Source organism: Phaenicophaeus curvirostris, chromosome 2, assembly GCF_032191515.1.
Source record: "Phaenicophaeus curvirostris isolate KB17595 chromosome 2, BPBGC_Pcur_1.0, whole genome shotgun sequence".
Classification (NCBI taxonomy): Eukaryota; Metazoa; Chordata; class Aves; order Cuculiformes; family Cuculidae; genus Phaenicophaeus; species Phaenicophaeus curvirostris.
Genome location: NC_091393.1, coordinates 91,478,979 through 91,767,336, shown reverse-complemented (window position 1 = coordinate 91,767,336; position 288,358 = coordinate 91,478,979). Strand labels below are relative to the sequence as shown.

The 288,358-nt window shown below is 40.2% G+C and overlaps 7 protein-coding genes across 21 annotated transcripts in view; 5 read left to right on the top strand and 2 right to left on the bottom strand.

Annotated features, from left to right (window-relative positions):
• The window catches only part of BICRAL (BICRA like chromatin remodeling complex associated protein), a 46,016-nt gene extending 39,366 nt beyond the window's left edge, over positions 1–6,650 (bottom strand). The window contains exon 1 of the mRNA XM_069852883.1: positions 6,600–6,650. The gene's annotated coding sequence lies outside the window, so the exon portion shown is untranslated. The remainder of the gene's footprint in view (positions 1–6,599) is intronic.
• TBCC (tubulin folding cofactor C) lies at positions 6,624–9,243 on the top strand. Its single transcript, XM_069852884.1, has one exon. The coding sequence runs from the start codon at positions 6,781–6,783 to the stop codon at positions 7,795–7,797; it is 1,017 nt and encodes a 338-aa protein (XP_069708985.1). The 5' UTR covers positions 6,624–6,780; the 3' UTR covers positions 7,798–9,243.
• Positions 9,244–18,461: 9,218 nt separating this feature from the next.
• Positions 18,462–29,644, top strand: PRPH2 (peripherin 2). Its single transcript, XM_069852879.1, has 3 exons — positions 18,462–19,337; positions 21,716–21,962; positions 28,505–29,644. Exons 1-3 carry the CDS (start codon positions 18,757–18,759, stop codon positions 28,739–28,741), a joined length of 1,065 nt encoding a protein of 354 aa, XP_069708980.1. The 5' UTR covers positions 18,462–18,756; the 3' UTR covers positions 28,742–29,644.
• Positions 29,645–40,194: 10,550 nt separating this feature from the next.
• UBR2 (ubiquitin protein ligase E3 component n-recognin 2) lies at positions 40,195–101,102 on the bottom strand. 2 transcript variants are annotated; one of them, XM_069852857.1, is made up of 47 exons: positions 100,997–101,102; positions 96,643–96,902; positions 93,643–93,721; positions 92,016–92,129; positions 89,074–89,201; positions 87,951–88,089; positions 86,352–86,414; positions 84,996–85,116; positions 79,057–79,164; positions 78,166–78,254; positions 77,392–77,490; positions 74,545–74,708; positions 74,356–74,455; positions 73,272–73,400; positions 72,346–72,529; positions 71,244–71,305; positions 70,383–70,493; positions 68,480–68,545; positions 66,878–67,000; positions 66,476–66,539; positions 66,060–66,184; positions 64,859–64,911; positions 64,471–64,573; positions 63,856–63,904; positions 63,332–63,486; positions 61,073–61,175; positions 60,241–60,350; positions 59,933–60,013; positions 58,978–59,159; positions 58,110–58,309; positions 57,154–57,247; positions 55,559–55,720; positions 55,096–55,193; positions 54,483–54,555; positions 52,831–52,979; positions 52,680–52,735; positions 52,158–52,254; positions 49,235–49,302; positions 48,625–48,760; positions 47,947–48,037; positions 47,252–47,382; positions 45,665–45,773; positions 45,343–45,399; positions 43,626–43,703; positions 43,161–43,331; positions 42,704–42,805; positions 40,195–41,978 (listed from the first exon to the last, which is right to left on the bottom strand). In XM_069852857.1, the coding sequence occupies exons 1-47, from the start codon at positions 101,072–101,074 to the stop codon at positions 41,837–41,839; spliced, it is 5,256 nt and encodes a 1,751-aa protein (XP_069708958.1). In that variant the 5' UTR covers positions 101,075–101,102; the 3' UTR covers positions 40,195–41,836. The 2 variants fall into 2 exon arrangements, with proteins under 2 accessions (XP_069708958.1, XP_069708957.1); XM_069852856.1 differs by lacking the exon at positions 77,392–77,490 and adding an exon at positions 77,219–77,317.
• Positions 101,103–118,312: 17,210 nt separating this feature from the next.
• On the top strand, positions 118,313–222,540 carry TRERF1 (transcriptional regulating factor 1). 8 transcript variants are annotated; one of them, XM_069852864.1, is made up of 17 exons: positions 118,313–118,385; positions 148,176–148,231; positions 189,050–189,147; positions 199,378–201,010; positions 201,628–201,674; positions 202,411–202,561; positions 203,498–203,746; positions 207,107–207,476; positions 208,072–208,132; positions 208,893–209,032; positions 209,768–209,871; positions 211,043–211,118; positions 215,896–215,984; positions 216,816–216,929; positions 217,723–217,905; positions 218,399–218,607; positions 219,274–222,540. In XM_069852864.1, exons 4-17 carry the CDS (start codon positions 199,631–199,633, stop codon positions 219,596–219,598), a joined length of 3,498 nt encoding a protein of 1,165 aa, XP_069708965.1. In that variant the 5' UTR covers positions 118,313–118,385; positions 148,176–148,231; positions 189,050–189,147; positions 199,378–199,630; the 3' UTR covers positions 219,599–222,540. The 8 variants fall into 8 exon arrangements, with proteins under 8 accessions (XP_069708965.1, XP_069708959.1, XP_069708967.1 ...); XM_069852858.1 differs by having other exon boundaries at positions 201,625–201,674; XM_069852860.1 differs by lacking the exon at positions 118,313–118,385 and adding an exon at positions 118,673–118,722 and having other exon boundaries at positions 201,625–201,674.
• An 845-nt stretch (positions 222,541–223,385) lies between these two features.
• MRPS10 (mitochondrial ribosomal protein S10) lies at positions 223,386–241,915 on the top strand. 5 transcript variants are annotated; one of them, XM_069852877.1, is made up of 8 exons: positions 223,386–223,444; positions 226,944–227,002; positions 227,100–227,172; positions 228,607–228,746; positions 229,209–229,317; positions 230,369–230,458; positions 230,728–230,823; positions 241,891–241,915. In XM_069852877.1, the coding sequence occupies exons 1-7, from the start codon at positions 223,409–223,411 to the stop codon at positions 230,812–230,814; spliced, it is 594 nt and encodes a 197-aa protein (XP_069708978.1). In that variant the 5' UTR covers positions 223,386–223,408; the 3' UTR covers positions 230,815–230,823; positions 241,891–241,915. The 5 variants fall into 5 exon arrangements, with proteins under 5 accessions (XP_069708978.1, XP_069708976.1, XP_069708977.1 ...); XM_069852875.1 differs by lacking the exon at positions 241,891–241,915 and adding an exon at positions 236,407–236,473; XM_069852876.1 differs by lacking the exon at positions 241,891–241,915 and adding an exon at positions 230,942–231,079.
• UTP25 (UTP25 small subunit processome component) lies at positions 239,965–255,124 on the top strand. Of its 3 annotated transcripts, none has more exons than XR_011337060.1 (12): positions 239,965–240,093; positions 241,891–241,930; positions 242,921–243,170; positions 243,948–244,160; positions 246,357–246,445; positions 247,721–248,131; positions 248,930–249,149; positions 251,000–251,202; positions 252,412–252,594; positions 253,229–253,341; positions 253,762–254,000; positions 254,791–254,928. XR_011337060.1 is itself a non-coding variant. In XM_069852872.1 (12 exons), the coding sequence occupies exons 1-12, from the start codon at positions 239,993–239,995 to the stop codon at positions 255,035–255,037; spliced, it is 2,310 nt and encodes a 769-aa protein (XP_069708973.1). In that variant the 5' UTR covers positions 239,965–239,992; the 3' UTR covers positions 255,038–255,124. The 3 variants fall into 3 exon arrangements, 2 of the variants coding, with proteins under 2 accessions (XP_069708973.1, XP_069708972.1); XM_069852872.1 differs by having other exon boundaries at positions 243,954–244,160; positions 253,755–254,000; positions 254,791–255,124; XM_069852871.1 differs by having other exon boundaries at positions 253,755–254,000; positions 254,791–255,124.
• The last annotated feature ends 33,234 nt before the right edge of the window (positions 255,125–288,358 follow it).

Sequence of the window (288,358 nt, the reverse complement as noted above, 5' to 3'; positions counted from 1 at the left end):
GTTGATATACTGCCTTACTTACAAAACCAGGGTCATAACAGCATGGTGTAACTTATAAAGCTGTCTGACTCCTTTATGCCTCATCATACCAAACTGTCTAACTAATCATACCAGGACTGTCTAACCAATATGCATCTTAAAGGGTGATTGGTTAGGACGTAGGTAGTAAGAGGAGGCAACTAAGAGTGAAGGTCAGAACAATATATTCACACCAATACCAGAAGTCAGACAGATTCTAATGATTGGAGGCTGTGTGAAGGGCTGTTCTGTGATGAATCCAAAGAACACACTTTGGAGAACTGTGCTCTTCTAAGAAGTGGATCTGAGGTATGGAAGACAGGCAAAGCAAACCAAAGAAAACTGTGATGACTGGACTATCCATTGAAACAAATAATGCAAAATTATTACTGGAACAGACAAAGAATTACTATGTCATGCTCTAGGTTATTTAAATAGCCTCATATTTTTCAGCTTAGAGTACCTCTAAAAAGAGAATTAAGTTTGAAAGATGAATAGCTCTCACTTCCAATTTAGAATAATCTTAATATATCCAGCCACTGAAATGTATTGGAAAAAAAACACCTCTGAAGATATAACTTTACTGTGGTATCTGGAGAAATAATCTTCAACAACTAACATCACCAAAATATATAGAAGAAATTTAAACTAAAAATAATGGCAGAAATTGGGAGAAGATTGTATAATATTCATAGTTATTTTGGGTAGCATAGATGAATGGGAAAAAAATTAGATAAGTAAGGGTTGTTTTTTTAAAAAGAAAAAAGTAAGAAGTCATTACAAACAGCAGCCAGGCAACGAAGCTAACAAAAGTACCATTCCTAATACAATCTAGGTACTGTGGATTATTTAAATAAATAAGTAAATATTAATTCAAAGAATCTTAGCAAAAAATTGAGGCCTAAAACATGAGAATAGGCCTTATAGGAATAACAGAAGCACAGTGGAATACAAAGCAATATCAAAAGCATTCATGTTCATGAAAGAAATGCCAACATGCTAAGCTATACTTGTGTAAGGGCAAGACAAAATAGAGAAACAGAAGGGACATCATGAGTAAAGCACCACCTGAGCCACAACTTTTGCGAAAAAATGGTTTTACCTGGGTATTTCTGGGACCCTACTAGAAACCAGCTGGGTAAGTTTTGGATATGAATAAAGATTGCTGTAAGATGTCTTAATATTATCACCAGAGAGCGTAGCAATATGAATGAAATTCTCTCAGATTTAGATTGAAGAAAAATTGCTAATAATAGGAGGAGGCAGTCTTCCTTTGAAATGATAGCTCACTTTTTTTTATAAGATGAATAAAAGATAAGAATTTAAGTTCAGTTTTGTTAACTAATGAATATACTACAGGAGAGCTAATAGAAGATCATTTAGAAGTACATTTTGACACAACAGCTTCAAATTAATTCTATTTATTCAGAGAAATAAATTGAATATGCTTGCAATTAAGATTCACAATTACTAAATGGGAAACTTTTATATATTATTGAACCTAGGTGTTCCATTGAACTAGCTAGTCCAATAACCAAATGTAGTTTTCTGAAGTCCCTTAAAATTAAAAAATAAATAAAATTAATTAAAAGCATTTGAGGTCTAAAGTAAGGCACTGGAAAAAAAAAAAAAAGATTCTCTTGGAACTCCAGTACTCAAAGGGAGAGTCCATAAAACAGCATCTATAGTTTACATACTTGGTCTTCGCAATTTAACTAAAGTCAATTAGTAAGTTAGGAGTCTAAATACTAGTTAGCAGCTGGGTCTGGACCAAACGTAAGCGTCCTTCTGCTCTTGAGCTTTTGTGTTTAGCATACTGTGTGCTTAGCCTTATTAATCTTGAAGTGCCTCTTGCCATAAACTGTTATGCTTTGAAGTCTGTCCCTGGTTTTGGAGGATAACTCATTTTCATATAATATTTTTTTTCTGCACCTTTGGCATTGGAAACACTAGATTCATGGAAGGAACCAGCTCAGACTTGTTTCAAAACAAGTGCACCGTGTCTGGTAGGAATATAATTAGTATCTTAAGCATTCTCAGGGATTACATTTCAAAGCTTTCGCATTACTCACAGCAATTAAGATGCACCAAATAAGTTTTATAGTTTTAGCTCTAACTCTCTAATTAAACCACACGTATTTTACATTGTCTTGCCTTTCCATACGGCCAAATGTGTAAAGCACAACATTTTAGTCCAAACAAAAGGTTTTTCAACTACAGTCAGTATGCCAAACATAGCATTAAAGGAATTTGTTATTTATTTCCCAGAGAAGAACACAGAGATACAGTGACTCAACAGTTGCTTTTACTGAAAGCCCATTCCACCGTGAAAACTCTACAGTCTACAATATCTTAAATGAATCATAATACAGCTTACATCTTTAATGCCTGATCACAAGTGCCAGAGGAGTTCAATGAGCCCTTACTAAAATCAGCAGTAGAATACCATGGTTGCAGAAGCCACTGAAGTACCTACTTTGTAGCCAGAAGTAATTATGTTCATTTGCTAATCTCTTCTGGAGAAACTCAATCTTAACAGGCAGAGATCACATCTATCAGATAAGAGCTCCACACGAGACACAGGGGCTGTTACTTTTCTTGAAAACAGAGCTAAAAGACAAAATAGCATTTTGTGTGTGTGATAGTGCAACATACATGCATTACACCCTTTGGAATAAAAATTGTCAGTATTGGGAATACATACTGATGACAAAGAGTAAATGTATTCACTTCCTTTCCTTGAGAGAGAGCAAATCTACGTCTTGAGATTACACCACAACTATGAAGCTCTTGACTTTTGCAAGCTCAGGAACCTCAGGTTTAAGAATCCACTATATGAGGCCAGACACCCAGTTGCTTCTTTGGATCTTGCTTTTCCCTCCTGCTTTATTTAAAATGACGGAATGAGACAGGATCTTGAACCTTCAGCTGAACTATGCAATACATCTCACTTCAAAAGGCTATGAGTTAATGCTGCTGAGCTAGTTTAGATCGGTACAAAATATTTCTGGTAGACAGCATTCAAGAGCTATAACCACATAACACAGACTTAAAACACTGACACATGCATAATAGAGCTTATGTTTTGGAGTTTCACAGTTCTACTAGATTCAAGTAAGCATGTGCAACTGCTACTTCAAGTAAGACAAATAACACTGTATAGTCCTAGCAAAAGCAAAAGGTCTAACTGAAATACCTATCTACTTTCAAACGAGGCAAACTAAAGCACATTCAAGATGGGGAGGGAGGGAAGTAGGCAAAAATTATAACATAGACAGAACTATGTACCATACTTGAATATTCCCAACACAGACAAACTGCTTACCAAAATGAATCCTGGCCTGAGCTGCAAGGCTTATATATTATTCAGGTGGTTACTGTTTGGGAAACTGTAAATCCTGTATTCTTTATGGCTTATAATTAGCACACTAAGCAGCCTTAAAACAGAGAAGTCAGGAATAAAACTGTCAGTCCTTGTATTACCACAAAAAAAAAAAATCCCAATATAAATTATACTCGTAACTGTGGAAAGTAAATTGGGAACATCAAGATGACACGGTTAGAAGAATTTTAATGTTCCCTTTTTAATTTTTCATCATGGTCATACACTTCACCTTTCTGGTATCTGGGGTTATTTTGCTTCTCAACCAAAAATAATTTGTATGCATTAGCAAGGTGAAAAGATCCCAGTCTCTCCTAGAAGCTCCTATTCACAAGTGTCCTTTGTAACTGAAACCTCCAACAACCTCTAGAAAAAAAAAATTAGAATACTTAGCTTTTCAAGTGCCCAAATGTAATAAAAAGTAATCATTATACTGCAGCATAAAATACTTTATTTTGAGCTGCACGCACTAGTGTTTTCTTGTAATCTTTTCATATATAAAGTTGTTTTACCCACAGCAGTTGGTTGCATTTGCGTAACAGTATCAAGGCCATAATCCAATTATATTTGTACATTCTGAAAAACAGCAAAAGCCTTTTTCTGTCAATATTCCCATGTATGGAATAAGCATTTACATCACTGTTACCATATGTCTTACCTACACTCATGGGAGCAAAGGGGAAAAAAAGCGTTCTATGTAAACTGAAACTTACACATCTTTCTTATGAAAGATGATGGAAATAAAGATTTTTTTTTTCCTTACCATGACTTAATTGTACCATATTCGTTCCTGATGTAACATTACTGCAGGAGTGGATTTGACTCTATTAGCAAAAATGCCTATGACTTACTAAATGCATCGTTTTAAAAGCATTGGTAGGAAAAAAAATAAAGCGAGACTTATTTCAATATTTCATTCTCTTTTTATGATTGAGCATTCTCCCTTACTACAAGATAAGAGGCTTTCATTTTTAAGACTCAATCTCATTTTTCAGAAACAAAATTCTGGACACATTAACATTGCAGTGTTGTGACTAGTTATGGGCTGTAATGGACTATAACCACTACGTTACCCATCCTGCTGCACCTCCACCCAACCTACTCCAAATTACTACTGTTAAACAACAATCGTTTTTTGTTGTTAAACAACAATTGGGTTTTTTAATTGTAACTAAGGTAAGGAAAGAATATTCTCTATTTTAGCGCAAGTCCTTTATACATTATATGAATTAAAGGCATTTCTCTTCCTTTTCTTCAGTTACCCTAACTGGGCTAACGTTATTACATACAAGTTTCCTGTACTCCCTACCCTGTGATGATGTTAGGTCTGACAGAAATTGTTTCTCAGGACCATGTTTCTCAGGAAGCAGAAAACAGCGGTTATTTTCAAGCTAAGGCTAATTTCAAATGCTCACCTTAAGTAACTGAAAAGTCTATACTTCCAAACAGGAACGTTAGGCAAAAAAGGTCACACTATCGCCAAGTACAGGACTGCAAATTCAGACTATCTACTCTGGTTTACATTTTTTGTTTCAATGGATAGCTTCAGGTCCTATTTTAATTTATTTTAGGTAACTTTGAAAGGCCTAGGGAAGGGATGTTGCGTTTGTAGAAACAGACAGGAGTTAAATTTCTTTTCATACATTTCTAAAAAAGAGCACTTTGTGTTAATTTCCTTAGCAAATACTAGTGTTCCACAAAATAGAAAAGCAGTTCCCCAAAGAATATATCAGAAGGACGGTCACTTTTCTGCTTTGCAGATAGGTGGGCTTCATTTCTGTTTCCTGCTGCAAACTTACTTAAAACACATCTCATAATTGTAAAAGTTTAATGTGCAAAGTCTTCCTTGCCACATTTCTATAGATTTCTCAGCCAGCCCTCCTCCTAGGGCACAAAACCATCCAGAAGAACAGCAGTCCTGTTTGTGTTCAAGAACCCAACTCTCTTCTGAAACAAAACACTCAAGAAAATAGGTGGCTAAGAAGAAAAGCAATCCCTTTAGCAGTGATACCAAAAAGTGCCAGGAAATAAACTCTCTTAGACTTGTTTTGGACTTTTAGAAAGCAAGCGTCCTTTACCAGGCCTGGGCAAAATGAGAGAGCGATCTCCATCAGTCGTGTGCAACGAGACAAGAGCTGGGGACAGAATATATTCCCCACCTGCACATATAGGGATAAATCTTCCCAGAAATCTTATGCATATTCTGTTACTTTCCAAGGACTAATTTGGATGCTGCTATGAACTTCAGTCACAACTCTTGCTGATTTGGAGCTTTACACCAGCTCCCTGCCTGACCTTGCATTTCAGATAGGGAAACACTGCAAATAGGTGATTACAGAAGAGACATCTATTCAGCACCGATCATGCTTCACACAAGACATTATCATCTCCAAAGAATGAACAGTGTCTGGAAAAACACTGTTCTAAAGAAAACATGCTGTTGGAGGGACATTCTGTCTAACTCTCAAAAAACCACAATTACTTAGAGGGAACTTTACTTTAGCTTAAGTAAATATTCGTCTTTTTGTAATAGCAACTGCTTCTTAGGACGAGAGGGAACGGCCTCAAGCTGCACCAGGGAGGTTCAGATTGGACACGAGGAAAAATTTCTTCACCAAAAGGGTTATCAAGCCCTGGCAGAGGCTGCCCAGGGAGGTGGTTGAATCCCCATCCCTGGAGGTGTGTAAAAGCCGGGAGAGATGGAGCGCTTAGGGATGTGGTTTAAGTGGGGGCAGGTACGGTTGGGCTCGATGATCTTCAGAGGCATATATCATCTTCGAAGGTACAACCTTCGCTAGAACCTAGCGATTCTACGACTCCTGTATCGGCAGCACCTTTGCGGCTACCTGCAAGCACTAGCAGCCTCTTTCATAACGGCGGCGCCGCACAAGAGGAATCCCCAGGAAGGTTTGCTCCCGCACGGGGCCCGCGGGCGCCGCTCCGCCCCCACCCCGAGCCCCGGGGCGGCCCGGCCGGGACGCGGCTTCGCATTTAGCGAGGAGAGAAGGCGCCGGGGGTGCCGGCAGCCGCCGCCCTCCCGGGGCCGAGGCGAGAGGCGGGGCGGGGGAGCGAGGACGGGGAAGGAGAAGCGTGGGAAGCAGCGGGCAGCCCGCCGGGCGGGGCGGGGGGCCGGGCGCCGCTCCCACCCCGTGGGAAGCGGGGGTAACGCGGAGCGCGGCATCTGCCGCCGAGGACTCACCCCATCCCGCAGAGAGGCGCCGGCCCCTTTAAAAGCCACGGGAGACCCCTCCCTCCCTCCCCGCGCTCCCGTCCTCTCTCCCCTCCCACCGGGAGCCTCCCAGCCTGCCAATCGGCCGCGGCGGCGCAGCCGGGGCTGCCGGCAGCCAATCGGCGCCCCGCTCGGTGACCGGGGGCCGAAGATGGAGCCGGCGGGAGAGGCCGCCCGCGAGCAGCAGCAGCAGCACGAGGAGCAGGAGGATGAGGAGGCCGCCCCCGAGTCCCCCCGCCGTCCCGCGGCGCCGCCGGAGCGGCTGCAGCGCCGGGAAGCGGAGCGGCTGCGGGGCGTGGAGCGGCAGCGGCAGGAGAAGGAGGCGCGGGCGGTGAAGGAGGAGCGGAGCGAGTTCTTCCTGGCCGCCTTCTCCCGGGAGCGGGAGGCGGTGGAGGCGCTGCTGGCGGCAGGGCCGCTGGAGGAGGCGGGCGCCCGGCTGCAGGGGCTGCAGCGGCTGCTGACCGAGAGCGTGCGGTTCCTGGCGCCCTACGAGGTGCGGAAAGGGCAGGAGGAGGTGGCGCGGCTCCAGGGGGACCTGGCGGCGCGGCGGCGGGAGCTGCAGCCCAAGAAGAAATTCGCTTTCCGAGCCCTCAAGAAAGAAGCGGCCGCGGGCAAGGAGGAGCCGCGCCCCGCCGAGCCCGCCCGCCCCGCCGAGCCCGCCCCCGAGGCCCCGCAGTGCGGGTTCAGCGGCCTCGAGGCGGCGGAGCTGGAGCTGGGCCCCGCCGAGCTGCTGGGCCGCGACGTGGAGCTGCGGGAGCTGCGGGGCTGCCGGGTGCGGCTCCGCGGGAGCCCCGGCGCGCTGCGGGTGCGCGGCTGCCGCGGCTGCACCGTGCTCTGCGGGCCCGTCGCCTCCTCCGTGCTGGTGGACGAGTGCAGCGGCTGCCTCCTGGCCGTCGCCTGCCAGCAGCTCCGCGCCCACCGCACCCGCGACACCCGCTTCTACCTGCGGGTCACCAGCCGCGCCGTCGTCGAGGGCTGCGCCGGGGTCTCCTTCGCCCCCTACAGCTGGAGCTACCCCGGCATCGAGGCGGATTTCCAGTCGTCCGGGCTGGACGGGAGCAGGAACAACTGGAACCTGGTGGATGACTTCGACTGGCTGGCGACCGACCGGCCTTCTCCCAACTGGAGCGTGATCCCCGAGCAGGAGAGGGTCAGCTGCTGGGACTGACCACAGCCCCCCCATAAACTGTGGGACACCGTCCCCAGCGCACCATTAAGTGATTCCTTTACGTATTTAAATGCCATTAAATGATTCCGTTTGGTATTTACGTTGTGAATTACGATGTATGGCTGAATTCTCCTAACGGAGGAGCAGCAGTCAAATATAGTTCACTGTTCTTACACAAGTTGCTGCTATAACTTCTGTGTATCGCTGTGGAATTTGCCAACTATTGCAGTGCCTTGTGGTTTAGTGGGGCAAGGGGCACCAATACCACAGGGAGCCTCTGTTAGAGCTGGTGAGCTGCTTTCACTCACCCTGGCAAAATCAGGGTTAGGCACATGTTGTGGAAATTGTACTGGATGGAAAGAGCAGATACCAGATTTCTCACTCTTCTCAAGTCGCAGACAACAGTCCGCTGTATCTTACGGGAATTATGGGAGAGGGCTGTTGTGAGGTAATGAGGGCAAAAAACTTTGCAAGTTGTTGTTACTTAGGCTTTTTTTCTCTCCAAGTGTGATACGTCTAAAGGAGGAGTCTCCTAAAGAACACTTCATGCTCTCCTAATATATTATTGATAGATGCAATTAACAAACCTATAGAGACTATGAGAATACTGAGCCTTCACAAAATTAAAATATGTGGAAGAATGCCCCTCCTGTAAACAGTTTTAACTGGAGCTGAACAAAATGAGTGCTTTGGGTGTACTTTTTAGGGCATACAGTACATGCAGATTAGTGTTGCAGAAGCCGAGTGTCTGAAACTTAAGGAGAGAGATGTTGTTTCATCTGTCTTAACAGACATTAGGCTTTGTAGTGCTGTGGTCTTAGTTTATCACACGCTGCTACTGCATAAGTGCAGTGTTGATAGAGAAAGTCAGTAAAATGGTAAGATGAACTGCTACGTTCCCATTCCAAAATTGCATGTTATCTTGCATAAAGTGCACAGATACTCAAGTCCCATTTATTCACTCCTGCTACATTAAAAAAAAAAAAGAGTAGCTGTGATACAGAATACATTTTTTTTTACACTGCCCTGTTAGTGGCAAGGTGACCGCTATCCACACAGAGTAGTTCTGAGTTTCTAAAACCACTCCTTAGGTTGTGATGCTTTACAAGAAATCATTGTTTATCTTGGCTTAAGAGTCTGCCTGCAGTTGTATTTTAAAGCTGCCCTGTCATCATATATGTGCCTCTAACAAAGTGAATACTAACTGAACCATTAAAAACCACTTCGTTGCTATGAGAAATACTTGAAATGTCACTTGATTACTTGACTGTTTTGAACAGAAACATAACTATTTTTTTTTTCAGGATATTTAAAATGGTGAAAAAATGGGCGTTTTGTATGTTCTTCACAACTTTCAGTTTTGTTTACTACTTCTAATGTATACTTTTGACTGACTTGGATTTTGCATTTCAAATACATTTTTCAATTACTTCAGTTGTCCCCTCACTAATGATTCTTCTTTGCACTGACAGTATCATAAAATTATTTAAAGAAAACACCCTTAATCGTGCTTTAACAACATATATTATAATTTATGTACCTTAGAGGGGTGCGATCAGATGAGGTTCTTAAATATCTTAACACATCCATCTTAGTATAGACCCTCATCTTGTAGCTGATCTTTCTGCCCCACATATTCTGGTATGACAAAACAATTCCCTTAGCATCCTCTGGTTCCCTAGGACTGCAAACTGTTAGGCCAATAAAAATCTACCGAAAACCCTTTGTTCTAGCCAGAAGCTATAAGCATTTAATTCCTATGTTGATGGACACTGGCAAATCTAGAAACTGAGATCCTACTACTAGTCCGTAGCATTTAGAGCTGTGTGCTTTTCAACACACTTCAAAGTGGCATGTAAGAGCATTCCTGTATTAGCTGTTGGTCCGTAGCATGCAGTACTGGCTGAATAAACAGAGCATGAGTCAAAACAAGGAAATTCAGACTTCAGTTTCAGTCAGAAAATGTTTACTTGACATGAAAATAACATTTTTCAGAGGTCACATCCCAGTTTCCAGTGTTCTCCCACACCCTCAAAATGAAACTTGACTCTCATTGAACCAAAATTGTTAGGTAACGGGAACACTGCTTCAGAGGAGGCTGCTAAAGATGTTCCAATTACTTTCCCTTAAAGATTTATCATTACTTTTGTAATACAAAACAGGTAATTGAATCTTGGTCTCAAGTATGACACAAGACAAGAAAATTCAATCTGAGTTTGGTCAGGCAAATACTTATGTGTGATTTACAGTTCTAAACATGTACCTCCAGACATACATATATGTACACACAGAGTTGCATCTTTCTATGTACCTTTTTTAAATGTTAATTTCCTAACATAGAGTCATACTAGGAGAAATTCTAAACTTTTTTGCAACAGAAGAATGTTATGTTAAGAGTAATAGTACGTGTGAAGATAAGTTATGCACAAGAAAAGGTTTGGTAGCATGTTCATTGGATCTGTCAGTACAGAAAGGGCAACTTCTTCAGGTCTGGAAGAGAAATACCTAAGCATTTCTTTCCAGTTAGTTATTTTAACAACACTATTTATAGTATTTTTTATTAAAAATGCATGCAGAAAATAAAGACAAAATTAGTGTAAGCACTAGCAGGCTGCCATCCATGCATCCCAGAAGAAATGCTTCCTCCTGGCAACACCAGCGCAGAGCTCGTGTTACTCACCTATGCTATAATACCCCCAGCATTCTGCAAACCCTTGTAGGTAGGAAAAAAGTAAAATCCCACGTGAGAGAGAAAAATAGCTGATATTCCAGAAGTAGTTATTACTTTGAGAACCCGTTCTCCAGTTAAATCTAGTGGAAAGCAATAATTCAGGTGTGTTGAAAACTATATACTCATTAGATTTATACAGAAGTATTTAAAAGCATAGGAGGAATAAGTATGTATATGTGTATGTAAACAAATGTTATACAGGATAGCTGGGTGTATACAATCTGTATTTAAAATTTCTCAGCTCTTGTATACAATCTGTATTTAAAATTTCTCAGCTCTTTCTTAAACTAATCTCTTGGCCTTTCTTAGCACATATTTCCATAGATGGAAAAAATTCTTTTTATGTTGACACATGCTCAAACTAATTTTTTTGGAAATAAGATGTTGGCAGGTCTAGATTATAGAGTTGTCAGGTTATTTTGTTAGTACCACTTAGAGAGCACATGCAAAACACAGAAAGACTAGAAGTCTAGTCCACAGTATTTGTAGCTTTATCCTATTTCTTTACCTTTTGCCTCAACTGATGAGGTATCAGAAGAATTGCTTCCTATCCACAGGTGAGCCTTAAGCTGTTTGTTCAAGAGGTCAAAAATACATCTTAAGTGTGGAAGTAATGAAGCAGTTTCACTAAGAGTGTCTAATTTTCAGCAGGTGAGGAATCTTGTGCTGTCTTGTCTCTAGATGACTTGATGATGGAGCATCTCATATGTCACACTGAAGCAAACCTTCTTCAAGGAGAGTAAGGAGCGTGTCATGATGTGCACTGAGCTGCCAGTGGCAGGTGGATGGGCTCCTGAATTCCCCCTTGGTAATTCAGCTTGGGACTAAGAAATATTCAAGAGGGAAAGGTGGGCTGAGTGCATGCAGCAGCTGGTTTGAGGGGATGTGCCTGGCTGTCTCCCTGGTCAAGGAGACCTGTAATGGTAGCCTGGTCAGAGCTGCTTTGTCTCTCTGCTAATCACAGCTTGGAGAAAGGAGGGTGACACGTGCTCGGTTTCTTCCCTCAGAACAGTAAGCAGAAGAAAATGCCTGGCAACCTCTTCTAGGCCAGGAGGCAGGATTGCTTTGTGTCTAACCAGCTAGGGAGAGCTTGCAAATTCCCCTTCCCTAGAGATCCACGGGGGAAGAGGTACTTTGGGAGGCTTTGCGCAAGCTGAGCAAGTTCTCATGGCTTAGCAGGTAGCATCAGGCTCACAACCATGCTAGAGGGAGGGCAGAAACAGTCAGAATGGCTGTGAAAGCAAGCTGTTTTCAGGCTACCATGCTTAGTAGTAAGAGGAAGGACTAAAAACATGATGCAAGGGAGAAAACTATTCAAAGAAGCCCATTGAATGAGCATGTTCAGGGACAGTAAGGGGAACCAGCTAAGAGCACGACCAGCACTGCTTCGCCTGTCTGGAGCAGTTTTTTGGTGTGATCTGCATGGTGGCCAGTCACGTAACTTGCATAAAGCAAGACACAAGCCAACAAAGTCTCCTGGACTCTAGCTCTGGTTTCATAGAATCATAGAATAACCAGGTTGGAAGAGACCCACAGGATCATCGAGTCCAACCATTCCTATCAAACACTAAACCATGCCCCTTAGCACCCCGTCCACCCGTGCCTTAAACACCTCCAGGGAAGGTGACTCAACCACCTCCCTGGGTAGCCTGTTCCAGTGCCCAATAACCCCTTCTGTGAAAAATTTTTTCCTAATGTCCAGCGATGGAAGAAAATATGGGACGACACGCAGTGATCAATATGATCCAAGTGAAGCCATTTAATCGAAGTTCATAACACATTTTATACCTTACTTAACTCAAGCAAGCCATTGTTTTACAAGCTGATTTGACGATTCTTCGTTAGCAACAAGTAATCATTGGTTACAATACATTATTATATTTTCCCATGAGAAATAGCTATGTGAACATTTCAGTCTACAAGTTGATAGACTACAAAGTAACAAGTCAAGGACTACCGAGGAAAGCTTCCTGTGAGAAATGAGAGGAGTATAAGGTAGAACAACTCTCTATTGTTGCAAAGAGAAACTTTGAAGACAGTGTGTCATTTACAGCAGCTGCTTCTTCTGCAAAGTTAGCTTTAATTCTGGTGCAAAAGCTGTGAGGCCTTATGCTAAGGTGCCTTTATTTCATTTAGCATAAGCTGCTCAGTGCTTGGGGTGCTCATTAAATGTCCTCTGGTTCGTAACCATCCATGAGTCCAGCCTAAATCTCCCCTGGCGGAGCTTGAGGCCATTCCCTCTTGTCCTGTCCCCTGCCACTTGGGAGAAGAGGCCATCACCCTCCTCTCTACAACCTCCTTTCAGGTAGTTGTAGAGAGCAATGAGGTCTCCCCTCACCCTCCTCTTCTCCAGGCTAAACAACCCCAGCTCTCTCAGCCGTTCCTTATAAGGCCGGTTCCCCAGCCCCTTCACCAGTTTGTGTCTCATTGCCACAAGAACAACCAAAGAACCTCTTTAGAAAAAACATACCCTAAAGATATTAATTATGCTAGGTATCAGAAGGGGCTGAAAATAAATGCCTGCCAGGTACCGAGTTGTGAAGACATCATGAGCATAACAAACATCAGAACCATAAACTAGGTGCAAATTGGCCCTGGACAGAGGGTTAACTGGCTGAATGTTTATAAAAACGGTGCAGGGCATTGAGGTGTGGAACCATTTCTCACAGGGGTCAGGAGAGCAAACTCTTCGCTTAAACATTTTTGAAAGGCAGTCTGGTTGAACAACCCTCCTCCTGCTTGGCAGTTTCACCAAAATCTTTAAAGCCAGTGAGACACCCTTAGTTCATCACAGTGCTGTCACTCAACATTTTAAAGCTTGTACGTGTCTGCGAATGAAATAAAATAGTTCTGTGCAAAAAAATACGCTACAATGAACCCATGGAAGAAAACTGAGACCGTTCTTCAGCACCACACAGAGCTTTGCATGTTAGCATCTGTTGAGGTTGTGAGAGGGAGCCCAGACCAAAGCTCAGTTCCAGAGAAGTAGCTGAGAGCTTTGCTGATGCTTCCAGTGAGGCCACCATCTCACCTGGAGGTCTGTGCCAAGAGGGCTCGACCCCCTTGGTCCCTGCTGCAGACCAGGCATTTCCCTCTGTCTGCACCTGCTTCTCTGAATACCAGGAACAAAAATGGAGTTATTTGCCTCCTCTCTTTATCTTTCCCTCTTTTGTTTAAGTAGATTCTGGTGGGGACTCTAGTTGTGTGAAAAATCAGGTAAGAAATACCTATGTAAGAATTTCTCACACACTTTTATGCATTATATTTTTGATGGCTTGAACTTTTTTTAACTGAAGTTGATGGGTTTTTTGGTTTTGTTTTTAATTTTGTTTGGGATTTTTTTAAGGTTTCTTCCTATTTAAGCAATAGCTGTATGTAAACCAGGATCAGTGGCTTAGCCTGGAATTATTTCAGGTGTTACAAAATACCTAAAAATTCCTATAGCGGAATGACTTTTTGAGAATACATACAATCCTTCCCCCACTATCCACCCTTCATATACATCCTACTACTTCTTTCCAACTGGGTTTTTCCCAGCATGAGTGGGCAAACCTGTTAGATATGAGAAATGTTTGCAGTCAAGTACATTTTTTTCCTTCCTCCTTTATGCCTCATCCTTTTGCTGCTCAGCTCTGCCCCTTTACCTACTACTTTCCATCAGGCTCTTCCAACTTCTTGTGACTGTGGCCTCTTTTTCTACACAGCTTCCTTGTTACGGCCATTGGATCTGCACAAGAGAGCTCATAGTCTGTACTGAACTAAAAAGCCAATCTCATCACATAAAAGAAAAGATACGAATAGCAAGAAAAAGAAATCGGTGCAAATTGTGGAATTTCATCATTTCCATTCACATTGCGATATGATTTATCTGAGTTACTTGAGGATCCATCTGTTGTACTGAGATGTTTTCCAGCAATGACTATTGTGAGCCTTTTGTAAGCTCCTTTCAATTCCCAACATATTTCTTTCCCATTTCTGCAAGAACAAACATTGATTTATAACTTTTTCTTTCAGCGGTGAAAAATACACCCTGGGCATCGCAGTAATACAAATAAATACTCATAGCAAGTATCTCAGGGGTCGAAGAAAAACTGTGTTCTCTGAACACATGACCCACACTGTGCGTAACGATGGCTGAAACTGGATGCTGGGAGCTGCCCAGAGCAAAACCACAGTGAAAACCCCACAATATGCCCCTAAGAGCCACGAGGTCCGGGTGGGTCAGATCACCCTTCCCATGGTGGACAACAGCCCCAGCAGTGAATTTAGCAACTTGCCTCGGTTTCCAGCCCCAGGACCTGCAGGCACCTCACGAGCCACAACAACAGTTACCTGCGCACATAGTAGGGGGGGAAAAGTCATAAAATCAGACTTTTCTCCACCTGTTAATCATACAATGCGGTACAGCCATTTTATCACTTTGTTCCTCAGGAGTGTCCCTGTACACATTGCACAGTTACAAATGCAAGACAAACCATTAGCCACAGTGCATAAACTTGTTATCTCCATACAATAACTTCCCATCACAGTTAAATCAGCCATTTTCATTCTTGCAATGGAATCTAACCACTTCTCAGGAAAGAAAAGAAAGACGAACCCACGAAAGCTGCATATTTGTATCAGAGAGCAACAAGAAAGAAAGATTAGGCCAGGAAATCTTTATTACCAACTGAGAGCACATCCATAGCTTAGGCACATAGGATATACCTATATAAAGGGAATTTGCCTTTTATATCTCATATAGAAGGATCATGGCTGGTCCAGGACTGGGCATCAAGCTGCACAGCAAATGTTTTTAATGTTTGTTTTAAAATAGAACTTTTCTCTCTCCTAGCACTAACTGGTAAGTTTGTGAGTTATGTTCAGGTTAGCAGGGGTAGCTTTTTGAAAACTGTTAATATTGCATTGTTATCCATAGAAACTATAATTTTTTAATAATATTTTGAACTCGAACACATTCATGGTGAGTTCTAGCAGATCAATAATAATTTGAATATTTTTCTTCTTTTTTTTTTCTCAAAAATTGCATGGGAATTTATCGTTTGAGTTGATACACAGCCTCTGAGGAGACCAATTCAAACATCTTTGCAGCAAACAGCTTTTGTCTGCAGTGGATCAGTTTCAATATTTTTTATTTGAAGTAGAAAGCAGTAGTAAGTCTGCCCAATTAAAGGCAAGTCCCAGCCAAGTTAAAGACTTGTAAGAAAAGCAAATGCCAGGTAAAACTATTTTTCTTTCTTTCCTTTTTTTTTTTTGTTGTCCACACCCCAAAACACTTCTCAGTGATCCCCCATAACCTTTTTCTTCTTTAGGTTCTCTGCTTGAGAGAGCCCTCAGCTGACCAGTTCATGATCAAGCTTGCACAAGGCTCATCAGCTCTGTATCTGTGATAACTGGGAAGCTTTAACTCCCCACTTTTAAAAGTGTTAAATGCATTTTTTTTAATGGATGCATCAGAATACAGCATATGATTTATTGTCACCAACCCCCTTTAAATTATGAATTGACTTGACCGTTGTAAGTCCCCAGCTGGTATTGGACTCTTGAAAGTACTTAAATAAATAGCAGATTTCCAAATCTGTGTTGTTTTGGTTGTGCTCATTGCTCTCTGTGATGACTTTACAGGATATCAACTGCAGTCTTATAGGTCTAATTTAGTACCTGAGTGTCCCTTCCTGAGCATTAGGTGAATCATTGATCATCTCCCACTACACACTATTTAGGAGTGATTTATTAGGACCCCTCCTGTTACTTTTGTTTAAGAAGAGTAGTAAGTTAGCATGTTTGGAAGGATCAATGAGCCCTGAAGCATATGTTGCATGTTCTTTCCCCATTTTTTTTCCCAGATTAACAGGGAATACTGCAGTGTATACAGTGACATGGTTTTGTTTCATCAGAATTAGCATGTTAAATTATTAAGGCAATGAATATTCATACCATCAGCTATGCTCCTGAACATAAGCTTCACAAAATCCAGAGCAGCACAAGGCTTACATCTGCCTTGGCATGTTTACTATTTCTTGTCTTATTAATTGCTCTGCAGAGCATGTTTCACTGTATGAGCCCACAATTCACAGATCCGATAGAAAATTCTTTTTCATTTTAACTAGAGTTTCACTCTGTCATCGCTGACGAGAAAGGAAATAGTGTCAGGTTCATTTATCTAGAAATAACTTCAGTCTGTCAAGTAAATGCACCTTCTAAACCATCTCTTATTTCCTAGCTGAGCCCTGGAGGACTCGATGTAACGTAGTAACGTGTGCTGCATGGTTATGGGATATTTTGCTGAAAAGTCGGGAGAAATGTTATTTCAGTGCTATGGCTTGTTACACAAAAATATTTAACAGGTTCTCCTAAGAAGCAGTGTTTTTCATCCACCTGGTGGCAAGCACACAGAATGGCCCCTGATGGATAATTGCCTTCCTCCTTCCCTCTTCGATGCTCATCCTTCACTGCCAAAGATTGCAACAGTGCTAACAACCAGGCCTGCTTTAAGAAAAATCCTCGTTACCAGCTGCTTCCCAGGCCACTGCAATAGCACCTGGACAGGCCAGGAAAGGTCCATCACAAAAACCTTCTACTTGCTCAGCGCAAGAAAAAGTAGGAGCTTGATAGCTTTTGCCTTTACTGAAGAGACCTCCAGCATCCCAGGATTTCAAACAGCAACTGAGCAGCATCCTCAGTACCACACAGCAGTAGACTATGAAAATGCTGGTTGTCAGTGCACTTTTGAAAATATTATTTTTCACACTTGCCTTCCTCCTGGGCACATCCCTTCACCTGTCCATCAGGGCTGGTGGACCATGCTCCTGGCAGCCACTGGAGGATCACCCTGGGGCACTCAAGGAGAGAACCCCCATCTCCCAGCACTACTCCTTTCTCACCTAAGGCATTAGCAGCCACTCCCTCACACACCTGCAGGTTAATTTTGCATTGCTTGAGGTTGCCCGAGGCTAGTGTTGTATTGCAGTGGCAGATGGTGAGACAGTGCAGGACTTTCCCAGTAGCTCTGAACCTCTGCAGGGCAAGGGGGGAGCAGGATGTGATATTTTAAAGCAAGTGAAACTCCTAAAGCATTGGAAAGAAGAAAAGCCCAGCATCCATGCTTGCCTGAAACAGCTGTGCAGCATAAAGAGGAAGGTCACTGCTGAAAGCGAGGGACACATCCCTCCTTTTCTGCCTACTACAGTGTGACAGCACAGCCAGGCTTCAAGTCCCTCAGCAGCCTCTGAGGACCTCGGGGTCCCTCCCTTGTATAGATTGGTGACAACGGCCCAAGGGTCCCTCCCCAGCTGCAGGGTCAAATTCATCCCTGGTGTAAGCTCCCAGGTCTCCTTGGACAGCCCCGCTCCCCTGCACAGCCCAGTGATTATCCACTAAGCTGCTCATGTCAGCTCACCTTTTATAAAAGCATCTCTAGATTTCAGCCCGGGATTTATTTATTGAGTTTCTCTGACTTTTCCTTTCTCCTTCCATCCTGTCAAGACCTGGAGATGGTACAAGCCCTGGAAGTAAATAGAAAACGCCAAGCTTAGGTTTTCTAGGTCACTGTAAACTACTCGTTTATCTGCTTCCAGAACAAATAAGCCACAGGATGTCATCTCAGGTCAACACAAAAGGATAAGGTGGTTTTGGCTGTAGATATGAATAAGTCAGGATCACCTAGGGGAAGTGCGTTTTTGTATTTAAGCCATCTTTTTTGTCTCAGAGCCCTACTCCCCTTTCCTTCTATGGATCCATATTCTTCTGGCAACAAAGATCTTTTTATGCCCCTGGATTTTCACATTCTGCCCAGCAGCCTATCATAGGAAAGCACAAATCTACTAAATAGTAAAATGAGGGATTATTTCCACTCATCTGTTGACAGACATTTCTCCAAATTGGATCAAATGCTTAAAGGTATTAGAATGACGTCTTGCAGATCCAGATCAAATCATTTGAAACCTTGAGACTGGTTCTCCTTTGCTTGGAAGAAACCACCAGAAATAGTTGTAGGTGCTAATTGTCCGGTATTCTCACTAATGTGAAATTGCTAGTTTCGATCTTTGAATATTTTACTTGCTTGAATCCTAAGAGGGGGAGCTCAAGATGGAAGGACCGTGCAGTGGCTTGCTTCCCACCGTGCCATTCAGGGGCTCTTCCAACGCCTGAATGGTTCTTCCTCGAGTCGCTTACGCTGAGAAGAGGGGTCCAGGCTGCAAAATCTTCCAACATCTCACATTACAAAGATGGCATTGCTGAAAGTAAAATTCAACCAGAAGAAACGGGTAAAACTAGCGCAGGGACTATGGCTCATGAACTGGTTTTCAGTGTTTGCTGGAATTCTTGTTTTTAGCATGGGGTTGTTCCTCAAAATTGAACTCCGGAAGAGAAGTGAAGTGATGGACAATTCTGAAAGCCACTTTGTGCCCAATTCTTTGATATTAATGGGTATATTATCCTGCGCCTTCAATGGTTTTGCTGGCAAAATTTGTTACGATTCTCTGGATCCCACTAAATTTGCCAAGTGGAAGCCTTTTCTGAAACCTTACCTGGCATTGTGTTTCTTCTTTAACATTCTCATTTTCTTCATTGCTCTGATTTGCTTTCTGATGCGGGGATCTCTGGAGAGCACGCTGTCGCAGGGGCTCAAGAATGGCATGAAGTTCTACCGGGACACAGACACCCCTGGGAGATGCTTCATGAAGAAGACCATTGATATGCTCCAAATTGAGTTCAAATGCTGTGGGAACAATGGCTTCAAAGATTGGTTTGAAATTCAGTGGATCAGCAACAGATATCTGGATTTCAGCTCGAAAGAAGTGAAAGAGTAAGTGACTTTGTGGGGTTTGTATTGTATAGTATCATTATTTGAGCAGTATTATAGTAAAAAAATAGACAATAGGCACTGACCAGAGGTTTTACATAAAATGCATTTTCTCTTTGCTCTTGCTTCATAAACATCCCAAAAGTTCAGTTAAATTGTTTCCTCCTCTGAAAATTCCTCTGACATTATCCGGAACGTAAAATATAAAGCACCAAAATACAGTTCTCACTCTTACTCAGTGCAATGTACCCAGACTTAAAATAGTATTTTTTACTTTTTACTGTCTTTTACCTCTTTATAAACCCATTACATCAAGCCACACGTACCTACTCCCAAAAGCAACGGGAAATTATCGGAACTTCATCATTCCTACAGCTGATTTCAATGTGACTTATGAAGTTCCTATAAAAAGACTTCCTTGGGTATATGTACTGCTGACACCACTTTTAAAACTCCATTTTAGATATTGGCAAGTAATCAACCTCATGGAAACAAATAGAAACAGTACTGCTTTACCAATAATTCTTGTGGTTTAAATCCCTAAGATTTAGAATTTTATTTTTATATTCACTCAATGGATTGTGTCAGCACTGTGACAATATTGAGTTGTCAACAGCTGTTGAAATTCCTAACTTTGCACAGTATCACTTGTAGCCAAATGTGCCTTCTCTCCTCTATAAAAACATGTTCAATATATATATTTGTGCCTATTTTTTTTAAAGCTCACGTGAAACTAGCACTGGTTTCCTCTACACAAGCCAGAACAGATTGTTGACCAGGAACACCTTAATGGCTCTGATGTCAGTGCCCAAAGTGGCAGTAATCTCAAAATCAGGTTAGGCGCAGTAAACGCAAGTAAAAAATAAATATGAGAACAAATGAACCTTTGAAATTAAAAAGGAACATTGAACATAAATACCCACAGACTTTTAAAAAATTAAGCATCAAGGGGAAAGATCATTGTTCAGAGTTCTTTGAGAACACAGTTCATTAACGTTCATACTCTGTGGTTGCACAAAAGGTCTGGTAAACTGGAAGCAATCATCTGCCTTTTGAATATACTGCCTGCGTTAAAAATGTCTGCAGTAATTTTGAAAAAGAGCTTTGTGTATCTCTTGGGATCCCTGCTGGACTGTGTATTTCACTTGTGTGTTGTTCCACATATTGTTTTGACTTGTTGGGTGGTCTGGTTGTTTTTGAAAATCTGAACTAGGACTTTATAGTGAAAACTGTCACAGGCTTAACCTATTGCACTGCGGGGTTATAACAAATACATTCACTATGTAATAAGGGAGTATTTGCGTTGCGAAGGTACGCCCATGGGTATAAATAACTACTTGAAAACATAATAAGTTCACCTTGCCAGCATTATATGGAGATTTGAGAGCTGTAACTTAATCCAGCAGCAGAGGAAGGGCAAAGCACAGAGGGAAAACAAGGTTATATTGTCCTTAATAAACGATGTCTTGTTTGGGACTGAGGCTCAGGGCAATTTCTTTGTACTACTGAGGCAGGAAATAGGGTATTAAAGATCCACAAATGGATGTTAATGAGTGAATTTGAGGTTTGAACTCCACGGTGGTGCACAATCTCTTCTCACATTCCTGGTGGGATTTTCTGGCTCCTTTGAAGTCAGTAGCAAATCCCTCCTTAATTCCAGGGAAGGTGGGAGTCCACTCCCCACAATGTGATTTTTTTATTATTTGTGGAGTGAGGGCCTGATCCATCTGAACATCTCGTAGGGCAGCAGACTGAACGGCTGTTTATGAAGAGCAACCACAGTTTCAAATGAACAATAGTTGGGGAGCTCCTGTGAGGATTTAAGAAATTTTTCAACATCCCATTTCTGAAGCAAATTTCATTTTTTAAGTACTGATTACTTTCACAAACCAAGAATAAATGCATATTCATCCCCCCTGGAACCATTATCATCATAAAGAAGCTATTAGGTTTGCTGGGTCAATAGTCTAGCTGGTTGTGGCGGGTCCTAAGGCTGTTGAGGGTCGTTTTCCAAGCCCAGATCACCTCCAGCGGTCCCTTTCACCCTAACTATGTTGTGATAACTCTCTTCTGACTGCCTCTCCTGAAATTTCTCTCTGCAATTTACTTTCCTTAAAAATTAGTTTATTTGAAGAAGTGACCCAAGAGGGCGCATTTCCATAATGAAGAATTAATGATAAACTCAGTGTAGCCGTGACATAGAAAAGGATTTCAGCGAAGAAAACCACTCTAAACTAATGTCACTCTATAAAGAGGAGATGCAGGCAAATGGCATGGCCAAGAGGCACGGTGGAAAATCTATATTGTCTTCGCTTTTCTTTCTCATGCAAGTTTGCTCGTGTGTGTGTGTGTATTCACGCTTCCTTCTGCCCTTTCCGTAGTCGAATCAAAAGCAATGTGGATGGAAGATACTTGGTGGATGGTGTCCCTTTCAGCTGCTGCAACCCCAGCTCCCCAAGACCCTGCATCCAATACCAGGTCACCAACAACTCAGCTCACTACAGCTACGACTATCAAACGGAGGAGCTCAACCTCTGGAACCGTGGCTGCCGGGAAGCCCTCCTGCACTACTACAGTAGCATGATGAGCTCCATGGGTGCCGTTGTCCTCCTCGTCTGGCTTTTTGAGGTAACCCTCTCCCCTCAGCCGTACTTCGCTGAAGTGCCAGCTCCGGAGGGGCAGAGCATTTTTCAGTGTGGAATTTTGAGTTAAAGATTAGGTCTGTTTAAAATAAAACATTCACTGCCTTTCTTCGGCTGAGAAAACATCTAATAGCGAACATTTGTGTAAGGCCTGAAAGTTCCCAGGCTAGAGACGCAGCTGGGAAGCATGGGGTGGGTGTTAGATACAGACCTCCCCTTTCAGAGCAAGCGACCAGAGCCTCCAGTATCCCTCAGCAAGAGGGACTAAGGGACTGGTTTTCTGCCATATGCAGAGTAATGAGCAGGGAAGACAATGCAAGAGCTCAGCTGGCTAGGTCCAATAATTTTAAGTGTGTCACCATTACAGGGGAATGAAAAGTACACAAAGCAGCGCATCAGAAAGAGATAGCAGTAGCGTATTGGAGAGAAAGTGCAATTAAAGAATGTGCTGATGAAAATAAGACTAGAGCCATGCGCTATGTCCAGCTTCAGGGCAGCATTTGGTTTAAGGTCCTTTATCAGTTTTGTCAATGGTTTAGGTCACAAGAAGTGGTTTAGGGGAAGCAGATTAATTGATTTCATTTTATTCTGCTTCCCAAAACCACTATGGATATGCAAACAGGTGCAGATACTGCCCAGCACAGGTGTTTGTGGACATCCTAACATGAAGTGCAGCTTTGCCTCTAAAATACTGTTCATTTAATGTGAAGAAAGCATGTCCTTCTGCTTCTGGGAGATGGCCAGTCTTCTAGCTGGGGGGTTTAATCAATCTTAATACACAGGGAGTGTTGGCTGGTGGGTGAGGCACACTAGGACACGATGAGATGGCAAACAGTAAGGGTGCAGTTCACTGTGCGACACAAAGCACAGTAGAAACTTTCTAACCCTTGAAATGGCTTCTGCAGATGGCATTGCCTATTTTAAATTATTCAGCCAGCTTTTTTAAAGTTCAGATAAATGCAAATTTAAAAAAGATGCATTATGTTATATTTTTATACAAGCACTGAGCTACACTCTTCCAGGGATAAAGATGCTTTCTAGAAAATAAACACCTACACAAATAATCTGTGCACTGAAAAAAATGTCCTAAAGTTACGTCATGTTGTGCTGTTTTAAAAATAACTACTCTGTGTGGCTGAGAAACGCACTACCTTCTTGTAGCACTGTTATTCTGGTAAGGAAAGAAAGAGAACCTTGTGCCTCAGCCCAAATTCAAATGACGAGCTCTTGAAGAAAGGGAAGTTTCAGCTGTACATGAAAATAAGAAGGAAATTAAAAATTTCAAGGGAAAAATACTAATGCCAGCTGTGAAAAATAACAACTAGGAACCTGTAACATACCTCTGCTGACTTGTAGGAGATTAATGACAGTGGTACACCAACATTAATAGCAGCAATAAAACTATAGTATTTTATTTCTAATTCTTCAAAGTACACTCAGGTAGTATCTTCAATCCATGGTGTAATGGGAAATACAATCTTCTTCCTTTTTTGTCTTTTTCAAAAGAAAAAAATGTGAGAATTTTCTCAGGTAATCAGAGAACTCTCAGGGCAAAGCTTTAAAGAAAGAAATATCAGATTCCTGGATTTTATTAATTAGCCCTCTTGCATATTTGTTACTTGCCTGATATCCTGCCATAAAGTGTTCGAATTTGGGTCTGAAACTCCCTTAGCTTTTGAGGCAAACTTTGAAGGGAGGAAGGAAAGCAGGAAGCAGACATTAATTTAACACACACCCCCCCCCACCTTGAAATAACATCACTTTCTTTAAATTGCAGTCAGGGTAGGAAACAATTTTACACTCAGCAGGGGCGCAGTGGAGGTCCCGACTCCTGGCCAAGGTAAGATTTCAGACTGACTAGGGTACAAATCAGCTGGGAGTTAGCATGCAGGCTCTGTGCTTCTCATTTTCCCTTTGCTGAGGAGTTACAGAAAAGCATGAAAGCAACAGATCACCCTGGTTTGCTTTGCACCCAGAACTGTTGTAAAGTCTGGCCAGCAGCATGGCCACAACACCTCCCCAGCAAAGCCCATCTGGGGGCCAGCAGAGGACTCTTTCAGCTGGGCTGGTGGTGTTGACCTGTGGGAAACAGGACAGAACACAAAGGGAAACACTAATCGCAGCTGCTACTTTGAGCTGTAGAATAACGCAACGTGCCAAATGGGTGCAGGGACTTCAGGGAAGACCATTTAGGTTTAATTCTTCTACATTAGGTGCAAGGAAGAATTAACCTATTTTGAAGTATTAAAACTTCTATTTGAAAAGAATGCAGCAAGTCATATTTTCTGGAAATACATTATTGTATACATGCTGCTTTTACTAGCAAAAGCCGTAGGCTTCCCAGAAATGACAATCGGTCATGAGTGTGACAAAAAAAGATCACACCCTGCTCTAGCTAAGCCGCCTCAGGTTAAACCCTGGCAAACAGATGGGCTTCACTGCAGAAGGTCAAGCAGAGCAAGCCTGGTTCCTCAGCCAGAAAAGAGGAAATAGGGGGTTCAAGTGTCCCCCAAATAGGGCATTTCAGAAGGAAGGGAGGGCAGCAGCCAGTTGCTGAGACGCTCCAGGTCCTTCAGCTGAATAAACATGTGTGTCTCGCTAGGTTACAGCTACTGTGATGGCTGAGACCCTGAGATTCTTCTCACATCTTGCACCACATAGGGAGGGAGCCCAGTGCTGAGCTCCAGAAGGCAGGAACCCAGGAGAGCGATGAGACACGAGCAGGAGGTGCATTGCACATTGTGTGCTGGACACTAAATGTTCCAATTCATTCCACACTAGGAATGAACTCCCAACAACCTTGAAAACCAGCCCATGGGCAGTGAGGGAACAGAGACCTGCCAGAAAGACACAGTTTGCTCTGCTGGTGCAGATCGAGGCCAAGCAGGCTGTGGTGCAGGCAAATGCATGAGCCCAACCCTTGAGAAACACTGCAGCCTTGTTCTTCCTGTAAGTTTAAAGTTGCTGTAAAGGGACAAGAGTCTTTCATGACAGTTCGTCCATTGAGCAGAGCAAATCATCACTCAGCAAGTCTGAGCTGCTTTTGGGACCCTGATGCCCAGGCCTTCTCTGCTGGATTTGTCTACAACTCAAAGCTAAAGAATGGTTGAGGTTGGAAGGGACTTTGGAGGTCAGCTAGTCCAACACCTCCTGCTCAAGCAAGGTCACATGAAGCTGGTTATATAGGACTATGTCCAGATGGCTTTTGAATATCTCCAAGAAGGGAGATTGCACTTACCTCTCTGGGCAACCTGTGCCAGTGCTCAGTTGACTTCAGAGTGAAAAACTGTTTCCTGATGTTCAAACAGAAACTTCTCTGTTTATGCCTATGGCTTTTTGCCCTGTCACTGGGCACCACTGAAAAGGGCCTGGTTCCATATTCTTTGCACTTGTAGGTATTCGTACATGCTGATGAGATCACTCCTGAGCCTTCTCTTCTCCAGGCTAAGCAGTCTCACTTCTCTCAGCCTTTCTTCGTAGGAAAGGTGCTCCAGTCCCTTCATCATCTCAGTGGCCCTTCATTGTTCTCTCTCTAGTACGTCCACTTTTCTTGTTCTGAGGAGACCAGAACTGGACATAGCACTCCAACTGTGGCCCCACCAATGCTGAGTAGAGGGGAAGGATCACTTCCCTCAGCCTACTGGCAATACTTTGTCTTTGTCACAAGGACACATTCCTGGCTCATGTTCAACTTTGTGCCCACCAGGACCCCCAGGCCCTTTACTGCTGAGCTGATTTCAGCTGGTCACCCCACAGCATATGCCGGTGCTTGGAATTGCTCCTTCCCTAGTGCAGGACTTTGTACTTCTCCTTGTTGAACTTCATGAGGGTCCTGACATTCCTTTTCTCCAGCCTGTCTAGGTCCCTCCAAGTATCTCTACAAAGCTGAAATGTGCTGAGGCATTAATATAAATCTTTGAGGCAGCAAACGCATCCATCTGTCTTCTGTAATGTTGCTGATAATATGATCAACGCATTGCATGCAGCCCTAAGCATCCTGGCCAGGACTTGCAAATGGAGAGATGGGGCTACTGAAAAGCTGCCTGCTTCTGGATAAATAACATACAACATAAATTATTTCAGCAAAACTTGTAGTCCAAGGTTCTATGCTATCCCATAGGAGATAGATTAATTTGACAGATAGTTGTCTTCAACTTCCTGGACTCTCTTCTCATCTGGCAGAGAAGGCAGGCTCAGGTCAGAGAAAGTGAGGAGAGCCCAGACATTTTGCACTGCATTTAGCAAATCTCAACCCCAGAGACCCAAAATCTCACTAAGCAAGATTTCTAAGAAAATGAAGTCTTAAGCTGAAAGAAAATATCATAGAATCTCATCTGAAGGCAGGTCAGCTGCTCCTTTCTGCACAAGAACCTTCCTCTTTTTAAAGCACAACCATATTTAATCACTTAGAGCCACCCAGGAAGCCTGTAAGTACAGCTAATTTTGCTGTCAAATAATGGGACTTAGTAAGTCAGTCACAAAAAGAAAAAAAGCTCCTCCTGGCATACAGTGAGGTAGCACAAGTAGAGAACAGCATGGAGCCATCTTTTGCGTCCAGTCCTATTAATCTTTACTTGCAACAGCCATTAATAGGAAAGGTATTAGTCCTGTGACTGAGAGCAACAGAGCAACAAATTTGACACTCAGATTGAAGGGAAGATGCCAAAGGCTGTAAATACCAAGAGTAGTGCAATATGATTTGTCACTTCTTGTGACACTTGCTGAGCATTGTTTCAACTGATTTAAGTCATCATAGTATTGGGCAGATCTACAACAAAATGAGACTATTTCCAGATCCAGGGCTTTAGAACCTTCTTTGAAGACCAAGTTATTGCAAGTCATGTGTTCCTGTGTTGAACAGGATGAAAATTTCCCTTTGGGTATGGAAATATTTGATGAAGATTTTTGTTTGACCAATGTTTTTCCTTTTCTGGTCTTGAGTGAAGGCAGAGAAACACCAACAACCGAACATTTTGAGGGTAAGCAATTGTTACCGTTTAGTCTTGAAAGAGTTTGGAGACACTGATCATACACAAGAGGGATGACCAGGATAGACAGGCTAATGAAAGGTCCACAGAAGCACATGCTTGAGTAGCCCCATGAGTGCAAAAGTCAGAAGTTAATTTTGCAGTTGGCCATGCTATGTGGCTGGACACCGGCTTCAAAACTGCCCAGTGCTGTAATCCTGCATGACCATTTGCCAGCCTCCTCCATCTGCAGTTCAAAAGCCCAAACAGAGAGCAACACCTTGCAGGTCTGGGGCAGCTCAACATGGGCCTCAGCTGTGACACCAGGTAAGCAACACACAGGGATACCAACCTTCTTCAACCATCATGGTTTAGGAACACCATGGGTAATCACTTCATTGGGAAAATGGATGGGATAACAGGGGCACCATAATTCCCTTACAGAATAAATCCTGCGAGGTCATTAACAACAATAAGTGGTCTTCACCCAGCACACAAAAAACTAAACTAGTTTTTTGCTTCCCGATTCTGACCACTTGATCCACTACCTCATCAAGCTGGCTTTTCTGGGCACTGTCTTTTCCTTCTTTCTCTACTTCACAGATCATTCACTTTTCTTCATAAGCACCACAAAGATGGAAGTCAGATTGTCCTGAACGGTGTCAGAAGGCAGGAGATTGACTTAAAACTCTGTCTCTGGAGGCAGCTTTGAAGTGTTGCCTATGTCAGGAGTGTTACACCAACATGGTACAGTAGAAAGAGTCTCAATCAGGGCTGCTGGGACTTGTAAATATTTTATCAGAAATAGAAATTTGGTTTTGGTGGAATCAGTGAGAGATACAGATCATCTCCTGCCTTAGTTTCCTTGTTTGCACATACTTATGTAAAAACAAAATCAGAATTTGAAGTAGTGAAACCGATGGCTCAAATCTTAATGCTGTGCTGATGTGCACAGATGCTGGTTCATTAATATCTCCTTGATCAGATTAATATACTCGCCAAACATTTTAAGGTCAATGTGAAATAAAAATATTTAGAGTTTAAAGTAAGTGGATGGTGGCAGAGCACGTTGTTGCACATATAAACAGCTTTATGTACATCTAGGGCATAGAAGCAGAGGTTTCATTAAAATCTCTCAGGAAGCATTTACCCTGTGATGGGTTTCATGGAAAGCCCCCTTGTGTATACAACCATACAAAGCTCTGTTTTGCAGCAGCCAGCACATACACTTCCTTTGTAAATTGATGCATCCACTCACTGCTTATCGACTGTCACACTTCTCCAGGCAGGCACTGTTTTCAGACCTTCACCATCTCTGTTCCTACTCATAAGGCATTTTCCTCTTGATAGCTCACCCTCCTGGCCATCCAAAGGAGAAGACTGCTCAGGATCTCCTCCCACATGGAGGTTTTTCATTGCTCTTGAGATGCATCTTTTTGGTGCCTTTGGCAGTTTGTCCATCCTGCCAGCCTGGACTGCTGGTAGCAGAGGGTGGCAAAGATGTGGATAAGGGTATAAAAGTTTGCCTGATGCTCTCTGTCTTTTCCATTGCATGGCGCAGATGTCCGTGATGGTTGGCTTGCGTCTTCTGCAGACCTCTCTGGAAAGCATCGCTAATCCCGAAGACCCTGAATGTGAAAGTGAGGGCTGGATTCTGGAGAACAGCCTGAAGGACAGTTTGAAGTCCGCACTGGAGAGTTTGAAAAAGATTGGTAAGTTCAATCAGGTGGAAGCAGGTGCCGAAGGGGCAGAAGGAGAAGAAGGTGGGAAGACACCAGCCATCACAACGGTCAGTTGAGCTTCTAATTGATGTGGACTTTGTATCAGAAAGAAATAAAAAAACTGAGAATTGTGAATATCTACATTTTAAAAGCTATGTATCAATCATCAGAATATGTATTTCTACTCATGCTTCTTTTTGTATATGGGAGTATACAACAGAGTGCACCTTGGGATAATACACTTCTCCACAACACGAGTACACCACATTCATAACTTCTGGGGGAAGTGACCCCACTAGGACTCACCATATGCATGTGTTCCCTCATCAGGGAGAGTTAGTTTAAAAAAACAAAATAAAAACCACTGACATCACACAGTGATCCATTCCATCTTATTTTGAAACTAAAAATGGAATTTGAAAGTTAATACTTTTTTTGCTCACATTATTTTATCGGCATACTTTATCTACTTAGATTTTTAAGGACAAACTGATCATTTTTCTGGGCAATAACATGTTAGAAGCCAAAGGAAGAAGGATTTTCACAATTGTATATAACTTAGTATACAGGTATTTTGACAAACCTCTCATATAATGTGATTTTTGTTTATGTGCTAAGCAATGGTATTTTCTGCTGTATTCCTAAGATGTACATAGAACAAAATGCAAACTTAAGCTGAGAATTTTATGAACTAAGAAAAATTGTAATTTAATCCCCAGTATCATGAAAGCAACACTAAGGTACAATTTGGTTTTTTTGTTTCTCAGGGCTTGTTTTGCCAGCCAGTATATCCTAAGAAAACCCACATATCATAGACTCATGCTTCACCTTGTATTTAAACAAGCAGAAGCTTAGAAAATTCCTCTTGTAGTGGGTGGAATCAATGCTATGAGCACATGCCAGTTACAGTATATTCTGGACAGTTTAAAAAGTATGTAATCTCATAGCTCACTCCAGGATATTTAAGCCCAACTTTTTTTTTTTAAAAAAGGGGAAAAAAAATAAAAAAGGTTACTTAGAAATAACACGTTGAATGTTTTCCAGGGTCCTTCCATCTACAAGTACTTCAAGCTTCAAACTTTGAGGCCAGGGAAAAATAAGTCTAAATCAGTCCCAGTATGCAAATGCTTGCAAGTTTTATTTTTTCTTATTAGGAATAGGGTACCCTTCATTATATGTTTTAAGTCAAAATGAAGGCACAATTTGCATATGCTGCATCTCTCCAAAGATACTGTCATAGCTGGAGGACCTTGTTCTCATATACAAAGCACGAATAAGAACTGGTAAACTTGTGGTGCATGGCCTCTCGTAAGGGAACAGAGCATCATCTTGAGTTTATCTGCAGCTACCTGATAAGTTCAGCTCAAAGGAAAGAAACCCGAGAGAATGAACCAAATCACCTGCACAAACAATTGCAGACATCTTGGTCCTTCATCTATGAGCAAGGCAGCACACTTACTTTTCCCCCAAGCTGTGCGAAACCTCTACTGCTCCATGGTCTACCTGGGAGATTTTTCTCAGTTGGTCCCTTCCACCTGGCTGTCGCCCGGCCTTCAAACAAAGCCATGTTTGCAGCTGCCTAATCATTGCACAGCCCATTAGTTTTCTTTTTTAATCACTTGTGCACTTGCCCCAGCAGCACTCGGCTTCTCCAGCTTTTGTTCAAACTCCTAGGACGGATAGAGCAGTTGGCAGCAGGACAGATAGGGACGTGTCTGTGCATCAAGCCGTAGTCTGTATTTCAGTGGCCAGGCTGTTTCAGGCCATCTGCATGCAAGCTTTGATTTTGACAAGTATTTGTGGCATCCTTTCACTTTTTCGAAGCTGGCCAGAGCATTTAACTTCAGTTACAATAATTACTTTAGTTACAATAATGAATTTAAAAGTGAATTCTGTTCTTTTGTGAGTAAGACTGACTAGAAAAAGGGCAACTAACATAAAAGCCAACTTGCTATTCACCACAGCCTATCGTCTAATGCTTTGCTGAGGGACACTCTGCATGGCAGAACTGTACAAACCAGACCAACTCCTTCCTTCTCAGTAAGATCATTGCTATGACTGGCTGCTCCTCTTAGCTGGTCTGTTAGAGAACAGGATTGTGGATGGTGCATGATGTGGCCACATCTATCAGAGAAGAGCTTTGTAGAGGAGTCACATATGGATAGGAGCTGCGTTATGAGGATTAATTACAGTTTTCCTTGTGAGGCTTCAGTGTGCTGTGATCTATACTGGTTACTTGACTAGATAACTGATTTTTCAAAGAGATGTATGTTTATTTCTGCCCTAGAAATCTGGCTTAGGCCATTGCTTTAGACAGGACTCTCCAATAATTTGTGGTCTCTATTTTATTTTCGCGTGTCTGTTGCTAGAGTGACATAACAAATTGTCAAATTATTCTTTCAATGCTGGATTGGAGAAGCCAGTTCCTAGAGCAAGGGCCTCATGGTATTAGGCAGGTAGAGAGGCCACCTGAGACCGGTTTCTGAAGAAAAGTGTTGGAATCGGGGTTTTGTACAAATAAGAACAAATAGTGTATATGCTAATGTTGTCTAAAATAAAGCCTCTTGGTTAATGAAGATCTTTGCAACAACTTATGGTTACTACAAGACTGTAACGACTGCTTTGTAAAATATTACATGTAATATATCATTTGTCCAATCTTAAATTTACTTTCTTGTCACATCGTAAATGCTGTTCTAGTTAAGATATCTCTGCTGCCTGCGTATGTAAATTTAGGCATTAAAAAAAAATCACATTGCAAGTAAAGACCTCTTTAAAGAAAATGTTTAAATATATACAATTTAATACAGATTTATTTAATTTGCATTACTGTTGACTTTCTGCTTCTGAATTCATCTTTTTGACCCATTTTGTGTGTTTATGTGGGTGGGAAGATTTTCCTCTTTCTATGTAATGCTCGGAAAGAAAGGAAACCACCTTCTCATGTGCCCAGCTGAGCTCAGGACATGCAAACAGACCCTTGAATCACTTGCCTTTTACTAGGAACAGAATTTGCTGGACCAGTTTAGTAGTATCCTCTTGTAGTACCCAGGAATTACAGCATCTTCACAAGCCTTAGCTTCTAGAAGTGCTCAACAAGTGAAACTACCTCAGGATCTTTGACAATCAGCTAAACTTCATGTATAACTTCTTTCCCCATTTAAACCTACCTTGCCTCAGACTTTCAAAATAAAAGTTTGTTATTTTCAATTTAAGTAGTAGAGCTCACATAGTCAAATCTGCCTTCAGCAATCCAACAACTTCCAGAGCCTTGCCCTAATTTTCAAACTAATAAACTTCAGAAGGATGTGAGCTTGATTCATGCAAACCAGGCCACTTCTTTTTAGGTACCTCCATCAGGATTACTGGCTTAAATTCAGCTACCCAGATCTGAGAGCCACCCCAAGGCCTTGAACTGCTGACTTTTAAGAAATATAATTTATTTTTTAAAAGAAATTATAAAAAGTGTGCTATTTTACCGGTGACATTTATTTGAAGGGACATAGAACATTCACTAAAGTGCTTTAAAGGAGGAAATATAAACAGCTCCTTTAAAGCTATTAATTCCTAAGTAGCCTTAATACAATTGATAAGATTAGCCTCCATGCGTTACATGAGCTTGGACATTTTATAATACCAGCCAAATGCTTGTGTACAGCTTAGCAAAGAGCATGGGAATGCTATATTGGGCTTGTAGGTGCTGCACGCTCCTAATTAATGGTTAGGAAAGGTTTTCAAGGCTGACAGAAAGACAAAGTGATCCCAGAAAAACAGTTATCTATTTCCACCTGACTTGTTTGTTTTGTAAAAAAAACCCCAGACACTAAATTAGGAACAGATCGCAAATGCTTATTACAAGAAAAAAAAATAAAGAGCATTATTAGAGATTAGTTAATTAAGAGATAAGGACAGAAAAATAGAATGGTGCCATGTGATAACAGCCCCCTGCGGGGAGATGAAGGCTTAGGCAAATCTATTTCTGGTAATGGGAATGCAGCTAACGCAACGAAATCTGAAATGATGTGTTACTTTTCTTCTTCTTTTTTAATTATATCAGATCTATAGTGCTCAGTGACTGAAACACTGAAGCAGTGAAACACCTCCCTCAAAGCACCTGCTGATCCTGTCTCGTTTTACAGGTATTACTGATTTTTGACCCAACGAACACTGTGAGGTGGGAAAGCTGGAGGAAAACCTGGCCAGGAGCTCAGCTTTGTAGGCACAACACAGCGCCCTTCCCTGGGGAATGCACCCCTGTTTTGCAGCCTCCTCCTCAGGTGCAGTGCCAGAGAAGGGTGGAGCAGGGCTCCTACCTACCACCCTGCCAGCCCCTTCTAAAACAACACGTACAGAACAAGTCTTGCCTGATTAACATGTTTCCATTAGAAAGGAGACTCGATAAACTTGAGTCAATCATTAAGTTCATTATGAAGTGCGTTTCCATGGTTTGTTCTCAAAGCTAGTTTTCCCAGAGCAAAGGGTACTGCGGGATTCAGATGTGCCAGGGACTCAGCTAAACAAGGACCAAAGGGCAGGTCTGCAACCTGCCCTCTGTTTGAAAGTAATCACTTCACCAGGCAAACCAGCCCTCAACCGATTTTCACATCACATTCCGAGCCAAAACAGGGTCAAGCATTGCAAGTCAGAAATAGGGAGACATAAAACTCTAAGGCATGATGCCATCTAGGGGGACAATGAAAGGAGGAGACCAAAGCCTTGTCTCCCACCAGCAAGTAGAAAGCAGTAAGTCTGAGGCACATAATTTCCTAGACAGTCTTGTTAACACGGTGAAAATGAAGTGAAAGAAAAAAATACCAAAACCCCCATAGGAGTCACTTTGAAATATGCAACAATAGAAGATCTAACATGCTGTCATGCACCAAAGAACTGCCACGCCTCTGAGCCAGAGACACACAGAGCCCACTCTCCAGCCAGTAACATCAGCATACGCAAACTGGAAGATGACTTATTGCATTTATCTATTTTAAGACATGCATAGTCCCCAAAAGCGAAGTTTTTCTTTTAAGAACTGCTTTTTATTTTGCCTTCCCAGTGGCCCAGGTAACCTGGGCAGAGGGTAGTACAGCTCTGCCTTACACAAAGGCTTTGTAAATGGGTGTGAGTTTTCCCATTCGCACACGTGTTTTCTCTAAAGCAAATGACAGACTAAGGTTAAAAAAAACACAAGTGGAAAATACAGACAGGGACAAGGTGAATTCACAAGTTGATATGAATGAATCTTTCATTAATTATATAAATTAATCAAGAACATAAGTAACATTGATTCTGTCATGTTGCTGTAGGAATATTTTAAATAAATTATGATAGCATTTCTTGTTTTCATCCCAGAATTTTAAGTAGAATTAGGACCCAAAACTTACATTTATTCTCTACTTGTCTAAGTTCTTTTAAATTTGGGAGTACTTTAGATTATTCTTGAGATTAGATAATGTTAAAAATGGATTAAATGAATGTAAGGAAACATTTCATTCAGGAAGAGACTCACAATGATATATCTAGATTACAAATAAACTCTATCCAAGCATGTCCCTGACTCGCTTGAGCACATGTTATTCTCCAGTGCAATGAAGCAACTGTGGTTGTTTTTAGGTTTGCTGTCTTAGATGGATGTGCCACCTTTCAATACCTCCATGCCTTTTATTCCACAAACACCCCCCCCCCCATTTGAAATGCTACCCACGCTGGAATGTTCTATTTAAATATGTGTGATTTATTTAAATACGTGTTGATAATAACAACAGTTATATCCTATCCTCCCAGCTGAACACTGTGTGCTTTTTCATGTGCCAAGTGCCACACATGTTGCTATCACATAGCATTTATCTCTCTATTAAATAAAAAAAATCACTCAAAATGTCTTTTTTTCAGCCCAATTCCATTCAAGTTAATATTAGAGGCAGAGGAGAGCTTAAAGCCTACACTGAGCGTACAGAACAAGAAGACACAACACAAAGTGCTTCGTTTCAGAGTCTATGCAATCTTCTGAGCTTTCAGCTACGGCAGCATATTATGAATTACCAAAGCTTGATATAGAAGGATTTAAAATACACAGATGAGACACCTGACTAGTTCAGCAGCGTTAAAAGCATGCCCAAGAACTACTGCAGATTTATTTTCCTTCTTCTAGTGTACTTTGTGCCAACTTGCACATTCATTCCAAAAGTCTCTGATAACATCATTGCAAGAGAACAACAGCTCCAAGGAATGAGAAGCAAACATCACCCCTCTATGCAGGCACCCCTGCTTAGAGGACACCAGTGAATTACATCAGTGAACACACTGCCGATTTCTTTGCCTTCATTATTTTTATGTAACCTTTTCTCCGATTCATTTACACACTCAAGCGTTCCCCACATTGAGTACAGAAATATGTTCCACACATCATTCCTCAAATAGGTGGTTGATTTCAAAGCAACACTTCGGTTTTACAAGTTACTAAAACATCCCACAGTGGTCTACACAGATGTCACCATCAACCTGAGCTCAGCTGTCCCACCCTGCCTGGGGCTGACTAGCCAGTCTAGCTTGCCTTCCAGGATCCTACACAAAGGACAAGCCGGAAAACTTACCACCTCCAAGCTCATGCTGTCTGGAAAGAGACTGTGAAAATACATATTCACAAACCGAAGAAAAAGTAACATTTAAGCATCGCTGTCGTGGAGACAAAGATCAGCACTTGCCATTTCTTAGCTCCTACACCTGGTACACTGCAAAACTCCTCGTACCCTCCCTCTTTTATTCTCCAAGAGAAGTGTTTGACTAATCTCCCACTGCCCCCTCACTGGAGGTCTTCAAGGCCAGGTTGGATTGGGCCTTGAGCAGCCTGGTCTGGTGGGAGGTGTCCCTGTCATTGCAGAGGGGTTGGAGCTAGATTATCTTTAAGGTCCCTTCCAACCCAAACCATTCTATGTAAGACATGGGCATCTAATGTTAAAATAAGAATATGCAAAGCAGTTTTCATACTTGGTACAAAGATTTGTAGAAGGAATGTTAAAACTGCTATGAATCAAGTGTGACTAGAAACATACACGTATGAAACAGCAGAAGAAATAACTGAGCAAGCCTTTTGAGAGCAGCGCGTATAGATCAAAAGGGATGTGACCGACAGCAATAAATCATAGAATCACCAGGTTGGAAGAGACCCACCAGATCATCGAGTCCAACCATTCCTATCAAACACTAAACCATGCCCCTCAGCACCTCGTCCACCCGTGCCTTAAAGAGATGCTGAGAAATGTGTTGGTTATACCCAGCCCAGGAAGCCTGAGCTGCAACTGGCCACAGTAGAGTTGACTTCTCAAAAGCAGAATTGCACCTTGGTAACATGGAGAAAATGAGGTTATAGTGTGTTGTGTGTGCCATTCCTCTTTATGTTATCGTATTGCAGCCAGGACACCCCAAACCAAGAAAAGACAACGGGCAGTCTTACTTAAGATTTAGAAAGGGTGAAGCAGGACACGAGACAAGCCAAAGCACCACGGTTACTGCTGAATCCCAGTGGGTATAAAAAGACCTTTCCAAAATCCAGCTTGCCATCACCAACCAAGGGGTACGTAGGGAGGACTCAGCTGCCATTGCTCCTGTGCCCTGTAGCACATGGTCCTGGCCAGACCACTTGGACACACACGTCTTAGTGCCTGTGGGTATACGCGTGTGGGAGCATACAGGGAACTTAAACAAGATAAAACCACCCTGTCCTTCTACAGGATCTCAAGCTGAAGCAAGACAATGGTTTAGTATGAAGCTTCCACTCATCACCGTAAATACACAAGTATTTCTTGGGGCCTGTTCATGATAAGGTGTACTAAACAGTATCAAAACACTCCCTACGTGATCAGAAGGGTACAACACACATTCAACATGTGGCATTCACAGGGCCCTACTTTCTAAACATCTGAACGATTTTACTCTACAGGAATGTTCCTGTATCAGCCTGTAACTTAACAAAATACATATTGATTAATAGAAGGTAAAAATATTACTGAAAAAAATAGCTCAATACGGTTGCATGAAAGTCCCACCAGAATTAACCATCGTACACTGAGCTGACTCTCCCAGAACACAGCTAGGAATTGCTATTTCTTCTGATGATTGTTAGCCTCAGAGAAACAGATAAGAAATCCTCTTCTTCTTACTGGAAAAAAGGCTGCCTAGCAGTCAGAACAACACAGCTCTGTGGGACTTGCAGTCAGGCCTCAGAGGGCTTCCCAGTGAATGAACTCCCAGAGCCTGGTCTGGGGGCAAGCACCTACTGGTCAAGAGCTTCAGTCAAGCCCAGACTCCCCAACCACCCACCTGACATGGAGTTCTTTACTGCCTCTTACCTAACAGTTCAGACTTCCAAAACAGCAAATCCCCAAACTGCGTGGGCACTGTTGTTTAGCAGCAAGGAGACGCAGGGAGGTTTCAGGTCCTTCTGGGCACGCATTCTTGCTCTAGAACTGCCCACGGCACGTGCTCCTGCAGCAACCCCAGCAGCCAACTCTACTTAAGTTATCCCATGAATGATGGCCCTTCCATCAGTCACTGCTGGTTCCCCAAACTAAGAAATGACACTCCATGAAGGTGAAGCCACCTAACTGGTAACTTGAAGTTATCAGCAACTGGAGATGTAGATATGCTATACACACACATACATGATTTCTATCAGGCACTACAGGGTGGAGACTTCTGCCTCAGCAATACCCATTTACAATGTTCATACCATGCTAGTCTTCCCACCTTGGTTTGAACATAACCTAGAAGGAGAAGCAAATTCTACTCATTCAAATCGAAACACTCAAATCCCACAAGACAAAAAAGGAATTAATGGTAAGGAGAGATACTTCTCTAAAAACAACTTGTCTGTAAGACTTCCCATTGCAGTTAAACCACCTTTCGGCATGCCTGTCCCGATGCCTTCATGCTGAGGATATACTGAAACAGAACATTACAACCTGAACCACTCACGCAGAGAAAGCATAGTCAGATCATGGCATGTTAGATATATACACAGAGGCACGGTGGGCAGGCTCCCAGGCTTTATCATCACTCCTAGAGCCCCTGAAAGTATTCCTGCAGAAGGCAAGCCTTGATAATAACTGAATCCAGCGCTGTTCTCAGGATGTCTCCAACCTTCTCCATGCAGGGTCAAGTAAGACTCTGGTACAGTCACCATAAGGAGCTGAGGAATTGGACAGCTAATGAGAGAGGAGATGCCTCCCACAAAAGTTTTCCTTTAACGTCGTTGAAATATGAAGAGCACCATCCTGCTCCTTCCAAGAGTCAGGATTGACCAGGTAATGGTCCTGGCTCACCAAAAGCAGAGACGATTGCAACAAAAACAGGAAGATCAGAAGACCCATGAAGCCCCACAGAAATCAATCCACTACCTCTTGGTATTATCAGAGACAGCCTCCTTAGCCTGGTCACACACAAAATCATTCCACTGTTTGGCTAGTTTAAAAACGTTCTCTTGCTTCTCAGTACATGAAGTTGCTGTAAAAACACTTTCTCTGTACAGTAGGCATCTCTTACTTTAAAAAAGCTGCCAGTATGGTTTCAGACAACAGCCTCGTAATCAGTTTAGGGAGATGTAGACTCAACAGCCTGCAAGGTGGACTGAAATCTGACTGGATTTTCAGGCTCAAAGGGCATCACTGAACAGTTGGAAGTGAATAGTTAGAAGTGACACACCCCAGGGGCTTGCGTTCAAGCCAAAACTGTTTAATACCATCATATCTCACCCAGTCAATAACCTCAACAGGGGATGGAAATACAGAGCCACTTACTTCTTGCCACAGGCATTTCCTATTAATAGAAAGGAGTAGAGAAGTCCCAACCAGAAGGGAGGCAGACTGCATACTCTGTTCTTCATACCAGGACTCTACTGTGAAGAGATCTGAGATGCAACTCCTCTTGTACAATTTAAACTTCCAGAAAGGAAAACAACTGGGATTTTCTGCTGAATGTACTTGCACAGCTCTTCGAGCATCCAGCTTCTCCTCTACACATTCAGGTCATAAAGAAAATTATCAAAATGATGGAGCTTTAAAGCAAACACCAAGTCACTTTAGCATAAAATAAAATGCACTTAAATGAGATACCAAGGCTGGAGCACAAAAGCTGACAAGACTTCATGTAAAAAGACAGAACAGGATCTCTGCAGCAGCACTTGCACTGTCCACTCTCCCAATAAAAGTTGTGTAGTGCGAGTAACACAGTGAACCCTTCAGCCCAGCTTGTTCCCAGTACTAGAAGGGGAAATGAGGCACAGATTTTACTTGCTCAGGCACCAGGATGAAGACTAGGTTGAGGGACATAGAAGGAGTTTGGGGAGAGCTGCATATGTAAATAGGCTGAGAAACCATGAGCACCCCACCTCAGGCAACAAATTCCCAATAACATTACAAATGAAGTAGGTAGAGAGCTGTGGGGAGCATCGGCTCTTGGCACACCAGAAGGCATCAGATGTTATCTTGGTTATGTACTTCCACCACAGCAAGAAAGTCTCCAATGGCAGACAGAAGACAGTACAAAGCATTATCCTGAAGCATGAATACAGTTAAACACATTACTGAGCTGTGTACCTCAGCTCTCTTCCCTTTATAAAATGCTACTTACAATCCTTTAAAAAGATGATTAGACTTTTTGGTAGAGGTCAAGAAAGGTTTAGCTGACTGAAGCAAATGACACTAATAATATAATCATCTTACATATACAGCCAGGGAATTGCAGATGTTGCACGTCCAGGTATTTCTGTCAGCTTGTGATTAACAAGGTGACACACTTGAAGGAACAAACTCAGCAAAATTCTAAAACAACTTTTAAAAAGTACTTATTTAATGTCAGTACCATAAGCATTTGCTTGATGCTTTCAGCTTTGTGTTGTATTCTGTTGTGATGGCTTCAGGTCTGGGGATTTTGGGGGTTTCTGGTTTTTTTGGGGGGTGTTGTGCTTTTTTCTCCCCTCATACACATAATACAATTTAGATTGTACACATAATTCGCAAATATTAAAGTTATAGCCAATTTATTACAGATATTATTTCCCTGATATGGAAACAATGTTATATATAAATATTTCTACATTATTATAAATACATGCAAAACAACTCAGAAAACAGAAGTCTTGAATAAAGATTGACTAAACTTGCAAAAAAATGACAAACTGTGTACTTTGCAACTATTTGTGGTCATACTTATATCAATCTATTCAACCTCACATTCTCCGACTCTGATCCCAGAGGAAAAAATTCTTCTTGCTGTCAATTCTTCACTTTGCACAGAGGTATCTGTCAGTATCATCAATCACCTTTTTAATATTATGCTTACAGGAAAAGGGTTTTTCAATGCAGTTTATATTATTTGAAACTGTGGCGCACAGTTTAAGAAGCAAGACTCTCTGCAAAGGAATAGTAATGTCACCAGAAAAGTGAGATTTGTAAGTACCATGCACAGAAAATTGTTGACACATTAACTGCCTTATATAGGGAAAGGCGAGAGATTAAATGTTATTGTGTTTTTCAACCCTGCAACTTCTGCATGTCTCTTTATTGTAAAAAGTGACAGCAATATATAAATGATTCAATCTACGATAGGTAGTAGAGACAAAAGTAGTCTGTACTGTTTCAAGAAAAGGAAATCAACATTGGCCAAGTTTATTTCATATTTCACATCTTCACTCAATACTGTTATTGAATATTTGAAAAATTGTCCTGTACACCATGAATATACAAAATTTATCTGAAGCATTAAATCTGTAAAAATAGAAACAATTCAGTCAGATCAAGTGTAACTGAAGTCATGGCAGACACTAAATGGATTGCTTATCTGGGCTGAAGATGTAGTCAGAAAAGTAAGACTGGACTAAAAGAACTACAGATTAAGGAAATAGAGCTAAAGATTTTACTAAGATTTTTTAAGTAATTTACCAAGTAAAACTAAGATTTTACTAATTTGTCAGAAGATAGGAAAGATAAAGGTAATGAATTTTATTTTAAATCAATAAGCATAATGTCAATTTTTAGAGACACCTTGGTGGTCTAATTACATACAGCTAGAAAACTCACTGCCTTCAGGCACCCTCATGTCAAGTGCAAATCTGCGCAGTTATAGAATATATTTATAAAATATACTATATGCAAACATCTTTACAGAGCTTTAAATCAAGCCAAAAAGTAAATAAACTTGATGAGACAACGGAAAAAAAAAAAATCGATGCAAAAATGCGGGCAGTGTGATTGTGGCCCTTCAAAGCCAGAGGAAACCACTCAGTGTATCAGCAACAAAGAGGAAATGGGATTTGCACCTTAAAAGTTTACTGTTAAGAAAAATGAAGAAAATATCCTCTGTGCTTCTGCAAATCAACACAAAATTAGCTTTTATGACATTTGACATATTGTTATCTTAAAATTTCTTCTAAAGCACAATGTCAACTCTTGAATAGCAATAACCAATCACATAATTGAAAGTGAAAGGGTTTTCCAGCTAAATTCAAACTACATAATTCCAAGGAGTGCAATGCTCTGGAAAAAAAGCTTTAAATTAAATTATTTTACTTGTAAAGCTAGTGTTAGGTATTTTTAGTTAAAAATCAACTGGAAGCAAGAAAACTGCAAGAGTACAAATGACAGAATTTGTTTAGATACACCAAGTGAAAGAATGAATTATCCACCAATGCAGAGAGAAACATCCATTTGCTACATTATTTGCTTCCTTACTTCATTCCATCACATGTACACACAGCTTAAGTATTAAAATGCAGAATAATAAATAAAACGGCTCAGATTACTAGCAAGGGGCAAAACACAATCCGTAATTGTGCTCTATCTAGTTTCTGTTTCAGCAGTCTCTTGCAGTTCATAAGAAAAATCATAGTCAGACTTCCAAAAAGAGTCATTCTGTTTTCATCAGAAACTCAAGTTCATTTGCCCAGGTTTATAACCCAAGACATTTCTGTGAAGGAAGCACAGTGCAAATCATATGACTAATAAAACTTGCTTATATAGAAAGAAGTTTACTTGATTAATGGTAACTGATATCTTTATGGAATACATTGTAAAACAAAGATTAAATAACAGGACTGGGCTTGGGTTTTTTCCTAATCCCTCCTTTGAAAAGCTTACTGAGTTACAAAAATCTTAATAAAGTTCGTCTTCAGCAAATAACCATTATAAATGCTGCCAATCAATGCCCACTAGTGTCTGATTTGCTTCTTGTGCATGTCCGATTTCCTCTGTGATACTGTGCTGCTGCCAGAGTTTTTGAATTTTTTTAAATCGTTCTTTGCACAGATGTAAGGGATTTCCACGCCTGAAAAGGAGATAACAAATATCAGGAATGATAAAACACTACAACTAAGCACAAATACTCAGATATAACATATTAAATAATCCTTTAAAATATAAAAAATACTTACATAATCCTGTAATATTATTCTCTTGTCAGAATAAATCAACAGATATTTTGACTAGTAGACTGGAGTGCTACCTTGTCTGGTCCCTCACCCTTGCTGCTCAATAGTTCCCTACAGCTTTTGGGAATCTCATGTACAGCGCACCCAAGTCTGAGCATAGGTTTTTCAGCAATCCTTCCATGCCCAACCAACTCATTCTAAGATTTTGACCAGCTGCAGAAGTAGCAAGCGTTAACAATATCGAGTCCCAAAACTATGCTCAGGAAGCAGAGATTAGTCTTAAGAACTACCACCCTAAATAAAACAATCTCGTAATGTTTTTACTTGGTATTAACACAGATCACACAAATAAATGCACTATATACAAATAAAATTTGCAGCCTTAGTTTCCAGGAAACCTCAAGACAACTTTATAACCTAAGACAGATTTTTTTACTAAATATTTTTAACCTAAAAGCACATATAAGCATTAAAATGTTTAAAGATATCAGATGCAGCAGCAATGTCAAAATCTAATTTTACCTATATAATAAAATAAAAAGGTAACAGAGAAAGGGTATTTTACAAATTAGACAGGTTTTGGAACACCTGTCTTTAAAATTTATATTTTTTAAACATTTACCTGAGTCCCTGGTCTGTCTCTCCATAGTCATCAAGATAAGGAGGAGGATAAAAGCAGCCCTTTGTTTTTCCAGCTAAAAATAGCACCTGACATTCTCGTACTCTGGAGAGAAACACAGAGAAGATTTTAGGCTGAATAGTTTCTCATTTTCATAGATACTGCTTTTCCAAGTCTAACCCTCTTTCATTCTGTATAACCTGCATGTACAGATTTTTCAAGGTATGTTTGCTTTTTAACTCTGAAGAATTTATTCTCTTTCTGTTATAACTCCTTGGTAGCAGTTAAAACAATGCAGTTTCATGTCATATTATTTGCAGTCTATTTTTACGCAATTCTCCTATTAACAAACCACTTCCTTCACAAACCACCCCTACAATCACATTTATAGAACTATTAATTTCATGTCCATACACACCATCTAACCTAGCAATCTAAGCAGAAGAGTTCAGTTCCTTACCTAAGGAATATGCCCACTCCAGAACCACAAGTGTATGTATGTGCAGTGCAGGCTCCAACATCTTCTCCTTCTAATTCAGTTTGACAACAGTAACTTTGAGAACACAGCATGGTCCCACACACAAGGCACAATGTTGGGGCTCTGCTTTTATCACCACCTGATTTCGGACACCTTTTGTAAGGAAAAAAAAAAAAAAAAAAAAATCCATTGTAAGTATTAACTCCAGATGGTAAAAAGATTCAAAAGTACTTTTGAACAACTATACAGTTAACAGTTATACAGATCCCCACAATTTCTATTTTACTGAAATACATGAGGGCTTTGTTGGGAGATATGACAGCCAATACGTGCCACAAACTTTATGATTCTATAAACATCTTTGAGGCTTTCAGGTTATAGGCTTCCCAGTTCACCAAAATTAGCAGAAGACTTTAGGGTTCCTCACTGTAATTCCATACAACTTACGAGAAATTAGACGCTTGGTTAATGAGGCAGCTGTAGTCATCCGGAAGGTCTATTAGTTTGTTGGATTCTCTTGCATAGCTAGAATAAAGCAATCAAATTAACCAGTCGCATTTCAATGGATAATACACAGTGATTTCACACTCATTCATGTTTTCCTGACTTGTCTGCACAGCATCTGTGAATAATTAAAGTTTTTTTCCTCTTTTTTGCCATTCACAGAGTAAAATGACAGCACATAAAACAAGAACCTACAACATCTCTCAATTAGACCACCTCCATTTTTTTAATTAATTTTTTTTATGAATTTTAGAAAAGGCACAGCAGAAAATCAGAAAAATACATGTTACATGTATCCTTTTAGCAAAACCTCATAACAAGTTCACTATAGGTTTAATTATTTGTTCTGCTGCCTTATCAGTTTGCGTTTTCCTTTTGTCACTAATATTGAATGGAAAAGATTCTTGAGACTCCAGTTCACAGAACTTGTCTCCTGAAGAGAATGAAATATTCATGCAATGAAAAGGATCTAGCTAATACTAAATATTTGTATCTTCAGAAAAAAACGTAGAAAGTTATTTAATCTGCAGATGCTAAGAACTAGATTTTAATAATCTTCAACTCAAAAAATAATACAAATCAGATTGTGAAATGTAAGTAGATGTTTGTAATGGAAGCAGCGTATAAGGACATGCTGAGAGGGAAAAAATAAAGTTACTGTTAAGTTTGACAATCTTTGCAAGAGCAGTTAAGAATCAGCAAAAGGATAAAAAAAAAAAAACCAATCACACAACAGGAAATTAATTCCACAGTCAAGAGTATTCTTACAGTGTGAGATTGTATTGGGTTTGCATGGCAAGGTTTTTTGGGGGTGGAGTTACAGGGGTGGTGTTCTCTCCCTTGTCCTGCCAACAATAAGAGTGACAGAGTGGCTTTAGAGGACAACTGGCTCTCAGCCAGGGTCAACCCACCACAAAGATATTCTCTTATTGGTCTAGTATTTAGCAGATGAAATGATTAATTTTTATTTTTGTCACTTAGCCTTATTGTATGTACAAGAATGAAAGACTGACATTATGCATTTAGCATAGGAGATTAATATGTAGGGAAATGTTTTTAATGACAGCATTGTGAACCTCATTCGTGTATACTCGTTTGGATAGTTGATAAGCACTATATTTACCCAGCCTTCACGAATTAAAACCTCAAAAACTTTTCTATACCTATTCAGCATTAAATATGTTCTGAATTCAAAATAATTGCTTAGCAAGTACAACTGTCTGAAAATCAGAATTTTCTTTTTAGCAACTGACTCGGTGTTGATTTCACTGAAGAACTGGGATTCTTTAAAAAGCTCTTCAGTGGTTGGTATTTTTAAACAGAGGGTATATATGCTTAAAAAACAGCATACTTTTTCAGTCAGAAGGTACATATCTACCACAGGAAACATAAGAAATGTTATAGCTTCTCATTACTACAAATCAGTCTAAAGGAAACCGCCATATTTAACTTTACCTTTAGAATTCTATAAACTAAAGCAATATTCCACTTTTCTTACAGAATTCCAAAAATTGCTTTGCTTATTCCCCAATACCTTTGCCACTCACAAAACCAGAACTGATACTATACTACTATAAACATACTTTAGGAAAAATACTCAGAGAAAACTGCAATATAAAAGTTTCTCCCCTGCCTCCACTTAAAATTTCTCCACATTTACCTGATAGCACGCCTCTTGCCTTCCAGGTATCTTTTTACTTCATTATTACTACACCAACTAAAAGAAAGAAAAAAAGTTGGCTTTTAATTTCAATGGATAATACTTCCCAGAAACAAATAAGTAAAAATTCAAAAGTAGATCAATTCAATAATCTCTACAACCAAAATAATTTCTTCCATTAAACTTCTTTCACAAATGATTTCAAAGTTCTCAAATGAATAATAACCCATTTCCATGTATGCAACCATTGCAGAATACTTACACTACTAGCTTGTACAAAATTCCTTATTATAATTAAGCCAAGCATAAAACCACGATTTACCTTTCTATTAACGTGTTCAGAATCTCACTATTTTCTTGAAAAAGGCAAGTGAGGTTGTTTGGCAAGGAAAGATAGCTACATAAGTGTTCAAAATGGTTCATTCCATTTACTGTAAAAAAAAAAAAAAGTATAATTCTCATAACAGCATATTTTTACATGACCTTAATTGCAATAAATGAAATACAGCCCTAAATGGGTATCCTCTGCACCCCAAAATGTGCTATGAAGTCTAAAAGAGTGCTAATAAAGACACCAGACAGTTGTGTTGGAAAGCTGCCAGCAATGAGAAGCAACTTTCCTCAGAGTTGCCCTCTAAGTATATTTCAAGCCTGGTCACTTAAGAACCACCGAGAGCTCAATGGTCTTTACAACTCAGTACGTCATTAAATGGCTCCTTTGTGCTCCTTGTAGTCCCCAACACAAACTGAGACAGGCCATCAGTGACATTATACCAGTAAAGTATACCATGGTCTCAGAAACACACTAATTCCAAATGCCCGCAATGCTAAACCCTTCAAAAATATTATGGAGGACACAACTGATACATTGTCGCATTTGTGATTCCAGTCTTATTGTTTGAGTCCCTGGACCTCTGCTCTCTCTCAGCTTTAAGAACAAGTAGCTCTTCCATGGCACAGCCTCTTTTGCAGCTGAAAAGGAATGGAGGAAATTTAAATGAAAGCTGTGCTCACTTGCTTCTCATGGCCAAGTGTTTCCTGTTTTGCAACTCCCAATAACATACTAGAGAAAGGCAATATAGGTCAGCTGTGGGATCAGTGGGCCCTGACTCAGGAAAGTGTGTAAGGAACACAAAACACCCAGTGCCACAGCTATCAGAACATCCCTTGGTGATGGGGACCTGCAGGGCCATCTGAGCACCTGGGACTCGAGGATTTTAACAATGTGAAGCTTCACATTCTTCCTCTCTCTCCTAGAGCCAAATCTCTTAAAAGCCCACGTACCTACTGTCTGGAAGAACTCCTGCACTTTATGTCTCACCTTTACAGTACCTGTAACTCAAGAACTCACACGGTCACTATTGGTCTAGACTACAAATTTGGGAAAACTTGTTAGAGAAAATCAAAGTTCAGAAACAGGTTTCTTTTTTTTTAGCTCAGATGCTTAAACATTGCTATTGTTAAATGAAAATAATCTGTATTACATTCAGTCCCTACATACACTGTACGTTGAAGACAGTAACGCACATTAATCACATTGATTATCTGGGGTGCAACATAACAGTGTATTTGGAGATTTTAATTATTAGTGGATGCTGGTTCGAATTAAATCAATGCAAGTAAAAGTAGCTTTCATTTGAAAACAGTAATTAAGATTTGAAATAATATTTATCTTTTTAAAACAGAAACTGATACTCTTCTGTTAAGTAATCTAGAATAGCATTGGCCTCAATATTAAAGAAACATTTTTAAAAAGGAAAGTTTTTGACATCATTATGCAGATATGATTCTGCACTGGTAACAAACCCACATCAATTCAATCAGCTTCTTCAGAAAAAGCGTTCAAATGTAATTTATTTTGTCCATAAGTGTTTTCATCTTTTCTGATTCAACACAAAGCAGACAGTACCTTGAGTTTCTGAGGGTGCTGGGACTCCATTTAAGTAATGGAAAAACAAAGCAGAACATCTCAGGAAAGGCATGATTCCAGCTTTTAGATTCCTCCACAGGTGCCAGCCTGAGGCAACTTCTTTCAAGGCACTAAGAGAACACAATAAAAAAAAAAGTTTGCTTTTATGTAATCATTTCAGTCCAAGAGCTATATCTACTAAGTCTTCAGTCATACTTCATATTAAATTACTGAATTCAGTTGAAACAAGCATTATGCAAATCATTATTTCAAAGCTATTTCAAGAACAAAGTTATTTCAAGAACAACAACAAAACAGATTGATAAAAATGCTACCAATTGTACAGTAAATTAAGGAAAACTTTGCATAGACATTTCAGATCCTAACAAGTTTTCTGTATTCAGACACTGCCAGTTCCAGCTTCTACATATCTGCAAACTGACTAAAGTAATTGAATAATTGTTCCAGTGCATAGTCTTCAGGAGCATAGTCTTCATGAGCCCAGAAGAATTTATAAGAATAGTTAACTTGAAAACTGCATCTAGAAGTAGCAGGTAAGAAACAAGATGCAAGACTTCCTAAGTTAAAAGTCTGATCTTTGACAACACTCTATACAGAATTCAGTCAGTAATTAAGTTAATTCTCATCTCAGGAGGGGAAAAATGTAATTTTTTATCAAAAGATTGCTGTTTTACCTTCCTGTACACTGGCAAAGAAATTTATACAGTGTAAGCACAGCTACTTCCTCTTCACCGTTAGTGTTTCCTTGATCCATGCCATTCTCTTCTGAAGAAGAAAGAAATAAAAAGCAAGTTACTTCATATGAATGTATTTACACAGCAAGAAAATAATCTTTCAAGTTTTGAGAAGAAGGCCAAAACCAAGTGGAACATTCCACCTGGAAAAACGTTTCCTGCTACACATCCTACATGGTACGTTGTCGGCTCGGCTCCAGTGAGGTGTTGGTTTATTTGTTTGGTTGCATTTCTTAGTATGTTTGCTGGAGTTCTTTGCTTCTGGCATGCTACAACTTACCCAGTTCCTCTTCACAGAAGATACATTGTTTCCTCGCTTTGAAAACTGCAGCTTATTTATGTAATGTCTAAGCAATAAACACTCACAGGCACTGCTGTATTAGCTGGAAAGCTAGGATTCATTACTAGCTATGCTCAAAAAAACCCTGCAATGTTAAGCAATAAAGACAAAAGACTGAACTTTCAATTTATCAATACTCTCTACGGGCTGAAAGAGTGAGCACCAGCAACTTTATTTGGCCATTGTAAACTGCACACATTACCAACAGCTCCTTAAGTCTTTTATAAGTACAGATTTGAGTAATGATTTCGATAGAAGTTGAAAGAAAGTGGCATTACCTGTTGATGAGGTAAGCAAAATTTGTATTATGTGTGCCATAGTGACAAGATGAAACAGGTGAAGATCTCCAGTGCCAAGACTAACCCCTGAAAAATCCTGACAATGTATGGCAGGGAAAGAAAGCACCAAGCTGACCTGAAAAAGAAAACAAGAAAATGGGAATACTCCTTTTCTTTTTGAATCTTCTCATTTTCTATTCATGCTACAACTATACCTTTTGAGGGCAGAGTATCACAACAGGCTAATTTTGAAACGAATTAGCCACCCGTTACTAAAGGGAACAATGATTAACTCTCAGGGCTTTTTGAGGTGTGTTTGCTTGTTTGGGGACTGGTGTTGCCATTTTTTTTGTGGCTTCTTGGGGAGGGGGGAGGTTTGTGTTTTGGGTTTTTTTGATTTTGTCTTTTAAACATTCAAAGCGTATAAATTCCACCCCATTTTACCTCTTTTTATTTATAGATAAGAGCACTTGCAATGAATGAAGGCTTTCAATTGCATAATGAGTGAAAAAAATCATTCAAATACAGTGTGAACAGAAAGTTTCCAATGAAGTTTTGACACAGTGCCAACTGGATCAAAACATTAACAACATATTTATGGAATACTTACCAATAAATGAAACATGTCAATATCAAGTATGCAAGGAAGATTTCCATTTTTTTCATTAGGCACCAGCGCTGAGTATTTTAAAGAGAAAAATAAATTTATTAATTGAACACGTAGATATGAAAAGATTTTACTGTAATTCAGTTACAAAATGAGAGCCTTCTCCTTGGTTTCCATTCTTAAAGTACTGAAAATACAAATCACAGAATCAGTTGGTTTGGAAGGGACTCTTGAAAGATCACCTAGTCCAACCCCCTTGCAATAAGCAGAGACATTTTCAACTAGAAATTTCATCTCAGGTTGCTCAGAGACCCTCCAAACTGACCCCGACATGTACCTGGTTTGGCCAGAAAGGTGTGAATTCATTAGTTGATCAACATTATGGGAAATTACTCTTGCTTACTTGACTATACTGTATTAAATGAAACGGTCAATGAGAAACTCTATATGAGCCAGCAATGTGCACTCACAGCCCAGAAGGCCAATTGTATCCTGGGCTGCCTCAAAAGACAAGTGGCCAGCAGGTCCAGGGAGGTGATTCCACGCCTCTATTTCTCTCTTGTGAGACCCCAGCTGGAGTATTGTGTCCAGTTCTGGAATCCTCAACATACGAAGGATATGGAACTGTTGGGATGGGTCCAGAGGAGGACTACAAAGATGATCAGAGGGCTGGAGCACCTCCCATACGAGGACAGGCTGAGAGAGTTGGAGTTGTTCAGCCTGGAGAAGAGAAAGCTCCAACAAGATCTTACAGCGACCTTCCAGTATCTGAAGGGGCTACAGGAAAGCTGGGGAGGGACTGTTCACAAAGGCTTGTGGTTATAGGACGAGGGGAAACGGGTACAAATTGGAGAGGGGCAGATTTAGGCTTGACATAAGGAAGAATTTCTTCACCATGAGAGTGGTGAGGCACTGGAATGGGTTGCCCAGGGAAGTTGTGGGTGCCCCATCCCTGGAGGTGTTCAGGGCCAGGTTAGCTGGGGCCTTGGGCAGCCTGATCTAGTGGGAGGCATCCCTGCCCATGGCAATGGGGTTGGAACTAGATGATCTTTAAGGTCCCTTCCAACCCAAACTATTCTATGATTCTATGAAATAACCAAAAGTAACCATAAGAAAGTAAGTGCTGCCATTGAATGCTCCCACAGTGACTTCCTTTTACTGCTTAGGTTTCCAGTGGAAGAAAAAAAGAGGCAGTATCTCAAGTTCTGATCCAGAAGTAGGCACAAACATTAGTGACTAAACAGAAAAACTAATTGTTGTCTGTTGCACAGCTGTTAAGATTAAGTTTATGCAATTTGCTTAACTTGACAAGGTTCCTTAATTTTGCCTCACAACTCACTTGCCTCACAGGCTCAGAAATGCATTTTTAAAGAGTCTCTTAAATACATTATTTTACCTCTAATTAATCAGAGCTAGGTACTGGGCTCTGTAGTATTCACATTCACAGTAACCACAAAGTATTAACCAAAGCACACTAGCTGAGAGCAGAAATTAACACACTTAAATTCCAGGTAATGCCATCTAAAAGCAAAGACAAATGAAGTGCTTTGAAAATCTTACAAAGTATTTAAAACAACAAAGTTACAAATCTTCTTTATTCCAAGCAGTAAAATCTGATTTACAATAAAAGGAGTTAAAAATGCAGCTATGAGAATAGTTTTACAATGTAGCTATAAGCACTGAGCTGCCAAGTTTAAAAATACTACAGTAAAAAATAGTCTTATCATAACGACTGAAAAATATTTTAGCCAAAGACTGCTGCTTTGCTGGCCAGAAAATTAACAGCTGAAGATCTGCAACATTTTAAAGCTCTTTCTATTAGCAAAAATTTCACTGCCATTAAGATTTCAAATGCTTTTACTTCCGTAAGGATATAGCCACAGAATCCAGCCCAAGAGTCTGAAAAATGCTATTTAACTTATTCCTAGCCTTGAAAAATAAAATAAAATAAAATAAAATAAATAAGCAAAATAAAATAAAATAAAATAAAATTGCAAACAAAACTAAAAGCAGTACAGTTGCTTCTGTCAGCTGGAGAGAAGAAAAGCTTTGAAGAAACATTGACTCAAGCTTTCAAGAGAAGCCTAAGGATGCAGAATACCACATGCTACAAAGTTCAGGTCAAATATACCAACATTTTCTCTTCTGCCTCACAGAGTAAATGGCTCAATCACTACTGCTACAAACCGGTATCAATCAAATTCTTTCAACTGTTTGCTGAAGCAGGTGGTGTCAATAATAGTAATTTCAGTGAACTTATCCTGCTCTACTGAATGCAATTATTAAAATCACCCAATTTTATGATACCCTTTCAGAGTAGTCCTCTCATGGGAGATCACCACATTGGGCTGAACTTCAGACTTTTCACATCTACAAATACTTCAAGCTCAGAACATTTTGTTTGTTTTCATTAAAATTCTCAACTAATATGTGACATGCCATAATAAGATCTGCTTTATCACAGATCCTACTTTTCAAAGGCAGAGAAGTTTGCAGATGTATTACAGACCCCTGCAAATACCTTACTTACTTACAATACTGTATTATTTCTTCCTTTCAATACTATATTAATGTCTTGCTCTAAAATTCCAGTGTATCTCTTTTATTTTGTGAAGGATCACACTTCGTTCTCCTTTGCCTTAGGCACCTTTCTCAAAGCAGCAATATAAATACTAGGATGAATTAACAGAACTCTTCCACAGCAAAATACCAATGCTTTTCTTGAAATGCACCTTGAAACAGCAGATCAAAAAGAATTGTCTTTTTCCACAGTATGATGAAATATGTATGAGGATACATGTGAAAATATCAGCCATTAGTCTACTACTTAAAAAACAAACTTCTTGGAATCAGACTAACAATCATTCTGTAAGGATCTTTCTATATCTCTGCTCTGGTAAAAGAGAGAATAAGGCAGTGAACTTACATGCTAAAAGAGTACAAAAGTGACCCTGTACTGCCGAAAGAGATGAAACTGTCCAGTGAGCTGCTGCAAATCTTGTCAATGACGTAAGGCAGTCATCCTTAAAAAAAAAAAGAAAAGAGACACTGCCACAGTTAATGAAGTTCCTCAACATGAAAAGATCTCTTCACTTATGACACTCTCTTCAGGCCTCTCAGTTGCAGTTTATTGGAGCAGTTTTGGTGTCTAACTATATCTCAAAGATATTCATGTTTATGCAAATATACAAGTTCCCTTTGATATTCTTTTGACTGTTATCATGAGAAACCCTGGCCTTACTAAAATATGCATTTGTAGAAAAAAAACAGGTTTACTACATTTGATTTTAACATAGATTAGTCAATCAGTATCTGATTATTAAACAGTGAGGTCCAATAAATAAAGCCATCACATAACCAAAACTTAAAATATAGATATTTTTTATTAAAGAACCAAACTCCCTCTTATTTCCACTGATTCAGAGAGGAATTGCTACTTGATTCTTACCTGTCGACAAGGTAAATGACCAAATAATGGTTTATCTTCATCAGCTAAAATTCGTTCTGGAAAAAGACAAAATCCCAAAATATTTCAATGCTATGAATTTAACTCAACTCTGAAATTCACATAAAAAGGAGCAAAACTAATACACCAGTACCTATAGTCTGTATCGTGTAAGCACAGCTTCCCCAGCACATTATAGGTACACGTGGATCTTCTTCGTTTGGATGAACCTTCAAGCCTACTTTGTATGTCGCTGTACCAAAAGTTGTCAACATCTCTTTTATGCTTTCAGAATAAGGATTCCTGAAACAACAAAAGCAATGTTATAATTTTTTTTTTCTGAAGCACTGGAACAGGTTGCCTAGGGAAGCAGTGGATGCCCTGTCCCTGGAGGTGTTCAAGGTCAGGTTGGATGGGGTTTTGGGCACCTGATCTAGTGGGAGGTGTCCCTACCCATCACAGAGGGGTTGGAACTGGATGATCTCTGAGGTCCCTTCCAACCCAAACTGTTCTATGATTCCATTGGCAGGAGAAAAGATGAGCATTCACCTCATGGCTGAACATCTGGATTTTTAAAACTTAAGTAAAATCTCCAGTATCTTTCTTTGTATCTGGTATTCTGTAACCTCATTCCTGTGATAAGATACGCTCCCAATTATTGGCGACTGGAACCAATCTAGCTTTAAGCATTAGAAGTATCCAGTATTCTGCCTCTAGCTCTGGAGTCTTCAGCCTAGGAAAAGACATGGACCTGCTGGAGTAGGTCCAAAGGAGGGCCACAAAAATGATCAGAAGAATGGAACATGTCTCCTACAAAGAAAGGCTGAGAGACAGCTGGGGTAGTTCAGCCTGGAGAAAAGAAGGCATCAGAAAGTCCCGACTGCAGCCTTTCAGTAGTTAAGTGGGCCCATATGAAAGATGGGGACAAACTTTTTAGAAGGGCCTGTAGCAATAAGACAAGGGATAATGGTTTTAAAGTAAAAGAGGGTAGGTTTAGATTAGATAAGGAAGAAATTTTTTACAATGGGTAGTGAAACACCGGAACAGGTTGCCCAGAGAGATGATAGAAGCCCCATCCCTGGAACCACTCAACATCAGGTTGGAAGGGGCTCTAAGCAACCTTATCTAGTTGAGGGTGTCACTGCTCACCGTGAAGCTATTGGACTTTAAAGGTTCACAGAATCACAGAATAACCAGGTTGGAAGAGACCCACCGGATCATCGAACTTCCAACTCAAACCATTCTATGATTCCACGATTCTATAACATAGTTAAGACTAAATTTAAAGAACCGTGTGATTGATGGCGAAATCTGTTGTCAGCTGGGAGAGACATCTTGCATTTTTTTGTGTGCAGCTGGCACACAAACGTCTGTACGATGTAATGAATTTCATTACTTTCTCCTCAAGCGAAGGAGTAGACTCAAGTACAAACTCACCATAGTAGCTGAAATCACATATTAACATACTCTGCATTTTATAGCCTTTCTTGATGTCTTACTTGTAGTGCTGAGTTACGAGTCTTTCATCCAGTTACAAATAACAGGGAAAGCAAGCTTAATACTCATGTTGGAATTACAACAGCAACATCATTGCTGCACAGCCACGAATCACATCCACCTCTGAAATTCTACTGCATTATTTATTATTTGTGGGTTGGACCTCAATACCATCATAATAATAATAGGATCTACTTGTCTAATTAAGGCAATATTTGTGTTTTAGTGTGAACACAGAAGTTAAGTTCTACTTTCATCTCAGCATGTCATGATTAAGTTTTAATGATTTATTAAGATGTAAATACATACTTAGGTTTGAAATCTGGTCTAAATCCTTCAGGTAATTGCAGCTGATCCATTTTTTCTGAATTACCAGAATGGCCTGTGCAAACAAGTAGTAATAAAACACCAATTATTCACCTATACATATTTTATACATTAAAAAAAACGGAGTACATCACCAGAAACTCAAATTCTAGGCTACCCTGGCCACTTCTGCCAATATCTCTCAACTCCACTGTAGTATAACAATAATACATGGTCTTTTTCATAGACTGGGATTGTTGTCTTTACAGCTACTAAAAAGGATGTTGCAAGGAGACAGACATCAGTCTGTTCTCCCAAGTAACAAGCAACAAGACAAGAAGAAACTGCCAGGGGGTAGGGGTTAAGTTGGTTATTAGGAAAAATTTCTTTACTGAAAGGGTTGTCAAGCACTGGAACAGGCTGCTCAGAGATGTGGTTGAGTCACCATCCCTGGAGGTACTTAAAAGACTTGTAGACTTGGCATTTATGGACACGGTTTAATGATGAATTTGGCAGTCTTTGGTTAACAGTTGGACTCTATGATCTCAAAGGTGTTTCCCAACCTAAATGATTCTATGATTTTCACATACAAATACACACATTTCTTCAGACTTACCTGAACAGTCTTCATTTCGAAGGAACTGCAACGCTTTTATTTGCTGGGATATTGTTTTGATCCACTGAGCTAGGTTTGGCTGGCCTGAACAGTCTAACCTGTCAAATAATATAGATAAACAGAATATGCATATTAGTTAAGAACAAACAATATATAGAATTAGTATTTTGTAGGCATTCTAAATTCTTCTGCTTCCCAACAAGCTCTTTGTCTGTTGCTCACATACTTCCATAATTTCAGTTCTTTTCCAGCAGGTCCTACACCTCACTACCCTTTCATGCTCTAAATTTCATACTATACAATAACCAAGGAAGATCCATAAACCAAAATAAGCAGGCTGGCAATCCATTTGAACTTATCAAAAGAGAAGATAAAAAACATTTTGAAAGCAGTTTTTGGGGTCTGGCTTGTTTGGGATTTTGGTTTTTTACATTTATCAAGGACATTCATAAAGCAAACAGACCTGTTAAACAGAACTCTTGGCGGAGGAAGCAGAGGAATAACAGTGTTGCTTAAACATTCACAAAGTGGGCAAAGGAATTCACCATTTTCTACATCATAACTTGTATGTACTCGTAACCTTTGTTGTCTTCGTTGCTCTTTCGCTTGCACAGCATCAAAATACCTTTAGAACAGAGCAAGATATTAATTACTAACTACTAAAACATTACTTTAACATACATGAGAATTCATGAATTCACTGTTCTGCCTTTCCCCAAATATATGTAAGAAGCATCTGAAGGAAAAAGCTCTCCCCTCTGACTGATAAACAGGAAGCCACACCAAGTTTTTGGCAGCCAAAATCCTCCAAAGTGTTGAAGTCACTGGGCTGTCAAAATCACATTTAAATTTGACCTTCAGCAATTTCCATTTAGGACAAAAAGGGTGAGAGGTAGAGAGAATGTTGAAGGATTAAAAAAAAAAAAATTCTTCCTGTTTACATAAAATTTTAAGGGAGATGTCATGAGCACAATCCATGTGCACACTCGATTATAGGCCACAACAGAGCAGAAACTGGATAAACTGAGGGCTGATCTCTGAGTCTTATATGAAAAGAAACAGAATTCACTGTTTTGCCAAATACAACTGCTATTCCAGAAGCCTCTGGGATGGTTTAGAGCATGCCTAAGTATGACGCAAAGTGGTTTGGATGCAGGCACTAAGGACATTTCCAGGAATTAATGGCAATCACACAGGACTGCACGTGAGCTACGTAAGATAAAGAACAACAAGACCTTCAGCGAGAGGCAATATCAAAGCCCACAAACAAAACCTGCACTACCATCACTGTGTGGTTACTGCCACAGAATCTCTGGGAGCCCCTAATAGCTTTCATACACAAGGCAGAACTTGAAACTAGTCACTTCAGGAGTCACGCCAAGGACCAAAGCAAGAGCCTAACCAAAGTCTGAGGCTTTGATGATTTGCATTTGTCACATGGCATTGGCACTACACAGCACTAAGCGCATTTATCTCCCTTTAAAAAAAAAAATCAAACAAAAATTACTGAAAATGGTCTTAGGAAAAAAACAAAAAACTTAAGAACAAAGAATAAAATTGAGTTTATGCTGAAGATGAGCCTGAATTAGCTCACAGGTATTTCTAGTTCAAACTATGCGTGACGGAGAAATTAAGAATGCATGGCATGAACTCTCATTTAAAGCTTCAGCAGAAAGCACAAGAAGTAGCAGAACATACATACTACTGAACTGCAAGAAAATCTCCCCAAAACTGATGCTTCAGTGTTCAGATAGATGTGCATCATAGGGGATTATGCATAGGGATAAACAACCAAAGGGTATGAAAGCTGCCATAACTGGCTTTGGATTCTTCTCTACCAAGATGTCAGATACTAAGCGAAAATTACTTTGAATGTGTTTATAGTACATATTACAATGATTCCTACTTCCCCTGCCCAGCAGAAAGCTATTTGAATCATTTAATGAAATTCCTTTTTTTTAAGTTTACTACATGGGAGTAATTTTGCCATTAAAATTAGTGCTATTACTGATAGCATGATACTGTATTTGGACTAAAAATTTAAATATAGCTTTTTACCTTTGCCAACAGTGCGCATGCATAATATGTCCACAGCTACCTGTGTGTGTTCCACATGACAGATCTGGGTGCATGAATAACGGGTCATACTTTTCTGTATTTAAAACGAAACAAAAGAACTTTGAAATAAGTATTTATCAAAAGACTTAACTACAGAAAAATGCCACCACATCTGAGTTATTATTAAATTTTAATCACAAAAGTGTAACTCGTGAAAAGCATAGAACATATTAATAATCTACAACAACTTAAACTGTTTAGATCATTTACAAGTATCATGTAGTTTTGTTTTGAGCATTTGTACTGTACCTTAAACTTCAAACCAAGCATTTGGAGGTGCTGGGCACTGGTAGAAGTCCCCAGAATCTACCTGCAGTTTTGGTGGTTCAGTACCACTAAACAATGAATTTAAGAACAATAATCTTCAGAATAAGAGTGCCAAATATATCAGCACACCCATTTTCTGAGTTTACATACACAGAAACGAAAGGATCTTTTATAACAATGCCACTGATCGTTGCGATCTACTTCACAAAATTACCTAAATTCAGGCTTTTTTTATCATCTCTAAGAGACACTTCAGATCACATAACTGACAGGAAGAAAATGTCTACCTTGTGCTTTTACAGCACTACATCATCACCTCCTCTCTCTCTCTAATGTCATAGGAGTAGTTTAAGAATAAACACTTCTGATTTTAAAGGGATTTTTAACAGTTACAAATCAACTGTCATAAATGGCTGGCAGAACATTTAGATACTGCCTTGCAGTGATTTGATATTATTTACAACACACACCTCTACCTCAGTAAAGATACGGCATTTTTGCCACTAACGACGATGAAATCATTCACAAATACACAGTTTACATAAGAAGACGACATCACTGTCTCAAAAGAAGGCATGTGGTTGTTACAATGACTCCGATAAACCTTAATATTAAGGACAACTACTTACCAGGATCTGGTGTAATTTTGTTTCTATTTTTAGACAACACAGTTGATCTCTGAATAAATGCTGCCAAGACCATAGCCCTGCTGTCCACTTTAACTTCTTGTTCCTCCTGACACAATATACACATAACAACCTGTCTGTGTTCAGCTACTCTAGTTTGCTCTGGTCCCAAGGCTGTGAGCTTTGCATCTGAAATTACAGGGCTAGAATATTGAAAGAATACTAATGAGCAAATTAGTTGAAAAACATTACATATTAGATCATGATTTTAATGTGATTAATAAGCTTTCTAACTTCACGATAAATGCTCTCTGACAAAAAATAGTTTGGGCATTTACACAACAAATCCTCCACCCCCAAAAATAGAACACATTTTCAAGAAAAAAAATCATAACCTCCCACTCACACTACCAACTCCAGTTTAACACAGAAACTAGATCTATGGCCCTCCATCACCACCATCATTTAAGGGCCTGACATATATTCTGAAAACACCCTCCACTTACGCACAAAATCATTAGCATGCTTCAATTCATATTTGCAGCTACAGAAGATTTTCTTCCAGATCCTCAACACGCACCTAATCGGCTATTTCCAATTCACTATTTAAAAACAATTTACTAGCTGTCTTTATGAAAAAGTTATTTGCCTGTTTATGTTGAGCACTGAGGATGGGACAAGGGAGGAATCAATATTTATCCCATCATCTTGACGGAAAAGGGTAAGAAAGCATTCCATTTACTGCTGCTTTTTTGGTCTCAAAAAACTTTGGAATAGTTTTCCATCTAGACTAAAACAAGCACTTTTCCAAGCAGTAACATAACAATATGACGACATGATGTAAAAGTTAAAGGAAAAAAAGGTTCCTTACTTATTTTCATGTACTCCAGAAGCTGAAGTGTCTAGCTCCTCCAAAGTTTGCTGAAAGAGTTCTTTGTTTTCATTAATGAAGTGCCGTTGCATCTCAGACATCTGAGCCATGATCTTTTCCCTGCGTAATCTGGCAATCTCAGCTTTTCGCTTTCTTTCAGCTTTGTCTTTATCACGCGAACTCTGAAATTTTATTGTTCACTCAGTCAATTTTAAAATTGTCTGTTGCAACAAGATTTATTTTAGCTACTGCTATATGTAACTTGTACTAACCTCCAAACAATTAAATTCTCATAAAAAGACAAAAGAAAACTCTACCAAAAAGTTATTTTGTGCCCCTTTTACCTGAGCTCATGCTCAGTGCCAGGTAGAACTGCAGATCCAAAAGGGTACCTCTCCTCCCTCAATCTTTTAACTGCATTTTATTTCTCTTCCCTCTGAGCATTTGTAAGAGAAAAACATAAGTAAGTGGCAGGTCTCATCTCTAGTTCTGCTCTCCCTCCATACTAGCTGCACTACTAAGCGCACTACAGTGCTCCGAGTCCTTTGAGTAATATTTAGAACATTACGTCAAGCTAAATGAATCAGTAGAGTTCATCTGGAATGACCTGCATGGTAAAAATATAGATACCACTTCTTTTAACAACTTTCCAAGGTGTCTGAAATTGTGAGAAGAGTAGAACCATTATATGTGACCAATACCACAAACAGTTCTAAGGAGTAAATTTGCAAAAGATTTAGAGAGACTTCAATACATAAAGCAAAGATAAATAGTCCAGGGATTTTCTCACAGGTCTTTCAAACAAACGAGTTAAATCTATAAGCTGTGAGACAAAAATCCAGAAATAATTGCTGTTTCCCATCTTTGATTTAGAGCTGCAATCAGAAAAATAGTCCTTTGCTAGTTACAAGCCAGACCTATTCCAGAACAGCTAACTGCTACAGCTTGCTTTTACCTCCTCCATAATATTTCCTTCTGTTTCAGCCACAGGACTTGTAGAAGAGCTTTCTCTTAGTTTCTTAATAGTATTAAAAGTCTGTAAGAAAACAAAAAAACCCACAACACTAAATTTGTTTGCGACATGCAAATATAACCAAGTAAACCATAAAACTGGCCAGATAGTGTGCAATGTTGGGTTCTAGAAGAGTTAAAAATTAGGTACAACAAATCAATGTAAGAAATAAGGAACTCATCACAAAATAATCACAGAAGTTTCAAATGTCTTCTTTCCACAATTTTCAGCAGTTGCTTAAATATATTTACCTTCAATATCCATCTGATCATATCCTTGTGCACTTCCAGATGTGGTGCATTTTGCAGCGTTTCTAGCATGGCTAGTATACTAGGGGAATTATTGGGTGCTTCTCCTGGTCCTAACAAAGAATTATAGCAACAATTCAACAACATTAAAAACAACAAAACCCCAAACCCAATACTCATATATGTCCAGCAGCTGAAGAATTCATTCATCAAATAGGGACAATATGCAACTTCCACTTCCCCTTCCAAAGACTTTTTTATGAATACCCTCTAAATTCCAAATAGTTAGAGGAAGTAATATCAAAAGTCTTGCTCACTGACTATATTTTCTTATAAGACAAATGCACTGTACGTGCTCCTTGGCTGTTTTCATCTTGGGAGCTGCCATGAATAACTTCCAATATTTTATTTTCCCCCCTGTTTCAAACAGAAGAGTCTTATCACCTTTCAGGTCTTAGCAAAATTAGAGGCATTAGTGAAAAGATTAAAAAGGAGAGTCCAGATTAAAAGGCTACCTAGAACATAACTATAGTTTTTGCAATTGCAGAATCTCATGGACAGCAATCTTTGTTAAGATGCTACTTAAAGAAATTAAGAAAGAAATTTACTAGAATTAGTCAACTTTCGGACTTCTCCTCTAGAAAGGGTATTTAGTATTGCTACTAAAATGGAATCCACACACATGTAAAGCACATATATGTAGTGAACTTGGTAAAAATTTGATGGATAAACAAATACACTTCTCTCATAAATACTGTTTCAGAAGAATAAAACGTGAGATACTGGCATTTTCAGTTATTTAAAATCTATTATACATTTGAAAAGGAAGACATACTTGATATTTTCTGAGTGAAGGTGAATGTTACAACATTTTCCTCACTGAGGCTCTCCAGGTGTTGTTTTTCTTCTTGTAGTGCCATTCCAATCAAATGCAAAACCTAGATAAAACCATAAATTTTAGTTCTTTTCTTAAATAATTCATATAGTCTTTCTATACAGTTTAGATAATTCATTAAGACTCAACAAATGCATGCAATAAAATTATAATAAGAATATATTTGACATTATTACTACATACATAATTCCAAAGCTAAGCTACACAGGAACAACTTTCTCCCTAGCAAGCACATGTTATTATCACAAGTCTCTGGACAGAAACATGACACACTTGAAATTCTTTTCACATATAAAGTTTAGTTGAAAAAGTTAAAATCTTTAAAGAAAACTTATTCTAAAAAATCTAGAAACACCTTTTAATAGGTAACAGACAATTTTTTCTCTATCACATCTATCCAACAGGGTCTCATCAGATATGAGCCATCTCTTCCAGATTTCTTATATAAACCTTTGTATGGTGCTTCCAAGATGAGTGGCTAACTTGGAAAAGATGCAGTCCAACTGCATGACACCAGTGAGCAGAAATACATCCCTAATGACTTGCACATTTTGGAGAACAATACAGAGATACTCAAATGGCTGAGCATGTTTTAATTGAATATCAAAAATAAAATAAAAATTAAATCTTATTCTCTTCAAAAAGTTATTCCAAAGCTGAGCATTCTCACCAGACTACTTAAATGAAAAATTGAAAAATGTAGTGAAAAGTGATTTGTAATATGGATATTTATCATTCCATTTGCAACATTTTTTGTGTTGTACAGAATTGCTTATGTTAATTTAAACTTACCTATAAAAGGTAATATACAATCAATGAGATTGAATGTCAAAAAATTACTGCTTACTTTGAAAGCTGGGGTTTCATTCAAAAATGTTATTTAAAAGTCATGGATACTTTTTGAAAAGTTTGGGTTTGGACACTACACCAACAACCCTGACCAAAATGAACAGCCCTTTGATGGCAGTTCAGCACTTACCTCTGCACAGCCCAGAAATGACAATCAAGGGTAACAATGTACAGTAACCCTCCAGGTTTCTAAATATAATTTTTAATAGCAAGGAACAAACGCCTCAGTTGAGTTTCCCGAAGATGATACATTTTCAAGTTAGAAAATTATCATCTGTACTTTTATGACTTTTTCTAAAGTGATTTAGTTGCTGGTTGATGAGAAGCTCAACATGAGCCAGCAATGTGTGCTCACAGCCCAGAAAGCCAACGGTATCCTGGGCTGCCCCAAAACAAGCATGACCAGCAAGTCCAGGGAGGTGATTCTGCCCCTCCATTCCATTCTTGCGAGACCTCATCTGGAGTACTGTGTGCAATTCCAGAATTCTCAACATACGAAGGATATGGAACTGTTGGAATGGGTCCGGAGGAGGAGGGCTACAAGGATGATCAGAGGGCTGGAACACCTCTGCTGTGAGGACAGGCTTGGGAGAGTTGGGGTTGTTCAGCCTGGAGTAGAGAAGGCTCCAACGAGATCATAGAGCAACCTTCCAGCACCTGAAAAGGGCCTACAAAAAAGCTGGGGAGGGACTGTTCACAAAGGCTTGTAGCGATAAGATGAGGGGCAACAAGTATAAACTGGAAAGGGGTAGATTTAGACTAGACATAAGGAGGAATTTCTTCACCATGAGAGTGGTGACGCACTGGAACAGGTTGCCCAGGGAAGCTGTGGATGCCCCATCCCTGCAGGTGTTCAAGGCCAGGTTGAATGGGGCTTCGGGCACCCTGATCTAGTGGGACGTGTCCCTGCCTATGGCAGGGGGGTTGGAACTAGATGATCTTTAAGGTCCTTTCCAATCCTAACTATTCTGTGATTTAGCCTAAACTGAAAACAAGCAAAGGAACATCAAGAAAAAGCCAATGTGCTTTGCTTAATATGCAGCTACTCAGATAAACTGGTTCTCTACGACAATAAACACTATTGCAATTGATTCAAGTAGAAGTCTTCCCTCTCATGTGCATCCATTGGAAATTTAGCTCTGTTCCAGTGGCTTTTAAAAACAAATTACATTGGACACAGAGGGGTTTCCTTAGTCTTACATATCAGAAAACATGGTTTATTTCACATTCAGAGTATTCTGGATATGTGAGATAACAAGTAAACAATCCAAATCTATAAACCCACATTAAAATGTTAAAATACTTATTCCTTCCTTTAACATAAGCATAATTTTAAATAAGGAAACATACCCTTTGGAGCATAGATTCTGACCAGGCATAGCCATTGTGTTCTACCGCCCACTGCAGTATAGTTCCCATAATGCAGAGCATAACATCACACTGAAGAATATTAACCAAACTTGCAAAAAGTGGGCAGAAAGGAGGAAGAGCTGGTGGTGGAAGTGCTGTAAGGAAATACATACGTTAGACATTTCAGCATCTCTAAAATTTGCAACACCCATATAAAATGTATGATTTTCAAACAGCTTAACCCTGGAGAGAATACAGCTGCTTGATAAACACTATTACAGATAACAGGCTGTAACTTCCAACATGGCTTGTATATAACAAAAGCCAAAGGGATAAGCCATTTAGAAGGCTGGTTTCACAAGGGATCAGATACCTGTCTATAACAGGAAAACATATGAGAAACTGCTCTACAGCATTTTCAACCAATTTCTAGCTAGCCCAAGAACAGGATGCTAGTCACTGTCAGGGCAAAACAGTTTGATAAGTGCTTCCCTCTTCTCCCATCTTCCATCAAAGATAAATACCTGTATCTTCTCTATTTTGTCTTCTCAGCTTTCTTTGTGCTTCCTCTGCCTGAAACAGAAGAATGATGCCGATATTACTCAAAATCTGAAAAACTATAAAACTAATAAACAAGCACACAAGCTTTATTAACTTGTTATTGGGGTTTTTTCCCCTATTTCCTAGCCTTAAGTAAAACAAGAAAAATTCCATATCTTTTTCATTTGTCTTACATTCTACTTGTAAAGTAGGGTATGTATCTTCTTATTTAATCTTTCACCTTGAGCCAGGCTGGATTCTTTTCCTAGCATAAAATTTTAAGACAACTCTGAGCTAAAACGGTAATTTCCATAAAGATAAGCCAAAACACAGACTCTTTAAATACTTTCAGTAAAGTAAGACTTAAGAGAACCCACAGCCTCCTGAAGGCCACTGACTTTGGTGGCTCTGTATAGGGCACAGTATCCAGTGGCACAGAAATCACTGCAAAATCCTCAGTGAATTTCGTTAATATTGCACACAAGTTAACTCTTAAAAGTTAACTTTTAAGCAGCTGATAATTCTTCATAGAATTAAGCTCTGAAAATAAAGCAAACTAAAAAGACAAACTAAACCCCAGAACGTAAATTATTAGTTACCTTTGATTGTTCAGCCCTTGAAAAGTGATAGAAGTACAGATTGAAGTCCCTGGCGCATTCTGGTTTTAATTCATACAGCCCCCTGCCTGTTAATCCAGGTTTCCTACACAAAAGAAACCCAACAACAAAAAGTTCACCGGTTATTAACATACAAGTATAAATGGTTAACTAGAACAGCTGAAAAATATTGCTCAAGAGGCATTCTAGAAATCAAATAAGTAACAGTATTAAGAATGATGCATATGAGCAAAGCCATGGAAAAAATACCATGACCCAGGTGCCTTTCTTGTATTTTCTCTTATGAGAGAGAAAATGTCTCTTATTTTCTCTCATGAACTTTGACATTATATTTTTAAAAGTTCAAATATTAGAATAAAAGGAAACATACTTGAAACATGCCACTTCTTCAATCACACTTTCCATTCCTGTCTCTCTGTTCTCCTAGAGTGAAAAGGCAAAACAGTGTGTTACTGTAGTTCTTGGATTAAATGTGTTTAAATACCATACAACACTAGGCAAGCATGCAAAACAAATACAGTACAAAGTCATTTTTATTTGCACTCAAGAGAACACTAAAGCACGTAACATGAAAATACATCCAGGAACACCATCTCTGCAAAAAGTAATTTCTAAAAAGAGTCATCTCAAATGCTTATTTTCTACTGTTTTTCCCTGTCCTAAGAAACTTTGATGTAAAAATAACAGAAAAAAACCCTCTAAGTTAGCTTACTCAGCATACCTAAAGAATATTCAGCCAGTTACTTCTGGTTTCTAGACTTTTAAAATGAAATAAATACAGGAAAGCTAAAAAGACAAGTCACTGAAAAATGGAAAAACAACCACAAAGGTCAGCAGGAGAAATCAACTCCAGTATGTAACCCTACTTTATACACAAATTATCTTCTAATATTCCTGTCCTCTTCTGCAATACATATTCACAACAGTTAATAGGACAGAGAAAAATTAAGACTGACAAAACAATTTTGAACTCTAGCTTAAATCCTAGTTTGTTCTTTCACACAACCTTAAAATATTTTCAAAAAAATTATACCACTGGCCTAAAATCTGATCTGTCAAACTGTTTAAATTTAAACTATTTAGAACAATGAAAAATATTTCAAAATCTACCGTTAAAGGTACTACCAACATCGGAAAATATTAGCTTGACTGTCTTAAGAAATCATGTTTAAAAGATTACTCAAAAAATATTCTTAAAAAACCTCCCAAAATTAAACTTTGGTATCCTACAAAACCACTCATACCAGAATTCAGATAAATGCTTCTCTCCATGCAAATGAAGTATTTATGTTACACAAGTTGCTATACTGTGTCTGATCACATATCTTTTCAATTATTGGTAGCCTTTGAAATACAATACCTTATATTTCTGTACAGAAAAGTTGTTTCTTCTTTGATAGCTCTTTCCCACCTTCTCCAAGACAACTATTACTCTGGACTCATGCTAACTTTACTCAGCATAATAACGCTGCTCCCGTTCCACATTAAAAGGCATAAATGCGTGTACAAAAAAATTTCAGTAACCATCCTTAAAAACAAATTGCTTTTTTTCTTTTCTTCAAGCTACTTACATCTTCAGGTAATGCCTTTACCAATTCGCTGTGAGCCATTGGCCTGATGCTCAGCTGATGAATGATCTCTCGTTTGATTTCATCCGTTGCATTTACCTGCCCTATTCCAGGACTGAATCTTTCACCTGTAAAAATAAAATAACTTATTTTTTTTAGGATTTTAAACATTTATTTCTCCTCTTTTGCAACTTAAAGGAAAAGTCTGGAAAGTAAGTCTCTTCTGTGAGATCTGGTCTTCACCTACTAGTGCAAAAAATTCATTACACTACTCTGAACAGCTTTCAAGACTTATTTTAGAAGAAAGAAGTCTAAAGTAGAAGTTCAAAGTAGAACTGAAGATGTCAATGAAGAATTCTCATTCCAGACCATTAAGGAGACTAAGTTTTAAATATTAATCAAATATATTCTGCACTTACCAACAATCATTATAATGAGGTACAGCATCTCTTCTATGAGTGTGTTATTCTGTTGAACAACATCCTGAATTAAAATAAGCAAGAAAATTTACATTTTTCTATTAAAAGAATTATTCCATATGTTGAAAACACTTCTTCAGTGCTTCAAATCACTGCTGTTTTCACCCTTCGCAATCCCAAACCAAGTTATGCTGAAATGCAGTCACAACTGCCATAAACTTCTTAAACAATGCAAAAGGTATGCATTAATTTCTGACATTTATCAGTTTGACAGATAAAAATATTTACGCATAACAAGTCTGACAAAATTAAAATAGGATCATTTTTACTTTTTTATCAAGAAGTGACACAGTCTTGGTACAACAGCATCTGCAATTTTCTATTGCAGGAGTATATAAATACCTTGTTAGTATTTTCTGTGCTAAAACGTTTGCCATAGTCTGGAGTACTAAATATCTGATAAAGTTCAAAGCGACTCAGCATTATCATCAAGAAGTGATTTGGATCCATCATAGACACACCTGTCTATTAAAGAAAAAATGTATTATAAACCCAAAATAGATCGGATGTTGTTACAGCATGTTTTTATATTTACATATGTTGTTTACCGTACATTCTTCATTAATTCTTCTCTCTATCCTGGGCATAAAGATTTAATTACTTGAGTTTAGCCACTTAGGACTCCAATAACACAAGTCTCAGCACCCTAGACAAGCAGGATCCTATGCTTTATCAATAATTTCCAATGCCCTTTTAAGTGTAAAGTATTCATAGAATGTTTTGGATTGTAAGGGACCTTAAAGATCATCCAAGTTCCAATCCCCTTACCAAGGGCAGAGACAACTCCCATTAAATCAGGTTGCTCAGAGTCTCACCCAACATGCCCTTGAAGGTTAGTATTCAGGGTTATCCCTTCTATCTGAAATACTGTAAATAAAACGCAGTGAAAGAATTTTGGTTGGTTGGTTTTGTCCTTACAATCCTGCTTGCTGAACCTTTAGGAGGCATAATATCACTTAGTATATAGCATGTAAAGATTTTTAAAACAAATTCCAATCCTCAAAACAAAGGCTTAAGACTTTAGCAAGACTTCCAAAACTTTCCTAGAAAGAACAACACTAGTGTTTCAATGTAGCCAAACATTTACTTCCATTTCTAAAAAACTACTGACCAAAGTTTTTTCTGTTTATTAGCCAATGTCTCTCAGTCAGCCAATTATAACTATTTCTTGTTAGTTCATTATTGCTAATGGGACCATCTTTAAGACAGAATTCCAACAAAACTGAAGGTTATCTACCCAAACTGGCAGCTGCAGATGATCATAAGAAATAAGGGGCAGATCAAGCCTCAGGGAAACACATGTGAAAGCAGAAGTAACTCAGGACATATGCTGGGTATTGCTAATTCTAGATAAGACTTGAGGGATTTCCTGAGAAAAGATTTTGCTGTCTGGGTGAACTACACACCCTGAGCTGCAAAGTTTAGCTTTTGTCACTCTTAATGTAGTAGTAATTCACCAGACCTCTCTGTGTCAGAGCTAGGCAAACTGCTTGACTTGCAAAATCTCTTCTGAAGGGGGAAAAAAAATAAATCAAACTACTATATGAGCTTCTACTTTCTATTCAGCATTTTAGCTATCAACTTTGAAGGGAGGGAAAACTGACAACACAGATGTTGAGTACGATACTGAAGGCTGGCAGATTCGCACAACTGCCAGTACAGCACAACTGAGTAGTACAAAAATATTACATTCCTGAAGAGGTAGCATTACATAAATGTTACACAAAATCCTGCACTTGCCACAGTATATTTAAAAAAACAAGGATCACAACTGTATATCCTTTAAAAATTATCCCATAAAGACACGGACACAATATAAAATTCAAGTCCTTCCACAAAAATTGACTTTTTTCCTTGTCATTAAAAGGTTCTGATGGCACTAAAAAAAATGCACACATTCTGAAAACGCTCGACAAAAATAAACTAACTGGTACAGGTTGTTACCTGAAGCATTACAATGTCTTTGTCAAACATCTCCCTCCTGCACTTCACGTTATGATAGTAATAAATCTGAAATAAAAAAATAACACAGTAATTAAGAAACACCATATTTAGCCTAAACATATTTTTATTCTGAAAATAAAGGTAGTTATATACTAATAATAAATAAAATGGAATCTGTGATTCGAAAAAATTGTATAAATACATTTGTATGTAGGAAGTATTTTTATATAGCACAAAACAAGCACAGTTGCTGGCTGGGTTGTATTGACCTGATGTCTAGATCACACACACTCAGAAGGAAAAGTCCTGTGGAGCTTTTTGGGCTACGTTTTAATTTATCTGCTTGTTTAGCAATTAACTGTTTGAAATTCACAGGAGATAAAACCCTTGCAGTTGGAGAAAAGTTCTTTCTTCACTCCATTAATTACTCTTCCATTATTTGAGATACAATCTTTCCAGAATCTTCGGTTTCAGCAAAATGCTAATATTGCGATAGAATCATACTTAACCCAAAGCATCCTGGGATCAAACTCAACAGTACTGGACCAAGTAGTGGCATAACCGCAAGCACTACGCAATACTGAAATGTAGGAAAGGCCGATTCCACCACAATTTAAGAAGAATAATGAGGGCTGTCAAGTTTCTATCTGGGACTGGGAACACCATTCAGTGTGGCAAACTTTCCTCTAGAGATTAACCATTTCTCAACAGAACTACTTCAAAGAGACCTAGGCATGCCTTTCATCTCTTCCCCACGCTAATAATCGGCACATAAATGCCCATTCCAACCTTCTGGGAAAACATCCAGAAGGCGCTGGCTGAACATGAGCTCTCCATAGCCAAAAGAAAGAGAAAGTACTTGCAGACTCAAGTGACACATTACCTAAACTAAGCGAGGCTCTTAACTTCAAGACATTGACAATCAGGGGAAATGAACACAGGGACTTTCCTCCATTTAAAGCTATGCTGAAATTTCAGATTTGACACGTATCTATATGGACGCTACTATAATTGTACATAACTAAAGCTCTTTTAGGTTTAGTAACGACAATTAAGGGCATGACCTTATAAAAATCCTTTAGGTTAAGAGGTAAGAAACAATATAATATATTTCAGTAATTTAATTCAGTCTCCTAGTATACAAGCATTGCAATTAAATAGAGAAGACAGGGGGCTATAGGAGGGAAAGACGTTTCTTGCAAATAAATCAAGTCAACACGTCACAGAACTAAATCCTATTTCTGTTGTAATCTATCATTGGCTGAGAAAATCACTGACACTACAGCACCCATTTTATAGTTATACTTGAAACATCAAAGACCTAATTCATGCAAACACAGAAGTTTAGAGATGGATGGTGCAAGTCTCCATATGTACGATAGATAAAAGTCAAGAAACACTTAGTTCCATGCTGGTTCAAAAGCTTCCATTGTCTTCGGGTTTCAATTACTTTATAAACATAAATAGTAACAATAATAATATCTTAACAGCGCATTTTTTTATATTTAAGACATTTTTATGTGAACATGATGGTTTTACTGAAGACACACAGATCTAATTCTGCATTTGATGCTGCTGTTGGAAAGTATACAGTAAAAAGTCCAGGAGTCATTAGTTGCATTACACTAAAACTTTTTTATGCACAGAGCACTAAGTTCACTGAGCAGCACAGAAGTCATGAAACAAAAAAAGCAACTTCTGACTAAGAAATCAAAGACCAGCTTAAAAGCACAAATATTCAAATGATCAAAGAGCTGATATAAATGCCCACTTCGCATACCCTTCCATAAGATTTATAGAAGTGAAATTTGAAATCAATATAGAAAGGGGAAGTTTCAAGGTCCAAAATGATCTTGGGAGAGTTAATCTGAAAACAGTGATTCTACAGCTACTATGTACTTACCTGATTAACAAGAGAAAACCCATTTCTTCTCCACATTCCTGCATGCACTTGGGCACAGAGGACTAGACATCGTAGAGGATGCTCTATTAACATAGGTGGGCTAAGTTCACTCTGTGTTAATAAAATGCAATATTTTGACACATACAGAGAAAGTAAAAGGGGATTGAAATGAATGACTATTATTTGTAATCACTACAAAACACATACTATGAAAGTTTGAGCCTATTTACAATCTATCCAATCATTACTAACCAACCTTACATCCTGCCTTTGCTCCACAGAAGTAGTCCACAATATCTTTAGTTTATCCTTAAAGACAGTACGTTTCTTATTTTAAAACAACACTATCCATTTAATAACATGGTAATTTGCTTTCTTTCATTCAAGTTTAAGTACTTCTTTCAGAACACACTGATATTTCTCCACCCAGTTGTTTTCTCCTCTTTAAATTGATCTTATTTTTAACTTCACCTTAAAAATAACAGCATATCAATAACAATATGCAGGAAGCAAGAAACAGCTGTGGAAGAAAATTAGAACCTAGGCCAAAGTGAAGAAATCAGACCCTGCCAGGAGTTCCTAAAACTAGTTTATACTACAAAATGAGGAACAACATACAAATATTCAAAGAACTAGTCTTAAGCTATTTAAGAGAACAATACTGATTCCTTATGCGCCAGTCATTAATGTCTAGATATTAATGTTTTAAGAAGTCATTTTATCTACTAAAGATAGTATCTCTGAATGGAATTAGTAGCAAAAAGCTCCTTTGAATTATTTAATAATATCCTACACTCACATGACCAATTTCACACCTGGTATTAATTACACTTAATGAACATGCTACATTTAATTACATACCAGGGGTAGCAGCTCTGGAAACTTATATGCCACTTCAGTTTTACTCAGCAAAACATGCAAGCCTACAAAAACACATGAAACAAATACATACATAATACTACACACGAGATTTTATATAATTCAAATAGGACAAAAAAGTCATCTAATATACTATCAGACATTTTTCTGGACACAGCTATAAGTCAGTGCAGATTTATTACCCTGGAGCTACACAGCTATTTTCTGGAGAGACACATTACAAAGTATATGTTTTTAAGAGAATTAATGTTTTCCCACTGAATCTGTATAATGCTTGCAATACAACCGAGATTGCTGCCTTTCTTTTGACTCTGTCATGTCCCATCAGTAACAGCCACTGATTTGTCTGTCAGGACAAACTACCAAAACCAGATACCTCATCCTTTCTATCAGTCCTCAGAGGTTTATAAAATGTCTCAGGAACTATGAGAGCCCTACAAAATACTTAAAGAGCTTTCTGGTTTGCTTTGTTTTAGAGCTACAAGTGTTTTGCTTAAAGACTGAAATATTCAAACTTATTTGATGTTGAGCTGCATAGTATTTCACCTTAGAGTCCTTTTTTCACTCCATCACCTGTGAATTTACTTTTATTCTATGACTTTCTGATTCTGTAAACTAAAAATCATCAACCTCTTTTCAACACAACTGTTGAACATGATAGGCACAAAATAAAAAGAAAGACATGGCTTAATTTTCACGTGGCACATTTATGATAAATCTGTTCTCTAAAAGAATGTCTATTAGTCTATTTTATCAGAGAGCCAAACATATTTCAAAACCATCAACTAAAGTATATATTTTGTTGTGCTTCTTCTGCCTCACTCTAGTGGCAAAAGCAGCAGTACCTGCCTACAACACATCCCACTGACAAATCCAGAGGCATGAGACAACCTCTCTCAGGCCTAATATAACTTCTGCAATTCTTGGGAACATTTTGCCTAGAGGCTATCAAACAGCTAGAAAATGGCCAAAATGCATCCTATTCGAGCTTTATACCACTGTTGTGAGGCTCCTTATACACAAACACAATTCATATTTATACAACACTTAACATTCCCTGAAATACTTTTAAACTAGTTCATACCTGCAAGTAAACGAGAAACCGGGAGATGGATGCTAACTTTTTCCTGAGAAACACAGTATCTGATGGTCTCAACCGAATGTCCACACATATTGAGAACAATAGGCTGCTCTCCATCAGTGAAACCACTATGACACTGCATCAATACCGCCAGGCATTTCTTGTAAGCTTCAATTAACACTTTTTCCTAAAAGAGAGATTGCAGTTTACAGAGATGATGAAAAAACAGAGCTCTAAAATAATACAGCCAACATAAAAAGGTCTGATAGGTTTGAGGGTTTTTATTGACAGTCCTGGAAAATTAAGACAAGGAATCCAATAAAAGGCGCTAAATTAAGGAGGGCACAGATTGCAAAGCTCATATCAGTATGTCTGATTAGAAAACACCCACTAGTTTTAATTGTTTTAATATTATGGGAACTTTCTGAGCAATGCTCATGCTAGCCTAGTAAAACCTGTACATTAACTAAGAGTGATAAACTAAAGCCAGCTTCAAGGTTCAAATATTCTAGGATCACTTGTTCCACAGCCATATTTTACCATATTGAAGTTCTGTACTACTAAAATCTGAAACACCTAGAGTAGAAACCTAATTTATAATCAGGCCGCAATTGGTAGATCCAGGGCCTACTCCATTTCCACTTCTATAAAAAAATATAGCCTGATAAGTGTTGTGATGATCACACATTTCAGATATGTGATAGAACTCCCTCTGCAATGTTTTAAAAGGCTTAACCACATTCTTATGAATTGGACAGCTCAAACCATAAAAGATGTTTTAAGTACAGAAAAGATTTGCTCTTGCTCAGAGAAGATCTTGGCTTGTGGTGCAGTTACACATTTAGCTCAACTGTTACACATACTGATTGTCAGGGTTTTTTCCCCTCCTTCACATACTCATATAGAAAAACAAATCAGAAGAAACTTACATCTAACGCACACCAGTCCTGCATCATTGAGATAACAAGTGTTAATTTCATCTGCAATGTAAATGCTGCTTCCCATTCTGGTTCCATTTCTATGTGTTGTCCTACTTGACGAGTTATTGGATCCATACCCTGGAGCAATAAAAATTATGCATTTCAACAACATATCACAGAAACACATTGACATAGGCTTAAGTGAGACAGTTACCTGTCCTCATAAATATATTATTGCTACAATAGAAAAAAAAGAAGCTTGGGACCATCTGAAAAGGAATTATGCACATGGAAATAACAAGAAAATGAAACAGGAATTGGAAGAGAAGAACACCAGGACAAGAAAGGTTTTGGATGTGAACTCCAATTATTATTTACACCTGCAGAGATTCAGTATCATGAGCAATACGTTTGCATACTCATCTTACATCCACATACTGGGTTTTTGAATGTCTTTTCTAGGGATGTGCTATTAAACACAGCTAAGTACTAACTAAACACTGGGTACTAAAATACCTAATCAGCTCTTGGCTTAAGAATAAAAAAATCCAGCATGATCTGAGGATTACAATATATAGAAAAGACTGTAATAAACAGACTTATAAAAGTTAAGTACTGAGAAATGTATGCTACTGGAGTACCGAAAAACGAGAGTGATTCTAACTTACACCTTACTGATCAATCCTTGTAAAAGCTACACTGCTCTTACCAGACCATTGAAGAGGTCTATTTGTATGTCAAGAAACTCCCCAACACAGGAAGGAACTCTGCTGACACTGAAGCAGTAACTGGAACTCTCGCTACAAGGGGAAGTTGGTTAAGATGAACCAGATTTGTCTCACATAATTATGCCTCGCCTGCCTTCCCAACTGCCAAATATGCCCCAAATTACGTGTTTCTTTCTGAATAGCTCTTCCTTTTCACTACCCTCTACAACAAACTAAATTTTAAACAGATACTCTGTTTCAGGAAAACATATACTGCAACGAAGTTATAAACTTGAGAGTATGTTAAATCTCCTCTATTTTTTTATCATGACAGCTATCTTTCTGCTTTAATTTTGCAAAATTCTGTAAATATCAGATTTACATACCTGCATACATTTGAGTAATTCTAAGAAGGCATCAAAACCTTCTAGGAACTTGTGCCTCAAGTCATCTGACCACTCTGTCGGCTTACTTATTAACACATACCTGGGTACACCAAGAAGATGCAAGTGTTAGCTATACGAGTTTTTTTCCCTCCTTGATTGATCAAATCAGCTCACAGACAAAATACTTACTTGAGATCCAGAATAAGGCTCTGAACACGCCTGAATTTGAAAGCCTGCAGAGCAGTGTAACGTTCAAACTGAAACCTGCCTTGGATGTCACGGTGCCTTAAGTGGTCCATGAAAGTTTTGATGATAGTGGTCATGAGATTTTCTTCTGTTATCAGCATTCGTGCCTATGCCAAAGTACATAGAAATTTGCTGTAATTAACAGACACAGCTAACAACAGTTTCACACTGAATCATGAAGCTTATAGAACACGAATCCTTATCCAAAATAGTTACATCAATAATTAAATTAAAAGATGATATTGAAAGCCAATATTTCAAGCATTCACAGAAGGAAAAAAGTAATCTGGCCAGAAATTATCATAATCCAGACCTGTTTCATCAGAACTCTTTGGTACAAAAGTTTGATTGTCGTTAGGCTCCTGCTAACCTATATAATTATGACACAAGACATCTGTTATTATCTGCCTTATAATTAACTTGTACCTCCCTTTAAGTATATGTTGTCTCCTCTCATATAATTTAACAATGAGCCCTCTAAGGAAGTGACGGCTCTTCTGTTTTCTGTTTACAAACTGCCAAGTACTGTGGCAAACAGCACATCTTCTGAACTGCTAAGGAACTGTATAGTGCAATTTCCACATGGAAATTATATGAAATTACTTATGTTTTCCCTTAAGGGCTACTGCGTATATCCATGTTTTGTAGGTAGCAAATCAATAGGCATTGCAAAGTCTGATAAAGACAGTATTCCACACCAACCTAAGCTAATCCAACCCACAACAGAGTAGGGGGCACTAAGAAGGTACTGTCATCTCTAACTTGTGAGCTCTTACAGAACTTCCCCATTCTGTTGGTTTTCCAAGGTAAAGCAGATGAGTCTCGCAGATCTCCGATCCCATGAGCATCTTATTATGTGGCCACACTGATCACCTCAACCACACTGTGGCTGTTGACTAGAGCTTCTCGTCCTACAGTTGCTAATGATATTCCAAAATACAGTTTCTAAAATGCTACTGCAGGTGACAAAGAAAAAAAAGCATCTAACTCTTAACCTTTTCTCCAAAAAAATCACCACGAACACCCATCTTCTCTCAAACCCAAAAACTTCAGTTACTTGACAGCTCAAACTCTAAGATCAGCTTGAAGATGTTACTAGGGGGCAGTGGGGCACATGTACATTCAACTTATTCTGTCAGTTAAGGATCAATGGCTCAAAACCTAAGAATTATTTCATATGGTAGAAGCTTAATTACTTTCATGTCATTAGTCTCTTCTATCCTTCTACAAGAACACCAAAACCAATTTGGTTTACTTTTTTTGTATGCTTTTGAAATAGAAAACATGCAAAAGGGACACTGCAATTATTCTCCTCTCAGGAAATATATGAAACTCCTTTAGGTAAGTATTAATACACATATTCCACTGCCCCATCTGCCAAAGTAAAAGTTAATACCATAACCATTTGAACAATACTAGTTGGTTAAGCCTAACTAAGTCCAAACATTAGCAACATTCTCACTGACAGCATCAAAATTAACTAGGTAGCACAACATTGCCCTGAACCATGATCCTGAGGTCTGTTGAATTCCTATGAATAACATCCGTTCCTAGGAAACTAAATAACAACTTTGCTCAGTATCATAGCTGTCACGCTACCATCGAATTTTAATGCTCAATTAAGTTGATTAAATTTGGAAGGACTCAGAAACATTCACTTTTGAAACAATTCAGGCCACGAAAGTCAGACTTTTATTTCCATTACAGCTCCAAAGTTTAATCTGTCTAGTTCATAAAGCAAGCAAAACCAGACTTATTTGGAGACTGGAGCAAAAAAAGATGTTCCTCAAACAAGCATAAGCTGGTGAAAGACCAGAGTCAGTGAGCTGGGAGAACTAACAGTGCCTGAAGTACTGTAACAAAAATTAAGTGGAAATCTGATAGCAGGCATTGTCCGAGTCTAGAAGTACCAGAGGAAGTATGGAACAATTCCTGCTTGCAGCTAGGTTGATTCAAAACTTTATATGAAGTGGATCATTTATAAAACTGCATCAGAACAATATGCTCTGAAACTGTGATATGTAGACCCTTTCGTAGACTTCTACAAACAGTAACTGTGTCTCAGTATGACCATGGAAAAGCTAAGGAGGGGTGCTCTATCAGGGAATGCAGCGACAGGACAAGGGGTAACGGTTTTAAGCTGAAGAAGGAGAGATTGAGATTAGATACTAGGAAGAATTTTTTTATTGTGAGGGTGGTGAGGCACTGGAAAAGGTTGCCCAGACAAGTCATGGATACACCATCCCTGGAGGTGTTTAAGAGAAGGCTAGGTGAGGCTTTGAGCAACCTGACCTAGTAGAAGGTGTCCCTGTCCATGGCACTTAAACGTTACAGGTGTGTCTCTAAATAAACAGTTAAATACCTTTCTTAAAAAAAGGTAAAAGAAATTTAAAAAGAAAACCCAAAATATCCAGCTCACTCTGAGAAGGCAGCCTTTACAATGTTGAATGCTTTAACTTCTAAACACACAGCAATGTCTGTAAACAGCATGACTGCTGTGCAGCACCACTGTCCTACATTTCCACAGTAACATTAAAGAAACTTGCAGTCTTGATTCATGAACCTCGAGTGGCTTTTAACAAATAAAGATTTCCTTTTTTGGTCTTTTAGTACTTACAAGAGAAGGCACTGTGAATATCTGTATCGAGAGGTCAGCAATTGAGAACTCTCTGTCGTGGTCATCTTTCATAAAATCACTCTGCAATCGCTCATAGTTCTATTAAGAAGGAGGCAAAAAAAGGCAAGGAGTGCCAACTATCAGTTTTTAAAAGAAAGCCAGGCACTACTCACCAGAGTAGGTACAGTGAAGAGTTGGACAGACAGAGCAGCCACCGATACTGCCCGTTCGTGATCATCCTCCATATAATCTCTCTGCAACTGCCGGTAATTCTAAACAACAAGGGGAAATTCACCTCTAATCCACACTGACCTGATTTTTTAATTTAAATGTCTGCTCTGGGAAACTTTAATGCCATGATAAAGGGAACAGTAGCTCTTACAGATTATTATATAGGTATGTTGCACAAAGAACATGACAACTTAATCTACTCATACGAGATCTACTCACTCTCATTTTCACAATAAAGGCTAACATTTTATTTCCTACTCAAAAAAAGTTATTTGTCTTCAGATGAGTGAGCAGAATATTGCAGTGCTGATTTAAACCATTTCAAATACCAGTTACTGCAGAAATAGTAATTAGCATAACTGAATTTCAGCACTATTTCCGAGTAGTACCGTAACAGCTTACACCTCAACAATGAGAAGTGATTAGCTCTTAAGAAGTGATAGCCTGGATAGTTGATGGTGAAGACAGAAACATCTGAACTGCTTTAGTTCTGAGGAGCCTGGAAAGCCCATTTTCTTCCCAGGAGATGAGATGTCATTATAACTAATATTTTGAAGACAGAAATAAGTTAGTCAGTATTTCATTTTATCTTTTCACTTTCAAAAAGAAAAGGAAAAAAACTGGATAACAGTTCATTTGATGCACTGTATGCTAACTAAACTCTCTTCACTAGCCAGTTGAAACATTTAATGGCTCTTTCTAAGAAAGATACTTACTTTTGCAAAGCGGATAGCGAAAAGTTTCTTGTATTTCAAATCCATAAGTAGACTGCTCATGAATAACTGGTGATACACATTTCTAGCTCCTGTCAAGAGAAATGAATGAAATATTGCAGGTTTCTATGTCTATAAACATATTATGGCAACACTCAGAAAAGTGAACTTCTAAAGAATGAAATGTACACTTCACAGCAGATGCTGCTTTGATTACGTCTGTCAGATAGTAGTAAAGGATAAAGAAGAATACATAAAACAATTCTTCAAGTGGCATTATTCATTACTGCTGTATAAGACAACACTGAACTGTTGACTGGGAATGTAAATCTTCAAGTATCAGGCAAATCAGGCAAACAAGAAGAGAACTCTATTCCTCTTCAGGATGAACTGCCGATTTGGATGGCCCAGCACAAAAAAAAAAAATTAGAGTACATCAATCAAGCTTTTAAAATGCTAAGGGCTCCAAAATAACAGTTTTCAATGGATGTTCTTAGAACAGTTAATACCTCATGAACACAAACACAAGTCAAACCAGAAAACCTCTACCCTTATCCCTTAAAAAGAGGCATTTTGTTAGATACGATATAGATGCTAAGATACTATAAAGCAGACAAACTCCAAATCACACTACTATTTAACTATCACTATCAAATCAGCCTTGATTTCAGAATACTGTGAAAAATTAAAACTAAAATCAACCCCATCTCCAAATGGTCTCCTTATGATCTTGTCTTCAAAATATTTGGAGTGCATCATGAAGGAACAATTTATAACAAACAACCACACTAAAACACCACACTAAAAATCAAACAAGCAGTAGCAGAAATGACAAAGGGAAGACTTTCGAACAAGAATTTTTATAGTATTTTCCAGAAGTTTGAGGAAACTCACCTTTCCACAGTTTTGAATCATATAGCATCAGTTTATCCACAAGAGAAGAATTTTCACCATCTGGCCCCTCCTGTAAACCAACTTGACACAATAGCCGACGAAGACCATCTTAATGAAAAGAAATTGCTTAAGTTAGTTAGAGATTAAACAAACTTGTACACTATTTTGACATACCGGAAGTTTCATAAGACACAGCAGAAGCTGTAACGCTCTCTTTTCCTTGACAAGCGAATAACACTGATCTTATTTTGCTGACAGAATCACAAATATTTTTATACCTCGCAAGTTTCACAGTAACCTTATGGAACATTAAGAACCTTGTGAAAATTGCCAAACACAACAATTTGTTTCAAAGTTATCAAATAAGAACATGCTTTCTTAAAAATGCTGCTGGCTTACTAATATAAGAATTAATTATACACTAGGCTAGTATTCTAGGTTATATTTTTACTGCTTAGAGTCCTATTAAAAGGAAAATATTCACATATGAAACAACTCACTTATGACAGGGATTTTTTACACTTACTAGCTGCTATTACTTTAAAGCTATTATATATTTTTTTTTCTAATGGAAAGCAGTAATTGTTATTATACGAATATGTAAGTTAACATATGCTTGAAGACAAGCTTGCATCTTCAACAGAACACAATATAGACATGTATTGTGCCAACAGTGTTCAAACTAGCTTTGCACCACAGGTGATGCACCCCCAGGCTTCCTTACTAGGGATGGGACACACTTCTCTCCTAAGGAGTCTAAAGCCCTTACTAAAAATCTAGCTAGGCTCATAAATAGAAGTTTAAACTAGATGTGAAGGGGGAAGGGGGCAAGTCGGGTTAGTCGGGAGTGAGTCCGGAAGTGCAATTCCAGTGACTGAGAGATGGTGTGCTGGCAAGGACCACCAGCGTGTCACCACAGAGCAAGCAGGAGCGAGTACATCTGGTGACAGTAAGGATGAAACTGGCACTCAGGTGTCAGTTATTCCAGGGACCAGTCAACTATGAATGAATTCTATTCCCTTCATGAGGGCTGAAGGTTCTCCAGCCCAGCTGAAGTGCATTTACACCAATGCACGCAGAATGGGCAATAAGCAGAAGGTGTTGGAAGCTGTTGTAGGGCAAGCGGACTATGATGTCGTTGCCATCACGGAAACGTGGTGGGACGATTTGCATAGCTGGAGTGCAGCTATGGTGGGGTATAAACTCTTCAGGCGGGACAGGAAGGGTAGGAGAGGAGGCGGGGTAGCCCTCTATGTAAGAGAGTGCTTTGATACCCTTGAGCTCAATTATGGTGCAGACGGGACTGAGTGCCTGTGGGTTAAAATCAGAGGAGCCCACAAGAAGGTAGATATTGTGATAGGAATCTGTTACAGACCACCCAGCCAAGAAGCAGCAGCTGATAAGCTCTTCTATAAACAACTGGGGATAGTCTCTAGATCACTACCCCTTGTCCTCATGGGAGACTTCGATCTTCCAGATATCTGCTGGAAGTACAATACAGCAGAAAGGAAGCAGTCTAGAAGGTTCCTGGAGTATGTGGAAGAAAACTTCCTCACACAGCTGGCAAGCAAACCGACAAGGGAAGGCGGCCTCCTGGACCTGCTGTTCGTGAACAGAGAAGGCCTTGTGGGGTACGTGATGGTTGGAGGACGCCGGGGACAAAGTGATCACGAAAAGATAGGTTTTTCAGTTCTAGGTGAGGTGAGGAGAGGGATTAGCAGAACAGTCACATTAAACTTCCAGAGGGCAGACTGGACTGTTCAGAAGGCTGGTTGGCAAATTCCCACAGGAGACAGTCCTGAAGGGCAAGGGAGCCCACAAAGGCTGGGCGCTCTTCAAAAAATAAATCCTAACAGCTCAGGAGCAAGTCGTCCCCATGTTCCAGAAAAGGAGTCGGCGGGGTAAAAAACCAGCTTGGTTGAGTAGGGAGATCTTGAGAGACATCAAAAAGAAGAAGAACGTCTACCAGCATTGGAAAAAGGGACAGGCATCTTGGGTGGACTACAGGGAGGGAGGAAGTGAGATCGTGCAGAGAAAAAATCAGAAGAACTAAGGCCCAACTAGAAATCAGATTGGCAAAGTCTGTGAAAGATAATAAAAAAATCTTTCTTTAAACACATAAACAATAAAAGGAGGACTGGGGACAATATTCAGTCCCTACTGGATGCAGAAGGAACAACAGTGACAGGGGATGAGGAAAAGGCTGAGGTACTTAATGCCTTCTTTGCCTCAGTCTTTAATAGTAAGGAAAGTTGTTCCCTCTGTGTACAAATCCAGGAGCTAGAGGAGCAAAATGAGGCTCCCATGATCCAAGAAGAGATGACTTGAGACTTGCTTGCCCAGCTAAACATCCACAAGTCTACGGGGCCGGATGGGATCCAGCCAGAAGTATTGAAGGAGCTGGCGGATGTGCTGGCCAAACCCCTTTCCATCATCTTCCAACAGTCCTGGAAGACTGGGGAAGTTCCACTGGACTGGAGGCTGGCTGATGTTGTGCCCATCTACAACAAGGGTCGCAGGGAGGACCCAGGGAACTAAAGGCCTGTCAGTCTGACCCCAGTGCCAGGGAAAGTCATGGAGCAGGTGATCTTGAGTGCTATCATGAAGCACATGCAAGAGAACCGGGTGATCAGGCCCAGTCAACACGGGTTCACGAAAGGCAGGTCTTGCCAAACTAACCTGATCGCCTTCTATGACAAAGTGACTCGGCTGCTGGATGAGGGGAAGGCTGTTTGATGCATCTTCCTGCACTTCAGTAAAGCCTTTGACAGAGTTTCTCACAGCATTCTGCTTGTGAAACTGCCAGCCTCTGGCCTGGACAGGCGCACACTCTCCTGGGTGGAAAACTGGTTGGATGGCCGGGCCCAGAGAGTGGTGGGAAATGGTGTGAAATCCAGCTGGAGGCCAGTGACAAGTGGGGTTCCCCAGGGCTCAGTGCTGGGTCTAGCCCTGTTCAATGTCTTTATCAATGACCTGGATGAAGGCATTGAGTGCACCCTTAGCAAGTTTGCAGACGACATTAAGCTGGGTGGAAGTGTTGATCTGCTGGAGGGTAGGGAGGCTCTGCAAAGGGATCTGAACAGGCTGGACCAATGGGCTTAGTCCAATGGGATGAGGTTTAACTAGGCCAAATGCCGGGTCCTGCACTTGGGGCACAACAACCCTGTGCAGTGCTACAGACTAGGAGAAGTCTGTCTAGAAAGCTGCCTGGAGGAGAAGGACCTGGGGGTGTTGGTTGACAGCTGACTGAACATGAGCCAGCAGTGTGCCCAGGTGGCCAAGAAGGCCAATGGCATCTTGGCTTGGATCAGAAACAGCATGACCAGCAGGTCCAGGGAGGTCATTCTCCCTCTGTACTCGGCACTGGTGAGACCGCTCCTTGAATACTGTGTTCAGTTCTGGGCCCCTCACCACAAGAAGGATGTTGAGGCTCTGGAGCGTGTCCAGAGAAGAGCAATGAAGCTGGTGAAGGGGCTGGAGAACAGCTCTTATGAGGAGTGGCTGAGAGAGCTGGGGTTGTTTAGCCTTGAGGAGGCTGATGGGAGACCTCATTGCTGTTTACAACTACCTGAAAGGAGGTTGTGCAGAGGAGGGAGCTGGCCTCTTGTCCTAAGTGACAGGGGACAGGACAAGGGGGAATGGCCTCAAGCTCTGCCAGGGGAGGTGCAAACTAGATATCAAAAAGTAATTTTTCACGGAAAGGGTCATTGGGCACTGGAACAGGCTGCCCAGGGAGGTGCTTGAGTCACCTTCCCTGGAGGTGTTTAAAAGACGGGTGGATGAGGTGCTGAGGGCCATGGTTTAGTGATCGATAGGAATGGTTGGACTCAATGATCTAGTGGATGCTTTCCAACCTAGTGATTCTATGATTCACTAAAATAACTATAACTTCCATGCATTAGGCCTTATTTCTGCACATCACAGGGCCATCTCAGCTTCTTTGGTAGATTTGGCAGCGGCTTAGTGTCATCTATACCATTTAGGGCACTGCATAGTGTGGTTCTACTCAGTCTGTGAATCCCTACAGCATTCTGGGGTTTATTTTGCCTTGTAGAGTTCAATTCCAACTACTGTTATGAAGGATAACAAGTAAATGGAAACTACTGCATTGTTCAAAAAATGGCAAACGTGCTTATTTCTGAAGAACCGACATTTGCTAGAAAGGATGTGGTAGTCAAGCTTGTGACAAAGTTCCATAGTACATCTTTTTACTTTATATCCTGACAAGAGTTTGGCATTCATTTCACAGCTATCATCCCACCTAACTTGGTGGCACAGCAGAACAACCCTACACCTGCCAATTGCCCTTTGGTGAGGGACATTTAAGCACAACCACCTAAGCAGTGCATTTCTATCACCTTCTGTTACAGATGAACAGTAACAGACGGTTTAAAAGACTGAGCAGAATGTAGACATTTTAGTGTTTTTAAAAAAATAAAATAAAATAATGAAAACAACTTTTTCAAAAATGCATTTCACAAAACCAGACTCCTGAGCTGCACTGCAAGACTTCATCCTGAAGCGTGTAAGGCATTTCAAGTTGCTGAGCATGTAGGTCATAGACAAAACATATGCATACTGCTTACCATCAAACATGATTTTTACCCTTCTGAATCATAAAGGACGCGACACTTAATTAAGTGAACTCTGCAGAATTTCAGAAACACCACAAACGTAACACTATTAATTCAATGCTTTCATCTGTAATTTGATACTCCACTCACATATTCAAGTTACTTTTTGGCAACCGTAATTTAGTGCTGAAAATTAGTGACTTTGGCATCTGGCACAAATGACAAGGCACAAAACTGGGCTTAAAGGAAATGAGAAAGTGTGCCTGCCCACACATTATACTGAAAGGAAAATAGATATCAAATTAAATATCTTCATGTCTCTCCTTTCTATTAATACTTAATACTTCCTATTAATACTACTTTTTTTGGTGGCAATGCTTGTTAATAGCAGAACTGCTACCATAACCTTTCAAAAGTTTGATTCACATATCTTAAGAAATTAACATATGAACATAAATTATTTATTAACATAAATTACTTATCTTTCAGAAGAGATAACACGAGCTAGACAACTTGTGCCTGAAATCTTGGCTAGATCTTCAACTGTCAGACTAATAAAACAGTCTCTGAAAAAATCTTGCGCCTACGCAGAACATATATGCAACATATGTTGCAATGCTGAGCGTGCTTTGCTAATAATTCTTGTTAACATTTACAAATGCATAGAGCAAAGCGCATGGGGGACTGTAACCACACTTCTGCATATCAGCAATTTGACAAATTTTCATTTCCCCTCATGTTCCACATCTTCACAAGCTTATGGTTCATCAGGACATAGGAAGAATCAAGTCAAAAAACACACTGAGCCTTCCCATAAAAATGGTACCGTGCATCTTGAGTCCTTTGAAGATATCTTTCTAAATATTTGATTAATACTTCATTTTTTTTCTATGTTTACCGAGAAACTCTTATACATCTTTGCCTTTTCTCTGTTGTTCTACTCAGAAAAAAAAATCTGAAGCAATCACTTTCACGATCATTCATCAAATCACTTCTGAATAATTTTTTTTTGTCTAATCAGGCAGGTTATTTTCAGCTTACTGCATTCATTTCAAAAGAACCAGGGACTGAAAAATAGCTTGTTGGCACACAGTGCTTGTACAGAAGCTGAGAATCACTGTCAATTGCAACTAAACAGAAAACACTACCCAAGAAGACCAAGTAAGATTGGTAGCTTTTTCGTATGGAAGCTAGAACTCAGCACAGCACTCCAATAAGAGAAAACAGAATGAAGTCTGACAACAATACTAACACCTTTGCTTTATGCATTACCTATCTGATATAAGTAGAAAACATTGCTTCAGGAATTGTATTTGCCTCACAAATATTCTATAATGGATCTCAAAGAAGTTAAGCTTTGCCCACCTGAATACCCAATAACACTGCCAAGCCAAGTTAAGAGCTTCAGACCAAAGCTCTGATGGGCCACAATAGATGAATGCATAACCTGTACTTTCAATGGCTTTGTCTGACGACTGGTATTTCTCTAAAAAAGAAAAGGGAAAAGGAGGTGATGCATATTTAAATGAGCAATAGCATATATTTCTATACAGAAGCACAGCATTCCTATGATTAATTTCCATTATTCATAATACATTAATATATATTCTAATTACCAAAACCTACATAGGGAAGAAACAAACCAAAGAAGTCTGAACTTCATTTACCGTACTAATATTTGAAGGACTCTATTATGCAATATCAACACATTTAGGGCAATCCATTTCTACTCTTGGCTTCTTACCAATGTACACACTGATCTGCTGCATTTTACTGATAAGCAGACCCACGCATAACCTAAGACAGCCAGGCACACTGGTTCAGCACACCATGCAAGAAATACAGCAGCCCACCAAGGCAAGAAACTGATTGTCCATGGACTATTTTAAAGAATACAAATTTAACACAGAATTAAAACAAGAAAGAAAAAGAATTTCCCTCCATCAATGTGTTAGAAACCTTACTAGTTAGACATTACACATAAATAATTTGTTCTTTGATTGCACAGGTGACAAGTTAAAAATATTGCACAACTTTATCTTTAAAGATATGTTAATGTTTTCAAAATACATTAAATAGTTTAAATGCAGTAACCAGTTGCAGTATTAGGTTTCAGTGACAGCAGTATTATACATGAACTATTTATTTAATGTGATTAAGTACTGCACTGCAGCAGTAAAATTAAATAGAAAATATTATTCCCACGATCTTACATGGAAGAACCCTGTAATACACAGACATTATGAATATATATACACATATAAATACACACAGAAAATGGAAGTGTATTTGTAGTTTCACACTTTGATTCAATTGGTACCAATTTCCATAGCTGTGGCTGTGAAAGATGCCAACAACTTCATACTAAACAAGAAAAACCACAATAGTTTAACCTCTGATCTGAACTGACATGCATTCTGAAAGATTACACTTGAAGTTCCTGGTTGAAGTTTGTTTTCAGAAGGGAAAAGTTGTTTAGGAACTTCTTTTTATGAAACTATTTTGAGTGCAAGGTAGAACATAATAGGAAAAAAAAGAAAAAAAAAGAAAAAAACAGATCATAAAGGTATATTTTGATACCTCCACTGTGTGTATTATAAACAGTATCTCCAATACTTTGTGTTCTTAAAATATAGTCATTATGGTAACAATATCACAAAACTGTGTAGTAAAGTCTCTTTTTGCTTAAGATGAGGCAAACAAGTAGATAACATTACTTACCACTATTACTGATTTTGCTTGATCGCAGTACTGAAAGTCTCCATATCGAACAGACCTACGTCCCTTTGAATTTGTAAAGAAGTAACATTTACCACCAGCTTCTAAACAAGAAGTTCAAATGCTGTGTTTTACATTAGTATAGAAGATACAATAAAGGTTTCAGGTGCATATTATCCACTCTTTCTTTCCTGCAACCTTCATTTTTTAAAGTACTGTACATAGTTACATACTTGGATCTCCAAAATGCACCCTGAACTTTTTAAAAGAAAATAAAATTCTACCATATATGCAGTTACCTGTTATAAAAATCAATATTATACTAAATTTGCTTTGTAAGATGTAACCATCACACTTATTTTATATACTGAGCATTTATCATTAAATTCTACCAAAATTAATGACTGATGCATTAGTACTAAAGATATTTCAGACATTTAAATCCCCTTTAAAAAGTAGATACTAAAACTAATTGGTCTTTTAAACATACAATTATAGCACTTGGTTTATTTCAAACCCAGAAAGTTTCTATGCTGTCAAAACATACATAAAAGTTGATCCAACTTAGTGTATTACAGACAGAATAGTTTATTGAGATTTTACATCTTGTCTGATGCCAAGTTGTTTCAGGCATAACTTTCTCATTTCTTTTATATACATACAAATGTATATATGCATTTATTTATATAGTCAGTAGGAATACAAAGTGCATCATACAAAACAGCACGTGCTCAAGTTAACATATATTCAGGGATCAGACCGTAAGCTTTGGTTACCAAATCTGCAATAACACAAAACCAAAACCTAGTTCGGTGTTAAGTAGCATACAGAAGTTCTACTTGTTTTTCCACTGACCTTCCAGTAGCACTTCAACAACCTAAAATGACACACTCATTGCCATTTTGAAAAAGGCTTCCTCCCCACATCACCCCCCTAAAAAAGGCACAAGGCAATACAACAATGTAAAATGACGCTCATTTTCACAGCAACTTCTTAAAGGCTCATGGCACAAATGACAAGATGCAGTTGTCCCTAGGAAGTGTCCCTTTCTTAAAAATAGGCACACAAGCCAAAATGCAAACACAGCTGGCAGAATGCTTCTGAAACCACCATATTAGTTAAAATTATATATATATTACCTCTTCATGTCATTATCATTTGACAATTATGAAAAAGAAAAGTAAGTTGAAAAGACCACAAAGTTCCATGAGCACCAGAACAAAAGCAAACAATTACCAATTTTATCCCTCACAATTGACTGGTGTTAATCTGAGAAGCATTTCCCATGCTTGGAGTACATATAGGGGCTCCTTTTCCCTGGTGTATAGTATGGGATGAGCTAGAGCTGCTGCCTGTACTTGACAGTAGAGAGAAGACCCTGATATCTATACTCATGAGTTACTGGAACACAGTTACACTGAAACATGTATTCAATATTAGGTATGGTTTTGATTGGCCAATGAGTTGAGACCTTTTAGGGTGGCCTGACACACAGGGCTCAAGTGCATTAACCACATTCTTTGGAAAAACAAACTAAAGTATAATCATGAAATAAATATTAGGCTATGTACAATTATAAGTTCTAGCAATTAATTTACTTACATCTCTATCTACTGTTGTTGCAAAACCAATAGCTTCCTTCTGCGTGCAGTTGACAGCCTTCTGAAGAGTATAAATAACTTGTTCATAGGTATGGACTTCATCGTTAAACAGCATGCAGTAGTAAGTGTCACTTTTCTCACTTCAAAGCAAGGATTGAATTTATATAGATCAAAGTCATGCAATTTTAAAAAATCAACTTCTATTTAAATAAAGCCTTTGATGAAGCAGACAACCCAAGCCTGGGCTTCCTTTGCTATACTGGAACATATCTCAACAACTTATTTGAAAAGGGCTGACCACTCCTAACTTCTGTGTTCATCTTTCCTGCAGAGCTAAGTACAGAATGAGCAAAATCTTACGACAATATTCAAGTCTGAGCATTATTTTGGAACCTCCGGTTATTATGAACTGATAGTTTCCTACTAAGGAAAACACATTTCCTTCCAGTGCAGCTGTTTCATCAGTCTTGGCATTATTTTGCCACACCCCAATATTTTCCCCAATATTGCATAAAGGTTTATTAGACAACAAAAACTTGGCAGTCTCTTAAAATCCCAAGCTCCACAAATCTCAAAATTACAACTTATTAAGTTTAAATAGATTTAGTTCAATCTTTTGTGTTATGTGAGCAAGAATGCTGTGTAAATAAATTATGGGAAACAATGTAGAAGAAGATACTAACAAGATGCCACAAATAAATCCATAACTAAAACGCCACAATACACTTAGACATTCTGTAATGCTTCAAAATCTGTAGTAAGTGGATCACCATAAGTACCAAATAGCTTTGCCATCAGAATTACAGTAACTTTGATCATAAGAAATTTAACCCTCCTTGTCCTAATGTACTGTATTTTACTAATACTTCCTTTTCAATATTAAGAAAATTAAAGTATCACAAAGGCATTGTTTCATCATCACTATGGAGATAAATGGCCATTATAATCACAAAAGAAAAAAAAGAGAGATAAATAAATCCATTAAAACTCTTTTAGTCTACTGTCCACAAAACCTTCTTGACCATTTCAGGAAAGGCAGAAATGATACTTAAAATAATAATTTGCACTTTCTTTTGTAAATATCTGCAAGCTTTTAATAGGCAGAAGACAAACACTATACTTACATCATTTCTATGCCAGGCAATTCATTTTCCTTTTCCCATGTTAAGATATCTACTGCATACTTAAAAGTGATGGCAAAAATATTATAAGCTCGTACTACCATATCTTCTGGTAAGTGCACAAGTGGATCCTGGAAAATAAATATAAGTAGCAATTGAGAAATTAAATTACAGTCAAACCAGAAATTGTCAAATCTGCACCTCTCTCTGTCAAAGACGATGTAAGCATCTTCAATGATGTGTTTCTTTAAATTACTTCAGATTTGAAAGGAAGAGTCAGTAATCATCCCATTTTCTCTTTCCAGTTCTTCACTATCACCGAAGCAGTAATCTAACATTCAATACCTAAACATTAATTTACCTCTGATCATCCACTTAAATTTTCACACACTCCTCCATTTTCACCTTTATTGTTCCCACTTCTGCACACCTTCTAAGACAGTTCTTCTGAAGAATTTTAACTTCAGTTGTATTAAAATCTTTTTCTGCAATGCCTTCAAAAACATGATCTGAAATCACTGTATCCTTTGTTCCACTTAGCAATATTAGCAAACTGCAGAATCCAAACAACTACGCATCTATTGCCTTGTTGCACACATTTAGAGGCAAAAGTCTTACCTACCCAAGTTTATACAACATCCAGCACACTGCGATCATGATTTATGGAACACACTCTTAGGCACTGTGGTATATAAATAATCAAAGTCTTAAACGTAACTAGGTATTTCATAATGATCTATGTCTAAGTCTTGTTAACAGGCAGCTCTTCCCCTTTTGCATGTGGACCACACACCCACTTGTGATCATTCTACACTCTACAGGGCGCCCTCCGTTTGACACCTGCAGCAGCCACTCGCCCTCCTCCCTGCCCTCCTCCCTGCCAGGGCAGAATGGCTGCTGCTGCAGCTAAGGGAACTGAAATGAGGACAGGAAGAGGAATGCTGCCTCAGTCTGAAAAGTCAAAGGGACTACTTTTTGCAGCGGCAAATGAGAACCACAGCCAAGTATGAATCAGGTAGCACAGATATCATGGCCATTTCCTTCGAACCCATTTCAAGGGATTTGTGCGTGAACAGAAAACACTAAAAACCTCTTCTTGAGAGGATTCTTCTTCTACTGTTTCAAATTTTTCATGTTCAGAACAACCAGTCTCGCTTCTACAAAGCTGGAAAGGGAATATTGCACACCCTGCAGGTCACCTGGACATATACTATATATTGGGTCACTGACTCAACTCATCGCTTAGTATTTTTAAGTACTGTGTAATTGTTAAACAATTATAATATTTAACAGTAGCCCAATCTCTGGTTTAGGATTACCTAATACCAAGTCCTGTGTTTCACTGAAGCTTATGTTGTATAAAAATGCCCACAATATTGCTTTCACAACTTAAGTCTGCATTATCCACAGAAAGCCCTTGACAGTCAGCAATTCACCAGTACTAGTAGAGTTTACCCACATACTCTCCACCCCACCCCCCAAGATTCTTTGGGAATATTTGGAAGCTTTACAGGAAAGTTAATAAACTTTTTGTTTGTTTGTTTTGGGTTTTTGCTTAATTTAAAACTTATCTAAGGTATGGAGAACAGTCACCAAGGGCAAAGACAAACTTTGAGCAGCAATACTGCTTCCACTCCCAGTGCTTTTAACAAAGACACACATCTGTGCAAGGCAGAAAACAGGTTCCAATAATGTTAAGCAAATGATCCTTGATCTACCTTGAACAACAGCACTGTGTAATATAAAAGATCGCAATCCTCACCACTCATGGGGAAGAAACAAAAAGCCTGCCCAGTACCTTAATTCTTCTGTCACACTCACTGTGTGAGTATCTTTGGACATTAGCAATCCACCCAAGATTTCAAAACAAGGCTGCCAACTAATGTAAACTGGTATGTGGTGAGTCCAGGCAGCAGTGCTAGAGTCTTCAGGTTGAGATAGTGAGAACAGATTTTAGAAGGGCCAGTGTCACTGCAAGTACAGTTACAGTTGCTTCACTTAAACCATAAGATCAGCAAAATTACATCAAAAAAATTCGTCACGGTTTCCCTTAAAAAAAAATAACACAGATATTACATTACATAAGAACAGACCTGAGTGTCTAGACCAGAAGCCCAACTAGGCGCTGTCATTCCCTAGACGTAATAACAGATGATAAGGGAAGAGTATAAGAAAACGACAGAATTTTCCTCTGGTGTCCAGTAACCTAAGACACTAATCATTCCCAATCAAAGACAATATCTGCAATTTTAAATGGCCATTGATCATTTTGTCCCTCCACAAACATGTTAAATTTCCTTTTCAACATATATAAACTTGTAACAACGGTGTTGTGTTTATTAACTGTTAGTCCAACAGCTTGAACAGTCACAGTAAGAAGTAGCATGTCTTTTTGCATTTAATTTGTCCAAGCTGTTACGCTATGACACAACAGTGAAGATATGTTCTCTATTGACCTTTTCCACATCAAAACAAGCTCTTATAGACCTCTACCTTACATCTCCATTATGACTTTCTTGTGACAGCAAGGGGTTTTTTTATTTAAAAAACCTGTGCACTTTTTTTTTGTTAAGAATCAGAACATACGTTGCACAGAGCTTAATTTGTTTTCTTCATGCGTGTGATTATACACTGATTTTGTTTTTTATGTGACAGACTGCCTTCAATTTCAGAATAAGGCAGAAAAACAAAGAAACAGAACTAAAGCTGCAGAAGTGACCAAGAACATAAAAATGAAGACTTCAAGTAGAAAATGCAATTCTAAAGTTAGACAAGACATTAATTTTGAGTCACACAGCACAGTTCAAATATTACTATTACATTTCCTCCCATCTCCTTGCATGGTATGTAAGACTGAAAATAACTTCATAAGAAGGATTACATATCTATACGCACATATATATAGTTAACACTGGTTTGAAACATGATGCTTCAACTACTATTACCTCTTCTTCTGCAGTCTCTGAAGAGTTAAGTTCATGCTTTTGACAGTAAGGACCTTCTTTCCAAGCTTCTGTATCACCGCAGTCACAGAAACCTCCTCCTCCCGATGTTGTCATCTAAAAATTGTTTAAAAACAAAACAGTTCATGTGAATATGCACATGCATGCATGCACACTGAGAAATAAATAACCACAGCTAAACTACATAAGCATGATGATAGCATGATAGCTATTGCTTCAACCAGTACTTGATAGTTTCAACCAGTACTCAGCACAGTGAAAGCCTGTCTGCTTCTATGATGGTTGAAAGCTTATCTGCTTCATCAGTCTGCCTATGCCAAAAGGAAAGAAAAAGAACCCAAAAACCTTCAAACATCCCCATTCTGCCCCACCTGAAAGCTACAAGGTTTTCCCAGTTTTGCTCACTCTATTGCTTGCAATGCTATCTGTGCTACTTCAGATTCTCACATTTTCAATCTGAACAAAGCTAAATCAATTCATACAGCACTACTACAGAGTAAGAGATGCATTGTTTTCAGACTAAACTTAAATTGTTCATATAATCCTTAGTAAGCACAGAAAATATTTGAAAACTGTAATGATACATTTACAGTGTTTTAACAAAATTTATTTTAAAGCTAATATCACCTTAAATTAATAAGCATAATATCACTCTTTTTGAACCATAACTTTTCACTGATCTATAAAAGTTTCTTTCACCTATTTTTGACACACAGGTGTATTTTGTACATACAAGTACACCCTACAGTAACAACAAAATAAGATGGACATTTGAAATAGCATTTGTTTACACTTTTGAAAGTCACTTAAACTTGTAACTCACTAAGCTTGTAAACTAAAGAAACACATATAAGAAGCATACTGATATCAGCAAACTGGTGTTTCTAGGGGCAAGCTGTTGTATTTGGGTTGGTGTTGTTTGGCTTTCTTCTTTAAATCCTAGTCCTCAGTTTAACCATGCAGTGATCGGATTTAAATTAACAGCAATGCAACATTGTCAACAACAGATTTACAGGAAGGCTGCACGGGCAGTTTTCACTTCACTTCTTGTTAAAAAACACACCAAAGCCTTCTTTGTTTTGATTGCGGGTTTTCTTAACTAATCTGTCCTAATAACAGAGGTATATTAATAAGATAAGCAGCATCTCCAGTTTCCTATTTTAACTTTATGTTTAAAACCAAACAGAAATCCTACTATTGGACAGAATTTGATGACAATTTAGATGTATAAAGGAAATAAGTTTTAAATCAAAATGGTTTCTTAACACAGGTTTTTCAATAATTTTTGAAAACAGTCAAACATCAAGGTCAAAAAGCTCTAATGCTGTAAAATTCACTAAAGTGCACATGTTAAAAAAAACATACACTTGCAAGCATAACGGTTGTGCATAAAATTTAATTGCTCAATATTTTCAAGTATTAACTTTCAGAATTTCCACTCCAATCAGAACACTCGATTTCTTGTAAGATTATTGCAGACAAAATTCCCAACTTGGCATTCATCCAACATTCTGAAATTATGTATACATTCTTAAACTTAAAACAAGGAGTTTCATACACACACAAAATTATTAGTGATTATGTCAGATATTCCAGCAGTTTTACTAACCCTGTATCGGTGTTCTCTATGAATACTTCCAAGAAAACACTCCATGCATAATACACAAGTTGGGTCAACTGCACAGTCCCTGAAAACAGCAACAACAACAACAAAAAGCATTAAAAAATGGTTTTGCCTTTAATAACACCCCTTGCAACAGGTAATTTCAAATATCACCAATATGAACCTTCTAATGTACATATCAGTCTGAAAGAGGAAAGGCATGGCTTCCAAGGAGAAGGAAACAAATGATGAAGAAAAAAATATCTGTTCTCATAACAGAACCAGCTTTAAATGCTGTCTGGGTAGCATGCATATTTGGGCAATATATTCCCTTCAAGAGGCAAGACAAGTACATAGCAAGGAAACAGATGAATTAGAGAACATGGTACAGACAGGCAAACAGTATAAAATCAAGTTAAGTTCTTTCAAGTACAGAATACAAGCACTAATAACCTCCAGCAATCAGAAAAGATGTTTTATCACTGAACACTGGTAAGAAAGATTGCACACAACAGATTAGATCAAACTTCTGCTTCTGAGATCAGTCCTACAAGGTCACTGAAGAGGTCCAAGAACACAATTTCCTCAATCAGATCAGAAAACACAATAAAGTCCTGCCTACAAGTCCTGCTATATTAGATAGAAGTAATGTTTCTAGCAAAAAAAGGCTACAAAAATGAATGAGACAAGTATGCATTATGTTTAACCATCTCCCTGAGGAACACTTAAGATACAGGAACCTATGTAAAACAACTGAATTCAATATACTTCAAGGTTAAAGGAACTGGATTTTGCGATGTAAAAATAGCCATCAAGAGAACAAATGTCTTGTGATGGAGAAACAACCATTTTGTTCAAAGAAAATGCCAGAGACCCTATGAAATATTATTATCAAGAATTCTCTTAATTTCATTTCACCAAATAAATTAAACCAGGTCATCACTGAAGGATAACCAGGCAAGCATGACTTACTATGCATAAAACACCACTTTCACAGCTATTTTCTCCAGAAGGTGAAAATGTCAAAGCAAAATTATATGAAGCGCTTCCATTTTAGAATAATCTGCATTCATGGCATTGCTTTTTTTTTATCGCAACAATATGCCTACACAATTGGGTAGATAGGTTCTACAATACTGGGCATCAACTCTTCAGATCCCTAAGCTTGTGGCAATACACTTACAAACTCCATTCCATTTGCCAAGTAATTTCTCAAACAGTTAAGGGTGTTTATACCTAAAGCAGAGGCAGACCTGTAAGCATCACAACTGGATAGAAGAGCCCCTGCTTTAAATATATTCCATGGACTCAGAAAACAATTAGTTTCTGTATCCCACAAAAGTCTAATCTAAACTGTTAATTATTCTTCATTACTATCTGTAAGTCAAAGAAAATTAACACACAACAGGAAACATTAAGCGTTTTACATCTGTGTTCAGGTTTTAAATGAAAGAAATTAAGACTCCATCTCAACAACAGCAACAGCAAAAATATCCTTTTTTAACTGCTGACGCAAACTTGAGCAGAAGGTTGGATATGAGAGCCCACCAAGACATCCCTTCTAACCTGAATGATGACTATATTGCTGTATTAAAATAATTTTCCTGCTGAAACAGAATCCCTGAGTATGAACACCAATTCATTCACTCTCTCAAATCTACACCAATGGATTGCGTTAAAGTTTTCATCATAGCTGACAGCATTCTCAAGGATGTACCTTATTTATCAAATTGTTGCCGTTGAAAAAGAAAGTGTTCAGAAGAAAATAACAGAACTCCCACAATTTTCATTAGTTCACATAGAGCGTATTTGATCGTTAACTTGTAGGTTGCAACAGAATTTAACTTAAATTAGAACACTGGTGCTGAGGTTTGCTTTTTTACTTCTTTGGGACCTGATTTCCTAAAAAAAAACTGTAGAAGTCCTTCTTATAGTTTTCAGCCTCCCTACCAGATCCCTCCACTTTTTCACATGTGTAAAGAGCGAGCCTAAGAATATCAGAAAGGAGATAGAGGTTTTTTAGTGGTTGAAAGTATATGAAGTACCCACGAATTTAATAGCATCCATCTCAAGATAAGAGGTCTCAGAACATTTCCAAAACTACCTTTTCTAATTAATTGTTAAAATAGAAACATAGAAGAGGCGGCTCACTGCATTAAGTATCTGTAGTCTACCCCGAATGAGAACTTCAGTGAATAAGGTCAATAAGCTATAATGCTTCTAGAAGGGGAAAGCACTAGGGTAAAATTCTTCAACAATCATTCTCACCTTGTAAATGAAGGGGATGGAAACCCAGAAAAATAAACCCTCAAAATAAGACAAACCCTCCCTTCTCCCCATCACCCCATCAAGTGTTCAAGAGTCCAAGAGAGTGAGAGAAACCACACAAAACAAGAAGAACCTGTGACAGAGAACCCAAATTAAATTTAAGAATACAGATAGGTCAGGAAAGAGAAGATAACGATCAGACAGCTAGTAGTACACTGGCTTAAAGCTAAATATTTTTAAAATACTTGTAATTGGTTAGTAACTTCCTGTCCCCTTTCAAGAAAAACAGTATTTTTTGAGAGATACAGAGCTAGAGGTATGGAAGGAACAAGAAGCTGCTACACCTGTTTTAGCATCCAATAGACTGGTTTAACAGGTCATGGGAAGAGGTCTTAAACAGAGGACAAACACCAACAGCTGATATTAAACACCTGAACTGCACACACATACACCTGCCCACACACTTCTGATTTATGTCTTGAAATTATACTGACAGTTCATCCCAAACATTTACTTAATCTTGCACACGTAACACTACATAAATTAATGTTTTTCCAGTTACAACTCTGTAGCATGTTAGTCTTCCTGTAGTCCCACCTGTCACGGAATGCAGCAAGGTTACCTCAAAAATACATCTGATTTGGTGTGTTAACTCTTCCTTGGGAGAGTATGTTCTCATCCAAAAATACTCCATAACCTTACACATTTTATGTACTTCACAATGCTAAGTTGAATTACCTGCAAGAATATGTAGGCTCTCCCACTTTAAAAACACGGCCACAGAGATGAGAAGGTTTGTTCGCTTGCTCAAGCTTTGGAAAACCAAATGCCGGATGTTCGCCACAAAGATACCATTCCATTGGTCCCAGCAAAACGTGTTGTGCCAGCACGTCTTCTCTTTGTGGGGCAGGGTTAGGACCCCTGCAGTAAATTTTTGGTACATAATAAGCCAGATGCTGGTATACTTCTTTCTGCAGGTCATTCGCTTGCAGCCATTTCTTTTAAATTCAAGGAAACAAGAACACAAATTTTCTTTATTAAAAATATCATACATAACGCTATCCACCATTACTTTTTTATTTCTAGATCAAAACGTAAAACAGAATTGCAAAACTAGAAAGCCATGCTTCCTTCTAAGTGCTAAATCTACATGATCACAGAAGAAGGAACATAAAGAATAATTTGCTTCCCTGCTTGCATATTTTATCCTTTTGACATACAAAATTCTTTTCAAAAACAAGATTTGAGAGACCAACTTGTTAAATTTTTTCCTCCAGGAAGTAAAATGTCCCAATGTTAGCAGTGACTTTTATGGTAAGGCCTAGACTACGCCCGTTGCAGACTGATGCTGCCAGCTGGGGACACAGCAGAGTAGCATAAGCCCAGAGTTGGCAAAGAACAGGCAAAGACAAAAAGTACAAGAATCACAGACACAGCATTAGGTAACACTCCCTCACTCATTGAACTTTAACAAATAACCTATGAAAATGGCAGGAGAGAGAGAGGGAGCACTTTTCCTACCACCAAAATAACTTATCTGAATTACTATTTAAAGTGTGACGCTAGATCCATGAATTTTTCTTGTCTATCAACGGTAAAAAACAACATTGACAGAATTTTTTAAAGTCATCAAACTACTGTACCTGCTATAAGCCACTGAAAGGCATCACAGCTCTTTCCAGTATTAGCTTGGGGTTTTTTTGCCTTGTACATATACGCAGAGTAAAAAAATCCTCTAGGACAACATTTGTTTTATTTCTGCCTTGTGGATTACTATGTCATAAAGGTTTAAACTGCAAATTAAGGCTTGAAGGTTTTTACAATAAAGAAATGGGAGCAAACACATACTGCAAGTGTGCACTGATTAAATCCTGTGTTACATAAACAGTCTTAGTAAGCCATTTCTCAGTGTAAACATGACAACAAGATACCCCCGGCAACTTCAGAAAAAGAATCCAGAATCAACCTAAAACTGTACGTGAAAACAAAGAATTAATTACACCAAAACAAACAGGTTTGGTAGTCAAATGTTACAGCTTGATTTACCCTGAATTATTCATGACTTACTCTAAAGAACTTATGTTTAAGACAACATAGTTGTGGTAAGTTTTCAGGATACAGACATACAGAGTAAGCAGAGCACTCTCGCCATTTAAGAATTGCTACTATATATACACTGTACATATCATAGTATTTGCATTTACCAGAGCACATTTTCTAAAGCAGAATTCCACATTTAAAAAAAACCCCAACCTTATTTGTCAACATAGCATGCTTTCTTCACTTCTCTTTCCCTGACTTGGACTTCTTAAAAACATGATCAATCTACCAAATCTTTCTGTATTGATCTAGCTTTGATGGTCAAAACCCCAGATTTTTTCCCAGGAAGTCTATGGGAAAAGGTTGCCCAAAAGCCATATCCAGCAATATAGAAGTATATAGATAACCTCACCATTCCCATCAGGATTTAGAAAATACCACATAAAAAATGAAACTAGTCAAGTATTCCTTCCTAAGAGCTTGGGATTTTTCCTAGCTCATTAATTGCTTCCTCTTCTTTCATCATTTGTGCCAAATATCGACTGCCATCAGGAACTGACCCAATCACAGTGAAAATTACTTACTTTCTTCTATGATTTCCATTTAATATGATAATTTTGATATTATTTTCTAGGGCATCTATTAGTTATCACAACCACATTTTTCTCAGCAAAATACCTTTAATTTGAGCCTTTTGCGTGTTCAGCAGTACATTACTAATTTCTACCTAGAAAATACACAGTGCACATTAGCAACACTACAAGCTCAGACAAATACCTAGCCAGAGAGGTTTCTTGTTCCTCAACTAAAAGGTTTTCCCGTCCCAAAAATTCTGGGAGCAGTTGCCTGAAAGTTAGGTGTGGCAACACTGAATGCCATCACACAGAAATCTTTGTGGAGGCAGTTCGACAAACAGAACTGTGCATACAGTTCTGAAAATCATGTCCTGGCTAAAAGAATATTAGAAGAAATACAGGCTGCTAGGAAAGGGAAGCAGATGTCACTCCAAGAGCTACCAGGAAGACAACTCAAAGTACTGTTGCGCATATAAAATTGTTACTAGAAATATATACATATGCATAGTCACATTGCATTGCCTTTCTAATTCGTTAACCAACTCCAACAAAACTACTCAAAACTTTGGAATTTTTTCTCTAGCAAAAGTACTTTGTGCTTTGGCAAGATTTCAATCCATATTCATCTATTTTCTAACCTGAAGCTATATGTAAGCAAAGCTGATGTCCTACTCTCCCAAGAGAGGTTTTGATTAAAAAGGGAAGAGTATACCTCTTCACTTCCTGCTCCCTCAGCCTTATTCTCCAGCAGCAATTTTTGACTGCCCTGGAAAAAAAGCCCTGAAAGGCTCTGATAAAAAACATCTTATGTAAGTAAATACCTAATGGTCCATCAGGGCTTCTATTAAATACACATATTAAAAACAGATACAAGGACAACAAACTATATACTACAAATAAGCCATTTTACAACTCAGTTTACTGTTTCAAAAGCTAGAAGGTACAATTCACCTTTTTCTTAGCTACAGAAATAAATATTTGCAATGGAGGGTCATATTGCATTACAGCTAATTTATTCTTTTGATCATTGTTCTTTGGCAGCTTATTGTTGTTGCAATGAGAAACTGAAGCATGAAGTGCTATAACTATTGCTCTGGGTTGGCAATTGTTCTGTTAATATTGCGCTATCAGCAAGGTACTGTTACCAGCAAGGACAGGATGAAAAAAAAAAAAAAAAATGCTAAAACCCAAGTAGGTTCTTTACATACACAAGCAGGCAGTGCCAGCAGCATTTAATTGCTAACACACTGTTGGTTTGAGAGTGACAGATCTCAGAATTGTAGCTTGCACTGGTGATGACAGGAAATAAAAATAAGAAAGAACTAACTAAATTTAAGCTGGCACTTGTACCTACAGTGAATTCAATGGGTGCATATTTGCCTTGGATTTATCTATAGTGTGACCCAAAAAAACATCTGCTACTCACACAAACAAGGCAGTCTGGCTTCACTTTGAGCTACTTTATGAAGCATTTGATGGAATTATTTGGTTTGCTGTTGAGGGGAAGGAAGACTAATCCTGGAGTTAAACTAGCTAGAATATAGCTAACTATGCACATTCGCCCATATGATTATACCTTTGTTTGCACTGTAGATATAACAGCATAATCAATGGATAATCTGAATCATAACATTTGTCTTTTATTTTCTTTTGGAAAGGACCCAATGTTATTCTCATGGAAATATGGAGACAGCTCTGCAAGGTCTTATCTTACAAATACACACATGAGCATTTGCAATGTTTTGACATATAAATGCAGTTCCTAAAATGCACAAGTCTGTATAAGATCTGGCACTCACGCCAGAAACAAAAGTGTCTCTGAAAACTTCACCCTCAAGACTGTTTCTCTTCCCTTTCAACTTATGTTCATAAAAGCAGGTAAAATACATAAACAAAGATAGATTATTTCAAATACTGCACTGATTTTAGCACTATTTCCTTAACAAACATCCCTTACTAATAAGTTATACTTAACTAACACAAGTTTTCATCAGAACTGTATCTTAAATAAAGTGAGGGAGGAGGAAAACCCTGTAATGGAACTTCAACGCTACAAAGCACTTTTGGGGTCCGACATCCACCTAAACTAATGGGGGGTGGGGGGAAAGGAGGATCTTCTCACGTCAAGGCACGACTGCCGGCAGCCGTGAGAAAAAGCAGCAAACCAGGCAGGAGAACTGAACTTCTCAGCCGTTCGGTGAAGGCGAGGGGGCAGCAGAAGGACCGAGACACCGCCACGCCGCCCCGCTCCCACCGCCAGCCTTGGCGCCCCCGGGGCGGCTGGGGTGGGGGCGCGGCCACGTCCCCGCGGAGCTCGCTGCGACCGATTGCGGCTCCAGCAGCGGCGACGTCGGCGAGCGGCCGAGGCCGAGAAGGAGCCACCGCTGCCAGCCCGAACCCCCGCCTCGCCCCGGCCCCAGGAGCGGCCCCTCCGCCGGCCTCGCAGCTCCCGCTCCTTCCCTTCCGCCCCGCCTCACCACGGCGATCTCCTCGGCGGAGCATTCCAGCAGGCTCTTGTCAATGGCCTGCACCTCCGCCTCCAGCTCCGCCGCCATCTTCACCCCCGGCCCGTCCCCCTGTGGCCCCACGTCGCCGCCGCCGCCGCGGCCGCCGAGGCAGGGACACCCGGAACCGGGCCCGGGCGGCCGCTCTGACCGAGGAAACCGCTTCCGCTTCCGCCCTGCCCGCCGCGGGGCGTTCTGGGAGTTGTAGTCTTTCCTCGGCACATGGTCCCTGCAGCCCCAACCTCAACCCCCATGGCCGCGGTGCGGGGCCGGCCGCGGTGCGGGGCCCTGCGGTGGCTCAGCCCGGCGCCCCACGGCTGCCTCCGCCCTTCTCGTCTCCTCCAAGGGGGGAAAAGGGCGTCTTTGGCCTCGGGGGCAAAGCCGAGTGCTCCCGCCGCTGAAGTCCCCTCGTCCCTATGCGCGGCCAGGGCTGCCGAGGAGGAACCGGACCCCGTGTGGATGGAAAAGGGGAAAAAAACCAACAGTCAGTCAGTGACGTGAATCTAGCAATTATGGCTTTAAGAAAACGCTACTGAGTTGCAGAAGCTATAAATGAATAAGTCCAGAGGAGGGCTACAAAGACGATCCGAGGGCTGGAGCGCCTGCCATACAGGGACAGGCTGAGAGAGTTGGGATTGTTCAGCCTGGAGAAGAGAAGGCTCCGAGGAGACCTTATAGCGACCTTCCAGTACCTGAAGGGGCTACAGAAAAGCTGAGGAGGGGCTCTTGATCAGGGAGTGCAGAGATAGGAGAAGGGGTGATGATTTCAAGCTGAAAGAGGGGACATTCAGATTAGGTATTGGCAAGAAATTTTTCTCTGTGAGGGTGGTGAGGCACTGGCACAAGTTGCCCAGAGAAGTTGTGGCTGCCCCATCCCTGGAGGTGTTCAAGGCCAGGCTGGATGAGGCTTTGAGCAGCCTAGTCTAGTGGGAGGTGTCCATGCCCATGGCGGGGGGGGTGTAACTGAATGATCTTTAAGGTCCCTTCCAATCCAAGCCATTCTATGATTCTATGATAAATCCTACTGCTGAGCCATCTTCCTTCCCTGGCTCCCACAGGGGCTGAACACCACCCCAGCTGCAGCATTGTAGCTCAGCCTCCCTCATTCAGGTAGAGCTCCAGGTCTGCAACTTAAAAAAAAACAAAAAAAAGTCACCGCCAACAGAAACAGCAAACAAATCGTCTTCCGTAACTCTGTTTCACTGTAGTTAATACAGGTTCTGCTTCTTACCAGGTCTTTCTGAAAACCTGTCGTACTACTACCGTACCCCCAGGCTCGCCTGCATGTTGGCACTGCGCCGCTGTAATTACAGCTGGGACAAAACACCAAGCAGACATGTCTGACTTTGTGTGCAGCCACACAGCACCTGGGTAGCTGCGCCAGCCTTGCTCAGGGCTTTACACCACACCTTCCTTTGCTTGCTGGGAATTTCCATGTGGACCTCAGGTTCATGCAGAAACTAAATAAAATGTTATTTCCGCATTGCACCATCTATCAGCCTCCACAGAGATAAGGAGCCACCCTGCAGGAAGCTACCCCAGCAAATCCCTGTTGAAGCCTCTCTTCAGACAATTCACACTCCCAAATTTAGGCTAGTACATAGGAGGTGAATAAACAGGTTGGAGGCAGGAAAAACAAACTGAGTTCTAATTGCCTGAAGTACTAGCCGAAGGTGGACATAAATGTTACCTTTGCCAAACTACTGGCTTACAATGGAAGCGTGCATGAAGGGTGAGTTCCAGTCCATGGTTTATATTCTTTAACTATTTTTAAACATTCTCATTGTGGGTATGCAGACTTGGTTTTGCCCTTTTTTGTCTCATTTCTTTCTTCTTCCTTCTCCTCATTCCCCCCTCAAATAATAATATTGAGTTACCCAAGGGAGAGACATTATCTTATATCTGTCTAAGCAGCAGGAACTCCATCTATGGCCATATATTAATATATGAAAGAAGATAGGTTGAGTGGTACAGCCTGGCTGCTCTCAAAGAGATTTAACATTCCCTGCATCAGGGGGCAGCAGCACACACTCACGTATTAGTCATACTGTATAAGCACTTGTTTCTGAAACCTAAAGGGTTCACAAATCATTGTGTTTACTCACATATTGTGGTTTTGAGTCGGGGGAATTTTGAGGTGAAGGGACCATACACGTCTGGAAAGACTGATTGCAAGAACTGAAAATGACAGGTTTAGCCAGTGCTATGAGGGAATCAGGAAAGCATGGCCTTTAGAATATTAATTTCACCTCATAATATTCTCAGAATAAGCTTCGTTTCCCTTTTATTGTACCCTTCCTATATGCAGGGTGCATCTTTTTCACTGTATTTTTATATCTTCACCACTTTTTCAATAATCGTTCTTGGAACACAAAAAATAATTACATATTCCTTAGAAGATCAGTAAAGCCCACGCAGTTTCTCATTCATGCGCTGTTGATGCCTAAGAAATACAGAATATGACGTTTCTTTGGAAGAAGGCAGAGGGTAGAAGAAAGCTGTATGATTTAATTGTCTCTCTTTCTGGGCTGTATCAAGAAAACGTTAGAAAAATGCTGTGGTTTAGTAATGTGAAAGGCATCTTATTTTACCTAGACAGGTGGGCGACCTGAACAGAAAATAGACTGCAAAGCCATTATTTCAATATGAGCATAACAACTTCCTGGATTTTTATAACTTTGGGTAAAATTTTCCATAACTTTTAGCCTGTGCCATTAACTTCATAAGCAAAGATATTATTCAAATTCAGAAATAATAATTAAAGTTGAGGAGACAGCTTTTATCTCCTGCCAAAAAGCCTAATTCTTCCCAGTTCTATGATCAAACAGAAAATGAAAAGAAAAAGTCTAGAGAATATGTTTTAACAGGGTTAATAGTAAACCTTAATAGCATTTCCCCGCCCTAGCAGATATGTTTCTGGGTCTCATCCTGCTGTCAACACAAAAGATAGCCCACAAAATGCTACAGATTATGGTTATGAAAGATGCAGATATCTATATCTCCTTCACCTCCTGACCTCTCTGTTTAAGCACTGCTTGCCTCTGTCAGTAAAAACATTAACAAACAAATAAACAAGCAAACAAACAAAAACCTACATGATATTTTGACTGGGGGCAATTAACTTGATTAGGTTTCATTATTTTTAATAAATGCTGCATCTGTTAAAACCCCAATGTAAATAGGCATAATTGAGCATATACTAATTATGACGGGGGGGGGATTGATGGCTCCTTTCTAAAAACTGTTTTAGGTTCTAATGAAACAAAATCTTCCACACTAGAAGATTTCCTCTTTATGCAAGTCCAGCAGAAGTTACCAGTGACTGTCAAGCTGAAGCCTTACTATTTTGAAAGAGAAAGGGCCTCCAGTAGACCACACTCTGCTTACAGAAATTATTGTCACCTTGGCTGAATAGGGTTTGAATGTGATCATCTTCAGAGTCTGTTGCACTTATGAATAGGAACGGATGAAATCATAAGGTAAAGTCATATTGGAGGGAATTTTTAAGTGGCTGGTTTGCTGGAGGGTTCACTGTATTTTGAATGCAGTAAATTTATATCACTGTGTTAATTTGAATGTAAATAGAAAATATTGCATAACTAGACTGCAGGGATAGAGATCTTCTTTGTAGACTGAGAAAAATAAATTGCTATTTAATTTTCCACACATCAATGGAGTTTTCTGGCAATCATTATGAAAGGCAAGTCTTGTGAGAAGAATTCAGAAACGTTTCTATTCTCTGATTAAGTTTATCTCCTGCTGCAGATAAAAAACATTTTTAAAGCATTTGTTTCCTTGTCTGCTCTCTAAAACAATGCTACAGCTTTAACTTAATTTCAAAGTTTAGCTATTAAAGCAAATGATCAGCATTTTTCTGCATTAAGATTATATTACGTACCCATATCTAAGATCATCTCCTTATAAAGACGTTTCTATCTCTTCAATCTTCCCTAAGTCAGCAACCCTTTCCATCAAATAAAGCACGTGTCTAAGTTTAGGATTCAGGTTTATATTTTCAGTAACAGTAATCTTGATAAAACAGTTTGCTTTGCAGATATTGAATAACCAAAGTAGTGACTTTTACATTGCAAATATAATTTTTAAAACCATTATCATTTACATGGTTTCCCTCCCTTCCTCTTCAGTGCCAGCTGAGTTAGGTTTGTAGTCACCATCTCCTACATTGTCTTCAGATAAATTCAGATGGTAATTCTTTTATTTCTGTACTGCCAATTTAAATGACAAATTATGCTGACCAAAATAGAATTTTGCCTGTGATAATGTTAATTAAAAGATGAATTGTGAATGAGGTGAACAATGACACCCAGTACTTGGTGGATTGATAAGACATAGTTCACTAAGCAAGACATTATTCAGAACAAAGGAGCACACGGTAATCTGCAAACACAGGTTATTTTAGGAATTTGGTTCAGAATTGAAGTATTAAAAATACTATCTGGCAAACTGTAGGTGATTCTTTGTTCCTTGGAGGCATATAATATCAGCACTTTTAGCAAAAAAATCAGAATAAGCTTATTCTTTTTCTCAGCTTTTCCTTTGCATGGTCTTAGATTATAGGTGTATAATTTTCTAAACATGATGTCAAGAAAAAATGATTAAACAAAAAAAAGACACTAAAAGCAGAGCATATTGCATAATAACAGTGAACACAGGAGACAGAATAGAAAGCATAAAGATGTGGCCATCTTCCTGTCTGGTGAATGCTCTCCGCAAGCCTAGCAAAGGCAGTTATATAACTGATTCTTATTGCATTAGGCAACAGCAATATTGCTAAGCAAACTGATGTGCAGAATTAGAAAGCTTCTTCCACAGTGGAAATGAAGAAAAAAGGCAGAGGAAGGGTTCTCACTTAACATCCAGCGAAAGGGCAGGGCAAGAGGGTGTGCATCTTCATTAATGAATCATGTTAGAGTAACAACATGATTTATTCTCATCACACATCACCTTAGAAAAAAATACAGTGCAAACTCTGTCCATGATAATTTCGCTGCTTTCTGCAGTGTAACGTGTCAACAGTCTAGAGCTCAAACTGGTAAGCTAAAATGCCAGGCTCAGAAAGAGATTTAACAGGAGCTAAGATAATAGTTAGTAATGAGTTGTACAGGGGGAAAAAAATAACACGGGTGCAAAGGAAAAAAAATACCCACAGAGAAAAGTGCCTGTTCTCATTTGTTTTCACTGTAAATGCAGAACACTGCTAGTTTGTGTTTAGACATAGCAGTTAATACAAAGAAGTCTGTAAGCTGGTACCAAGAAAATTGACATTTGTGCACATGGGTGGTCAGCTTTGACACTTAGGAAGGTGCAAGCACCATTTGAAATTTTTGCTGTAGCTAACGCCCTTCCTCCCAGCTTATTCACTGATGCTAATGAACACACAGGCTTATGTTGGGACCTTCCCCTTAGATCTTTCTTTTATGTGGTTGACCATTTTTGAAACTTGAACAAACTTTATTATCCTTGAGACTTCTGCCACTTATGTTTGTACGGCAAAGTGATAGGAAGGAGGCTATAGAGACAGGTAACCCACCCAGCTGAAGTGGAATTGTGGCTGTTACGTTGCTATAGGACCAGGCTTTTAAAATCTTTGCACTAAGAAACAGTAATCGTTGTATTTAGCATAAACGGCAGTGCAAGAAAGTGCATTGTCAGTGTTACGAGACCTAGACCTGTTGCAATGTGTGTAGGATTTGGTGAAGTAGGTAGGTTAAGAAGTGCTGCTACAACAGAAGAGGACCTTCTGAGTCATGACCGCTGGTGGCTGCGTGGCAGAAGTCTCCGTCTTGAGCAGAAGGAAGGATCTTGCTTTTCCATATTCGCAGCACTAGGTGGCATTATGCTGCACAGGCTTGGCAATGCAGAAGTCCTCTTCTGCTGCTTCCAAGGCAAGCCAGCTCCCACTCGCTCCAGTCTGCAACCGGAAGGGTGTGGGCGGTGGGACTGGAGAAGCCATCCTCCAGCAGATTTTTTTTTTCTTTCTCTCAAATCAGGCATTAACTACTTAGTGACTGGTAATTAAGAAAATTCCAGAGATTGTTTTGCATGAGGCAGGTGTTAGAAGATGAGAAACGTGCTGTGAAATGCTTGGGGGCCATGGATAGGGCCTTGAGTGGTAGGAGAGGCAGGAGAGGGAAAGAAGCAAGAATGGCTGAGGAGTTGTCTGCAGAAGTGGATGGCAGGACAAGCACAGCTGAAGTCATCCTTTGGCAGAAGAAACTGGAACAACCTCCTCTTGCAAGGCCCCTACCTACAGCACCAGAGAGGAGCCTCTGGGTGTCCTGAACAGCTGGACACTGTGATGGTGACACTCAACAATATTGCTTGTTCTTGGCTGATAGAGATGAGAACTGATACCAAACCACTGGAGGAAGAGTTCTTGGCTCTGTGTTTATGTGCACTTACACAGGGGATGCACAGAGGAAATGAGAACATCCAGCCCACAAGCAAAGGCAGGATGAATGAAAGATTTATCTGGGAATATGAAAATGCTTTGAACAAGTGAACTAACTCTTCTTCTTTCTCCCTTCATTTGCACAATGGAGCAATTTTAAATTAGAATAGGTTGTAAAAGATTTAATTTAGATCACCATAGTGCCTAGTGTAATGCTACAGCTTTTTCTAGTTTATCTTTTCCCCTGATTTTAAAAGGCTAAACAGTTTTTAAATTGTGAATTTGTTATAGGATATATAGCTGCTAGACAGTCCTAACCAATTAGAATTTTTTTTACTGGATCATGATTAATTTTGTTAGATAAAACTACTGAAATACAACTGAAGGTAGAAATAAAAAGCATTTAAGAGCTGTACAGCCATGATTTACTCTTCAGAGATGCATTTAATGCTGTCTCCAGCAGAGCAGCTTCATCCATTTTCCAAACATTCATTTGTTTATTTCAAGATTAGTCCCAGTTATAAACAGACATTAAATCACCTCCAGGCCCTAATACATTGTAATGAAGTATTGTAAACCATGTAGTATGTTGGTTTAAACAACGTACTCAGAAAGCAACAAAACCATTTTCTCCTGGTTCTTGCTGGCTCCCTGACTTCTGTCTGTTCAAAGAAAAGTTCTTTTTAGTCCGTAAATGTCAAGGTCAATCAGAGGTCAAGTTTGTGCTTTTGAGCCATGGTTATTGGCTTTGTTTTATTACTGAAAGGAACCATCCATTTTGGCATATAGAGCAAAGAAGTCATGTAATCCTATTAAATACAAAACCAACATGTACCAGTAATGGGGAAGGTTTGACAATTGCACAAAAGCCCCCTTCTTCTGCCCACGGTTAAGCCTGTGCTGAGTAATTAATGGTCCTTCTATGAGTGTGTCTACACTGGGAAAACTGCCTAACTAGTTTTCAAAACACTCACTTGAAAACTGGTTACAAGCACAGCTGAGATTTCCTTTTAGGCAAGCTGGCATCTTTCTACCACAATGCTCAGGAATGGGGTTTGGATAGAAGAAGCTACCTGTCATCGTCCATCTCAGAGCAGAAAATGGCACAGAAAGAGATGGACACAATCCTAGGCAGAGGATCCTCAGATGCGGAGAGATTTGAATGAACGAAGAAGAAGGAAGGAAGCATCTGTAGAGAATTAAAGATAACAGAAGTACTTTAAGTTATTAGAAAATAAACTTGCTTTGTTGGCAGTAGAGAGAAGTGAAAAGCCAGGGTTACAGCACACAAGTTGAAACGTAACTGGATCATTATGTACTGGGCACAAAATCTAAGACATAAAAAATTAATTACAAATATCTTACTATTCTCCTAATGTTTATGCATAGTGCAAGGTCTATAAAAGAAAAAATTAAGAAGGGGAAACAAGGTATAATTAGACATAAAAATGAAGCAAAAAAAGTGTAGGATAATTTAAATTAAACTGTCCTACAGTGGTATCTACACAGAGGTAACGAATGGAAAATGCTGAGGATTTTCATGTTCAATTAGTTATGATCAGATGTAAACTATGGGCTTGCAAGTCTGTCAGTTCTACTTGTTCTACTGGCTTTTGAGGACAGTCAGCTATAGTATGTGAACACTACTGAAGCTGTGCAAAACCCAGTTTTCATAAATTACATTCATAACATTATTTTCACATCCCTCAGACAAGCATATAGGTTATCACAACCTTAAAATCTCGGTCTCGTGGCAAGGCAAGGCAAGACATTACCATCCTAGAGCATATGCAAGCATATGAACTGACTGGATCTATTACTAATAAAAAGAGATTATTTGATTGAGACTGCAGATAGCTATTGCAGATAAGATGAAGAACTGCATGATATGTAGGCAGGAGCTGCAGAAATGAACATCAAACCAGACATACAATTGAATACAATAAACATTACAGAAGTGGGAATGAGAAATAGAGAAATCTACATTACCCAGATTGTGAAACAAGCCTTGCAAAAATCACACAATAAAAGTTTCTAGCCTATCATACTGTAAGGACAGATAGACATCAAAGATGCTCTTGCATTTTAAGTGTGGAATGAGTCCAAGATCTTCAGATAGCCTTGTAATAGGAAGAGAAAAACACTGGCACACCACTAGGGAAGGACCTCCATGCAGGACTGATCCTTAAACATAGACTTGAGAGGTTTTTGGCAGATGCTTCACTGAGAATGGTCTCTAATAATGCAGTCTTAAAACAAATCTGGAAGAAGCCTCACTCAACCCTGGGTCTGCTCCCTGGGTTGAGCATATTTAAGGAGGCCACAGGTTCAATGTGAATAATTAGGGCTGAATTTAATTTTTTGTACTTGTTTGTTCCCAGTGCATAACTCAAGTAGTGCAAAGAAAGTGAAACACACCCACAACTCCCCATTTGGGGATTTCCTCAACTGATATACAATCAGTGTATAATTATCTGCTTTGCCTCTCTTTGGGGTGCAGAGCAATTTATCAGAGTATCAATCTTCAGCTATCACTAGCTGCTAGATTAGTCAGCTGGTGTGGGACTCAAAACAAAAAACCATAGAGCTGTACCTGTCCTCCCAAGGGGGTTTAGAGATGTTTGCACAATTAGAGGACATATACTCTGTAAAATACATACTCAGAGAAACACAAATGCATGCCATGTCATTGTTAGAATTTCTGAATAAAGTGAATTCTGCAGGCCAGCCTCTCAGCTGAAGAAAATGTCGATTTGAGAAACCTCTTCACTCTCCCAAGATGTGACTCCCTGTATTTCTTCAAGCTTCTCTAGCAAGGTGGCAATGCTGCAGGTACCACAGACTAACAGATGAGCCTTCTAGTCCCTGTGTTATCCAGGCACCACTGGTGGATTCCTAGGAAGCTCTCAGGTACAGGAGGACAAGTTGGTATTACACATGACTAGAAGAAATATTTGGAGACTGTTAGAGGAAAATTCCACACTTTAGTGACTCAGAAGAGAATCTCTTTCCACTTCTGAAAACAATCTCATTTCCAGTTTGCACTATTAGCTCTCTTCTCAACAGAACAGACCCAAAAGTCTGAGACCTTTAGTCCCACAGGCTTGACCTTGTGTCTGGAGCACCACCCTCTGTTTAATTTTCCAACTTCTACATTTGTTTGGAGAGTCACAGACCATTTGAATGGGATGGAGGTATTTTCTTCATCTCCAGAAGCAAAATTTGTCCATCAGAAAGCATACTACAAGACCATGTATTTATGTATCACTGCATTTACTTGTCATGTGCTGCCCTTCCCCTGCTGCTGGCAAAACTGCCACAGATATGGAGCAAATTGGTTTTCCTCTACTGTTAATTTTGTTAATCTGCTTTGTGGGTGTCCCTTGTAGTTCCTCTTCGTAGGACCCTTACATTTGTCTCATTGCACCTTCACAGTAACTCCATTGCATTTTCCGCTTTCTGTTTTTCAGTGCAGCTCTCACCTCCTTAAGTGTTTTGGGGCCACCAAACAAAAACACTGACACAGAAATGTAAATGTGCTTGTCCTCTACTGTAAGTGCATTTCCATCACTATAAAAATGTGTTGCAGCTTGTTTAAATTTGATCATGTAAAGTGCCCTACATCACTACAAACAGAATAGATTTTATATATATTCGATATATAATATGGCTCTAACCATGTTTGTTGGTAGCATTTTTTTAAATCATGACAGCTGTATCCTTACAGTTTAAATGCATATCTGCCCACTGTCACATATGTAAGAAACAAATAAGTAAGATGCAGGGAGACCTAGAAGTGACCAGTATATATGACTATAGCAGACTTCTATAAAGATTCAGGTTACGGTCCTGAATCATAGAATCCTAGAATCATAGAATAACCAGGTTGGAAGAGACCCACCGGATCATTGAGTCCAACCATTCCTATCAAACACTAAACCATGCCCCTTAGCACCTCGTCCACCCGTGCCTTAAAAATGGGAAATGGAATGGGAAAGTTCAGGGCAGATTGTGTGGATGGTTTCATTCAACTCTGCACAAAATCAGCCAAATAATTTGCTTATGTGCTGAGGAATATGGAATAGAAAACTGAGAAACTGCTGAAAGAAGGGTAATACAATGACTGCGATAGTCCTGATTGGAGGCTACCACCTGAGCTCTTTCACACAATATGCAGTGTGCTATTGCCAATACTGTATCCACTTCTGACAGACAAAATCATGAAAAAATGAAACCACTGGCATTGCTCTGAACTTCACTACATACACTGGAAACTTGATTCTTGATCTCAGTTGTCAATGTGGACGTGGATGTGTTACATGTTGTGGTAGGGAACCACACTGACTTAATCATACCTGTATTTAGATACTATCCTACTGTTATAGAAAATTATTTAGATTAACTGCAACTTAAAGTTGTCAGGCTTCCTTCTAATGTCATCACACATCTTTTCTGTAATGGTTTACTTTTTTATCTTTAGAAAATATTTGCATACAATCAGCTTCATTTTCCTTCACATATTAAAAAGTAGGACTTAACTCATTCAGCAAACACCTTAGAAATTAGCAGAGCTCTGTGTAACAAGCTGTCCTAAAGCCTCTTTTTCTCTATGCCAGTTTTACCATATAACATTTTTAAAACCAAGAAAAAACAAGTCACAATGATTGTTGTGGGCATTCAACAGAAGTTGTAGGAGTTACTACCATAAACCTGTCACTGTAAAGGCAGTTTCCATTGCATACCGTAACTGAATTGAATCTTTGCAAAGAGGACTGTGTATTTCTTTCCAGTAGTACAACAGCAGGATGTTTAGAATACGGTGTGTTGCTTCATACAGCAGTTTTCAGCTGTTACCACTGGGAGTGCATACAAAGCCAGGAGGATGACGATAAAACTTCTTGCATGTCAGTCAAAGCTCTGAACGTTTCAAGGTGGGCATGTGACTTCCTTGAAAAATACTGGCCTGTCTTTAAGACATAACAAAGTGCGAAGACTTAGGAGGCTTGGTTTCATACTTCACCTCTGCAGCTACTTTCCTGGATGATGTTGGATCACCTCTGTTCCCTAGTTTACCCATCTGTAATATGGAGACAGTATCATTGGGCCCTGACTGTAAGACTCTCTCGGATCTACTTACACAGAAAGCTGTAACAGAGTGAGTGGCTTTAATGTTTGGAATAGTTCAAGCCACGTCATCAACTTAAAATCTGGAAATTATTAAAAAAAATTAAAAAGATGAGATTTTCACTTATGTTAGTTTTATAAGGATACATGATTTTTATGTGTTTATGCATTCATAATTTACAGATGTATATAATATAATTTACATAACATGTATATATTATACACATTTTTAAATTTATAAATACATATGTCAGTGTATTTAATAAAATAAAACATTTCCTTTTCTCCAGCATGTGGAGAAGCCACACAAACCGGAGTGTTGCTCACTAGGACATGATCCCTCAAGATGGTCCATGTCACTGTATCTCTTGTGCGCACATGCCCACAGATTATTCCTGACAGCATGATAGTATAAGTGACTTTTCCAAGAGGAACAGGAACTGACACAAACCAAACAAAGCAAGAATGCAAAGCAAGCTTTAAAACTCCCAATGTCTCTAGCTCGTGTTCTTCTCTAGGACTTGCACGTGGTTGCAAAACAGTAATAATGTCATTGAAAAAAAATCTCTGAGTCGTCACTATTTCTAACTTGCCTATCTGTAACTTCTTCACCAAAACATTCCTAAGAACTTTACAGGCTTTAATAATGCTTTTCAGAGCATCCTTGTGGAGCGGCATTATATAACTCCACATGCCCAACTGCAGAGAGATGCAGGAAGGTCAAGGCCAGGTCCTGTGGAAAGCTGCCAGAAGGAGCCCCCATCCAGCAGCACGCAACTCCATCAACACCAGGCCAGAGCCCCAGGAGCTCAGCAGCTCCCGTAGCCTGTGCTGGAGGAGCAGCTCAGCAACTGACTGATAGACAGGAGGCTCTATGCTTCATTAAAAAGTTCCCTTGGTTCCAGTTGAGAGAAAACTAGCACTTGTGCACTTTTAGAGCTGACCACAGTGCCAACAGCTGTAGGGGTTCACTTTTCCTTTTTTTTTTTTTTTTTGGTCCACTGCCTGGACCAGTCTTTGTAAAAAGCATCTTGTCTGCAAAATGAGATAGTAGCTGTGGCTTCATGACAATTAAAGGTGGTTTAAACCGGTGCAGCTGCAAATCCCACTTTTGGGCACACAACCCTACCTCCTTTTCTGCTACTTCCTTGGCTCACTCAGTGAAGCAGTTCAGGGGAAAAGTTACACTGGTCTACTGCCAGCACTGGGAGGTGAATTGGCTCACTGGGGAAGCAGTGAATGTCAGCATGGGGTGCAAACAGGAGGCAAAACCACACAGCTGGAGGCAGTAACTTGTGGAGGAGACAGCAGGACCTTAGCGATCACAATTTAGTTTGGTTTTATCCTTCGTGGAAAGAAAACTAGAGGATAGGCCTTTCACCAGTAGCCTGAGTGACAGCAGCATGCTTTCACACTCCTCTCTCCTCGACACATTTTCTGCACCAGTCTTTATGCTGTGGAATCAGGAAACCAATCTGGCTGAAAGTGAATAATAATAGTAAAAAAAATTCCTACTTTTAGTATGTTTTCAAATGGCAGAGGTGTGGTCTGAGATCAGACCTATCAATTAAATCTGTGACTTCACCTTGTGCCTGGGATCAGAGCAGACATTTCACTGGGCAAGAGGCAACCCGGACCAGCAAGGCTGGGATGCTGCTTGTCTGACATGGGCCTGCTCCTCACTGGGAAGGTGGAAGAGGTCAAAGGGAAATACACAGTAGTTCACAGTGACTGGGGTCCTGATGCATTTCCACTAAAAATTACTCAGTTCCTTTTCAACCCTGACCATTTTTCCTAGCTTGCAATGGATGAAGTAAGAAGCAACACCAAAGAGTGCAAGATGTATTATCCTGGAAGCTCTCCATGTCCTGAGCTTCCTGGGGAGAGGAGGTAACAGTGAACAGTACCTGAAGACACATGAAGACAAGCAGCACCAAGGTGAGGGAGGAGTTGCAAACATTACCTTCAAACAAAGCAGGGTGAGAGTTTCTTGAGCACAGGGATAGCTGGAAGGATTTACTTGCTGATTTCTGAGCAAAGCCATCACTAACTGACAATTATTTTTCTTGCATTCAGGTATGTGGGATGCTGTGGCTACCTGCCTTATAGTGCACAGGGAATGCGATCACAGAAAATACATGTTCAGCTTTTTAAACTTTTCTTATCCTATTAGTGTTGCTCCTGTAGGTCCTCAGTGGTTTTTATTTATCTAACAGCAAAGAGACAAAAGTAAATGACTGATTAAATCCAAGGGATTCAAATGATACCAAACTAATTTAGCAGGGAAAGAGCCAGCAAAGTCATTCTCGAAAATGCACAAGTTAAAATGAAAAATCAAGGTCAAATGTTTAACCATGAGCTGATCAGTAATTACACTAGAACAACGGGTAGCAGGGGGCATGTTTGCCATTTCTTGAAATCTCTGTATTGACTTTTCTTTTCTTCTGGAAAATAAACTTTAACTAAGCAGGTTATAATCTCAAGTACAAACACTACAGTCTGCATTATGGAGGATGTCAGATTCTGAGAACAAACTTGCTTTTAATCTTAAATCCTGTATCAGCACCCTATATGGCTCAAAAGCTTCATATTAAAACAAAATGAAGCCTGTCATTAGTTTTGTCCAACCAAATTGGTCTGATTATTGTTTTGGGGTTTTTTTAAAGATAAAATCCACAATTCAAAATTCACTCTGGAAACAGGCATCCAAAAACTGAGTAACTGAATGGACATCTGTATTTTGGCTGCTGTGACTTTGAACAAGAAGACACTTGCACAAATGCAATTCATTAAGGAATCTTAAGGGGTCTGTTGCCTTGTCTCACAGTCATGCTGTTTTCTTCTTTCTTGGGAAGCCCACAAATCCAAGGCAAAGCCTCCAAACAAAAACTAAGGCACTTGGGAAGGTAGTGATACTGCATTGTGTGTCAGAAAGGAATGAACCAGGAGGATGATCAGAGGCCTCTGCCACTTCTAAACTTCTGTAATTCTTTCCTTTCTAGAACAGCCCTGCTTAGAAAAAAAATAGAATTTGTTAGTCTCTAACAAAACTCAGACAGAGCTATGGCAGTTACCGTAAGGCATTTGCTGCTTTTCTGTTGTTTGTAAGTGGCGAGAGGTTTAAGGGAGCAGCTGAGCCACCCTGCCTGCTTACTGCTTCCCAGGCCCTCCCTGTCCCTCTCCTGTCCCACGTCCCCACAGCTTCCCTTGGGCTGGCCTTGGCACCCAGCTGACCTCCCAGAGACCTCCCCAAAATGGCAGGAAATTTAACATAGAAAGGGAGGGAATACTCTTCTGGCTTGGTGAGCTCAACCAGCTCAGCAGGGCAAGCCAGTGGGCAGGGAAGGGAGAGCGAGCAAGGTCTCCCTCTTCTGACAGCAGCAAGTGGGTGGCTCAGCTGGCCAGGATCTCACCCCAGTTCCAGGACTCCCAGCACTCACTGACTCGCAGTGACCACTGCCAAAACGTTGTCAAACATCATGACAAGCCTGTAGCATTATTCTGAAGTTGGATACAGTAAATAGTAATACGATTTGTTACTTAAAACCAGGAAGTCTGATACTCAAATCCTTGAAGATTAGAAGAATGACCAGGAAAACTGAGAGCATAAATTAATTCTTTGTGCTTTTGATGGAGACCAAGTCATAAATTGCAGGATAAGTACAAAGAATGCAGTCTGGCTGTAGCCGGCCCCTGCAGTTTTCTTGAAATGTTGTCCAAAGATAATAAACTCGTTTATTTAATTCAGAAGAGTTTTGCGTAGCTAAACTTGTTGTGGCAGAGTGACATGGGTCAAGCGTATAGTATGTCAAAAAGCTGATTGATAAGGATTCTTGGTTCAAATCCGAATTATCTGTTTGCTTCTGTTTTGAGAGTTACAGCACAAACCTGCATGTTTTGGGTAAATCAAGTATCACCTAGATGATCCAAAATAGATTTGTTTGCATTGATTAGCTGAACAAGCCAAGACGCTGAGACAAGCCTAGTGTTAAACTCCATTTCTTATTTTCAAAGGTCATTTTGGTAATCACAAGTAATAGGGGCTATTCTGGGTTTCAGACTAGACACAAAAAACAAACAGAGGCAAGGCACATGTTGAGTTGTGGTTTTAATTCTATTTTCAACATATTTATGTGACTTAGGACTCCAGCAAGCAAACAAGCTAACCATTGAATCCAAAACTCTGCATAGATTTTGCATAGCTCAGGACAGAGGAGTTACAATATCTGAATGGTATTTTTCATTTAAGTGAAAATAAAATTAGAAAATGACTACCTGGTTGAGGGAAAAAAAAAAATCTTTCTCCTGACATTTTAAATGATTGAGACCTTTGCGTATAGTACAAACGAATTTAACAGCCAAAGCGTGATATACTTTTTCACACTTGCTGTATCTACACTGTAAATCAAAAAAATCTCATAAAAGGTTAAATTATTAAGAATGGTGGCCCAATGGAAGTGTCGTGCAATCAGGAAACCAGGATGACCATAAAAAGAAAATGAGGCTGCTGGTAACCATTATAATGTAAGGCTGAATCACAAATACTAACACCAAAGACCTTTTTCTGTTCTAGTTACAACCCTTGAGAGTTTTGTCTTACACTTTTTTTTCCCCTCTTTGAAGGCAGAAGTAGGCCCTATAGCCACCTCCGTTTCAGTTTCTCATTTCCCAGCTATGGTTTCTTACAGTAACTTGTCTGTCTTTGTCCACAAGCTTAAACAGGGCACCGCATCAACCAAACGCATCGCATCTCTGTTCCCCACGATGCAAAATCCGTCCCTGCAAGGGGACATTTTGGTGCAATGTAATGCAAATTCTCAGCTCAGGGGAGGCAGGACCGATGTGGTATTTCAAGAAAAGATTTCTGTAGAATTAGTGACCTTCCAGTACCCGAAGGGGCTACAAGAAAGCTGGGGAGGGACTGCTCACAAAGGCTTGTAGTGATAGGACTGGGGGAAATGGGTATAAACTGGAGAGGGGCAGATTTAGACTAGGCATAAGGAGGAATTTCTTCACGATGAGGGTGGTGAGGCACTGGCACAGGTTGCCCAGGGAAGCTGTGGCTGCCCCATCCCTGGAGGTGTTCAAGGCCGGGTTGGATGGGGCTTTGAGCAGCCTGAGCTAGTGGGAGGTGTCCCTGCCCATGGCAGGGGGGTTGGAACTGGATGATCTTTAAGGTCACTTCCAACCCAAACTCTTCTAGGATTCTAATTAAAAAAAAAAAAAAAATTTAAGACTACCAGTGAGAAAGATCAGTGACCACAGAGGCGAGTTCCTGCAAGGCTCCAGAATTAACTTCCAAATTACCCCCAGAGCGCAGCCCCGCAGCCCTCCCTCTCCCACTTTTCCCACGCCCGGGGGCTGCCCCGATCCCCCCCTCGGCTCCCCCCGGGGCTGTCGGTATGTCCCTGTCCGTGTGTCTGTGTCCCCGGGCGGTGCCGCCTGGGGCGCGACCCCCCGGCCCGCCGCGCTGACAGGTCTCCGCGGCGCCCCCCCCCTCCCCTCCCCCGGAGCGGGGCTGCGGGCAGCGCGCGGCGGGGCCGCCGGCACCTTCCACTTCCTGCTTCGCTCCGCGGGGCCAGACCCATCGCGGCGGAGGGATCCCGCCGCCTCCCGCAGCCTCCTCCCCTTCTGCTGCTTCCCCCGCTCCCTCTCCCCCTCGCTCTCCTGCACGAACGCAATTTGACAGCGATTTGCTGACACCGGGATTTTTTTTACCTTCTTTTTTTTCCTTCCTCTCTCTCCTTTTTTTTTTTTTTTTTTTTGCATTTTGTTTTTATTTGCATCACGGCAAGCCGGTGCGGGGCGGGGGAGGCCGTGCAGGAGGTAAGTGCTGCTGCTTGGGAGCCTCCCGTGTTCCCGCCGCCCCTCTCCTCCCTTGCTCCATGTGCCGGGGTGGGAGCTCGGCAGCGGGGCTGCTGCTCTGGGGCTGGAGGGAGGGAGGGGGAATATGTTTCGTGGCGGAGCGATATTTGTTTACACGCTGAGCCCCGTTGAAGTGCAGCAGGGACCGAGCCCGGGGCAGCTCGCTAATTAATTAATTCGTATCGCGATCGCTCCCTTCCTCGACGACAGCGACCTCAGCCCCTCGCCCGGCTACCCCCCCTCCCCTCCTCCTTCTCCTCCTCCTCCTCCTTCCCATTGCACTTGTTGCAGACTTCAGGTAGGGGGGCGAATGCATCGCAAGTTTCATTTTTGCACGAGCTGGGGCTGCGCTGGAAAAGAGGGGGAAAAGAAAAAAAAAAGGAGGGCGGGGGGATTTAAAAAAAAAAAAAAGTTTTTAGTTCACTTTCGGTCTGCCGCGCCCGAGTAGGCGAGGCCCTGCCTGCTGCTGCCTCCTCCTCCTCCTCCTCTTCTTCCTCCTCCTCCTCCCCCCCGGGCGGGGGGCGCTGCCCCGCACCTGCCCGTGGCGGGGCCGGCCGCCTCCTCGGAGCGCGGGGAGGGGGAGCCGAAGTTGCTCGTGGCGGAGCCGCCGTGGGTGCGGAGCCGGCGTGGGGGGAGCGGGGGGTTTCTCCTCCTCTCGGGCGCCGTCGGGGCGCGGAGCTTGTGGGGTTTGTGGCGGGAGGTGGGGGGGGGGGCGCGCACGTGCGTGGGGTAACCAACAGAAACTCCTCGGCGAGGCGTTTAAATACCAGAGGGGTGGTTTGCGAGTAAAATTAATTGGCAGTTAACCAGTTAATAAGGGGATCGTGCCTACTCATCCTTCTGCTGACTTCACAGAGCGGTTTTCGCATCTGCCAGTCAACCAGCCAGGCTTGACCGACCGCTGGAGATGTGGGTGTTGCAGGGTTTAGTGCCTTGGCCCAGCGAGACGGGACCTGTGCCCCGTGTCCCAGCGCATCCCTGCTGGCTCGCATTCCGGTGGTTACTGGTGAGGTGCGTGGGTTTTTACAGGCTAATTTGATGGCAGCAAAAAAAAAGAGACCCATAACTAAACTCTCCGTGGAAAACGTTGCAAAGCACCTAACTGCATGATTAATGTTTGAAGCAGGTTAATCGCTGGGAGTGAAGTTTGATGTCTTTGACAGCTATAATTTTACTGTAAGTTTCTAATGGGAAAAGGGGAGAGTTCACCTGGCAAGCTTGGGCCTGGCCTGGCTGGCTGCTTGGCAGGGCTGCCCTGCTCCCCAGACCCGTCCTGCCCGGGTATCATCCCGCTGAGCTTCCCGCAGGGTGCCGTTCGTGGTGAACTCCTTGCTCCAGGTGCCGTGTCACGATGACGTGACCCCTCCCTGTAATGTCAGTGTATGTGTGAACCTTTCCTGCATGCAACTCTTGATGTGATCGCTGATCTTCTTGGTGGGCTTGTTTGGATGTTAGGTTGGATCAGGATGGAACTATCTGTCTAGACATAGCCCATTTAACTTTGTTATCCACTGAAGTGACGGGACATGATGTGCCCGGGTTGGTATGTTACCTTTCTTTCCTGAGGCTTGTCCAAGGCACATATTTAACAACAAAAGTGCTGCTTCATCGGTGCTCCATGCATGCATATGTGGCATGGAAGTTAAACTGTGCAGTTGCACTTAAAACAAATATATTTGTTAAGAATTTAAATAAGTAATTTTTCATACAAAGAAAATGTGTGGTATGCATTTTTCTTCTATAACTGATAGTCTGACATACTTTCGAAAAATTAAAGGCTTAAATATACCCTCCTCAAAAGTTTTGGCTCAAATAAATACTCTTACGATCTGTTCTGCTGTCGTTGATAAGCAGCTTGCATTTCTGAAGCTGGGAGACTCCGCTGAGGAGCTGAGCATGTTGTTGGCATGGTGGTCAAACCAGTGTATCTTGAAAAGCCATAAAAGCTCAAATACAAGTAATGTGCTTCACTGTGGAAGTTTGCCTGAGTGAAGAGCGGAGAACTGGCCTCTCAGGGAAATGATAAAGCCAGAGCTTAATCATGCCGCTACCAGTAAGGTCCTGCTGTTGGCATCCCTCTCTGGGTGAGAGGGATAGGGCCGGTGGTAGCTAGGGAAGCATCCTGCCTCCAGTCTTTACATCACTCCCGCATGGGCCAACATTAGCATAAATAAACCATAGCATGACTAACCTCTTTGCCTGAGATTGACTCATGTTGTATTGGGATAAACTGAAAAAGTCTCTGTGTCTTACCCATTTGATTTTCTCCACCTTTATGTTACTGCTGATCACATGTGCCTGAGAATACTTCAGTATGCATTTAAGACCATAAAGGTAGTTCTCATTTCAGGTGTGTTTCACTTTTTGGTACAGCATGACTAGCCTAGGTAGGAAAAAGGAATTCTTAGATTTTAAAATGAAAGCTCTGTTACTTCTGTTCTTGTCGCCATTTTATATCTTCCAGTGATATAATAATTACAAATAGCACTTGTAACTTGGCATCTGGTAGGGTGTGTGAGAAAAGTATTAGAAGAGCAGACCTGTAGTTTTCCTGAAGCAGTAAGATATTTTGCTGTGATTATTTTTGTGTTATTTTGTTGTTTGGTTTTTTTTTTGTTGTAATTGAGTGAGTAATATGTCATTAAAAAACTTACTTGGCAAAGTATTTGAGAAGGTTCTTCTCTCCCTTTCCTAATACTGTCACAGGACAGGAGTAAACTAAAGAAGGGCCCTAGGATCCATAACATTATTGTGAGATTCTGGTGCTAGAAGGTTGTCTCTCCTTATGATGTGTCATAATCACTTGTGAGAGGAGGCAGTTTCATTTCAGCTTCCTTAAAAATACATTTTTTTTTTTTAAAAAAAAGCAAGATACAAAATAATTGTTGATATGGAAACAATTTGTTTCCTCCCCTTGCATTTTTAAGGCTGCATAGCTTCCAATTAAAATTTATAATCAGAATTACATTTTTTCTGTCCTTAAAATTAATGGCTCATTCTGCCTCTCCTCCACTTGTAAGGTGTAGATAGAAGCATCTCTAAGTAAGTGCATGTCTGAATTCTGTCTAGTGTGGCTGCCAAGCACTTTGTTATTTAGGTAAGGCGAGCAGCACGAGTGGTTGCACTGACTTCCACCGCACTGCATAGAAGAGTAGAGTTACTGTGCCTGTCTTTGTAGGCTAGGGGCTGAGAGGGCTGAATTGAAAATAAAAAAAATGCAGGCAGCAAATTTCATATGTTTTGTTGCATATGAGGTTATAAAACCTCTTCTTAACTTGTCCAGCTCTCAGCAACCTATTATTGTAATCATTTGCGGAGCTGTGAGGGGAAATAGGCCTTCTAAAATAAAGGCAAAAATAGCACATTCAAATATATTTTAAGAAAGACAGCTCTTCCTTCAAAGAGTAGGTCTGAGCATGGTTCAAAGAAAGGTAGCAACAATTTCATCAGTTTTGGTTTGTTGTTTAACACTTCGCTTGAAACGGAACAGATTTGAGAGATCTATTGAGTTTGCTTTTGAGCAGCATGCATTTATCCACTAAGTTATCTTGTAGAACTTGGGTGAGTGTATCCCCTTTGATCTAGAGATGCCAAGAATGGGCTCTTGCACCATCATCTCCTTGCTGCTGCCTTTGTATGAGTGTCTCTAGGTAGCATGTGGTCCATCCTGCCCAGGAGGATGAAGTAGGCAATGCAAGTGGTCAGCAAGTTGTATTGACACTGATTCTTGTTGGATATTGGTTTCTGTGGGCAGAAGGAAGAGTATTTCTGATAGTGGTTTATTTTCTCCCTTTCTGGTTTGGCTGTGTTGCTCCATAGTGGTGGTGGGGGTGCAGGCTCACCTGGCCCTGCTTGAAACAGCAGCAGAAATTAAAAAGACATTGATTTGTGTGAGGAAAAACTGGAAAATGTGCTCAGGTTACAACCTGCTGCTGCAGAAACTAGAAGGCAAATACATCATTTACGTTACTTTCTTCTGATGAGGATAATGGTTCGAGAAACCCAGGGCATGCTTTTAATTTATGCCCCTTTACCCTAAACTCTCCATATTACAATGGCGATGCAGGGGTTTAGAGGAGTTGTGTAGCGCTGGGTATATTTTGAGGTTCTGAGTGAAATGAGTCTTGTGGTTTCAGCTTGCTCTGTAACAGAGAGTAACGTGTCTCACACAAACAGCCCACCTAAGTTTTCATAGTAGATTCATGATTTGCTCTGGAAAGACTCAAAATGCTGATACGGTGCAGACTCAAAAGGTAGTTGATCTTTTGTTGCTGTTGTTGGTCCAATTTACAGTTCAAATTTTGTTTGAATGTCACATGAATCGCTAATCTTCACCTCCCATCCACCAGTCAGCTGCACCGCTATAGGTCGCTTTTCCAGGTCTGTGGCCACAAGTGCCGAGTTTCCCTATCCCGCTAATTTGGTCTTTCTAAAAGCAGCCATCCTGGGCTTTATCACAAATTCTCTCCTGTCTTTTTTAGTCCAGCAAGAAAATGGTTGCTGCCTTTCCCCTCCCTCCCATCATCTAACTGCTCATGGGAAGATTTTTGATAGAGCCTGCATTGTGATATGTCCTTGAAGTGCAGTGCTGCAAGGTTTTGTTTTGCTTTGTCTGTTTTTTTCTCTTCATGTTTAGACTTCATTGCTTTATAGCAAAGCCACATTGTTGTAGATGGTCTTTTTTGATATTTGGGTTTTTTTTTTGTTTGTGAAAAATCTCGCGTTCAGTAATGAGGAAAAGCTCAGACCCAGATACTGAAACCTCCAGCTAACCCTGGAGTGTGAACACTGCGAAAGTATGGACTGGGGAAGGACTGACCGCACAAAATAGGTATAAGTTAAGTGTTAAATTATCAATAGCTCTTTTAAAAAATGTTCCCTGATAGTGGGAGTTTTTTGTTCACGCTGTCTGGCTAGAACAAAGCTTACCAGGGCTTTTAAAGGATGGGGCCCATTTGAAATGCAGAATTTATATTGGGTACTTTCTCTTTAAGTGAATAGCAAATCCTAAATAGCTTCAGCATGCATCTGTGGAAAAAAAAGTACTCAACTCTGAAGCAAGTGGCCAGCAAGTTTAAAATTTGATAATGGCTGAAGTTTGCTGTCTTGAAAAAAAAAAACTGATTTGACTCTTAGTTGACCATAAAATATGCTGTACAGACCCATTTTTGTCTTCGTTCTCCACTCCCTAGCTACACTATTTTCATTGATGAGGAAGTTTCATTTCCTTTATTTATATATTTTTAGTGTATGTGTGTTTGGGGGGATGTGGAGGAGGCTAGGAGGGAAGTCTGTGTTCTAGTTTTTATATTTAAAAGGAAAAAAATAGCTAATGCTATGAGTTTAGAAATGACATTAAGTACATTCTCCCCTTTAAACCAAAAATTCTGCTGGTAAAGTAGCACATTTTAGGGGGATTCAGGGGTTTTGCAAGACTTCTGTGTGGATAAGAGTCGTATCTGAGTTCCAGTTGTATCAGCAGAAAAGTGTTTTTCCCGTTGTTGTCATATTTCATATACCAAATCAGAACTGGAAATGCCTTTTACTGGAAGGATCTCTATTTACACTTGGAGGGTTATGCCAATTACAGCTGTATTAATCAGGCTTTTTTTTTTTCCTTTAATTTTACACTTGACCTAAATAGTAACTTATTTCATTTTCTTGACAGAACACACACTATAATCCTGGTATGTAGTTGTGGAGCAGTCCGTGGGGAAACGCTGCTGTCCTAAGGCTCAAATACGTATGGGCACTCTTAGAAGAGTGTGATCTGAAGTGGGTTCTAATGAAAGGAATGCTCTTAGAGCTTTGCGGAAGTTGAAACAGCTTTCTGCTCTGCATGCAGAATTGCATACAATTTATCAATGAGCATGTTATTCGTACTTTTTAATACTTTTTCCTCAAAGAGATTCCATGTACTTTAATTTTGAGTATAGTTTTTAAATCCTGCCGATTGGGAAATACTGCATTATAAATTTATGAAAGTTTGGAGGTGTAAGATAGGGTGCTATTAATACTCAATTTTGATCAGAGACTGAAGATTATTTACTCCTTTGGACAGTGTAGCGGTGCATGAAGAAGGAGCAGGTAAATGAGGCTTTGGCAGAAGTCCATAGCTGCTGGGTGTTGGACTAGGACTACTGCTGGCAGTTGTGCCTGCTGGACCTGGCCTGCCGGTATTTCATCTCTGCTGGTTCACTTCTGTCTCTTTCTGCTGGTGGAGAATGTGTCCTGGTGGATGATCCTGTTTGTACCAGCAGCACCTCCAGTAGTGAATAGTGTTGTTGTTTCATAAGTAAATTAGCTAGTTATTTTCTCTTTTTATAATATTAAGATTTGTATTTTTAGCAACAATAGCAATGTGTTAAATAAAAAATTGATGTCTTTAAATTATTCACATTTGCCACAAGCACAAATACTTAGAAGACCCTACATAGCTAAAATGAGCTTTATTTTCCCCAAAATGGAGGCCTTGAAATATTTGTTACTGACTTAGAGTTCCATAAATATCTTCCGAGTTGCTTCTTTTTGGCCTGTCTCTTTCATGTTTTGTTTCATCCTGAGCATCAAAGCTGGTCTTACCTTGCAGAGAGGTGCTGGTCTTTGAGTTGGCAACATGCTACTTTCAGCACGTAGAGGTTGCATGTTACACTCTCTCTGGAAGCTGAAAGCATCAGCTTTGCAATGGCTCCTAGGTTGCAGTGGGACTTCAAATAACCGTGAGCTTTGTGGTCATTACCAAAGCTGGGTCTGCTGAGTGCAGGAGGCTGTAGTCACCTGAACCACAAGTTTATGTCACATGCAGCTCAGCATTGAACAGCAGGTTTTTTGCTGCTTGTGCTCCTAATAGACTGGGCAGAAGCAGTTCAGATGCTAACTGGCTGTCTCACTTTTTGGTTTTTTTTTTAGTTACATTTCAAAAGCTTATATTCAGTGTTGCAAAGGAATCCCTTATGTATGTTGGTATAACAAAAGAAATTATTAATGTTAAGCTACATTGGTGTGGGTTTGCAGGAGCTTCGATACTTCAGCTGTCGCTTTGGCCTGCCATGCAATTCAAATTCAAGTGAAGGTCCCCCATCTGGTTATTTGCATGTGCCCTCATATCTCTGTCTTGTATCTGCGATCTCCGCATGTGCTTCCAGAATTGTTTTGTTCATTTCCAGTCATTCTTCAAAGATAACTGGTGAAAACCAACAGGCTGGTTGTGATTTTACAACAGTAGAAGGTAGACAACTTTGATCTTGTTAAATAAGTTTTCTTCATGTGTGGGCTGGGTGTGTAGTATGTTGATTTAGTTTTTATTGATCAGTGTAAAAACATGAATTCAGCATCACAGCAATGATAATAAAAGTGATATTCTGAGTTCCTGGTAAAAATAGGGCAGAAAACCATCTCGGAGATTGACGTGCTTTACTGGTGTGATGCTGAACCAGGATACTTTTTATGAAAGGATTGAATAAAGCTGTTTGAAGTTCTAACTTTCTTTGGCAACACAATTGCTGCGAGCAGTAGCATGCCAAGCAGAGCAGGATGCAGTCTTTTTTGTAGGCATTTGAATGTCAGAAAAGGCATTCTTGCCTACGTCCAGAAGGGCTTTCACCCTCCTGATCACACCAAGGTAAGACAGATGGTAGGAATGAGGTATCTGCTTTTATTAAAGGGTATCTCTGAACAAGAGCAGTGAAGCGCTAATCACCTTTCAGTCCTCATCTGCAGGAATGGCCTGCAAACCATCCCCACAGGTTTCAGTAAGCCTGCATGGCAAAGCATCAGGTACAGAGTTGGGGGAGTGGGGGGAGGTTACTAAATTAGCAGGCAATTTATGTCTGGAAAAGTGAGATTCATATTCATGACTATGTTAAACCGATATTTCTGAGTATGGCAGGGACATATCTCCATTTAAGGTGGCAATAATTCCTCTAAGACAAAATGTTTTCAGGCAGGCAGCTTCTCTCTCTTTTTTCCTACAGTTGCTGTGTGTTTCCAAGACTGCAAGAGGCTTCTCAGTAGTGATGATGAACAGTAATTCTCTATATTTTTTTTGTCAGATAAGCTTGTTCTGTGCTGTCAGAGTTCAGTAAATTGGTGTCTGAGCTGAATGGATCACGATGAAAAAGTATTGCTGCTGCCTGCATGTGTTTGATAAAAGTAGAAAATTAAAATCAAAATTTTTTCTGCAGTGAGGAAAAGTGGGGTTTTTAGGACTATGAAATTTTGAAAGAGCTGGTTCATAATGAACTTTAATACTTTTCTAAAGTTGCTGCTATTATAATGAAAAAGCATGAATAAGAAAATATGCCTTGCAGGTAAAACAAAAAGCAGTATTCATCATTTACATACTTGAAAACCAAAGATGCATTGCAGAGGATGAATTTTACCCTTCATTTTGCTTGTAGTAGAAAAATAACCTTTGAAGTTAAAAACAGCTTTAGATTTAAAAAAATAAAACGCCTGAAAAGGGAGGTGCACAGAAAAAGAGGCAGTGGGTTAAATGCTGTTTTTAAGTGAAATGAACGTAAGTTAAACCAAATGTGGCTGTCTAAATGGTAAGGTACTGCTTAAGATGAGCGGGGATGATAAAATAAGGTCCTTTTATTTCAGTGATTTCCAACTTTCAGAAGAAATTTTAATCTGGATGTTGAATGCACATATATAAACGGTAGACCAGTAGTGCAGAATTATTATTGTTTATGAAAGGAGCAATACTTTCATGCTGGAAATCTTTCAGCATACTATCCCTAGGCTAGCTACTTGATCATTAGTTAAAGTAGGGGTTCATTAAAATAACATGGGCTCATCTGGTTTTAAAGACTAGCTCTCAGCCAGTAGGCGATGGTCCAAAACTAATAAGTTTGCAGTGCAGGTGATGTAGCAATGGCACATAGGTTACCATGTAAAACTGGTTGATGGAAAGGCTTCTGTTAGATTAAATGTTCTCAGTATTCGGCCAAATTTTTCATATTTTAGTCATCTGTAGCCACTCTTGCTCATATTGGAGTCAGCTGAGGTACCTGTATGGCCGTTTGAAAGAAGATGCAAGGTTGAGTCTGTATATGAATACAGCTCTTTGTTGTAATTATTTTACTCTGTAATAATTGTATTCTTCTAGTTGAAGAATCATAATTATGAAGTGAATGATAGACTTCAATTATGTAAAGAAAATCCTTAGATTTAAGCTCCGTGCTACCCTTAGCATAAAAGGTTGGGATTTTTTTTTTCTTTTCCAGGTAGAAGTTTTACTTTCAGGTTATTTCTGGAAAATCCGTGCTGCTAATTATGTAAATTGCAAGAAATGAAAAAAGAGAACAAAAGAGCGGGGCAGCTTATTTTAGGCTTCTGCAAATGCAAAGTCATATGTGGCCATTCTGGCTCTTTATAGTATGTGCCGGTGTTATGCTGCTGCTGCTTTTGTTATCAGTAAACCAGATCACTTAAACTGGGCATTTTTTTGCTGGCTTTGTATGATCAGATCGCCAGCATTTTGAGCTGGGAAGTTTTTCCAGTAGCAGGGTCAGGTTATGGCCCCTGGAGTGTTCCTTCTTGCCAACCTCCTTCCCTCCATACACAGAGTTTCTTGCTTAAAGAAAATGTGATGCCTTTTTTGTCTGTCTGTTTTTATGCTGCTGTGTAGACAAGTCCATGTGTTTTAGGTCAGTGTTGTATAACAGCAGTAAGTTTTTATACTTGCACCTATTACCTATTAAGGCAATAAGCAGCTCTTCTTGAATGAAGGGACGGCAGACTTCAGATCTGCCTGCAGATCAGAGAGGAGGAGAATGGAAGGAGCAGTGTTCAAGTGAATGAATGAACTTTCAAGCTGACTCAGTGATACACGTACAGTACGCGTTGTAAAGATTAGTCACCACTTACTGTAAATCTTTCTTTATGGTGCTTGGCGAGCATGTGCCTGCATCAAGCTTCAGTTAGTGAGCTTTGTAGACTGGGAATGCAGGTAAATGTTATTTCCACAGTATTTTCTCATTGAACAATGGTGGCAAAACCCAATGAAACCTGAACACTTGTAAATTACTGAGCTGAAGGCAAAAGGAATCTTTTAGTTATCTCGTGGTGCTGCTATCTTAATCTGTGAAACTAGTAGGAAAGGGGATAAATTATGCAACAACTTTTTTTTTTTTTTGTATTATTTAGCAACCTGTGCTTACATGTTTTTAGTGCTGTTCTGCCCTGTCCTGTGCAGGTTGATTTGATTTTTGTGTTGGTTTTTTTTTCATTAGGTAGGTTTCAAGCTGCATTTGTGCGAACCACCAGTTTACATGGTGGTAACAGAATAACACTTATAGGGAAGGATATTCATCTGATGAAAACAGTATTTTCATTTGCCAAGCAGAAACTTAAGGAAAATTACCCTCCAGGTTGAATTTTCTCATAAATGTTCTTAACTTCTAAACTTATTTACTGGCATAATAGGTATGCAAAGTACTTAAGGCAGAGTTTGTATTACAGGGTTACTTTTTTTGGGGGAAAAAATGTGGGGTTTTTTTTATAAAGGGAATAGTTTTAAAAAGTTGCAATTTTTTTCTGAGCTATCCAGATTCAGTAAGGTTGTTTTCTTTTTGAACTTTCAGACTTTTCTTTCAGTGATTTCTTTTTTTGTTTTTTTTGTTAATTTAGCTGGGCATCTTTTAAAATTCTCAGATGCCATTTCTCTCTGATCTTCACCTATTTTGCTTCACTTCTTCAATCTGTGTTTAGAGAACTGCTAATTTCAGTCATAATTATACCAAAAATCCTTTAGAGTTGTAACAGCAAGATTTTTTTTTTCGATAGTTTGTTTAAAATTACTTCCTCCAAAATAAAAAAAAAAAACGAACCTGAAACATCTTGTTGAAGAGTGAGAACTAGGCTCTCCTGGCACTGTTGGGTGGGACGGCGCTGAAGTTGCGTGCCTGTACAAGTGGTTTGGCTCACTGCTCTCCCCACGATCTGATCCTCTCGTAGGCTTTGAGTCCTCTGAAGCACAGGAATGAAGGCTGAAAGTATTATTAACTTCTTGGGTTATCTCATGCTGTTTATTTGAAATGGAGGCCAAACAATTTACATATCTCTATCTTGGATCTGAAAAAAAGATTTTCATTATTTATTTTTTTTCACTAGCCTTTATGTGGAAATGACATCACCGCTTATGCCATCCATGCTAAATTTGGAGGTTTTTCTCCTCCTCGTTGGGTTATTAACTGAATAATAGCTCTATGCCAGGAGTCCTCCTTTGCTGACTATGCCATGTTGATGACTTCATTGTAAATGCTCTGAATTTTGGATGATGAAGAGAAATAAAGGCTAAAACTAAAGGCTTTTGAAATCAATGAAAACACAGCTTATTCCATTGCTGTGCCTGTGACCAGGCTGCGTGACCCTCTAACGCTGTGTTGTTCCGGGGATCGCTGTTATAGCATAAAATGGCAAGAGACGGCGTGTTGCCTTTTGATAGAACTGGTGACCAGGTCTGGTGTTTGCTGCAGTGCCTCATCGCACAGGTATGTCGCCTCAGCCTTGCAAGTGAAAACTGCCCACAGTTGTGAGACTGAGTAGGTTTGTGAACTAAAGCTCCTAGGTAGTGCATGTGCAAAGCAGAGGTCCACAACAGGGGCTTAGAGGATGCCTTAGCTCTGCCAGAAGCACCAAGGTTTGGGGCCACCCTTCTGGAGTTGATGCTAGGGCTGCATCTGGGGCGAAGTGCGAAATGGAGGCATGAGAGTTTCCTGTGAGAGCCTGAGGAGCTCGGAGGAGGGAAACAGAAATCAAATTAAAGTTGACATTTTGAAAAGTTGATTGCTGCCTTTTTTAATCATAAAGCAATTTTTAAAGTAAGTCACTTCCCAGAGGAAAAACAAATACTTTAAGAAGAGGAAAGGGGGAAAAGTGATGTTGAATTTATGCATTTGAATGTAGCAGATTGGTGCTGGGATGGTGGTGATACCAAATGTGCACAGAGACAAAGCAAAAGCATAGCAATCATCCTGAATCTTGTCTTGCTAAATTTCCAACCATAATGTCCTATATGCAGAATTTTTTTATTTATTATTTTTTGAGGTCTGAGGCAGTGAGGAAGGGCCTGATCCCTGTTACTTTTAAAAAAAATACAGTAAAACAAACCCACCTGTTGCCACAACGGACGCAAAGAGATTTCCCTTTTCTTTCTGCCTTCTGTCAGCTACGCTCTGCCCTGGGAGGCAGGCGAGGAGGCGTCTGGGTGCCTTCAACCTGAAGACTTGTAGGAAAAGCTTCGGATTGGACTCTCACCATGAGAAAGCTATGCATATCCATTCACATGCTTTGTATTTATTTATTTATTTAAATAACTCTTCTGGTGCAGCTTTTCTGTAGCAGTTGAGGAGAAGGGGTTGGAGGGGAGAGTGCTGAGGGATGCCCTGGGAGGGCACATGTTGGTCTTACCACGTGTGTGTGTTTGAGTGGTAGGTGCTTGTGCATGCCATGGAGGTGGTATGTTGGAAAGCCCTGGTGAAATTACTTCTCCCCTTCAGAACTTGTGAGGAGCACTTCTTTGCTGTACTTATTTGTATAGCCATATGCTTTTCTTTTTTCTTACATATGTTCTATGATAATTGTCACTAGCAGGTGTCTGCAAGCAGAAGGCGGAGCAGTATTTAAAAATCAGACTTCTAATGGGGATAAGATAATTATTTAAGTGTAGTGCCAGCAAAAAGGCCAAGTGGAAACTGTTGGCCTCTGAAGGTCTTGTTCCTTGTAGAGCAACAGCATGGTTGGTAGCAGTGCTGGTCATTCAGCTTCACAGTTCAGCTGCAGAGGTGTGACCTTTGAGAAGGAGTCAGTAGGTCTGGTTTTTGGTATGTGTATTTGGTTTGGCTGGATCAAGGGAAAAGCACTGCCTTTTCTGAAGTATGCTCCGGCCCACAGGAACTGTTTTGGTCATACATTGCACCCCTGCTTGGTTGCTTAGGTAGTATGGGCTGGTGAGAGATGTGGCATGAAATACCTAGTTTGGTTTCTTCCACTCTTTGACTCCACCTTTCCCTATGTGCTTGTTGGGCATCTTGAGATATTCTGATTTTGTTACTGGTTGCCTGTGTATTGGATGCATGTGTATTAGGTCCACATTGGTTACTACTGTGATAATAATTGTTGATCTTACATCTCCTTTCATCATCTGAAGAACAACCACCAAGAGGATGATGTGAGGAGGCTTGTAGTTGCTGTGGGCTTTAAATGATGCAATTGTGTCCACTGAAAAGCATTTTAGGGTGTTGTGTGGCCAGAATCCCCCAGTGTCCCTGATACTGTTGTTGCTTTTTTTCACATCTGCACAAATAGCTCTCTGAATTGCCATTCTTTCTGTGTATCAGTTGGGGAGCTTATAGCTGGGTGCAACAGATTACTCGGAGACAGACAATTCAAAAGTATCTTACATTTCAAAGTGTCAGGGAAGACATGATGCCCCTAGCATTCTTTTTGTTGGGAGTTTGCTGGGTATTTTTCATTTCTGATTAAGAACTAGTAAAATATAGAGCACATGTGGAAATAGTAGATGTTGCTCTTGGGTGTTTGATTTTTTTTTTTTTTGTCCTTGTTTCCAAAATTAAGCACATGGGATTTTGCAAGATCCTGTAAAGAATTAAAACGAAATTGCACAGTCATGTGTTCAAGGAATTGTTTTAATCTAGTGACATATATGTTGTGAACAGATCCGGATCTAAAAAACAATACATCACCATAAGGAGAGACAAGCTAAATGGGTTAAAGACAACATACCACTAAATATCTATGATTGTACTATTAAGTTTAGGTTTTGCTGTTGGCATTCTGTTGTGTTTTGGTTGTCCTTCACATTCTTCCCTGTGTAAGAAAGTAAGCTGTGGTATCACTAGTTCTGCTTATCCCTTGCAAAATATGAGTAACTGAAAATTGTATCACGCAACCAAAGTAGGTCCCTCTCTGTGTCAGAAAACTAACAGTGTCTTTTTTTTGTGTGGGTGAGTTATGAATCCATTATGCTTGCATCCATGCACATGGGTAGTAAGTTTTTGTTCTGATACTGTAGTACATTTCTGAGTCGGGTTGCAGGAGGAGTGGTGATCTCACAGCTTGGCCACTAATGCACTTGGTGCTGTTCACACAGGCAGAGCTGGTTTCAGAATTTGGGTCAGCAGGACAGTATCCTGACAAGCTGTCTGGTGCAGGACGCTGTAAGACCAGCTAACTATTAACTTGTGCTAGCTGTAGCTATGTTTACCATAAAAACTTACTCGAACCATTTTACTTCTTTACCTCCAGAACCTAGACCCTGAACTACTGCAAAACTTTTTGAGATATCTTTGATGGTATGTCCCATACCACTTCAGAGCAAGCAGTACTCAAGCTTTGTAACTGAAAAAGATGCACAGTACGTGATATAACTGTATATGATACTCTTTAAATTGTTTCTGACAGTAAATTTAATAAAGAGGTCTTAAGGTACATATATATATACACAGAGAGAATGCAGATCTGAAAAGCAATGAACACAGGCATATATGCATTCTATTGCAATTGTTTTCCCTTGAGGGCTTTGTTATTGTTGTCCCTTTCACAAATTGTGAACCTGTAATTTTTCATGCGCTGTTCTTTGGCCCTCTCTGCTAGAGAGGTTCAATCTATCATGTTAAAAAAAAAATCAATAAAAAGTCTAGAGGTTTATTTATAAAGTAGAGCATGGAGAGAGGGTGCAAAAATTCCATTAAAATGGCAGTTTAGCACTAGCTACATCTCTTTGGGACTAAGCTCCAATATTTTAAACTATTAAAATTGTTACAAGAGTGCTTTTAAAGTGCCACAAATCACAGTAGGGCTTTCTGGTTGAAACTTGCCTTTATGAAGTGTGCTAGAATTCAGCTTAAATATGTTTTTGGAATGTCTGATGCTGCCCTCAAACACCATTTTAGCATCCATTTTAGAGCTTTATTATAGTTAATAATCTTACAGGTTTATGCTCAAGTGAAAATATGTGGATGTAAGAAATTGGAATTTATTTTCCCTCAGAATCATGAGTGTATATAAGTCTTTGTGTAGATGCAGCTCTGAGCAAATTAATTATTTCTGAGAAGTGTATAGGCTTCTAATGTGTTTTGTCAGGATTGCCTGGCTTGGCTTATGGTGCTTCATTAGAGAAACTCACAAGTTCAGATGGCTGTGAGTTATTTTATGACATAGCACTTTTCACCAGTGATGTGTGATGGTCATCTGCTCTGTCCATCCTATCCACAGAGATAAATGTGTCCCTCTGCTCATAAATGTAAAGCTGAAGAGGTTATGGGATGGTATCTGCATTAAACCTCTTGAATATAAGCAGCAGTGTATCTGAAGTGTAAGCTCTGCTTTCCACCAGTATCTTTCTGACCTGTTTTAGTAGCTGAAGAAGATTGATCTTGAAACTGTTGAGTTTTAAATACAAATAGCATTGTATGGTTTTGTGTTGTATCATCTTTTATACTGGAACAAGGAGAATTGTTTCAAATGGAAATACCCTTTATTTACTTTAAAAATGTCCAGAAAAAAAAATTAAGCTCTTATTTGGGCAAGAAAGGGTCTGTGTGTTGTGGGGTTTGCTCTACAGCCTCTGATGGAAACCTCTGTAACTTGAAGGATGAGGAAACTGCATGGAACTGACCCAAAAGCAGGCTTTTCCATTTCCAGAAGACAGCAGAGAGTGTCTGAGATCATGGGTCTCTGTAGAGGCTATGGGAGCAGGCTGCATAAATGGAAGTGACAGAAGGCAAAACAGAAACTCCAACTCAAACATCTGTGTATGATGTTCTGTCACATACACATACCTACATGCAACTGAATAATACAGTCCATCATCCCCACATCATCCATCCCTCCATCCATCCCTCCATCCATTTTTCCTTTTTTTACTAATTCACAGTCTGGTTCCACCTTACTTATTGCTGTTGTTTGTGTAGTTTTCCCATTTCTGGCTATATGAAGTTGGAGTGAAGTAATAATCCTAGAAAGCTTAAAAAAGCAAAGCTATTAGCATGGTGCTTTCAGTGTTAGTTAACATTTGAACTTTCAGAGAGAGGGACCTAGCCTGCATAATTCTGGTGTGGTTAAAAATCTATGGAAAATTCATACTAGTGTTTGGAAAGTGGAGATCACAGAATCACCAGGTTGAAAAAGACCTCCAGGATCATTGAGTCCAACCATTCCTATCAACCACTGCAACGTGTCCCTGAGCACCTCATCCACCCGTCTTTTAAACACCTCCAGGGATGGTGACTCAGCTGCCTCCCTGGGCAGCCTGTTCCAGTGCCCAGTGACCCTTTCTGTGAGAGACTAAAGATTAAAGCTTGGAAGAACTCCGTATTTTCCTAAGCAAAGGCAACTAAAATCTCTTCTGCGAGGTGCTTCTCAGTGTGAAAAGGAAAGACCTTAGTTGTGGTATATAGCTCTGAAGAGAAATGACATTTAATTTATCTGCTTTTAAAAAAAATAAGCAAGGGATGTTAATGAGAGGGTAAATGAGAAGAGTATCAGTCAGGAAAACGGAGTTTCTTCTGAAGCCCTTACAATCTGGAGTCACCAGCCTGCTGGAACATGAGGTTGCAGGTGCGTTCATTTGGTTTGGCCAGATTACAATTGCTGCCAGTTGAGGTCAGTTTCCCTGCTTGGCTTTTCTGCTTGCAGCCCCTCCTTCTTCCTCCTTCCATTCTTCTTCCTCCTTGGCTCACTGTGGCTTGGGAAGGAGCAAATAGGCTTTCTTACTTCTCAGTGCTCTGCAGTGCTATTGTACCTAGACCTATGTAAAGTCACAAGGTAAGGAGAGAAGCTGGGAAATGGGTGGGAGTTGCGGGAAGAGGCAAATGAATAAAAAAATATAATGCAGGGTAGAGCGTTGGGCTGAGGTCTTTGGAAGATATTTGCAGGGTCAGTGGTGTAGAGGTTGACTAAAGTAATGTAGGATCTGTGGTGCCTGTGAAGGAAAATGATGATCTCCTTCTCTAGTGGTCCTTCAGCCCTTGGAATGTTGCACAAGTTACTCCCTGGCTATGATGATGTGGAAGTTACTCCCAGAGTAACTGTGTGCTCAGCTTTTCTGCTGAGATTCATTCCATTGGCTTCCATTTTAATTCCAGTTCCTAGAGATGGGCATCTTCTTGACCTAGCAGAAAGCCTCTCTGCACAGTTTTCCCTCAGTTTGTCAGAGAGTCCTTTTGTTTCTTTGTCATCTAATGCGAGTGATGTGGAAGTGTGGGAGAAAGTAGCTTTTGTATAAAACATTTCCATCAGGGCAGGACTGCTGGGCCTGCATATGGCATCCTATAATGTGCTGCTGCTCTAGGGATATGTTTAGGAGTGAGTCTTTCTTTGTCAAGAGCTGCTCCTTTGCTCAGCTCCTTGTCTTTCAGCAGGTAGGGTTAGGTCCTGCATCAATATCACTCCTCCTTTTCTTTCTATGTTGGTATTGGTAGCTTCTCTGCTCTCACTGGCAGGACACATGCTGAAGGTTGCAGGGCATGTTGGCTGCAGAGAGGCTCAGCAGCCTTGAGGGCATGAAAAAACACCATCTGCAAGGTATAGTCATGTTGGAAAGTTGGATTTGACTGGCAAGGTACTAGGACAAGCAAAATGTGCTCTAGAGGAAAACTTGATGCTTGTCTTCTTGACTGCAACACTGACCTTTTGCAGGTAGTGGTGTTGTGCAGCGGCCCATCTTGGTGTTGCCCTTACAATAGCAACTTGCAAGGTGTACCAAGCCAGTACTGCGAACAGCTGGCATGTACTTTGTGTAATGGATAAAAACTGTTGGATTAGAGCTGAACAGCTCTGACGTAGCTTTGGTTCATACCCAAAATAAAGGTGCTCTGATTTGCCAAACAGGTAGTTGCTGATTGCTTTAGCTTCTAAAATTTCTTGGGGAAAAACACTGCCTTTTGCTGGCTGTGTGTGAGGTGAGTCTGGTCAGACACTAACATTTCACTGTGTAGTCTTTGTGGTGTGGTTGGTCCATGGACCAGCTCCTGAAGAAATCACCTGTTCCACCTAGTGAGTTTCCCCTGTTACGGTGATTTTAGGTCATAGTGATGCCCTCCTTTCCTTGCAGGGGCAGGGAAGGAGCCTTTTTTGTGGGTTTGCCTTAGGGAGGAGGTTGTATGTTTTAAGCTGTTTTCTGTTTTTTTTTATGGGTGCCAATGTTCTGATGGCCTTCCTGAACTAAACAGGTACTATGTACCTCCTGGAGCCTGAAAAGTACTGTCCTTCTGGAGGTCTGATTGCTTACAGGTTTGAGGTCTTTTTAACAGCTGCTCTCCAAGACACTTCAAGAAATCACCATTTGCCCAAACTGGTGAAACTGTGGTTCTGGCTTTCTGGAGTTTCCCCACCAAATCTGTTGGTCTTGCCCCTTCTCTGTGTTGTGCGTGAATAGCAGCATTGGCTTTCTCTTGTGTTTAGGGTTGAGCCTGCAGTAAGCAAGGAAGGACTCTCTTGCCTCTTCTAACTTTTTTTTGGCAGAAGGGAGGAAGTGGTAGATACCAATCTTACCCTCTCTCGCACACATCCTTCCACACACATCTTTCTGGTGGCCACCCAACTGTCCCCTAGAGATGCTACTCTACCATGACTAATTTCCTGGCTTTTATTTTGAAAGCAGAGTCATCAAAGTTGTACCGATCAGCTGGGCAAGTTCCAGCTGCTTCTGTATATCAAAACCTAGAAAGTATACTTCTGGGAAGAGGTGTTGAAAATGGGTTAGGGTGTTTTTTTGATTTGAAGACAGGGAGGGTAGAAGTGAATGTGGAGGATTTTAATGACTTAATTGGAGTATCCTGATTTCAAAATCAGGACGAAGACCATTGCAAGTAGTAGTTTTTATGGCTGTTAGAGTATGCATCTAACCAAAGGCTGTAATCATTAAAAATGTGTGCTGTTAATTGTAATGCTGTATTATCTCCAAGTCTGACTGGTGAGGTGATCCACCTGTGTGATAAACATTACCATGTCTTTCCTCTGCCATTTATACAAATATTTTTGTTGGTAGTATTTTGTGGACAGCACTCCTTATGTGGCTGTACAAGCTAGACGTAACTGTTGGTTAAACTTCCTTGGAGAAATATTTTAACTAATAGATGTACAAGCATGTGAATTTACCCTATTCTTTATGCATTGTTTTCCCAGCTATAGAAATGTTTCAGTTAAGGAAAATATTAACTTTTCTCAGCAAGTAAATACTACTCTAGGGAGAAGATTTCATGTTTCCTTGTTTTTCTTCGGGATATGTGTGTGTTTTAAAGAAGAATGCTAACTAAATAAAAATCGTTGCTTGAAGTAGTAGTGGTTTGGTAATGTAAGGTCAGATAGATATTTATAGTACTTAAATTTATTGTATACCACTTGTTTAAAACCAATTTCTAGTCTATATTTCATGTATAAAGCTGCAGATTTTTTTAGAATAAAAGAGTAGAACAGCAAAAGTAAGCTTTAATTGTAGAAGATGTACTGACCTAACTGAGATGACTGAGGAAGTGAATTTAGAAAGATGGGAATGAAAACAAGTTCCTCCTTTATCTGAGCAATTCAAAAGTCAGAAACTGGCTAGAAGTAAATTTTTAAGGCTAATACAATTACAATACCCGAAAACCATTTTAACCAGATTTTATATTTGTTATCAGAGCTATAAATAAGTGCAGAATCATTTTACTGAACTCCATGGAGTTTCTGCATATCAGCATCAGCCCAACAGCTCTCAGAGTCCGGCCTCACTTCCTCCTTGGCTGGAAAAGCCAACTCAGTTCTTAAAAACTGTGGGGAAACTGGCTGGGCATTCATCTTATCTAAGTAGGTTCTTGATTTGTTTTTGTAATAATAATAATAATAATGATCTTTTTTTCAGACAGATTGTTTCCTAAGAATGCTGGGAGAAATAGTTAGCTAAGGAGTTTCCTGTTACCAGTGTTAGTCCCAGTGTTTGACTCCGAAAGAGCAAAATACGGGCACCCTCCCCCAGCCTTTCGGAAGCCTACATGAGCCCTGCAAGACAGCCTCCATTCCCCTGCAGCCACCCCAGCCTGAGCACTCCTGAGTGGACTCTGGAGATCAGAAGAATTAGTGGTTTGGTAAATGAAGTAAAGGGGAAACTAAAGTTCCCAATGTTTCAGCTTAGGCACTAAGGCAGAAGCAACGGGGTTGGCTGTATGTTAGTCAAAAAATAGGGTTAAGAACTTCCTTGGATGGTACCAACTCAGCTTTTTTTCAGGGAACTGCTTTTAGATTGCGTGTCTCTTTAGGAATTAGTTGATATCGTTTAATCTTGGGGGGGGTGGGGGGAAGTGAGTCAGTTACTTAAAATAACACTTTTGTTAAAGCCTTGCCCCAGTGTAAAATATTTGAAGTTTAAAAAAAAGAAACAACCACCCCACTTTTTTTTTCTTCTTCTTTTAAAGTGTCTCAGAGATCTGACAGCAAGCTGTGAAATGGTTGTGACACTCACTATCTTGACTTAAGCCTGTATCAAGACTCCACTCCAAGGAGTGCAATCATGTGATAAGCAAACTAGTCAAATGCGTCTTAATTGCTGCATAGTTGATTTAGATGCTTTCTGGGGCCTTCTAGTGGGGTTTTGCAGTATCAGGACCATGAATTAGCTTCTCCATATGCTCCTGGTGACCCTTGGCTGAACATGGTAAAGAGAAAAATAGCATGCATGCTGGTAGAGGCATAACAAATAAGAGGGCGGTACACATTTTATTTTAACTCCTGGCAGAGCAGGTTTTATCAAATTGCCGGTAAAAGAGGCTTGGTGTGATGTAAAACAGAGTTGTTTCGGCTTCCTCCGATGATACCAGCATCTAAGTGCTGCGTTGCCAGTCCTGTGTTTCTTGGGTTAAGAAAATTGAAGTGAGACAGCAGGAAGGGAGGGTGTAAACTGTGCTTGTCTCAGAAGCAGCAGGAAAATCATGACATTGCTCTCTTTTTCAGCCTTTGAGCAATCTTAAATTTATGTAGCTGTTTTTGTCATATCTGTTTCATGAAGAAAAATGTATATATTCCCTAGTGCTTGATGTGGTTCTATTCTTAACTTTTTGCAGTGGTGGTTTACACAGACATCGTAACTGCTTTAGAATTGTTTGTTTTATTACAGATGTGATTGTCTGAGAGGGAATAGGAATGACAAATTTCAATAATAACATGTACTGGGAGTATCTTTTCTTTCTCCTCTCTCCCTCCCCGCCTTTAAAATATCTTCTCCTTTCTATTATTTTGTTTATATCAAGTCTGTTCATGTTATCAGCTGAAATAGTGATAAATGACAGTTGCAATTCAGCTTTTTGTGTAGTAATCCATTTCAGCAAAAAAAGGACTATGAAACTTTCTAGAAGTTCAAAAAAAGGGGTCTGAAAGTTCTGGCTCTGGAATCCCGCTTTTTTCTTCTGAAATTTATGCTTGTTGGTGTAGTCCTTTTCAATGTGTTCTGCTGCTTTCAGAAAAATGATGCTCAGTGAATGTCATGGGTGATACAAACGCGTTTATAGGATATCCACTGACCTATCTAAGAAACCCAAGAGAGATAATCACAACCTTTCTTAGTCTACATGTAAACATTTGCAAATGTTTTTCCATTGAAAGAATGTGAACCAGTTAAATTTTGGAATTCATACCTATATGGAAAATGGACTTTAAAAGAGAGGCCTATTTCAGGCAATTTTTGACAAGTTCCAGATTAAAGAAAAATATATAGCATATTAAATTATTAGGCGTCTTTACTGGGGTGTAAGGAAGATTTATGCTGTAATAAAATATTGCTGTGACTCCATTTAGAGCTTCACAGATCTGGTTTTATAGGGCTGAATTATAAGGGATACCTCATTATTTGAGGGGGAAACTTTTTTATTGTTATTTTTGGCACCCTGGTCTCCTCTTTGGTTGGGCTGAGCTCTGTATGAGCTGCTTTGGGCAAGATGTCTCAGTTGATCCCTTTTGAAGGGAACTGGGCAGGATGAAGTCATAATTAAGGATCACATCCTGGCAAGCCTGCCTTACCGCATGTGGTCAATGATTTCAAGTTAAATGCTTGCAGTCTTCATTGCTCCTCTGGGTCAGAAATATAAGTCATCTTATAAGTGCAGCACTCTTATTTGATTGTTAGATACTCCTTACTGATAATGTATCTCAGATACTGTGTATATAGCATCAATACCAACACAAAAGTTAGCTACATCAAAATTTGCTTTTTTAAAAGACACGTAAGTATTCTTTCTTCCTGCATCCAGACCTCTTGATTGCTTGTCCTTTTAAACTCATACATGCCCTTGTGCAGTGTGTTAGGAATACCACCTGGCATTATGACTTGCAGCAGACAATGCAGAACATCACCAAAACTGTCTCATTTGCTCAGTTTATGACATCTACTCAATTTTGGGTAGCAAGTAGCTCTTTGATTATCTTTTGAGACTGATTATAGTATTCTGTTGCTGTTCACAGGTTTTCAGTTGGAAAACAAAACTGGAAACAGACCAAGTTTATTCATTTGACTAAAGTGAAGAGCAAATTTTTAGTGTTTCTTTATGGGGTAATGTGTTTCTTGTGCTCAGGGTTTCTGTTTCCCCCACTGTGCTGGCATGCAAAGTGATTGATCTTAAGCACATTGCATACACTTCTAACTACAACCATATATGTGCACATAACGGAAGCATGTGACAAAGAAAAATGAAACATAGGGTTTGAGTTCAGACATTACACTTTTTGGGAACCTTTTCTCCTTGTTCCCTGGAGAGAGAAGTCTCAACTTGTTCCTGTGCAGTCTGTGCCACCTGGCACTGTGACTCCACAAGTGTTCTTTCTAATGTGTTGTGTGTACCATATTGGGAGAGTATGGCATTGCCGGATGGCCTGTGTGGTCAGGTATGAGTAACAGATAAAGGGTTTACATTTAGGAGAATCTTCTGTTGAATACTTAAAATGATCTGATGGCAAGCATGGCTTTAAAAGTTTAGGAGGAGTTGCAGTTTGGTGCTTGTTGGATGTGCACTATATTATTTGCTTATTTTCAACTATAAACCATTTGCTGAGTTTTAGTGACTCTGATGTTTAGTCTTTGCCCTCCCCCTTGTTTAGACATCAGTAGCCAAGTGTTTTGCCTCTCTATGTAGCCTCAAGTTGTGCTTTTTTCTAATGTAGTTGTCGGATCAAATTATTTATAAAAAGAGTACATCCTTTTGGACTTTGTGTAAACAGTCTTAAATACGTGCACAGGCAGAGAGATTCTTGTCTGTTTATCTAGAGTTGAAGCCCAAATATTAATAAATACTAACATTTAGTAGTGGGGACCCCCCTCCCCCCAAGCCCCCCAATCTTCATTTAAGTTTTCTTTTTAAGGAAAAGAAAAACTTTCACCTTGCCCTTGATCAAGTTACTAGTTGCATTATGTTTCTGCTACTGTGATTTGTCATGAGTTAGGGTAAGCGAGTGAACCATTTTGGAGTGGTTTCTGCTGGGCAGATATTGGCATAATCAAAACCATTGCTGCAATTGCTGGTGCATGTGTTTGGGGGTAGAATCTGCTGTCTTCAGGCAATGTGATGACTCCTGGTCTGTTAATTTTGGAATTAATGCTGAGAGCTGGAAGTCGTTTGCTAGCTGGCAGGGGTGCCATTTAAGGTTTCCTCGGAGCCAGGTTGGAGTTGGACTTGGACGCTTATTTGTAAGGTGTCTCAACAAAGTGCTTCTCTCGCAGCAAGGATTTGTGGGTGTTGAGGAGATTGGAGGGGGCTGGTATTGCCTTAGGCCCCCGCAGCAGGGAGATGCTCTCCTTGCTCCCTCTACTGCATCTTTTTGCAGGAGACCTGGGAGTTGCCCATCTGATTGACTGCCTTCAGCTGGATGAGGAGACAGGAAAGCAAGAAGCAAGATGCTGTAAAAGAGGAGCTGAGAAAGTTGCATCTTACAGGGGTTTTAAAGGTACTGACTGCTGCCAGGGTAACTTTATTTGTGTGATTATTTTAGCTTTCTGGCTTTTTTTTTTTTCTTTTTTTAACAAAACTTAAAATGTCTTCTTAACCAATGACATCAAGGTTTGCAAATCAAAACCAAATCTGACCATAGCACTACACTTGAATGAGCTGTGCTAATCTAAGACTGTTTCCTGCTTAGAACTTCTCCCCCATCCTCTCGTTTGGCACATGTACAGTTCTGCTTGCTGACAGATACCTTTGAGACACAAATCAGTTGGAAGTGTGTGGTGGTGACTGCAACAAGCTCAGTATTTCATGTGCTTATTGGCTACCTGCTCATGGATAGGAAGTAGGTGTTTGGAGTCATGTAGGCTACAGAGGAGTCCTGCATTTGTGAATTAGCATCCAGAATGGAGTGTGATCTTGGGTCCTTTTCGTCTGTTCCTGTCATCAGACAAAATGTAATCTGCAAATAAAAGTAATCCCCGTGCGAAGTTGTACAGTAAAAGCAGTGTACGAGCAGAATATTTTAGGTAGTGAATACATTTAACTGATACAATCCAGAGCAGTCCAGCTCTATAATCTGCATAAAAGCAGCCCCTTAAAGACCTTATGGTCTCATCTTCCACCAGCAACTCAGTGCCTGACTTTCACTTTCCTTATGCTAAGAGAATCGATAGAGAAGAACATTTGCTATTAGTGTTCTCTCTACGTTTTTCCAGACACTTTGGCCTCTGCAGAATGTACAGCCTCCCTTTTCTCTGCGTGGGAGAGTACAAACTGTTGCTGGAGGCAAAGATGAGAGATTAACATTCATCTGTTCTCTCCTGACTCTCTTTTCCATCCTGTGGGCATGGGAAACTTGCGAATGTGCTGCTCCTTTGGGGAGCCTTTCTACTTATTGCCCTGATGACAGAACAACAGAGTCCAGTAAGGTTGTGTGTGTTTCACATGGCTGATGAAATAGGCACACGAAAAAGCAAAGTGCAGTGGCTCCCCAGAAGAGGTCAGAGAGGAAGATGGAAAGACTGGCATAAGACGTAGGTCACTCACTTGCTAAGAGATCTCTGTCCAGAGTCTGTGTATTAAGGTCTTGATGCAAAATCTGCTTCCTCACTGGGGTCATTAGTGAAAAAAGGTAGGAATTTGTTTTGTGAGAGCTTTATTTTGAGCAGAGATACTGATTTATTTCATTCTTACTCTGTGTTTTAATATTCTGTTTATGGCCAGGAAATGTGATGGGGGAATATGGTGAAACAAATGTTTGGTTTTATTTTTTTTAAAAGAAGTTTTTCCCTGCGTGGAAGTTAATGCTGAAATAGTGCAGGCATCTACAATCACAGCAGTGGTTGGTAGCACTCAAATGCAGGTTCAGGAGATTTAGTTTCACTTTATGGCACTAGCAGGGACAGGAAAGGTTTTGCAAACACATGTTTCAGAATAGCCATGCTGCAAGGGGACTTCGCTGTTGTTGCCCTTTGGTCTCTGTTTACCCTTCACAGGAGACACGTACGGAGGTGGGTACACACCATGAGGGGTGATGTGTCTGCTTGCATCTGCTTCCTTCTGTGTGAGCACCATCCTCAGACTGCCTGTGCAGAAACAGCAATTGCCTTGTTGTTCCTGATACTGCCTGCTGCTACCAAATCAGAGGATTTCATTACATTAACAACCAGGCATTCTTTATTCCCTCAACCCCATCCTGATGATAGTCAGCGTTTACCAATTTAGAACTATGAAAGATTTTTTTTTCTCCATGAACTGCAATCAGGAGGTCTTACTTCTTCAGTTCGTAGCCTCTGTGGGAAAGAGGCCCACTGGGCTCTTCCCATCCTCCATACTTGCCAATGCTTGATGCCACCCAGCCGGATGCAATGAGCAGAATGCTACCACCAGTGTGCCACCACTGTGGTGGCCTGGAGGAGGTGGACCTGCTGATGGTGAATGGTGGTTGTGAGAATGATAGTCTGGGAAATCTTACAAGCACATAACCAGCAACTTGCATGAGGTGGTCGAAGGGTACCAATGCAGTATTTTTTTGGAAAGATGTGGTGAAGATTTTATCTAGGGCAGCATGTGTATTGCTGACAGTTGCAGGGAATTCCTATGGAGCTACTTGTTGAACTTCTGGAACCATATTGTTAAGTCACTGGATGTAGTAAGGTTCAGTACAAGAGGAACAAAACCTCTCATTCAGATAAAAACAGAGGAAGGGAAACGCTACCATGTGGGACTGATTCAGCCTGAACTGGTTGGTGCAGTACTGTGCAATTCCTCAGAAACATACTATAGGGTTGAGCTTTCCAGCTCAGATAGGTCTACATTCATGTTCAAGTCAGGCTTTGGAACAGAAGGATTAGCACCCTCTGTGTCTCACTTTGTTGAAAAAGAAAATTAAAAAATCTTGAGTGACAGCCATCTGCTAATGACATCACATCCAAACTCTGGCCTCTTATCTGGGGGCAGAGGATGATTTCTGTGGGGACAGGCACCATTCGGGGCAGAGGCAGGAGATGGTTTCCATGGGGTCAGACACCATTCAGTGTGGCAGAGCTCCCTGGGTTGTGCTGCTGCGTCCAGGAACCACCAGAGGGGCATGTGTGGGATGGCTTGGTATCTCTGTCCAGCCACCTTGTGTAGTGCCAAACTATTCCTGCCCAGAGAGAGTGAATCGGAGTTCTGTCGTACTGACAGAGTCTGCAACTCTTGGTTTATGAATCATTAAGAGAAGGTTTAAGCATTTCTGTGGAACAGAAGCTGAGTGATAGGGTGGTTAGAAGCCACTGTATTGACGGCTGGGGCAAAGAGATAGTAATTCCTTTTTCCTTATAGCCTGGTTGTTGGGTGCAGTGTTGTTTTGGAAACAGATTAGGTTGTGGTTTTCTACAAGCTGGCTATTAAAATAGGGCTACTGTCATGACGGGAACCAACATAAACCCTTAGTCTGATGCAGGAAATGAGCTTTTTTTAAAATTCTTTTCACCTTAGATACCGCACTCCCCAGCAAATGTTCAGTGAGCTTTGGTTTGCTTATGAGGGTGCCTTTTCTGAAGTCAACACATCTTTTTCTGTGTTGTATTTCTCTCTGTTATAGAAGGTGAATGCTGCTTGTGCCATGGTAGCTTTGTGGGAGCATGAACACCAGTAGGGCAGTAGAGAGTTAAAAAAAAATCCATTAATTAAAATATTTACATTGGAAGCTGCAAAGCATTTACTCTTAGAGTAAAACAAACTTCCCCATTGTTCTTGTATGATTGCTGCAGTCTCTGAAAATAGCCAGGAAGAGGTTGTGTTCTGAGGAATTTTACTGGGTTGGCAGGAGAATAGGAGGCTAGGGATACTTAAGTGAGCTCTTGGTTAGTGGCTCTCTTATATTTAATTCTTTGTCACATGGACAAAAGATGCTTTCCTCATAGGAAGAAAAAAACCCCAAAAAAACAGATCAAGAAAGAATCAATTAAAAAAACCCATAGTGGTAATATTATGTTGTATTATTCTGATAATGCCAAAAAATAAATGATAGCGGAGTGCAAGGTCCTGCACCTGGATCAGGGCAACTCCCAGTATCAATACAGGCTAGGGGATAAAGGAATTAAGAGCAGCCCTGCCTGGAAGAACTTGGGGGTATCTGGTGTATAAAAAGCTGGACATGAGTCAGCAGTGTGCTCTTGCAGCCCAGAAAGCCAACCATATCCTGGGCTTCGTGAAAAGAAGTGTGGCCGGCAGATTGAGGCAGGTGGTTCTGCCCCTTTACTCCGCTCTTGTGAGACCCCCATGTGGAGTACTTGTGTTCAGTTCTGGAGCCCTCCACTCAGCAAAGACACGGACCTGTTGGAGCAGGTCCAGGCAGTGACCACAGAAATGATCAGAGGCATGGAATACCTTTCCTGTAAAGAAAGGCTGAGAGAATTGGGGTTCTGCCAGGAGAAGAGAAGGCTCCAGGAAGGCCTTATCACAGCCTTTTGGTACTTAAAGGGGGCTTATAAAAAAGTTTGGGACAAACTTTTCAGCAGGGCCTGTTGTGACAGGACAAGGAATACTAGTTTCAAACTAAAAGATTAGATTCAAACTAGCTATGAGAAAGATGGTTTTGATTTTTTACAATACAAGTGGTGAAATGCTGGAACAGGTTGCCCAGTTAGGTGGTGGAAGTCCTATCTCTGGAAACATTCAAAGTCAGGTTGGCTCCAAGAAACCTCAGCTAGATGAAGATGCCTGTGCTCACTGCGGGGTATTGGATTAGATGGCCTTTAAAAGTCCCATTGAAATCAAACCGTTCTGTGATCAGTAAATGATAAAATAGTATCCACTGGATGAAAGGTTTGTTTTTAGCATTTCAAGTGTATACTAATGTACCCTTTGAAGGGGAAGAGAGAAGTATCCCAGCACAGACAATTTGGACTGTGGCTCCCAGGCAGCCCTCCTGGCTGGGAACCCATGTGCTTTGCTGGTGGGGAAGCAGTGTGGTCAAGGAGATCACCTTTCTGTGGCACTGAGCACCTGCAGTTCCTGCTGGGGCCTGGCACTGTGGCTACTTGTTGTCCAAGAAAAACAAAGCAAGGGTGCAAATTTGGGATGTCAGATCCCTGAAACCTAATGTTTTCTTTGCATCCAAGTTTTGTATTTCAGTTGTGGGAATACCCTTTGTAGCATCACTACATTAAAACTGTTGGCTTCAAATCCTTCCATTGCTGTCCTTCAGATAAATGGATTGAAAAACTAAGGATTGTTTTGCTGTTGGGGGTGTTGTGTGCGTGTTTTTGGGTTTCTTGGTTTATTGTGCGGTGTTTTTTGTTTGTTTGTTTAAGTAGTATTCTCTCATATAGTGTGTGATCTCAGTTTTGTGCAGTTCTGGCCTATTTCAGCCTGGCTTGTGGACAGGATGTTGAAAAGGCTAAAAGGGTGTGTGGAGGGGTTGTTCTGTTTGATTTTTTAGATCCTTGATTCTTATTTCTCACTCTAGGCAGACTCAAGCTTTTCAAAGTTGCTAGGTGGGGGTTTTCTCTTCTGCCCTAGTGACTCATGGACTGGCTGGATTGCAGGTCATGTTTCCTTTTCTTAGTAGTACCATGGAAAAGTGTTTGTTCAAGCCTGAGTTTGTCATGACTGTAAATTTTATTAACAATTCCAAGGTAGCATTTCTGTTTGTTAGAGGAAAGAGTACCATGCACCTGACCCCAGGTATACCGGACTACGTCATGTTTACCTATATAATAAAATCATCTCTTGTTGCATTGAAAGGTTGCTTTGTTAAGGTATTAAGAAATTAAATGTACTTGTTCAGGGTAGGTGTCATTTAAACTTGTGCTTGAGACCTTTCTTCCATCCATTTCTTGCGTGTTTTACTGTATTTAAGAAAGGCTGCATGTTGATTGTTTCTTGGCCTGGAGATAAAGTGCTACATGCCCAGGTTTGATACACTGATGGAAAGTTGTCTCTGCTATGCATAACACTGCTGTGATTACTTCTAACCGTTTCCACTGGTCTCATTTCACAGCCATTCACATTTTGTAATTTGATGCTCATTTAATTTAATGAGAGGATGCTGGAGACTTATTTATGACTCGGCAGGGTAACCTGTAGACTTTGGCCACCTCTGTTATCCTTGTTGAAGGAGGAAGAGTACATTTCTTATAGAACGTGTTACAATTTTAATTCTTGTATGTCCAGGTTACCCAGATTGCCACAGACTGGAGGGTGACTTGCCTGGGGTGTAGATCGTAATGGAATGGCAGCAGAAGTTTAACTTTTTCTTGAGCTGCTTATTAGCCTTTTTTTTTTAAGGTTATCAGGAGGTATTAATGGATTTTTCTTTTTGTTACAGATGGAATTTTATGGCTTGCTGGATTCTGAATAGGACAAGGAGATGTGTCTGATAAGGTAAGAGACAGAGAGAAAGATAAACATCTTTCTACAGAAAACAGTCTGATTGGCTTTGTGTTTGCATTGAAGACAAACCTTTCTGGCAAATAGTTAAGGAGATTTTAAATTACACTTGCCCCTCACCCTCCGAGCAGAGACCATCTGTGTTCTTTCTATACAGTTTCTGTCACAGTCCTTTCTCCTGGTGAATTGATCTACAAAGTCCAGAAGGCAAAAATGTACGCCTTTACAGGTGTGGGGGTTAGCAAGATAGATCATACTTATCCTACTGTTTCAGAGTTTTTTCTACGGTAACAGATGAAGTGAAAGAGGTTTTGTTCAGCTTTGAGATGTCTTTCTACCTGTCCTGTAGTTTTGAAAGGTAAAAAGATCTTTGAGCTGTTTTAACTTCTATGCTTTAGAACTTGTTTTTTCCTGTTGTAGTTTTTTCAAATTTGTACTGTTTTTACTAGGGCAGAGTGTATATGAGTAGAAAACCTCTAAGTTTCAATTTGAAATGAGTATTTGCTGTCAATAACATGCTGAAGGAAGCTGTAAGTTTGATATTTTTGTATTTTTTTCAAAATTTTTTAAATACTTTTTTTTTCTTTCGGTTTCTGGTTCAGAGGCTTCCAGTAACAGAGAAGAGTAGATGTCTTTAAAACTCTTAGGTGCTGGAATAACCATGTTCAAACAACAGAGCCAAACACAGTAGCAGTGTTATATAGGAATTGTTGGTGTCTTTGAACTTATGAGCCACTCTGCGACTATCTAGCTTTATCACTTACGTGTTTCACTTTGTCTCCTCTGTCTTGTTGAGCTTTGTGCCATTTACAGGCCTCAAAAATCCCTATTATTCTTTTTGTCTTTTTGTTGGAAAATGTGCTGTAAGCAGTTAAATGCATGATATTTTTATATGAGGACCAAGACTAAATGATTTTTTCCTTGGTTTTGGAGATTTAGCTCTAATAGAAACTCAAGTTTTTGGGGGTGGATTTTTCCATTTAAATTTTGTTTGCTAAGTAGAGTTAGCCTTTGGAGGGTGGCTGCCCAAGCAAGAACTTGAAATGGCTCTTGGCACTGCATGGAGTATACAAGAATCAGACTTGCTTGCTGCTTAGTTTTTTGGTTGTTTTTTTTTTTTTTTTTTTTTCCACAAGAGTTAGGCATTTTGTCCATTCAGACTACCCTACTACTGTTGAATCGGATTATCAATATTTTATTTAATGGCTTACTCTTTACCCAAAGATGGTCTTGTAATAACGTGTATAGTTCATAAAATACAGCCCTTCAGGTGGGAGGTCTTGCGGTTTGCAATGCTGTTACACAAAGCGCCTCACATGCATGCCTTGCTTGTTATGTAAATGAGATTCTTCACTTGCACACATTTTAACCAGTCTGCCTATATGCCAAGAACTAGTAATTAAAATTACTTTCAGGACTACTTAGAGCGTGTTAAGCCCAGCCTGTGCTGGCACCGCTCTGCATGCAGGCAGTCCAGCAGCCATCCCATTGCACACCTGCCACTGGCATTGCTGTAGCTGGAGCTACGCAGTGCCCACCACCGCACTGCTGCTGGTGTGTGTGTGGTCTTGACAAAAAGCAGCATGGCCAGTATGGGATAGGTAGAAATGTTGGTGTTCGGGTTGGTTTCGTTTAGCAGATTCAGTTGACTGAGAAGTTGTTTTTGTCTGGTGTCAGTTTGGTGCTGGGGACCTCTTTGGCATGCACGTGGGACGGCAACTTAGTTGTACGAACTCATCTGCCAGTGTTTTTGGAGAGGTTACTACTGATATACATATATAAAGTTTATGTTTATTATGTAGTTTAGTTTTAAGTACTGTTCTTTTCTGCAGTGTGGCATAACACGGGCAGTTCTTGTAGCACAGCGGTTGGCTGCTGTTGTACCGTCTCTCCCTCCTGTTTCCTCGTAAAACAGCCACCATGGAGGTTCTGCCTCTAGTAAGTTCTGCAGCTTGAGGCCATGACTCCCTCTCTCACCACAGCTTTATTGCCAGCCGGAGGCACGTGTGAATTGTGAGCCAGATCCCTAACAAATGCAGGACTGGCTTTAAAATGAGATTCTGGGAGGAAGAAATGACACTTTCCACTACTTGTCTTCCATCTTTAGAAGAAAATATTCTGCCCTCGTTTTGTGTGATACCATCTCAGGGTTAAAATGAGTCCTGAGCTGTGAGTGCTGGTCTCTTCATCCATTCCCTGTCCCTCATTCCTTCAGCTATTCCTTAATATTACTGCATCACTGTTATTTATTTTTTTTTAACCCTCCTTTAATGCATTCCCTCTTCCTGTTTACATTTTGGTTTCCATCCTTCCAGACAGGCATCTGCGCCCTGTCCCGATCATGCTCTCAGGTCCTGTCTGTGCCTTCTGTCCATGTTTTCCATTGGTTGCATACAGTTTTCACAGATACTTCCTGACCTGTTCCCTGATATTTCTTCTTCTGGAGGGTTACTTCTGAAACACTGGAGTGTTTCTTGCTGCTGTTGTTGCAATAAGAAATGGTCCAGTCTGTAGAGGGAGTAATCTTGTTTTAATCCTAGTCATGGTGACTTCCTTGTAATGGCTGGCTGTTGGCATCCATCCTGTTGATTATGTGACAGGATCAAATAAAAAAGATGAACATTAAGCTCTTTTAGTATGCCTGAAGCCTGATGATGAAATTACAAGACTTGGCGAGCTTGCAGTGATGTTGATAGGTGCCAGATCTTTCACTCAATATTTTTTTTCCGTCCCTTGTATTTCCCTGTGCCTTTACCTTCCTTCTTTCCAAGAAGCCTGAAGCCCTCGTGAACTGCAATTCAGGTTTCACATGAATTTTGCCTGATAGCTTGAATCATAAATATAAAACTGTTCTATAAGGCCTAATCTATTTCCAGAGGTACATTTACGAGATAAAAGTTACTTTGAACACTTGGAAGGAAATGAGACAATGTCATTTAAGAATGACAAGGAAGTAACTGTGAGCAGGCCTGTTTTCACCCACAGTTATCTTAAACATGATGAATTGTAGCTCCAAGGTCGCTTGCATCAACAGTTCTAAGTTAGATTCCCAATTAATATTGATTATCTGAAAAGCAGTAGGTGGATGTATATTCTATTATTAATAGCTGTTAATGCATTTTATAATAGCAATCTGTTTTACAAACATTTTCTGGTTGCTCTTTTTTTAATGAGTCTTGGCAGTGAAAACCCTGGTTTAACATGTGCAGAACTATGGTAACTCATTGAAATGTTTGTTTCCTTGCATTTTGGATGTGGTGGTGGTGTGGTTTGGGTTTTTTTTTAATTGAGTAGCACTTTATTTTGAGACAAAATTGAGACAAAGTCAGAGAATGATTTCTGTCTGAACTGGTGCCTTGTAGTTTCTTCTTGTGTTTGTGCACAACTCTTGTATCACCGCTAGATGAGTTTTAATAACCTCCTTTGACATTGCCTATGAATATTTCTGTATTCACAGAAGCCATCTTGGAAAATATTGCAAAATAAGAAAGCTTGTTTGAGTAAAATAGTAACAAGTAGTTTGAGTTCCTTTTCTTACGCTGTTCAGTTTTTTTGTCACAATATGTGGAAAGTACCTGGAAAACACAGGGAGAAAAATGGGAGATCTCTTGTGTGTAAGGACAAGCTTCAGATAACAAAGTGGGGGGTGGGAGAAGAAAATGCTTACATAAATGTAGACATCAAGGTAAATGCTTTTTCCTTTTCTTCCAGAAAATTTGAATATTTGCACAGTCTGATGTTTTAAGTTGTAAATGCTTAACACTTCTAAAAGAATAAATTACTTCAGTGCCTGAATGTGTAGATAACTGTCAGCTTCAAAGGATCAAGTGAGTTGGAAGTAATGTCTGGAGAACTTGGTATAGGAAGCTACCAGGTGGAATATAGAAAGCAGGGGAAGTACATTCAACGAATGTAACAGAGGACTAGGTGTAAGTTTAAATACAAATTAAGACTAATTGTGTTTGAGAAAAGTGAATTTCTGTGGTTCTGCTTTTAATGTAAAAGTGGAATACTCACTTCCCCTCCCTGTCTCTGTCACACTGGGTTTCCCAAGCTGCTTGCTGTAAGAATGGTGCTGCTTCTATAAAAGTTGAGATGGAAAATTAACCTATTTAATACTTTCCAACCTATTCTTACTAAAAACGCCACCTTTTGCTGTACAATATCTTTATAAGCTGGCTGGTTCTGTAAGATGTAAATAACTTTGCTGCCTTACGTAATTAAGAGAAAATGAAATCAGTAATGTAAAATGCACGTTAAATCCATGGAGATAAGACGGAAAGAGCCATTTCAGCTTTTGCTTGAGAAGTGAACTGGTCTGAAGTTCCTCTCAGAGTCCACAAAGCACAAACAAGACAGTGTAGTTCAGCACTGCGGTCTCAGGGATGCATGTTGCCCATCTTTCACCTAAAGCAGTGAACAAGTGCAAGGTACTAAACCTGGCAAAACTATCAACTTAGACTTCTCCTTAGGGTTATCTTCCTGGCCCAAGTTCCCTGGGCTCCAATGGAACAGAGGCATAAAGGCAGCATCAGGACAGACCCTGGGGGTTTCACCTGTCCCTTCTGGGTGGGCACTTGCCAGAGCAGGTCTGCAGCATGACTTGAGCATTGCTGATGCAGCTTATGACTGAGCCCACCACCCTGGCTGGACGCATCCTTCTTTCTTCCTTCTCTGAATGCGGTGTCACTGGAGCTCAGAGGCATGGTGTGAGCAGCAGGTGAACCTCTAGTTGATGAGTATGCAGGGTACCAGCTCTGTGGCTCTGGGGCAGCCGCCAATTTCAGTACTTGAAAATAGCACTGGCAGTCAGGAACTTCTAACTGCAGCTCTGCTAATGACTAGTGCTGTGGTTTTGGGCAACTCCCTTGGTTGTCTTTGAGTCAGCTCCCTTGTCAGTAAAAAGGGGATAGTACTCCTTTGTAACTTACTACTGAGATGAAAAATTATTGTTCTTCAGATCTCAAGATCCTACCATGTATTGTTACCATTGGTATGGAGAGGCCTCTCGGCTTTTTTTGAGAAACTCTGGCTCCAAGAACACAACAGGTTGTCGGACTGTTGTGGCATTTTTTTTCCCTGTTAACTTATGAAACAGATCAGGTTGATTCTCAGTGCTGAAATGTTAGCCACTATTATTGACCATTTGAATCTCGTCCCACTCTCCTCCCCTTCTTCTCCACAAGTCCTTTCTTGACTGTCCACTCTTCATATCAAACCTTTCCCAAATGAATTAAAGACAGGATGTCAGATACAGTTAAAAAGGGAAATTTTAGTTGAGGCTGAAGGTGGAGTCCTAGCAGTGAGGCTAATGGTTTGCCGCTGGTATAGCAAGGTAGATACATGTTCCGCTTTTTTCTTTGAAACCCATTTAGCATGGAGGCTGTGCAGTTTCCAGACTCTGACTTGGTTGCCGACCTGAGGTGTGCCAGTAACTTGCCATTTTAAAAAAGCAAACAAATAAGCATAAAAATAGCTTTGGGGGAACCCAATGAGTGAAAAGCTGCAGAACTCACATCTGAGGTTTAACTTAGGTTAAAAACCCTAAGATATTTAAATTAAAGGAAAATATTAGTTAAGGTACCCAGACAGAGCTCTGAGAACAGCAGAAGCTTGTTTGCTGTTAATCTTCCCACAAAAAATTGTGCTCTCTTGGTTCATGATTGACCCCCAGCTGTAGGTGGTAGCTTCCCACTCCTCTATAAAGCTGATGTTTTAAGGAGCTGAGGACTCTCCCTCATCCATCCGTTTGAATGGTGGACTTGTACGGGGCAGGCAGCTGTTGGTGTTCCTGCTGTATGGGTAATTTCTACAGTGAATTGATAACTTCTGTTGTTACTTTATAGAGATGCTCGCTCGTGATTCTAAATGACAGTGGGAGACACATCCCATTTGTAAATAATGATTTTCCTTCGAGAGGACGTTAGGCAGTTCTTTTGTGATATAGAAGTACTTGTGTTTTGTTCACACATGTCGTAGCAGGATGGCAAACTTTTGTTCTCTTTATCCTTGGAGAGCTGTAATGTAATGTGTTGTCCAGGTGTTCTTGTTTAATGCAATTCAGTATGAGTTAAAAAGTGGAGAGAGGAATGTCTGAGTATCCTAAGTTTTGGTGCTCAGATCTGCCATGAGTGATTCTTCTTGGGAATTATTTTATGTTCCTGCTTTAGCCTCGCAAAAATCTGAGTCTCCAGCACCAGTTAAAATTAGAGCAGCAGAATGGTGAATGGCAGTCTGGCCTGGAGCTCTAGGAAAAGCCTTGAATATCCTGAAATGAGGCTTTGGAGCTATATGAAGACAGATGAACTTTGATTTTAATATTCTGGTGGTAAGGAACAGCTTCTGAGAAGATGTACTCCCAAGAGTCGTACTGGTTGGAGTTACTTAAACACAGAGGTTTGTATTTTTGAATGGAAAGCATTGCTACGAATTGGGGAAGATGTAAATGGCAGAGAAATTGTACAGGATTTTGGTCAGCTGAATAAGACAAAGTGGTTCTAGTGGATTCTGCGTTTTGCAGACTTGCTGTTGGCAAGTTTATGAACGTAATAAACATCAATCAATTGTAATTATATACAGTTAGGCAGTGGAGATTAATTCTAAACTGTTCAAAATGTGTTCTGCTGCCCAGCAGCATCTTTGGGGGCTTTGTTTTGGCTAATGTATTTTTTTATCTTCTGAGTAAGTATCGGTAGAGACATCCAGCCATTTTTTTAGTAAGTCACTGATAACCATTATTCTACTTGATAAGCCAAATATGCAGACTTTTAAAACTCTTAGTATAATATGTATTTTCTGAATCTTTAGCTGTTCTTGTGATATTTTCTTTTTGGAAGTGAATAGACCAGAAATGCATGTTGCTTTTGGTGTTACTGTTCTTTAGATAATACTCTCTTTCACTGCCTTGCTTTATACAAAATAATGTTCTTATCTGTCCGGAGGCTACATTTCCTTGCTTAGCTGCAGATTCATGCAGGAAGTTTAGTGTCTAGATTGTGTCTGCTCTGACCCCTAGACTTTTTTTACAGGATCATTGCCTTCCCAAATGTGATTCCCCAAGGGTAACTCTGATATTTGTGGTTTGGTTTTTTTTTTGTTCCTAGGACTTTGTAACTTTGTGTTATTGCTGTATTAAAACCAGCTCCTGTTCAGATAAACTACACCTAGCAAAAAATACACTTTTCCATAAAGTAACCTGATTTGTTTTCTGCTTTGTGTTGCTCCCAGTTTCATGTTCTGTGTAGATAACAAGAAGTGATTTCATGTTTCCTTTCAGATCCATGGTAATGGCAGTGGACAGCATCTCATCACGCCCACAAAATACCAAAGAAAAACTATGAGATGAAGGGGGGCACATGCTGTACATTAGAGATAACACAGGATTTTGAATCTCTAAATTGCACTTCTTGTGCTTTGCAGTTTGGCTTTGTGTGAATATAATGACAGCTTTGAATTATTTCTTTTAATTATTGCGGAGGGGTGGGGGAGTAGTCGTTTTGGTTTTGCGAAGTAGCACTTTTCTAGTGAATTCTATTCAAACTACTTGTTCTTTTTTGAACGTGAAACTTAATACAGAATTTAATGTAGAATTTAGTATAAGAACTAGACTCTTTTGGACTATTTCTTAGATTAAGTACCAGGCAGTTGCATATTTACCATCAACTAATAGTCAAATTTACTGTGTAACGAAGACTTGGCTAAAACTAAATGAATATCTCTCAACTTCCTGTGGGTGGTAGAGTGTTTTGTGTGTGTGCGTGTACATGCTGCTTACCAATAAGGAATAAAGCAACTTTCCTCTTCTGAGATGGCTGTGTTGCCAACTTCTATACTGTTGAAGTAATTTTGTTAAACAGGCTAAAGAAAAAAGTTCATAAATTGTCAAAAGGAATTTCTTTACAAATTGTGCCAACAGGGTTGGGTCTGTTTTTCCTCCTTCATTTTATCCGAAGGAAGAAAAGCTTGTTGCTTTAGTACTTCATTAGCCTTTTGCTTTCAAATAGCGAGCCTTGACACTATACAATTTTCATGATTTATTATAGCAGTTGCCTGTGAGTATAGTGTTTGAACACACCTGTTGGAGACTTAAGAAGTCAAGACCTTTACTTCTGTATGGATGTTGTACACAGCCTCATTTTATGCATTTCACTGCACCTATTTCTGAAGTGATTCAAGTAATCTGTTTGGGGCAGCATGGGAAGTCTGTGGAGGCTGGCATACCCTCCCACTGAAGCTGTCTCCTGATTGGTCAGGGGAATACTCTGCATTTGTCCAGCTATTGTAGGCTCAGATGATATTTACTCCTAATAAATACTACTGGTGTGTTGAAGTTTGCCTGTATTATATCTGTAACAGTGGATAAATGCATGCTTCGTGTGTCACTTGATTGGAGAGACCAGCTGTTGTTCCTCAGTTTTGATTTGAGCATTGGAGCCAAGTGAGGGTTTGTTCTTGTTTCTTCAATTTCCAGACACGGTGTGAGGAAATGGAAGGGATGAGAGGACATGTTAGGAATACCCTAGTGAAGAGTAGAGTCTAGAGATGCTTTGTGGCTTTGACTACTTGAAGATGAGAACTGTTGTATAATACAGATTTAGCAGATGGTTAAGGGTCATCTGTAGGATAATTTTGGGTTATTTAATTGGTTTCTGGTGAAACCTAATTGTGTGAGGCTTGAGTAAAAGTAGCAATGGCCACTGTTAGCAAAACCGTAGCTGGCAGTTGTTTATGATGAGGTATTCTCTTTCACTGCAAAAGTACTTTTAATAAAACAAGGAATTGAGAGCCTTGTGTCTAGATGACGTGTTCATGGGTCCTAGCGCAGGAATCAAAACAAGTAATGCCCTAGTGAGTCACATACGGTTAGGAGTTCCCATGCTGCTTAGCTTGCCTTCTTTTCATACACGCTTTAGGTTTTTTGTAACTGATCAGATTTGAAATTCTTTTCTTAGGTTGTCAGATGATGCATAATATTAAAGTGTCAGTCCTTTTCTGGCTGCTTGTCCTCTTTTGTATGTATTTATATTTAGTTCCTATTAAAGAAATGCTATTATACAATGACATGGAAGTATATCTGAAGAAGAGTTGAAAGACAGGGAGAGAGATTGACTTTCCACATTCTTTTCCTCTCATTTAAAACAAATGGAGACTTATGCGATATTTAACCAGCAGTGTCTGACTTATCCAGGGAAATTATTTTTAAAGACCAGACCCCAAGAGTATTCTTTTCATTTGGAAGGGGTTGACATCAGCTTTTCAGGTTCAGGCAGCGTGGCTGGTATCTGGGATGTAGAAACACAGCCATACAGGTTGCTGTTGGCAAGAATGTTGTTCATGTGAGTAGTTTCCTTAACAGGTGATGAACTTCTTCCTTAATGGTTTAATTACTTAATCTCAGGAAATCCTTGGGGGGAAAAAAAAGATGTCTGAGAAGTTCTGCCAGAGTGTGGTAATAAAGGAGAGAAGGCATGACAACTTTTGAAGTTAGATGCGGGGCAGGAAGCAGTGGAGCAAGCACTGGCCAGAAATGCTGACATACAGAATCAATCTGGGGAGGTGGGACACAAATTCTTCTAGTGGTTAGCCCAACAGCCAGGCAGTTTAGCCTGAGCGTACCTCTGAGTTCCACCTGTGAGATGAATTATAATAGGTGCCTCAAAAGTGCATTTAGTGGAAGATCATAGGATGCTTTGAATAAAGCTTTACAAAGTGCCTGGTGTTCTTACTATTAATACTCAGTAGTTTGTGTGTATCTCTTAAGTAATAAGGAAAATACAGTGTGCCAGATTTGTGAAGTTGGAGAAATGTTTGCTCCTTACTGGAGGAGTTGAAAGTGCAGATGGAGAAGGGAGGACTGAAATCGAGATATGGAAGAAAAATGCCCATGGACTGTGGATGTGGTTTTGAAATCTTTCATCTTGTCCCCTCATGGTTCCAAATGAGCTTTGTAGGTGGCTGGTGTTTCTGATCAGGGTGAGAGGAAAGGGAGTGCTCACCAATAGAGAGGAAGCTGAGGAAGCTGGTGCTCAAACTCTTATTTGAAGAAAATCAGACAAACCAGGAACTGCTATAGTCCTTTTCTTAAATAGGAAATACATGCAACCACAAAAGACACGCGCAGAGCTATGTGTCTGGTTAGAACCTATATTAGAAATCTGCAATTTCAATAAACAGTCTCTCAGCCTACTTTGTCATTTAGGTCACACTTAAAAAGTAGAAAAAAAGCAACTATGCAGCACACCAGCAAATAAGTAGTAGTGGCATTTTAACCTGCATGTCCACAGTAGGGTTGTGCTTTCAAGTGATGAGTTAATCAATTCTACTCAGTGTCTCTGAGATATAGGAGCTCTTCATAGTGAGGAAGCATCTTTGCCGTCCTGTCTGAGCTGTCCCTAGGTTCAGTGTGTCTCTGTCTTGCCTGGGCTCTGCTGTTCCTCCACCACAGGCTTGATGTGGGCTTATAAAAATCACTTGGTTCACTTGAAGCCAGCTCATAGCGCATGGGAAAGATTCGCATCGTCTCAGATGGCTGGAGCTTCTTGCTGTCTTTCAGTTATTTTAGTTGTTAACAATGAGGTGTGAACTTCCTGTGAGCAGAACTGCCTTTCTCTTGCTTGGGATACTGTCATTCAGAAATGAACAAACTGCTACCCTTTAACTTTTGTGTTTTGGCCTCCAATCACAAAAACCCCAAGCCCTCCTTCTTCAGAGAAGCGAATCCTCAGTTTGACTGCTTAGGAACAGGTACGTGGTGATCGGGGCATTACACTAATAAGCAAGTTATCTGTCCTTAGTTAATTCTGACCAATTAAACACTATTTTTAAGTGAGCACTCGCAGGTGTGATTTTAGCTAATCCTAGGGAAGTCTTTGTGGCTAGTAATTAATTCTGGTAATTTATTCCGCTGCTGAACTAGGGTTCAACAAATAACTGCACTGTTTTGACTTAAGCAATGCTGACATGAGGAGATGTGTTGAAAATTTTGACCTTTGTTAAAAAGTTGAAGCTCTATTAAACTTTAGCTGAGGAGAACAACACCTCTAGGTCTACATTTTGGTGTTTTCATCCCCTAAATAAATTGATGTAGGCAAAGCAGCACTGGATGATTTGGAATGGTTTCTAGACCTCTACTTTTTAAGAGAATCTTCTCCTACAGGCTGCAACATCAGGTGATGTCCAGCTCTATTGTGATGGTGCATTCAGACTCTTCTGCCCAGTTCTTCTTTTTGTGCTACTTTACTAGCACACTGTCGCAACACTGGTGCCATTTGTTGAAAAGATAAAAGTTCTTTTACTCTAGAAAAGCAAAAGTAGTACAACTAAGTTGATACTTCTGTGTATAAATATTACTGCTATTTAATAATGATAGGAATCCTCCTTTTTTGAGGTGAAAACACAAGAAGGACTGTCTTCTGAGAAGCTGTTGTGACTCGGCTTCAGTCAGGTTTTTGAATAGTCATTAAATGGTTTATCGTGTATGAGAACAGAACAAAAACATTTTTGTATTGGAAGAATGAGTATCTGGTATGACAGTACAGAGCAAAAGTTTATTATGCATATGCAGTTGAAATAAGTTAACTTCTTTAAACTGTATTGTAGGCACAGTGCTCCTGTATTTGAAAAAGTTTCATGACTCCATATAACCATATCAACATGTTTCCATAGTTAATTTCCAGCCTACAATTGTATTATCTTTTGTCTAATGGAACATCATCATATTAAGTAAACTAATAACCATAATGTTAATGTTGTTGATGTTTTATTAGATACTACATTAAAAAAACCTAACAAGCTACAATCCTGCATTCACTTAACTGGGATATTTAACTCATGAAGCTTTTCTGTGAGGGGAGAATTAAGGTTGCATTTGAAAATACTGTATTCGCTACTCAAACTGGACCAGTATAGGACAGCATGCCATATTGTTGCTTGTGAGGATATCGAATATATACCCAGTGCTCTTCAGCACTTCTCTGCAGAGAGGAATGCATTTTATACCTGTCACATTTATGTATATCTACATGTATTAAGCAAGCAGAGAAATAATGGCAGTGAGTATAAATGGCTGATGAGGCAATGTAATTACTTGGAAGGGAATGGAGAAATAACTACAAGCCTAGGTAGAACTGAGTAATTTTATTTCAAAATCACTGATAATTATACTGAATAAAGTTATTTTGTGTTAAATTTGCACAAAAAGTTGGCGATATGGCAAATCATGATGTGTCTGTCACACTTTGTCATTCCCTTTGTCACAGGGGATTAATTTCCTTTTTGGTATGGACTTATTTGTATAATACAAATGTTAGCACAGACCAGCCCACCTCTGTATATTATGGAGGGGGAAGGGCTTGCTACATTCTGCATAGCAGTCTACATTGAAAGGGATCAGAGACAATAGTAAAAAAAGCTAGCAAAACAATGAGTCCTTGCAGCACTTCTAACAGAATGGATACGGTCTTTAGATGCAAAAGCTGAATGTGTCTTATAGAAGTATAAGCTATTTATTACCAGTGTATGGTGGCACAGAATCATTGCTGGAATAGAGAGTCCAGTTTGTACATGTCTGCTTTAAGAAAAAATGGATGAAAAACCAAAACAAACAAAACCCAAAAGAACCACCCCCCCACCCCACTCCCTGTTTTAGAGACCTGAGAGATTAATTACAATTGGAAAACCTGTTTTACTGATAGAAAATTTTTTAACTACCAAGCCTAACGTGCTTACTTTAAGTGCTTGAGTTGTATTTTGCAAATATCTATAAAGGAGAGAAAGTAAAAAGCTCTTCAGTTTAGTCGGAGGAGGGGTAATGAGATTGAATGGCTGAAAGTTGAAACCAGATGAATCTGAGCTAGTTGTAACACAAATTATTAAATAGGATAAATTAATCACTGAAACTACTCTCTTTGGATGTGATGGTTTCTTGATCACTCGCTTGTGAGTTAGAACTATGCTTTTAGCAAAGGAGATGATTGCTGTGTAGGTCTGTGGTGCCCCTTGGGTGGAAGGTCAAACAGGTGATCAGGGGAATCTGTTCTTTCTGGGTCTGTGAGGGATTGGTAGACACCACTGGATGCTGTGGAAATTATGTACCAGCCACATTTGGTGTCTGTGCTCAGTTTTATTGTTGGTATCATATCTAGTGAGCTGAGGAGGTTCTTGGTTTTGTTGTTTCTTGTCTATTTTTGACATATCTGCTGGGTTTCAGCTTGTAATTCAGAAAGGAGAAAACAGACCTTATGTCCTGTCCTGTCCATCCATGTGAAGAGCATCTCTAGCTGGAGCAGGCAGAGTTCAGAGTGGAGGGTGAGGTGAGGCTTTTGTTTGGTACTTTCAGTAGTTTGGGTTTGGTTTATTGTTTTGTTTGTTTTAGGAAGATGAATGTAGTAAGACATGAAGTTTTACATCCATGCATGTATCCTGCTGGAGTAAAGAAGAATACAAGGAGAATAGAGTAACATGAACTTGTGATCAAGGGTTTTAAGCAAACTTTGCTTGATCTTTTGGAAAAAAGGTGAATTTGCCTGGGTCGTAGAAAATGAAAAGCTTGAGACCTTCCATTGTTTTCCAAATTCATTCCATATCAGTAGCAACTGGATTTTTTTTTTTCTGGTGACTTTTTTTTTTTTACCCATATAAAATAAAGTTTGCCTTAATCAAATTTCAAATACCAGCATGCTTCTGTTGCCAGTTCGAACTTCTGACATGCTTGGTATAGTAAGGGCTTCCACAGAATGATGGAGATGGCTAGGTCAGTTTCTGGCGTGTTTCTGGATTTGCCACTTCAGGTCAGAGCATGGGACACAAGGTGGAACTTTGCAACACTGCTGCATCTGGGCAGTGGACCCAAGTTGGAAATTTGATATTATTTGCAGGAGTAACAATAAAATTCATATGTGCAGTTTAATGTCTTAAAAAGAAATTAATTGTGCTTCTCTCCACAGTGGCAATGCTTGTATAGAGGTCTCTCTAAACTGTGTTGGTGGGGAGGACTTTTGTGGAGAATGAAGCGTTGTGTTTTAATGAAAATGCAGTGTATTTAACTGGTTTTACAATGTTATGGCAGAGCTCTGTTTCACCTAGTATGGAGAGATCGGTGAGGATGTCAGAGAAGATACCACTGCCTTCGCTTCTGACATGTATTGAGCATGAATTATTTATGGTACTTCACTGCAAATGGAGTGTTCTGTAGTATATTTGTAAATAATGAATTCTTTATGACAGGACATCTCTGTCTGTGGATCCTATGTCACAGAACTGGTTTTCTAAATACACTTCATGATAAGATATCTAGCCTTTTTCCCGGATTGCCCTGTAATAAAGTACTTCTGTATTCCTGCTGTATCTATTATCCATTTTGACTCTGAGTCATAAATTATGTATAGATACATACAAATGTAAAAGTTTGTGCCATTTCTTGTGAGTCAATGTGTTAAGTTTATTTTATAATAAGAAGCGGATATCTGTATATGTTAACATTCTGATTTTTGTGTGGTGTGAAGTCAGGTTAGTAGAAGACTATGTATGTGCCATGTAAATTAAGTTTGCTTCTTTTAACTTTCCTGAAGAGTACATGTTTTTGTAAGACTTTTTTTTTTTTTTTAATTAAGAACTAGTTTCTGGTTATGCCACTGGTTTGTAGAGATAATGAAAATGCTAAGTGTAGTGTGCAGTTTAGAATGGCTGTATACAAGGTAGGGGGTGATTGCCTGTTGGGACCAGTATGACTTTGGGGCTAATCTCTTCCCTCACTTGTCTATGCAGTTGGAGTAGGTCTCACTCGAAGGCTTGTTTTTTGTAGGAGCCTCCTACTCTTCTTTCCCTGACAGGACACTAGTGAAACCTCTCTAGCTCATTAGGATAGTCAGTGGCAATACGTGAGTGTAAACTGCTCACCCTCTGCAAAACGCTGACACCACCTTTCAAGCATCCCGCCTAGTTTCTTCTTGCCATGGGGTTGTGGAAAAGGCTGCTTTACCTGCTCCTGCCTGCGATCACCCACATGAGCATGGAAAGCTTTTTGGTGGCACAGGAGAAGCTGCCACATTGGGGGAGTGCAGATTTGTGGACCACCAGTGAGTGGCTGAAGAGGTTGACTTTGCGCATGCTGATGAACTCGACACAGCTGTCTAGTGAACCAGGCTGCTGAAAAGATCCAAACGATCCATAATTTTCTACAAGGAAAAGACTAGTTTGCCACGTAGCCTGTTTCAGTAACCTGTTTTTCCGTATGGTCCATGGCTGGACCCATGTGCTTGGTGAGAGGGCAGCTGGCTGGGGTTAAGGCTGGGAGCTCTGTGGAGCAGATTGGCAGTGGAGCCTCCAGCAGAGTGGGAGGCTGGGTGGCCGGTGGCTGGCTAGCATGGTCCAGAGGCGTGTTTGGAGTGACTGCGGGAGCAGCACCTTTACCATCTTAGCCATGCTTGCCGGGCCAATGTGATATGCTGGTTATAGAGCCACATGGATGAGAAGTCTGCCAAGAGAGAAAAATGCTTTTATTTTTGTATGCTAAAAAAGCCTAAAGAAATGCTGTATTTTCCTTCTGCAAAGAGAATGGGATGTCTTCCATTAAATTACCTGTTCCAGCCTCTTCCCTTGCTGTCCTCCCCTTTCCTACCCATCATCTCTTCCTTACACCCACCCCAGCCCCCACCCCCAATTACTTTCAGGAACTTTGTACCACTTATCAGTTGTCAGTCACTTAGTTTTGCAGCTACTGTTTTAGTAAGATGTTTTATTCCCTCAAAAAGAGAAAGAAGTTAATGCTGGATGCCTGACTGCCCTGTATGGCTGCCAGTGTTGCCTAGCAGCCAGCGGGAGGAGTGGCTCTCCCCTCCTGAATCATCTACTGAGAGAAACGAAAAGACAGTTATTACTGGTTAGGTTCATTAACATATTTCTTTTTTTTTTCTGTCTCTCATGCATGCGCGTACACACTTACCTGCCCTCTGCACAGCAGTTTCTCACAAGCTATGAAATGGAGTCTCCTGCATTCAGGTGACCCTCACTGCTCACAGGCTTATGTCAAATAATACAGTAACTGTCTCAGATGACTAAGGTCTTAGTCCTCAGCATCATATATGTACTGCATACCTGTTTTACCAATTCTTGAAAGAGTGGGATTGGTTAGAACTTCGGCTGACAAGGTCATGGTTTTGCATACTGGCGTCTTACCTAAGATTTCCATTTTTAGTTGCAGGGTGCTTGGCGCTTCTCACCACTTTTCCTCATGTTCTCTGACAGAGTAGCTCTGCTTAATCTTCATGTGGTAGCTGGAGATGTCTTCGACTTGCAGCCAAGAGCTGTGACCTCTTCTGTTACCAGGACTGGTAGAAAAAGGCACCTGGCCTCGACCACGTTGGTGCAGGGTTGTGAGAACTTGGAGGGAGGATGGGATCTTAACTGGGGAGGTCTGGGTGTGCTGGGTTACTCTGAGTCTGTCCCAGGGAACAAAACACTCCAAAACCACAGTGAGTGGCCAAGGATGGTGGTGTTTGTTAAACTGATGCGGCAACTTCAGTGCACATGAGTGATGGAGGCATGAGTCTCTGAAAGAGAGTGGGTACCAAGATGTCGTTTGTGGAACTTCAACCTTGTTCCAGAAGAATTTCTGTAAGTGTGATCTGGTGAAGAAAGGATTAAGAATGCCTCTGACCCTTGGTATATCTAGTTAACTAAATTGCTTTCTTATCTTGCTGTGGTTCTAAGTGCCAGTATAATGGAATGTTTTGAAGCAATGACTGTCCTCAAAGGGATGAGCTGTGGAGTGTCCAGTGCAGTGGGATCCTTTCTTACTTCTTTCTCCTCTAAACATGTTTATTTGTGATGGGCACCTCTAATTTCAGTGGAAGTGAGTGAAGCAAACAAAGAAGCTGCTGGCTGCATGTCACCCAGTTTTGTTTTGTTATACTTCTCATTTTAAGGCAGATTCCTAGACAGCTGTGAACCTAGAGTTGGAAGAACGAGCACATGATTTATATGAAGAAATATAGCGGGTAGTGCTTGGATTTTCTTTTTAAAAGGATAATTGTGTTAATTTGCTCGAGACACAATTATCTCAATGGGATTGATTTGTTTAATTAACTCGGGATGCCTGCAGGTTAAATAGTGAGTATAAATAGAAGGACAGCAGGGAATGCATCACTAATGTTTGTATTGCAGAAGGATTGACTCATATGTAAATGAAGTGCTGCAAGCCTGCCAGGCTAACCTAGTTCTGGGGTGGTTTCTAGATACAAATATCTCTCATGCTGTCATGCATAACATGGGGCTTATACGCTCAGAAATAAGTTGAAGAGTGTACACCATAGTATTAATGGCAAAAATACCCTGTTCCTTTTGTAAATATCTTGCGTATGAACAGTTTTGTGAACACTGCAGAGGGATAATCTGAAGGATGTGGTTTGTGCTGGACCACTGCGATGACACTGGCTTAATGCAACCCAGCATCATCTTCAGTGTGGTGCCCCTCTTGTAAGAAATCGGTGCAAAAGCCACTTCTGAAGAGAGAGCACAACTATGCCGTTCCTTAGGCTGAAGCCTTGTAACAAAACTTTCGTATATTCCCTTGTTCCTGACTTTTTTTGCTTTAGTATGTTGACATACCATTCTGCACTTCTGCAGGGGGTGGGTGGCTTAATGGACCAGTTCTGTGACTATGTGTGTCCTTTGCCTACTGTTTGAGAGAGCAGTACCTGATACTTTAACATGTCCCTTGTCCTGAGATTGACAATTATGTTGAACTCCCAAAGGGGAAATTTTGAGCCTTTTTGGTTAGTATTTGGTCCTGTACTGTGAAAATCTTGGATCCTGCAAATACAGCGAGGAAAGGCAGGTGTTTCTTAGCCTTCCGCTTGTTGTCATGAGCTATAGCTGTAGCACACTGTCATGAGCTATATAAAACTGTAATATTTACCTGAATCTTTCCGATGTCTTCATCACAGCTTGTGACAAAATATTTTGCAAGCTGAGCACTGCATAAAATGACAATAAAAAAAGAGCACTACACAGAACCAAGCCAACTAAACAAACACACGTTTCCTTTTAGCAACTTTAAGTGTATTGCTGCTTCAAAGATGCCGTTGCTTCTGCATGAGGAGAGTGTGTAGGAGCACTGCGGTCTTTCACAATTCTTTTTTTTTTTTTAATATATCCTTGACAATTTATTCATCTCCCGTTCGTGTGGTTGCTTCAGGCTTCTCCCTCCTTTCTGTGAGAAATCTACCTTTGTTCCAAATTATTCTTGTCCCTGTTTTCTGAACCTTTTACTACATCTGCTCTCTCAAGAAGAGATCGGATGATAAGAGCTGAACACAGCACTCTGATGGAGAACATGCTTCTGATTTATGCTGTGTCCTTTAGATAATCATGTGAATGCTTTCATCTTTAAAATGGAAAAAAAATATTTCTCAGTTGTATCTTTGCATATCTAACAGAGTTTTTAATTTAGACTTGATTCTGCCTTGGCTCAAATATTGAGTTTCTCCAGAACCGCTAAGTCCAACAACGAGTTTTGAGTGCTTCACATTTTTCTTTTAAATGCGTTTAGCTTTTTATTGATCTGCAGTGGATTTAATTTGCCCCTTGGCCTGGCCTCGCATGGTTCATCTGGAATTCTTTCCAGTCTTTTCTGGTTTGACCAACCATAAATAACTTGGTCATCTGTGGATTTTAGCTGTTCAGGTTTTTGGGAGGGGAGAGGAGCTGTTGCCTTCATGTCTTTACAGTTCATTCAAGAATACAAGAAACATTGCTCTCCCCAGTGCAGAGCTGAGGGCATCCCTCCCTGATATTTTTTTTTCCTGGCCTTATTGAAAGCTCTTTCTTTTGGTTTTGTGTATTTTCTGTGTCTCTCTGCTGCTTTCTAATCTGCATAACTACTATCCCTCAATTTTCTTAGTAGTCTAACAGGATTTTTTTCCAATATTATTTGCAAGTCCAATTCCTAGCCTTAGAAAATGCATACTTACATTGACAAGCCAAAAAGACTCATGAACATTGAACAGAAAAGTATAGAAGTGTGTATCTGTTGGAGAAACTAGGCTTGGAAAATTCTATCCCGTTGGAAATACTTGATTTATGTGCACTCGGTCTGTAGCTCTCCCACCTTCAGGTCACTATTACTCTAGCCTGTGTTTGCACAGCTCAATGTTATATCCTAATCCTTCATTTACGATTAGTCTGTTTTGACTGCAGAGAACTTTTTCTGTCTTTCGCACTATTTCCAGTGACAGTAATTATCCTGCCTTATTATTTGTCTGCCTGAAGGAGAGTTGTCTTTGGGGTGTTTTTATAGAATCATAGAATAACCAGGTTGGAAGAGACCCACCGGATCATCGAGTCCAACCATTCCTATCAAACACTAAACCATGCCCCTCAGCACCTCGTCCACCCGTGCCTTAAACACCTCCAGGGAAGGTGACTCAACCACCTCCCTGGGTAGCCTGTTCTAGTGCCCAATGACCCTTTCTGCGAAAAATTTTTTCCTAATGTCCAGCCCAAATCTCTCCTGGTGGAGCTTGAGGCCATTCCCTCTTGTCCTGTCCCCTGTCACTTGGAAGAAGAGGCCATCACCCTCCTCTCTACAACCTCCTTTCAGGTACTTGTAGAGAGCAATGAGGTCTCCCCTCAGCCTCCTCTTCTCCAGGCTAAACAACCCCAGCTCTCTCAGCCGTTCCTCGTATGGCCTGTTCTCCAGCCCCTTCACCAGATTCGTTGCTCTTCTCTGGACTCGCTCCAGAGCCTCAACATCCTTCTTGTGGTGAGGGGCCCAGAACTGAACACAGTATTCGAGGAGCGGTCTCACCAGTGCTGAGTACAGAGGGAGAATAACCTCCCTGGACCTGCTGGTCATGCTGTTTCTGATCCAAGCCAAGATGCCATTGGCCTTCTTGGCCCCCTGGGCACACTGCTGGCTCATGTTCAGTCGGCTGTCAACCAACACCCCCAGGTACCTCTCCTCCAGGCAGCAAGGGTTTTGAAGGGTTTTGGTTCTTAGTAGCAGGTCCCTCAGCCTTTCCAACCCTGCCTTCTGCTAGGAAGATTCTCTTTCTGTACATGTCACTTGAAGCCAGGACATCTATATACGTTTTATACCACTCGTGAAAATATTGGAGCCCTAGAATAAATGTCATACTACTTCTGTCTTGCCATCAGCCTAATGAGTGCTGTTACTCTGTTGTCTCAAGATAGACTTCAACCCTTCTGGTGTTTAACATAGATGCTGTTTTACCCTAGATTGTAGATACATGTTTCTCTTCTGTCTGTAAAGTAGCATTTACCAGGCCTTGAACTGGAACTAAGTTTACCAAGTATTACTCTTTTATCTTTTCAAGTAAATACTGCAAAGGCAAGTGTTAAAGGAGCTTTTGTAATTCGCAGCAGTGATCTCCCAACATCTGTGGTTGTTGGGAGGGGTTTGATTCCCCTTCATCCGTTCTGCTTGGGTTAGTGTATTATGGCAGTATTTGAGGATGATTTGAGATCTGTTGAAGGCTGCATTACAAAATTCTTAAAGTTTCTTTGAAGCTCAGGAGTTAAGGAATAGCAGCTTTTCTTCCCAAGATGCAGTTTCTGACCCAGTTATGTAGATTTCAGTTACAGGGATTCATTGATGTAAACCACTTTTGGTTCTGCCTTGAAACCACTCTGGGAAAAGGTCTTTGTACAAGGTTTGGAGTTTGTTTGTCTTTTAATCTTTTACAGTATTGAAATATTAAGTAACTTAATACTACTGCAAGAGCTTATTCTTTCAGTCCTTGGCTTTTCCTGAGAAGTGAACATGTCTCCTCAGAGGCACTTTGAAAATGATGCTACGCAGATGTGCGGGGATGTGCACACACCCAAACAGCACCACGGGTTCAACTTCAAAAGCCTGGGGTAGTCAAGGGGGTAAGATCACGGAGGAGTCTAGTAGGCTCATCTGACTGCAGACTAGCACTGAGTATTTAACTTCAGAAATCATAAAGTACCTTGCTAGTGTAATGTACTTACTTTGTGTTTTACAACGTACTCAGATATACTCGAAATATATTTTTCCAGTGCATAATATTTCTAAATTACAAATCTCTAACACAGATAGTATGTAGCATGCTTTTCTACAAAATTACCAGCAAGTTTCTTCCGGACTGCACAGGATGGTTAATTAGGACAGTTCTAGGCATTTTGTTCCTATATATTATGTCGATTCAAGAAAACACATTGCTGTTTGGTGCATTTAATGGACTTGCAAGATAGGTTCATAAATTTGTGCGATACATTATAGTACAGTTTGTGTAGTAGGTTATTATAGACCAGGTAAGGAAAACTGATTATGAAAGGCACCCTAGGCACTTCAGAAAAAGTTAAATTTAAAGTGGAAATCGGTATTTCTCTTGGAGTGGACTTGTACAGGAGTGCAAACTAAGTAATACAGTTGGATGGAGAAGCAAGTTGTATGTGCTGCAAAGACTACATCGAACGAGGCAGAACCAGTATGACAAATAGCAAAGGGGCCTAGAGACGGACGAAGGAGTACGTCGATTCAGATTCTGAGTTTATTTGTAAGAAGTTGTCCAGGATGATGATGTGAAACTCTCGAGGACCATCAGGAATGTGAATGAAAAGCTAGAAAAGACCTCAGGTAGAGAATAAGGAAAAGGTTCGAGCAAAATGCTTTTGGCTTTTGATATGACAAAGGCTATCTGTTGCTGCTCTTCAAGTAAGCCATCCAACCCCCCCACTGTCTTTTTCTACAGAAGTGCTTTTTTTTCCTGTGTGATATTTTAAGTTAGCCACATCTTCAAGTAAAGTTGCATTTGACTTGCTTTTGATTTTAAAGGGTCATTGGGCACTTAAAGGGTCATTGGGCACTGGAACAGGCTGCCCAGGGAGGTGGTTGATTCACCTTCCCTGGAGGTGTTTAAGGCACGGGTGGATGAGGTGCTGAGGGATATGGTTTAGTGTTTGATAGGAATGGTTGGACTCGATGATCCGTTGGGTCTCTTCCAACCTGGTTATTCTGTGATTCTGTGATTTTATATTGTTGACATTGAGTTACCTGCTTATTGGACGCATTCTTGTCATGCGGGCCATTTAAGGTGCCACCAAGAGATGATATCCTTGAAGGATAATTTCTACGTGAGCCTAAAAATAACATGTTCTGGAATCATGTTTCTCCATATTATTTTACAAGGTTTAAGTATCTTTTTTTTTTCTTTTTCCTTCTGTTGCCCTCACTGAAATGCAGAAAATACATTGACTGAAAGGCTGACTTTCAAAATAAATTTGTGCATGTTTTAAATAACTTTTTACATGGAATCTCTTGAGCTTTTTATCCCCGTATCTGCTGAAATGTCAGTGAAATTTATCTTGTTCCAAGATTTTAACCAGGCAAAATCTCAAAAATGAAATGTGTGTGTTCATTCCCTTTACACTCTTCCCCCCCCACCCCCCAAGTTCTACACCAAATTTTTCTGCTTCTTCCTTCCCTTGGGTGCTTTTTCCTAGTGCTGTTTGCCCAAATGAGTTTAGGGTTGGAATACACAGGTACACCTGATTCCATTGGCCAGCTCTTACGCTCTGGTGTACGTGTATGGATTTGTTTGCCGTAAACCAACGTGTTTACCATGTCTGGTTTGTAGAGACGGGGGGAGCTTCTTAGCACTACATAATATTCTGTGCAAGGGGAGGTTGTTGCAGTTAGGAGTAACTAGTTCATAAAGTAGGACGAAGCTGTTTTTACAGGAGAACTTGCTCTATTTTGCGTGTTTCTTTTGAGTGATGAGTGAAGAAAAAAAACCCATGATTTTTTGCTCTTAATTCTGTGAATTCTTGTAATGTTTAGAAAAAATGCGAATAGAATTTACAAGATTATTGCAAGATTATGCAATGGTCCCATATCTGTGAGCAGTTCAGGAGAAAAAAGTCACGGTTACTTGTACTGTCACTTAAATATGATATGAGAGAAACACACACTTCCCTCCCCTGCTTCCTGCCTCCTTTTATGTTCTTTGCAATGTGAGTATACTAACATCGATTTGAAAGTTATTTTTGTCACCTAGGCCTTCTCCTTCGCATCTACCTCAAAAGCAATGAATGCATCTTGGTGGCCTGTGTTTATTTAATCTCAGGAAGAGCAGAACTTGTTCAGATGACTGCAGAAGCAGGGACAATTGTTTGCTTGAAAAGACAATGGCGCGTATTTGTTAATCTCGTCTTTAAGGTGTTCTGTAAATACTTTTTCCCAGGTCCAGAAGGTAATAGTTGGTAGATGAAAATCCTGTATGAATTATACTCGGTCACCTTATGCAACAACAATGGAAGTGAGAGAAAATGGATAGTGGTCCTTGTTCTGCAGTGTGAGGGCCCTTGACTTACCCAGGGGCAAATAAACAAAATGGATGGATACAATAAAGTAGAAATTCTGGTTTTTTGTCCTCCCTTTCCTCAGCTCTTCACCACTTCTGGTTTTGCATAGATGTGATAAAACTGTTGTTTTTCAGTGTTAAATAATATACATACTTATATAAGAACAAGCTCTATCCCTTTTTTGTGGGTGTGGTACTGCGTGTTAGGATTTTTTTTTTTTCAGATGCATGACAGCAGTTTTAAGGGCTGCTGAGATCCTCACAAAATTTCTTCTTTACAGTGCCATCCAGTAGAAAAGGCCAGCTTGTGTATGGTGCAGGAGGCGCAGCTCGGGCATTTCCTACGTGCCATTTGGCTTTTGCTACCCAGATGGTCTAATAGCACTCACAGCACTTTGGTATGTTCAGTGGGTATTCTAATTTAGGAGTTTCTTATGGGTGGTTTGGTGTGGGTGGGCAGCTCTATGTATTTGTGGGGGGTTCAGCTGGGTGGGTTTTGTGTAGTTTAGCGTTAAATACAGTTCCAGAGGTGGCTCTCTTGTGGTTCTCCAGCATAACAGCAGAAAAGTATTGGATCTTTGCAGAAGGTTTACCCTTCTCTGTGTTTTGTACCATTACACCTGCCTTGTTGCAGATTGCTTTCTTGTAAATTGGTCTTCATTACCAATGCATTGTAGCCTATCTACAAACCAAACGATGATATCTGGTTCCTGTGGAGCTGATACTGGTTATTTATAAATGTGTTTAACTGAGTTTAGTGTTCTTGCAGTTTATGATAGAAAATGTGAAAGATGGCAGTATCGGTAATGGGATAATCTGACTTGTCCTAAGTTTAGGCTTCTGACCAGATCATCTAATGTCAGTAGGCTCCTGACTTCATTAGGCGCCTCTGCAGCTTTTCATTAGGGCTCAGCAGGAACTGAATTTTGGTGTCCTGGGTCACCTTTTTTCTGGAAACTTTTTTTTTTTTTTCTTTTTCATCTCTCTTTTTTTTTTTTTTTATGGGCTGTTTAGGAAACCTGGAGAGATGAGCCAATCAAGTTGGCAGTACTGTTAATTGCACTAACAGTTGTCAAGTGGGACATCTTTGGAGGGTGATAATGAAGGCATTGTTCTGAGGTCCTTTTAAAATAATTTGCCCAGTGCAAAATGCTTTTTACAGACTTGATGCAGAATGATTGCATTTTAAAGAAAAACATATACCTGCATTTCTTGCTTTTCTAAATGCAGCAGGCCTCTGTTAGTTAATAGACTAATACAAGGTCGGTTCCTGAATCTCCTTGCTGTTAAGAGCAAAATACAGTTGAAACTACCCATATTCAAATGGGTTGCAGAAAGTAGTGTACATCACTTATTCCAAGTGAATTGCCTGCTAGCATATGAGTGTCTGTATACAGACAGATCCCTCCTGTTCTGCTAACAGCTGTTGATAAGCATTTTCTGTGATATTAGAAAGTGGTTCAAAACATTCTGCCAAACAGAAACCCTAAATGTTCTTGTGGGTATTTCTCTCCTAAGTGAACTGACAAGCCAGAGAGAAGAGCATGTGAACGTTTGCCACAACCTCGTGAATTTGAGATGATGGAAAATTTTTTATTTGGCACAATTTGGAAAAGTAGTGTTAAGCCAGACAAAGTTTATTTTGCTTTCATTTTAAAATTTAAATGAAAAATTACTGTAGGAATTCTTCCCTGTGATTTTTACATTTTTTAGTAAAAGCATAATAACTTGGACAGGGCTTGTAGTGGCTGGTGGAAGCTTAGCCTGTATGAGATCATCCTTGTAGGGAAAGGCTGGGAGAAGTAATATGGTGCAAGTCTGTGTGACCTCTTTTACTGAACAAGCAGTTACGATGTTTATTACTGGAGTTCGCCGTTTACGGTTGTAAATTATAAATTGAGAAGAAGGATGTGGGTGGTGTGACTCCAGCATGTGCTGTTGGTATCTGAGAAGCGTACGGTGCTGCGTATGAGGGACTGCACCTTAACCCTGTCACCAGACTGAATGGTGTCAAATTTGTGGGATTGGCTGCTCAAACATGGAAGGTCAATCTTTGGTGAACCTGCCCTGGTTTCAGAGAGAGGTTTCGGCCATCATTGGGAACCTTTAATTACATGTCGCCTACTTATGTACACTAGGTTCTCCAACGTGTGCATTTTTCTGCTCATCTCCACTTCTCCTGTTCACTTCCCATATGCTGCTCTAGCTGCAAGTTGTGCAAAGGGGGCTGCATGGGCAGGTCACAGCGTTGCCTCTTAGGGGTTCTTTCTCAGTCTGTCTGAAATCAGTGAATGTGGACTTGCTGAGGAGAAAAGACAGATTTCTCTCTAGTGGTCACTTTTTGGTTTTGAGGGTGAAGAGAATGGCTTTAACTATATCTTTTGATGAAAGGTATATTTAAGTTGCTACAAAAATGGTATGTTAGGAAAACAGTTTAAATACTTAAGGAAAAAAGAGCTATTTTAGATAGTTCTTTGAGGTAAATGTACTTGTCACAGAATTTATTGAGTCGTGTGGTCGTTCTGAATTCATTTGACATGATCATTATTCACTTATGCTGTTTGTTTCCTGTTTCATTATATAAGTTAGCAAACCACTCTAGGGTTACCTTTACTTTTATTTGTATTAGAAATTGCACCATGAAAAATGTTCTCATTGGGTTGCCTGCTGCTGAGCCAAGAGCTCTAAATAAAGTGGTTTCTAATTGAAATACAGGAGAACCACAGAACCATTACAATTAATGTACCCTCTAGTTTTAGTTTCTCTCTTTTTTTTTTTTCATCTTTTTTCCCCCCACATATTGTTTTAATTAAGTGAACCAAGTTTCTTTTCACCCTAGTTATGAGAAAGTAATTTCTTGCTGAACCAAGTGCTCCAGACCTTTGTCTGGTATGTATAATCTTCTCTGTATATGCCTACCTGTGATGCTGGTGGTGTTTCTGTATGCTTTTCTGGGTAAGTGCCTAGTGCTAGAAATACCTGAGGCTGCTTTTTTGGTTTTTTTTTATTTAATTTCAGAGTTCACTTACAGAGAAGAAATAATACTTAGGTAGCACTATGGAAGAGGTACTTTGTGAGAAAGCATCCATGTGAGTATCTTGTGATCTGCAGGCAGTTGTTACTTGAGAAATGGTTTTGTTTTTGATTGGAAGGGTGGACACATCTTGCCACTTGTGTTTTAATGGAATACTCCATATGCCATCTAGCCAAATCTCTTTCCAAACATTGAAGTTTTGTGCCAACTAGAACATCAAATCAAGAGAAAAGAGGTGTGGTGTTTTCTTCAGTACACCATAAATGTTAAAACCCAGTGTATCTAAGGTGGGTAAATGCGGATCTTTTTGTATATCGGTCTTTTTGCTTATTTTAAAATAGCAAATGTGTGTAATTGCAGTTGTATGTTAGTTTGGAAACAGGTAGACAAGTATTCTGTTTATCTGTAAATGGCTGCTTTGTTGGGGTTTTAGGTCACTAATTCAATATTATCTGCTTAGTCTGTGATGAGAACTGTATCAATCATCTAATCTGTTGGATTCCTGCCTCTTGTGAGAAACATTATTTTTGCCCTTTTTGCAATGGCTGGTGCTATGGCACTAAATTTTTTTCTTCCAATATTCAAGAGATCCATATCATTCATTCCTAAGATTCAGAATTCATATACGTATGTGCTTTGCTCTAATAATCTGCAGTTATAATTTTTAATTTTCTGATTCTGTTTGTTGACATGGTTTTCTTTTGTTCAGATACAGCAGTCATGACTCATCTGGCAAACTATTTGATTCACACAGCTGATTTTTCACTTTTTTTTAAAGCCTCTGGGAGGAGGGGGAGAACTTTTTTCTTACTACTTCACCAGGTATAGGGGTAGAAGCTATGAGGACTTTTCCTTCCTTCTGCTCATTGGAAATAAAGCAGATGCTAATAATCCTGTGAGGCCAGACCTGGTTATCTATGGTGGCTTTTTAGGCATGGGAATGGAGTCAAAACCCAAAACCAAGTCAGGATTTGCAATCTTACCTAAAGCCTTATCAGTTTAGGACTTTCCAAAAGACATAAGCCCACTGGAAATGGTGACGTTCTAAAGTCCAGAGCAAGTTCTTTCTGATATTAACCCAGTATTCAGGAGAACGGTGTTTCCATTTGAGGATACAGCTAAAATGGAAATGAGCCTACTGTCTTGCTGAAGATTTTATTTTTATTGTGTATCATATTGTTGTTAAGAGCCTACAAGAAGCTGAAAAATAGAAGTGAGATCTGGAAGAAGTACGGCCCCAGGCATAGAGCACCAAAATGTCTCATTGTCTGCTTATGGGGAAGATTTATACCTTGGACAGAAGATCAGTAAAGTTATGTCTGCAGTTATGCTACCATTTTTTTCTCCCTTAGGTTAAATGGACAGTGTAACCCTTTAGAGAAGTAAAATTAGTGATTGACACAGACTACAGAATGAAGCTTGTATGTCTGTGGCAGACTGCAGCCTCTGCTCTTTGTGCTTGGAAAAGGATGAAGATACGTGAGTGTTCTCAGTCTCATCTTCCTCATCAAACTCACCAGAAGCCTCAAATTAGGGAGATCTAATGCCTGTTCAGCTCAGTATTTAATTTCTTTAGTCCTATGTTGTCTAGAGTAAACTACCAGTAATGTGCATTTTAGTATAAGAAATATTTTTCAGTTCGAGATTTCATAGTTCAGACTGGTGAATAAATTGTCAGACTCTGATCTTCAGGTTCTCCTGTCTGGAATGGGCATATCTGTCAGAAATAAGGATATAATAATTATTCAGATGGATCTCCAGGACCATCTGTAATTGTACCCCTGGTTTGCTGGTGAACTGGATGCCTTAGCAATGTCTGCGTTTAGTTACATGTGAGGAGTACCAGAGAGTTGTTTTTCCTCTTATACAAACACAGAAAGATTGTTTCTCTTCATCAGAAGCTCCTGATATGTTGGTGGCCTGCGATAGGTCATGTCTGGAAGAGCACTCCAAAAGGCATCTGCATGGAATAGCAGGCTCTAGGTTGTGGCTTCTGCTGGTGCACCGGGAGCAAAAAGAGAAGGCTGGAGTTGGCTTAGAAGCAAGGCACCTTAGGCTGCTACTCACCTGTTTTCAGTAGTTGTTTGCTTTGTGCAAAATGACTGTAATAACGTTTGAGAAAAAAAACGTTATCTTATCTGTGTGTCAGTGGGTTGGCTCAGTAGAAAGTCTCTGGGGAATGATGGCTCAGATTTGCAGGGCTTCAGAAAGCATCAAAATTTGATTCAATCATAGGTCTCCCTGTGATGGAAGACTACTTCATACCATTCCTCTTTCTGGCAAAGGCAGGAGATCTCACAGGAACGGGGGATTATGAGTAGTACGTTCTGACCATTTCAGCCTTGCAGAACTCAGTGCCTGGAGCTAATGAGCTTACAACTGAAATTTTCAGTGTGTAAAGGAATTTCATCCACTATGAAATGTAGCCTAAGCTAAAACTCACATACTGAAGGTGTAAAAGAGAGGTGCTGCTTTTGAGATAGCTAGGGAATTACTGGAGAACATACCAGCAGGACAGTATGGGACCACATTGACCCGTTGTAGTCTGGCATTACCAGAGACATTGATGCAGGGGAAGATGAGGTACGTAATGCCTTAAAGTTTTTCTGTAAGATGGGCTTCCTCCAGACCAGTGTCCTGTAGCAAAACGGAAATTAAACTCAAATCTATAGCAGGGATCTCGATATTTAAAAAATAAATTTAAGAAAATCAGTCTCACTGTAACTCTTCACCTTTCAAAGGTCATCTTTAAACATGTGGTTACGTTGCGTCATACCACATCTGACACAGACTGTTTCTGTAGTTAGAATTTTCAGTCCAGAAATGCTAAGACCACAGCAGAAAACAGTACTGTTTTAGGTATCTTTTTTTTTCTCATGTAGGTACTTCTTATCCAGAAGGCTTGTCTCTGAATATTCCATAAGGACAATTTGATTTTTTTAAATTTTTTTTTAGGTTGTTCCATTGCTTTTTAAAAAAGGAATCATTATTTTGTACAGACGAAAATCACATTACTGTTGTTCTGGCCTGATTCTTGACGTCTGAAGGAAACCAAATATTTGTACATTAGGTATTTGGAGGCAAATACTGAGGTTAAACTGTGACATGACTTTAAATATATGCAGTACCCTTATTTCATATTATCCATCCTACTTATAATCATTTAACTGAAGTATGGTAATAAGAAATTTCCACTGTGAGATAAAGGAACAAATGTCAGTTGTACATATACTGGAGAAAACCCTTCTAATAACATTATAGCTCTCCCCAGGCAGTCTCTGCTTGACGTCTTTGTCAAGTGAGACCACTATTTGAAGACCTACCTTATGCCTGTGCAGGCTGATGCTTTCCTCTTCTGGATGTAGTCTTGGGGGAGGACTGTTGTGGAATGACTCAGTGCTGTGCTGGGTTTGGTCACCATAAGCCTACTGTCTGTCCTGACTCTCAGGTAGCACAGTGCAGTGCATGCTATCTGTGTACTTCAAGAGAATTAATTCTGTCTTTTATTTTCATTTCAGTAACACACTATCCATTTTCACACAACTATTCATTCATTGTTTAAAACATTTCTAAGAGACGCTTTTCTTGGATGACTTGCATCAGTGCTAAAAAATGTCAACCAGACAACAAAGAACAACCCTTCAACAACCCCACCACTCTAAAGATAAAGTTTTACAGCATGCATCTAAGTTAAGGATAATGAGGATTGAACAAGAGGAATAATTATGTTTTCTTAACACCAATGCTGGTGGTGTGCCGTGGGAGCTAACTGCAGGGAAACAAGAGTAAGGCTTAGCATCTTTTCAGGCCACACAGTGGTGGCACCACCTTTCATTTGGAAGAGTACCGCTATGCTTTTTGAGTGGGAGTGAGTTTTTGGAGACTTGTGCATCTGCTGGGCTGCATGCTCTTACCTTCCCTTGTGTCTGGTTATGTTGAAGCTTTGGGAAGGTCTTTAGGTGCTGATTCTGGGTAAGAGAGACTGAAGCACTGCCTGCTCAGGTTAGGCTGGTATTACATTAGCTACTTCTGCTTCTGATGTGCTCAGCACATTGGTGATGTCGCTCACCTTTTGTTTCTGTTGCAGTTGTTTTTACCTCCTGTTTTAATTGGTTTTTTAATCAACTCAGAATCCCTTACTCCCCTTCTGTAGCCTCAAGTTATGTTTGCTGCTATTTGTGGTGATGAGGTTGTTAGAAATGGCATTATCAGTTGTATGTTTCAGTCATGAAGTCCACAGTTGAAACTAAAAATACCTGAGGTTTGTGGCATTACTTTTAAATCCTCTGGGCACATTGCTTATAGCCGCTGTTCCTTAGGCAGCTCCCAAGGATGCATCAGTGGGGAGGTTAGCATGCGTCCTGCTCAGAGTTACAAATGACTTTTCCAGTTAGATCTCTTGGGTGGATACTCCAGAGAGGCTTGAATCTGCTGTAAGTGAAAAGTGAACAGAAGGGAAACCACGAGTGTGTCAGCTCCACCATCTTCTTTCCAGAATCCTGTGATAAATCAGATAACACTGTTCTGAGAAATGCTTGCTTACTAATTATTGAAATAACATTACCTTTCTTTGTGTCTGTAATCAGCATTTCAGCTTGAGTCTAGGTCTTGATGATAAATGAGCCTTGCATGCCATAGATTCAGTAAATGATGAAAAACTGAAGTCTGTGTTTGCTTACTGTCATCCTCCATAAAACAAAACTGAGCTGATTTCTAAGCAGAAATGGTGTCAGAAATTATGTGGTCTAAAGGAGGAGGTTGTTTTTGTTTTTATTTCTCCATTTCCTCAGCGGGTGGCTCACAGTACACGTAAACAATGCAATAAATAAGTACTCTGATAAGTTCAACCTTAGCTAAGATAACCATGGAAAATCCTTTTATGCATTTCTAAATCAGAGGATAAAAATGCATCTACAAGCTGGTAGAATTATAGGGTGAGTCTTTAAAAACATGGTCTACAGCAACCTAGATTTCCAGATAGTGCACTCTGAAACTTAATATCCTCATAAAACAATTGATGAAAAACATTGATGTAAAAATATCTTGTGTATGTTGGAGATAGCAGTCTTTTAGAGAGAGTGAGGAGGCTGAAAAGATAGGGCAAGCTCTGTGCAGTGGTACTGAGGTTCTGTCTGTGGTGCCAGCTTGCGGAGTTTGAGACTCAGAACTCAATATGTGGGCATTTGAACAACACAGTGTCTGAATGCAACACTTAACATGCCTAGCATAAATTCTGCTCAGATATCTAGTTTGTTTAAAGTTATGAGCTTATTCTGAAGATGCTGGAGGTCTTCTGCAGACTGTTCAGAAGGATAATTCATAGATACTTCTCTAGATGCCACCACGGATTTTGACAGAAGTCTGATGTCTTGATGAGAGAAAGAGAAACCAATGAGCAGACTGTGGAAGGTTATTCCAGAAGGCGACTTCAACAGCTCAAGTAAACAGGACTTTATAATATGTTCCCTGCTACTTCCTCGCAACCAAAACTTTTATGAGGTTCATTTGGCACAGATCTACTTGCTTGGAGGGTGATTATGTGTAATTAATGCTTCTTTCAGGTTACTGTGACTTCAGATAAAATTGAGACTTGGGCTCCCTGTTGCAGAGCCTTCAATTCCTTCACCTTGATGGAAAGCACTGTGCAAGGATGCTAGTTAGGTCATGGGGAAATACAGGCAGAGACTTTTGGTTCTTGAATTGTCTGTGTCAGTATTTCGAGCTCTGTCTCTGATAGGGCTGCAAGTGGTATGAAATGGTTGGGCATATGTTGCTTTCAGTTGGAAGTGTGATAGTTGGTAACATTCCAGTAATTCTGAAGGATGACTTGGTCAGCTGCTAGGTAAGGTAGAGCCATAGATGACAAGCAGATTTATTACCTTCTTCAAAAATGCTTCCTACTTACAATTCATTCCCAGATCCCATGGTGTTGTATGGTGTCTGCTATAGAGATGGCTTTTTCCTTGGTGCTTGTTAGGTGCTCTCTGGAAACTCCTTTTTGTGACAGAATCACAGAATTGTTCTGCTTGGGAACAAGCTGGCAGTTTTGTCAGAAATAAAGCTTTAGCCATTAATTTATTTAAAAGGCCCTTTCCTTAAGGTGTTCTTTTATTCTTTATTTTCCCCTCAGTGGTCCACAAAATTAAAAAAAAACTAACTGCCACCCCTCTCTTCGCATCCCCTCCTTTCTCCTGCCCTGCCCCAGAAAATCTGTACTGGCTGAATAATTCTTTTTAGCCTATCTAGGAAGGAAGACAATACCCTAATCTGTGTTTCTCTGTTTATATTTCTAACAAGTAGTGTTAAGCAAGATGAACTTGCTCCTTGCAGAATGATATGTTTACTTTGTCACTTCTGTATAAATATAGTACTTCTGTAAGGTGTCCCATGTGCTTTGTCACAAGTTGGCAAAATTGGAGAGAGCAGTGCACTGTTGGACCTGCGTTCAGTGTGGGCAGTGCCAAGTTAGAGGAGCTGGGAACGTGCGTGCTCCCAAATTCTAGGTGGTCTTCCAAGAGAAATTGTAGAAGCCAGTCCTTAATGCTTGAGCTGTGTGTCTGTACCTGCAGGATAATAGGGCAAAATGTTCATAGCCTCACTAGGAGATCTTTTGGGAACACTGTTGTTATTTTTGCAAGTATCAAAATGCAAAAGAAAAAGAATTTGGTACAAAAATGTGTCCATAAATTGTGCTTAGCCATTCTCACTTGCCTGCAAGTTGAAGGCACCATGGCATTATAAAGCATTGTCCTTTACCCTTTTATGTGCTACTTCTGGTTATATGGAATACTAGGAAAGGAAACTGAGGATTGGCAAGTATTACCTACTGTACAAGTTCTGTACAAGGGAGAACTTCTTTCTCTGGGGATTGCGAAGGGCTTTGAATGTAATGAAGAAAAAAATATTCGGCGGAGCTAATACTTGTGGGGAATAGATTCTTCCCATAAAGTTGAGAAAGCTACTGAGTGTCAATGTTCCTCTTCAAATGGTAAAAGTAATTGTAAAAGCTGAATGGCATGGCATTTAATTATGTAAGGAACTAAAGGGGCTAAAAAAAATAATAACCTGGTATATCAGAAAGCAATTTAAAAAGTAAGCTAGGGAAAATGGAATATTTCTGTCACAATAAGATGAATTCTACCACTGGCAGTGTTGATTTCATGGCTCATGTTTTGTTCCAAGCAGGTATGTAACTATGGAGGGGAGAGGAGGGGGGAATAAAAAGGCAAATTTTTGATCCCTTGACCTCCTCCCAAGCTAACCCATTCCCCTTCTCAGCAAGAATGGTGAGAAAGATTTGGATAAATATACAAACAGGACTTAAGAATTTAATTAGATCTGTTGGTCATTCAATCTCCAATTGTCTGATTTAATTGTCTCTTCCGAAGGGATCGTTTGAAGCAGAGCTCCATATGCTCTGTGAATGTCAGTAAACTAAGGTTGTTAGTGTACAGTGCAAAGGCCAAAGACGAATTCTTGTGGGTGTTCACAGCCTTTAATAAATTGTGTGGCGGTGCCGAGAAGGAATCGTTCCTTACGCCCACTCACCCTTAAGATGTTTCCCTTCAATTCAGAAATGAATATTCAGTTGAAAACTTATTATACATCTTGTGTCTTTCAAAATATTCTTGGCACTGCATAGGAGTCTGTATAGGGGTAGGGTATTTTTGTTGATTTTTTGGTTGTTTTTTTTTAACTCCTGTCTTATGCATGGGGAATCTGGAGCCAAGTGGTAGCTGTTAGACTTCTAGGTTTGTCCACTTGTTTTTTGGGGGTGGAAGTTTTGGTGGTTTTTTTTTTTTTTTTTTTCGGACTGGTAGAGCTGTTTCCTGAGCTGTGGAGCTCCTGCCCCATCATCTCAGGGCAAGGATGTCACGTTAGCATGGCATGAAAAGACCAAGCATTAGGTTATCAGACTCCTGACAGAAGATCTTGCTATGAAGTACTCTTAACTCTGCCAAACTGGAATAATTAGGGCTAAAGCTCGTTATGGGGAGTGCCTGCTTTAAGTCTTTTTTTTTTTTTTTTTTGAGTGATTGGGGAATTTCTTTCAGGAGAGTGGCTGTCTTCCAGTAATTTTGTGGAATGAAATAATAGTTTGAAGGTTTTTCAAGGAAGCAGGTTTGTTTATTGATGTCATGTTTGGTGATTATTTTGTTTGAACAGTTTTAATCACCTCGTAGTATAAAGCAAGGCACTGAAATTTTGCAGAAGTGTAGGCTTAGGTTATTAAGAATAGTGAAAAGAAGGGCTGGCTGATATGTGTTGCAGTAGAACTCCTTGTACTGAATGATTGGATGATAAAATACCAGAGGAAATTGCTTGTAGATAAACGAAAGCAATGCATGTGGGAGGAGGAGTGGGGTTGCAATGCGGTGTATGCCGTCATGAGTGCTGTACCAAGTGTCACTGCTCTGGAAGGAGGCTTTGTGGTTGTCCTGTGAAAAGAGCAGCATAATGAATGGTAAAACAAGTATCAGTACTCATTAGTGAAGGAACAGAAAACAAAACAGAAAGCATAGAAGGATGGTGCTCTTCTGTCTTCAGTACCATGTGCAATTTTGGTCCTCATTGTCTTGCCATCTCACCTTCCCAAGTCCACAAAATCTTGTAGAGAAATAAATCCCAAGTATGTGGTAACAAAGAGCCACCAGGAGTCCACGGTCTGGAAAGTACTTGACGTGGAAGGGTCTTGTGAAAATGATGAATGTCATGAAGAAGGGGATGGGGAATGAGTGTCCACTGTCCTTCCCAGGATGTGAACATGAAATGATTCTGAGAGAGACATGAAGAGGAAGCTGATGGTTCCTTGGGCAGCTTTGGAACTTCCAGGCCTGTACTACCATTCAGGATGCTATCAGAATTCAGTAAGATGAGGACAAGAAATGATTATGTGGCAGGAGGTATTGGTCATAGACCTGAAAGAGGAGAGTTGGGTAGAGGCAGAGGGGAGACTGGTTAGGTACTGGAGCAGTGAAGATTGGCATGTCAGAGGAGAAGAAAATGCATCTTGGAGTCTGTTTTGCAGAAGGGACTGGCTTAGGGAAAGAAGAGAAGCAGCTGAGTGTAGGAGCTGGAGGAACGGGCAAGCAAAACCCAAACACACTTGCTTACAAGGTGGGGTTTGAGACAGGGTTGTCAGAGTGAATCTGAAGTTCTGCTTTTGGCAAATACCTCTCAAACTCCTGCTAGTGCACCTTCACCTAATGGGTGATGGCTTAACGCTGCCATAAATTTACTTTATTCCACTTAACTGGTCTGCACGGAGGCTGTATTAGACTGACAGAAGAACCATTGCAGCTTTTAGACAGTTCAGTGTAATGAAATATCCTTTTTTAGTTGACACCATACAGATAAAAATATAAGCCAGACTCTTTCGGCTTAAACACCAGAATGAAAGTGTGCTTCTATAACTTCATTTTAGTCTTGTTTATGCAGCTTATGCGAAAACTGTAAACTGCATTTATCTTTTTCCCTTCCAACAAGACTGCTGTCCAGCTTGGTGTGTATGATGGATATGCTGTGAAGATAAATGAAACTTTTTTTTAGAGGGAGGCTGTGTTGGATCCCAAATTCATTTGCTGTGGTTATTTGAAGTTACATAATAAAAGATGGAAGGAATTGCAAGAAAAGACTATTTTTTCCTGGAAGGCACAAGTGGAGTCCTGCCCAAGGGAACTGGATTATATTTTGGCCAGTGCCGCAGAGCACCCACTTGATGCAGTTACTCGAGGCAGGCATCTCCTGGGTGGTCACCAGTTACGCCTGTGGTGGTCTCTTCTAGTGTGAGTACCCATTTGATTGCTGTGACTGATGGGCATCTGACCAGTAGCTTGAGTCAAAACCACTCAAAGCATAACAGACACTGTACAATGCTAGATTATCTGAAACGTTGGACCCTACATGTGGAAAACTAATAGATTTTGGAATTCTGTGCTATAGTGTCTCAACTGCAAGATGTGCCATTTTTCTAAGAGATTTTATCCCAAAATAAATGTCACACAGTATTCCTAAAGCATTTCAAAGATGTAGAAATGAGCATATAAAAAACTTTTTGCATGCATGAAGAATCCTGTCCATGAAGTGAATTTGAATTCCTAGAGTTTTTCTAGGAAGGTGCATCCAGAAAGCTGAATGTGGACCAGTGAAGGGCAACAAAATCGTTACGTTGATGGTTAAGAGAGAACTTCTAGCATGTGGGGAGAAGACTGCTGTGATGTACTTGTGATAAGTAAACCAAAGTAATAGTACATGAATGATAATAATAAATACATGAATGGAGAGCAAGGAGCTGGCCTCTTCTCCCAAGTGACAGGGAACAGGACAAGAGGGAATGGCTTCAAGCTCCGCCAGGGGAGGTTGAAACTTTATATCAGGAAAAAATATTTCATGGAAAGGGTCATTGGGTACTGGAACAGGCTGCCCAGGGAGGTGGTTGAGTCACCTTCCGTGGAGGTGTTTAAGGGACGGGTGGATGAGGTGTAGAGGGCCATGGTTCAGTAATTGATGGGAATGGTTGGACTCGATGATCCTGTGGGTCCTTTCCAACCTAGTGATTCTATGATACTTCTTGTGCTGTCAGTGTTTTTGTTGCTGATTTTTCCAGTTACTATTACAGTCTTTGGTATTGCTTAATACATATACTTTGTTGTTCTTATGTTTCTTATCTTAAGGTGGTTTACTTTCAGCTTTTCTGCTTAACAAATAATTAAATACTGTTTAATCATGACCACCCAGATTAGGTAAGAGGATGTTCTTGCTCACCCTCGTAATAGAAATAATGACAAATATAGTAGAGAACTTCTGTGTTTCATTGATTTAAAGTAAGTGAGGTTTATTCATTTCATGGGAAGGTTATCAGCTGGTGTTTGTGTATGGTTAGATAGACAGGTGGTCACGACAGGATGAGAGAAATCAAAAAAAGCCCTTATTTTTGTGTTTGTTCTCTCATTTCGCGTGTTCTGTTTATGTATAAGAAGTTTGAGTTCACAATTTTAATGCTTCAGTTAAGTTCTTAACGTCAAATTACACAGAAGTCTGTCTTGTTAAAATAAATACAGCTATCCTAGATGGGTATATGCCAAACTTTTCGGTTTACTTTAGTAGTGGATATGTTGTATTCTTTGTTTTGATCTGCATTGTTCTTTTAATATCTAAAATGTGGTGTGCAGCTGTGGTGTTGTCCTAGGAAGCATGTGGCCTGTGCCAAGTACGCTTGACTAGCCAATGGAGCATGTTCATTGACTTCCTTCGCGTTACTGTGCTTCATGGTGGCTGCGTGGGGCATCTTCATAAGCCAGGCAAAGGTTCTTGTCCTAACCTGCAGTCAGGCCTCAGAGCAGTAGCAGAAGTTCAGGAAGGGGATCAGCACAATATAGTCAGAGCAGAGGCTTAGAGACCTCTGGGAAATTGTTCTTTATGTCAGCATGGAGCCAAGTGGAGCTGAAATGTTGCAACAAAAATGCTACCTCTAAGCTGCTGCTGCAGCCTTGTGCCACAGGTAGTGTAAGTGGTACTGGTCTTTGTGGCATCATTTCTAGATAAGCAACGGATCTTTCTGCTTTGCCTTAAATCTGCGGTATAAAGGCTTCTGCAAGACTAATTAATCCTTCACCTAGAAATCTTCTTGTGCTGCAGTAATTTACAGATAGGTGGAAACTGAGTTTCTGAATTGTAATGTGGCTGGAGAAAAATCCCTGTTCTTTGGTGTGTTTCCTAGAGTTTTACTGCCACCCTCCATTTTATCCCTGGAAAAAATACCTAGTTTAACTTTGAGTGTGAAGGTTTGATGATCAATACGTTACAAGCATAGTAAAGTTAAAGAAATTGCCTCCATTACTATCTTGAGATGAGAAATTGATTTAGCTGCATTCTCTCTCTGCTAATTTGTCTGTGCTTTACATTCCCATAAAAGGTATTATGTGCTCCTTATTTTCCAGCACTGTCATCAATCCTAATGAAGAGAGAAGAATGAAAATTTATATTGTGTGTATGAGATAGCTGATCTCTGACTTAGCTCTTAATTTGTAAATGTTGCTGTAGGCTTTGCTTCTGAGCTTCATACTTTGTGTCAGTTATATGCAAAATCTAAGGGCTGGAATGGGAGTAAAATAGAAGATGGCAAAGGAATATAAAATTAGGTTGCGTTTTAATCAAAACCTCAAAAAATGAGATGCTGATTAAAATTTAATGAAAGGAACTAAAACCTCATTTACGAACTTTATGTACTTTTGCAGTGTTTGGTCTTGCTTTAATTACATTGAGAATATTTTCAATATTTATCAGCTATCAGTTCACTACCCCTGGCTCTAAAATGCCTGAAGTTTTATTCTTTATCTATGGTATTACATATGAGAGCTTTGCTTCTATCTGCTAATTTACATACAACTGCATATGGATATTGTAGCTCTGATGATGAAGGTGATATAGTGTGAAAATCAGCCAAAACAAATACAAAAAACCAGGAAAGTGTTTTTTTTTCTGGGCATTCCTGTGGTTACTTTTCCCAGTGTCTGTTGGTCTGGTTTCTGTAGGAAGCTGCAAGGGATTGTTTGTCTGCAGAGTGCTTCAGCATTTTTAGGTTTAATACTACCGCTTATTGTTCCAGAGCAGATTGATAAATAAAAAAGAAAGCAAAACTATATACTGTGATTTTGGCCACTGCTCATGATATGCCAGGTTTTTTTTTAATGAAATTTAAACATCTTGGCAGGTTCTAAACAGTTGTGTTAAACTACAGTGGGGAAAAAGCATTTTCTCTTTTGGCTCTACTGAAGTTAACCTCAGATTTTCCCTGTGTTTCTGAATATTTCCTGTTGCAAACACAAAGTGATGGTACTTGTCTAGAAGATTAAATATGCCTATTACAGACGTAAAGGTGTTAAATACCAGAATAAAACCCAAGTTGGATAAAGCATTTAGTACATGTGGCCCTACTAAAACTTGTCTTGTTTCAACAAAGAGGTAAATTCACGGAATTTGCTGAGAAGCTGTGAGCAGATAGCTTGCAAGCAGGTAACAAATGGTTTGCCTTTGCACACATTCGTAGCATTTCAGCTCACATTTGTAGCAAGATGTGAATGTGCAGGGATCTTGGTTACTGGAACTCAAGGCAATAACATAAGCAAAACCTCACTTGAATGCCTATATCCTTGTGTGATGCTACCAGCATTTAACCATCATCTGAGGTATTCTGTTGAATACAGATATGTTGGGCAGGCTTTGTAAGGAGTTCCGCTGTCTCCTGTGACACATGTTTTCATGGAGCAGGTTGGTGTCTGGAATGTGCTGCGGACCTGTTTTTTAGGGGAAAGGAGGAGCAGAGGTTGGCATTGGGCAGGGCAAGGGAGATGCTTGGGTTCATCCTCCCCACCTGCTGGTGGGCTAAGAGAGCGAAATTGTTCTATGCGAGGAACTGCTGGACTTGGAGGGCTGCTTCTTGCTGTGTATAGTGAGACCTATTATCAGAGACTTTTAAAGAGCGATTCGAACAAGTGAATCAAGTGTGAAGGAGAGGAGGGAAATACAGATTGAGGTCACGGAGGTTATCTTTGCTCTCTTTCCACAAGTGGCTGTTTATACAGTTTCTTATGTCTGGATTGACTTTCCAAACCTGTCAGGGCTCGATGAGAGTGGAGTTTCCCATTGACATCAGTGAGCTGCACCTTAAGCTTCCGGACTTGCTTCATTTGGGGCCTTCCCTAAAAGTCATCTTGGCAGCAGTGCCTACAAAAACAGATATGTTGTTTTCATGTAAATAATTTAAGATGCCTTGTCTAGATATCCCTTCTGCACTGGGTAACAACCTGATTGTATCTCCTGCACCTTTAACTTTCATTAATCCCTCCCTTCCTGATTGCTGCACCTTCTCTTGTTTGTCTGATGCTCGTCACATAGGTTGCAGGCTCTGGGCCAGCAAATCTCTTCTCCGTGAGAATATCCAGTCTGTCTTTGGGTTCTGTCAAAGCAGCGGAAGGTGCTACAAAATGTTTACAGTCTCTGCAATAGAGGCACAGTCTTGTTTTATTTATTGCATCAACATAACCCATTCCTCATTTTGCCATAGGTGCCAAGCTGAGTAAGAAGATAAGATGAGTTTACTCATATTTCATTCTGTAATTTTAAGGACCATGGATGTATCAATCCCAGATTTGACAGTGCAGCAGTCTCTCACTAATGATATAGCAAAGTGGTTCTTTTGTTGTTCTTTAAGGGAGTTGCAGTGCTGATAGATGTCCTCTGCTATAGTGCCTTGAAGAACGGAGTAGCATGGAGATACTATATTGAGTGGAAATCTGTATCTGGTTGTGTTAAAACAGGAAGTTCATTCCCACGGTTCTGCTCATGGTTTGGGACAAGTTGGTGATACTTTTTTTTAAGGGGGTTTTGTTGGAGGGGAAACAATTGATTTCCATTCTTTTGCTTTGTGTTTAGATATATCGCTCTGAGATCACAGAATGAAAGCGGCATGAAGTGTTATGGCAAAGACAGCACAGCAAGACACAGAAGTCTCTCAAATCCCCAAAGCCCAGGTAATGTTAAAGTATCATGTGTCCACTTCTCATCAGGTTGGCTTGTTTAGTGAGGCTCTCAATGCTTTTTGGCTGTTTTCAAAAATTTGGGTTTCTCAGTCTCTGTGACTTTATTGTTTGGTTTCTCACATATAACTAGTTGTGTGTTGGCTTTGTGCCCTGTAAAATAGTGGGGTTTGTCTTGCAGGATTTGTAATACAGCAGCTCCTCACACATTTAAATCTTTCTTAAAGGCCCATCTTGTCTATATTGTTTTGTACAAACAAAATGGACATCATTAAAAAAAAACAACAGGGCAGCAGCAGCCATAGTGGTCAGCTCTGCGTAACCGTTGGATTTTACGTGGCTCCACTGCTAGGTACCTATGTGATGTATTTTATATGGACTGATTTTTCAGGGGGTCCTGCTGCCGCATTTCCAAAAACTCAGTCTCCTTTGGAGGAGACACAAGGCTCAAAGTAGCTGTTCCGTCCCTACTGAAAGCATAGCCGTATGCTGTTTCCACATACTACTACTTCTGCCTGTTTTTTTCAGTTGTTTATCTGTCTCAGGATGTTTCCTTCTTGTCTGTTTTTGCAAATTCCAGCATATGTTCTCTGACTATTTCTCAGCATTTAGTTACAGAAAAAGGCAGTCACATTATGAGTTTCACAGAAGGGGTCAGTGGGCACTGGAACAGGCTGCCCAGGGGGTGGTTGAGTCACCATCCCTGGAGGTGTTTAAGGGACGAGTGGGTAAGGTGCTCAGGGACATGGTTTAGTGGTTGATAGGAATGGTTGGACTCGATGATCCTGGAGGTCTTTTCCAACCTGGTGATTCTATGTTTCAGAGCTTAAACGCTGTAGAGGCTGAGAAGAAACTGGTTAAGTGCATTATAAGGATGCTTACCTTATAGTAAAATTGTGTACTTATCATAACTGTGATCATGACTATAGCTGATGGATTCCTGTTTGAGTGAAAGGCATAAACATTTCTCCTACTCCTTCGAATAAACAGCAGTGACCAGAAATTATAATACAACCACAAGGTCTAACCTCTCTGCCTTAAGATCTTCATGCCAGAGTCTTGTCATGTCTGCAGAACTTGCTGGGGAAAAACAAGTCACTTGGTTCAGTAATAGAAGTAAACTGAAATATGAAATGGAGGGTAATTTTGATATTAAGGTGTGTTTATTTTTCAGGAAGCATTTGAGAATATTGCCCTTGATGTAGAACTCGGCTGAAGGTGCTGCAGCTTGTTTCATCTAAGCAGTCCGTAAACCCAGATTGGCTGAAGAGATTGCAAATCAGGTTTCTTAGACAGCTTCAGCCTTGATCAAATATGCTGTAAAGTATTGATGAATATAAAAATATCGTTGTGTTTTTATCACAGGTGATCAGCCTGTCTCCTGTAAGGTTTTTAGTTCCTTAGTCATGGAATATATAATTCAGGTGCCCTTCGGGCTTTAGTCAGGGTTTGTCTTTTTATTTTTTTTTATTTTTCATCAGAATTGTGAGGACATCACATCATTTTATACTTGCCATTTTTATGGAGTAATGTGATACCTGCTTCAGTCACAGTTCTCGGAATCCTTAAAAGTATCTTGAAACTGTAATGCCATTTCACTGACAGCAGTGATAATCAGATTTGTTGAAGCAACCTTCTTCATTTCTTCTGGACTCATGGAACTGTATCTCCCCAGAACTAAATTGAATTAATGGCTTTATTTATAAATCAGCCTCATCTTCTTGAATAACCAGAATTCTGTTAGTTTGGGGGAGAAAAGGTTTTTTTCATTAAATTACCAATGCCTGAGAATGTGTTTTCTACTTAAAACTTAGATCAAAAGGAGAGGAAAATGTTTCTGCTTGTTTGTCTTCCTTTCTCCTCCCCCTTTTCTAGAGGCTTTCCTGAGATGATCATCTGTTGGTTTTGCTGTTGTTTTGTTGCATTTGTGTTTGTGTTGGGTTTTTTTGTTTGTTTTTTTTTTGATAACTACATTGAAGTGGAGAAATTGCTCAGTTGCCCTCCTAATGCTGGCCTTGCTTTACCCTCCCCCAAGTCCAATGTGTTCTTTATTAAACTGAATTAGGACATTCTAGTCTCTCTTAAGAGTGGAAAAGGGAACAGCTTAAATGAACAGCCACATGAGACTTAGCAGCCTTTCCAACTGCACTGCAGAAGGAGCTCAGCTGCAAAGGGAATGATAATTTTTGGAGGATTTGTGCAACTGTTGAAGAATTACCAACATTAATATTAAAAAGGAGTTAATCTGTGTTTCACCTTCCATTTTAAGAACATATAGCTTTTTTTGCTATGCTTGCTTTAAAATCAGTGTACTAAATATTTTGCTTCCTTTCCATCCTCTTTTCACATTTCAATTATTTTATTTGCTTGTGTGTTCATATACTGAAGTTGGGTTTGTATTGTTGATTTCACATAACTTCCCCCAGTCTTTTGAGTTTGTATGCAGATATGGACATGGATTTGAAACAACTGCCATTCAAAGAAAGCAAAAAAATCTAAGTGCAGTAAAAAAACATATAAGCAGTTGTATCCGGGATTGGGATGAAAAGGTTTTCAGCCCTATAAGCATTTGTCCTTGAAATGTAAAATGTACTATGTAAAATTATTGTTGGTCCTTGAAATCCATTTGCTATTTTGGTGACTGTTCTAACTAGAACAGCTGTGATTGGAATACCTTTTCAGCTTTGTTTTCAGTGTCTGCCTCTTTATTGCCATATCATGTGCCCTCAAGGTTTCTATAGGTAGGTTGGTTTTTTTTTAAAAAAAGGTAGTTTTTTGTAATTATCTTCTCATGTCTTTCCCATTCTCTGTCAGCTAGTTCACCCAGCCATCGTGCTTGGCGTTAGAAGTTACTCTGTTTTAGTGTTGCTGCTTTTTTCCCCATACTTATTTCCTGTGCTAAAAAACCTGGAACTGGGCTTAAACTGTGGCTACACAGAGTTATAGAAGCAAACTTGGTGTCTGAACAGCCTGCAAGAGCATGATGATCTCTGAAATACACCATTCTTCCTATCCCAATATTGTGCTGCTCAGCCATCCAGCGTTACCATGGTCATCACATCTGAAAGATGCAGGGATATTACTAGCTTCATTATTGAAAGCTGAGTTCTGAGTAATGCAGGTGTGTCCATTCTTAGCTAGTGCTCTCTTCGTTTTTAAAGTTGGTCTTCTCCGTGGGTTCTTAGTGGTTGTTGTACATTGGCAGTGCCCAGCTGCAAAGCATGCCTGTCTGGACTCTTTAAGACTGGATTATAGTCAGCCCATGTGGCAGGGGCTGCTGCTAGAATCAGTGTTAGCATAATGGAAAAAATCAGGGAAAAAGCTGCTGTGTATTCATGTGTCTGTCCTAAAGGAAATCAGACAGCAGGGTGATGTGAATGATGACTGTCTTGATTTAGGAATAGTTTAGCAGAAGATCTCACAGTTCTGAATAGCAAAACAGTCAATAAAAGCATTCTTATAAAAAAGGCTAAAAACTGAATAAGATAAATTGTTTTGTTTCTGTTGAAGCCAACTCGGGGGAAGTGGGGAGGTGTGGAATCGAAAGGAAGAAAGAGAACAGACAACTTCTGGGTTTGGATTTTGCCTTATCCACCATTAAAAATGAAGTTTAGATTCTAATAGCAAAGAGACAGCCAATTGAGAAAGCCCTATCTCAGCCTGTGTGACTGAAGGGCTGTAAGGCATGAATAAAACTCATCTGCAGTGTTGGGAGAACACACAGCCATGACACATTTCCGTAAGCAGGCATGCTTTAAGTGTTAAAAAACAGTTTAGATTGCTAAGTGGTGGTTAAACTTGCTTTAACTGGGGTTTTGCTGTGCCTGAGGGAAGGACATGCAGAGGGATTGTGCTCCAGCAAATGAGCATCTGCTGGAACTGTTGCTTATGAGTGCTCTGTCCTGCAGGAGCTGGTTGAACACAGGTGTTTCTTGCATCTGCCATCTTATCCAGTCTTCTTCTTTTCAGTCTAACTAGTAGTCTATAAAAGCATGCAGATTTTTGCTTAAAGTGACAGCTGAAAAACTTGAAATATATTGGACAAACCATAGGATCCAATTCCCTTTTTGATGCACAGCCATGCAAACTACTGAGAAGGCTTAAATCAGTGCTGTAATAGCTTTACAGTCTGTTAATGGGTCTGCTTCCTTCAGCATCTGCTTTCATACAGTCTTTTGTCATCCTTCACCACTAAGTCAGTACTGGAACTGGCTAGCATTCAGGCCTGGGTTTGCAGCCCACACCCAGCCTGACTTTCAAGTACTGACTTATTTGGCGTGGGTTTCTTGCCCTGAAATTCATGTGGGTTCAGGCAGTCCCTTAATGTGTCTGTGACTTGAGTTGTTCTTTACTGGAGTTGAAAAAATTTGTTTTTCAGGGTCTGTGGTGTGTGATGGAGCTGGGAGTGGTTTTCTTATATAACTACCATGTCCTTGATGTTTTCACTGTCTGTCTTCTCTAAGTTCTTCTGACTCTCTGATGATGTAGCTATGAAGGAGGAGAACCAGATCACCTGTACTGAAGATTGATAACATTGAAATATTCTTCCATTTTATGTTAACCAGAATTAAGATATGGTATGCTTCCGAGAGAGACCATTACTTGTATTGCCATACAGTTGCTTGTGTTTACAGAGGGAGACAGTTGGAGTGTGTAAAGGCATTTCAGCTAACTTGGCATGTCCCTGGCTTTCAGTCTGGAGTATGGAGCTGCGCGGTTTGCAGGGGACCATGTTGAAATGATGAGAAAAGAGTTGGAGTGAAACCTTGTCTCTGTTGAAATCAATTGAACTCCCATTAGTGTAAGTCCAGATTCCATCCATAAACATAAGTAGGGTATTTCTCTTTCTAGGCAGGCTGCAGAAATGTTTCTGTCCTTTTACATTCATTTTCATGTTTCTTTGTAATGATTGCGTAACTGGGATATATTTGTAATGTCAGAAACCTAATAGGTTAAGTAACACAAATGACTCTTGGGAAGAAATGTAGAACTGCAGAACCACTGTTGCTTTAAAACTCCTGCTGCTTTTAGTTGCTTGATTTTAACCATTTAGTAGTTGGATTTGTGATAAATAGCAGTGATGGGTGTTTAGGCATGACTGCTAAGGAAAAAGGAGAAAAAGCACTCTTTTCTTCTTACCATTAAAAGAAGTTGAAATCATTCACTATGTTGCCAATGACTTCTGATTTGGCCAGAATCTAACTAATGATGATGTGTACAGCGCTGTACGGTACTTAAGGGTAAGGGAGCCCATGAGGGCTGGGAGCTCTTCAAAAAGGAAATCCTAGCAGCTCAGGAGAAAGCCATCCGCATGTTCCAGGAAAAAAGGCGGCAGCGAAGAAAACCAGCTTGGTTGAACAGAGAGATCTTGAGTGACATCAAGAAGAAGAGAAACGTTTATGGGCTCTGGAAGAGGGGACAGGCCTCTTGGGTGGACTACAGGAGGGAAGTGAGATTGTGTAGAGGAAAAATCAGAAGGGCTAAGGCTCAACTAGAAATCAGATTGGCAAAGTCTGTGAAAGATAACAAAAAATCTTTCTATAAATATATAAATAATAAAAGGAGGACTAGGGAGACCATACAGTCCCTATTGGATGCAGAAGGAACAACAGTGACAGGGGATGAGGAAAAGGCTGAGGTACTTAATGCCTTCTTTGCCTCAGTCTTTAATTGTAAAGAAAGTCGTTCCGTCTGTGTACAAACCCAGGAGCTAGAGGAGCAAAATGAGGCTCCCATGATCCACGAGGAGGTGGTCAGAGCCTTGCTAGCCCAACTAGACACCCACAAGTCTATGGGGCCGGATGGGATTCATCCAAGGGTATTGAAGGAGCTGGCGGATGTGCTGGCCAAATCCCTTTCCATCATCTTCCAACAGTCCTGGAAGACTGGGGAAGCTCCACTGGACTGGGGGCTGGCTGATGTTGTGCCCATCTACAAGAAGGGTCGCAGGGAGGACCCAGAAAACTACAGGCCTGTCAGTCTGACCTCAGTGCCAGGGAAAGTCATGAAGCAGGTGATCTTGAGTGCTTTCATGAAGCACATGCAAGAGAACCGGGTGATCAGGCCCAGTCAACATGGGTTCACAAAAGGCAGGTCTTGCCAAACTAACCTGATCGCCTTCTATGACAAAATGACTCGGCTGCTGGATGAGGGGAAGGCTGTTGGATGTATCTTCCTGGACTTCAGTAAAGCCTTTGACAGAGTTTCTCACAGCATTCTGCTTCGGAAACTGTCAGCCTCTGGCCTGGACAGGCGCACACTCTCCTGGGTGGAAAACTGGTTGAATGACCCGGCCCAGAGAGTGGTGGGAAATGGTGTGAAATCCAGCTGGAGGCCGGTGACAAGTGGGGTTCCCCAGGGCTCAGTGCTGGGTCCAGCCCTGTTCAATGTCTTTATCAATGACCTGGATGAAGGCATTGAGTGCACCTTTAGCAAGTTTGCGGATGACACTAAGCTGGGTGGAAGTGTGGATCTGCTGGAGGGTCGGGAGGCTCTGCAAAGGGATCTGAACAGGCTGGACTGCTGGGCTGAGTCCAGTGGCATGAGGTTTAACAAGGCCAAATGCCGGGTCTTGCACTTGGGGCACAACAACCCTATGCAGTGCTACAGACTGGGAGAAGTCTGTCTAGAAAGCTGCCTGGAGGAGAAGGACCTGGGGGTGTTGGTTGACAGCGACTGAATATGAGCCAGCAGTGTGTCCAGGTGGCCAAGAAGGCTAATGGCATCTTGGCTTGTATGAGAAACAGAGTGACCAGTAGGTCCAGGGAGGTTATTCTCCCTCTGTACTCAGCACTGGTGAGACTGCACCTTGAATCCTGTGTTCAGTTCTGGGCCCCTCACCACAAGAAGGATGTTGAGGCTCTGGAGCGAGTCCAGAGAAGAGCAACGAATCTGGTGAAGGGGTTGGAGAACAGGCCTTATGAGGAGCGGCTGAGAGAGCTGGGGTTGTTTAGCCTGGAGAAGAGGAGGCTGAGGGGAGACCTCATTGCTCTCTACAAGTACCTGAAAGGAGGTGCTGGCCTCTTCTTCCAAGTGACAGGGGACAGGACAAGAGGGAATGGCCTCAAGCTCCACCAGGAGAGATTTGGGCTGGACATTGGGAAAGAGTTTTTCACAGAAGTGGTCATCGGGCACTGGAACTGGCTACCCAGGGAGGTGGTTGATTCACCTTCCCTGGAGGTGTTTAAGGCACGGGTGGACAAGGTGCTAAGGGGCATGGTTTAGTGTTTGATAGGAACGGTTGGACTCAGTGATCTGGTGGGTCTCTTCCAACCTGGTTATTCTATGATTCTATGAAATACTGTTAAATTTTAATCTGACAAGAAATGTATATTGTTAGCATTTTTTTTAAAGCTGATTGCATATGCTCGGTGTACACAGCATGGAGCCCTTGGATTTAAGCCTGTTCAAGTACAAAAAAAAATCTGGTATCTAAGGGAGTGGTTTATTACCGATTATGCTTTTATCAGTGTGCCTATCTGTTTTATTTCTCTGTTACCTAAATGTAGAATAACAGTTCTTTTTTAAACATTTGTGCTTTTCTCTCTGCAGCTCAGTGATGTTTTTGAAAGGAAGGTTTTCATCTCCTCTTTTTTTTTTTGGTGAGAATTGGTGTTAGAAAACAATCCAGATATTTTCAAATGTGATTTTCACAGTAACTGAGCTTTCAAGTCCTTTTGTGACTTGACTGATATTTTGATGTAATATTCTATTATATTATTTTTCCAGATTTTACAGATGTATCTGTGTAACTGCGTTAACTCTGTAACCTACCTAACAGACAGCAGTATGTCTCACCTCCCAAACAGGAGGTGAGTTGAGGATGCTGGAGCTGTTGGAGGAAATTGCTATAAGCATTTTAAATTAATCTTTCTTTTAAGAGAGGAGAAAAGAGGTTTGTGCTGATGCCTTGGAAACAAAACCTTCTTGAGTGTTTTCTAGTACCCCAAGAGCTGACAGGTAACTCCTAGGTGAAAGGGTGCAATAAGTGGAGTTTAGTGTGTGCCCAGGGACTGACGCTTCCTCTGACGGCCACAAAACTGGCTGTGGCTGCCGGTATAGGCGGTAGCATCTGCCACCATGGTGCTTCTGCCTGTGGAAAGAGTGGTCTGGGGCCTGGCTGGACACTTGATTGATTTTTATACTGAAACGTTTGCTGCCTGAGGAATAAGTGGTCTTTCAATTGTCTCCTGGAGACATTTATTCTTGCTCTTTAACTAACACTTACCACTTCAAACTTTAAATAGAAGGTTCCAAACGAAGGAACTTGGAGTAAATTATAACACTGTTAATAGGTGAAATAGGTCATACCTCCTGTACAAACGGTTTATAGGTGGATCCAATAGTGCCCTGTTTTCATGGGAAGATGCATTCAGAGCATCTTGGCTGAGCTTTCTTGGCAGGCATAAGAGGAGATGCATATTCCTGTGTAGGATCCCTCTCTTCCTCCAAAAGTTGATGGCCTTTCAGTGCAAAATACTGCACAGTGTTTATTTTTACACTGTTTGAGCGTTTCATGGAGGTTTTGTTTAGTTTCCCTTCATAATTTTTAATAGGAAATCTTTGAAGTTGGGTCGTGGCTGAAAAATCTTGTTGGAAGCCTGACCGTTCATTGTTGACTCATATCTTTTTTTTAATTATTTGTCTCTAAAAATCTGGATGGGAGTGTGTTCAGAGAAACTATGAAGCAATGTATATTTCCGGAAAGGGGAAATAAGATTGCAATTATTCTCAGCCATTATTTGTCACGTAAAAATGTTACATGCTAATGGCTGCAGATGGTTTACACAAAACTGTGCACACTGAAAGCCCTCTTCATTCAGAGCTATGGTTTTTTGTCATACATTATACTGGAACGGAAAAGTTGTTTCTTTCTGCCTGCAGCTATGTGTTATCCTTATTTACTGTTGCTAGCACAGAACTCATTAATATGCATCTGGCAGTGGTTAAAATTTTCTCTGTCAGTGACTTCACATTTATCCATCAAGATCAAGGATTCCCCTATGTTTAAAAAGGTAAGGACATCAGTATGCGGGGATTTTTGGAAAGCATTATGTTTAGAAAGGCAGCTGTGAAGGAGGCAGAGTTAAGATTGTGGTCTAATATTTTTCTGCTCTTGTTAAAGTTAAGAATCGCGTTTTTTGTTTAAAAGTATTTGTGTGCGTAGGCTTATTGTATCTCTGCATGTGTGTGATTGTAGACGCAGTGATTGCTTCATACTGTGGAATAGTAAAACAATCCTATAATATGCCTGTGTATTTTGTTTTATTCATCAAAAACGGTACAGACATCTCATAAGTGTTGCTTTGAATTACAGTTCATACAGTAAAAATGATAAAAGGTTTCATTTGGTATAAATTAGTCTGTTCAAATAGTGCAAACAGAGAGGAAAGGAGGGAGAGTAGAGCAGAAGTTGAAATTTGGTGCTCCCGATGTAAGGTGAGTGGTCAGAAAATGTTTCCATGGACTGGTTTGGCCTTAATTGCATTTCATGTAGATGAAGCAAATAAATGTACATCCACAGGTGCAGTTAGATAACTACTGTCACAATTTTTTAATTGTCACAGCAACAAGTGTTACTGCTGCATTTTATTCTTCAGTGATGCTCTATTTTTACATAGCCAATGGTCACCTCCTGTAGATACCATGAAAGTTGTGAGCAGCTGTGGAAGGATCTGTGTAAATCCTAGATTGCAACTTTTCTTTTATGTCCTTTTAGATGCTGATATCTCAGGATGGTCAGCTTTGTTCATAGCCATGGTATTTTTACCTGCATTTTCAGGCCTTTGTGGAGGTATCCATGGTGTCAGCAGAACTTAGTTTTATGTTATAAAATGGATGTGTTACTTCTGACAATAGGGCTGTAATAATATGAAGATGACTTGGCTTAATAGTTAACTGTCTGGCTAAAACATGTCATAAGAGAGCAGTATGTGGCCTGCTGAAACTTCTTGAAAGTTCATCTACTTCAGGAGGGAAAAAAACCCCAGCTTTGACGAATAAGCCTTTATTGGTTTGGCAGAATGATTTTATCAGAGTGCTACAGAAGAGGCAGGATAATGGGATGAGATGAAGTAATCTAACTGCTCTGGAATAGCCCAGCTGCTACAGTTTTGCATCTGATTATGTATTTAAAACTATGAGATTTTACAGGTTTTTTTTGAGGCAATAACAGTAACAGGTTATGCAAACAGCCAGCACTTACTTTGTTCTTTCACTCTACAGGTGCCTGGCATGCTGAACCTATTGGTTTGTGCTGTGGTCCATTTATTGAAGATGTGAAGCAACATTGAGTCCGAGATTTGGATTACTGACAGACTGGAGGAAATCTTAGTCCTTGTCATGCACATGGACATGCTGGATTCTAAGTAGTTCTGGCTTTTTCCCTTCCCTCCCTTCCCTTTGCTCAGTTATCTCAGGGTTCAAAGAGATTTCAATGGTTCGTGTGCCTGTAAGCTTGGAACAGAAGTGACCAAAAATGGGGGACCAGCAATTATATAAAACTAACCATACTGCCAACAGCAATGAGAACTTGTACTACCAACAACACCAAATGAACTCCCTTCCATCTCTAAATCATAGCTATGGGACATCTGTTATAGATGCTCCCCAGGCGTCCCCTCTCTCCCCTCAGTTTCCCCAAGATTCAAGAGACAATATAGCTTTGCCTGTAGGTTCAAAAAGTCTTGGGTCAATGGATACGTCCAGACCAACCAGCTGGACACATTCTGGCTCAGGAAACCATGTCCCAGTGAGGAACAATTTGAATAATCAAAGCGCAATGTGGAGCCCCCTCGGGCAGGGGGAGTCCCATGACGGATACCAATATCCTTTCTCTCAACCTGGTGAAAATCGATCACAAAAAATTACCAGTGGGGTCCTGCATAAATTGGACTCCTTTACGCAAGTGTTTGCTAGCCAAAATTTGAGAATTCAAGTCAACAACATGGCTCAGGTTTTGCACACTGAGTCTTCAATGGTGGATAATTCTGGTGACAGTGCACTCCGGCAGCTGCTGTCCCAGAAGCCAGCGGTTGAGCAACAGCCTGTAATTTCCAGTGTACAAAGATACCAACCAGTGCCACAGCAAGCACACCAGAATTTTGCAAGCACACAGCAAAAGCAACAAATGCAAGTCATGCAGCACCAACAGTTGTACTATGAGTACCAGCAGCATTTATCGCAAATGCAGATGCATTCTGCCTTTCAGCAAGGACAGACACACATCCAACAAATGCAGTCCCAGCAGCTCTTACCGCAACCAATGCAGCACTTGCAGCAGACTCAGTACTATGCTCAGCAGCAGCAGGGACATCAGAGGCTCTCAATACAGGAGATCCAACAGCAGCAGCAACAGCCGGCTCGGCAGCAGCAGCAGCGGCAGTGTCCAATGCAAATAGCTCAGTATTACCAAACACAACCTGTCATGCAGCAGTTACAGCAACAACAGCAACAGATGCAATTGCCGCTTCCTACGTATCACAGGGAACCCGATCCAAAGACTATGCATGAGCCACACCAGTACACTCAGGATCCAAGTCATCCTGTGCAGCTTATCCAGTTGGGAGCAGTGCCTCAGTATTGCTACCAAGATCCCCCTGACCAGTACAGGCACTTGTACCCGCAGAGTTTACTGCAGCAGCAAGATCAGCAGAAGCAATATCCGAGTGAGAGCAGAGCACTCTCCCTGAACTCCCATGTTGGCCTCACTCCACCAGAGACCACAGATGATCCCACACGACAGGAGATTAATTCTGTAGGTAATGCTGTCCCTCATCGAACTCTCTTGCCACCCTCTGGTGTTCACCTGAACAACAAAAGCTCTCAGCAAGACTCTCCCAGCACCATGTGGCCTCAGGTAGGTGATATTTTAGATCCTTCCTCAGCCAAACTTATTTTACAGAAGAGTAGGGAGACATGGAAACTAAACAGTTGCAGGAGAACTGGAAGGTTAGGATGTGAGCAGTGGGCATCGCTGGGATGTTTTGGGGAACTGCACTAACAGACTTCTGTCTCTGTCACTGGGTTGGCTTCAAGCCAGGCTGGTGATAGCACAGAGCTACTGCTGCTGCTGGGCTACTGCTTCCCTCGGGAGAGACTTTGGGAGGTTCTGCCTTGGTTTTGGGGGAGGAAGGACCCAGTTACAATTGGTGATCTCACTGATTTTTCAATACCTGAGGGCTCGATTGTGCAGGAAGAGTTAGTCAACTCCCTGTTTCCAAAAGAAAATCATCTTGGTCAGAGGAAAGCCTTCAAACAGCAGGTGAATGTAAGAAGACTTGCACTAGCCATGCTCACAGAGGCAGTGATTTGGTAGAGAAATGTAAGACTTTCAAAGGCTTTTAATATTGGTAAAATCGTATGCAAAATACAGACATAAAGCTTTGAGCAGCTTCATTTATGCATTCATACTTCCTGAAAAATTACTTTCTCTTTTTTTCCTCCTCATTTCCCACTCTCCTCCTTTGATAGCAGGTGCAACTGTCAGATAGCAGACTGCAGCCGCTTTCCCCAGAACAAAGGTATTTCTAAAAGATTTTTGTCTTTTTAATTGAAATATGAGAAATATGAAGGAGTGCTGCAGTTTAGAGGGAGGGGAATGCATTCTGGGTAGGTAATAGATGTTGTTCTTGTAGAAACATCTTTAGTTTCATGCTTTGTGAATTTAAGTTTGGGTCATTTCCACCCTGCACCCAGCAATAAAATCAAATTAATTATTTGTCATTAAAAAAAAAAAAGAAAAAAAACTGAAACAAGAAGCAAAAACATGAAAGCAATTAGCTCGGTGTTGCATTTATGAGAGAATGAATGGTGTGTGGTTTGGATTGGTATCTTCAGCAGCAGGGATCTTCTGGTTTTCTTAAGGTCTCACCTCTGAATAGCTGAGGTATCCTCCATCGTGGTTGTCTACCATAAGGAGGGGCATTGTGTCCAAGTACTTGTTAAGTGCTGTCATGAATGGGGAAATGTAGGTTTATTACGATAGATCTCATCTGCTCAGACTTTCCAAACCGGGAGCCTCATCTTGATGAGTGTACTACTCAAATCCTTCCTTCCCCCATCTTGGGAGCAGCTGATCTAGATAACTGCCCATGTATTCCACAGTGCTCACCCTGTGCTTACTTGTGGCTTCATAACCATCTAGCTATAAAATATTGTTGACTTCCTTGACCAAAAAGCTTTCTTTGTGTTAAAGAGAACATGCTGAACTAATGTCTTTTCTTCTGTTCCACACTAAAAAAATGAAAATAAAAATAGTGGCCAGAACAGAGAAGCATTTCCTGAGAGAACTGATGGGAAGAACAAGCTAATGTGTTCAGTATGCTTGAAGGAGTTTAAGAGTTTGCCTGCTCTAAATGGTCACATGAGGTCACACGGAGGAGTAAGAGCATCTCCTAACTTCAAACAGGTAGCAGTTAATTTTACTTCAGTATTCGATGCTCTCTTTTCTGTGTTGATGTTTGCTTGCTTTGCCATGCTTTGCTTTTCTGTCAAAACCTGTTTTTCCCAGTTCTGTTTTATGTCACACCCTGCATAAGTAGAATAAGTAGCACATAGCTGCTACTTCGAAGGCCAGAAGTCTTGTTTTAAAGTCAGAGGCAGTGATAGAAGACAACATCATTTGTCCCTCTCTGTTTCTCTGCATGTTACAAAACCACCTTACAAAGTCACATCAGGATCATCTAACTTTTTCCCCCTCATGTTTGTTTATGATATTAGAAATATCAGGAGCATTGAGTCTTCCTTATTTTTATTTGGGCTGCTTGGATGACTAAGGGATGTTTATTGGAAGCCTTCCCAGGCTTTAAGTGAAGGAGCAAGATTGTTTAACATTTGACAGTTTTCTTCCTAAGTGTTTTAGTTCTATAGGTATCAACAAATGCTAAACCAAGAACGTGCGTTTAAATTGTTCTGCGTAAAAATAAGTTGTCCTATCAGACAGTCTCTCTGTCCTGAGATTTTAGAAATTCTGTTCTAACAGAGAGTACCCCAGGAAGGCCAAGAGCTACCAAAGTCACACCATCTGTGTCTTTGTTTTTAGGTGGGTGATGGGGAATACTGTCTTTATAGTGATAAAAAGGGCACGCATTTATCTCCCCTCCTGCAAGTTATCTTGTAAAGATGCTTAATGTGGTTATTTATCACCAAGGCTGAATGACTCCTATGTAGGAGTACAAGTAAGCTGCCAACTTAATTCAAGGCAAATACAAAGTCCAACAAGGAGCACTGTTGTGTTTTGTAACCCTGGCCACTTTTTTCAGTTGTGGTGCATATGTTCTGTAGTGTATCGATTCAGAAGTAGCCCTCCCTCACTCGGGCTGAAAGCCTTTAATTGTCTGTACAGGATGAAGGAGAGAAACCACCACAGCAGCCGCTACCTAAAGAGGTGGATAGCCTTGCACCCATCGTCATGCCAGTGTCTGTCCCTGTAAAGCTTCTGTCACCTGAGCCCAGCACGCAGCCCTCTGCCAACACTGCCACAGTCAAAGACAAGCCTGCCAACTCTGTGTCAGATGACGAGATGCCTGTTCTCGTGAAGATGACTTACTCTCCACCGTGCAGTCCAAAAGTGGCCAACCCCTGCTCGTCCTCTGTGAGTGCTGCATTTCTTGCCACTAACTGTGCTGGGCTTGTTAAATCCCTTTGCTTATAGTGCTGCTACTTTCTAGACCATCCATGTGCTAGAATATTTTCTGGTATCTTAATGATGCCTAATAAACGAAAAAGGCCTGTAGCATCATAGCGTTTCTTCCTCAATCCTTTGAAAATATTAATTTTCCCTTTGCTAGGGAAACAAGGCCTCAGATTAAAATAAATAATTTGAAATTGGAACATAATATTATTTTATCCCACTAGAACAAAGGGATTTACTATCTTTTTCACTGTTTTTGTTTTTTCCTTCTCAGGGTGCTTTGTTTTTATGTTATTGCTTAAAATTCAGCAGTTTTATTTCTTCCTGTTTTTTCTCAAGTCAGATATATGTGCTTCTCATTTCAGCCATTGATAGGAGGGCACTGTGCAGTGCTTACAGTATGTGGTCTAAGCCAATACAAATCTTGCCAACTCAGAGTTTTGCAGAAAAGTCAGTTTTCCCTTTCTTTCTGCATGTGTCAGATCAGAGGGTTAGTCGCTGAGAATTCTGGTATAGAATACACTCACTGCTTTAATTTTGCACATAAAACTGAAATTGTCAGCTAGCACAAGAGATTGGTGAGCACTTGCTCTTTGTTGTTTTCCTGAAAGAATCCTGCAGCAAGCAGTATTGTTTGTTTCACAGTCCAGTGTAGGAATAGATGCTGCTTGTTTCTTCAAACCAAGGCTTGCAGACTATGCCATGAGAGATCACTGCAGAGTTCAAGTACTATATGGTATTACCTGAGTAATGCAGAGAAATACTCTTGTACCTTGTTTTTTTTATTGCACTTGTGAGTCTGATGGCCAGAATTGGGGACAATATATACCATTGTGTATTTATTGTCCTCGTTCCTGACCCTTCACTCAGACATACGTACTAATTTTAAATATATATAAAATCTTTCACCCTCTTCCTTTCAGACAAGAGGTTTTACACATAATCTTGCACTCTACTGTGCAAGCCAACATCTCACAATACTTAGTTTGTAACTCAGCAGTACAGTTTTTCTTTTCTATTTCTAGTTTCTGGAGAGAAAAGGGACAGTCTTTTCTGAATCCTTGGGCTCTGAGTGGGAGATCTTCTCTGGAGACATCAGAGTAGGTGGCTTGGGCTTGTGTATTTCTGCAGCGTATGTAAAGTGACTGTGATTAAATCTGCCAGTGTTTGGCTAAATGCACACTCATTCACTCAATTACGCTTGTAGTCCTTGTCGTTCCCCAAGCAAACTAAACTTGCACATTTTTCTCTCTGGATCCTGTCTTTTATATAAGCCAGTAGCATTGGAAACATTCGACGATCAAAAGATCCTACAGTTCCCTCTTTTTTTCTGAAGGAGATTGCACCATTGGAGCTTTTTTTTTAATACCAAAGAACTAGACCTTTATGTTGCATTTATTTATACCATGCTTTGAGCTGCCCAGAAAAGCTCCCGCAAGCTCATGGAATCAGTGAAATCGAGCAGCAGAAGGAAACTAAATTTTCAGCAAGGCTGCAGGACCATGAGGTGAACCTAGCAACAAAGCGAGGTCCATCACGATCTACACTGTGCATCTGTCAGGGGGGCAGCAGGACCCACAGGGATGTATTCAGTCTTGGATAATTGGTACCCTGGAGCTTCAGAAAAGTGTTGGGGTGATTGTACATTGAGAGCCCTTGGGCAGCGAGAGCTCCTTTAATATTCATTGTGATATTTTTGAAAGTAGTGCTGGCATAATTACACTGAGGCTAAGGTATGTACCGTAGGTGAAGCACTGTTGGAGGCAAGAATTATATAGGACCTCTAAGATGTTGTCTTGGTTAGTTTGTTTTCGCTAGCGAGAAATAAATACCAGCTCTTCTGCGTTTCAAGAGCAGACCAAAATGAGCCCTTGATCAAAAACTTGGCTCTAGCCCAAGTAGGGGATTGGTTTTTTCCCCCCTTGAATTTGGAGGGTCTCCCCTTTTTTGACTTTTGAACACTGAATGTTTTCTGTCGTGAGGGACTATGTCTGTGGTGCAGGTAACCCTCATGCTTTCACTGTTCATGTCCTTTATCAACAAAATTCTCCATAGCTGCTTTTTTTTTTTTCCCCTTCAAAAGGAAAACTTTTCCAAAACTTTTTTTTTTTTGAGAGGAAAAAATGTCAACAGCTGTTGGAGAGGATACAGCCATGATCTAATAGAGAGGACAGGACCTCTCTAATCAAAAGCATTTCCACAAGCTGTAATGTATTAATGTAAGGGACAAAGGGCGACAGTGTTAATGCTTATTAGACATGATTTTTATTTAGTGAATGTGATTTTTCAAGAGCCACCCGTGGTGTAAACATGTATGTTGTCTGAACATACATTGTAGTAATTTACTTTTATGTAGTAGTATTTCCCAGATGATGCAGACATTATGGTGTAACCCTATCTTTCAAACTTCTGCTTTCCAAGTTTGTCCTAAAGAAGATCTACAATCTGAACACCTGAAAGCAGTTTATTTAAAACTGTGTTCATCTACCAGCTTCTTTGTATTGTTAAAGCACAACCTGAGAACAACTTTCTTCCCTCTCCATCCCCCAGAAATCCAGATTTCAGGTTTGCGGAAATCCTGTGCCTCCTGCTTCTGTGGACTCAAGAGATTAAATTACTTTCAACATTCAAATTTTAGAATTCTAGGCATGTTAGTGTGTGAATTTCTCACATGGTCATCTACTACCCTTTTCCCTCCAAGGAAAGAGGAGAGGGTTAAGTTCAAGATTCGTTGCAGCTGGACTGTGCTCAAGCTGATGGGAATGTAGTGATAAGAGGCAAAGAATTTGAATTTATTACTTTTTTCTTCCTTTCCTGTTGCTGAGTACTGGAGTAATTTCACTGAGCTCATGTGTCCTTCTTAGTCAAACAAAATAAATGCATTGGAAAACATCTTGTATAAAGTTTCTAATAAACTGTGGCTGGGTAATACAGGAACTTCCAACAGCAAGTATGTGTTCAGGGCACATTGAAGTTGCCAGGGTAGTCTGGTGGAGCTGAAGAAGGGCATGAGAGACTCATGGCCTATGAGAGTTGTTCTCTGAACCTTCAAAAGCTGGCAACAGCCTCTCCATATCTGAGCCTGTGGCTCAGCTCAACCTTGACTCAGAGGGATTGCTGAGGAAGATGAGTGTTATTTGTCCTGTTTTTTTTCTCTCCACTGAGATTTCTGTGTAGGATCACGCACTGTACTGACCAATCTTATTATGATGGTACCTCAATAACCGCTTTTCTCTGGCTGTTGCCCTAAGCTGTAGGGGATTGTGTGCAAACCACATGTAAGCATACCTAAATACTAAATTTATGTGTGTTTTCATTTAGGAAATCAGCAAAAAACCTCATCAAAGTGCTGTAAAATTGGAAGAGAACTTCAAACCATTGCAGGACAAGAAGAAGTATCGACACAGACCTGAACCTCTCTTCATACCTCCTCCTTCCTTCAACTTCAGCATGTCCCACTCTGGTGCTACACTGTACCAGAGTCAGCTTCGCTCTCCCCGTGTCCTTGGAGATCATCTGTTAGACCGGACCCATGAGCTGCCCCCCTACACTCCGCCACCGATGCTTAGTCCAGTTCGGCAAGGGTCTGGTCTCTTCAGCAGTGTTATCACATCATCTCATAACACCTCGCATGCTCAGCTGCCACTTACTCCACTGACACCTACTCCGCGGGTGCTCCTGTGTCGGTCTAGTAAGTGCTACATTTTACAGAGTGGCAGTACATAGCATATACCACTGTTCTGTCTTCTGGCATTACCTTATTGATGATTTTTACATGCTCACTTGCATGGTTGGTTTTCCTACTTCACAGGAAAAGTTCATCTTTATCAGAGTTTTTGGCTTGGATTTTGTAAAGGTGGTAGTAAAGCATAAAGTGAATAGAGGAGCCTAACCAGCAAGTCAGATTGTGATCTTGCAATGTTGTCTGCTTCAAGAAAGGACCACCGTGCCTCTTGTTACGTCAGGGTCTTCTAAAGTGAAGAGAAAAGACCTAGTTTTATACCTGGGGTTTGTTTTAAATGTATTCAGTGTTTCACAAAGGAAGGTGTATAATCATACGTGATCAGGGCAATAGAAACCTCTGCAATTAGGACATTTCTGTTAGCTATAACTATTTAGACAGTTTCTTTCTAAAAACTGATAAAGCATAATTTTTCCTTAATTAGACTGGAGTAGTCTTTATGTTAATAGGGAAGTGGCAGTGCAGCCTGGGAGGTGGACTATCATCAGCAATGAAGTTGTTACCAAAATACCCTTTCAAGCTCAAACTCTGATCTCTGTTTCAGATAGTATTGATGGAAGTGTCATTCCAGTGACGCCTGGGCCTGGAGAACAGACTGTTGAACCGTAAGAAAAACAATATTGTTCTTGTCACTGCTTTTGTAGACTAGCTCCAACCTAGAGTGTGCAGCCTGGAGCATGTTGAACTGTTCAGCTTGTATTCAACTGCCTGAAATCACATTGGGCTGGATGCCTTTAAGGTTGCTCTGGATGCTGGCTGAGACATTGGGAGCAAAGTGGCTGTGGAAGATGTAGATGTCATGGTTCAAAAGTGCCAGGACGTCTTGGTGGGAGCCACTGACTGTGAAACAATGGTTAGTGATGTCTGGGAGGAAAATATATGCTGATCCAGTACTCTTGCTTTTACATATGTGGTAACTGTGGAGCTTTGGAGAGATGTTAGCTGGTAGATACCCCAGGGCAGACTGCAAGCAAGATTGTCCCTCAGCTGTAATGTCTGTCTCTGCCAAAGAATGCAGTTCTCTGTGAAACAGAAGGTTACTGGTTCCAGCATCTTGCCTCTTTGCTAGGCAGCCCACAGATAGGCCAGCTTGAGTTGTCTGTAAGGTATGGTATCTCAGCATAATTTAAACTCTGTGTTGAAATTTTTGTTTCTCCCCCCGACAAAGAGATCATTTCTCTCTAATATTCAAAATACTTATCATGCTGGGAGTAAAAGCATTGCATAAAGCAATCTGATGCAATTTACTGCCTCTCCAATAGAATTTAAGTTTTGTTGGAAACCAAGTGAACACTAATGTAACTTCTGGGGTTTTTTTCTGCCCATTGTGTAGTTGAATACTTATTTATTTATTTGTCTTTATAGACGCATCAATATTGGGTCCAGGTTCCAGGCTGATATTCCTGAGCTGCAGGACAGGTTACTAATGGAGAAAGATGTGCACAAAGCTACTTTGGTTTGGAAACCATGGCCAGAACTGGAGAACAAAATCTTCCAACAAAGAGGTACAATGACTTGCTATTTTAGAAGTTCATATGTCAGCCTATGCCTATTGAAGGAATTAGTGTTGATTTCTCATGCATATGATGTACAAAACTTTCAAGAGAGTATTAATTACTGAGAATGCAGAGTAAGAGATCAGAACTACATGTTCCAGGTTCAGAGTAACGACATTGTATAGTGGGACTTAAAGTGAAGTGCAGATGAACTGCTGTCTGGCAGCCAAAGGGGAGAGATCATTGCTGGGAAGTGGGGATTTTTTTTGTTACTGAACTGCCTGGTGAGGGCAGAGGTCATGGATGAGAGGCAGCTGATGGTTTCTGGGCCTGTCCTGTGACCATAACTGAGAGGAAATGTGATAGCCTCCGTAGCTTCTACCACTCTTGAGCAGAGTTTGTTCCTGCTTCCAGCATGATTAACTTCTGTTCTTGTGCTCAGGCTGGAGCCTTCTTGGCACGGCAATATCACTGGCCTATGCAAGCCACTGCTCCACAGCCAAATCTCTGCCTCTGGCTCTGCAGTAGCCTGCTCCATCTCAAGGATGGGCTCTGTAGATCCCATTACATGCTCTCTGAAGTAAGTGATCCTAAAACCAGAAGACGAGGCAGTGGGGAGAGAGAGTATGAAAGCTGTTGCCCTGAACTATATTGTCTTTGAGTGGCATTACAGAATACTTGGTTCTCGATGTTTGACTGACAGGCTACTGTATTAGCAGTAAAATGTTGACTTGTTTCTGACAGTGGAAGACCTTTTAAATATGAGCTGTTCCAGTGTGTTACCTGGTGGAGGAACTAACTCAGAATATGCTTTGCACTCTCTCTTTGAGGCGAAAGGAGATATTATGGTAAGATAAGAAGCTGAAATGGGAGATACAATCCTCTTCTGCAGATAAATTAGCATGCTTTATTAAATGGATTTAGATATGGTTATATAAAAAAGAGATTTCTGATTGATTAGCAGTGATGCTTTAAACATCCTGTAACGTTTTGGGGGAATGACTTTTCTCTTTCATTCTTTTGTAAATTTAAATTTCAAAGCAGTGCCTCTCTGAAGGCTTACTGTATATTTCATATAGATAAGATTACTTAGTTTATAGCCTTGGGGCTTTGAATGTCTCCCAGTGCTTTCTCCAGCCCTGATAATTTACAAGCTTTATATTTGGTCACAGATAGCTTAGTCCTCTTCTAGCCCTTTATAACTACCCTTTTCTGTAGCAGCAATCACATCTACTTATTTGTTCAGAACTGTGAGGTAATTGCACACAGTTCTCATATAAATAATGCATTTCAAACATTTGCATTAGTTTAGTGATGGGAATATTATTAACTAGGGCAAAAGATCTTTTTTGCCTAGTGTTAGAGAAAGACAAGGCTCTGCACCAGTTCCTGGAAAGCCAGTTTTAAAAGCAAATGCAACAGGACACAGGTCTGGATTGAATTTCAATGGATTGTCTAATACAGTAGGCTTTAGCTTGTGTCCCCCTTTCCTTAGGCTCTGTTAGCTCGATCTGAGACAGGTGACTGAACTTACTGTCAGGATGTGAAATCTGCAGTACAGAGGGGTCTGTGTTGTCATGGGAAAAACTTGAGGAATCCACAAATCATCTATTTTCCTTATCCAAAAGAAGATTAACTACACTTGCTGTCATTCCTGACAGATATTGACCTAAACAGGTATTTTAAATGACTTAATGCTGTCAATATTGATGCTATCAAACCAACCATTAAATATTAGTATTAATTAACAGTACCAAATCAAACACTATAAACATGTGGCAAGCAGAAGGGAGAAAAGTTGGAAGTTGCTAAGTAATAGTCACATTTGTGCTAATTAAGGCAGGACAGGTGTGCATTAGGTGCTCTTCTGTGAGGTACACCACATGGGCCTTGGAGTGATTTCACTTGACAGAAAAGAAAAAAAGAAAATTAATTTATATCTTCCTACCAAATAGTCTTCTAAATGTGGTTTTATGTAGCAGCTGACTGCATTTGCTGTTTCCCCTCCTTTTTATTTAGGTTACTCTTGAGAAGCTGCTGTTGAGAAAGCCAGTGAGATTGAAGTGTCATCCTTTGGCAAATTACCACTACGCTGGTAGGTTTCCTTGCAGTCTCTGTATCTGCTGATTTGTAGTCCAAGGCTGGCATCCCAGGCTGGAGAATGGGATCACACTGCACTCTCTGCTGTCCGCTGCAGGGATGGCAGCCTCTATGAGAGAGGTGATATGGACAGTGCTGAGTGGTACTTCTGAAGCCTTTTGTTACAAGTTTGGTGGTTTTCACCTGACTGATGATGGACAGAAGCTTTGCATCCATGTTGCTGTGCAGGGTTCTACAGATTTAAAACAACTCAGTGATTTTTTTTCCTCTTTTAGACTAAATTTTAATTTGCTGATCTCCTTTTGAAATTGCTTCCATTTGTAGATTTTTATTTACTAGCAGCAAGGTCTTCATTTTCTGATATGTAAATGTCTGCCATCATGCCTTCTTTTTCTGAAGTGATGGTGCACGGTAAATGAATGTGATAATCTTGAGCATCCTTCCTAAGAGGCAGTGCTGTAACTCTCACTAGGGTCTTACTACAGAATACAGAGCCTCCCTTTGCATGGATCTAGCCCAAAATAAACAGATCTGGGACAGTGACTTCTTTAACAAACACAGCAAGGACTGCAATTTGGTGATGAAGCAGAAGTGCCCTGTAAAATAGGCAAGGTGATGTTAAGCATGCATAGGTGGCGAATGTCTGTTCTCTGTAGCCCTCCATGTTATTACTTAATGATTTGTGGTGGCTTGGAGACAACTGCTTAGAGATACAGAATGGGGGTTTCTGTAAGAGGTTTGAGAGTTTTATCTCCATTTTAGGCCCAGTAGGAAACAAGTCAAGAATCTTCTGGTGGTCAGTAAGTCAATCACAATGTCAAAGGTCATAAACTTAATTTCCAGTTATAGTCATTGTGCTGCTTAAGTATAGAGGGAACCTACTTTCCTAGCTGTAGCAGATCACTGGGAAGATTCCCAAGTAACAAGGACTCTTTTGTAAAGCAACTCCTTAACCCCTTGGCTTGAGGAAAGAACAGAAACGTGTTTGATGGCATCTAGTAATGAGAATGAATAAATGTGAAGATAAGGTTTTCAGTCTTGGCTGGAGGAGATGCCTAGTTCGTTTTGTTAACAATTCTGTTGTGGTCCAAAGGGTGGACGTGGGAGTGGATGGAGAAGTAGGATGTCAGCCAGGAACTTTGACTGGGGTCTCTTGTCTGAAGAGATGATCCCACATCACATGTGTGAGACAGCCCCAGGGCATGAAAGCACAAAGATGAGGAGGTAGCCCAGCAGCCTGATCTTGGTGAGCGATCTAATAAGCAGAGCAGATAAGAAATTTCTGCCTTTGTGGCAGATGAGGAAAGTTCTATACTGAAGCAACTTCAGAGTAGTTTCAGGAAATGTTTTATTGTGATACAGAGAGGAGAAGCTGTTTGATTTTTTGCAGAAGATGATGCTAATCCTTGTTAGTTAGCACTGAGACCCGTGGACATCAGTGTGTCCCTGTTTCTTAAGCAGAAAAGGAAGTTTGATTCTGCTTATCACAGCATGAAACAAAACCTCACCAGTCTGCATTTGAGTACCATAAAATAACAAGACAAAGCATTACTTACTGTGCTCTTGAATGCGACATATGCTTGCAACTTACATTGACAGCCGTGCTCGAGCACCATGCAGCAGCTCTTGAATAATAGTTCATGTGTGGTTGAGAATCAACCACTCAAGATATATGGAAATTTCTCTCCATCTAGTGCATGTATAGCTTAATATAACTTCAAGTGACATTTGTTTGGGTTAACTCTTTGGGCTTCCTGCTCTGTATTCAAGAATTGCAGCTCTCGGGTGTATATAAAGGTGGAATAGACATAGCACTGACTCTTGAGAATTAACTGATAACACAGACAGTAAATATCCAAACTCATCCTTAGCATTGTGTTCGAATGAGGGTACAAGCAAATAACTCACCTTTGAAACTTGTTGGCTTGAGAGGGGAGGAAGTTGTACAACTTCAGGCTTTTCTGTTGTATGCAAAGAGAGCTGGGCATGCTGATTCAGGGCTGCTTGGAAGAACACACTAATCTCTGTCCTAATGCTTTGCCACTTGTCAGGATGCTGTTTTAGGGAAGAGATGGGGAACGCCTATCTAATACAAAAGGAGTGCTGTGGCACACAGTTGAATTGTTTTCATTTGACCAGTGGAATCTGTGAGGTCTGAAGTTTTCTGCAGTGAGAATTGCAGGAGAGATGGTCTCTTAAATAATATGCTTCACACGATCTCGAAACTTCTTGTACAGGCTGTGATAGAGTGTGGATCAGACCCAGCATATGGTGTAGGTAGTGGATTTGAGCCACCTCTTCATGGGACTGCCTGGGTATAGGTGTAGCCCCCTTGAGACCCACAGATTGGGCCCAAAGCCCCCAAATTTGTAGCAGATGTTTATTGTTAGTTAATCAGTTAATATGGTTGATAAAACAAAATGTACAACAAATGTCTAAAGATGAAGTTCTGCTTTAAAATTTAATCTGTATTCCGAAGTCCAAAATTCTTTCTTACTGCATTGCAGATCTCTCTCTATACACGTTCTCTGTATCTCCCTCAAGCTAACAAGAGCAAAAGCGGTTTCCCAGCAACCAGAGTTAAAAACAGCTTTTCTTCTGTTTCTTTTCCTACACAGGATTTATTCTATTAATTAGGTTACTTCCAATTAACCTGCATAATCTTATAAGGGTCTCTGCTAATACCACAGCTATTGGAGAAACTCTGTAAGGCCTGAATCTTCTATAGGTGTTCAATATAATTAGTTCATGGGAGTGATTCTTTATTATTTTTTTTCTAGGAAGGTGGGGTAGAGGCAGGAGAGCATGACTAGAGAGGTTTTCTGAAAACTAAAGTCTCTCCCTTGGTGATGTTATGCTTGTTAAAGTTATATTTTGGCTTAGTAGAGCAGGCTGCTGAACTGAACCAAAGGCAGGGGAGGTGCAGATGACTGGTAAGTTGCATAAGAAGGGAATGACGTTAGTCCAGCTTGGGAAAAATGGCAAGGCGGTGTGTCAGCAAAAAGATCTTTGGGTGATAACAGAGTAAATAAAACTTGTGGTTTGAAGCCAGAACCTTTCTCTGACGCTTAAGAGATCCTTAGTGTAAATCTCTGTGGAAATAACTAATGCAAGCTTACATTCAGTTCTGGAAAAGCCTACCGAAAGCAACTTGCAGGAAAGTTAATTTTGTAGTTTTCAGCACATGACAGAGCAGTGATATACCTGCTCAAAGCTTGTGAGCCTGGTAGTTGACACTAAAAAGCAAAACATTTGCATTTAATTTAAAAAATCTCTGTATTTTTTTAATAGTCATAAATAAACAATCTGTAGATTCAATACCATGTATAGTGCCAAGCGTAAGTTAATTGAATTCAGTGCAGAGGCAAGCATTTCTATAGAGAATGGTAACATTGACAGGAATATTAGGGATTTCTTGATTTCTTTTGATAAAAGTTATAGATGTTTCAGAAACTCTAAGACAGACTGAAGTATGATATTTTCATAATGTAAGTAATTTCAAGGGCATCTGCTTTTATGACTTCTTGCATATCCTTCCTTTAATATATGTAATGCTGCCCACTCTTGCAGTAAAACAGGACACTGCTTTGGTGCAGTAGAACAATCCTGCATTCTTCCTATTTTACTAATACTGAAGATGCACAGATTAATTACAGTTTGAATGTTGGTTTTGCATTTTCGTGGGTAGTTAGGCCGGTGAAGCAAACGCAGAATAACAATATTTGCAAGTTTTATATACAGCTTCTGTTAAATGATCAGAAAGCACTTCGTGCATATCACGTGTTGCTACAATCCCTACCTGCGACTTTTGTCACAGAGGATTTCAGTGTTTCACCTCAAGCCATGCAAGTGAAGAGCTGCACAAGGACTTTATAAGAGTTATCATCTGGAGAACAAAATGATACCTGAGCTACTGTTTAGCTGAGTGTAAACTGGAATATAGGGAAATAAGCAATGCAAGCTTTACATACAAAATTGAGTTCTGTGGTGATAATTCTCAATCAGAGTGAGACCTTGGGACCATAATGCAGTTCTGTGAAAGCATCGGCTCTGTATTTTACAGCATTTAAACAAAATCCAAGTGAAATGTTAAGAGGATAGAGAACATGGTGATGCTGCTGTGCCAGTCTGTGGATTGCTTATATATTGACTATTATGAGCCTTTCTGATCCCTGCATCTCTAAAAGCACGTTTTGGTACTGCAAAAGGTTCAGAGAGGGACAGCAGTGATGATCAAACATGTGGGAGTAGAAGAAAGAATGTACAATCCTGAATAACATGGAAATGATGGTCAAGATTGAAGAATTGAAGGGTCATCCAGTGAAGGAACTGAGAACTAGGCAACAAAGAAAAGGAGGTGTTTCTTCATGCAGGGGGTGTAACTCATCTGTGAAACTCTGTGGCAGAGGATGTTTTGGGTTCAAGAAGTTTAATTGATTGAGAGAAAGAGTGTGTCGGCAGTTACTAAATAAGTAAATTGCAACAGACTCAGGAAATTCTCTGTGCCAAAAGCAGGCAGAGTTTAGGAAAAATTAGGGAGAGGCTGCTTGCTTGCCCTGACCTTACTGTTTCCTGGGTAACTGCCTGTGACCAGTGCTGGAGACTGAATATGGATTAGATGGAGTTGAGGTCTGAGTCAGTATAGCCATACTTGTATTTGGGTAGCAGCAATCACTAGCATGTAATTGAGATTTTCCAGGTTTTGTTTCAGCTATGACACCAACATACAGGTGGTAGGTTTTTATTACTTATAATGAGTTCTCTTTTTTAAGGCTCTGACAAATGGACACATCAAGAAAGGAGGCTGTTCAAAGAAGCATTGTCCACCTACAGCAAAGATTTCATATTTGTACAGAAAATGGTAAGATTATTTCTGTTCTGTCAACTGTTTTTTATCATATGCTGCATTCTGTTCCCCTTCGTTTTTCCTCCAGTGCCAGACAACCGTACTGCAGGCATAGAGCCAGGAGTGGTTGAAACACTGTTAGGAGTGGTATATTTCGTTCTGTGTACCTATGCACTGCAGCACCAGTAAAATATAGTTTAAAATAAATAAAATCTATTCCTCTTGTTATAATATGTAAAAACTTCCCCATCTGGAATCCAAGTCACAGCATTCTATGTGGGGGACAAGTAAGGTGCTCCACTATCACCTTAGTGTTCTCTTGCAGTTTGTTAAAAGTAACATGAGTCACTTGATATTGAGCCTTGTGCCAGGAATGGTTTAAAACTCTTAATAAAAAGAGAATATGTTTAGGCTTAATTTTCATGTTCTGCAACAAAGCAGAAAACTCAAGATAAGATGTACACATCTTAGGGCAGAATACCTTTGTGCTAGCTCAAATGCTGAAAAACATTTTGGCTTATGGGAACCAAGTCTTAATTCCTAGATTTGTTGGTGGTATTGTACTATTGAGCTACAAACATATCTTCTCAGTCATCTTCTGACTAGAGTCTAGAGAATCTTGGACAAATGTACTGAAGCTGAAATAGTTAACACAAATTTGACTAAAAAGTAATAACTAAAAAAAAGGTTCTACAAATGTAGAAATTCCTGTTGTAGTCCAACTGTCTTTTTTTTTCCCATTAGAATGTTTGAGAAATGAAACCTGCATCTTAATGTATTAAAATTGTGTTGAATGATAGCAAAAAAAATTGAGATTTGAATGTTTCTGTAATTACTTAACTGCAGGTAAAATCTAAGACGGTTGCACAATGTGTGGAATACTACTATACCTGGAAGAAAATCTTGCGTTTGGGACGGAAACACAGAACGCGTTTAGAGAAAAAGAGAGAGGAATGTCTGGTAAGTCTAAAAGAATATGAAGAAGTTTAATGCCTGATAATTATATTTGTCCCATTTTGAGGAGGAGATTGAACTAGATGACATAGGTCTCTTCCAGCCGAAATTATTCTGTAATTCTAAATTATGTTCTGTACGTGCATTCTGTGACCTCAGCTACAATAAGATTTTGTGTCCTGGACTATAATGGGATAAAACTATTCTGACTAGTGCATTATCTAACTTTAGTCCAGCAGTTGTGGCTTTTGTTACTGATGAAGCAGGCAAACCTCTGTAAAATATTCCTGTCCTTCTGTGTGTGCTTATGCACTTCTAAAGGCTGCTCTAATATTCTAGTACAAATATCACTTACCCAGACTAGCAGTGCAATTCTTGTGTACAAGGTCTGTATTACAGGTAGTCTGAGTAGTCTTGAAGTGATGTGGTTAGTGTCGGTTGTTTTTTCTTTTTTTTTTTTGTTTTTCTTTTTTTTTTAAATAAGTCACGTAATTTCACTATGGGTATAGTGTACTTTACCATTCTAACAGTTGGAGGAGGGTATTGCACCTTAGCATCTGTAGATTCTTGGAGCCACAGCTCAGTAGTATGGATGGAGGGTGTTCTGAGCACTGCAGGTTGTGCTGTAAGGAGTAGTAGGTCCAGCAAGACCAGAACTTCATTTAGGGTGGGAAATAATACTGAAACCTGGAAGCAGACTTGACTAAGCAGTGTATTGTTCCAGTACTTCTGATGTACTACCGTCCAGTGCTGTCTGTCTTTCACCGTATTTCTAGAATTTAAGTGCACTGTCTTTCAGACAAGTGGAGAAGAGGAAGTGCTAGAGGAAGATGAGGAGATTGAAGAAGACAGAAAGGAAGAACGGGAAATGCAGAAGTCTCCTGACCCGCCAGCTCTTGTTGGACCTATAGATCTGCCAGCCCTTCAGGGTCTTTCACTTTCTTCGTCCTCCTTCATCTGTGAAATGCCAAACTGTGGTGCTGTATGTGTGTTTGGTATCTTTAATAACAGGAGGATTGTATACTAGTGATTTGTGATTTTGGAAATGAGTGGTTTAGACTATTCCTGGCCAGTGATATCTCCTGAATATCTTTATACAACTCATTTTGCCTGGATTTAATTCTCATATCACAAAGTGTAGTCAGTGTGCTGATCTATACATAAAATTGCATCTTGAGATGTTGTATTCGCTAGAAATGCTGTATGAGAATAGCTCTGATAACCTTTATCTTACACAACTGTAATAATAGGATAGCTCGCTCGTTTGTTTTATTATGACTAAGTTTCTTTAAGTCTGGTGGGATATAGCTGAGAGTAAGCAGTGTTTGACCAAGTAGATTGTTTATGCATATTAGATATGTACAGTTGTTCTGTTCTAATAGGCATTCAGTGTACTTCTTTCTGCAGGTCCTGTTCCAATTCAGTTTCTCTTGATTTATATTTTTTTTTCTTTCCTCCACCCTCCTCCTCATCAGGTGTTCAGTTCCCGACAAGCACTAAATGGCCATGCTCGCATTCATGGAGGTACAAATCATGTGACAAAACCCCGGTGCACCATTCCAGGCACTAAGCAGAAATCTGGTACGCAGAGCGGATACTGCTCTATCAAGGGTTCACCTGCCCACAGCACGACGAGTAGTGAGACTGACCCAACAACAATTTTCCCTTGCAAGGAATGTGGCAAGTAAGTGGGTATGAATGTCTGCAGCATCACATCACGTCGTATTTCTTCATATTATTTCTTTATATTCCAGTTGAGTAGTGTTGCGATGAAATCTTTACTTTGCTCTAATGGCCTTCAAAGAACAGTTTCCCCTTACATGGCATGTCCTCCTACCAAAACCTTCAGAGGTTATTTTGCGTGATGCTTTGGGTGCTTCCCCTGCAGAATTTTTTCTCCATTTTCCCAAATCGATTTACCTGCTATCATTTCTACATTTGACAGTCCAGCTTCCTGCTTCATCAGACTTTTGTGTGACAGTGGGCAACTTTGTCTGTATTTCTGTGCTTGAGTTTGTCCATCCTAATGTGGGATTCCTTTACTCTTTGCCTGTTGTGCAAGATTGTAGTGAAACTAAGTACAGGGAGAGTTAAGATGCGTGTGGATACTGAAGCAGTGGTAAAAGCTACCAAACACCTCCAGCAGAGTCCCAGTAAGCGATTTTGGTACTGTCAGGATGTATAAATCTGGTAGTCTGTCCCTGAAATTCTCACCACGGCATTGCAGATTTCACTGACTTCTATTTCAGGACAAGGAAGCAAATGTACTGATAGGTTGTTGAGTCTTTTTTGGCTCGTTTCATCAAAAGCAATGACTTCTATATTTTTTTCTTTTTCTTTTAAAATTCAGGGTATTTTTCAGAATTAAAAGCCGCAATGCTCATATGAAGACTCACAGACAACAAGAAGACCAGCAAAGGCAGAAGGCTCAGAAAGCTGCTGTGGCAGCAGAAATGGCAGCCACTATTGCAAGAACTACTGGGCCAGTTGGACATAGTTTGATCCCTCTGGATCATATGAGTTTAGTTAAACATGTTGAAAATGTTGGTGGTGACATTGACGACGATGTTGTTCAGGAGCTGGGTGATGTCATGGAAGAAAATGCAGTCATGAATGCTGACCTTTTATTGGATGATGAAGATGCAGATCTACTGCAAGATGATGCTGAGTTGTAAACAGAGTTCTTTGTTATAGACTGCTACTTGAGCACACCCTGAATGGATCTGTCAGGAAACTCTGGACTGCTTGTTTATTCCCCACTGATTGTAAACTACCTGTTGAAAATGATAATTCTTTATCCACGTTTAGGGGAAAAAAAAAGAAATCTCCTTTTTCCCTTTTTTTATTAATTTGTGTTTTGGGGGGAAAAAATAAATAATTGGTACAAATATTCTCATAAGGTGTTTTTATCTGAGCTCACTTGGCTGATAACTTCCAAGGCCACGAATTACCTAAGGTCATGGTTCTACTGTCACTTCCCTGCAGATTATTCTACTAGGAACTTTAGTCATTAACTCTTCCAAGTTTCATTTTAGCCCAATTACAAGAATGAACTTCACACTTCTTTTTTTTTGCCTATACTGAATCAATTCCAGCATCTTCTAGAGACTAAATGTCATCTCTGTTAAGGAGGTGATTACATTCTTTGTCTTTGTGCTGTCATTTTAAGGGAGGTGGAGGAAAAAAATTCTGATTTAACTGTGAAATAATTACAGGAGTGACTATCATCTGTAGCAACAAAGTACTTTTTCAGTTCTGTCTTGCCTTAATTCATACATGTTAGGCAGCTTGTAAAAGCATTGGTTACACTGTTCATTTTAGAGCTTCCATTTTAGCAAGGTTTTGATCTGCTGATTTTTAAATAACCTAATTCAAGGATTAAAGAAAGAAGATGATTGTACTGTGGTTCACATCATCTGATGGCGACACAATTGGCAACACCACTTTGGTAATCAGATTGCACTGGAAATGTATTTTGCTGTGACAATAAATCACACTGTTGAATAGCCATTTCTATGGTTTTAAGAGAGTGTATGCTCAAGCAAGCAGGAGCTTGGTCTCTCACCAAGCAAATACAGGGAGATTTTCTTGCCTGTGGAACGGAGACTGATGGAGTATATGCCTTCAGCACATGTCAATTATTACTTATAGGCATGAAATTTTATTCTTGTGCCATTTTCAGTCTTCCTTATTACATCAAATTCAAATGTTTATTTAGTAAAAGATACTCTAAAGGTGAGTTGATATTGCTGTTTAATTACAGTTTCTCCTTCCTTAGCTCCAGATCTACGTGCTGGATGTCTCGCACCATTTATATAAATTTAGATTTGATTCTCTAAGTAAATAGGATCTCAAAAGAATTGTACCTTGAAGAATTTAAGAATTAAGGAGAAATTGGAATTAGATTGAGCGGACCTTTAATGACAGAATATGAATACTGATTTTGGAGCTTTCACAGGTAGCAGCACTGTTTTTCACTGTTTTTTTACAGTGAATTTTGCACTGTAGAAGAGTATTGATAACTTTATAAAATATTTTATAAGACTGATTTCAGATCTTCCAGATTTCAGGGTTGGTTTGGTTTTTGGTTTTTTTTTTAATGGGTTGGGGTTTTTGTTGGGATTTTTTTTTTTTTGCTACATTCCTGACATCCTAAGCAGAATCTGAGAGATGGTGGATCTTATTTTCTACTGTCTTTCTTCCTTGTATAACTATGCAAAACAAGGGTAAATCACAGCATTTTTGTATAGGAGTACCCGACCACACAAGTCCAAAACCAGTGGAACTCATTGGCAGAGAGGTGCCTTCTCTGTCAAAGCCAAATATGTGAAGCCAAACGACCTGAGGTTTCTACTTAAGGTCAAGTGTTCTGATACTAAAGAACAACCCTTCAGGAGAATGGAAATCCCTTCTCAGTTTCAGGTTAGTGAAGTTCCTGCGTATGTGGTTTGTTTTAGGTTTCTTGGGGATTGCTCCAAAGGGTAGTTTTAGTTTGTTTTGACTAGCAGGTGGAATTTCACCCCCTCTGCTGCATAAAGGATGATGTTCTCAATGACTGTACCTGTGAGTTTCAGGAGATCAAGCAGCAGCTGCCTTTTTCTTTCCTGAACTCCCAGTCAGCACGCTCTCCAGCAGTTCCTGTCCATGCTGTGACATATTACTTTTACAGGGGCCATGCAACCCAGGTTCAGCAGGCTGGGTGTTCAGCTGTATGCTGCCAACTAGATCCACTGAAAATATTTTTTGTACTTGTGCAAGTCTTAGTGGTTTGCAAAGTGAAGGCATTTCTGAGCAGTAACTTGTCTTGGCTTTCAAGAGCCTGAGCTAGGAACAAACTGGCAGTGTCTTCTCTTTCTCTTCCAAATTTGTATCACTTTGAACTGTTGAGGGCCTTTCTGAGAAAGGCTGCTACACTGGAGAATGGAAACATGTTTTCAGATTCCCCCAATAATGGTGGGAAAAAATTGGAGTGTTCAAGCAAAGTGATAATTTAAGTTGGTGAGAGTTCTGATTGAAGAATGGACTGAAATGTAGAAACTTGTGGGATTGGTTCTGAAGAGCAGCTCTGTATTAAAGTAACTATAGTGAAACTTTCCTAGCAACAACGGGACAGGTATCTATGCTAAATCCAGTATATATAACTATACACCCATATGTATGCCTGGTTCTGCGACATTAATCGGGTGCTGTTTTACTGTACAGCCAAGAAGATAATAGAATGATAACCAAAGACGTTATTCATAAAGGAAAAAATAAATGCACATTTCTTAAGCAGTACTCGATTTAGGCCTCAGACATGGACTTCGTTATTATTCAGTGTTGCATTGGCTGATGTTAAACATGCTGTTCTGCCTATTTGTATGTAAGTTGAACATAGTTTTATTCCAGAAAAGTTGTTTTCTTGCTGATGGTTGATGAAAACTGTTCAGTATTGAACTTGGTCCTCTTTGATAAAACCTGTATATATAGAAAGCATATTTTATGAGAAAAATCTTATTTTCAGTATTTAACTGTTATTTTATTAGAAGATGGTTGTAAATATTTTAGGTGCTTTAGTGTAAAAAGCAGACTGTAATTTTAGGTGGCAGAGGAAGTTAACGAAATAAAAAAATATACGTTTGTGATCTATGCTGGTTTCAGGTTCCTGCTGTCAGCATTTGACTTGCACACAGCTTAATTTCAGCCTATTGTGTGTATTAGGATGTCTTAGTGGCTTAAATTGGTGCTTGCTTATTCACACCCACACACGTTAAAATATTTGGTACTGATCAGAACCCATGTTATTCTATTAACTGCAATTTCTGTGTTTAAAAAGAAAGGGGTTTATGTGGCATTTCCAGTCGTTTTTATACTTTTCGTAAAACATCATTGGCGGGGTTTTGCTAACAGGCTGGATACCTTTTCCTAAGTGTTTTTAAGAGCAGGGAGAAGGTTTGAAACCTGAATTTCATTTGTGATTGTTTAACAAAGGATTCCTGAATCATTGAAAACTTAGGTTCATGTGTAATTATTTCACAAAGGACTCAAGTTTTCGACGATTCAGAAGTTCATGCGTTTTACAAAGGACTCTTGAATCATTCCAGGTAAAAAAAAACCAGTATTCCTTGTTTTCATCTCTGGAAAGGAGTGTTCATGGTTAAGAACGAGTTGTGGTAAAAAAAGCGGCCTTGGCGAGGTGGAGAAAGATGGGAAAAACCCTCCTTTACCTCCAAGCGAACGAAAAAAAACATAATAATTCGGAAAAATGAGTATTTTCTACTTTTTTCCCTTCCGGCGGTGGAGGGAGGGAAAGGTTTTCACCTGGAAAAGAGGAGGGGCAGAGCGTGTGTAGGGTGAGCGGCGTGTGAGAGGTGGGAACACGAGTTGGGAGCTCGTCTTCCCACCCCCGGGAAAGGGTGGAGGAGAAGGAGGAGGAGGAGGAAGAGGACGAGGAGGAGCATGGTTTTTCCCCTTCCGGGCCAGGCCGTGCTTGGGGCGGGGACAAGATGGCGGCGCGGTGGGTGCTGAGGCGGATCTGCCAGGTGGGATGCGCGGGGAGAGCGGGCTCGGCTCTCTTTCTTCTCCTCCTCCTCCTCCTCCTCTCCCTTTCCCCTAAGAGGGCTCGCCAGCGGCATCCATTGGGTTGGGGCTTCACGGTGTCGCCCTGCAGCCCCGTCACTCTGAGTGGTGAGGAGGGGGTGGCTTGGATCAATCCTATGATCCAAGAAGCAGTTACTGTTACGAAAAGAGGAATATTTTTAATTTAACCTGAAGTTCCATCCAAGTAATTGTATTTTTTTTTTTTTGAGAGTAAGACAGCGTCCCTCTGATAGCATGTTTTCTATGAAACAGTGGTTTTTTTTCCAGACGCTGTTCGTTCTTGGGAGATGAGAACGTCTTGTGTGAAGCATGATCTGTGCCTAACAGGTGTCTCTTCTTCTATAATCATCGCTGTTTGCAGCGTTTCCCTGTCTCAAATGCAAGGTCGGGCAGGGAGCTGGAGCCAGCTCCAGTGGTGCAAGAGTTTTGACTGTTGTCGTGTGAATAACAACATCCAAATTAGTCCTTGGAGAGTAGTGGAATATGCATAATATTTCTGAGAGAATTTATCCATGTGCCTGTAAGTGAGAAATGTATCCTCTCCCAGCTCTTGTCTCACTGCCCACCACTGATGGCGATCGCCCCAGTGTGTTCCCTGGGTGTGATAAAGGGTGCTTGGTTTCTAGAACTCCAAAACAACTCTCAAAAAGTTTATTTGCTGGCATTTTCAGTATCAGAATCATAGAATATCTCAAGTTAGAAGGGACCCGTAAGGGTTACAGAGTCCAACTCCCTGCAACTTGCAGGAACACAAGGAGAACAAGTCTTATGAGGAGCAGCTGAGAGAGCTGGGGTTGTTTAGCCTGGAGAAGAGGAGGCTGAAGGGAGACCTTATTGCTCTCTATAATTAACTGAAAGGAGGTTGTGGAGGGGAGGGATCTGGCCTCTTCTCCCAAGTGACAGGGGACAGGATGAGAGGGAATGGCCACAAGCTCCGCCAAGGGAGGGTTCAGGCTTGAGATCAGGAAAAAATATTTCACGGAAAGAGTCATGGGACACTGGAACAGGCTGCCTAGGGAGGTGGTTGAGTCACTTTCCCTGGAGGTGTTTAAGGCACGGGTGGATGAGATGCTCAGGGACGTGGTTTAGTGATTGATGGGAATGGTTGGACTCAATGATCCAGTCAGTCCTTTCCAACCTAGTGATTCTGTGATAATTGTACATAATTTCACATAACTGTAAAAGATCTTAGTTTGCTTTAATAAACTTTTTTTTTAGCACAGTTAATTGGAACAATCAGTGCGGAATTAAGAAACTGTGCAGAACAAGTAAATACTTGATTTGAAGGTCACGTGCCAAGCGTGTTTCTCATCTTAAAGCTCCAAGTCTAGAAGTTAAAACTTTAAAAACAAAAAAAATTGGAAAATTTTTTTATGCTACCCATGTGTTCTGCTGGTTTTGGCTTCTAAAGAGTGATGGGTTTCTCTCAGATTGAGAAGATTTGATGTTGGGGTGTTCTATTCATTTTCTTAAGCCCTAAACACTTATTTTGTCTCTGTGCTGTATTCTGGACCTGATCACCTTCCAGGCATTCCTCTTCTGCGTACTTCAGGATCTCTCACCCAAACAAAATGAATGCTGTTTCGTGTTATGAGAGGAGTAATTTTGTTTTGTGCCAGGCCTTGGTTCATGTGGGAAATTGTATTCTGTTATGTTGCAGCCTGAGTGTCTTTTTCCACCTTTGCTGATGGCCATGAGCGAGAATGCATCAAGTATATTTAAATCAGAGAACGAAACGAGCGTTAAAATATACTTTACTGCCTGCTGAATGCCATCTTTGCTACCTGGGGTACTCAGTGCATCATTTTGTCAAAATTTGCACAGAGCACTTTAAATTTTATTTTACAGAAACTTTGACTTGATGCCTGTGTAATTAGTAATGAAAGGAGATGGCGTGTGGTGGGAAGAATACACGTAATCACAGAACACTGTAAAGGCTACAGAGCTTAGTATATGCGATAGAACTTGACCGTTCCATTGTGTTTTGTTTTATTCATCTTTATTACATGAAGACTGACATTTTTATATCCAGAACCACGTAATACAATATGCAATGAGTGGATGTATCTTTGCATACAAATGAAAAATCCATATTGCAAGGTCAAGGTCTATTACAAAACAACGATTAGCAGAGGCAGCTTCAGTCACAATTTTTCTGCCACCTTATCACAACAGCTTTTTCCTTGCCTGATGACTGCCCAGTCAGTAGTCTTATGCTTGTTGCCTGGGGTCAAGTTCTGTGCCATATACTTGCACACAGAGTTTAAGCCCTACAGTCTTTGTAATTTGCAAGATAATTAGTGAATGAGGCAGAATTACTGAAGAAAACAGCTTTGTTCACAGCTGATCTATAATTAATATATAATGCATACTGGAGAAGTTTAGAGACCTAATAGCATCATGTAGTTACGTGTATCTGTGAGCAACTAGATTAAAATTACCTGGAAAAATGCCAGTTCTTGCTGTTTTCTGATGTTTTTAATTATACAGTAACCTACATAACTGTGTGTGAGATATCTGTCTTCTCTCTATGATTCCAGCATCTTTTAAACCAGAGTGTCTAGGGGCTGGATAAGTAGCTAATTTTTGCTTCACGGTTCTGCTGCAGCCCTGACTTTCTCTTAAGCAAGTGAAAGTTCTAGTTCCCTTTTTCCTTCACACTCAAGTAGTCAGTAACTTTGCCAAATTTAATTAATTATTTTGGAAGGAGATTAGAAGCCAGGTAACATTCAGAAGGGAGCGATTTTGGAAAACGGTACTGTTGCATCTTGATTAACAGTTGTATTCCTTTTTAAACACAGAAAAATCATGTTACCTTTCAAATATAAATCATGTTACCTTTCAAATATAAATCATGTTACCTTTCAAATATAAATCATGTTACCTTTCAAATATGGTTAATTTACTTGTTAGAAGTATTTCTGTTCAAATGTTCTCCTCCAAAGAACAAGTACTCAAAAGCACAAGGAACTTTTTAGTGAAGAAATGGGAAATTTCTAGTTAAATTCAGAGGTTGAATTTGTGCATTTATAGGATACTGTTCTCAATTGCTTTTACAACATCAAGTCCTATTTAGGTTTGTCACTTGATAAAACTAATAGGTATTCTACTGTGTAAGTAAAACTAAAGAGAAAGTATATACAGAAATGGTATTTGATGCCACAATAAATGCAATTTTCTGGTGCCTCATTTATAAGCACATACTGTTATAGTGTTCCCTTAATGTGTTCTTTTTTAGGTACTATTGTATACTAAAATATATTTCTGTGCTTCTGTTTTCCTGCATTTCCTGAAAGAGTAAACTCTCTAGTTTGGCAGATCAATGCCTGGGAATGTGTTATGCTCTGGTGTGCAGAACACTAAGCTTTAATAAATCTCTGTTATCTGGCTACGGTTTTGGGAGGGATAAAAAAAACCCCATAACCTGTTTGTTTTGTACAGGGATCAGCTTTTCCTGTCAATTATGCAAGAAGAATTATGCAAAAGCACTGTTTCATTCAGTAAGTATAAAAGGCCTTCAGAGTTTCTACTTCTTCATGCTCCCTATAAAATACAATGTTTACAACTTCTTATGCTTTACCCCAACCATATTTCTAGAAACTTGAATGTGATGGGAGTAAGGCTGACTGGATCCTGTGTTGATACACAGAAGCCCAAGACTAATCCTTTGGTAAGTGTTTCATAGAATGATATTTTCTATATTGTCTTAGTAACGAAGAGAGTGTACAGGAAAACTTGAATTTCTTTATTGCAGATTTTTAAGTTCTGTCATAATGACGTCATATTTGTCATAGAGACAGGGGACAGGACTATGGGGAATGGCCTCAAGCTCTGCCAGGGGAGGTTCAGGCTGGACACCAGAAAAAAAAATTGACGGAAAGGGTCATTGGGCACTGACACAGGCTGCCCAGGGAGGTGGTTGAGTCACTGTCCCTGGAGGTGTTTAAAAGATGGGGTGGATGAGGTGCTGAGGAGCATGGTTTAGTGATCGATAGGAATGGTTGGATTCAATGATCCAAGAGGTCTCTTCCAACCTAGTGATTCTGTGTAAGAAACAATTTAGGTTATTGGTATTTTGAATTATTATTTTTTCTTCAGTGAGATATCTGCAGCTTAACAGGTTCCTCTGAGTTTCTCCCCTGCTTCTCAATGCAGCTGTAACTCTATGAAATATCAGCTTTTTGGCCACATTCTGTTCAGAGCCTGCAGCAGCTTAGCTAGTCTAAGGCCTTCGTGTCTGGCTTGGAAGCTGGGAGTCCAGGCTAATAAAATATGAAGTTCATGAAGGTGTGGGGTGGACATCTTGCCCTTAGAAACTGAATGCCTTGATTTTGACTAGGACTTCAGAAACACATGCTCAATCTGTATAACACATGCAAACAAGCCAAAATCTTATAGGCAGTATTAAATCAACAGTGCATACCCAGCCTTCCTGCCTTGTCTGGTGCATACTGGGTTTACTGTGCTAAACTGCCTGGGAGTAAACCTGTGAGAAAATCAGTGTTTCCTGAGCACATCAAGGCTTTTCAGATGATTAGTGTGCCCAGGCTATGAGAAACTGAAGCTGTAATGGAAAGTTATAAACTTGGACAGACAGAAAGTATAATATGCCTGGAGAAGCCTGCTGTGTTTAAAATAACCTTATAACTAACTTTGTGAAGTGAGAATTCCAGTTACTGTCTGTAGTGTTATATAGGTACTGTCCATACCCAGGCAAACGTCTGAGAATTCTAGGTATTCTCGATATTTAAAATGTAAATATTTGCTGCTCCAGACTTGGTTTAACGATGAGTTTCATTCTTGCCTTTGCTAGTATTGTCGTTATATTTATCTGACGTTCCCTTTAGTTTTCTGATCAAGAAGTTTTACCTAAATGTTCAGAAGTTAGGTATCTTCATGCTTTTGCCTTCCCTGATAAGGGTGAGCACTATCAATCAAGGTAATACTCTTACCTCTTACAGATAAACTAAAATAAAGAGGTAACAGTGTGGGGGTTTTCTTCCTCTTTTACAAATGAGGCTTATAAGTTAAGACAAACTGGAGTGCGTGCATTAATTAAGGAGAACATGGAATAGTAACTCTTCTTTTTGTTTTACAAATGCAGATATCTATTTCAGATGAACCAGAAACATTGTACAAAAGAGTGTCCCTTTTAGTTAAAGGCCACGATAAAGCTGTGTTGGACAGCTATGAGTATTTTGCAGTGCTTGCCGCTCAAGAACTTGGCATCTCTGTTGAAAAAGTGTAAGTAACTGATCTCCAGAGTGATGTGATGTCAGATGCTTCTTGTCTTTTACTCTAATTGAGGTTCCACGCATACAAGTGTTTTCGTTTTCAGAAGAAGTGGGTATAATCTGACATTTTTTTTGATATTATAAATCTAACACTTAGATGGCAGCACAGTGATGAGAAAGCAGGAGCCATTCTACACTCGGTGCTGCCATTTTGCATTCTAACCACATGAAGGATATTGACAGCACCCTTAAGTACAGTTGTCAGTGCTCTAGCTTCCCTGAGCTAATGCTGGTTAATACCTGAATATTAACCACGCCCGTGTGGATTAATACTGGACTGTACCAGTGTTTAATACTTCCTTGTGGGTCTTCTACATGTCAAACAAGAACAGGAAGTTGAGTATAATCTTTCAGATAATTTTTGTTAGCATCCTTTAGGTAAAATGAAAATTTCTTTTTGTGTTTTGTTCAGACATAAGCCTCCAAAGAAGATAGAAAGGTTGACACTTCTAAAATCTGTACACATTTACAAGAAGCACAGAGTTCAGTATGAAATGAGAACACATTATACGTGTTTGGAGGTAAGAAGGATGTTAAGAAAAACAAGTTAGTTGTTGTTGGTTCAGGAAACTTCCCATTTACTTGGGTTGGGAGGAGAGTGCAGGGAATAGCTGAAAAGAGCTGACCTAGGTACATCAAATGTAACACAAGTTATTTGGAATGTACAGCTTACATAATTTTTGGGTTAAAAGGCTGATTTTGGCCATCATCTTAACAGCTGAAGGAATGATTAAAAAATAAGGCAGAAGTAAACATCTTTGTATATTTTATGCTCTTAGTTTCCGAGAATCAGTGGGATAGGAGCTTTCTTGAAAAGGGAAGAAGATGCAGCTGAATTGTTATCAGTCACGAAGGGTTCTCTTCTTTGTCAGTTTTTGTGATGTTTTTGAATAAGCATACTTTTGCCCTATGCAATATCACGTGCCCAACTAACACTGTGGGGTGGGACATACAAGAAAGGAAGCATATGCAAACTGCTGGCTCAGTGGCTGGTGACACAGACTTCTGTGTGGTTAAAAATACAGCTGTGGTTGACTTTCTTAGAAGAAAGGTTTACTGCCAGTGTTTTGTGGCTCCTGGGCATCTTACTGTATATTTGCGCAGTGCTTGGCAAATTCAGTTCCCAGGCATTTCTGCAGTACAAATGCCTGCCCACAGACCATAAGCAGTATTTTTGCCATCCAGGAGAAACTAGAAATAAAGAACTTGGTAGAATTCCGAAGTTGCAGGATTTATAACAAGGTTTAACTTTGAGAGTATAAAAAAGCTGCTAATTCTTGCATAACCTGTAATTAATTTCATCTGAAGTGTTAAGTCCACCATTTCCTTCGTAATCAATGCATGTGATCACAGGCAGTATGCGCAATTCTGTGGAGTGAAATAACTACTTGTGTGACAGTTGCATAAAGCTCGAGTGCCTCTGTTCAGTGTTATGGAAGCTGCCTTCCTGCAAGATGTTTGGTCCCATAGCAAGAATTAGAGAAGATAGGGCAAACTCTTTATTTTTTTTTTTTACTTTTCCATTTGAAGTATTAATAATGGTTGATTAAAAAACACTTACTTCTATTTTAGTTAAAATACCTAACAAGCAGTACTGCTGCAGTTTACTTGGAGTATGTTCAACGAAACTTACCCGAAGGAGTTGCCATGGAAGTAAAAAAGGTAAGTTTCCATCTCATTATGAACTGTTATGAGACTAAGTCCCTATACAAATCCAATAACCACTGAAGTCGTTAGGAAATCAGCAGAGGAAATGCGTGTAGTTCAGAAGGAACATTTTCCACAATAATTAGTAAAGAGGCTGTATTGCTTGAAAACGCCACTAGGTGGCACTTTTGATCTGAGAAATATCTCAAACCAGACTAAATAAAGCAAAGTAGTTAGATGTTAACTAGTTGGTATAATAAATGATTGCTTTGCTTGACTTTTAGACTAAGATAGAGAAAATACCTGAACACATTCAGCAACCAGTTTGGGATACACTACCTCAAATAGAAGAAACCGAAGTCAAGTCATGAACTCGCCAGGTACTTGGTTCCGTTAGTGCTGAAATTAGTTGCTCCTACCCACCTCATTTACTGAGACTTTCTACTGTTAAATAAAAGTTCTCTTATAAAGTAATTATGTAAACTCTTGTTTCAGCAGTTTTTCTTAGTCATAACCCAAGTACATGTAGACCACACAAGTGAAGAAGCCTGACTGTACTCTGTGATGAAGAATTATAGTCACCTATAATATGTGTGTAGAAAGATAAAATTTAGAGGTGTGTATATATATAAATATATAAAAATAATTATATATAAAAATTCCTTATCTCTTTTTGGTACTAAATGGCTTCTGAATTCTGAAAATTCAGAAAATTGCAAAATCTACTTCATGTTTGTGTGATGCTTAATGTTATGGATGCTAGATTGTTACACGTTGTTGCTATAGCTCCTTTGAAGTAACTGAATCCAAGGTGTACGTGAAGCGTATTTACTCACAGTAAGTCAAACCCCACAATCTTAGAGGATACTGAGGCATACTGAAGACTTTCCAAGCTTCTACAATTTCAGTAGTCTAACTTCCAGTCTTAGTAACTGCTTGCTAACAGAACAGCATGGTGATTATTTCCACAGGTTTACATCTCTGACTTAAATAAAGTGCTTGTAGAACCATGTTGCAAAGCAAATGGATATTAGAAAGTGTTATTGTGGATAGGACAAACAGTGCATTAAGCGTTTTAGTTCACTACAGGGAAAGGCATGGTCTTTTTCTAAACTGGCTGGGTTGGTTATTGTGTAAATCTGACTAGCTGTACACTAGTTATGCTTAGAGGGGGAAATCCAGTACACATAGCAAGAGAGTGCTCAACTGCTTTGAAGTTTAGTTTACTGTGAATCAAAGGAGGCAATACTAGATGTAAAGCCATCATCGACTTTACCTGCAAGTTGCATTAAGTCCCTCTACCTTTACTAGTTGAGCAGGAAGGACACAGCTGCAGGAATCTGTTTCAGTATTAAGGGTGTCACTTTGATTTGACTGCTGTTAAAAGAATTTACTGTAAGAGTAGCTAGCTGGGTCATAGGACAAGACAGCTGGAGCTGGATCTTGCTTATCAAGATCCAGGCTGGATCATGCTTATCAAGAGCACTTAAAACTTCAACAATCACAAAGGAAAAGAAGCCCAGTTTTGTTATCAGGCAGAAATGGACAATATTAATGGGAAATAGCTGAAAGACAAGAAACCAAGCTTGTGCTTGAAGACTGTCTACATTTTCTAACGGTAGAGGTGCAAAGGTTTTTTAGGAGGGATATTTCGACACAGTCCATGTAGCTGTTAACACTTATGATAGAAAGGAATCTGCCTGTGTGCTTTCTCCGTTATGCCTTAGGAGAAAAAAAAGGAAGTTAATCAAAGCCCTTATGGAAAGATATTCTGTCTAGTTCTCTTTTTGAGGTGTTTACTTTCCTCAGTTTCAAGTTATTCTTCCTTTCTCATTTTTAGTGTTCAGTCATGATAGCGTTTCTTGAAGTCACGTCAGACACTATATAAAGTAAAAGAAGAAACTGTGAGCTGATGTGGTTAAACAAAGCCAGTGCTTTCAGAGGGACAGCCTCTTTCAAGTCTGTATTAAATTTTCTTCAGATTTGCCATGCTTCCACACTTCAGTTTTCCATAAGCCACCTTGCCAAGTTCAAACTGCATATAGCATTGACATGTGATTGATCTCAATACTAAGTCTTCCCACATGCTGGTTTGATGCGTGCTAAGGTTAAGGGGTTGTCTTTTATTGTCTTTAAAATCATTACCCCTTGTCCTATCACTACGCTCTCTGATAAATAAAGTCCCCTCCCCATCTTTGCTGTAGGCCCATTTTAAGTATTGGAAAGCTGTAATAAGGTTTCCCTGAAGCCTTTTTATGAGTAGGACATCCAAAGCTTAAATGACACCTAGACAGACTTGTAATATCTGTCTGAAGTGTCCACTTTGACATTCATACAGCAAAATTGCCAGAATTGCCCATTTCATGCCCTGGAATAAAGGTAACATGCCACAGGGTGTGTTCTGTGCATCACAGCAAAGTGTTCCTACCTTCTTAGAACTCCAGTTTTGAATCTGAAAGGGTTAAACCACTGTCACTATCACTATTAGTGTAAACTAGCACTTCTCCATTAAGGAATGAGAGGAAGGTTTTCAGACGTGGAGCTGAACTAAATCCTTAATATTAGTTCACTACTACTGCCTTTTTATATATAAGAAACCTGAGATGAAAAGATAAAGGATTCAGTAGCATTTCAGACCATTCAGTAGCAAAGCTTGACTTTTGGTATCCAGTAGCGTGCAGTCTCACCCTATCATCAGGGCACAGATTATTCATCTTGCTGTCCTCACCTCTGGCTGATAACTGCATTGGTCCCATCTTGCAAACAAGTTTAACCCAAGTCCGTCATTCAGAGGAGGCTTTAAAATGTTTAGTTAAACTAATGCTTTCTTTTTCTGGATGGAGTTTTACTGTATATGAACTTGGGCAACAGTAAATCTTCAACTTAATTACCATTGCTTTCCTTCCCTCCAGTTCAAGTTTCCCTGTAATCTGTGGTCCACTAGAAGACTGCTTTATGACCTTCCTGACATTTGCATGGTTTAGTGTTTGATAGGAATGGTTGGACTTGATGATTCGGTGGGTCTCTTCCAACCTGGTTATTCTATGATTCTATGATTATCTGCCAGCGTGAGAAAATACTTTCCCAAGGATCATAGAAAATGGATTACAATGTAAAGCTGTTACAGAAACCCACAGAGTGGTAGCAAATACTAAGAAAAGTGTTATGAAAGCAGTTGCCAGATATGATGGGGAACTTCTTCATTTCATCAGTGGTTAAGACTGTCCCAAACTAAATAGGAACTGTGCTAAATATTGGCACTGAAGATCGACAAGTTTTTGAGTCCATTCAGTCTTCAAAACCCTCGGTGACTGTCAGTAAGCTGGACGTGGATTTCCTTCCATAAATACTTTGTGACTAACAGCTGTCAGCATACTTCAGGAGTCAAAAAATATACAGAACGAGGTATTATGTAAATAACATAGAACAGCTGTTTATAAAATTTTTAAGCTTGTAGAATAATCTAAAACTAAATCCAGAACATTCACTTATATCACTTTTCTTTGAGCCATTTAACCATATCAAAATTGTCAGGAAGGCTCTGCTCAAAGGCAGTTGTGGCAGAATCCTGTTACTTATGGATTTGAGATACTTTAAACAGTCTAAATTACCTGTTTGCACAGTAAGGGGACAGCGTTATGGGGTTTGCTTCTCTCTGAGGACTTACTGTCTCACTGTTCCACTGAAATTCTTAGTTATCTTAAAAAAAAAAAGTACCTTTCTTTGGAAATGCTGTTTATCAAATTACCAAAAACACGATTGATAAAAAGTACACATTTACACATTTTCATCTTTCTACTTAAATAAAATGCCACTTGATAGTATCAGAAAGCATGCAATCAGTGTATCACATCTGCTGATGCAAGCTTTTTCGTACATCAGCACATTACTATCTCATCTTTCATTCCCTCCTGCCGTGTAAATATTAACTCTTCTCTGCTTCAGTTTCAATACGTCGGTGTACCACCTCCCGTTGGCTTCAAAGGGTGATTGTCTTGCTCTTTAGACGATAATAGCATCATTCTTTCACTAAAAAAAAGTCATGCCATGTCCTGAAAGTTCTGCAGCAGAACTGGCCTGCTAAAATGTCCAACTCGTTCTTGTGCAGGGAACTTTCAGTTTTGTTAAGTAGCCTGCGAGTAAGTAGAAAGTTTATGGGTTTCATGTGATGAAAAATTCATTTTATATTTTAAGTCAGCAGCTGCCAAACACTGCATTTGGTCATGAATCTACTTTTTTTAATTTTCACTGGTACTTGCTTTCTTGTTATTCTCTACATTTATGCAAATAGTGCATCAAGGCAACATCAAGGTACTTGACTTTGCGTAGGTGCCAGCTGCTGCCAGGAAAAGTGATATACAGAGACAGGCAATAGAGGAGATTAACCAGGGATAGACTGGGATGAAGGAAGAAATTAACTGCTCCTTACCCTTCACATTGCTTTAAGCCACTGTCTGAAGTTATGCATCTTTCTTTTTATTATATGCTCCTAAACAGCATATAGTAAATGAATAATTGTTCAACTTTACAAACTATATTCTACAGTCTCTGTTGTAACTTCCACTGCCTAAGTAAATAAGGGCAAAATTATTTCAAATTTAGCTCTCCATTTGGACATTATGGATAGGAAAAGTGTCATCAATATATTTACTCCGATTAAAAGCATGCTGGAATGAAAAAAAAAGGCGTCTTACAAAGGAAAAGGCAAAAGCAGAAATAGAAAACAAGGGATGAAGACAAGTCAAGTGCTGCACTGATAAGTGAAATGAGACAAATAATGGAGGGAGGAAGCTAGCAATGAGGAATCTGTTATGTTTAGATTAGCAGAGTTCTCTAAAATAAAGGAAGTGGTTTTTATAAACCGTGTGTTTCTGGAACGTCACACAGATGAAAGTGCTGAAGATACACAGGTAGCAGCAACAGACTTCTGCTAACAGGGTTTAATCGTGGCTGCTGACAGAATTAGGTCAGTGTAACAGATTACAAATAATTCAAGCTTTTTGCCTTCGTTTTCTTTCCACCGTTCTTGCTGGAATCAAAGATGCTGGTGCATAGAAAATATGTAAAAAGGATATTGCTGGTGCTATGTTATCATGCTAGCAACTGGAAGTTCCAGCATATGCTGTATGATTTCACTTCAGAAATGCAGGTAACTTGGTTTAGAATTTGTGAGTTGATGAAGTGATTTGGAATTGTGTTTCATTTAGAACAGAGTTCTGGAAAAGCTGTGGAGAGAGCCTCCCAGGAGACAGGTTCAGCACTCCTCCTTCGTTTCCCTTTCCCCGATTCTTCTTTGGGCTGTAAAGCCCTGGGCTGCACAAGTCCTGCTGTGAATGGCCTGTGGAGGTGGCAGGAGCTCCCACCTGCCATCACTGACAGAAGCGAGGGTCCTTCCACCCACTGACCTACTGCTCCCACCTACGAGGAGGACTTCCAGCGTGCCAGGTGGGCTCTGCGGTGCCTGCATTCCCACTGCTGTGGCACCAGCAGACAGCAGTCAGCCCAGTGCAGAGCTCTCAACTGCTGACAAGAGAGACCCGGGTCATGGCTATGGGCCCAGCAACCTGAAGCAGCTCTCCCAGTGACCCCCTGGATGGCGTTCTTCCTAAGCCGATCCCATTCCTGGCAGAAAACACTGCCCAAACACGGGCCTGCCCATCTGTACAAGCCTGTGTCATGGTGCTAAGCACTGCCTGAGCCTGCCAGATACATAGAAGACAGATATGAATGTATAGGCTTCCAGCTGTTCTCTACCTTAGCAGCTCTGCCCAGGTTCAGACCCCTAAAAGCTCCCCTGAGCCCTCATGATTCAGCTCCAAACAAAGACTCCTGCCCTTCCTGCTGTCTCCCAATGCCAAGTTGTAGAAGTCAATAAGCAACAATTACTGCAACATACAAATAAACTTCTTTTTTCATTCTTCTGATAGAGGTAGGATTAATTGGAAATATGTTTTCTCTTACAGAGTGTGGCTGCCAACTCCACAAAAAAACTGGTCGTTGTAACAACACCAAGTAAAATAAACTATTTCCATAACGTGTTGGCTTTGGCAGATCCTATGAAGGGCCACATCTGACTGCTGCTCACACGTATCTGCTGGGGGGCTACTTGCTAAACTGGGCCAATAGAATGGTCTGGATGGAGAGAACTTCTTCCCCACTGGACAAGTTTATTTGTACGGTCAGCCAGCTTGACTGGTTGATTGAAGGGTCATGCAGTGGTATGAACAACACAGGAAGGAACTCCAGGAGGCTTCCATTTAACACAAATGCAGTGAACGTGCTGACGTGCTTCAGCCAGATCTGTGGATGCCCCCAAGTCAAGACAGACTACTTAGAAGTGACAGTCATCAGCTGTGAAAACACTTTTCCCCAGAATATTCCATGGCTCCATTGTGTTTGGAATTAATCCTGCTTCCACTTAGTTCTGGTATTTTTTTCCTCAGGAGACAAATTGGATTTTACTGTGCATACTTTAGAGGAGGGAAAGCATGGGTATGCTGTGAAGTCCAGTATTGTAGCCTCTCCTTACTACAGATCAGGGAAGTTCCTGCTAGGTCATGCAGAAAACTGGTAATATAAGGAATATAAAGAACTTTAAGACAAATAGTTGAGTTTTAATTTAATTTCCTATTTGATGTAATGTAAGCTGATTTCTGGGAAACTGCATTTTTGTTTACGCACTGAGGTGTTCTGCAAGATCCAGCAGGGAGCTGTTTTAAGATCCAGAACTTAAAATCATATAATAGTTTGGGTTGGAAGGGACCTTAAAGATAATCACCTCCCACTAGACCAGACTAGCCTTACTGTGGGTTTTTTTACTGCCACTGATTTTAATGCAGTCTGAACATTAAGGATTTCTGCTGGGCCTGCTCTTCTGGCTTTTTTTGTGGAGCTCTTCCCAGGAAATGTGTCACTTTTAGCAGGATGGGAAGGTGTTGGAGCTCAAGTGCTGTTGACATGACCCTGCAGTGTTCCCCTGCACACCAGCGAGCGCTCTCTTAGGGAGGACAGACTGCATTTAAAATTTTAGAATCATAGAATGGTTTGAGTTGGAAGGGACCTTAAAGATAATCCAGTTCCACTGCCCCTGCCATGGGCAGGGACATCTCCCACAAATCAGGCTGCCCAAGGCCCATCCAACCTGGCCTTGAACATCTCCAGCAACGGGGCATCCACAGCTTCCCTGAGCAACCTGTACCCGTGCCTCACCACTGTCATGGTGAAGAATTTCTTCCTAATGTCTAGTCTAAATCTTCTCCCCTCCAATTTAAAGCCACTCCCCCTCATCCTATCACTACTTACCCTTGTAAAAAGTCTCTCCCCCGCTTTCTTGTAGCCCCCTTCAGGTACTGCAATGTTGCTATAAAGTGTCCACGGAGCCTTCCCTTTTCTAGACTGAACAACCCAAACTCTCTCAGCCTGTCCTTATAGCAGAGGTGCTACAACCCTCTAATCATCTTTGTGGCCCTCCTCTGGACCCGTTCTAACAGTTCCATATCCTTCTAATGTTGGCGGTTGCAGAACTGGACACAGTACTCCAGATGAGGTCTTACAGGAGAGGAATAGAGGGGCAGCATCCCCTCCCTCACCCTGCAGGCCATGCTTCTTTTGAGGCAGTGTAGGACACGGTTGGCCGCCTGGGCTGTGTGCACACACTGCCAGCTCATGTCAAGCTTCTCATCAACCAGCACCCTGCAGTCCTTCTCTGCAGGGCTGGCCTCAGTCACATCTTCACTGATCCTTTATTGAAACAGTGGATTGCCTCGACCCATGTATAGGACCTTGTACTTAGCCTTGTTGAACCTCATGAGGTTCACACAGGCCCAGTTCCTTCAGTTTGTCCAGGTCTCTCTGTATGACATCATGTCTTTCCGGTGTGAACTGCACCACTCAGCTTGGGGTCATCTGCAGACTTGCTGAGGGTGCTCTCAATACCACTGTTTAGGTATTACTGCTCATATAGCTAAACAGCGACAATGTCCTAGGTGCAGCTCACTCCAGCTGGCTGTGTCACAGGGATGCTCTGTCTTCCCCAAGGCTCCACATCTCTGCAAAGAGTTGAGGTTAGGTTAAGCCCATACAGTGCCTTTTGTTTGCACAATTGCAGTTCCAATGATACTAAAAATGCCAGCCTAAAAACTCTCTAAGAGTTGGTTTGGAGTTTTAGAAATCAAGCATCTTTTAATTGTGCCTGGGCAACATGAGGGAGTGATCTCCATCAATTGTGTAGTGAGAGAAGAGCTGTTTACAGAATATATTTACGACTTACACGCATATGTATAAATTATCCCAGAGTCTTATGCATGTTCTCTTACTTTCTGAGGACTGGTTTGAACGTTGTTACAAACTTCACAATAGTCAAAACTCTTGCTAATTTGGAGCTTTGGAGCCAGCTCTCTGCCTGACCTTGCATTTGAGATAGGGAAACACTGCAAACAGAGGTGATTACAGAATACACAACTCTTCAGCAGAGATCACACTGCACACAAGACATTGTCATCTCCAGGGAACAAACAGTATCTGGAAAAACACTGAAAGAAGACATGCTATCAGAGGAACATTCTGTCTAATTTTTTAAAAATACAATTACTTAGATGAAATTTAACTCTACTTTAGTTTAAATTAAAAATATTCCTGTTTTTGTAATAGTAACAGCCTGTGGCAGGGGTGTTGGAACTAGGTGATCTTTAAATTCCCTTCCAACCCAAACTATTCTATGATTGTATCTACTTCTTGTATCACCAGCAGTGGTTAATTAATGCTGGGTTTTCTGTGTTAGGTGCCTTCCCCGCTTCATACATCAGTAGTGTCTTGGGCAGGGTATTGCTTAGGTTAACTTTGTACAAGCTGCCCTTTTTGTTAGCTTCTTTTTAACACCTTGTCTTCGGTTTGGGGCCCCTCACTACACAGAAGACATTGAGGTACTGGAGTGTGTCCAGAGAAGAGCAACAAAGCTGATGAAGGGGCTGGAGAACAAGTGTTAAGAGGAGCATCTGAGAGAGCTGAGGTTGTTTAGCCTGGAGAAAGGGTGAGGAGGGGAGACCTAATTGCTCTGTACAACTGCCTGGAAGGAGGTTGTGGAGAGGAGGGTGCTGGCCTCTTCTCCCAGGGGACAGCGGACAGGACAAGAGGGAATGGCCTCAAGCTCTGCCAGGGGAGGTTCAGGCTGAACATTAGGAAAAAATTCTTCTAAAGGGTTATCAAGCCCTGGAAGAGGCTGTCCAAGGAGGTGGTTGAGTCCCCATCCCTAGAGGTGTTTAAAAGACGGGTAGAAGTACTTAGGGATGCAGTTTAGTAGCGGATGGAACTGATGATCTCAAAAGTCTTTTATAACCTAGTGACTCAATGAAGCACTTGAACCGGTTACCCAGGGAGGGGACTGATCCTCCCTCGCTGGAAACGTCCAGGGCCGGGGCGAACGAGCCCCTTTCCGTTCGCTCCCTCTTAACAACTCGCCTCCCAGTGGATGAAACCCGGCGGCCGCGCCGTACGGCCGCGCCGTAAAGCGCCGTAAAGCGCGGCGCCCATGCGTGCGGCGGCGGTGCCGGCATGGGGAAGCGGCGGGGCGGGCGGGAGCTGCTGCGGGGCCTCACCAAGAGGCACAAGAGGCACCTCAGGGACTTCGGAGAGGAGCATCCTTTCTATGACCCGTGAGTGCCGGGCTCCGCGTCCCCCGCGTCCCGTCCCAGCCGCGTCCTGGGCTGCACCAAAAGAAGCGTGGCCGGCAGGGCGAGGGAGGGGATTCTGCCCCTCTGTTCCTCTCTTGTGAGACCTTATCTGGAGTATTGTGCCCAGTTCTGGAATCCTCAGAATAAGAAGGATATGGAGCTGTTGGAATGGGTCCAGCGGAGGGCTGCAAGGATGGTCAGAGGACTGGAGCACCTTCCATATGAGGACAGGCTGAGAGAGTTTGGGTTGTTCAGCCTGGAGAAGAGAGGGCTCCTAGGATACCTTATAACGACCTTCCAGTACCTGAAGGTGCTACAGGAAAGTTGGAAAGGGACTTTCTACAAGGGTGTGTAGTGATAGGACAAGGAAGAATGGCTTTAAATTGGAAAGGGGAAGATTTAGACTAGACATTAGGAAGAAATTCATCTCGATGAGGATAGTGAGGCACTGGCACAAGTTGCCCAGGGAAGCTGTGCATGTCGCATTGCTAGAGGTGTTCAAGGCCAGGTTGGATGGGGACTTGAGCAGCCTGGTCTAGCAGGACGTGTCCCTGCCCGTGGCAGAGGGGGTTGAAACTGGATTATCTTTAAGGTTGCTTCCAAACCATTCTGTGATTCTATGGCTTCTGCTTTCCGACTGCTCATTTCACACCCCTTCCTGGTCTCACAAAGGCTGTGAAGGTGGCACTGGAGGTGTCCTGCCATGAGAATCACAGCTCTCAGCAGGATGCCCACCTGTCCCAAAGAGTATCACACTTTTGGAGATCCATGTCATCTTGCCAGGAAGGAGGTGTCGAGTCCAGACACTGGTTTGGTGCTGAAAGACACTGCTGGGTTACCTGTTCAGTTTAATGTTATGTGCCTTTACTAGAGGGCCAGTAGCATTGTGTTCAGTCATTTCTGTGTACCCTGGGACCCTCTCAGTTTGCATCACTTGGGATGGAAGGCAGAGTCCTGGCCTGGCAGGGAGCAGTGTCCTGTGTCACACCCTGTGCAGGGACCCTCTGTCCTGCTCAAGGCTCCAACATCTTCTACAATGAGTTTAGTTTAAGCCCAGATCGTACAGTGCCTTTTGTTTGCAGAACTACAGTCCTAATAGTGGTTAATTAATACTGGTTTTCCTTTGGTGGGTGTCTTTTCCCCACATATATCAATAGTGCTAGAGGGAGGCTCTTGCTCAGATTAACTCAAATCACCTGTTTTGTTAGCTTCCTTTTAACACCTCGTCTTCTGATTAGAATCATATTTTCAACAGTACAAGAAGTAATGGCTTTAAACCAAAGGAGGGCAGATTTACACTGGCTGCAAGGAAGAAATTTTTCCTAATGAGGGTGGTGAAACACTGGAATTCATTGCCCAGACGGGTAGTGGAGACCCCATCCCTGGAAACATTCAATGTTGAATGGGATGCTGAACAACCCAATCTAGTTGAAGATGTCCCTGTTCCTGCAGGGGGATTGAACTAGATGCCCTTTAAAGGTACTTTCCGACCCAGGACATTCTGTGATTCTGCTTTAAAACATTTCACTTCTTGATCAGTTACAATGCTTGAGCACTTGGGAGGCTTCACGTACAGAGTAGCATCGCCTGAGAGGGTAACCTCTCAGGGTAAGCGCCAAGTCCCTTTTGTTAGGGAGAATTGTGTGGTTCTTTAGTTTAAAGCTTTCTTGTAATTTCTCTAAGACTTCTTTAACTTATCAATTCCTTCTCTCCCTCATCTCTTTCACCATGTGTATAACATCATTGGCTGAGTAAGATATTTCAGTGCTTTCTTTTCAGGGTTTCTGGAAGACCAGAAGTAACTCAAATCTGTGAACTGGTAATATATTTTTATTTATTCCTTTCTTTCAAAGTGTTTCACATTACTGAGTTATTCAGGCTGATTAAGTTGTTCCTTTTAGAAAACCTGCACTTAGGAGAAAAAGAGTGAATGTGAATTGTTCTCTGCAGTTTCTAACTCAAAACTGTATTACCATGAGAGGGCAGAAGCAGCAGGAAATAACAAAGCTTTTCTTGGGGTTTTTGCATATTACTTAGTCACATTGAAAAGTAAATCATGCTTTAAGTCTTTCTCATAATAAAGATACCATTGCACGAGTCAGGAGATGTTTTGTTCTCTGATGAACGTGTTAATTCTCATTCCTCTTCTTCAGATTGCCAGTGTTTCACTTTTCTTTCAATCAGATTGTCATCAGATTAATAAAAGACTTAAAGGTTTCAATGTGGAAAAACTAATTATTTTGGACCAATTGTTTCCCTTAGCAATTTTGTGTATTAATATCCTGTTTACTGATTTTGTTTCTCTTTGAGCTGAAATGAGGTAAGAAAGAAGTAAATGTGACTCCCCAGTGAACTGTTGTAAACTGATGACTATTTAACTTCCCTTGTTGAAAGCCAGAAGCATTTTCAGCATGTTATGTCCCTTGTATATGTGCCCTTATACAGTTTTTGCTCTGTCTGTGGTTTTTGTTAAGAAAATCCAGTGCTAGTTCAGTAAACACCTTCTCTGTGCAGATAAATGTCCTCAGCCAGCTGAGGCTGAAAGAACCGAACGTTGTGATGCTGTAAGTGAAATCAGTGCAAAGCGAAGCACTTCAGCCTAAGTCTACCAAGGTGCTTTCAGAATCTAAATGGAGGTGTCCACTATAACTTTGTGTAAAATCGTGATTTTTTTAAAAATTCCAATGCATCTGTATAAGGGTAGGGGGGGAGAGGGCAAACATAACATGGAAATAGAGGTGAGGGTATTTGCCTGCTGCCTAATAGAGTGTTACTGTTGTTGCTGTTACATTTGTGTTTTCCCTTCCAGTCTGACAATTCTGATAAATCAAGTGCAGAAAGTGATTCAGAGACTGAAGTGGAACAGGTCTCTGTATATCATAAGCTCCTGGCTACCCTGAATACCTCTCCTGAGTCTGAGAGTGAGGAAGAGGAAGATGAAAGTGAATCTGAAGAAGATGGGGACAGTGAGCCAGAAATGGATAGTGAAGGGTCTGAGGAGACAGGAGAAGTAGATGGAGGAGAAGAAGATAAGAATGATGTACCAGGCCAGGAAGAAGGTAGTTTGTCTTTTCCCATGCTTTGGTAAATGCTGTTTCAGTTAGAAAGCTCGAATAATGTATGTTTTTAGCCAGGATCCTGGTGTAGACTGGCTTGTTGGCTGAGTGCTCTTCTGGCTTGGAAATTCTTTTGCCTCGTTGCCTCTGTGTGGGTGGGAGTAGCAGCTGCTGGATGATTTAGCAAAGGAGAGTGTAGCTGTGCTCATTTTGCAGCAGACAGCCCACTGCTGCTTCCTCAGATGTTGTTTGTGCGGCAGCACAGAGGAAATCCACGTGGAGCAGCATACCAGGGGTTCTCAGCCACTCATGGGAGACACAAGCTGTTCTCTTACACAGCATCTGTCTTGGCTGCTGCCACCAAGAGGAAGGAAGGGTTTGCCTCCTAACCGAGGAAAGAATATGTAAACTGGAAAGAATCCTCCTCCCTTATGACGAAGCATCCTTATTCATGAAGTCAGCAAAGAAATTCTGGGAGAGGGGAGACAGCTTTTTATTATTTTCAGTTATTTGGGGTATTTGGAAACTAAAACTTAGTTTTCTGGAAAAGGTTATTTCTCTAATGTTCTGTTGAAAAAACACACATTGTGTATTAACATTTGGTATGCCAGCCAAAAGTTGTCTTTACTGTAGAATACAAAGCCCGCTTTTCTCTTCTTGTATGGAGTATTAGACAAAAAAATAAAATTGGTAACTCAAAGGGAACAACCTAGCTAGCAAGAGGTAGCTACAGATAGTGACTTTTCCTGGAAAATGTAACCTATTTTCTCTCTTAATGAGTTACAGCTACAGACACAGCAGAGCAGACAATTGGCCAGGAGGAGGCTAATGGTGCAGATACCTCTTGTGACCCAAGTCATGGAGTAATTGAGGAGTTTACTGATGTGAAACATGAATCTGAATTTAGTTTGGAAACCAATTTCATGGAAGAGGAGAGTGGAGATTGCAATGCAGATAAAAGAGACAGCAATTCTTCACAAGCCTTTTCAGAAGGTAAAACACAGTATGTTTGTGTTTAGTGATCTGCTTCTAGAGCAGGCGCATAAACATGTGTAAATTGTCAAATGCCCTAATGATGTGCTATATGGCTTCTGAGTTCTTCTGCTTCATTATTCATTGTATTGCCCACATGTGTGCTGATTACATAAGGGACATTTAATGCTAATGCAGTCACATAGCTGAGCCACTTGTTTTCTGTAGCTCCTGCAGACTGGGATTTGTGCATAGTTTCTGTTATGACCAATGAAACTTGAAATATCAGGAACTAGAAATGTGCATGCAGGATGCTATCTTGTTCTGTTGCTTTAATAGTGATTTAAAAAGCTGCTGTAATATGAAGGGCTGTGCAAGCCTGCATTTGACTGTGGAAGATATTCTTGGCACAGACAGCACAGGAGATAATCACAAAGCTGACCTGTGAGGGCATCCTTCACAACTCATTGGAGTTAGAGGTGAGATTCTGAGAAGCTCGGGGCAGCCAGAGTAATTTAGATAAATGCTCAGGGCTCTCTGAAATTTGAAGGTTATGCAGAGGAGTCCAGATGCACCAGGACCAGGAAGGCACGAGACATCAGTGGAGCATCTGAGTCGTATCTTTTAAGGGTGTAGCCCAGAATCTCGATGCCGCAGTGTGCTGCTGGGTGTGTTCTGAGCTCCAGTGTTGGAATTGTCCCACCATGTGTGATACAAATAGCTGTGTGCACGGGTGTGTGATCTTTCAGTGATATGCCACACATTGGCACTTGCAGAACTTAAATTCATATTTCATGCTCTGTGGTTTTAATATCAGATGGCATAGTTCGAGAGAAACATGTTTGTGGCATCCCTAGTGATGCTGGCTTGTCGTCTTGGAGCAGCAGCTGACATTAGATCTGGGAGGCAGCCTAGTTGATACATAAAATGTGTGGAAGCATCAAAGGGCCATGTGATAGAAAAAACAGCTTGTTCTTGTTACCATGAGAATATTACTTAGGCTGTTGGCATTGCATTTTAACAAGAACCATAGCTCTCCGACTGCATGCTAAGTATCCTTACAGCTTTGTTCATCCTGTGAATGATGCACTTCTTTTCAGTGAGTTCTTATAGCTTGGAAGTGGCTTTATAATCTGTCACAGAAAATGAGTCACCTAAGATAGCAGAAAGGGGATGGATTTCTACTCTGATCCTGGGGTCACTAGAATTCCTGAAAATGAGTCACCTAAGTTAGCAGAAAGGGGATGGATTTCTACGCTGATCCTGGGGTCACTAGAATTCCTGAAAATGCTTCACAGTATTCCCTCTACTTTATTCGACGAATGCTTGAATCAGTAAAACTTAACTGAGGAGAGAACCTTTATTACAGTTAAATGATATCCTGTTCGTTTGTGTTGCTGGGAAGATACTAGTGACGGTGTCATAATTAGTGAATGTCTTGACTTTTGCCTGGATAATTTGTACGTGGGCTAGATATCCTTTGGCAAGCACTAGTGTTCTCTAATTAGTTTTCTGTATGCAGTGAGCACTGCTGTGCTGCAAGCAGCGTACAGAACTTGGTTTTCAAAATAAGCTTTGCATGTGACTTGCGCATGCTGGTGTGTTTGAATGTAATATGATTTCACAGTTCCTTGCCTCTCTTTTCCTTTCCAAAAAGAAATACCGATTAGATAAATTAGACTTTTCCTCACTTCAGGCAATTTTTGCCTCCTTTCCCCCAAATCCACCTAACCTTTCCTGCTTTATCACAAGCTGTATTCATATCACTGGCCAAAGATCCAAAGACCAGGGCAGAACTGTTTATTAAATAAAAAAGGCGGTAAGTTCATTTGTATCTTTACTATTGACAGCCTATTTCACCTACAAGGGATGGATGTGTCAATGCAGAAAATTACCACAATGTTTTTTACTACATATTGCTTTCCTGTCCAACATTTGTTTTGTGATTGAAAGTTCTAGTACTTCCATAAGTGCTGCTTTTTCTTTTTTTTCTTTTTTTTTTTTTTAAGCAATCTGTCAAATCTGTTCTCTCTGTTCTTGTAGAAAGAATTTGACATCTTTTCTCTCATCTCCAAGTGCTTTGAAATAACTAGTTTTAACTGTGGTGTTGGCCAGCATGGAAACCGTTGGTGTCATTTGCAAATCCATTCTGAAACCTGATTCTAGCATTAGCTACAATAGTTCTGAGGATTTTTTTTTTGTTCTTGCTGTAAATAGATCCATTTAAACAGCACATGGACAGAGAACTTGAAGAAAAAGAAGTAGAAAAAATGTGTACACTTCCGAAGACTTCAAGTCAGAGCAAGGTACCAGTGTTCTGTAGCCATCCAGAGTTCCTGTAGATGCCTGGGTTAAAGTAACTGTTTTTTTAATAAAAGTGAAATACATTCTTAATTGTTATTATTAGCTGTTGGCACTGGGATTGTAAAGATTTTGTTGCTATGTTGTTGCTGAAGTATTTTCTTCTTAGCTTAGTGTGCAGATCAAGAGCTGAAGTCTAACATCTACTGTTATATAGACCCGTGGCAACACATCTGGAAAACATAGCTTTAGAGTTTCATCTGTAGTCCCAGATCCCCACAAGTTTAGTACTCCTGGTACCAGGGACTGGAATCTGAGTGGTAGCAGCATGATGCTGGGGATGTGCTATGCAGCTGAACTCGCGAAGTGACCGTGTACAGTCTTAAAAGTACTTGTGATGCACTTTCACATTCTCGCTTCAAGATGACTCTATGTCTGTACACATTTACAAGCTGGTAAAGGGGAATTTAATATTTGTATTGTTAATACTGGCAATAACACGTGAATTACAGTACCAGGAAAACCACCTTGTTGCTTGAGAGAGAATATGGCTTTTCAAAATACTAATTTTAGTACAAACCTTTGCTTCCTAACTTTTTCACATCTGATTTTGTTTTGGAGAGTTGCCTTGCATTCTGGTCAGCCATATGCCGGGTGACATTCATTGGAAGATATCCAATGGTTAGTCACTCAGTCAGAAAGCTGCAATTTTTATATTTTATTTTCTTTTTACTTTTTTGGACTATGGTGCCCAAAAATACCAGTGCCACATGAAGTAACGCATGATATATCTTTGATTAACTTGATGTAGCTCCTTTACAGCGATAGATAGGGACAACTTGCTCACTAGAAGGCTTAAAGGTTGTAGAGTTCCCCGCTGATAGCTTTTGTCCTCAAAATCAGACAGAATCTCAACAAGGTTGCATTTAGCAATTGATTCACAACTTCCTAATGGGGTTTTGTTTTCATCTTTGGTACATACCTCAGTGCAGTTGATCTGTAAGCATAGTTGGACTCTAGGGTTCTTTTATAAAAATGAGAAAAGTTATAGATGCATCACTGCAAAATACACACAGATTTATTGACCACAAGCTTATTGTTATTTACCCTGGCAGACTCTAAGAAAGAGATAGCATATTGAAAAAAACTTTCAACTTGCATTATGGAAAGATAATTTCTCAAATTTTATGAACTTGGTTCAGCTGCCAGCTGTGGTGATGTGCTGTTAAATGAACTGAGTTGGGTACATCTGTCTTCTTTTTGGGTTGTTTAATTTTCAGTGGCCAAGGCTGGGCCTGCTAACTTTTTCTTCGACTCTGGAGAAATGCAAAACTTTGAAAGCAGACAAAGAAGTTGATGTGAAACAGCTTTATCTTCACAAGCTGTTAGAAACCACTTGGCCCAAAGTGAATAAACAATTTCTGTCTTCAGTGAACAAACCAAGCGATCCCTTTTTCACACCATTACAAAGAGAGCTTTTCTGCATCATGAATACATACCAGGACTTGTTCTATCCTGAAAGAAATGCTTTAACTAATGGGGAAGAAATCCGGAATGCTTACTGCTTGCATGCCTTAAATCATGTTCTGAAGGCAAATGCCCAAGTGCTCAGCAACAATGCCAAACGAAGAGACCAAAAGCCAGGCACTGACAATGATGACTACAGGGATCAGGGCCTCACTAGACCTAAGGTAAGAGAGCTTCTTTAATGTGATTCCCTTATCCCTTCCCTGGGTCTCTGGTCAGGCTGGATAAACATCCTGATAATTTATCCAGAAGTATTTCTGTTGCTGCTCTGATGTGAAGTGTTCCCAGGCCTGTGCCTTTCCACGTCCCTTTATCAGGTCTGCTGCGGCCCCGGCAAATACCCTCTGAAAAGCAATGAGCACAGGGTTGTTAGCTGGCCTGTTTCTGTGCTGAGCTGTGAGTTTGACTTATCTTTTTTTTGTTTGTTTGTTTCCCTCTAACTACAGACTGGCATGTAAGCTTTTCCCGCTTCCATTTCTTATCTGCCAGAACAGCGAGGTGGCTCCATATTGATCTGCAATGTTAGTGCAGGTAGTGTAGGCTATTGCCCACTGTGGGATGGGCGTAGGACAACTCTGCACAGGGTATTTATATTCAGAGTGCTGTGCAGAGGCTATTGCCGCCCATCCAGGAGCCAGCTGTTGTCTCTCATCTGTATACTGTGGGAACTCTTGCTTGTTGGGGAGGTAGGAAAACCAGAAGAACGTGCGTAGTTTTCAGTTCCCTTGTAGTGGTACTTGGGTATGAGATGGGGAACTGAACTGACCTGTTGGCCTTTACTTCATGAGCATACTGCATCCCAGCGCATCCTTCCTCCTTGCTGCATGTCAGAATTGTTGTGGTTTGATTTTTAGGATGCCCCATGGTGGCAGGTGTAAATTAGAAAAGTTACTTAACATACGGTTAACACTTGAGTGTTCATATTTTATGGCTTGTTCTATTGTAACTATTGATCTATGCAGGTACTGATGATAGTGCCCTTCAGGGAATGCGCATTGCGAATTGTGCATGTTTTCATCAATCTTCTTGAAGTGAATGAGAAAAAAAAAATAGATGTAAGTAATAAAAAGCGCTTCAAAGGGGAGTTTGGCTTTGACCCAGAAGAGAAGCCCCCCAACCTGAAAAGACCTGAAGATTATGAAGCTGTTTTTGCTGGCAACATTGATGACCACTTCAGAATTGGTAATGACCTACTGAACAGAATATTTTTAACTTGTAACGAACTGACAAGTAAAAAGTTCTTCCTAAATGTCTCGGAGCTGTCAGGGCTGGAAGTTTTGGTGAGGCTCTAGGCTCTAGTATTCATGCTGGTTTTACACTGGCAACTTGGATTTTTCTGAAAATCTTTCTTGCCTTGCCAGAGATTAAAAAGGGAGAGAAAATACAAAAGTAATGATTTTCACATCAAGTTCAGAATAACTTAAAATGTAATGATTGCTTTATTGTTGCAGGGACTGCCCACACCTCGTTTTAAAGAGGATAGCCTTGATTATGCAGCAAAGTCTTTCATGTTATTAAAAAAAAAATCTTTTGGGTTTAATTAGCCTATTCACAAAGCCTCTTGTAATCGGTAATGGTTGGAACAAAATTAAAGCTCAGTACTGAGCAAAGCAGTTTTCCACTGCGCTACCCATGGTTTTCATGAAAGCAAAGGGGTAGCCAGCAAGTAGGACTGTTGGCCAAGCAGCAGATTTGAAACTGTTTCATAATATTGTAATCTCATGCTGTTTTAGTATCTGAATGTGCAGAAAATTAGCCAATGGCTTGGTTCCTGGAGTTGCTATGATGAGGAGGCAGTTTTTCTAACTTAGTTTGACAGATCAGAGGCTTTTGAAATTATTGGCCCTTGAAAGATAAATTGGCATCCCAAGAGATTTACTGATGCAGTGGAGGATGCAAGGAGGTCCCACTCAATCTTTCTTCCTTCCCCAGTGAATATCTCTCTGACTGAGAGCATCTAACCTGTGGTAGCATAATTCCCTTTCAGACCTCTCCCATACTCCAGTCTGCTTGATCCACTTACTAAGTGGGAAGAAACGCTTGAAGAAACTTTGAAAGCTGTTACTTGCAGAAGCAAATCATAGAAGCAGAATAATTGTTCTTTCTTACTGTGCCTTACACCCTGTTACTTAAGCACAAAGATCTAATTTAAAGCACATTTGTTATGCCTTGCTAAAACCACCCTTTCACTTTTTTAAATGGAAAAAAGACTTGATACTGTTAAACTGTGTATATGTGGTGACAAGGGATATCTTCGTCCTGGAAACTGAGCCAATTGTGCCTTTCTTCCTTGCTTCCCCATCCCATTTTTATCATTGGTTTAAATTAGCTATAACAGGAGGGGTCCCTGTTGGTGTGTGTGTGACATTCTTGTAAGTGCCCATGGTAGCTGCCTTCACGCAGCGAGGGAGAGAAGTCAAAGAGACACCCTTGTTGGGCAGACTACAGTGGGTGGATTGAATACAGTCCAGACTATCTGGATTTTTAAGATCTGAAAACTGTGGGTCCTGGCAATGTTGCCATGTAGTTATGACATAGATAATAAACTCCTCTGATTCCTTCCTTTTTCTTTAACATAAGAGGTGATACATGCTGAATTGGCTTATGCATACTGCAACGTGCGGCAGAGACTGAAGTCTAGGATATGGAGAAAAGGAAATAGTTAATAATTTCTGGGGTTTTTTTTTCATTTTTTCTTAAGTCCTTTGGCCCCTTCATCCCTGTTTTTAGGAATAAAAATGTGTTTCAATTAAAAAATGTTGTCCAGGCTTTGAAAAAATCTGGAAAAAAGTACTACTGAAAGAGTTTGCCGAAATTCATGAAAAGCTCCCAAATGCTTGTCAAATAGGGGTGGGTAGGCACTTCTTAGGGAAAGAAGAGTTTCAGACAGATTGATTTTGTCCAGCTATAATCATTAACATGTGTTAAGGGAGACGAAAGACAGGGAGTTACTATTCTTCCAGAGCCTGCTGAGAGAATATGGTTGATAATTGATCTTAACTAAGAAAATGCTGTTGGTTGTTGTTGGACAGGGGTTGCAATTCTTCAAAAGAGTATGAGACTGTATGCACCGTTTTACTCATCGGACATCATCATTGCCTCTCCCCTGGGAATGAGGACTATTATTGGCGCAGAGGGGGAGAAGAAAAGAGATTTTGATTTCCTGTCATCAATAGAAATGCTCATAATTGATCAAGCAGATATTTACCTGATGCAGAATTGGGAACATGTTCTGGTGAGTTTTCCATATGTATTCATTTTAGCATGTCTTGTTAGTCTGATATAACTTAGTTTTGGCAGTGAACAGTATTGCTGGTTTATTACTGACTTGATTCCAGACATGTATGCTTGTTCCTTTTCTTCCCACCACCGTGGTATTTTCCTTGTACTAAGAATGTTCTTCCTACCTGTTCTCTATAAATCTTGGTGTTTGCTACTTTAGCAGCGTGTTTTATCAGAGGTGGGGGAGGGGGTGACAGTTCTAATTATCTTGCAGGATGAGATAATGAGAAGTCCTTTAATCACATATGGGGGGAAATATGCCAGCTATCTGACTGCCCAGTGTCTCAGATTACAGCCCTGGGAGGAGCCTGTACAACCTTATTCAGGTTCTTCCAGAAAGCGATAGAAGCTGGTGCTTGTCTCCGCTGACTGTAGAGATACTAAGCATTAGTAATGTCCAAAATTAAATAGTATGAATATTTTCTTGTATGGGTAATGAAAATACTGCTCTGGGACTGTGGCTAGTATGCAGCATTAACCATGTTTCTTTGTTTGTGGTTAATGAAAGTTTTTAAGGTTGAAAGTTTGGGTGTTTTTCCACATAGAAACACCTTTGAGGTACCTGGGCCATGCATTTCAGCAACATGACGTTACTGTACATTTTGGCTGTGTCCAGAAGTTGTCTTGTTTCTTGGGGAGTCCCAGGAAAGGCATGTCAGCCTACATGATATCCAGGGAATCAGTCCTGGAGCCTGTTTCTTGTTTTGTACTTCGGTGCGACTGCCTGCTGTGCAGCAGCAGCGATGGCAGTCTTAGGCGTCATTCAGTGAGGCCAAAATGAAGTGAATTTCTTTACTTGCACCTAAACTCTCTCTGAATGCAATGGGAAACTGCACTAGGGGTTCTTCTAGCTCAGAAACCTTGGGCCTTACTTTAATACAAACAAACAAATCCATTATACTTTTCCTTGGGAGAAGATTGGAAGCAAAGGTGACTGTTGCTGATGACTAAAGAGATGTTATCTTTCAGTTCTGTAGCAGGAAATCAAGTAAATTACTCTTGCTGTGGTGGTCAATAAATTCTGGACAGTCGTGTCTTGGGAGATAACTGCTGGTTTATGTTCTTTGTAGTCCTGCTCATCCCTGCCCACTTTCTTAAGGCTCTTGCAGTCTGGATGCAGGGATGTCAGTCTGTAGCGGTGTGTTTCCATCTTTCTGTGTAGCATCTGATGAAGCACATTAACCTGCTGCCTCTGGATTCCCATGGGGTAGACTTCTCCCGAGTGCGAATGCTGAATCTTAGTAACTGGTCCAAGTACTATCGCCAGACGCTGCTGTTCAGTGCTCTTCAGCATCCCCAGATTAACTCTGTCTTCAACAAACACTGCTTCAATTACACAGGGCAGGTGAGTGCACAGATGAGCTGAAATCCTTCTTTTAAATGCTGGCATAAGGGAGGGGAAGATGAACAGAAAACTCAACATGTAGAAAAGTTCCATAACTCAGTTGTGGAAAGACTGTCTGTGTGCCAGTCATTTCTACTACACAGTGATTTTGGTCTCAGTCTCCATGACACTGCATGACAGTTTCTAGTGCTGTGCCGAAGGCATGAGGAACCACTCTTCTTGCAGCAATACTTACTTCATCCATTTCTTTTGTGCATAGCTGTTTCATGTCAGAAATCAGATTTTTTTTTTTCTTTATTTGGTACACAGATGATATCTTGTGGGTTTTTTTTGGTTGTTAAGTGGAGGGTTTGCCTGTTTTGTGTAAGAAGCACAAACTGAAATTACTTAGAAAGAAACAGGAAAAGTAAAACATCAGTTGTCCATCTCAAATATATGGATGTCGGGGCCTAAGCAGTGGTCATGCATACTTAACAGATCCAGGGTGTGTCTAGTGAATATAGTTTTGTATTGGAGCTTTCTTAAAAACACCCTTATGCATTGCTTGCAGATGTGAGTTATAAGCAGAAAGCTGACTGGAGTGTGCATGCCTTTGAAATGCTGCTTTCCTGAACATCCTACTTTCTTCTTGCAGGTAGCTGTCCGCAACGTACCACTCAGTGGCTCCATTGGCCATGTCGTGGTCCAGCTTCCTCATGTTTTCCGGAGGCTAGAAGCTGAAAATTTAACTTCCGTAATAGATACAAGGTATTCTGTGTTTCAGACTTATTTTGCTATGCCCTAGTAACTGCAATTTCAGATTGAGTTGAACATGCTGTTTCACGCAGAGCACAATGTGGTTACACCACAGAAGTATGTCTTCATTAGTCTTCAAATGCAAGCTGGGCTCTGCACAGGTACAGGGGAATACTGAACTCCTCCTTGCCGAAGGCACTGGAGGATAAAGTCTGGAAAAGATATACGAGTCAATATAACCGTAGCACTGATGAAGCCTTTGCCTTTTCTCTTCTTATGTGTGTAGAAATCCTGTGAAGTTAAAGAAGGAAAAATGTAGTCAAAATCTTCTGTACTCGTCTGATGATATTCTTGGTTTAGGTCATAGCAGTATTGGAAGGCTAGGTGTTAATTCTGGTTAAAACATATTTGTTTTCTTAACTGAGGTTTCAGTTTTTCATCAACAAAGTTTTGCCGGAGTACCGCGATGCCATCATGTCACACACACTTATTTATGTTCCGTCATATTTTGACTACGTGCGTCTTCGAAATTACTTCAAGAAAGAGCAGCTGAATTTCACTCACATTTGTGAATACACTAAAAAGGCTGGCGTCTGCAGAGCAAGACGGTTCTTTCTCAAGGGAGAGAAGCAGTTTTTATTGTTCACTGAGCGCTTCCACTTTTACAAAAGGTGAATTGTGGACTGAATTTTCCTTTAAGTTGCATGTCTGCTGTTTTGGAAGTGGAGTCTGACCTTAATTGTATATGGGCTGTATTGCTTTTTGACTTTGTTGAATCTTTCTGGGGACTTCTTTGACGGAAGGAAGAGCTTTTCAGTTTACTTGTATTTTTTTGCATGTTGTCAGCAGTCTCTTGCAGAGACTGTAATACTTCGGTGTGCACAGGGCTTTATTCAGGAAGGTAAGCACTGCCAAGTTCCACTGAAGTCAGGACAGGATGATACAGCCTGAAAAATGGGATTCGTTGTGCCTTTTATTTGTGTTCCTCTGTGCCACAAGAATTAAACAAAATTCTGGAAAAGGGTGCAGAATCAGTTCAGTGATGCGGTATTGCAAGCTCAGGCCACCTGCTATGTCCTGACTGGATCTGTTTAGAAGTTCCTAATGGAACAGGTTTTTCTGTTAGCAGAAGATGTTTTGGCAAATGCAAAAGGTTTCATGATGCTCAGTCAGATCAAGATTCAAGTCTTAAAATCTGAGACAAAGAGGCCGAATACTGCAGAAATGGATGGTGGCCTCTACTTAGAGGAAGTCATTGTGCCTGGCAGTTCCTTTAAATTGCACATCTGTGTTAAGTTTAGCCCTCAGTCTAGGACACAGGGTTTGCAGAGTTGAGCTACAACTAACATGCATTGAATTTAATGGGAAATGAAAGAATTAAGATAGGATCGATGTTTTAACATGCATGTTTTGTACAAATTCATAACAAAGTTATGGTTTTGGTCTTTTTTCCTACTACAGGTATACGATAAAAGGCATTAGGAACCTCATTTTCTATGAGTTACCAACCTACTCCCACTTCTACAGCGAGATTTGTAATATGTTGAAGGCCACAGACAGTGCAGCGGATGCTACTTGGACCTGTACTGTGCTTTACTCCAAATATGATGCTCAGAAATTGGCTGCAGTGGTTGGCGTAGATCGCACAGCTCATATGCTGCAGTCCAAGAAAAATGTGCACCTCTTTGTTACAGGAGAAAATGAATAAGTGACATTGCAGACTGGACGCTTTTAGTCTTAATGCACTTTTTGATGTTACTTTTTAAAAAAGTATTAAACTTTTTACTCCCTTTCACTATATATTCTGTTGAAATTGTTCATATAGTACTAGATTTCATATTTCAATACTCTGTCCAACAAGAAATGAAGGATGTCATTCAAGAAAGCTGGGCGTGGGAGGGGGGTTCTGTATAGAAACAAAATCAATCCAGAAATATTATTCTTGGTATTGAAACACTTGCTGGTCAGTAAAGATCGATGTTGTGATAAATAATGTGATTGGATTGCTTCACTTCATCTTCAGGTATAGCAAGCCCTCCTTTTATCAAAGGCAACCTTTTCCTTTAATTTAGGGGAAAAAATGTGCCCAAGTATTCATGCAGTGACCTCTGTAAGCCTGCATCGGAGTGGTGCAGGCAAAGGCTCTTCAACACAAGCATAATTCTTGAATGGGAGTTGAAGTTGCTTCAGCTTGACAGCTTTGAGAACTAGAATCCATGAATGTGCTATGGTTTTGCATTTTTTCCGAAAGACCTAAGCATCTCTGCCTGCTTTTGACAACAGCCCCTCTGTCCAGTCCGTTTTACCAGGGATAAGTTTTTTCCAAGTTGAACTTAGCAGGCACATGAGTCTAGGCCTGCCTAGCCCACAATCACCAAAGCAGCACTGCAGAGCACAGAATTGTGCAGTGCAGTTTCAAATACCCGTGATCTCCAGTCTCGCAGCATGGGTGGGGTTTGGTTAGTTGGTTTGTTTTTAGTTTCCTCCTACTGCTTGCTTATGGACAGCATGGAAGCATCATGGAGCTGCCTCTTTTCTCTTTTTCTTTTTTAACTCCTTCCACGAAGCTAAGCTTAATTCAAAAGCAGCTAAAAGTAGGGAGACCAGGTTTTGTAGCCGTGTCTTAGGATGCGGGAAGACTGTTCTGTGGAGGGACAGGTGAGCCCAAATGGGAGAAGGTAACATTCATCCTCTGACAAGCTTTGAAGGAATTCATGTCTGGGAGATTTAAGTAAATATATCAAAGTGAAATAAACTCCTTGTGGAAATGCACAGGCACGTAATTTTAGCCTTTTTTTTTTTTTTTATTAATCATATTCTTGATTCCTGTATTTCTCGGAGGCTGAAAACTCGGGTAGTAATTGACATCTTGAAATCATTTAGTAGGCATGCAAATGTATGCAGTTTCTTACTTTGCATTTTAAGTAATTATTTCTGTTAATTTTATGTACCTCTGCTGTAGCACACGAATTACGAGCCCAACACAGCAAAGTTCTTCTGAGCATCTGTCTGCTGTACAATAGAGACAGTAGTAGTGGCAAACAAGGACTTTTCTTGTATGGTATAGGCTCGATTTGGGAGAATTGTGGCTCTGCATATGAAAGCACACAAAATAGGATTAAGGAATTTTCTTTCTACACCGGATGTACTTGGCAGAGGTGAATAGCTGACCTCTGAGGAAGCTAAAGTTGGATAGCTACTTAGGGAGATAAAATGATGCAGTGCAGCTGCTGTTTAAAGCAGCAACAAAGGTTTGTTACAGAGCTTTTAACTATGCAAGGATTTTTCTCCTCTCACTGAAGTTAATAGTGAGGTGCCTTGATGGGAGTAGGGCCAAATCATAGTGTCAGACTCTCATAATTTTTATATCAACTACCTTGGTTTGTTTCTAAAACAGGCATACTTTGAAATGTAAAATGTATATACGAGTGTTACATTTTTGATGTTGATTGCTAACTCATTGATTGCCAAAGTAGTGTGTAAATGCCTCTTCACTGCCTTCAGTTAGTGTCCTGGGATGCAGGCACAAGGTTGCTGTGTGTTTGCCCTTGGAGATCTCATGCATGAGATTTTTCTGACCCAGCAAAATCTTTTATGCTTTAGTAGGGAGCCTCATAAACCAACACCAGAAATCCTTACCTAAGTGGTTGCACTAGCACATTAGAGAGGTTTGGTGATGCAGGGAGCCTGTCTGTGCTGGTATGAGGGAGTTTCTGTCCCCTGGTGCTTCCTCCTACTCCTGGTGCCATGATGTTCCCATGCCCCAGTGTTGGCCCACTGAGCACTGGAACTGTAGTGAACTGAGGAGGGGATTTGGTCTTTTTTAAAACTTTCCTTTGCCCCCTTTTCATCTTATTTAAAAAAATTCCCTGGTGCAGTTCACAGCCCTGCAAAGTGGATTGTCCAAGAGTGGTAAGGCAGTGAGTTAGTGGGAGACAGCAAGCCCTGTGATCAGAGTTTGGCCCATCCTGGGTGTGTGTGCTGCCTCCAAATGACTTACTTAAGTACCTGACTTATAATGCATTTGCTTGATGATAACGCAGCTTTCAGAGAGGTGCCTGAACCCAAAGCATCCTTGTGCACACTCTTAGTCATTTTTAGAAATGGAATGTGTACATCTGGGGTGTGTATATTTTTTAATTATTCAATACTTTTCTTAAAAAGTTCAAATTGTGACACAATGGAATAAGAAAAGACGTTAACAAATGCAATATTTTTACCTTTTTTTATTTGACAGCTTCTAGTCTTTGCATGGCAAGTTTTTTGCAACCTTTTCACAGGAACACACCAATGATGATTAACTCCTCATCCTGAGGGAGCAAATTTAAAATGAAATTTTGGTCATTTTGGCATCAGTACTGTACCTATCGGGGGGGGGGGATGATGTTTCTTAAGAATCCTTTTTGTCAACATTTCAAAAGAATCTTGGAGTACTGAAAACTAATCCTGTATTCTTTTTGTTTTGGAAAGGCATCTTAAGGCAGTGTGAGAGTTGACTGAGTGGCCTCAGGCAGGCAGCTTCTGAGACACCAGCTGCTCATGTGCAGTAGTGCAGAAGCATTAGCTTTTCGGAATTCAAACCCAAGGGTAAAAATAAACCAGGATTAAGGTGTTAAACAAGAGTTTATTTTCAGCATTTCCTGTCTCTTGGGAAATCCTAGTAATTGATAAACAACAGAAAGACATACCTGACAGCAGAAATATTGTTCTTCCAGCTCATGAGCTCATGTTGCGATGGCTCCTTTTCTCACTAGTAAAACCTAATCAGGATAATAGGTTTTGTTGCTTTTTGTTGCTCCTTTCAAAGATGACAAAAAGGCAATGTTTGTTGTTTTTTTGGGGTTTTTTTTAAATGAAAATATGTTTGTAGGATAGGAGCCAGCCTCCTGCTGCTGATTACATTAATGTGGAGGAAGGAGGGAAAGGTGATTTAGGGACAGTCTGTCTCTGGAGCTGGGGAGCTGCCTCTGGTAAGAAGGCAGGTTGCTAGTTTTGCAGCAGCCACTGGAAGACATGGGACAAGTCACATGAGAGAGAAACTGGAGCATTCTTGTTAACAACAGCAGAATTAACAATTACTTTACAGTTGTGCTGTCATGGGCTGCCAGGATTTCTCGGCTCCATGTTAGTCATGTTCCCATGGCCTCAGGAGATCCTCTGCAGGGTTTGGGGTTGGTTTAGACTTGATAGCCAAGCATGTCTGATGAAACGGGGCGGGGATTTTCAGAAAGCCTATCCATAAAAGCGTGTGTGATGGATGTATGAGGGGGCTGTGCAAAGAGGGAGAGAGGTGAGAGCAATGCACAGGGTTTATGATCAAAGACTAGATCCAAGACAGTTCAGTCTTTATAGCATTAAATCTCATCCTGTGTGCTCTCAACAGTAAAGGGTAATTAGTACAGGCCTGGTTACATTTTAATTAACCATTAACTTTAGCTGTGTTGGTGGGTTCCTTGTTTTACTGGGTGCATTGTGAGTTGGGCTGAGACCACTGGCTCTTGAATGGATAAATTGCTGTCAGCTGGTCTGTGAGTCAGTTACCTGGAAGGGAAGTGTTGAAACGGTCTTAACATTGACTGGTAATTGAGAAATAAATATTTGATTATGTAAGGGAGTTGCAGGAATCTTCAGTAAGGACACGAGAGAGATCAAGGTAAGGTACAGAGAAATAACATGACAATGGGCAAAACCAGGATCATAACCTTGGAGCAGTTGACAATATAATTATGTTACTGCAACTGAAAGCATAAATTTGGCCTTAGTCTTTCAGACAAAACAGTAAAATCACACTAAATTCTTACGTGAGATTACATTTCCTGGGTCAAACTCTTAGCACTGGTACTGGAATAAATCTGAAGAGATGTTGCCAGATTTGCTAAAACAGAGGTTTATCAGGATGCTGTGAGGTCTGTTATTAGTCCCTCCTTTACACTCTTGTGAAAGGGTGAATTTGGTAGCAGCAGCTGTAACTGAAAAACCGTTGTCAGTACCTTGTTATTACTAGCGACGAAGCAGAAATCTCTGTATTATTTACCTGCTCTGGGTGTCAGGTTTCAAAAGCCCTCATTGCCGCTTAATTAGTAGGTTAGTAAAGAAGGAATATTTAGCTTTAATAATGCATAATTTTTAATCAAAGCAGGAAAAGCTGTATTAGTTTTGTATGGAGTCATGAGCATAGACATAAAATGGATAAATGGGAACCCGTTCATACAATTTATTTGGACTTTTAGAAGGTCTTTGAGAAGTTCCTTCATTGGAGGCTTCTAAAGAAATTGTGTGTTTGGTGATGCTGGAAGGGTCATAGCAGCTCATCACAGCAGAAGGTTTTGTGTTACTTCAGTGCCATTTCCTCTACTAAGCATCTATATAGCACGTCCTATAAAACTTCCCTCTCAAACATTATTCTTTGTGTTGGTCTGGCCACTTTCTCCTATTCATGAGCTTAATCACATAATTGACACTCCCTTAGCCTGGGAAAGAATTTGAAGGAAGAGGGTCATACCTGGCCTTGTAGCTGTTTGGGGCTGGGGTGAGCATGGTGGGCTTGTCCAGAAAAGACCGTCAAGCATCAAGGAACAGATGATCAATCAGGGTCTGTTTTTTTTTAAAACAGACTTTGCGGGTTCCTCTGGCACAGCCAGTCGTGACAGAAACCTCAAACAGTTGGAGAATAAGCCATATTTTCTGATGATAGTTCATATTTCTCAGACATCCCTGAACACAGCGCAATAACTTAAAATTATCTGCTCCTTAGCATGATCTCGCTCTTTTCTTGTTACATTAAAGGACGTAATTCAATCAACGAAGAAAACAGTGGTTGAGGCTGCAGGTCTGAGTAGCTTACTGCTGCTCTGCTAGCTGTTATCATCTCTCTGAGTAGGGGAAGAGTCAATGTTAATGATCACCATCACCTGCTGTCGTTCCAGATCTTCCAGGCTGCTTTGTACATGAGTTCTTACTCCCCTTTCCCTGCACTGGTATTGCGGGTGGAGTTGGGTGGAATGCAGTTAAATGCTGGTAAAATACAACTAAACCAGGAAGAAGCCCCAAAGGAATAAATTAGTGTCTGAATTAATTCCAGCTACAAGGTGAAAGATTTCCAGTAACTTCAGATGCTGCTTGCTTGAGTCCAAAGGAGGGGGAGGTCATTCAGAGATTTTGTTGTAGTGCAGAAGCTCTCACATTGTTTACGAGCTTTGTGAAAGAGCTCACCTTGAATGTGGGTATAGGTATGTCTGATGGAACCAGTCCATGGGAGACAGGGAGCCTGTACGCATGAAAGGAGGTTGTGGAGAGCAAGGAGTTGGCCTCTTCTCCCAAGTGACAGGGGACAGGACAAGAGGGAATGGCCTCAAGCTCTGCCAAGGGAAGTTCAGGCTTGACATCAGGAAAACTGTTTCACAGAAAGGGTCACTGGGCACTGGAACAGGCTGCCCAGGGAGGTGGTTGAGTCACCTTCCCTGGAGGTGTTTAAAAGACGGGTGGACGAGGTGCTGAGGGCCATGGTTTAGTGATTGATGGGAACTGGGGACTCAATGATCCAGTGGGTTCTTTCCAATGTAGTGATTCTATGAAGCAGGCCACTTTGTTCTCATGGTTGAGAAGAACTGTAGCAGATATCAGAAGCACGGTAAGGTTCTGTTCCCAAATAAAGGAGTCCAAATGATAGTGCTCAAAATGCGAGTTGCCGATGTGTACTGCACAAGCTACTTTTGAGGGGGAAAACATACCAAAGAAAGTTTCTGTTAGTTGCTGGAAGAGATCCCACAGTGTGGAACTCGTCCCATACTGGAAGAGTTCCACAGTACTGATTGTGCTGCAAGCACTATGGGATGGGGTGTTTCTGGCAGTGCAGATGCAGCCGTCTGTGTAAGTAGAGAACGAACAAGACAGTGTGACTGAAGCAGCAAGGTACAGAGCACTGAGAGCGAAGCTTCCCAGTGTAAGAAGTCTTGACTCTAGGAATTTTCTGCACCTCTTTAGAGGTACAGGACAAGCAAAGTGGAAACCTAGAATCATTTAGGTTGGAAAAGACCTTTAAGATCATTGAGTCCAACCATTAACCTAACACTGCTGAGTTTTACCACTGTATCTAAGCACCTCATCTACACATTTTTTAAATACTTCCAGGGGTGGTGGCTGACCCGCTTCCCTGGCCAGCCTGCTCCAATAATCAACAACCCTTTTGTTGAGGAAAAGTTTCCTAATACCCAATCTAAACCTCCCCTGATGCAACTTGGGGCCATTCCCTCTTGTTCTATCACTTCTCACTTAGGAGAAGAGACTGACACCCACCTCACTACAGCCACCTTTCAGGTAGCTGGTATACACCAATGAGGTATCCCCTCAGCCTCCTTTTCTCCAGTCTAAATGACCCCAGTTCCCTCAGTGAAGGCTCTCCAGCAGCCTCCTCCAGCCTCCACTCCTCCTCTCTCCAGGTAATTCCACCAGCTTCTCAAGGACTTCCAATCAGATGTCTTTGGGATACCTGTTGGGCAGACTGGCTGCGGGACACAGGTGGATGCTCCCTTTGTCTTGCCTCAGAGAATCATAACTGCTGTGTTGCTGAGTGGTGGCACCGTGACAGGGGGGCGCGACTGCCCCACGGGCTGCAGCCCTGCCTCCCATCCTTCCACCCAGTATCCCTCACAGAATCACTGAGGTTTTTTTTCTCCAAACTTTGTGAAAGGTAGAGCAACGGTATGAAGTGACTCTCACATGAGCAGAGCCCTGAAATACTACTTTTTTTTTTTTTTTTCTCAGTCAGATACAATTGGCTATCCCTTCCCTTTGGTTGGCTCATGAGTAAGAGGGGGAAAACAGAGAAGGTCCTCTTCTCTAAAACCATGTGGGCTCTGAGGCTAGCAGCGAGGGAGCTATGAAGGTGGGTGCAGACAGAGCCTCCACCAAGAAGGGGTGGAGTGAAAGAGCCACCCCTCAGCTGTTATTCATTTACCATAACCAGATCTACAGCCACTTTAGGGAGGGCTACAACACAACAGAGGGGTCTGGTTTTGCATGTCTTCCTTTTTCTTTTGATTTGCTGTAAGAGGGGTTCAAACAGAACCTGGCAATGTACTGAGATGTGGTATGGGAATTTTGCCCTGATTGCTAAAACCGCAGTGATTCTGCTCCCTCTAAAGTGGACAAGACAGCAGCAGGACTTGGATGTGAGTTTTGCAGCAGGAATCCCAACAGCTTCTGGGAGAGTAAGGTTTGTTTTTTCAGTCTTGTATCTTACTGATGTTGTAGAAATAAAGAAAATACTTTCAATAGGTAACAGAGACACATTGGTGATCTAATTGCCTAGAAAGCTGCATCCTTAGACTTCTGATTTTGCCTCGTACCTTGCCAAATCTTTTCCCTTGGTCAAAAGAAACAGAATCAATGTTTGTTTGGTTGTTTGATGGCTTGGGTGTTTTGGTTTTTTGGTTTTGTTTTTTCCAGTGTCTGGATACAGGGGCTCATTGAAGGCAGACATGGAGAGTTTCTTATTGTGGTGTCCCTCCTCTGGTACTCTGACTGGGAAATTTTGGGACAACTATGTTCTCTTCAGTAGGTGGCCCGCCAAGACCTTCAATGATGCATAAGCTACCTTTGCCACGAAGGGGCAAAGCAAGGGGTAGACTATGGAAGTGCCTCCAGTACATTTAAGGTGTTCTTGGTCTCGGTGTGGACACAGAGAAAGTGGTCAGTAATCAGATCTTGTACCTCCTGCTCTCTGGAGCCAGTCAGTAGGTGTGTTATTGTGTGCATTCTTGTGAATATGGCACTGTGCAGATGAAACCATTTTAATGCCAAGACAAAAGCTGAAGGTCAAATAATTTCTTGGGGATCTTCTGTTATCTGCAGAGTATTAGGCTCAGGCATTTTCTTGTGTTGTGCTCGCTCTACCCCTGCCTCTCCCAACATGCAGACAAGTTCCCAACTGACCTGTCAAATACGAATAATGATGAGAAGTCTCAGTGATTCACAGCTAGGACACACGGAGTACTCCATTCCCTGCTCGTACTGTGAGGCAATTAATGCAATTTGTGCTGTTTGGCTGACTGAACAGTTTGAAATGAACCGTTGAGCCATCTGTTCCTCCAGCTGACATCGGGAGTGTCAAGAGTAGCAGTTGGCTTTTGCTGGAAAAGAAACATCTCGCTGTCATTAAGGAAAATTCAAGAAAAGAGAGGTGTGGGGATATTTTTCTTCCCCTTCTACTATCTTTAAAACACAGGCTCTCTTTCATATTTTCTTGTGGTGCGGGCTATGGAGAATTTTCTGGCCTCTAGTCAGGGGTTTGGGAGTAGGGAAATGGCTACGCTGAGCATCACTCTCTCTCACATCATGAATGCTTTTGGTGAGAGGGACGTGGTCAACAACGTCTGAGTTTTACATGATAGTTTTGCTCTTCCCTTGCTCTATTCATCCCTGTATGCTGCTTTCTTGAGCTAAGGACTTCAAAGAAATAGTATACCTTGAAATCGACTCTCAGGAGGGTTTTTAAAAGGTCTTTTGGAAGTCATGTTTCATCCTCTGTGATTATTTAAAGATAGCTGCAACGAGAAAAAGTCATTATCTTATTAGTAGCAGGAAGACTAGGAAAAAGTTTGACTTGTTTCTCAACAAAGAAGAAGCTCTGTCTACAGATGACCCTGAGGAATTGGGTGTTTGATGCCTGCTCTGTGTTTGTGCAAACGAAAGAAGGTTACAGGGAACAGATGGCTAATACGGTGAATGCTAGAGGCAAAGCGATAAGCTGAGCCTGAACCTGGGAAGACTTAAATGATAGGTTTTAAGATTAACCAGGCCTTATGAACTGCAGTCCCTGAATACATGGAAGTGTGATGCAGGATTTCTGAGAGCTTGTGAACAGACTGGGAAAAGCTACAATGGTGCCTATCTTTTGGAGGTATATCTTGGGGGGAGGTAGAGCAAATTTAGGGAATGGTGAAGCAGTTTTCATCAGCTCAGAACTTTTAGGATGAATTCCCAAAACAGTTTAAAAGTGTCTACAAGAGAAGTTACTGATAAAAAAACACCAAAACAAACAAACTACATTGCACCAAGCTTATTTCTTTGAGAAAAGAGTGGCTAGAGAAGAAGCCTCAGATGCTCTGTGTCTTGAATTGCTAGGCTATGGCAGCGTGGCCCAACATTCCCATTAGAAAAGCTAGGAAAACGCTGAAAGGCTTGAGGGAGGGATTTGATGCCAAGCTGGATAAGTAGCATCCTTGGAGGGCAGCGGTAGCAGCAGACATTACATCATAAGCTTTCCATTATAGTGTGTTCTGGAGTAAGTCTTTTAAGGGCTTCTGAATAGCCACTGCTGAACAAAGGCCTATGCTTGTTGTGTTTGCAAATTATAAGAAGCTTCAAGGTCTTTAAAAAGCAGGATTTGAATTCAAGGCATTCTCAACAAATAGGGAAGATGGCCTGGGAAAGAAGGAAAAAAACCTAACAAGGACAAGATCAAGATCATGATCTTAGGCTGGAATAACCAAATGCACAATACAAGGTAATAAAACATGCTGCTTAACAAAAAATTCTGCAGAAACACAACAAGGTATTATTGTGGACCGAAGATTGAACAGGAGTCCCAGTATGATGATACTGAGAAAACTACGTGCAGTTTGGAGTTCTTTACCTTCTGAGGTGTATAATCTTTAGGACTTTTGAAGAGATGGGATGGATTACTTCAAATGTACCAGAACTTGTCTGTCTTATCTGATTTGGGATACTGTGTTCAGACCAGGTGTGGGCCAATTAGTCCAGGTAAGACTGGAAAACAAAAGAGGTGACTGAAAGGTGAAATGCTTAGGTCCTCAAATGCATAAAATCCTATTGCAGAGAGCAGGAACACCTGCTTTTTATGGTGGGTAGGATAAACAAGGAAAATTAAAGTTCAAAATGAAGAGAAACAGTACCAAGGCACAGGAACTGATTGCTTGGGGAGGTGGCGTTTGTGTGAACATTGCTCCTTTCTTGGCATAAATGGAGGCAAAACTGCTGCTGTGCACATTGCACATCTGTGCAAGTGGAAGTGTGTGTGTGTGGTTTGAAATGGGAAAGCAGTCAGGGCCTTGAGGGCACCAGCAGGCTCTACCACCTCTGCCCCATCCCTGGGTTCAGCTTCCCATCCTGCTGCTCTCCTCCAAAGGTGCACTAGGTCTTGAAGGGCCTCAGGGAAGGGATGGACCCTGGTGCCTGAGGTCGTGCGGTTCCTTGGTGTGGTGCAGCCTGGCAGAGCTGGGTTTGGGCTTTAAATTGAGTTGGGTGGGTGAAGTCCCAGAGAAAGCCACTCTTTGAAGTGCTTACCTAATCACCATCCCACTGCAGTTGCACAGCAATGATTCCCAAGTGAATACTACCTCACATTGTTGAAGTTCTCAGTTTCTAGGAAAGAACAGATATTTTTAGTGGAACAGCTTTTTGTTGACCAAAGAAAAAGAGTTCTTCCTTTGCTGTGCTAAATGGACAATAATTTAACCAATTTTATGGTCCATTATCCCATATGGCAGAAGAAAGCAAACTGGTATCTTAAACAGATACTAGATAGCAAAATAATTGATTTTTAATGCAGAATTTATATTCATCCAGCCCTGTGCTGTCATTTTTTTCATATACCAAGAGCTGCAGCCAAACCAAGTTATATGGCTCATCTCTGTTTTGTGATCATTTCATTTGTTCATAATTAATATGTCCTACATCCTGCAAACCCAAGCAATAGCATCTGAGAGCTTTTCTTTTCTCTCTCAGTAGTCGGTAAATAGGCATCTGGCTGAGACACGCTTGGCATTGTTTAACCAATAGACAGTTGTATTTTATGGGAATATGGCACACTGGGCCAAATTCCAGTCCCATTGGAAATCCCTGATCCTACTCCAAGGAATCCAGGATAAGGACAACAAAGCCATTGGAGCCCAGTGTTTTTTATTATGTTAGGTGAATCCATCTCTGCCTTATTGACAGCTCTTTACTGGTCTATGGGATGTTGTTCTAAAGCTGTCGGCTTTTTTGGCAGATAAGGTGTGGACTAACATGCTCCATGCCAGGCTGTGAGACAGAAGGGGATGAGAGAGTGATTCAGTATCTCGTAAAGAGCCTACTAACTGATCTATTAACTAAAGACAGTGGCTTTTCCCCAAAAACTCATCCTGAGTAACACCCAAACACATTTTGGCTGCCTCTGCACTTGATATTTCTTATAGCACGTGCAATCCTTGTACCTGTTTATTTGGGGAGCTGGTTGGGATTCTTTAACAGGCGATGCTTGACTGGAAAATGATGAAGAGGTCAACTGTGCTACATTTCCAACTTGAGCCTTCTAACATGAAGTTTCACAATTGTCTGTTTATTTAAGTAATTTAAAAACCAAATGTAACTATTATTATATAGTTACATATATAGTGGTGGTAAATGGTGTGAAATCCAGCTGGAGGCCAGTGACAAGTGGGGTTCCCCAGGGCTCAGTGCTGGGTCCAGCCCTGTTCAATGTCTTTATCAATGAACTGGATGAAGGCATCGACTGCACCCTTAGCAAGTTTGCAGACAACACTAAGCTGGGTGGAAGTGTTGATCTGTTGGAGGGTAGGGAGGCTCTGCAAAGGGATCTGAACAGGCTGGACCGCTGGGCTGAGACCAATGGTATGAGGTTTAACAAGGCCAAATGCTGGGTCCTGCACTTGGGGCACAACAACCCTGTGCAGTGCTACAGACTAGGAGAAGTCTGTCTAGAAAGCTGCCTGGAGGAGAGGGACCTGGGGGTGTTGGTTGACAGCCGACTGAACATGAGCCAGCAGTGTGCCCAGGTGGCCAAGAAGGCCAATGGCATCTTGGCTTGTATGAGAAACGGCGTGACCAGCAGGTCCAGGGAGGTTATTCTCCCTCTGTACTTGGCACTGGCGAGACTGCTCCTTGAATCCTGTGTTTAGTTCTGGGCCCCTCACCACAAGAAGGATGTTGAGGCTCTGGAGCGAGTCCAGAGAAGAGCAACAAAGCTGGTGAAGGGGCTGGAGAACAAGTCTTACGAGGAGCAGCTGAGAGAGTTGGGGTTGTTTAGCCTGGAGGAGGCTGAGGGGAGACCTCATTGCTCTCTATAACTACCTGAAAGGAGGTTGTGGAGAGGAGGATGCTGTCCTCTTCTCCCAAGTGACGGGGGACAGGACAAGAGGGAATGGCCTCAAGATCCGCCAGGGGAGATTTAGTCTGGACATTAGGAAAAAATTTTTTATGGAAAGAGTCATTGGGCACTGGCACAGGCTGCCCAGGGAGGTGGTTGAGTCACCTTCCCTGGAGGTGTTTAAGGCACGGGTGGACAAGGTGCTAAGGGGCATGGTTTAGTGTTTGATAGGAATGGTTGGACTCGATGATCCAGTGGGTCTCTTCCAACCTGGTTATTCTATGATTCTATGATTATCATAGAATATCCTTCTTTGACATAGATATTATAGTATCCATTGCACTTAACAAGGTTTTATACTTCATTTTATCTGATTGAGGCAAATATACACTTATAATCTACACTTACAAAACAACCTTTCCAAAATCCTTTTCCTTGAGCATTTTACCGGGATGTTATTGGCAAAGCTAATTGTTCTCCTGTTTGAGTTAGGAATTATCTCTTTGGTTTACAAAATGCATAGCCTGCCATGACTTGCTGTGCAGGTAAGGGATAAGCATTAATACAGTGAGAGGGTCCTCCTCCCAGGGTGTATGGGGCAGGTCCACAAAGGGTACCTGCCTGGATCCTGAGAGGAGAGCAGTAGGTGCTATCCTGAGCCCAGCTCGGGGAGGGCAGGGGCTGGATGGGACTCCCCAGTGGATATGGTCCACCCCAGCACAGCGGACAAGAGGAGGAGGAGCTGCCTCCTCTCTCTCCTTTCCCTTTCCTCAATGTTGCTCCCACGCTTCTCCAAGTGACAGAAATTTTTCGTTAAAAGGAACACTGGATTCCTATTTGCATTCAAAGCCACCAATGAAACTCATTTATTATTTTAAATTTAAATGGAAATAATTTATTTATCCTCCTCCTCCAGAGAAGGAAGGTCAAGAGAGAGTTGGAGCTGTTTTGAATGTCCCAAAGCTTCTCAAGCTTTCCTGGGTTCATGACTTTCTAGTACGAACATGATTCTATGAGCACGGTGATAGTTGCTTGCCAGCTAAATATTCTGTACATTGCAGGAACATTTTTCTGTGAGGGCAGATGGTGTTCGATTGGTAGTCAGAATAATACATGAACAGCAGAGAAGATGTGGGTTGATTAAATAATTAGCATACTGTGACATTCTTTTGCTTCACTGCAACTTAAAGCTAGGTCAAAACGTTGGTCTATACTGCACCCCGCTCTCTCCTTTGTTTCTTCTGTTTGCTTTTATGTTCACTCCAATGGAAAGTTTTAACAGAAATTAAATCCTTTCTTGGTAGCAAAATGTACGAATTTGTTACTTGGCCCTGCATGTTATGGAATAAAAATAATAACATAAAGGAAATGAAATTTTGCTAAGTGAATTTAAGTTGCCAGGCAACCCCTCATACCCAGTGTGGGATCTACTCAAGCATTATTGTGAAAAAATGGTTTAATATGTGGCACAGATCAGTGTTTAGATGAAAACAGATGATCTCAGGAAGCCAGGGCAATGAGGAATAGCAGGAGGACTGAAGTCTGGTTTTGAGTCACAGTGTCTGTCTGCATAGCTCTTGGCCTTCACGGTTTGTTTGCATGTCCGCTAGAAGTCTAATTAGCTAATCTTATCAATTCTACTCCTTCCTGTCCCCATGCTCTGTAATCGTACAATAACAATAATTACAGGCAGTTTTCTGTCAACTGAGGAATAAACATGGAAAACATGCTTCTCTCAGCAAGGATATCATTATTCACTGACTAAATACAACCCACTGAATTACTCATCCTCCTTACTAAGTCCTGTCATCTATTCTGGGGTTTTGGAGGCTTTCTGTGCATAAAAATGGAAGGAGTTGTCCCACTAAGAAATCACCATCCTGTGAAACATTAGTGATGACTGAAAAAAGAGCAGGGTCTTGGGCTGTGTAATCACCGGCCAAGGAAAAGCTGTTGTAGGATTTCACAGGCTTGTGTGTTGGAGACCTTGGATGGTGTTGTACCTCTGCTAGGAATAAAAATGAAAGAAATGAAGTCATCTGCTACCCTGTAAGAATTAGTGCTGTCTCCAGAGTAGTCTTCTGATGTGCCCGGTGCTGTAGCTCTAGTGTCTTATAATCTCCAGTGAGAGTCACACAAAGCTGGTAAATCTCATTTTCTTGTTTTGCTATGAAATTAATGCTTTCCTTGCTGCTGTCAGTCTTGAAGGTGAGGATTAAAACTTCACATTGAGAATAATTATGGTTAAATTGACTGGGGGAGACAGTCCATGACCTCTGCAAGGGTGGGCTGCCACTGAAGAAAGAGCAGTAGTGCTCATGGAGCAGCTTGAGAGGATGTATGTACTCACTCCAGCATCTCTCTGAAGAAAAAAGTTTAATATTTTTGTGTCAAAGTGCTGCAAATCTAAACTATATAAGAAATGCTTATGTCAATGGGTCCCCTTAGAGATTAAACTTGGAAATCAAATTTCTTGATGTTCTGATACTTTGGAAAAAAACCATTCAAAAGTGGTCTTAAAATTATCCAGTAAATTTATATTAAGTTCTCTGGAAGGTATTTTAATACAAATTCTATAAGTAACCATTTTTATTTCTATGAGCAAACACAAAATATTTATATTGTGTACAAGTAGAGAGTCAACCAAAAGTAATATAGAAAGAAATCACATGCTTTCTAATAGGTTTTCGGGAGGAGGAAACTACCACTATTAATGCAATAGGATTGATGGAGCCTTGCCCTGTGCAACTCACAGCTGAGCATGAGACTGATTTGCCACCTCCTAAAGTCTGCAGAACATTTTGCTGCTCAGCTGTGTGGTGTGAAGGCCAGGTGCTACTCCTGGAGATACTTTCTGACTCACCAATTTCTGGGTGAACTTTTATTTGGGAATCATGTGCTTTGATTCCTGTCCTAAACTGTTAGTACTTGCCTCTTTGTGCTACGCAGTTACTTGGTTCTTCTAAGTGATTAAATTCCTCTGCTGGGTGAAATCATTCCAATATACTCCTGTTTATCTTACAAAATATTACATAGCTTAATAAATACTTAATTTCAGGATCTTTGAGTAATTACTACTATTATTATTATTAATTTTTAAGTAGCTTATTAATATAACCAGGCCATGAGGTTGGAATTTTTGTCAATTTATGCCCTCTCTGCTCTTGAACTGAAGGAATGACATGATGAAGAAACTGTTTTACTTGAGTACTGAGACCCACAGCCGCTTTTCAAAATGTAAGATAAATGGACTTGGGTCACATACCTCAAATTCATTCACTCGTTTAATTTATAAAATGCACTGTGAAAAACATGTTTGCTTAATGCAAAAGCTCAAAATCAAATAAAGAGGACTGGACTAGGTGAGAACAAACAATTCAAAAAAGGCGTTCCTTTAGCTCAGTCACAAGCTCCAAAGTGACAGCACTCCTAAAGTTCATATTACCAGACACATTATAGGATTAATTTTCTTGCTAACCTGGTGGAAGGAAGAAATCCAGTTACATTCAGATTCCTCAGCATGCAGAGATATAACTTCTTAACCTAGTTCTTAAGATTTCCAACTGTCATCCGAGAGATTGTTTGAAAGAACAGCAAATCCTTGTTCCTTCTTGAGTTCTGGAGGGCTTGAAAACATCAAGTATACGTCATTTGCCATCCATAAAAATTAAATGGGAACAGTAAAGTTTATACCAAGGTGCTTAGATGCTGATAGTGAAGTGCACAAGCTATGAGTACAAAGCAGATGATTGGTTTTGAGTACACACAGTTAAAAATAATATTTATGGCATAAAGCTGTGATTCCAAAGGTCTGGAAGGGCTGTGGATACTCAAATTCAGCTGAAAGTCAGTGGAAATGTTGGCATGTCTAGCATACTGTAACTCAGCTAGAGATGCCTGTCTCAGTTTTGTAATGAAGTCCAAAATGTGTACACAGACCTATGTAGAACAATATGCAAATGGCTCTGTGCTCTCATTGTGATAATTTTACATTATCAATTAACTATGTTTTTATAATAAATGTGAGGGGTATCGTGTTAGTGGATTATGAGGGTGGGTTAGGACTGAATGTCATCACTTGATTTGAGGGACCCCTGAGACATGCAGTAATGCAGTCATAGCCCGCACAGGTAAAGTGGTAGCAACATGCTTTAAAAACCGTAAACATTTGCTATTTGAGTGTTGTACAAGTAAAAGAGTTTAATAATGCACCATATGAAATATATCAAACTCTATCAGATATCCTCCTTTAATCTGAAGGAATTAACTGGAAGAAAAGCTCAAAGGATGAGATTGGTATCTTTGTGAGCTTTTTATTCAGTTACAGTGTACGTGAGTCCTGACAAGTCTCCATTTGCTTCTAGCTACTGAACAAATTTAAGTTTTAAGTAAATCTCTTTTGATGGGCAGCTGATATTGAGATTATTTCCAAGGGCAAAAATACTGAGCAAAGAAATAAATGCTTGAGTTTTTGTTTTGTTTGTTTGTTTAATAAAATTCCCATTTTCCTTATAAACAAAAGCACTATTTTGAAGCTCCTGTGGGACTGGGACCTGAGTTGTGCTTTTATACCTCTTTCCTAGTGCATACAAACTACAGTGAAAAGGAGTTAATTTTTCTTTATTTTATCTGCCTACGTTTTGTTTTTCTCCATCAGTATAGAATATAACTATTTGGCTACCACAAATGTTCCTTGCTGGATAATTTCTTTCTTATTTCCAGTTAATTGTTTGTCTGAATTATAAAGGAGAGGTTGCTATCTCCTGATACAAAATACACTCTATCAGCAGTATCACTAAAACCTGTTAAAAAACCGAAGGAATTTTAAGGTTGCATCCTGGATTTTATCATCTATCTTCTGATTTACTGAGAAGGTAAATAATGTGTATGAAGCATATGGATGATGTACTGTTCTGAAAGATGCTGTGACTAGAAGTGCTGAAACACGAGATGCTGACTCAAAGGTGCATTTATATACACCATTATATTTGTTTGGGTTTGTTCCAAATAATGCTGGAATGAATTTGAAAAGCTGCTCTTTCTATCTGGTTGAAAGAACAAAACATTCAAAAACATCTTCAACTTGTTGCCTTTCTTTGGTATTGACAAAAACTATTTTCCATTTAGAAATAGAAAACTTCCTCGTGCTTTAATTTGTGCAACCTGAAAGTCTTTATTGAACTCTTGCTGTGCAGTAAAGTATTCCCCTCCCTCTCTGCAGTTGCCATGGGCTTCATGAAAAGAGGGAGCATCTTGATGGTCTTCGTGATCCAGTCCTTCTAGAGATGCTGCCAGATAGCTATGGAAAGTATTCAAAGGTAAATTTAACACTCCCCAGTTGTTTGTCAGCTTTGTGCAGGTCTAGTCTCCCTGCATAATTTAGAGATGTTTTAAGTTACTCTTGTTGCAAATAAAGTTCAAAAGGAAAACAAGGAGTTGGGCTGGTGGGGCTGAAAAAAAATACCTGCAATGTGTCCCTGAACACGTCTCCATTCATTCCCTCTCCACTAGCAGGAAGCAGATAATGTAAGGCTTCCTTTACATATTTGTGCACAATTTTGTATTTAAGTAGCAAGCAGACGTTTATTTTAGTGCGTTAGAGTAGATTCATTGGTGTCCAAAGAAAGGATATACTCTTGGAGGCTGCTCTGCATTTATTATATTAATCCTGCTTTCCTCCAGAAAATTTGCTTGAACAAAGACAGTAGATCAGGTCTCATATCATAGTTGTACTTTGTCTATAGTTGCGTTGCTTTATAATGCCTTTAGCCCTGTGATTTTGTGCGTTTAATTATTCATGTGGTGTTCCTGCATTTTTGGACATATAAGTTGACTATAAAATGTTAAAGCCCAGATGTTATGTTTTTTGTGGTTGTGGAAAATTAAATGAGAGCTGTTTCATAATGATGAACAATACCAAAACTGGTACATTATAGTTAATTTTCCAAGATATAACTATGAATTTGCTACTAGTATCTTCAATGCAGTCTTAATCAATTGTATAAGTTTAGTGTCTGCAAACATGAAACCATTTTCTTACATGCGTTAAGAGTAGGGTTTTTTTTTTAGACCTGTGCATGTGAGGTTGATACAAATGCTGTGCTAGTGCCAAACTGTTTGAACTTGTGGAGTGTGATTGAAGGAGACTGACTGAGGCTTTAGGGATTGATGCTATCTAAAATGAAATTTTAATTCAGTCATCTATTGTACTTATAACATTTCATGTCTGTATTTTCAAAATATAAGTATGTAGCAATAAAAGCTTTCCATTAATAAATCTCAATAAATCAAAAACTCTTACTTTCCTTTATTTCTCATCATGATAATGGGTTTTAAAAAAAATATTAATGACCTAATCTGTTGATTTTTCAAAAAGCCAGGACAGTAAGCACATTTTTTGCATGAAATAATTACCTACCCAATACCTGTATGTTACATCTCTATGTAACATAGCTAATGTAGATATAAAGACATAGGAAACTGAAAATCTTTTTCACAAATTCTTTCAGGCTAAACCCTATGTTTACTGGAGCCAGCATCTCCTCAGGATCTTGCCTCCACTAATTCTTTAATGGGATAGTTGTCTCTATGTTTTTAATTTGTAGCTTAGATTAGATACTATAGGGTAAGATAAAAAGGGAAAAAAATGAAAGGAAAGAGAAATTCACTTCAGAGTAAAAGTCTTTGTCTTGTGCATAAACAATATGGTGGAGATCTGGAGAAAAGCATTCTCTATTTTTGTGATTTCTGTTTTGGACTTTAAGAACTATATTGTGTTTGGATACAATACATAATCGGTAAGATGTAATTCTGACTTGATACATTTCTGGTGCTCTCTGTGTACTGTCGGTAAACGAGATAAATTGTTTAACCAAGAGATGGGAGGTCACAAGAGGATTAGTGCCTGCCTTATTCACCCTGAGTCTACAAAACCTAGGAGTTGTATTTTCAAGTATTATTTCCACATGTCTAGAGAAGGTTCACTCACTCTCTGTGAGCAGCATACAGATGCAAGAGCATTCAAAAGAGACCCATATAGGAATACATAAACTGATACTATCTGATCAGGTGGAAGGTCGATTTCTAATTCAATACAAAGATTTTCTCTTAAATAAATCTTTAATTGCAGTAATCCCAGTACCTGGGAATGATAGGTATGTGGGGAATGATAGCCTGTGGGGATCATATTCAGCAATATGTTCCCTGAACTACAAAGTTATTAAAACCCAGGACAGTGCTTGCAACAAGTAGTGTAAAGGAAGCTTTTTCTGACAAAGGAAATGCAAGGAGGGTCAGATTCAGATACAAATAACTATGTTATCCCAGAGGAACTGTAATGATTCTTTCAGTTATTTGGTATAATTTAATTGCAAGAAAGATTGTGTAGAATAACATCTTGGATCACAACTTTTCTACCAGAAAAAGTGGATTTAAGACAATTTCTGTAAGCACCCCAAGCTCTTTACAATAGACTCGTGCTTAGGTTAGGAAGGTCGTATGTCTCCTGGAAGGGATGCTGCTTTTTTGGAGATAGTCCCTTTATTTGCAAAAAAACAGTTGTCTTGTGATTTGGTAGTAGCATCTTCTACTCTACCCATGTAATTTGTATTTCTGGACCTTGATTTCCTGGGTGCAGCAGCTCCTTTGTGAGTTACTTGCTGTGCATTAAAATGCTATAGAAGATGTGAAGATCAGAAAACAGAGAAGTGAATGAGAGGGGGGCTAGAAGTGGACACTCGGGGCTAGTCAGCAGTAAAATGACTGTACGTGATGGACAAGTATGTTGAGGGAAGGACTTGTTCCTATACCCAAAACAGTTTTCGGTGTCCTTGGGAATAGAAATAGGGTACTGCTTCTGTCTGGAAATAGAAAAAGAGAATCTTGAAAAGGCTTTCTGCTATATCTGGAGAACTGGAGCTGAAAAGCATTGATTTAAGTACTGCATTCCTTTCTTGAGATGTATGAATAAATTTCTAACACCATCTTACAAACACTATTACCTTGTGTATGAAGAATTAGGAGTCAGAAACTCATTATGGAAGTCATTTTACAAATGCCGAAGTATTCTTGCGGGTGTAGCCTTGAAGTGCATTAGTGTTTTTCTGGAAATTTTCCATTAGGAAAGTATCTACAGTCTCAATTCTAATATAATTAGGTGTTTTGCTTGAGAATTTACATAGTTACTGATTAGGTTTGTACTGATCATTAGAATGCAAAATAATTTTCCTTAGTATTAAAATAAACCACGTGCTTAAAGCTAAATTATGTTAGCCAACAGTAAGAATGAACCATGGCCACATTTCTAATTACAATATCTCAAGGTTTCCCAAATAAAACCTTCACTTACATAATAGGGATGGACCACATGTGTGTTTCAATAAATATCCAACAGTATTAAACTAATTAGATGGTAAAGAAGAACAAGGGCTGACATTCCAGAAGATGTGAGGGAAACATTTAATCATTTTTTGAGATGCAGAGGGAATTTGTTTTCACTTATACGCTTTTGTTTCTTCTTTGCTGAACAACGAGCAAGGAAGTCTGAAGAGTTAATTCCCCTCAGCACTGCTCAGCAAATTTGGTCTTCTGTGTCTGTCAATGTCCTTGTGCCATTGAGGAGATAGTACTTCTAGAGATGGCTTCTGCACCTGGCTATGTGGTGTTGCCTTGGCAGCCCTCCACTATCAGTTTCCAGAGAAAAGATAGTGGTGCAGCTTCTCCTACAGCCCTGTCAATTGCCCTGCATCCAGCTTTTATGGTGGAGTTTGGACCCTGGGTTGTTTTTATTGGTTGAGTAAGGTAGATAGATCCAGAGGTGCTTCAGACCAAAGAGGATCAGCAAAACTAAATATTGTTGCTTTAGTACAGTTCCTGTCCTGATCCATTACGATCCTCCAGCTTCCTAGGACTGGGGAAAGAGGGGAAAAAAATCAAAAGCCACAGCTTCCTCAGGTCTTCCCCCCCAAACGAACTGTTATGAGAAAAGCTTTAGAGACCTTTCTTTGCATGTAGTCTCATCACATGGTTCTTTCCATTGAAGGTGGAGAAATCGCTCTCTGCGTTTAATAGAAAATGTAATTAGGGTTAACCTGAATTTAAATAACTATTCAACTATTAAATAGCTATTAACATGCCCTATCATTTGATATCAGAGAAATGCAAATATGTGTCACTGCATCAATTCCCGAGAACAAAGATTGGAAGCTGGTAATTGTTACTTTAGTTCTTCACCCCAGAGACCCAGGAGGTTTTGTTCTTATATTACAAACCAGAGCGCATTCGATAGCCTCTCTGTTAGCAGCAGTAAACTAAGGTGGGTGTAGCAGAAATATAAAGGCATATTCATCTGCATTTGCAAAACAGATTTACCTTCTGTGGTGCAAAATAGAATACATTGAGAATCAAAGCTCTGTGGGTTTTTTTGTATTGTTTTATAGTAAAGATCCCATCCTCCTTCTGTCTAATATTCAAAATTCTATTTATTGGATGGAAAGATCTTTTGGCCTGGGGTCTAGAAAGGCACCACTGTCTAAAAAAACCCCATGTTATTAAGAATAACTGCAGTCAAATGTAGCATTATGCAGTTCCTTTGGAAATGGACTCCTCATGCAAGAACTTTAAAGTCATATGTTTAACTTCATCTTCTTGAGCTGTAAAAGGGCCCCACAACAGTAGTTTCACTTGCCTTGCTGAGCTATGAAATTAACACCATAAAGCTATGGAACAAATGATTCAAAAGAAAGTGGTGTCTAGAGATATAGTGTCTTGTTATGTGCATTAATTACTTCCAACAAGAACTGACTATCAGGTAAATAATTTTTTCTTTTTTAGGTAAGAATGCATCTGTTTTAGTAGTTCTATAGAGTATTGATCCTAGGATGAAATTCAGGCGATAGATCTAATCTGTGACTATTTTTACATTAAGCCCTTGATTTTGAGAACACTGTCACCGTGTAGTTTGATCTGTCTTTTTAAAATCACATTTCTTTGAATGTAGATTAAATTTCTTTTCTTGGCATTTATTCTTGTGCCTTTAGCGTCCAAACAGAAACCACAAGCGTTGTGACAAAAGAAAAATTATTTCATTTCCCTGCAGCTTCAGTAATTGCCTTTGTGTCCTTTTAGGAACTGCTGTTCTGTTCGCCCCTCAGAACCAGTCCCTTCCATGAACAGCAGATCATGGGACTGAACCTCTATGCCTCCTATGGCAACAGGACCTTAAAATGCAGTAGAAGAACTCTGATCACTCCAAATTGTGTGGTAGTAAATAAACTGATTATTTCTCTGCATTTCATGTTAATAGGTGCTGTTCTTGGAGCTTAATTCTGTTCACTGCCCCAAGCAAAAATGTGAGTGCTTAGCAGAGGTACCCTGTGTTGGTGATAAAGCCGCCCCCGATCCTTTCCCATGTTGGGCAAAATTAGCATAAGTACTCCCTGCACACAGCTGCAGCCTTCAGTGTACAGGAGCTTCTGCATCAGCTTCCCTTTCCCGAGAGGGGATTTTGCCAATGGAATGACACTGGCATGGATTCATCAGCCGTATGCCTCCTCTCGCTTCCTACGCACTCTTTTGTACTGTCACCATGGATCAGTGTTGAAGAGCAGCTTCACAGGTCAAAGCCTGGTTAGACTCTGCTGAACATGCTTCCTAAGTGTTGTTCTCTCCCTGTCCCCAGATAGTAGAATCTATTTCTTTGGGCAAAATGTAAGCCAGATGGGATAATGCGTTTGAAAGCTTGAAAGTCAGATTCTTTGAATTTTTTTGCTTTATGATCTTAATTTATGCACATATGAAAGTGATTTTTTTTTCCTTTCTCTCCTTGTCTCTTTTCTATCCAAAGCATAAAAAAAAAATCTTTTCCAATAATATTTTTTTATTCTTTTTGAAATTGAGAAAAAGTGGAAAGGCAACACGTGAAAAACTGTTCCAACAAACAATTTTAAAACAAACCTTTATTTTTTTCTTTTCCTTATCAGCTATGTTAGAACTATCTGTCTAAAAAATGTTGATTTGTCTAGCATAGCATGAGCAGCGTGTGGTAGAGCTGGCAATAAAACACGGTTCTCCAGTGCCTGCCCAGTTCTTTATTGAGAAAACTATTCTTTCTCTCCCTACAGCTCCTATTACAGTATGCATCTTACAGTTTCTGAAATAAAGGATATGAGTTTTACAGAGAAGACTTCCTTAAAAAAAATAAGCAGGATTCCGATTTAAGAATTCTATTCAGTCTGTGCTCTGAATAGGAGAAGGCTCTAATGAAAACAAGCACACATCAGGAAAGCAAAGACCAATTCCCCATGTGTTTTGCTGCCTTTGGTTACTTCAGAACAATGTGGGCACATTTAATGAAATGCACTGACATCTTCAGAGCAAACTTTCAGATTCTGCTGCTGCTTTGCACATGGTAGCTTACTATGGCTTCCACAAGGGACCACAAAGGTATGTTGGATTCAGACTTCAACTTGCTAGAGAACCCTGTATTGAACCTGGGAAGTAGTAAACCCAGCAGAGAGAGGAAAGGTAAGATGATATTTAATGTTATTGAAACAAACTTTTCCAGGTTCTCATGAACCACAAAAAAGTTTGTCTAAACTTTCTGAGATGTTGCTCTTAAAGCTGACACTAATGATGGAAAACATTGGGCAAATGTTTTATATTTGGCAACTCTATATGCACTTGAAAACAAGATGTTAAAGGTAAAGTCAGGCAACCAAAATGAGTGCTAAAAGGCTCACCCTACTAGAATTATTACTAAAAAGTCTGTATGTTCGTTCTCAAACAGAGATGGCAAATGTTTGCTTACTTCCTTTCCAGAAGCAGAAAATTTTAGAGGGTAGCATTTAACTAATAAAATGGCTCAGTGAATTTTTTTTTTTTTTGTACAATGATAGATTTATCACTGGAGTCACTCAGGACTGGTCTCTGCTTACTGAACATCAGCATGTAATTGCATACTTCTGCTCAATCATGTATTACTGGCTCATTTAGGACACAGAGCAGTATATTATCTTTAAAAATAAATGTCTGATCATTAACTTGGAAGATAAATGATACTCATTTTACTGATCTGACTGGTTTCATACAGTTTTAATACGCTTGCTTGAAACAAATGCAGAAATTTAGAAAACCAGTATACTTTGAAGCAAAACCTGTAAGTGGGACTTTTATGGCACAGATCCTATTTTGTATAAAGCTGGGTTGTCTCTCCTCCTTTGGCCTTAATCATATCATGTGGGCATGTAATTCTGATAAAATTCCCCAGTATAATTACTTGCAGACCAGGAATAGCTCAGTTCAGGACTTTCAACTGTTGAAACTGTAAATCTCTCCTTGAAATCATGGAAATTTTTTCTGCATAAAAAACCCACTTGATCCATAGATCATGATTGAAGCCTTGATCTCTAAGCTGTGTCCAAGGGTAGCTAATCACCAGATCAAAGCGATTGAGGAGGAGACATTCAATGACTTGCTCATGGTTATACAGCAGGTTAGTGGCAGCAGCAGGAATACCAAGTCTCATGACTCCAATCTTGTGCTCAGTGTGTTAGATCGCAATTGTCTTATTTATATCCCTGTGGTTGGGTGTTCTTTTTTTATTGTTGTTGGTTTTTTAGTCAAATACTTGTAAATTAAATTGCTGGCTGCAATCAGAAACGTATTTATCACTGACTCTGGCTCACAACCAAGCACACTGTTATTTTTGCAACAGGACAGCTTGTTCTTCTAATTCCAAGAAAAAGTTAATTATGAGTGGCAGGAGGGTATGTCGTGATTTTGTTGTGACCAGTTGTCCTCTATTGTGTCACTATTGTGAAAGAGAGTTCGTTTCCTAATTCTCTTTTGGTGCACCAGCATTGACTTCAGTAGGCTATAGTTTTAGTACGCTGGTAAAACGAAGCAGGGGAGTTTTGGGAAGCTGGTGACCAATGGGAAGAAATAATCCTAATGGGCATGTCTTATAACTGAGAAAGGATGAGAAGACAAAAAAATCCCTGCTGTTTAGGCTACAATAATCATCAGGTATCCTAGCTACATTTTTTTTTTTGATCAAATAAAAATTTTTGTGGTCTATATTCCACCACGCTGTCAGAATATATGGTCTAATGTCTGTTTGCTGTGCTATCATGGTAGCAAAAATCTTCCAGCTGAATGTTGGTTGTCTAGATTTTGGCAGTTTTGCCTTAAATAAGGGAATTGTAGTCTGCTGCAAGGAAAAGGTCAAGTAGTACTGATCATTTTGATGGATTAAATGATGGCACTGGTGTGCTAGATTGAACATGCTGGACTTCTGTCTGTTTCTGATAGCTATGTTAAATTATAGTTGAGTGGCAGAGTGTTTCCATGCCACAACAGGCCTCATGTTACCTTTATCTGCTCTTAAAGTTTGTATATGAATTCATTTAACCTAACACTATGAATTCTTGTAAGTTCATTAATTCAGTTTGTATATTAATTTGCAGTTTGTGAATAGTGAATCTTATCAACTTACTTTAATAGCTATATGAGTAACTACTTGTTTCTAACCATATTTTAGGTTAGAGACATATAATAGAAATAGCAGTGCGCTTTTCATAAAAGAATAGTAGCCCAAGAGTGTCAGCCACCAGAGAAACATAGCTGAAGATGAAATCTGTTTGAAAATAAATTCCCTAACGGCTCACAGAAGCAACTTTTCCATAGAAAGAAGAGCAAAGCCATATTGTTTTTCAATGGTGTCACCTTCTATGTTATAAATTGCCTGGTATCAGTGCTGTTGTGTTATCTGTACCCTAAAATACAACTTCTAATGTGTAAATTTACATCCTAGATGTGCACGTTGAATTAGCACGTTAATTAATGCTAGAAAAACCTACTCCATTGGATTTTCATGGTGGGGCAAAGTGTCTATAGTACATCTAGACCACCTAGTAAGTTCATTTTAAAGGATACAGATCCCTGCTCCTCAGAAGATAGCTCCTTGGCTTACAAGCTTTTTATGAGACTATTTGGCATACCAAAATTCTTGCCAATGGGTGGTATAGAAAAACGTGTACCAGGTACCTGTACCCTACCTAGTTCTCCAACAGATTTCTAGCAGACTTTTCACCCTTAACTATGTCTTTGTACTATCATAACATGCCCAGTGGCATGAAGCACCTACCCACATATCAATAAACATTATAAATGTACATTCTCATGGACTGCATGTAGCTCTTACATTACTTGAGACGTTTTGAGTAGAAAAAAAATATGTATATAATAATAGTATCTTATGGTCACAGAGGCACTTCATGAGACCAAAAAAGAACTGGAGTCCTGGATAGAGTGGGGACATCCAGGTTATGCCAGCTGTCACTGGAGCTACAGGATGGTCCCTGGTCATGTTTTAATGAGTAATGTTGTTACAGCTTCTATATCACTCTTATTTACCTGTAAAATAGAAGAAATCTCATTTTCTTACCTTGCAATAGTATTGTGGGAATCAAATCAATTAGGATGTAACCAAAGGAACTGGATTTCTATTTGACCAAAATATTCTGTTATGTAACAAATTATTCCCATTAAATAATATAAATGAAGGCAAAATCCTGTCCTAAACTATAGTGATATACTTCCAGTGGAATACTTTTCTCTTTCGGAGAGTCACACACACTGCAGTTAGAAGAACATCAAAGGTGAGACTTGGGAGAAGGTTCAAATGAAATGCAGAGCCAAAGAATGACCTACCAAGGATGCCAAGTGTGTGTAGAGGAGAGGGAATGAAGCACACAGATGATAACCAGCAACAACGACCAATTACTTTGTGAGAACTGGCAAAGAAAATGGTAGTGGAGAACACAGCTTTACCTTGGACCACCTTTTGGACTGAAAACAGTTTTGGGAGCCAAAAAGAACTGCCAAAGCAAAGTAATTGTGTAGATTGAGATCAATAGTGGAGAGGTTCCAGATGCAGGGTAACATGTAGCTTGGAAGAATAAAATATAAGTTTAACATTGGACAGGGACAAAGAAAGCAGCAAGTTAGAAAGCACCACTACAGACAGCTGTTGCCTCAGTTTTAACAATATTGCAATAAAACCCCAGCACAGTAACTTTTTTGGGGGCGGGAATAATTTTTTTTTTAATTTTTGTAGTGGATTTGTGAGTATTTTTCACATTTCCTTTGAATTTTCTATTACCTTTTTCCCAAAGGTACTTGTGTATTTACCTCTCTTAGAAAAGATGTGAGTACTAGATGGACAATTAATACATCTGAAATTAAACACTGGTTTATTTCATTATGTCTACCTTAAGCTTTTTGAAAAACAGAGAAATTAAGATACATCTTCTTGTGAAAAATATTTAGATGGCTACAGTAAAGTAAAGTCAAACTCGCATAAACCAGAAATAATGGTTTGAAAGCTATATGGTAAATGCATTACTGCCCCTGTCATATGTGTCTGTATATTACAAACACACCTCCTTCATTCCCCTACCAAACCAATCCTACTCTAGTGTCATCATGCCCTGGTAGCTCTGACTAGTGCCAGCAGCCCTGGAGAAATCATATTTACTTATCTGCTATTCCAGAGTTGGAGCTATTTTTCCACAGACAACCTCCTCAGTTAAATGTAAGTTTGCAGTGTTTGAATTTTTTATTACCTTGGGGTATTGGTAGGATGAGAGGATAATTCAGGCTGGAAGGGAATTAAGGAGGTCAGACTAGGATATATATCACTGTATTTCTTCTAACAGAAGAAGCTGGGTCTTGGGGAAGGAGGAAAGAGGTTGGTTCATAGCATTGTAGTATCATACTTTAAAGACCATCTAGTCCAACCCCCTGCAGGAGCAGGGACATCTTCAACAAGATTAGGTTGCTCAGAACCCCATCCAGCTTGACCTTGAATATTTCTAGGTATGGACCCTCCCCTGCCTCCCTGGGCAGTGTATTTTAGTGTCTCACCACCCTCATTGTAAAAAATTTCTCCCTTATACCCTCATTTAGTTTAAAAGCATTACTCCTTGTCCTGTCACAACAGACCTTACTAAAAAGTCTGTGTCAGTCTTTCTTGGAGACCACCTTTAAGTACAGGAAGGTTGCTGTAAGGTCTTCCCGCAGCCTTCTCTTCAGCTTGTCCTCGTAGGTGAGGTTCTCCAGCCCTCAGACACTTTTTGTGACCCTCCTCTGAACCTGCTCTAACAGATCCATGTCCTCCCTGGGCTGAGGGCTCCAAAACTGAATGCAGAGGTCTCACTAGACCTGAGTAGAGTGGCAGAATCACCACCCTCAACCTGTTGGCCACACTTTTTTTGATACATCCCAGTTAATTGGCTTTTAAACAGCTTGGGTTTCATACTTCAGCTGCAAACTAATCTCTGATAGGTTTGTACTGAGTTTTCTTTTTTTTCTTCTCCATACTTTTTGTCTCTGTGAAGTTTCCCATTGATGAGCACTTGCATTTCAGAAATGGTTGTAGAAGATTCTACTAAAAAACACCCAGAGTGGAAATTAGGAAATTTTCAAAATGACATGCTTAAGCTAACAAATATGAAATGGTTTTAATGAACTAATTCAATAGCTTTTTATTAATTAGTTTAAAAGAGGTAGATAAAACCTAAGTACTTCATACAAGTAATACTTTAATTTTCTGATTCTACAGCTCTTTTGCAGAATTCTTTATCTTGTTGTAATTGTATAAAGCAGTAATCTTTAAAAGAACTAGGACTATACTTGCAGTTTACATGTAATGTGCTTTTTTTTCATGGGAGGAACTCTTTTAATAAGGCAGTAGAAATGTTAATCAAAAAATTAATTTAAATAGGTTCCTGCATATAATAGTGATTTTAACAATTCTGCAGGTTGCACACATTTTTATTAAAAATGTTTCTTTATATTCAGTAGTGTCATTAATGCATCAATAGAATATTTGTGGTGCTATCAGAATGGATGACATACTCTGGTAGTTATTTTAAAAGTAGGAACAGAACATATGTTCAGAAACAGCATTAAGAACAGCTCTGGTAAGTTAAAAAATTGGAGTAGATCATATGTTGCTCTATACCTTTGGAATATTTGAAATAATTAAAAGGCATGCTAAAGATTCTGTCAGTAAAAAGAAGCCTGAAATTAGCTGGATGCAGCTTTTTGAACCCTTATTACTTTGAAAATAACTTTTACAATACTACCCCTAGGGACTAAGTCCAATAGGAAAGCAAAGTACCGAGTACTCCACAGGCTTGTACGGAAGCATAAGTCACTGCAATTAGAGGAAATTAAATGCAGATTATATACTCTGCACAAGCCTCCCAGTAGGAACTGTTAAGGATACCAGATCATTCCAGAAAGACCCGAAGAGGCCTGGCTGTGGCTACAGCCTTATGTGGTTGCTAAGCAGTTTGTCTGGTTTGTCAAGCAGTTTCTTTTGTTAATAGATACTGTCATCCTGCTCTATAGAGACCAGTTTCTTCTTCTTTACATGCACAGCAGCTACACAAAAGTACTTCAGCAGCCCAGAAATTGTGGCTTTGAGCTTACCAGGTTACAGGTGGGAGGGATGAGAAACAAAGCAGAAGATCAGAGAATGCACTGAAGGCAACTAAAGGGAGATGAAGAGTGAGACTGAATGAAGCTGTTTCATGGCAACACGGGTGGCTTTGTCAAGGTTAGCCAAGAACAGCAATTGTGGGTAGGTTTGACTAGGGCTAGTCAATAAACGAGGACTGGCATACATCTTGTAAGTAACTAACACTGTAGCCCACTTTGTGATTCTGTTATCATTTTCCCTTCCTTGTTATCATTTTCCCTTCCTTTCCCCACCCTGTGCTGCTGCCACCACCTATGCATCCACCACTTTCATGAGCTACCTGGGCTACCTGGAGGTTAATCTCTTCCACTCTCGTTTTCTTAGCACTAGTTGGTGAACAATCAGCTTTATGAGTGCCCTGACAGAAAACACTTTGTACCGTTCAAGCAATTTGAGATTAAGATGTTTTAGTAACCAACGCTGTGACAACTCTAGCTCTGACTCTGTGTGCGCTATGGTTTTACAGCCTGATGAAGTTCAGTCTCCATTCAAACAGTTTTGCAGCCTCTCATCTCTATTAGATCAGGTTGTGAGAACAAGGTCATTCATTTTGTGTGGACATGAACCAGACCAGTATGGTCTGATACCATCCAGGTTCTTGTTCTTTCTAAAAATAGCCCTATGGGAGAGCTGGATCACATCTTCCCATCCCTTTTTAATAATTTAAGTATGAATAATGAAAAAATGAAATTGGTTTTGTTTCATAGTATTACCTTTGATGTCTTTTGAATGAAGAAGATTTATTCCATAAAAAATAATCCATGACTTTCTGAATGGCTATTTGTTCATACTACTTCTCTGCAAATTTTGATATCATTATTATATGCTATGGTTTCCTAATTTAGAAGTCTATAGGACTGTTCTGCAAAGTACCATAATTCCCATCCATTTGTATGCTAAGAGATTCATATGAGATACTTGTCTTTGAACAAATAAAGGTTTTTTGTTGTTGTTAATTTGTGTTAAATGGTATGTATTATTTTGCAAGTGTAGCTGAATGGCTCGTTTTTCATATTTTTCTGGAATTCTGTAGTCCATTTACTGAGCAACGAGATATTTAGCCTGATGTTCCAAGCAAATGAGGCTTATGTGAACATGCTCTTTGTCAAATACTGCTACCTGTCGAAGCAGAGGGAGGCTTCAGCTTCAAAACTGTTGGTCAAGTACAGCAAGTCTCAGAAATTATTAGATTTCTCCTAGTTACATGGAAACTAACTTCTGGGTAATAGAAAAAGAATGAAATTAGTGCCATGACTGAAGAAAAAGCCAGGAGAATGAATCAGTTATGACAATTCATCGTTTATACTTTTTGTTTGGCAGCTTCTAGACTATTAAAACAGTATGTGTGAAGTTCTGGAATAGTTGCAACGTGTCCTGTTATCGCTGGGGTTATAACAGAGGTTGTGATGGGGGTGAGCTAGGGATATCCCTCTGGTAGGGATGGAAATAGGAGGCGAAACACTACATCTGCAGGAAACCTGCTTCATTAGTTCAGCTTCTCATGTTAAAACTAGCATGTCCACATGGCTTTTGGATTAACTTGGCACAGGAATTTTTGGCCCAGATTTGGTTTATGATTTGTGTGCTTTGTATAAGCACACATACTCATTGATAGGCACATTTTTTGGAATTACACTTAACAGTTCTAGCTGTTCTTCATGATGCATTTGTTTTGGAACAGTGCAAGGCAACACAGCAAAATGTTTCCTCTGGTAATTTAGGCCAGTTAATTTTTTTTACTAGTGTATCAATAACAGTCACTGTCCAATTTATCCAGCTCTGAAGCCTGCATGTGACTCATGGCTAACTGAACATCACCTAGAATAATTAGGCACCAAAATTAAAGGTTTTATTTGTGTTTTCAGTTTTCATTTCTGTAACAGATGAATTGTCCTTAGATTAATAATGTGAAATATAACATAAATATTTGCTCTTTGCCTTAGCTCATAGGACCTTTTCCAACTGTATCCTAGTTGGAAATATGACCTTGTGGAGTCCCAGATTTGGCAGAAGGAAGGTGCTGCTGGAAACACTCTTTCCTAGTTTCTTAATCATATATTCATTAATGTGAAGTTACACACTGAGTGGTATCTGGCCAAATAATTTGTTTCAAGAATCAGGTTTATGATCCTTTTCCAACAATTGCAGACTTGAGGGTATTTGGTAGATCAGTCTTAACCAGATGTAGCTATGCAATATTAGACAGAGGGCCTAGGCTGTCTTTCCTAGCTTTCAAAAATGATGAGAAGCTAAGACTGAGAGTAACAGATTACTTACTTAGTGCCAACAACCCGATAATGAAAACCTTAATATTGAAAGGTCAGGAATTTAATGTCCTAATAAAGAACACTTTGTGTGAGAAACTAATCTAGATGGACATAAGTTGCAAATCTGATTGGCAGTGCTCGCAAAATCGCTGCCAAAAATTCTTAGGGAAAGATGTAGCATGATAGCCCAGATCAGTTAAGGCACAGTGTTGTATTATAATTCTCAGCCATCTTTTCATCTGCTGGACCAATAACATCTTTGGGAGATTTTTCCTGAAGATGTTTCAGAGGTCATGTTTTAACTTCAGTATTATGAGTTAAGAGCTTTTGAGTTTTTTTTTTTTCAACATTGCTGCACTCAATTTTTTTGCAATCTATGAATAATTTGCAAGGATAGAGTACCTTAGAACTGCCCATCATTCCACTTCCTGCTGAGACACTTGTAAGGTTCCTGGTTACAGCCCTCAGAATTTGAATTCTGTGGGATTTTTTGATCTATTCTTTCAAAATCTATTTCATTCCAGTCTGAAGTACAATCGGAGAAAAGGCACGCACTTGCACACACACACACACACACACACAGTCTTACAACACTCCATTCAGTGAAACTTCAACAAGGTTTGAGTTTTCTAGCTGAAAGATTTTCAGTTGATAAAATCAAGACAGCTCATTTAAATCTCAATGTTATGTTAAAATATAACATGAAGTAGAAAGGCTTGAGATTAAAAGTTTTTTTCTGAAATGGAAGGCTTGGCATATGCTCTTAATTTCACCTCCCTCCTCAATGGCATTTCAGTGAAATCATGTTTCTGCAAAGTACCTACATTGGAATGAAATGGCAGCATTCCACTGGAAAATTTACATCCAGCTGTTTGAAGCTTTTTTCCACTGTTCATTTAATTGTGAACCATTTTTGTTCACATCATGACAATTATAAGATAACGTATCTGTTTGGCATCATAATTAGCACATTAGTAATCTAGGACTTCAACCTTTCTGCTTACTCATATCCTGTCTTTTCCAATCCTCCAGTTAGTCTTTTTATTCATATATGCTATGGTTTTCATACATTCTGTGTCTTCATTAAGTATAGGCTCTTTAATAGTA

Coding starts and splice junctions, on each gene's coding strand:
- TBCC (XM_069852884.1), top strand. CDS start 6,781: ATGGAGCCGGCGGGAGAGGCCGCCCGCGAGCAGCAGCAGCAGCACGAG.
- PRPH2 (XM_069852879.1), top strand. CDS start 18,757: ATGGCATTGCTGAAAGTAAAATTCAACCAGAAGAAACGGGTAAAACTA. Junction 19,338..21,715: donor AGCTCGAAAGAAGTGAAAGA/GTAAGTGACTTT, acceptor CCCTTTCCGTAG/TCGAATCAAAAGCAATGTGG. Junction 21,963..28,504: donor TCCTCGTCTGGCTTTTTGAG/GTAACCCTCTCC, acceptor TGCATGGCGCAG/ATGTCCGTGATGGTTGGCTT.
- UBR2 (XM_069852857.1), bottom strand. CDS start 101,074: ATGGCGGCGGAGCTGGAGGCGGAGGTGCAGGCCATTGACAAGAGCCTG. Junction 63,487..63,855: donor ACAAAATAGAGAAGATACAG/GTATTTATCTTT, acceptor ATTTCCTTACAG/CACTTCCACCACCAGCTCTT. Junction 60,014..60,240: donor TGATCAGATGGATATTGAAG/GTAAATATATTT, acceptor GTTTTCTTACAG/ACTTTTAATACTATTAAGAA.
- TRERF1 (XM_069852858.1), top strand. CDS start 199,631: ATGGGGGACCAGCAATTATATAAAACTAACCATACTGCCAACAGCAAT. Junction 201,011..201,624: donor CCAGCACCATGTGGCCTCAG/GTAGGTGATATT, acceptor CTCCTTTGATAG/CAGGTGCAACTGTCAGATAG. Junction 211,119..215,895: donor GGCAAATTACCACTACGCTG/GTAGGTTTCCTT, acceptor CTCTTTTTTAAG/GCTCTGACAAATGGACACAT.
- MRPS10 (XM_069852877.1), top strand. CDS start 223,409: ATGGCGGCGCGGTGGGTGCTGAGGCGGATCTGCCAG. Junction 223,445..226,943: donor TGCTGAGGCGGATCTGCCAG/GTGGGATGCGCG, acceptor TGTTTTGTACAG/GGATCAGCTTTTCCTGTCAA. Junction 228,747..229,208: donor GGCATCTCTGTTGAAAAAGT/GTAAGTAACTGA, acceptor TGTTTTGTTCAG/ACATAAGCCTCCAAAGAAGA.
- UTP25 (XM_069852871.1), top strand. CDS start 239,993: ATGGGGAAGCGGCGGGGCGGGCGGGAGCTGCTGCGGGGCCTCACCAAG. Junction 244,161..246,356: donor TTCACAAGCCTTTTCAGAAG/GTAAAACACAGT, acceptor TGCTGTAAATAG/ATCCATTTAAACAGCACATG. Junction 248,132..248,929: donor AGGGCCTCACTAGACCTAAG/GTAAGAGAGCTT, acceptor TGATCTATGCAG/GTACTGATGATAGTGCCCTT.